The following is a 275,913-nucleotide window of genomic DNA, read 5'->3' on the forward strand; positions in this document are numbered from 1 at the left end:
TAACCCAAAGGCCTCCAGCGGCCAGGATTGAAAAGGTCTGCAACGTTAAGTGGATGGAAATAGGAGGATGGCCTGCTCATGCATTCGAGCTGCCTTTGACAGGAGTCAACCTCGGCCATGGATGGGAGGGAAGGCGGCTCTGCCCTACGGTGCTACTTGTTCAAGGAGATATTGTTGAAATAAAAACTAAGAGTAAAGCAACACCTTCGGTACCCAAAGATTGTTTAAAGCAAACAAATACCGCACAAGGGTCCTGAAAGCCTCACCTTCCTGCTCCTGTTAACACAGGAATTGCCAGAGTTGGAGAGCTGAGGCCGGCAAGCCCAGTATCCTTCTCCAGAGGCAGGATGTTTGGAGCAGCTATAGCAAGTGGCAGTGATGCGGCAGCACTAGCTCCAGCTTTCTTGTTAGATTACCCTAACTAAAGCAACATCCATCACTGGTGGCTAACTTCTGAGCCCCCAGCAATAAAACCAAGAGCTGAGATGGCTTGGACCAGTATCTTGTCTCCTCTTTCCACAAACAGAAGTACGGAACACCTGGGTTTACTGGCTCACCCTGTGCAGCTCCCAGTCCTGGCAATGCGCACAGCAGGTCCGCAGGACACGGGGGCTAAGCAGCTCTCTAAAGAGGTTCCAGTCTTTTCCTAACTGGGATAGGGTGAGGAGCTTGACTGTAAGAAATTCTTACCCTTTGTGGGTAAGTCGTAGGAGAGAAAGACTGTAAGACACTTTACAGTGAATAACAGCAGTCGCTTCTTGGAGTTTCTCTCTTTCTCCATCCATCCAAGTGGTTTTGCACATCCTCCATTCCTCAGAGTGTTTTCTCCCTGCTTTCAGAAAGTCCCCACCTTCCCCTTACCAGTTTTCTAGGCAGTCACTTGACATCTGGTACAGGGGATATAAGCCACTCCGCAATGAAATCTTACCCTGCCTCTTTTTCCAGCCTGTCTGACAGAGAACAAGTCAGCTGTGGGCCTCACTAACAATTTTAAACAAAAACCCACAATCCAGCAGGTCAGGCCATTTTAGCATATGTACCTTTTATTTGTAGCGGACTGTTAATAATTAAGTGATGCCTTTCATACAGACATTTACAATAATTTAACCTTGCCCTTGCTGTGTAATTTATTCTTTGCAGAGGCCAATAAAAATAAAGGCCCCATATTTCGTCTCCCTCATTCTCTGTACATATATATAAATATATACCCACACATATATCCAGAGTAGTGTAATAGGTTTCACATATTGTTCCATAGGTATCATTAGGGTAACGGAGCCAAGTGTCTCAGTTCATATGACTCTCTTTATAGGTGCCTTATAATCCACATAAAATTGAGTTTGTGTTTCCTCTCCATCCACTGACTCTAAAACAAGACGAGGAAGGGTTCTCTCTGTCTCTTTTTCCCTTCTTAGTTCCAGTCCTTACTCCACCAAATGCAAAATTTGCCATCGGTGGTTAAGACCAATCTTTAAAGATCCCAGCAATTGCCAAACTGGACGTCTCTTCTAATGCCTTACCTCTGACTGTGACAAGTATTAAAGTCTCCAGGAAAAAGGTGTGAGCAATGCCCATGGCAGACAAGTATCAAATCGCCTGCCCGGGGAGGAAAACTCTTCCTAAGTTTCAGAGTCATTACTCCTGTTTCCAAAGGCACAGAATGGAGAACTCAGCAGGTAAGCGGAATAGGAGCAAGGGAAGGGACTAAAACCAGAGATTTATTTCCTCTCCAAAAAGAGAGCGGGGAAAAAAGCACAGAACAGGGGGAAAAAAGAGCCAAAGCCAGCACTATTGGCTTCACTTCCCCAGAAAGTCCTAAAGAGGCTACACAGAGAAACAAAAGAAAAATATTTTTCCCTAAAGAAACATTAGTAAAAACACATTTATTAAAGCACAAAAAATTCCATAACACTTAAGAGACCCGATGCTCTGGAAAGTGCAGGGCTTAGCGCTGCGCATAAGCCAGCCAGGCTGAGGAGACACAGCCGTGCACCCGTGCTGCTCCAGCAACGAAGAGCTGGAGAGCCTGGTTTGCCAGTCTACCCACTCCAAATACAACCAGGACAACCAGCACACCCAGCTTGGCCTGATCCAGGCAGCTATGGAAAGGAACCTAGGACTTCAGCTAGACTATTCTTGTGCTCCCAAGGAAGGATGATCTTTACTGTTGTTCCTGAGGTCTAACTACTCTGAAACAGCTCCTGCATGAGATATTCCACCTTCATAAAGGCAACTCTTCCATGCTTAACTAAGACGGGCTACGCAGGAGAGGCCGAGACATATACAAGCACCATGGATCTCTAGCACACGTGGCCTAGAACCTGTGGGTCACACAGGGGATGTGCTTCCCCCGTGGTACTGTTGCAAAAAATTTCCATTAAATCTCAGCCACAGCTGTTTTTTTCAGGGTCCTTTAGAGGAGCAGCTCTTAAGGGCCGTGAAAGCACGTCCATATTGTTATTGTTGTTATTATTCACCGGTGTGGCAGGGGGACAGAGGGGCAGGGACAACACGGCTACTGGTCCCTGGTGCACGGTCGGCTTGCGGCGCACGGCTGTTTGGTCCATATGAGGTGATGGAAAACTTTCCCCAGCATCAGGTGTTGCTGCTGAGTGTGAGCTGCTCCAGTTACACTCTCGGCAAGCGTTATAAACACACAGGCACAATCTAAATATTTATGGCACATGAAATCTCCCGTCTGCTGTTCCTCAGCAGAGAGAGAAGAGAGGAGGGAAGGTGGGAGGGTGAATTAAGAGGTGATTATTGTGCGGGGCCTGTAAAATCAAAACAGGGAATCAAGATGTATTCAGTCCCCAGGAATGGTCACCACGGAGAGGAGCCAGGTGTCAGCTCCTGACGTTGATCTAAGAGGTTTGCCACAGACTGGGGTCAGCTGGCTCAGTCCACGGCTGGGGAAAGCACTCAGCAGAAACACTGCTGTTTTACACCAGCTGGAAATATGGTCCTGGTTTTGTGGTCTCCCTTTTCCTCTCAAGCACCTCCTGAGAGACCAATTGCTTCAGCTCGTAAAACCTTTCTGAGGCTGTGAAGGAGTAGAGCAGGCTGGGAAATTATTTTTCTGCCCTTGACAAAAATTATGCTGGAATTTGTTTTCTTATTCTATTTTTGCTAAAATCTCAGGGGGTTTCGTTATAATGCTGAAAAAAAGAAAAAGGAAAAAGAAAAAAAAAAAAAGACTTAGACTGTGGAAGTTGAATGTGTTTCTGTAACAGCTGCCCACTGATCCAACCTGTGAAACGCTCAGTATTCGAGGGCGACAGGACTGTCTTGCCAGAAAGGAGAAGTGAAGCTGTTCCACTTAGCAAAGTTTGGGAAGTTAGCATCGATTCAAAAGGCTCCACCACCAGAATCCTGTCTGCACTAGTCTCTGGTGCTAGCAAATGCCTTTTCAGCCCATTTCACCACCATGGCAGAAATCAATGACAGGACATTTACAGGCACACAAAAATTTTGGACAGCCCACCAACAGAGACCTGACGAGGAGAACAAATTGCAAATACATTGTCAGGACTGTAACACACTACAATTCCCAAGGATGCGTCTGCCCACAGACAAAGGACATGGAGGGCGAGAGCATCATCCTCTCTGATAACGCAAATTCAGCTGGGAACACTGACCCATGACTGGCTTGAGCAGACAACCGCTGTAGAAGACTGCTTGGCGAGCAGGCATACAAGCTCTCAAGGTCCTGCCCAGACTCCTAGTTCAGATTTTGCACTATTAGTAGAAGAAAAAGACAACACAGAGGACAGCTCTTCTACTGCAGAGAGCTTTTCCTTTACACTGGTGCTAAGACACCAGCGGTGTTAGTTACTGCATTGGTGGCTCTGACTGAAGGCTCGGTGGTGTCCAGCTGGAAATAAAGCAAGTCCTTCCTCCATATGTTGGAGCTGCTGTGTTCCAACAGACCCACTGATTTCTACCAGGAAGGGTGACACCGCAAAGAGGGATAGCTTTCTAGCTTCTGATGACTTTGGTTTCTGGCTGCCAGAAATCTAAGAGAACTAGCACACGGGAATTTGTGTACTGCTCTGTTTTCAAGAGAGTGTGTTCAGTTAAGGTGGGGCCCCCAAAGTTATTTTTAGCTCAGCACAAATTACTGAGCAGAAGGCTTTGACGTTTTTCCTGAACGAGTCCCAGGACCAAATTAAAAAAAAAATCTAAGCAATTTAAGCTCCAATCAGGAATTCATGCAACCTTTCACCTTGATTTGTGCTGGCATTGTTGAATTTGAGCACAGGGCGGTGACAGCCATGGGAGGATCAGCAGAAAGAAACGCATGGGGTATGGTTGAGGTGAGCTGTACCAATTGAGACCGCATTTTTCTGTCCAAAATACGGACTCCGTTTCCTCTCAGATCTGTTCTGCAAAGTTGCTGAACAGCAACTCTTGACTTCAAGGAAGTACTCCAGTGCCTCAAAGGGCTGAGGCCAAATTAGAGTAAACAAGCCAATTTCCACGTCCCCTGGAACTGCAAGCACGTCGATAATCACTCAGGAGAAAGTTTAAGTGGAGCTGGGCCTCAGTACTAACAAAGCCAGGGCACGTTCGAGTTGGCACACCCAGATGGATGTTTACACTCACACCCACAGAGGCGCCAACCCCAATCTCCTTCCATTGCAATGACAGGCCTGACTTTGCAGGGCTTCCAAAGGCGTAACACCTCCTGCCCCGCAGAGGAATTTTACTCCCAGAAGGCTGAGAATGGTTTCCACGAGAATCTGCAGTTGAGAAAGGCGCTATTTTCCATGTTGCAAATACACCATCCTGCTTACGTTCCATAAGCCACACAGCATCTCTGTCAAAAGCTGGAACAAAGGTACTGACTTCAGCGGACGTCTTAAGAACTCATCAGGGCTGCTCGTCAGGGAGACAAGGAGTAGCTTTTGAATTCCTCTTATTATATATTTCCAAGATCTCTCGTTTAAGCCTCTCCTGTGCCTCTCTACAATCAACCCAGGGAAACAAAGTCCCTTCCCCTAGGGACAGCTCAGCTGACTGCACAGCCAAAGGTAAAGCTACTGTGGACATTGTGCAGCCTCTGCGCTACCCAGCGTCTGAGCGCAAATCTCAAAAAAGCCAAAAGTATCCAGCTCAAACTAATAGACACATCTGCCAACAACTTCTTTTATTTTTTTGGAACTACTCTATAGATTATTGCATTGCCAAGAAAAAGAAGAGATATTTATGATGGTGACTGAAAAACCTTGAAATTCCAAGTCAGATCCTCAGTGGTGTAAACTGGAGCTGTTCCAGTGAGCCAAGGGGACACTGCCAATTTACACAGGTTGAACTGGCTCTCTGGTTTTATCTGCCCGGCTCTTTAGCACACACGGACAATTAAAGGGAGCTTATTGAGGTACTATATGAATACCTGCCACTCTTTCCTCTTGAGTCATCCAGTTGGAAGAGAAATATAAGGGCACAAATGCAGAAGTAAAACCAGACATTTGCTCCTACCTTGAACTCCGAGGTAGCTGGTGTCACACCTTTAGCATGAAAATGGAAACTGAAGGCTGTACAGACAGAGAACGCCTGCTGATACAGCATCAGGTAGTCTCCTTGAAGGCACTGGGTCTGTCCTGTAAACCAGGGGGAAAAAAAAAAACATTTTTAGTTTGGAATAGGGTTGTGAGCATTAAAAACAGATAAGACAGGGAGGTCTTTCAATACCAAAGCAACAGGAGCACGGGGGAGTTCTAGAGATCTAGAAAACAGGTGCTTAACATTCAGCAGGTGCTTAGGTTTATATAAAATGCAGCTCATTTTCCCCAGGGGGGTCTCATTCAGAATCAGGGCCTCATTTAACATCAGGGAGGGGCTCTTGGTCTGTCAGTCTCCTGGTTTTCATTATGACTGATACATCTTTTTGAGAAGGTTAAGGAAAGGTATATTAAATAATAGCCTTAATTCTTAGTGTTTGGAATTAAAAAAACGTAGTATGTAGTCAACAGAAAAGAACGTGCATTTTGATAGCATGCAGCTGAGGACCTTCCTGAAGGTGTCCACCATATACCAGACTGATATTAGCAAACACATACACATATGAGTAACTTTACTCCTGGCAATAGTCCCCATTATCTTAAACTCCTCATGCTGGTAAAGTGACTCCCATGACTGACAGTGCTGCAGGATCAGGCCCTGTGTACTCTACAGAGCACATTTTAAAAAATTTAAATGTGTATAATCCCTTAAAAAAAAATGTAAACCAGTTGTGACCTCCTGGCGTCCTGTGAGTTTAACGGGGAGTTCTGTCTGCACCAGGAATGATTCCTTTGTTAGATCGGAACACGTTGAATTTAATCTCAGAATGAACTTTTACAGCCAAGACGGAACCCACCCTTGAAAAGAAAGAGAGTTTATAATGGAAAGGCTGACACAACCTGAATTATAGAGCTATAAATGACAGCGCTTTAATCATTCGATTAAAGTGACCAGTCACTGCCAACAAAGAGCCAAAGCTGTTGTAGCAGGTGGAAGGGTCTTCCACGGACTCAGAGGTCTTCGTATCAGGCCCAGATTTTTTGTGGATGTCAACTATTTTATATTCATTTCAATCCTTTTTTCTGCTAGATATTTAACACACGCTAAATATTTATTGTTTGTGTAACCTGGAACGAATCTCAAGTTTCAAATTAGGCCTGGGTGTAACTATTTTGCCAACTCGTACTTGGATGAGCTAGTTTAAAGCAGCTCTTACTTGAATTTGATATCCTGTTTTAGTCAGCTTTTGCTGTTACCCTGCTTGCTTTAATGTAGTCGTCACCTTTTGTTAAAGCACACCGACACTGCAGTGCAGTGATTTTAATTGTGTGGATTTAAAAAAAAAAAAAACAACAAACCCACCTCTCCAGTTATTTGGGGTTTCATTCTCATTTTTTTTTCATGTTTGGAGAAAAAGAAAAGACACGGGGGAAAAAAGAGAGAAAATGGAAGGTTGAAAATGATTGGGTTTCAGGAAAAAAAAAAAAATTTTGGCAATGAAATCAGGAAAAGAAGCAGGGTTTTTGAATAGTGAAGCTCAACAACTAAGCCAGGGAAAAAACCAAACTGAGCTCTGAAACTTTACCTTCCTTTAATTATACAGGTGACATTTCAGACATTTAGTCTGATTTTTTTGCATCTGCATATTGAAAACACCCTTTTAAAAATACTTAAAAAAATAGCTGCTACAGAACATTTATTTAGTGAAAAGTAAATCTTATAAAAATTCAATTGCAAAGTAGTTAAGGTATTTGAATTTTTTTTTAAAGAAGAAGAATCCCAAGAAAGAAAGTATTTGATGGCTAATAATCTCATTTCAATATAATAGGACCTTTCTTTTGCAGAGAGCAAGACAGGTTAAAAGATATAATTATGACTTTGCAAACTCTCCCAAGTGCTAGGAGATCATCTGACAGTTCTGATCCTGGGCTCAGCTCTCAGAGGGGAAAAGTCTTTGTCTAGTTAGAGAGTTAAAGAGACAGGATCCCTATTCCACCCTCTGCCTACATTGCAATTTAACTGTCAAAAAAATCCAAGCTGCAAAATTGTCTTATTCCAACACAGCGCAAGAAGAGAGAGAGAGGTTTGAAACTGACCTGTCAAAAGCACCCTGTTTAAAAATGTATAATATATTTTAAATATTTTTTTCCGGAGGTACTTAAAGGTTAAAGATGTGCCAAAGGAGTAGGATGAATTTTTTTCCACCCTTCGCTAAAGCTTTTTAAAACAATTAAAACAAAAAAAAAAATCTCAAAATTAGGGATCATCAGTGTAAAAAATCCCCTGAAGATCAAAAGGAACACATTAGAATCACATTAATTCTGATTTAAAAAAAAAAAAAAGAGAGAGAATAAATCCCCTTTTTCAATGGAAGGAGAAACTTCGAGGACATTTAAATAGTGTTTTCCTTGTCAGAATTTACAAGAAGGTGGAGCAGGGTGTCTGGAAAAGATGAAGACCAAGGCAAGCGCTGAGCCATGAGGAAGGATAGAGAGGCTGCTGGTGTGGGTCCGTCCTGGATATTCTTGGGCTCTTTAAAGCTTTGCTTTCTTTCATCTTTCAAAATAGTGAAAGAAGGAAGGGAAAATATTTTTCCCAAGTAACCAAACAAAAGAAGCCATTTCTTTAGGGGGGTTTCCAAGGAGCCACAAACAAACAATTCCAAATCATTTTTTTACCAAATATAGATGGCAAACAGACAGCTGGGCATGACCAAAGGCTTTGACGCGGTGTCACCCGCTCGGCGTTTTGCAGCGCCACGAGCACGAGCACCAAAGCAGACCCAGCCTGTCAGACCCCAGCAGCGCTTCCCTCACCCAGGAATGCCGCGACAGAATCGGGCCCTGGAGCACGTTAGCAAAGCCGGCGAGAGTCTGGGGGCTGCAGAAATGCCAGCCTGGGATCCGCAAGCACGTGAGCTCTGTTTATCTCTTAGAGCACGCAATGCGTTCCCCTAAGCAGGGAGCAGGGGCCAAATCTCCCTGTTATTCATCTTACTGCAAGTCAGGAGCGAGCCCTCCATAAATCAGGCATCAATTCCTCGGAGACAACAGTTTCTCCACCTGACAGAAACCAAATGAGAGTGTGTTCAGGTCCATTCATTCACCTCCATCAAACACTACAACAAATTGGAGCAACTGAGAGGGCTCTGGCACTGGCAGCGTCTTTGTAGCTTTTATTTACTGCAGGAGGGCTTGTCCTCCAAGAAGTCAGTTGGGTTTTCCTGCCTCCTAATCAGCAAATTGTAACCTGCTCCTTCCCATATGCGGCTTGACTAATGGTCCTGCCGTCTGTCTGGCAGGGCCGCAGGCCAAGCTGCGTGCACCCAGCGTGAATGGAGAGCCAAGGGACAGGCGTTGCCACCGTGAGAGATATGTAGCATTTGGACAAAAGGGTGGCAAAATAACATCCTTCCCTGTCCCTCTTTGGCATGTTAGATCTTCCCTATAAATGAGTCCTCTCGCATACGCTTGGGTCCCAGACCCACCAAGAAAAATGTGAATTTCCTTTGGGCTCTGCAGCTGGTCCTTCTAACCAGGCTGTCAGGGAGGGGTACCAGCCTCTGGTACCTGTCTTATCCTCAAAGTCACAAGCTAAAATCTTTCTGGGATGGCGAGCCAAAGGACACTACCTCAGGGAGTTCCCCAAGTCATAGAAGGAGATCAAAACAGTCCTGACTGAACAGAGCTATTTATTTAGATTTATACAAACACCAGGGCCATAGGCTCCAGGCATCCTTGGCATACCCAGTAAACACACGCTAAATGGTACCAGTACAATCCAAGATAACAGCACCAGCAAGACAAGTGGCATAAAAATCAACCTACCCCGCACTGTTCCCCTTGCCAAATTTTCTCCTGTTCCAGTCCTCTTCACTCTGTCATTTCCAGGAGGGTGGGAAAATAGATGAGCTTTGATCATCTGAATGTCACCATCAGACAGAGGGAACTTTGGAACGGGCAGCAGTGTATTGGTGCTTATCCTCAATTTTAATATATATAGAACTGGTAAACTGGGGTGTGACCAAATATAAAAAAAAAAAGAGGAGGGGGATGGGAGAACTCGTTAAAGTGTCTGTGCAAATTGATTTGTGTACCTCCTGCTGCATTAGGAAGTGTGTCAACATAGTCCTGGTGACCAGGCTTTAAGTATTACTCACTAAAAATTAAAGCCAAACTGGACTCCTGCCCTAGGAAACTTGCCAGATTTCTGCTCTTAAAGGAATGATAAGCCTTTGGGATGATGCTTTTCTGACTGTGCAAAATCAGGGTCAAGTCTGGGATAAGAGCTTCTCATTAAATAGCTCCAATCCTGCTTCCCTGAAATCTGGAAGGAATTCTTCCTCTGAGAGCAGGAGAGAACCCACCAGCAAGACGAAGGTGCGTTTGTGGCAGCTCAAATGGATTACACTAGGACAAAGAGCTTTGCAGAAAGTGTTCCTTCCATGTATATTGTTCATAAGAAGACAAGAAAGCCTACCCCGTCCTTCCCATTAAGCTCCCTGGTCCCAAATTCCCATCGGTTTTCCTCAGCCTTCGGAGGGATGAGATGGTGAAGGGGTTTCCCTGGTGTAACCAAGAGCAGGGTCTGGGCGTCCTTGGTAAACACCACATGCTAAAGCTGGCTTCTGCATGCCGCTGGAAAGCTGCCACGATTCTGCCCAAGCATGAACCAAAACTCACTTGCTTTGCACATTTCCCCCTTCATCCAAATTGTTCTCCAGCTCATCTCTTCTTGTTTGTGATGAGTCTGGAAGAATTTGTGCCTTTTTGGCAGGGACAGTCTAGTTACTTGCTTATGATAGCACCAAGAGGGCTGCAGATGTCAAGAGGGAATTCCTGCAGTGAAAATCACGGATGTAGTTCTGAGAAGACATGGATAGCAGGGAATAAGACAGCAAGTGTCACCTGGTGAGAAAACAGTAGAGTGGCAGTGGCAAAGAGCCATGGCACACACTGATCTGACATGTGTTAAGTGCGTAGCAGGAGCTACGTACGCACAAAGGAGAGAGGAAGTCAGCAGGTGTAACCGCGTGAAATTACACAACATGACCCACGCTTGGGTTTACCATTTTCATCTCATCGCTTTCCTTCCTTCCTAGTGCTGCAGAAACCACCCTCAGCTGAAAATTCCCAATGCCCTTTTCCAATTGGCACCCTCTAACTGGCCAACTCAAACCAAAGGCCATAGCTAACATTAACATTTTTGCCAGGATTTTCTCGGATAGGGGTGTGAAGCTTCACGGTGATGCTGGCTTCACACAGCAGAGTGCGACCCTACAAAAGCAGAGTACCTGTCCTCAGAGCAATGTCTCACCATCAAATGAGACAATTTCAGCTGAGCCGAGCTGCCTTCAGGCTGGGACGGGCTCAGGCAACGTCCCCACTCTGCAGTCGGTCCCCCCTCAGCGCACAGCACACGTTTCGGTTTGATTGATTTTGTAATTGCTCGTTTAATTGAACAGTTACAGCAACACTATCAGGAAAAGGTTTCAGGGCTGGGAAGGGGGGTGAGAGGGTGTGGGAGCGGAAGGGGAATTGGAGCTGGGGAAAGAGCAAAATGGGTTTTTCCCTTTCTCTTAAGATGAAAACAGGGAAGAGGAGGCAAGGAGCTGAGTTCCCTTTAGCAGTCACTGAGAAGAAAGAAAGCTGAAAAGAACAAATTACAAAAAGAGAAGAAAAATGAGAAGTGGGTTGAAAAGTGTGGCAGGGCCAGAGGGTCCCAGGGACTGCTCAGCTTCTAACTGACATCCCCTTCCTGCTAGCTGTGAATGCTGGCATGAGGAAAATGGGCCACAGAGAAGGGAAGCTGGGAAGCTGAGAGAGCTGGAAGGGGGAGAACAAGCAGGAGAAGATGGGAGAAGATGCCTGTGTGCCTAAATAAAAGGTGCATGAGCAACAGGGAGAGACAGGGAAAGAGAGACCTGTGTCAGAGACGCTGCAGAGCAGAGCGTACGAAAGCAAACCAGATGTGTATAGGAACAAGCACATATAAGGGGGGGCAAGGGGTGCGTAACATATCCTTGTATGAGAGGTACACCCCCAGGGAATGGGAGAAGGGACTCAGAGGTACACAGAGGAAAGCCAAGATGTGTGAGAGCGAGCACATATATTAAAGTGAGAAAAGCAGTGAAAGAGATGAATGGACACCTCTGCAAAAGGAGGTGAGCATGAGAGAAAGTGGGCACACGCTGGCTGGGTTTGTCAGTGAGCCTGCTGTACGCTTTGCTGTCATGCTGCCATACGAGGCTGTCACTTCTTTGCATACGTGATGCCATGCTGCTTTTCACGTCCAGGGCTGGGAGGGCACTGCTTCCATGTGTCTGTGCGCTTTTTGGAGTGTTTCTGCCTCTGACCTGCATACAACTGCCTAGGTGGGTTTCTCAAGGGGGTGAGCAGCCTCTGGTTGTTGGCACGGTGGGTATTTGCATCACTTTTCACAGTGTGTTTGTGCACATCCGTGTGAAGGAGTGAGCATGGACAGACGTGTAAATCCGCTACACGCCCATCTGCATGGTGGGCATGGCCTCTCCTTCCACGAGTCCAGATGTGGCAGTGTCACGGTGTGGCCCTCGATGGTATGCGTGCGTCTGAGCAAGGAGCATGTGCTTGCTGGGTGTGTGTCGGGAAAAGGACAGGAGAATCCAGACAGGGTCAGGGGGGAAGGTGCACACAGAGGCCATGGTGCAGCTCCAAGCAAAGGAGATCAGGTTTCAGGAGAGCCTGGAGCTAGGGCTGGAGGGGGACAGGAGGTGGGCTTTGCTGCCTGCATTCCCTGGCAGGCAGCACAAGGCAGGTTTAAAGAATATCCTTCCATTTAGGAGTTTGTTTATTATTCTTAACTAAGCAGCTCAGACAGGCAAGCCGGCAGCACCATATCCACACTGACTTCCCAGGAAGGCAGGGAAGGGAGGGACAGGAAGGCAGATTTCCAGACTAGGGGACAAAGGGATTTATGTACCGCTGGGCTAGGGAAGGGGGCAAAGCTGCTTTGCCAGCTATTTAGAAAGAGGGTGGAAGACACTCAGCTTCGGGAAGTCAGAATGGAGCCCAGGCGGGGTGCAGCTGGAGCATGGCAAACAGGACAGCTGACTTGCTGTTCCAAAACCCAGCAGCACCTTTGGGCTGGCTGCTCCTCTTATACTTAAGAACTTAAGACAAAATTCCTCAGAACCAGGAGCAGAGACTCAGTTGTGTGTTTTCTAGGAAGGAGGGAGAAGTGACCTCTTCTCTCTCCTGAGAAAATCCACTCACCCCATCAGGAGTCACAGGGCACCAGGATATTTGTGTAATAGAAATGCTCCCAACTTGCAAGTGCATCCATACCAGGGATTAAAAGCACATCTCTCACTTTTGACTTCTCTAGCAAGTTTTCAGCTACTGCAGCATGACCAAGAACACAGCAACCTAGAAAGAAAGGAGAGAAAGTATTAGCATGGATTTCTCACAGGGACAGACTATATGTATCTGTGGGCTCCCTGGAGATGGAGAAGGGAAAAGCTCTGCACCTCTGGACGTGGAGTAAAACACGCAGTATTTTCCTGCATATTGCTTGTGCAGGCGCACCAGCTCAGCTAATCACAGTCCATATGGGCAAGGAGACACAGATCAGCCAGCACCTTCCACGTCTCGGACTCTTGTGTACAAGAGAGTGCTGCAGATCCAGGGGATGGGGCATCCCTCTACAGCCTGTGAGCACACACCAAACCTGCCCCACGTGTGAACAGCAGAGTTAGCATCCGCGCAGCTTGGGACTGCACAGGAGGGACTATCTTTGCCATTTGCTGAGCGCCGGTGTGTGTGCTCACACTGTCATGAAAATGAGGTCAAGAAAGGTCATTCAGTTCAGCAGTATAAATCAAGGAGGAAAGGAGAGTGGAAGCCTGTGAATACTCAGGAGAGCTCACCAGTGGGGGGTGGCTGGGGGAGCGGAGGAAGGGCTAACAAGACTGAAAATGCCACACGTGGGTGAAGCAGAAAGTAATGGTGAATAAAAGCAGCCAAACGGTGGCAGACAAAACAGAAGGCAGGAAAGCCCAGCCTCGGGTCCTTTATCCTGCGCTATAACCAGTGTTTCGTGTTAACTCACAGGATTATTCTGCCAGAGCAGGCAGAAAGGCTCCACACCCTCCAGTCCCAACCTGCTGACAGGAAACCTTTCACTGGAAACTTGCTTGCATTCAGTGCAAAATGTCTCACTTCTGTTAGCAATTTGTTCCCCATCACAAGCATTCTTGGGAGAAGTTTGGTGGGGGTAGGAAGCAGGCCAGGAGGGCTGTGTGCGGGACACTTCCACCTGGCAACCTGGTTAATAACACAATGGAGCAGACAGCCGGCCTTTCACCACCTCTCACTCTCCTCCATGTCCCTCATTCCACCTTTCACCACCTTCCCCTCCATTTCTCCCCTTTCTCCTCCCTTTTGCCAGCCTCCTCATTTCCCTTCTCTACTTGCCCTCTTCGTTTGTCCCTTTATTTTTCTGCTATTATGTGTGCTTAGCAGATTTGGACCCAATGCTCTCTCCCCTGTCTGCAGGCTTCCCAAACTCATCACACTTGTGCCCCACCGCATTCTCAGGTATGGCAGAGCTCAGCACTTTCTCCTTGGGCTTGAGCCTCCAAAATGCTTTTTGCGATCAGTCTTCCCCCAGCATTCTCTGGACAGAAGTCTCCCTCTTCCCTTCCCCCTTCTCTTTCTCTCCCTCACATAATATTTTCCATATGAAGAAGCCTTCCTGAAGCCACACACTGCCCTCTCGGCGAGTCTTAGGCGGGTTAGAGGAGACCCTGGGAGCCTTTAATCCTCTCTCTCTCGCTTGCTTTCATCCTCAGCCACAGCTGGACGCCCCATTGATGTGGAACAGACCAAACACCAGGCCTCTTGCTAAGCTGCTGCTGTGGGGCCTCTTCTCCTTTAGAGCCAAGCCGAGCCCATGGCCCATGTCCTGCTTACAGAGAGCCTGTCCCGTGTGCCCAGCAGCCCCCGCACGCACACAGCCAGCCCCAGCTCTGCCTGCCTCCCCCCAGCCACGCTTCAGCTTTCACCGCTCACTAAAGCTACCATTTCCCTGAGCTGTCTTCTACCACCCTGTTCTAAGAAAAGCCCCCACCTTCTCCCTTATCCCAGCATCCTCCTTTCTCGGGATTATTTAGCATCAATTCCTCGCTGCCTTGCGTTCTTGCATCAGGCCTGGATGAGAGTAAAGAACTGGTTTGTGGCAGTGCTCCCAGTAAGGGCCTGGCAGGCTCCATCATCTGGCAGATAGGACTGCAGCCCGCTTACAGTTTGGGGAAGAAGGCTCTTTGCTGTCTCTTCAGGATCTCTGTTAAGGCACAGGGCAGGGTGAGGCAATGACACACAGGTTCTCCAAAAACTTTGCAGCACTCACAATACTGGCTCACACGGGCGCTTGTCTCCAGCATCCACCCTCCTCAGCGCCCGGCCCCCATTCCCGATCTCCCTCTGCCCTCTAGCGGCCTCGCACCCCCAAACCAGCCCTGCCCTCCGCACCCCAAACGGCACGGGGCGGCCCCAACGCCGCTGGGACCCCTCCAGGTCGACCCAGAGCGCCCAGCAAGGGCTAAGGCGTGGGGCAGGTGAACCTAAAGCAGGGAAGTCGCTGCAAGGCCACCGGTATTTTAAAAAGTGTCTGATCCAAAGAGGTTTCTGCAGGCTTCGCGGCAAGGAGAGTAAATCAATGGGAAGCAAGAATTTCTACGGAAGGCAGAGGAGATGCATACGTATGGTTTCATCCTTGGTTGGATGAAAAGCTCAAAAGAAACTTCAGGAGGCTTTGAGGACTCCAAGTAGGTAGGCAGAAAAGAGGTGGATTGATGAGAGAGTTCAGAGAAGGAAAAAAAAAAGGATCTGAGCTGTCAGAAACACGACTGAGGAGGGAAAATTAAAAGACTGGTAAACTAACTGCATGGTTAGTCTGGAGCGGAAAGGCTGAGGGGAGGCACGGCAGGCGTCACTGCACACAAAGCAAGAGAAAGGGAATAATCTGTTCTCCGAGCTCACAGCAGATACAAAAGGGAGCGAGGCGTTTAAATAGCAGGGAGAGGCAGATGTTAGCAGCAGCTTTCAAATAAGGATGGTGCAGCACTGGAATAGGTCACCAGGAGAGCGCTGCAACATAAACTAGTTAAAGAGAGATCTTTAGAAATGACATCGAAAGAGCTGATCCTATTGTGTGTCACTGGGCCAGATTAAGTGACCTCCTGAAATAACATTCATCTTATTTCCTGTGATACCATAATTAAAAGCCATATTGATCCTCTGTCAGAGACGCAGCAGCAGGACCAACTTCATTACTTCCTTGCTGCTCCTTAGTGACCAACGTGCTGGGTCCTGGACAGCCATCTCTTCATGACCTGTCCTGCCCCAAAGAGCTTCTCTCCTCAAAGACAGGACCTCCCATGGACACGGCAAATGCAGACGCTACGGGAAAGGATGAGGCGTTGCAATGCAGCACAGTTCTTGGCTCAGTTTGTAGGCAACCGGTTGCAGAAACTGAACTAATTGCAGACTCCTGGGATTTGTTTGTAAGAGAACAAGTGCATTCCCCCTTCTTGTTACTGAGCATCAAGTGCCTGATGAGAGAGGGATTTGGGGACAAGACAATGCGAAGATATCTAGCACAAAATGATTAGCCAGAATGTACTGTTAATAAGCTGCTTATTCATATAATTGGAAATTATTTGCAGCCAGGGTGTCAGCGCAGTCTTTCTGCACTGCTCTGATGGAGCGAGGCAGGTAGGTAGTGGCCCAGGGGAGGCCACTGTGAGCACATCTGCTGGCAGTGGGGAGGCAGAGGAATTTGCTGCCATTATACTTCTTTACTGTCACTGCCTTGAAGGGCAGAGAAGGGCAAAGGGATTTCAAGAGGAGGCAGAAGGGAATCTGCCAAGCCCCACTGACTAGGGGCATACTTCCCAGTATGGCAAGCACAAGGTGTCTGGGGAGCAAAGCGAAAGGACAGTGCTTCTCCAGTATCCTTACAGCAGCTAGAACAAGAGTTAGGCCAAGAAAGCGTGGAGTCAAGATAAATAAGACCTGCCACGGCGTGTGCTTCCCCAAGCAGCTGTTTGAGGCAGAGCCACGAGTGAGTCCACCCCAGAGCTGTGACAGCCATCGCTAACGGGAGACTTCGGTTGTGACCACGATGCACACGCTGTGCCTTGATGATTGAATGGGAGGTTTCCACAGGTGAATCTGGTCACCTGGAGGAGAGCTATTTGTCTTGACTTCCAGGAGGCAGAGTTCCTTGGGCAGGCCAAAGGAGAGGAGGGGAAAAGCTGCAGAAGCTGTTCCCCATTTCTCTCCGTTAGCTCTGCCCAGCAGGTGCACAAATGCAGGGAGGTGGCATTGCACGATCCCACGTCTTTCTCCTTCCCTCACCTCCCCTGCGGCTGAACCCAGGCCTGCAAAGCACCCCGGTTGGGAATCAGCCACATGGAGGTTTATGTGCCTCTAAAAACTGAAACATTTCTCATTTTTCTGAGGCCAAGGGCTGACTGATTTTAATGCTGCTGCTAGTGGGAGTGTCAAGTGGTGTTTCAGGGACAACGCTGAAAGTGTAACAAGATGGTGAAGTGTGGCTTCTGTTGATGCAATGGGGAGAAGAAAACTTCTCCTGGAATTCTGCTTAATGTGTCTGTGTCTCCTGAATTTGCCAAGCTCTGTTGATATGGACAGTCCAGTTATTTAAGTATGAATTTGGCGGTAGAACAGCAGTGAAGGATTTCCGTACCAAGCCAAGTGGTAAGCCACTAAGCTCAGCTACTTCCTCCAGCAGTATCAGTGTGGGACAGGAAGGCAGAGAGAGAAGATATCTACTAACTCTCTGATCTGCCTTCAGTGTTGCCCTTTCTCTTGGCTCCCAGACAGGCGGGAAGCTGAAATTCCTCCTGCTTCTGCTCTTTGTTTTTCAGGTAAGAGGAGGAAGGAGGCAGTACAAGAGGCAAGGGGAGCTCAGGTACGATGCTTCTCTTGCATTTGTCCAACATCCTGTACAATGCATGACATTCCAGCAAAAGGAAAGGAATTTTCTGAAAGTTTCTACCACCAAAGCAAGTTTCTTTTCAGATAGAGGAATTCTCTGCGCTGCTATGAAAGGAGACGGGCCAGCTCCAGTTCCTGTTACCTGGAGATTCTGGCTTCTCAAGGACCATGAGCCAAGTTGCTCTGGACACAGTTTCCTCTTCAAAAACAGGTGTAAGCGTGCCATGCAAACACCACAGCCCCTGGAACTGCCTGGCCCAGCTCCACCACTCCCTGAAAGGACCACGTCGTCACTGGCTTAAGGTGCAACTGTCCTGGCAGTGATTCCTTCTCTGCGTGTGCAATATTTTATAGAAATCACAGCTATGTAAAGACAGGCTAAATCTGTGTGAATCAAGATAGAGAGGCCTTAAAGCAATTGCTTAACGGCTGTTAAATGCCTCTTAGGAGCTGATTTTTAAGATGCAGAATCCGAGGTACTGAGGCACACCAGATTGAGTGCACAGAGCGCCGTATCTTTGATCCAGCACAAAAAGCAACTCTGAGGGGAATGATCCCTCTGAAAGCCTCTGTCAAGGAAAAGGAGAGTCTTTGGGAGGCAGCAAGGAAGCAAATGTACATAAAAGAGTTGTTAATAATTTTGGAACTGGGATCATCCAAATGACAGCAGTGTAATACTATCTCAGCAGTCCCCAGGAATGAGCAGCACGGATTTGCTATCACACACGACTGACGCGGTCTTCTGTTTCCTTACCAAACCTTTTATGTCCTCAGTCTTTTGAAGCCTCCGCAGAGCCAGCTCAAGGCTGTTAACTGTTCTATATAGGGAATATAATTCCGTATATTTGTGCTCACTGTGTCTCTAGACACAGAGCTTAAATAGGTATGAAAAGATCTGTCCCTGAGTACAGTACTAAGCTGTATCCAAAGGCGGAGAATCTCATCTTTTGGCGACCAGAGTTTCCTGCCTGACCCCTCCCTTTCTCTCAAATACCCACACAGAACCCAGCAGCCATCACAAGAACTTGTGCAGAACTACAGTCAAGCTGGCACCAAGCCACACAGCACAATTTCTTTGTTTTTTAAGGGAGTGCTTCTGAGTCATGCTCAAGCAGGAGAAACTAAAACCAAGGAATCCCTCAACAGTGCAACACTAAGAGCAGTTTCTACACCAGATCTTCACAGACACTCAGCAATTTTCAGTTGAGAAAAACTATACTTTTGTGCAAAATTGTGATTTTTTTTAAACCCCAGAATATATTTGCTTTCTGTGAAAGATCATTTTTTTTTTAGTTAAATTAAGTTTGTGTTATCCTTTACAAAATAAGTAAAAAATGAATCTGGACTAAGGAAAAGAACCCCTCTCGCTTTTAGCAATGCAGAGTGATGCTGAGGTACAACACTCCTCTTCTCTTTCAGTGGAGAGAGCCAAATACTGGAAATTTTTAAAACATGCCTAGGAGTCTGTCCTCCCTACAAGGCAGTTCGCAGTCTCTTGAACAGGGAAATGTTCGTTAGATGGCACTGAAACAACAGCATTCCTGCTGCCAGCCTGGCAACGCTGCATGGGGCAGGGACAGACCCGTACCGTGAGACACACCGCAGAACTGGCTTCTGCAAATGCTCTGCTGCCCGCTCTCTTGCAGTCCTTTTCCCTACCGTTGCTCTGTCTTATTTACTGCAAGGTTTGTTCTGATAAACTGGCAGACAGCACAAAAATAGTGCCTATAAAAACGATGCGTATGACAAATAACCATGAAACCTGGGGGAAACACTGCAGTGTTCCCCAGACTCCGCTTCCCCCTAAGCTTTCGTTACCTTATTGCCAGATCACACACTCCTTACACCAAGAATTCAAACAAAATGCTATTAAAATTTGTTAAATTAGTCTCCTTTTTCTCCATTTCTGTGAGAAAATAACAAGTCATTTTAAGGCTTACCTCAATTTTATATTCTTTCAAATACGTTTGCAAGAGGCACTTTTTTTTTCCCCAAAACCACCACATGAGCTAAGGCAGCCTAATAATTTACTCAGCAACTCCGAGCTTGCTAGATTCTTCCCCAAAGTCTGAAAAAAAAGAGTAACTTCCTCTACCAGAGGTTTTACACTGGCTCATTTCATAAGGGGCTGAGGCTGCTCAGCTGTGAGCACTGATGAGTTCCTCCAAGCTCTGCTGAGATGGTGGTAACAGGAAAGGAGAAACAGAGCACTTGTATCTTAAAATTGCTTCTACATCTCAATCCAGCAGCTTCTTCCTGTCAGAATTTGGGACACTGGGGGAAAAGAAGTTGTTGTGGGAGAGACAGAGAGAGCAGGTGGTGTGTGAGGTACACAGGACTGAGGTCCCACCGGAAGCCAGGGTTTGGGTTTCATCTGTGAAGACTTTATGCCACAAATGCATAGATGAAGATGATGCACCATCATCTTCCATGAATGATATATTCCTTCCTTCCAAAGGCTCTTAGCTGGGATTTACATTGTGGTTCTTATGTTCTGCAGTGGCACAATACCGCTCTGCTATGGAGCTGAAGAGTCTCTGTGCTATGTCCCTGTAACACCCAGAACTACAATTCTACAAGGAAAGCCTGGTGCTGAAGGAAAGATGAATGCGGTATCTTGGTCAGCACCGATTATCACCTATCAGCATACCAAAACATGGTTCATTCTGAGTGAGGCACTATCCTTGATGACACCCAGAGCAGGACAGTCACTGTCACAACACAGAAGCTGCAAGATGAAGACTCAGGACTGCACTGGTGTGCACACTGTACATGTTCTCATTTTTTTTCAAATAATTGAGATTAAGCTGTTTCCAAGAGTGAGTTATTTCTTTTTAAGGAAAACGTGGGGCATTTAGTAGATGTCTGCCTCACTTTCTCTGCTTACCTGTTCAGTATTACCTCCTCCCAGGTTACTGAAGAATAGCCAGAGCAGACAGAAGCAGATAATTAGAAAGGAGTATAAAAAGAGAGAAGCACATTGAAACAGCTCTCCAGAATACTCTCCCAGCCTCCAGTGACCTTCTGGAGAGGATACTTTAGTCATAATAGCAATAGCTAACTTCTTTTTTTTCTGTCTAATTCATCTGCTCATTCTGCTGACACGTTAAAAACTTTTGGTATACGAACATCCTGTGGCAGCGAGCTCCGCACTCGACACGTGTGGAGTATTTGCTTGTCTCCTAACCAGTGATTTCCCTGTTATAACAGACAGTGAACTATTGGTCCTGTTCTCTCTCTCTCTCTCTCTGCTATTCCTGATTTTACAGACTTGTGTAGTATCACCCCTGTTATTTCCTTTCCATGCAAAAAGCTGGTTTAGTAATTTCTTATACATACGGTGCCTCAGATCTTTCTCTACCTTGGCTGTTTTTTTCCGATCACCAAGTCAGCGGATGAATTCAGAGCAGACTCATGATGTTTCTGTTACAACCAGCATCACCTTGTTTGGGGGCATGATTATATTAATCTAAAATTTCTTCAGAAGGACAAAATATTTTGGATATTTATTTTTTATTCAGTATCTCAGTTCAGCTTGACTCTCCTGTAGCTAAAATGCCTGTGAATGGAATTACAATACTGTGTTTATCTAATTGCAGGAAACTGATGTAACTGGACATTTTGTCTGGACCTTATTAACCAGTCTGAAGTTCCCTCATCCTATCATCTCCAGTTCCTGAATCATGAGGGAACCAAAAGGACATGCAGAGCTAGGAAGCTGTGGTTAGCTGTCCATTTGCACAACGAAGCAAGAGTCAGCCATGTCAGGAGCTGCTTTGAATGGATTATTTCAATATTTGCTTTGTTTCCCCTATACTTAAAATCATTTCAGTTGTGCCTGTGGAGACAATACAGTGGAATGTGCAAAAGCCCAACGGTTCTGCTCTGGTTTTCCCAGCTGGGCACTCTGGAGGCAGGCACTCTGAGGGCTCTGCGCACGACACAGCACGGGGCACAAAGGGACTGGCTGGGCTGGTGCAGATCTGGGATCCCAAACACGCGGCCCATGGGAGGGTCCATGCAGACACAGCCCTGGACTCACCGCCACGCTGGCTTTGAGGACACTTTCCAGCAAGGGCCTGGGCAGAGGACACCTTGGGAGCCCAGAGAGAAGGGCTAGGCCAGAGCAAAGGACCCGCTCCATCTCCCACGGCTCGGGACAGCCAGAGGAGTGCCCCACTGCCACTGGTGTGAGGGCAGAGGGTGACAACGGCCAGGGGAGAGCAGCAAAGGGCCTTTGCCATCAGGATGGGCCCAGCTCTGCTCTCAGCCACTTCCCCAAATGCACTCTGAAATTATTTTCATATCACTCTTCTTGCATAACGTGGTGAAGGATTTCCGTGGGAAAGCAAGACCTCAGGCACTTCCTCCAGCAGCGTCACTGCGATGTGGGAGGGTGCACAAGGCAGACATTTTTGAAAGGGACGCGTTGGGCAGCCCCCAGCAATGCCCATTCCCTGGGCCTGAGGAACGGCCATGCCGCTGAGAGCCCTCCTCCTGCTGCCGCTCTGCTTCCCAGGTAAGAGAAGGGCTGGGCCTGCCTCAGGCTTCCCACGCACCCCGCGCAGTGGGACCCCCGTCCCCACCTCCCGCTGCTGCAGTGGCGGGGAACCCTGACACTGGCCGGTCTGGGAGCTGGGCAACTCACCGCACGGACGGGGAGGGAACGGGCACCCTCAGGTTCCACCAGTGCTCATCTGGCTCCTCCAGGCTCCTGGACAAACCGCCCTGGGAACACAGAGCTGCGGCCTCCAAAGCAGCCCCAGCGCTTCCCCCAGTCCCCACTTCCCATCCCACTGCCCGGCCCCGCTCGGCTGCTCCGACTGCCGTCCTGGGTCAGGACAGAGCCGTGCGGGGGCACCCGCCTGCCTCCCCTGCCATCCCAGCAGGAAGCACAAAGCTTTTGGCATGTGGCAGGTTGGGGAATCGAGGCAGGACGGTCACTTGCTCCTTGTTCCCCTCCCCAAAGCCTTGTTTCTTTCTTGGTGCCCGACCCACACGGGGCCGTGTGTGCAGAGCGCTCTGCAGCATCTGCCTGGCACAGACAGGCTCTAGGCAGAGCTGCCCCTGACGGGCCTCGCTCCTCTCCCCGACTCTCTGCCTCTCCCACAGCAATCGCTGTCTTTGCACCAGCTCTTCCCCAGGATCTCAGGGCCAATGGATAAACCCTTCGGAGCAGGGACTGCCTATCTGGAGCTGTCTGGACAGACCTTCACGCAGCGTAGCCTCACGCCCCTGAGCCACTGGGCATCCTCCAAGGATGCGGCACGCAAGAGCTGCCGGCTGCTGGAGGCAGGCTCAGGCCCACGGTACCCCGGCTCCTTCCCCCTGTCCCATCCTCACATTCCCTACAGGCGGCCTCCCAGCTCCTGAGGGGCGGCTGAGAACCACCACTCCCATCCCCTGCCTGCGGAGGGGGTGGTCTCCGTTTTGCCTGGGCTGCTGGGGCAGCTCCAGACCCTGCGCCACGCACGGCTGCGTTCACGCTGGAAGGTCCAACGCACCTGCACGGCTGTGGGTTTTAAATCAAACACACTGGGGTCTGAATCACACTTGTGGTCCCAGCTCAAACACTGCCCACAGAAATCCACCTTCCATTTCCAAGCAGGTGCACTTAGCAGGGGGAATGGATTCTCGCTTTTCAGAGCCCCTCCAGACACAAGTGCCCACGGCCTGCCGGAACTCCGCTAGAGGCAGAGTTTCCCCATGTCCATCGGGAGCCCATCAGCAGCCCTGCATCAGCTCCCCTCTCCCTCTCCATCTGATATTTACAGGTCTCCAAGCCCAAACACCTCATGCTGAGGAGGAACGACTGGAAGGAAGCTCTCTCTCCATCGAGTGTCCTTACACAGCATATACTTACTACCACTACCAGAAAGCTTGGTGCCGCCTCGGAGAAGGACGATGGGAGCTCTTGGTGGAGATCAACCCAACGCAATACTCACACACAACACAGGCCTCAAAGGGGAAAGTTACAATAGAGGACAACCCGAGACGTGGCACCCTGTCCATCACCATGACCAATCTCCAGACAGAGGACTCGGGCACATACTCCTGTGCTCTCCGTTCTCCTTATGAACATTATCCACTACAGACGATCTCACTGAATGTTTTCAAGGGTGAGTAACTTTCTCCCCACACAAACTCAAGCCTTCACTAAGCAACAGCATTCCTTCCTCTGCTCCATCCCCCCTCTCCCACACCGCTGAGCAGCCCCCGCAACCCCCACAAGCCCCCAACACTCCCCAGTCTTGCTCGCTGCCTTCCCCCTCACCCAGGCACGGTGTGACGGAGCCCCGCAGACCGGGCTGGCCCTGCAGCCTCGCAGGTCCCGCTTGTCCTGCCCTACCTCAGCCCTGTCCTGGCTGAACGGCCACCCATGAGGGCTTTGCCCCAGGGCACGGTTTGGCCCAGGTGCCCAGCTCAGGACGGGGGGCGGGTGCCCGTGTGCCTCCACTTGAGGTCAGTGGCCTCATTTGCTCTTTTGCAGAGCTGCACAAGATGGAGTTGGACAGCCTCTCTGTGCAGTGTCCCTACGGCAAGTTGGGGTACAGCATGGGGAGGAAAGCCTGGTGCCAAAGAGAAGGTCGGACTGGGTGTAAAGTCCTGGTGAGCACAGATCATTACCCTTCAACTCGGAGTAACAGCAAAGCCCTGGGAGACAGAGCCTTCATCCAGGACGACACCCAGAACAGGTCTGTCACCATCACCATGGAGAAGCTGCAGGTCGAGGACACCGGCGTGTACTGGTGTGCGCTCGATACATACCGTGCTCCCACCCGGATAATGGAGGTCAGGCTCTCTGTGTCCAAGAGTGAGTACCTACTGGCAGCCACGTGGGCCTGGTGGCACATTTCAGCTTCTCCTCCCTCCCGTCCCGCGCCACCCCACCGAGGAGCGCAGTGCTGCCCCTGCACACCTGACACCCATCTCTCCCTGCCTGTGTGTCTCTCGGCTGGACACAGTGGCGGTGGCCCAAGAGCCCTGTGGAGCCACGGCTCAGGCCTGGCCCATCGTGCCAGAGAGCTGCTCCCAGCAGAGACCCACGGGAGGTTCCCATCAGCTCCCACAAACGGGGCCCCTCCTCACGACTGCTTCCCCAGGGCCACGCCAGGGGCTCCAGGAGCACCTTCCCCACCTCAGCACTGGGCTCGCCCGCGCTGGGCACTGCTGGAGACCTCCCCCACTGCCCGCCACTGCTCTTGCTCTGGCCCCGCAACTGCCACCCGTCCCTGGTCCTTGCCTCCCAAACCCTGCAGCCTACGCGCCTGTCAGCCAGTGTTCCCTTGGGGAACCAGAGGAAGGGGACAGGACACCACCCTCTGCACCAGGTCTCCCCTCTGCACCAGTAAGCTGGGTCCAGTCCCCTTCTGCTGCTCATGTCTGCAAGTAGGAGGAGATCCAGGGAGCCTGCAGCCCACAGCGCGTGCTCCCCTGATGGGGAAGGGGTGCCGCTGCGGCTGCTTTGGGATCTCACCAAACGTGCTGGGTGTTTTCCAGGGACCGAACAATACACAGCCAAGAAGCTGGGCAACGTCTCTGTCCACTGTCCATACAATGCATCAGCCTATGGGGCTGTGAGCAAAGCCTGGTGCAAAGAGGGAGCTGGGAAAACATGTACCGTACTGGTCAACACAAAAAAGAAATCCTCAGGGTACCGCATGCCACGCCAGCAAGGCAGAGTCACCATCCAGGACGACACCCAGAAGGGGATTGTCACCGTCACCATGGAGCAGCTGCAGGCAGAGGACTCTGGCGTGTACTGGTGTGCGCTTTATGAACCCTCTTATCTTTACGAACTCTCTCATCTTTATCAACAGTCTCACCTTTTCCGAATGGTGGAGGTTACGCTCAATGTTTCTGAGGGTGAGTACTGACCTGCAGGGAAACGTGATTGTTTGTGGATTCCAGACCCACTTTCCTCCTCTCTCCCTCTGCTAAGGCCTAAAGAAAGTCTCCGAGCCTGAACGCGGACGAGAGTTGTCAACGCCTCGTCTGGTTTCCCCTGCACTTTAAATCACTTCAGCCGTGCCTGTAGAGCCATTGCTGTGACCACACCACCTCAGCAGCTGCACACCTGACTGCCCACACTGTTTTGCTCTCTCTCCTGTCACTGACAAAGGTCAATCCTTTCTCTGAATGTATTTTCCTTGCAGGTGAAACACCAAACAGCTCTCCTGCTTCTCCACTGACCCCCTCTACCTTCACTGAAACTGCTACCAGTAGTGAGGATGAAACAAAACAAAACAGGTGAGCTGGCCCTTGCTGCCAGGGGAAAGGGGCACCACAAGCCACTCTGGACACCAGAGGGTAGGAACGGGCCGGTTCTGCCTTCTCTTGCCCTAGGCGACAAAAGAATCCTCTTCCTTTATCAGCACCCAAGTAAGAGGGGATTTGCTAATCTAACTGGTCTCACAGATGCAAAACAACCAAAGTGTGAAGGAGAAGCTGCGATGTTATGGGGGGCAAAGGAGAAACATTTCTCAGACTACAAAGTAGCGAGCCGAAAAGAATACAAAGATTGTGATTTCACCACACATGGCAAAAGGAATGCACATGGTACAAAGATCCTATCCCAGAAATAGTGCCAGATGGAGGATTTGGCTTAGTATCTCTGTACATCTTCCCGAGGTGAAAAAAAAAAGGAGAAAAAACAAAACTAAAAATTTGAAATGCAACAAATTTAAACTGGAAAGAGAAAAATCTCTTGATCCTTACTGGGAACCTAAGCCTCTGAAACTGGAGGATCTGTAGCTCTTTAGCTTTACTTACGTTGTAGCTAATATCTCCTTCCATCCTCCTTGCATCGTGATACCATAGAGCAACAATTCTTCACACGTCTCACATTCTGTGTAAAAATCTCTGCCCTTTTTTCCTTTCTCTGTCTTCTGCATTGACATGAACCGTTAAATCTGCTCCTTTCAGGTTTCTCTGCGAGGAAGATACCACAAAAGCATCCTACACCATCCAAACTCCCCCTGGTTTGGAGAGCTAAGTCTTTCATAATGCTAAAATGTAGAATGATGCTTGGGACAGATTTACCTTCCTTTTTAAATTCATTTGGAGTGTCCCTTAAATATCAGTTCCTGCTCAACTCCCCTTATAGACGAAGAAATCCTTAGCCTTCTTTGGGAACCCCTCCATCTCTCTGCATCAATTCTGCTGCTCTTATGGGTGGTTTTGATTTGTTTTGGTTTGGGTTTTTTCTATATTTTTTTCTTTTTTTTTTTTCTAGATGGCAGCTCATCCTTTGGCTTGCCATTGGTATCATGACCAGCAAGACCGTGGTAATAGTGATCCTAGTGTTCCTCACAAGAAGGACGAAGAGGAATTCCACAGTGAAGGCATGTAGATGATAGTAAGCAGCAAAATCACAGTGCAAAACAAGAAGTCATCTCCAGAGGGGGAACCTCCTGCCTGGTAGGGATGCAAGTCGTGTGGGCTTTCAGCCAAAAACACAGCAAGCCCCTTCACAACCAAAGCTTCTCCACTGGGGCAAGCTCACGTAGTTGAATCCCATTCAGAGAAGCACTGAAATAGAGTAAGACAGGACACAGACACCAATAGATATACAGAGATGCTGCCCTTGAGCACACTGATTAGAAAAAAGAGAAGGAAGAGAAGGATGAAGAGGCCTGGGGGGAAAAAAATGCTGTGCTATATAGAGACAGGTTTCCCCTCTTTTTCCTTAATTTCTCTTTAATTTCTCAAAAGCAACTCCTCCCGCTCCACCACGCTTGGCTGGTAGGGCTGACACATCACATCACTTTATACCCCAACCTAGTTTAAATCCCACGCCGTCTAAACGCAGGCAAGGTATTAGCTTCCCCCTCTGCTGCTCAGCACCCACCACTCTGGTGTGAATTTCCCTCCCAGTATTACTCAAAAGGAAACCTTTTGCTTAAGAGAAGAAACCTCTCCCATAGCCTAAATACCTCCAAATATATAAAGCCTCCCTTTCATAAGGCTCAGGGGGCAGTTTGTACCACCAGCTTCCCCGGTTCCTGGAAGTTCCTATAATTCTGCAAGGCACAGTGAGTGTCTTCCCCATTAGGAAACTTTAGCCTTCTGTTTCCCTTGCCGGACTGAAGTACAAACACATCCAGGCCAACAGACATTGCATTAAAGACTTTTCCCTCTTCCTGTTCAGGGCAGGAGATACAGGGAGAGCGGAAGGTTCTGAGAAGAGCTCACCCTGTGCCAAAAGCATCTCTATCACCCAGGTTGAAGAAGTCTCTCCCAGCAAGCCTGAGCACAAGCTACCACCTGCTGCCAACGCTGCGGGCCTCACCTGACGCCAGCCCTTAAACATCTTCCTGCATGTAATACCGCAAAGTCAAAAGAGACTTTAAGAGAGGGGAAAAGCAGCTTCCTATTGCCTCGATTACTGCCCTCCTTCCTCCTCCTCTTTCTATTCTTTGCATCTCCAGCCCAGCCAGCAGCCTCACCTCCTCATCTCCTTTTGACCAGCCGAGGAGACAGGCAGGCTGGGAGGATCCCATGGGCAGCGTGCGCAGCTGGGAGCTGCCCTCGCAGCCTGGCTGGACTCTGCCAGCAGCACCCCAGTATTGGCAGGTCCCAGCTGGGAGCAGCCATGCTAGGGCAACAGGGCAGGGTCTCATCCCGGAGCAGCCACACTTCCCACAGAGAACAGCAAACCTCCTGACAGGCACCTGCACCAGGGCTCAGCAAGGTTGGCCTGGGACAAATAAAATGTGCAAAAGCCCAATGGTTCTGCTCTGGTTTTCCCAGCTGGGCACTCTGGAGGCAGGCACTCTGAGGGCTCTGCGCACGACACAGCACGGGGCACAAAGGGACTGGCTGGGCTGGTGCAGATCTGGGATCCCAAACACGCGGCCCATGGGAGGGTCCATGCAGACACAGCCCTGGACTCACCGCCACGCTGGCTTTGAGGACACTTTCCAGCAAGGGCCTGGGCAGAGGACACCTTGGGAGCCCAGAGAGAAGGGCTAGGCCAGAGCAAAGGACCCGCTCCATCTCCCACGGCTTGGGACAGCCAGAGGAGTGCCCCACTGCCACTGGTGTGAGGGCAGAGGGTGACAACGGCCAGGGGAGAGCAGCAAAGGGCCTTTGCCATCAGGATGGGCCCAGCTCTGCTCTCAGCCACTTCCCCAAATGCACTCTGAAATTATTTTCATATCACTCTTCTTGCAAAACGTGGTGAAGGATTTCCGTGGGAAAGCAAGACCTCAGGCACTTCCTCCAGCAGCGTCACTGCGATGTGGGAGGGTGCACAAGGCAGACATTTTTGAAAGGGACGCGTTGGGCAGCCCCCAGCAATGCCCATTCCCTGGGCCTGAGGAACGGCCATGCCGCTGAGAGCCCTCCTCCTGCTGCCGCTCTGCTTCCCAGGTAAGAGAAGGGCTGGGCCTGCCTCAGGCTTCCCACGCACCCCGCGCAGTGAGACCCCCGTCCCCACCTCCCGCTGCTGCAGTGGCGGGGAACCCTGACACTGGCCGGTCTGGGAGCTGGGCAACTCACCGCAGGGACGGGGAGGGAACGGGCACCCTCAGGTTCCACCAGTGCTCATCTGGCTCCTCCAGGCTCCTGGACAAACCGCCCTGGGAACACAGAGCTGCGGCCTCCAAAGCAGCCCCAGCGCTTCCCCCAGTCCCCACTTCCCATCCCACTGCCCGGCCCCGCTCGGCTGCTCCGACTGCAGTCCTGGGTCAGGACAGAGCCGTGCGGGGGCACCCGCCTGCCTCCCCTGCCATCCCAGCAGGAAGCACAAAGCTTTTGGCATGTGGCAGGTTGGGGAATCGAGGCAGGACGGTCACTTGCTCCTTGTTCCCCTCCCCAAAGCCTTGTTTCTTTCTTGGTGCCCGACCCACACGGGGCCGTGTGTGCAGAGCGCTCTGCAGCATCTGCCTGGCACAGACAGGCTCTAGGCAGAGCTGCCCCTGACGGGCCTCGCTCCTCTCCCCGACTCTCTGCCTCTCCCACAGCAATCGCTGTCTTTGCACCAGCTCTTCCCCAGGATCTCAGGGCCAATGGATAAACCCTTCGGAGCAGGGACTGCCTATCTGGAGCTGTCTGGACAGACCTTCACACAGCGCAGCCTCACGCCCCTGAGCCACTGGGCATCCTCCAAGGATGCGGCACGCAAGAGCTGCCGGCTGCTGGAGGCAGGCTCAGGCCCACGGTACCCCGGCTCCTTCCCCCTGTCCCATCCTCACATTCCCTACAGGCGGCCTCCCAGCTCCTGAGGGGCGGCTGAGAACCACCACTCCCATCCCCTGCCTGCGGAGGGGGTGGTCTCCGTTTTGCCTGGGCTGCTGGGGCAGCTCCAGACCCTGCGCCACGCACGGCTGCATTCACGCTGGAAGGTCCAACGCACCTGCACGGCTGTGGGTTTTAAATCAAACACACTGGGGTCTGAATCACACTTGTGGTCCCAGCTCAAACACTGCCCACAGAAATCCACCTTCCATTTCCAAGCAGGTGCACTTAGCAGGGGGAATGGATTCTCCCTTTTCAGAGCCCCTCCAGACACAAGTGCCCACGGGCTGCCGGAACTCCGCTAGAGGCAGAGTTTCCCCATGTCCATCGGGAGCCCATCAGCAGCCCTGCATCAGCTCCCCTCTCCCTCTCCATCTGATATTTACAGGTCTCCAAGCCCAAACACCTCATGCTGAGGAGGAACGACTGGAAGGAAGCTCTCTCTCCATCGAGTGTCCTTACACAGCATATACTTACTACCAGTACCAGAAAGCTTGGTGCCGCCTCAGAGAAGGACAATGGGAGCTCTTGGTGGAGATCAACCCAACGCAATACTCATACACAACACGGGCCTCAAAGGGGAAAGTTACAATAGAGGACAACCCGAGACGTGGCACCCTGTCCATCACCATGACCAATCTCCAGACAGAGGACTCGGGCACATACTCCTGTGCTCTCCGTTCTCCTTATGAATATTATCCACTACAGACGATCTCACTGAATGTTTTCAAGGGTGAGTAACTTTCTCCCCACACAAACTCAAGCCTTCACTAAGCAACAGCATTCCTTCCCCTGCTCCATCCCCCCTCTCCCACACAGCTGAGCAGCCCCCGCAACCCCCACAAGCCCCCAACACTCCCCAGTCTCGCTCGCTGCCTTCCCCCTCACCCAGGCACGGTGTGACGGAGCCCCGCAGACCGGGCTGGCCCTGCAGCCTCGCAGGTCCCGCTTGTCCTGCCCTACCTCAGCCCTGTCCTGGCTGAACGGCCACCCATGAGGGCTTTGCCCCAGGGCACAGTTTGGCCCAGGTGCCCAGCTCAGGACGGGGGGCGGGTGCCCGTGTGCCTCCACTTGAGGTCAGTGGCCTCATTTGCTCTTTTGCAGAGCTGCACAAGATGGAGTTGGACAGCCTCTCTGTGCAGTGTCCCTACGGCAAGTTGGGGTACAGCACGGGGAGAAAAGCCTGGTGCCAAAGAGAAGGTCGGACTGGGTGTAAAGTCCTGGTGAGCACAGATCATTACCCTTCAACTCGGAGTAACAGCAAAGCCCTGGGAGACAGAGCCTTCATCCAGGACGACACCCAGAACAGGTCTGTCACCATCACCATGGAGAAGCTGCAGGTCGAGGACACCGGCGTGTACTGGTGTGCGCTCGATACATACCGTGCTCCCACCCGGATAATGGAGGTCAGGCTCTCTGTGTCCAAGAGTGAGTACCTACTGGCAGCCACGTGGGCCTGGTGGCACATTTCAGCTTCTCCTCCCTCCCGTCCCGCGCCACCCCACCGAGGAGCGCAGTGCTGCCCCTGCACACCTGACACCCATCTCTCCCTGCCTGTGTGTCTCTCGGCTGGACACAGTGGTGGCGGCCCAAGAGCCCTGTGGAGCCACGGCTCAGGCCTGGCCCATCGTGCCAGAGAGCTGCTCCCAGCAGAGACCCACGGGAGGTTCCCATCAGCTCCCACAAACGGGGCCCCTCCTCACGACTGCTTCCCCAGGGCCACGCCAGGGGCTCCAGGAGCACCTTCCCCACCTCAGCACCGGGCTCGCCCGCGCTGGGCACTGCTGGAGACCTCCCCCACTGCCCGCCACTGCTCTTGCTCTGGCCCCGCAACTGCCACCCGTCCCTGGTCCTTGCCTCCCAAACCCTGCAGCCTACGCGCCTGTCAGCGAGTGTTCCCTTGGGGAACCAGAGGAAGGGGACAGGACACCACCCAATTTGTGACTCCCCTCTGCACCAGTAAGCTGGGTCCAGTCCCCTTCTGCTGCTCATGTCTGCAAGTAGGAGGAGATCCAGGGAGCCTGCAGCCCACAGCGCGTGCTCCCCTGATGGGGAAGGGGTGCCGCTGCGGCTGCTTTGGGATCTCACCAAACGTGCTGGGTGTTTTCCAGGGTCCGAACAATACACAGCCAAGAAGCTGGGCACCGTCTCTGTCCACTGTCCATACAATGCATCAGCCTATGGGGCTGTGAGCAAAGCCTGGTGCAAAGAGGGAGCTGGGAAAACATGTACCGTACTGGTCAACACAAAAAAGAAATCCTCAGGGTACCGCATGCCACGCCAGCAAGGCAGAGTCACCATCCAGGACGACACCCAGAAGGGGATTGTCACCGTCACCATGGAGCAGCTGCAGGCAGAGGACTCTGGCGTGTACTGGTGTGCGCTTTATGAACCCTCTTATCTTTACGAACTCTCTCATCTTTATCAACAGTCTCACCTTTTCCGAATGGTGGAGGTTACGCTCAATGTTTCTGAGGGTGAGTACTGACCTGCAGGGAAACGTGATTGTTTGTGGATTCCAGACCCACTTTCATAGAATCATAGAATCGTTAGAGTTGGAAGGGACCTTCAAAGGTCATCTAGTCCAACCCCCCTGCAAGGAGCAGGGACATCCCTGACTAGGTCAGGTTGCTCAGAGCCTCATCCAGCCTGGCCTTGAACGTTTCCAGGGATGGGGCATCCACCACCTCTCTGGGCAACCTGTTCCAGTGTTCTATAACTCGCATTGTAAAAAATTTTTTCCTAATTTCTAATCTAAATCTACCCCCTCTATTTTAAAACCATTTTTTCCTCCTCTCTCCCTCTGCTAAGGCCTAAAGGAAGTCTCCGAGCCTGAACGCGGACGACAGTTGTCAACGCCTCGTCTGGTTTTCCCTGCACTTTAAATCACTTCAGCCGTGCCTGTAGAGCCATTGCTGTGACCACACCACCTCAGCAGCTGCACACCTGACTGCCCACACTGTTTTGCTCTCTCTCCTGTCACTGACAAAGGTCAATCCTTTCTCTGAATGTATTTTCCTTGCAGGTGAAACACCAAACAGCTCTCCTGCTTCTCCACTGACCCCCTCTACCTTCACTGAAACTGCTACCAGTAGTGAGGATGAAACAAAACAAAACAGGTGAGCTGGCCCTTGCTGCCAGGGGAAAGGGGCACCACAAGCCACTCTGGACACCAGAGGGTAGGAACGGGCCGGTTCTGCCTTCTCTTGCCCTAGGCGACAAAAGAATCCTCTTCCTTTATCAGCACCCAAGTAAGAGGGGATTTGCTAATCTAACTGGTCTCACAGATGCAAAACAACCAAAGTGTGAAGGAGAAGCTGCGATGTTATGGGGGGCAAAGGAGAAACATTTCTCAGACTACAAAGTAGCGAGCCGAAAAGAATACAAAGATTGTGATTTCACCACACATGGCAAAAGGAATGCACATGGTACAAAGATCCTATCCCAGAAATAGTGCCAGATGGAGGATTTGGCTGAGTATCTCTGTACATCTTCCCAAGGTGAAAAAAAAAAGGAGAAAAAACAAAACTAAAAATTTGAAATGCAACAAATTTAAACTGGAAAGAGAAAAATCTCTTGATCCTTACTGGGAACCTGGGCCTCTGAAACTGGAGGATCTGTAGCTCTTTAGCTTTACTTACGTTGTAGCTAATATCTCCTTCCATCCTCCTTGCATCGTGATACCATAGAGCAACAATTCTTCACACGTCTCACATTCTGTGTAAAAATCTCTGCCCTTTTTTCCTTTCTCTGTCTTCTGCATTGACATGAACCGTTAAATCTGCTCCTTTCAGGTTTCTCTGCGAGGAAGATACCACAAAAGCATCCTACACCATCCAAACTCCCCCTGGTTTGGAGAGCTAAGTCTTTCATAATGCTAAAATGTAGAACGATGCTTGGGACAGATTTACCTTCCTTTTTAAATTCATTTGGAGTGTCCCTTAAATATCAGTTCCTGCTCAACTCCCCTTATAGACGAAGAAATCCTTAGCCTTCTTTGAGAACCCCTCCATCTCTCTGCATCAATTCTGCTGCTCTTATGGGTGGTTTTGATTTGTTTTGGTTTGGGTTTTTTCTATATTTTTTTCTTTTTTTTTTTTCTAGATGGCAGCTCATCCTTTGGCTTGCCATTGGTATCATGACCAGCAAGACCGTGGTAATAGTGATCCTAGTGTTCCTCACAAGAAGGACGAAGAGGAATTCCACAGTGAAGGCATGTAGATGATAGTAAGCAGCAAAATCACAGTGCAAAACAAGAAGTCATCTCCAGAGGGGGAACCTCCTGCCTGGTAGGGATGCAAGTCGTGTGGGCTTTCAGCCAAAAACACAGCAAGCCCCTTCACAACCAAAGCTTCTCCACTGGGGCAAGCTCACGTAGTTGAATCCCATTCAGAGAAGCACTGAAATAGAGTAAGACAGGACACAGACACCAATAGATATACAGAGATGCTGCCCTTGAGCACACTGATTAGAAAAAAGAGAAGGAAGAGAAGGATGAAGAGGCCTGGGGGGAAAAAAATGCTGTGCTATATAGAGACAGGTTTCCCCTCTTTTTCCTTAATTTCTCTTTAATTTCTCAAAAGCAACTCCTCCCGCTCCACCACGCTTGGCTGGTAGGGCTGACACATCACATCACTTTATACCCCAACCTAGTTTAAATCCCACGCCGTCTAAACGCAGGCAAGGTATTAGCTTCCCCCTCTGCTGCTCAGCACCCACCACTCTGGTGTGAATTTCCCTCCCAGTATTACTCAAAAGGAAACCTTTTGCTTAAGAGAAGAAACCTCTCCCATAGCCTAAATACCTCCAAATATATAAAGCCTCCCTTTCATAAGGCTCAGGGGGCAGTTTGTACCACCAGCTTCCCCGGTTCCTGGAAGTTCCTATAATTCTGCAAGGCACAGTGAGTGTCTTCCCCATTAGGAAACTTTAGCCTTCTGTTTCCCTTGCCGGACTGAAGTACAAACACATCCAGGCCAACAGACATTGCATTAAAGACTTTTCCCTCTTCCTGTTCAGGGCAGGAGATACAGGGAGAGCGGAAGGTTCTGAGAAGAGCTCACCCTGTGCCAAAAGCATCTCTATCACCCAGGTTGAAGAAGTCTCTCCCAGCAAGCCTGAGCACAAGCTACCACCTGCTGCCAACGCTGCGGGCCTCACCTGACGCCAGCCCTTAAACATCTTCCTGCATGTAATACCGCAAAGTCAAAAGAGACTTTAAGAGAGGGGAAAAGCAGCTTCCTATTGCCTCGATTACTGCCCTCCTTCCTCCTCCTCTTTCTATTCTTTGCATCTCCAGCCCAGCCAGCAGCCTCACCTCCTCATCTCCTTTTGACCAGCCGAGGAGACAGGCAGGCTGGGAGGATCCCATGGGCAGCGTGCGCAGCTGGGAGCTGCCCTCGCAGCCTGGCTGGACTCTGCCAGCAGCACCCCAGTATTGCCAGGTCCCAGCTGGGAGCAGCCATGCTAGGGCAACAGGGCAGGGTCTCATCCCGGAGCAGCCGCACTTCCCACAGAGAACAGCAAACCGCCTGACAGGCACCCGCACCAGGGCTCTGCAAGGTTGGCCTGGGACAAATAAAATGTGCAAAAGCCCAACGGTTCTGCTCTGGTTTTCCCAGCTGGGCACTCTGGAGGCAGGCACTCTGAGGGCTCTGCGCACGACACAGCACGGGGCACAAAGGGACTGGCTGGGCTGGTGCAGATCTGGGATCCCAAACACGCGGCCCATGGGAGGGTCCATGCAGACACAGCCCTGGACTCACCGCCACGCTGGCTTTGAGGACACTTTCCAGCAAGGGCCTGGGCAGAGGACACCTTGGGAGCCCAGAGAGAAGGGCTAGGCCAGAGCAAAGGACCCGCTCCATCTCCCACGGCTCGGGACAGCCAGAGGAGTGCCCCACTGCCACTGGTGTGAGGGCAGAGGGTGACAACGGCCAGGGGAGAGCAGCAAAGGGCCTTTGCCATCAGGATGGGCCCAGCTCTGCTCTCAGCCACTTCCCCAAATGCACTCTGAAATTATCTTCATATCACTCTTCTTGCATAACGTGGTGAAGGATTTCCGTGGGAAAGCAAGACCTCAGGCACTTCCTCCAGCAGCGTCACTGCGATGTGGGAGGGTGCACAAGGCAGACATTTTTGAAAGGGACGCGTTGGGCAGCCCCCAGCAATGCCCATTCCCTGGGCCTGAGGAACGGCCATGCCGCTGAGAGCCCTCCTCCTGCTGCCGCTCTGCTTCCCAGGTAAGAGAAGGGCTGGGCCTGCCTCAGGCTTCCCACGCACCCCGCGCACTGGGACCCCCGTCCCCACCTCCCGCTGCTGCAGTGGCGGGGAACCCTGACACTGGCCGGTCTGGGAGCTGGGCAACTCACCGCAGGGACGGGGAGGGAACGGGCACCCTCAGGTTCCACCAGTGCTCATCTGGCTCCTCCAGGCTCCTGGACAAACCGCCCTGGGAACACAGAGCTGCGGCCTCCAAAGCAGCCCCAGCGCTTCCCCCAGTCCCCACTTCCCATCCCACTGCCCGGCCCCGCTCGGCTGCTCCGACTGCAGTCCTGGGTCAGGACAGAGCCGTGCGGGGGCACCCGCCTGCCTCCCCTGCCATCCCAGCAGGAAGCACAAAGCTTTTGGCATGTGGCAGGTTGGGGAATCGAGGCAGGACGGTCACTTGCTCCTTGTTCCCCTCCCCAAAGCCTTGTTTGTTTCTTGGTGCCCGACCCACACGGGGCCGTGTGTGCAGAGCGCTCTGCAGCATCTGCCTGGCACAGACAGGCTCTAGGCAGAGCTGCCCCTGACGGGCCTCGCTCCTCTCCCCGACTCTCTGCCTCTCCCACAGCAATCGCTGTCTTTGCACCAGCTCTTCCCCAGGATCTCAGGGCCAATGGATAAACCCTTCGGAGCAGGGACTGCCTATCTGGAGCTGTCTGGACAGACCTTCACACAGCGTAGCCTCACGCCCCTGAGCCACTGGGCATCCTCCAAGGATGCGGCACGCAAGAGCTGCCGGCTGCTGGAGGCAGGCTCAGGCCCACGGTACCCCGGCTCCTTCCCCCTGTCCCATCCTCACATTCCCTACAGGCGGCCTCCCAGCTCCTGAGGGGCGGCTGAGCACCACCACTCCCATCCCCTGCCTGCGGAGGGGGTGGTCTCCGTTTTGCCTGGGCTGCTGGGGCAGCTCCAGACCCTGCGCCACGCACGGCTGCGTTCACGCTGGAAGGTCCAACGCACCTGCACGGCTGTGGGTTTTAAATCAAACACACTGGGGTCTGAATCACACTTGTGGTCCCAGCTCAAACACTGCCCACAGAAATCCACCTTCCATTTCCAAGCAGGTGCACTTAGCAGGGGGAATGGATTCTCCCTTTTCAGAGCCCCTCCAGACACAAGTGCCCACGGCCTGCCGGAACTCCGCTAGAGGCAGAGTTTCCCCATGTCCATCGGGAGCCCATCAGCAGCCCTGCATCAGCTCCCCTCTCCCTCTCCATCTGATATTTACAGGTCTCCAAGCCCAAACACCTCATGCTGAGGAGGAACGACTGGAAGGAAGCTCTCTCTCCATCGAGTGTCCTTACACAGCATATACTTACTACCACTACCAGAAAGCTTGGTGCCGCCTCAGAGAAGGACGATGGGAGCTCTTGGTGGAGACCAACCCAACGCAATACTCACACACAACACGGGCCTCAAAGGGGAAAGTTACAATAGAGGACAACCCGAGACGTGGCACCCTGTCCATCACCATGACCAATCTCCAGACAGAGGACTCGGGCACATACTCCTGTGCTCTCCGTTCTCCTTATGAATATTATCCACTACAGACGATCTCACTGAATGTTTTCAAGGGTGAGTAACTTTCTCCCCACACAAACTCAAGCCTTCACTAAAAGCAACAGCATTCCTTCCCCTGCTCCATCCCCCCTCTCCCACACAGCTGAGCAGCCCCCGCAACCCCCACAAGCCCCCAACACTCCCCAGTCTTGCTCGCTGCCTTCCCCCTCACCCAGGCACGGTGTGACGGAGCCCCGCAGACCGGGCTGGCCCTGCAGCCTCGCAGGTCCCGCTTGTCCTGCCCTACCTCAGCCCTGTCCTGGCTGAACGGCCACCCATGAGGGCTTTGCCCCAGGGCACAGTTTGGCCCAGGTGCCCAGCTCAGGACGGGGGGCGGGTGCCCGTGTGCCTCCACTTGAGGTCAGTGGCCTCATTTGCTCTTTTGCAGAGCTGCACAAGATGGAGTTGGACAGCCTCTCTGTGCAGTGTCCCTACGGCAAGTTGGGGTACAGCACGGGGAGAAAAGCCTGGTGCCAAAGAGAAGGTCGGACTGGGTGTAAAGTCCTGGTGAGCACAGATCATTACCCTTCAACTCGGAGTAACAGCAAAGCCCTGGGAGACAGAGCCTTCATCCAGGACGACACCCAGAACAGGTCTGTCACCATCACCATGGAGAAGCTGCAGGTCGAGGACACCGGCGTGTACTGGTGTGCGCTCGATACATACCGTGCTCCCACCCGGATAATGGAGGTCAGGCTCTCTGTGTCCAAGAGTGAGTACCTACTGGCAGCCACGTGGGCCTGGTGGCACATTTCAGCTTCTCCTCCCTCCCGTCCCGCGCCACCCCACCGAGGAGCGCAGTGCTGCCCCTGCACACCTGACACCCATCTCTCCCTGCCTGTGTGTCTCTCGGCTGGACACAGTGGCGGTGGCCCAAGAGCCCTGTGGAGCCACGGCTCAGGCCTGGCCCATCGTGCCAGAGAGCTGCTCCCAGCAGAGACCCACGGGAGGTTCCCATCAGCTCCCACAAACGGGGCCCCTCCTCACGACTGCTTCCCCAGGGCCACGCCAGGGGCTCCAGGAGCACCTTCCCCACCTCAGCACTGGGCTCGCCCGCGCTGGGCACTGCTGGAGACCTCCCCCACTGCCCGCCACTGCTCTTGCTCTGGCCCCGCAACTGCCACCCGTCCCCGGTCCTTGCCTCCCAAACCCTGCAGCCTACGCGCCTGTCAGCGAGTGTTCCCTTGGGGAACCAGAGGAAGGGGACAGGACACCACCCAATTTGTGACTCCCCTCTGCACCAGTAAGCTGGGTCCAGTCCCCTTCTGCTGCTCATGTCTGCAAGTAGGAGGAGATCCAGGGAGCCTGCAGCCCACAGCGCGTGCTCCCCTGATGGGGAAGGGGTGCCGCTGCGGCTGCTTTGGGATCTCACCAAACGTGCTGGGTGTTTTCCAGGGACCGAACAATACACAGCCAAGAAGCTGGGCAACGTCTCTGTCCACTGTCCATACAATGCATCAGCCTATGGGGCTGTGAGCAAAGCCTGGTGCAAAAAGGGAGCTGGGAAAACATGTACCGTACTGGTCAACACAAAAAAGAAATCCTCAGGGTACCGCATGCCACGCCAGCAAGGCAGAGTCACCATCCAGGACGACACCCAGAAGGGGATTGTCACCGTCACCATGGAGCAGCTGCAGGCAGAGGACTCTGGCGTGTACTGGTGTGCGCTTTATGAACCCTCTTATCTTTATGAACTCTCTCATCTTTATCAACAGTCTCACCTTTTCCGAATGGTGGAGGTTATGCTCAATGTTTCTGAGGGTGAGTACTGACCTGCAGGGAAATGTGATTGTTTGTGGATTCCAGACCCACTTTCCTCCTCTCTCCCTCTGCTAAGGCCTAAAGAAAGTCTCCGAGCCTGAACGCGGACGAGAGTTGTCAACGCCTCGTCTGGTTTCCCCTGCACTTTAAATCACTTCAGCCGTGCCTGTAGAGCCATTGCTGTGACCACACCACCTCAGCAGCTGCACACCTGACTGCCCACACTGTTTTGCTCTCTCTCCTGTCACTGACAAAGGTCAATCCTTTCTCTGAATGTATTTTCCTTGCAGGTGAAACACCAAACAGCTCTCCTGCTTCTCCACTGACCCCCTCTACCTTCACTGAAACTGCTACCAGTAGTGAGGATGAAACAAAACAAAACAGGTGAGCTGGCCCTTGCTGCCAGGGGAAAGGGGCACCACAAGCCACTCTGGACACCAGAGGGTAGGAACGGGCCGGTTCTGCCTTCTCTTGCCCTAGGCGACAAAAGAATCCTCTTCCTTTATCAGCACCCAAGTAAGAGGGGATTTGCTAATCTAACTGGTCTCACAGATGCAAAACAACTTGAGAAAGTCCTTCACCAAAGTGTGAAGGAGAAGCTGCGATGTTATGGGGGGCAAAGGAGAAACATTTCTCAGACTACAAAGTAGCAAGCCAAAAAGAATAGGAAAACTGTGATTTCTTTGTTCTCCTGACTTCAGCTCAAGTGTAAAGAACTTCATCCTACTTTCTGGGGTCCTGGGCATCCTGTTCATCCTGGCACTTACCAGCTTGATAACACTAGGCGTCAGACATCGCAAGCAGCTGAAGAGAAGAGGTACGTGGGGACTGGCGATGCCTCGTGTTCTACTCTGTACTAAACAGGCCCTTCTCCAGCCATCACTCTTCCACTCCAGAAGAGCTTATTCCAAACTCATACTGCCCCAGTGAAGATAAGGCAGGTGCAGCCTGGGAAGTCCCAAGGCAGGCTCCTTGCTGTGATCTCCTCTCACAGTAAGTCAAACCCATGTTCCTCCAGACTGCACAGGACACCTCCTAACGTGTTAGAGGAGCAGTAAAGTGAGTGCAGCATGTTCAGCACACTCAAGGTAGATGAGTTCCACTGGCACACCCGTCGCTTCTATCACTGGGCAATCCCACAGCACTTCCCCAAACATCTGAAGCATAGGCAATGCCCAGGCATTTCATGGACTTCTCTACTTCTAAAACCTCTGATTTTGGCTCATTTCAAAGGTAACAGACAAGCAGAGAACACCTATGACAAACCAGACGACATAGCACAGGTAAGGAAAACAAAAGATCTCCCATTTGGTACCAGAATCCCTTACCAAATAGCCTGTGAGGAGCTGTCTGACCTATCTGATGAGGAGCTTGGTGCTCATTTTGGTTGTGAGAAGGAGAGGAAATAGTATTTAATGTGACCAGGGAGAGGAATATTCCTAGCTGGAGAGAGAGGAGGGTAATTAATGCAAGGAAACTCCAGTAGGAAAAAAACTCAGGAGCAAATTCTAGTAATCTCTGAGAAATTACTCAGAAACTAGACTCTGAGGTTAGATGATGAGGTTGTAACCTGTATCAAAGAGTGGTGATGAGGGAAAGAGTTTTCTGTTCTTCACCCTCTGTCGTGACTGAAGGTAAGTTTTTACATGGCTTCTCCTTTCCTCCTGGGAAAATCTTGTTCTTTTGATAACAGCTATGGCCTGGCACAGAATCACACTGACAAGCGTCTTTCCTTTCTTTTCACAGCTTGACAGCACTGAAAGAATGGAAAGTCCTGAGGATGACAGCAAAGACCTAAAATACGTTACCCTGAACTTTAATTCCCAACTCAGCTCTGAGGATCCTCTCTACTGTAATGTTGAACCACGTCAGGCTCCCAGGAAACCCAAAGATGAAAATGTGGACTATGCCATCATTGCACTCAAGCCGTTACCGATGGATGGTCAAAGATGAAGCACAGAATCCCCAAACAATCCAGAAATGGGAGAAAAGAACTGGAATACAAAGTGGGAATGGGGAGTACAAGTTGTGTGGATGGACACTGGGAAAGATCTAAGTTTTTGCTGCCATGTGTATATATCCTATCCATTTTAAGACCTTCCTCCTAGTGGAGGCCAGTAGAAAATTTTGCTACAATTGTGCAGATTCTCTTGGGTCAGACAGAGGTGCTGGGTAATTCTCGCATCTGCTTTCTTCAATCCCATTAAAAAGCAGACTCTTTTGGAGAGGCAGGTGTGGAGGACTGATCTTTTGAAAAAGCGCAGTATTCATCTGGACACTGATGGTTTTGGTATTTCAACTATGTTCACTGGTAGAAACTCTATCCCACTCCCAAGAGTTCAGCTACTGTGGCCAAGCAAACTCACTTCAGTGCTGTGGGGATAAAGCTCTAACCTTGCTGTGACTGGGTTCGCTTGCCGCGTGATGGGTGGGGGATATGAGCACTGCATTACAGGAATAAGCAGAACCAGCATCTACCTGAAGGCAAACAGATTGGGGGTGTATTACAGCATGATGATCTGCTGCATGGCAAACTTTGCAAACTGAGGATTGTGCTGTATGCATATGAGCACCAGAAGGTCTTGCAGCAACAAAACAACAGCAGTGCATGTAAGTAATACGTACACTTTTTGAGACTTAATGCAAATTCCCCTATGACCTAAATTTATCAGTCTGCTTAGGTAAGAGGTAAGATGGTACGAGGCTTTCAGACTAAAGCTAAATGTTTAGCTTTAGATCAAGAAATAGAGCATGCACGCTGGAGTTTGGGGTAGGAGGGCATGAAGGTGATGTCACTTCTGAGTGCACGTACAAGCATCCTTTTACGCAGTGCAAAGTGGTGTAGGATGGATTCAGCGCGGCTGCTGTGGCTTACGCTAGCAACACTACACCCTCTAGAGAGCTCAATTATTTCCAAGCTTGAGGGCTGGATTTGCTCTCAGGGTCATCCACAGCCACGATATATTTCTGTAGCCTTTGAGCCTGTACATTGAAGCAGCAGCTGAAATCTGAAGTTACAGGCACGGCTTCCCATGTTTAGCTTGCGCAGACTGCCTCATCTTTTCACCGCTTCCCAATCAAAGGCCCTTACTTTGTTCCACAACTTATGGCTGGCCTGCTGTCTTATATCCTCTGTTCCCCACAAACTCACAAACTGGCTGTTTAAACCAAGGCACCGTGGAATCAAGACAAGCAGGGAGAAGAAAAAGTGAGTATTTCTGGAGAAAGGAAAGAAGGGAACAACATGCGGCTCTGCACTAGAGGAGTGGACAGGGCACGTGGGACATTTCTGAACAGAATTTGCCTTGCTGTGCTAACTGCAAAGACGAGCCCTGCGACAGATGTGAGGAAGGTCTGTACAGACAGGAGCACAGAGCAAGAAACCGGCAGGCTATGCAAAGAAGTTGCAGGAAGTATGACACAGGCAACAGAGGAAGAAGTATGGACATAAGAGGGCTGGCCTCACATCAGCTGATGTAACAGAAGTGACATGATGGTAAGTAAGAGTGGATTGTTTACAGATATAAATGTCCAAGTAAGTCAGACACACAATATATTTACGGATCTCCAGTGCAGCTATGATGCAGGCTGGCAATTTCCAAGAGCTGCCACAGTAACACTAGACTGGCTGGGACCTCATCAAACCCTGCTATCCTGAATAATCACACCAAACGTGTTTTTCCAATGCACTTGGGCTCTCACCTTCATTGAGGCTTCTCACCTTTGCATCTCTTCAGGAATCACTGTCCAGCTAGCCACAGATGTAGCTCTGTTCTTTTGCAGCACTCTGCTGTACTTTAAACAGCTCTTCCCAGCCTACTCACCAGTACAGCTGGTTCTTTGGAAGTTCTTTGGAAGACCAATACAAACCAGCATGCCTGCTTCCAGCGCTTTCTATTTTTTTGGCTACAACACAGAAAGCAAGCTTTTGCGGCTTCTTCTAAAGTCACAGGAGACCAGAAATGTATATGCAGTTTCACGGGAGAGCTCACCAAGGCCTTAGAAAGCGAAACCATTACTTCACTTTCTCTGCTGGAAATTCTCCAAATAACACATTTGCTGCCTTTATTCGGCAGTCATGTGGTGAGCAATATGAAAAGAGTTTGCTGAGGCTCAGCTCAATTTCTCCAGAAGACCAGAAATCCTGGCACTTTATTTGGCCACACCAAGCTTTGCAGACAGGTGGCAAATTAAAGGGGCCTGAACCACTCCTTAGACACAAGCCAGTCACATCCAAGAGGCTTCTCTTCCTATAGCTGCAGCAGGAAAGCTCATGCATTTTTTAAGGTTTTCAGAGTTGACATGTTTAACTTGAAATGATAGAAAGAAAAATAATATGATTCTGGAAATGGTTCGTTCAGCCCAAGATCTCTTAACTGTCTGCTATTCATGCAGTCAGTTACTCCGGGTCAAACAGTGGAAGAGTAATAGCAAAAAAACAATTGAGTGGAAGAGAGCCATTTTCAGGGAGACAGTTGCTTCTGATCAAAGAGAATCCAGATTTGCGCTCACTGGAGTAAGAGTGAACAAAAACTGCAATCAGTAAGCCTCACAGAGATTTTTTGGATACTGTAAGGTACCATTTTCTTAAACACTTATTAGAGGAAAGAAAAAGAAGGCACATTTATGAAAGGATAGACCTACAGGTTTATCTGCCTGTTAAGAAGCACATAAGCACACAAGTTAAGAAGTCAGGGTCTATTGGTACATGCATGGAAAATCTCCTAGTAAATAAATTTCAAAAAGAAAAAATAGTAACCCATCCACAGCCTACCAGTTTGCTAACACTACAGGAGGTTCCCTTAACTGCAGCCCTGAACTGCACCAGTATGGCACTGACGGGCTCTGAATCATGTCCCCCATCCCTTGATCTTATGTCCTTTCTGCTAGGAACAAAATAAAGACGTCTGTCTTGCTCATCTGAAGCACCACGCACCTTCACCCAGCACAGTGTTCTTGTCTTCCTTGCCTCAGTTATATGTTAAATAGGAATGCTTCATGCCCAGGCTCTTCTAAACCTCCTTTCTCCTGCAGATAACCCCCAAGATTATGTCCTTGCCCTCCCTTCGCCCTGACTGAGCTACCTGCAGAGTTTCGCTAAGAGCTGCCCTTTCCCTTTTTGCTTTCCAGAAATTCACCCCCTGCAAAGCTTGCATGCAAAGCCTGCTCTGGCAGACAGGCACCACCGCTGAGCTCAGAGGGACTGCCAGTACCATGGTTTTAGGCCATCACATGATGCTCTCTTTCAGGCTGTCTCGACTAAATTGTGGCTGTAAGTGGGCAATGCTGATGCCTGAATTTTCAGCCCACGAGAGAAATGCCCGTCCCTGGTGAATTGCTCAATATGTAGGATGAAAAAGATGCCAAGTTCCTGTGCTCACTCATTCTGGCAGAGCAAGGAGAGGGGAGAAGCAAGCTGCTCTTGGGCAAGAGCCTTTTTCACTCTTCTCCAGACTCCTCTCTTTTCTCTTTCTCTGCTCAGCTGACATGGAAAAGCCCGTGCACGTCATCTTCTTGGTCTTCTTATCAGGTAAGAAAGCCTACGTGGCCTCGGGTTTCGGTTAACAGATAGGGTAAAGGACTGGTGCAAAACTTAGTCTCTGCCTGCACCTTGTATGAGATTACTGATAATGCTGCAGGAAAAGACTGCACAGGTCTTGAACACAGTAGCATTTTCCAGATGGAAAGGCATCTTTGTTGTAGCATGTGGTTCTTTGGAAGACCAATACAAACAGTTATTATGGATAAAGAGTCTTACTGCCTGTCTACACACTGCAAGGTCTAATGCAATGCCAGCAGAAGCAATGTGGAGCATTGCACTGTGTTCTGCCCTCTACTCTTCCTCCCCGGTTATACTGCAGGGATGTCAGACTCCTTCCCTAGCGTTTGCTCTTTTCCCTTCCTTTAACAAAGGGCCGGTGATGATCCAAGTGCTCGGCTTTTGTCACAGGGATCCTTTTGAGTCAGAAAAGGAAACACTGCTGACAGAAGTCTTGTGTGCCTTCTCGGAGTGAAATGTGAAATTGCAAAATGCTATTTGTTTGCACTTGTAGGGCTCTGAATGTATATTTCAGCAGCTAGTATTTAAGAGGAGGAAAATAAAGCTCAATGAAGGGCACAGGTCTGAAATCTTGGGCACTTGACTATTTTCAGCTTGGAAAGCAATGTTCATCTGAAATGAGAAACAAGGCACAGGAGCCAGCCGGTATTCCCAGCGGACAGCCTTCTGCCTCCAGCTAAACTTTGGAGATCCCAGATACCTGCAGCAGTACACAGAAAGGCAACAGGTTCAGGCTTTGGGAGCACAGAAACCTGTCTCAAAAACCTGAATGAATCTGGAAAGAAGCCCACTATACTCTTTTCAGTAGCACACAGCAAGGGAGGAGGACCACAAATAGCAAATGATCTGTCAGCAGAATTAGTTGAAAAGATAATGACACCAAGTTTTCCACAGGGGCATCAACAAATCTTTAAATGCCATGATTCTGATCAAGAGATTTTTTGCAATGCTGTTTCTGTTTCAAACAAACCCAAAACCCTCAGGCTGTCCCGGAAACTGAAGGGGCAGAACTGTGGGCGAGGAGGCGTCCACAAGAGAAATAGGAGAAGGAGCTAAAATGTTTAGACATGCGGTGAGATAAGGGTTACAACTGAGTGGAGCAACATACCAGGATAAAGACTTGTATGTGTTGGATTCTTGGAGAGCACAGATCCATTTTAATGCCTTCTTGTAGTTAAGCCTGCAAGACCTTCCATTTTTTTAGATTACAATTCTCTCAGAATGGTTGAAATTATTTTAAGAAGTGTTATTAAAAGGCTCCGTCAGCACAAAGTGCTCACAACAGCCAATTTTTTAATTTACTTGTTTTATCATTACTTACGCTTTCACAGAAGGCACTAGCTCTTGCATTTTTTCACTAGAAATACAGGTTTCCACAAATACCACACCACACTTCTCTCTGGAAATATTAATAGCTCAGACTGTCCCTTCTGCCTTTGGCTACCATAAAGAGGAATGGAAACTAGAAATAAGGAACTAAGGCAAAAAAAAAAAAAAAAGGGCAAGCAGCTAAAGACTGGTTGTCAACATGATTAAAATTAGTAGAATATTAAAAGATAGGGTGAAAAAATTGCTAAAACCCTGGATTTAGAAATTAGGAGTGGGACTAAGAAGTAAACTCCTAAACAGCTAGCTGGACGCCGGTTTGTAGGTGTCACTTTGATTCTAGCATTTTCCAGGGCTGTGTTGCTTCTCTCTGGCTGTGTAAAAAGAAGGATAGGGATAAACTTCATGGGCATTTACTGCAAAGAACCATTTCTGCAGCGGAGGGTACTCTGAAGCCGAATCTGCATCTATGAACATACGTGGAAGGGCTGAGCACAAGGCCAAAACCTGAAGCAAGCTGCCTTGCTGCAGCTGTATGCAAGGGAGCAGGTTAGATGTTGCAAAGCAGGGGTGTTACAGCAAGACCAGTCTAACGAGAGTTAGACAGAATCAATTTGTCATTATTGGGTCAAGCTATGTTTTCATGATCTGCCTTGTAAAATGAGCTTTTAAAAACCAAGACAACTTGCCTGATGTCAACTCAATCTAGCTGAATGCCCAGCTTCATACTCCTCAGACCAAAGGAAAATGCAAGTTTATAATTAATCCCCTAATCATGCTGACAAACTGCTTCCCCTTACTGGGCAGGAACCCAGTGATTATAGGAAGTGTAATGTGGTTGAGCTCCAGACTGCAATCCAGAGCAGTCACTACAGGGCTAGAAGGGAAGGCAAGGACCAAAATTTCCTGAGCATCAGAATATCTGCAAATATTAATGGAGCAAATACCTCCTCCTTCCCCACAAGAACAGCTGCCTGGCAAGACATACCAGTCAGAGAGATCACTACAGACATATTTCAAGAAAGTCTGCACCAAGACTCTGAATCTGAGGACACTGCATCTTTCATGGGAAAAGCAGGGGACAGCCCTAGAGTTGAGAGCAGCCACCACTAGAGTTGTAAAAGAGGAAAACGATGTTTAGCATAAACATAGGGGTAAGGGATAGATACGAAAGAGACTTGGCTCACCACTTCCTCCTTCTCTCCAAGCATCCTGTGCTGCAGAGAATGTCACTGTGGTGTACGGAACGGAGGGGGGCACTATTACCATCAACTGCACCTATAACCCCTGGCAGCAGCGGTGGAGAGAGAAGAGCTGGTGCAAGCAGATCGAGGAGACCAAGTGCCAACATGTGGTGAGCGCCCGACGCTTCTGGCTGCCATTCCTAAAGAACAGGAATGGCAGCACCTCCATCAGTGACAATATCCAAGAAGGAGTCCTGACAGTGACCATGAAGCGACTCAAGAAGCAGGATGCTGGCTTGTACCAGTGCAAAACTGACTACCTGGGGGAAACAAATAGCTTAAGGAAGGTGCAAGTGGAAGTGCTGAGAGGTATGTCCTGGGGCCCTGAGTTTCATGAGTTCCTGAGTTCCCACTAAAATTTCTCGTGTCTGTGGATGCCGAGGCCTCACTTTAGTAAACATGTACTAAGAAGGCAGCGTGTTTCATTGCCTCTTTTTAGTTCCTGATTTACAGCAACGTGACCTCACTGTTACAGAACATCAAACACACGTCATCCCCTTACCACTACTCAGATTACCTTCTAGCACACAGCCCAGTGCCCAGTCTTACCTTGGTTATCTATGCCCAGCTGGGGCACCTGGTGTTGGTGACACCAACGAATATCACCCAGAAACATCTGCAGACTAAACTGTTCTGTTTCTGTCAGCAGCTGTCCTGGAGACCCAAGCGCCAGAGGAGCCTAGTGCTGTGCAGAGCATCTCCAGGTAAACCATAAAACTCCTCATGCCGTGTTCTCTAGTATTCCTATGACTAAGGCAGATTAACGTCAGCAACCTCACTTGAAGCCGAGAGGAATACCACCACAGGTATTCTCTACCTCTTCCTAATCCATGACAATTCTCAGAGCTGCTGGGTGGTTTCTAAACAGCAGCTTTATCCTAATCCAGAAAATGCAGTGCTTCAGTGCCAAGCAAAACAACTCCTGTAGATAATAATTTATCTGTATGCGAGATCCTGCAGTTAAAACCTATTAGAGTTGTTCCAACCTCCCAGGCTCTGTTGTGCACAGGCAGGGACTGCCTGTCGCAGGAGATGTTACCATAGAATCATAGAATGGTTGGGGTTGGAAGGGATCATCCTCACATTGTGTACTAGAAGAGTTTCTTTAAAGGCTGAACGATCCCCTTCATGGCTAAGCTTTATTGTTGTATTTATGGTTCCCCACAGCATCCCTCCTGAAGCTGATTTCACTGTCTTCTACACCATTGTTGGATTCCTGGTTACTAAGTTCATGGTGGCTGTGCTGATCTTTATAATTGGCAACAGCAGGAAGAACAGAGAAACAGAGCAGGAGAACCCAAACCTGAATGAGCAGCAGGTCCTGCCTTCCGCTGGTGACCTTGCACATCATGGAATCAGCCGCTCCTGGGAGAGCACTGCTTAGAGCTAAACCAAAGGGAATCCACAGGGAAATGAGCATCAAGCATTTGCAGGCAAAGCTTTGCCACCTGCTGTTAAGAAAAGGATCGCCTATTAAACACAGGTATCAATGAACCTGTCACTCCTGTTATCATCTACCACCTCTTTTCATTGGCGCTGACCAACATTTTCCAGTACAACCGAACTGAACAGATGCTGCCAGTAACACCTGAACCTAGTGGAAGAGGCTGGGATCGAGGGCCAGGGGGAAAGGAGGAATATGAAGTCTTTCTATCAAGAGATGCAGCACAGACTTATCGACGTGCAGAGATGCTTCCCCAGGCACGGTAAAGGTGAGAGAGCTCGGCTCAGCTTTCCCCCAGCTCACTGCTCAGCCATTAAAAAAAAAAAACAAACACAAACTTCGCTGCTCTCTACAGCTACTGGCAAATGCTTTGTTTTAAATGAAACTACAGATACACTAGTGAACACAAACAGAACTTCAGGTAACACATCTCAACGACCATGTGTTAAGCAATTCACAAACACATCCACATAAAGTAAAAATGGAAAGACATAGCTCTGTCTCACATCTCCAAGAAACTTCTCCTGATTCACTGAACATCAGTGTTAAAGAACTCATCGCTTTTTTCAAGGTGTCCTACCTAGCTTGACAAAATGCTCAAACGCTTCCCCCAGAAGCATTAAATCAGAATCAGATGGTTTGTATTGAAAGCTAATATTATTATTTTTCTAGAAATCAGTTTTCTAACTGAGATTTCGCTCTTTAGAGAGTGAAGTTTTTGACACACTTCTAGTAATGCAATGTTCTGCTGTTATCTCCAGTCACTGCCAGGAGCTGCACCACATCACCAGTCAGAGTTATTCTAGACACTCATCCCCACTATCATTCCACCAGCGTCTGAACTGAGACCTATCAACTTCATGTCATCTCAGAGCAGTGCCACACGAGAGATTCTGTCTTTCCAAGGTGACGAAGACTAGCTCCCAAAGATCGCCTCAGACAGCGCACACCCTTGGTGAACAGTCACTGTGGAACAACATAAGGAACTGCAGAACATATAGGAAAGGGACTTGAAGTCTACACGCTGTTCTGCTTCCTCATTTCTCAACTGATTTTGCGAACAAAGAATGAACTCACTCTCTGTATTTCTCCCTGTATTTTTTCTACCCTCTCATGTTCCTCATGATGTTCCCAACATGTGATCATTGTTCATCACTCCCCTACGTGAAGCTGCATTTAGCTCTCCCAGGAAGATCCCAGACCCGAGAGCATTCACATTTCTTTTCCTTGCACAGCCTGTAAAGCTAAATAAAATCAAACTAATGATCTGACTTAGTGTGGATTCATGAGAAAGGGCTGCAGCACACCAGATCACAATACATCACCCAGGGAAGGGGTAACACTTTGGACACGCTGCTGTGTTTATAATGTACAGAAATGCTCTGAGCCAGCTGGGCAGACTGGCACATCCAGCCAGCTCCATTTAGCACCATGCAGAAACAGCCTCTCAGATCCCAAAACCAGATCAGGATATGCCTGGTTGTGCTCTGTCTAAACTGATTTCCTCTATTTCCGGAGGGTGAATTAGCCCGTACACAGTTGCACACCACTGAAGCTGTACTAATACAAACCTAGCTTCAGTATTTCTGGATGGTACTGCGGTGCCCAGCTAGATGTGCTACAAAACAAGGGAATCGCAGCTCTAACCAGGAGATCAGGGTCCTAGTTCCAGCTCCATCCTGTTGAGAGACCTCAGGCAGGGCCATCCGCTGCCTCTGTTGATGCCAGGGGACACAGTGCTGGTTCTCCACCACTGTACAAGGGCTTTGGGAACAAGGGACATGAAACTCGGCTCTAAGTGCAAAGCAGCAGTAAGTACGAATGCATTCAACTGGAAGCTGCTCTGTAGGATGTTAAGGTGGCATTAGGGATTGAAAACACTTATTTCATTTCCAGCCTGATTGCTAAACATGGCTATCTAGACAACAATATATCTAAAGCGAAAAAGCAGCCAGTAAACAGTATGCAGCCTTCCCACCCAAGGAGTAATGTTAAGATTGTGGTTAAAAGATATTCTCAGCAATTCCAAACTGGCATCATCACTCTAGGCAGCAAACAATTTCAAGTGACAGAGCAAGTTAGCTTGCTCTGCAACAGAGAATTTCTCAGTGACAACGAAGATCTGGGATACATTTTTTTCCTCTATGCCCTAAGTCACTTTCTGCTTCAGGATGGGGAGTTTTCCAGCCCTGCTGCTCTTGCTGGCAGTACCAGGTAAGGCTCAGAGACTCTTCATTTCTCCTAGGAAGAGGATGCTGTCTGTGTTGCATGCATTGCACACTGTTACTTGCTTGAGCAATTTTTATCCAGGCCATCTACAGCCAGGCACAAAGTGAGATTCCCAAAAGTCAATGAGGGGAGGAAGAGCTCAGCCTGGTATTTGCTTATTTTAATTATACAAGCTTTTGAGTTCTTATTTTTGTTTACAGTAGTTCTGTATTTTGTCCAGAAACTGAACTTCATGGTGGGACATCTGGCACTCTTTGCCCTTCTGAGACCTTTCTCTCCACTACTGCAAAGGTCTCAGTCTGAAATTACTCAGTATATGGTCAGGTATTGTTATAGACAGGCTAGCTGCTGTTTGCTTTCTTCCTGCAAATAAATACTGAGTCCACAGACCTTGTTTGATCTCTGCCATGCAGAGCCATTGGCTCTGTGTCCACCACTCGTGGGGTTTATAAAGCACACAGTATCACGCATCCTACAGTGGGTGCGTAGCATCTGCTCAAGCCAGCAGACTAAAGCTAGCTGTCTGTTGTTGATCGTCTGACATCTTGTTGCAAAGCAGACACAAGGTAACTTGGTGATTTGACTAAGTAACTTCTGCACATTTTTGTTTATAGTACTCAGAAAAATAAATGTAGTAACAAATACATAATGTCGATAATCAACTGGCCGTCAGTCTTCAGTAACATCACCAAAGGTTCTCACCAAAGGACAACTTTGCTAGTTGCAATCGCCCTAAATATTCAGTGTGTTAACTGTCGCTGCACCTTTCTACCCAGTTCCTTAAATATGAGGAAGTAGTTTTGTGTAAGACAAGTTTTCTAAACTTCTCTGAGCACACATTCCCTTTTTCCATGCATCCCCTCCCTCTTCCTCAATTTCATGATAAGAAGAGAAAATATTTATGGCTGTAGATGAACTAAGACCAATATTCATATGCAAAAAATGCTGAATTTCTTTTTAACTTCTCATTCTTCATGGTTTCTCAGAAGGACGGAAGAAACAAAGCAAGCAGAAATGTCAGATAGGGAAGTGAACGATAGTACAATATACACTTTCACAAGGCACCAACCTCAGCCGAAGCCGGAAGATGTTATGTATGTCAACATTCAGCCTTCAGCAAAGGTCTTCTTCACATTCAAGACCCACCAGGCAATTCAGTTTCCTCAGGGCCTGTAGAATATGCCACTGTTATCTTCAGAGCCACCACTCCACATTCTGGAACTGAAAAAAGAAAAACAGGTCCACATAAACAAAGCGGCACAAAGCCTTGGGATTATTTGCATAATTCCGCTGAACTGCACTTAGAAGCAACCCATTTGTAACCAGTTGCTGAGGCTGGATAGGTATGGGGTGAGAGGCAGAAAGCAGCTGAAAGGAGGAGGCATATGGATGCACGAACCCTCCCTGAAAAAGAACTGCACTTTTCTAATAGTACAGCATCACAGTTCAGCTATTGGGAAGCAAATCTAGTGGACGGCTATGGTATATTTGCTTTTTCCAAACTGCTCTATTTTTAAACTACAGACAACCATAAACCCAAATGCAGGAAACTGGTACTCTCTGGCAGCAACTGATACAGTGCTGCAGTCAACAAAGGGCTGTGAGATATTGGAACATGATACTTCCTTCTAGGTTTTCAACTTCAACCGCTCACTTAAACACTCACATATAAAACATTAATTATTGCGCGCTCTGATAAGATCCCAGTCAGCAAAGCGGTAAAGAATCTGCTTTATTTTAAACATATGAGTTGTTTCGCGGACTTCAGAGAGACAAGTAATGCACCTGACATGTGCATTCATTTTCAACAAGGGTCTTGTTGAAAAATATTTGTCTCATTTACACTCAGAGTTATTTATTTATTTATTTTTACAAATAAATAACTTTGTATTTCCTTGCTGTTGGTGTTTGTTGTTTATTAATGCCACACCCATGCTATAGTACAAATCTAGCTTGACTTTATTATAATTACACACACTTTGATCAACCTACTGAATCTTGTTATCATGGTGATACATGCAAACATCCATTAGGGATTATGGATAAATCCTAGAATTAATTCGACTGAGATTTTAATCTTAATTCCATGAGTGGGGCCTGAGGATGCTAAATATGATATAAAAATGGCTTTAATTTCATGGTAGAAGATTGCAAGAACACTCTAACTTAGCTACTGGGAGGCACGGGGGGGAAAGGAATGTGAAAAGGCAGAGAAGACATCCACGAATCGTATGAACTCCACTCTGCCCGAGTGCTTGTACAATTCTGAGAGGGGGAGAGAAGGAGGAAATTCTGTTGACTGGTCTGATGCGGCTACATGATAGAAGGCTTTTTGCCATTAGATCTGAGATTATTTTGTCCCTCTAATGCAAATTCTCTGAAAATAAAGCTAGAAAAAAGTCCCTAATAATAGCTAAAGAAACCAATTTCTGGCTTCCTGAAAAGGCTTGCGGGATTGCAATCTCCTCTTCCTATCCCAACTTCCCATTTTCTGTTCTTGCATACTGTAAAATTTGCCATATGCCTAAGAAGCCAGGGAGATTTGAGATGAAAAGGATAATCTTTTCTTAGCCACAATGTAAACCTCCAGTTCTGCTCCATGTCCTGAAAGACCCACAGAAAGTAAAACTGGAAAGTAAACTGAATTTTGAATACACCACAAACTACAGAGACCAAGGTATCTCCTGCTTGACAAAACGAAGTTGACTCATTCATACCTTTTCTCTTCCTCCGGACGTCACTGAAACATGAGAACGTTTTTGGAACAAATGATTGTGTCTAACTCCTCCAAGTACAAAGAATCAGCAAAGTGTTGTTGCATGAGGAACCTAAAGAAAGAGAAAACCCAGCTTACCAACATTATTCGCTTTAAATTAGCGGTACAAAATTTTAACCATGCTGTGCACTTCAGAATATCTGTTCAATTGTTCTCAACTTCCAGCCTAACTTCTCTCCCATGCCTAGCAATTGCAAAATATTGATTACCACAAAGGAAAACTAAGCAATAAAGGACAAGATCCTGGCAACCGTGACTAGCCCAAGATTAGCAGACAGAAAAACTTCTCTCCAAAGTGAGGAATTGCTTTAAATTAGTCTTCTCCTGTTCTTGTTAGCGAACTGAAAAGAATTTCAAATTAAGAATAAAGAAAAAAGCTGTAAAAATCAGTATCTGAGTGGCTTTGTAATCAGATAACCTATTATGTGCTGAGGGCATTCCCTCCAGGCCTACAACGCCTGCTTACTCCCTTGGGTCACTGCCCTTCCTCCTCTTCTGCATTCATGAATCTTCAGCTGTGAGGTCCTTAAGGATTTATTCTGCTCTATTTGCCAACAATCACACTTCCAGAACTTCTGCATTTCATCATGATTTCATCCAGCAATGCAGTGACAGAAAACCAGGCCAGCTTTCTTCAGGGCCCACTCTGACTGCCAGCCTGCGGGGGGCTCTGCAGCACATAACTGTCTGAATCAGGAGGACAGATCCTGAACATTCCGCAGGAAAAAGGCACCTTCAGAAGATACTCCCAAACAGCAGGACCCAACTGGATGCTCTGAACTGCCTGCTGGAGGAACTTCTCTCCTATCTCACCTATGGGGACACCATCCCTCTAATTTAGACACTTAACAGTGGCAGTATGGCTATGCCCCATTGTAACTGGCGTTAGAAGCCACGGATGTTTTACGGATAATGTAAAGATGTCACTCACAGTTGGTTCACTTGGAAAACACCATTAAGGCATCCACTGCAGGAGAAAGGGACACAATAGCGTTTGGGGTAAAACTCACCTTCTTTGCTCTGTTTGTGCCAGTCAGTGGTATTCATGCATGCTTTCAATCTCTGGTAGCAGAGATGCTTTTGCATCAGTGAGGGCAAAACCAGGCCCCCAAAACTGCAGTAGTGCCGGCTGTTCTTTCAAGAACATAGCATATAGCTACCTGTGAAGTTCAGTGTATTCCTTTGAAAAAGGTGCACATCCCAAGGACACAGGGAAAAAAAAAATGGGGAGAACATAATGATTTGCTTTTTTATATGGCTAGTTTTAACTGAAGAGCTTTGCAAATCGTAAACATACATAGGAACTGTTTCAGCAATACCTGACAAACTGCAACATACAACTACTTGGTACCACACAGATTGCCTAACAGTGCAGGACCTCAGCCTTGATAAAAAGTATTTACATTATCATAGTGAACGTTACAATAGTTACAACACTGCTGAGAAATCCTGAGCAGCACACGCGGAAAAAAACCCAGCATGTCTGAGAGGGATTAGCAGCCAGACACAGAAACCGACCGACTATCTCTTAAATCTTTCAAAGCCTGCCCAATCCTCTTAAGAGGAAAACTTCCTTTTGTGCCAAAATACAAGAAATAAGCTCTTTCTAAGGGTGTCTGTTCAGTCATATTTGGCCAAAAAAGATAATAACATGACACTTGGGAATTTGGTGACAAGAGGAAACTGCCTTCCTGGAAGGTAACCAATAATATAAAGGAGTGAATGTCTTAGAAAGAAGAGCATTTGGGTAACATGGATTGTCATCTCTTACACTTAAGCAGCCCCGCACAGATTCCATTGCTGTACCCATAGGGCAGCTTCCATATAATCCATGGAGTCTTCTACATGGCCTCTCAGGGATAATTACTGAATGCAATGAATCCTGCAGCAAGCACACAGAGACTGAAATGCCACCGAGGCATGCTGAGCATTATACCCACAGACATCCACGAACTGGCTGGCTATGGATGGGACATAATGTGACTACTAGGCATATCTCCCTTAATGACTAGAATGACATTTTTTCTTTCAAACAACAATTGCTGTGCATCCTCTTTCCTCCCAGCCCAGACTCACCATGTTACCCACACTCGAAGGACTCACAAAAGCAACACTGGCCAGCTCGAAGCAGCCATCCTTCCCTCCTTCAGCTCAGCAAGGCCATTTCACAACTCCTGGAGGGTCACAGCAGCTTCCCTGGGCTCAGAGCTGAGAGGCAAGGCCTCCTTCCATCCTTCCTGCAGCCCGTCCTCAAACAATCTAGCTCCTGCATGCAGACCACCCTGCCGCCGCCATCTTCAGGCACCACCTCAGCCTGTGAGGAAGAGCACAAGGCAAAATGGAGGCCCTCTTCACCAGCCAATCAGAGGTGTCCCAGAGCAACATCCATCCAATGAGCACCGATGGCGGGAAAACCCAGCTTCCTTCAGCCAATCAGCTTCCAGCACTCACCAGCAGCCAGGCCCCAAGGGCAGGGAGAACAGTGCCCTCAGGGAGGAAAATGGCGGCACAGGGATGGTGGGGAAGACAAACACCAAGATGTCTGGGCCCTTCCCCGCAGGGCAGAAGAGCAGCAGGCACACACAGCCATCCCCCAGGGTGGAGGCACAGCTGACCCCTCCTCCTCTCTGCTTTCATGGGGAGCAGGAAAGCTGTATAAAGTACTAAAACTGCCACTGCTGCCACTGGACTGAAAAGAGTCTCTGAAAAACAGAGCCAAAGCTTGTTCTCAGTTTATAAATTTTTATTAGCTGGATAGTGTACACAGTACTTACAATTGCATCTATTAAAGACCAAAATACACTTGAAAAAATGCATCATATAAAAAAAATTATAAACTTTTAACTATATACAAACTTTGCCTTACATTACGTTAATCTCAGAACCCTCCTACACCCATTCACAAAGAAAAGATTTTCTTTCTCCCCCCCCTCTTTTTAACATGCAAGGCCTTAAAGCCATTTAGCATCACTTGAGGACCATTTTCCACATCCCATTCTTTACACTCATATAATACTGGTTTTTGATCGGTTCGCTGCTCCAGTGCTCTCTGGGTCAACTGCCCATGTTTCTCGTTCTCCCCGAGCCTCTTCTTTCATCTTCATCCACTCTTTTACGCACTCTCAATGTGGAGTTTTTGCTCAAGTGTAGCCAATCCACAAAGAATTTTCATTTAATTGCTACAGAGGTTTGAACTTGATGATGTCTCCAATTTAATAAGTTTACCCAGGAAAAGAAAGCAGACTTTTTTTTTGGTAACATGGTGTTGACCAATAACTCCAATCTCATCAAGCAAACACTACTTTTAGAACTGAATACACATAACCCAAAGCAAATGAAAAATAATGACAGTTGCACTCAGGCTTTCACACCACTATTTAAAGTATTAACGAGAAGACTTCCTATATAACACAAATCCATAGGTCTTAATACACATTCTACAACAACAGAGAACCTATATATGAAGGGCCTATTGGGGAAAAAAGTTCTAGCTGTTTTGAAGTTCACAAGTTCTTTAAAAGAAGTAATTATTCATTAAAAAAAAAAAATACCTATGTCAGAGCAATAATCTTGCTTCCCTAACTTCCAACTCTCAGAGGGGGTTCTCCAGAAATTAGCCATCAGTTGAAGAGCAGAAACATTACGGAGAGGCTGTTTTACTCCAGCAGAGAAATATTCCTCCAGTACCTGAATACTCCACTGACAAAATGTACAGATGATATAAAAAAAAATATTTACAATAATGCTGCAAATTCACCTAAAGCAAATATTTTGTGATTCCTTCACTAAAAGAGAGCTACATATCTCCTGAAATGGATGACCTCACAAGAAATGCTAGGTGAGGATTTCATAGTTGCCAACTCAAGAAAATAAGCACCATGCTCTAATTGGCCAGGTATTTTAAGGCGGAAGCAACCAAAGGCACCAAAGATGCCGTCAACGCAATGGAGGTAAACAAATGCCTTTTGAATCATCAAAAAAAAAATCCTAATGTAAGATTTGTGAGCAGAGCATTAGGTTACCAACATAATTTAAGACAAAATCGAAAGAAAAAGATGTATTTGCTCATCAAGAACCAGGCTATCTCCTCTCCCAGCTGCAGGTGTCACTGCGTGTCCAACAGCCCTTTCTCAGCTTCAGTTCACCGTGTCAGCTGTGGTAAGGGTAAGAACATGTAACAAAAAATTCAGAAAGAAAATGAACAGAACTCCATTTAGAAAATCCACTGCCTAACTACAAATACCAAGTTCTGTAACTCCACAGATGGCTGACCTAAACATTGTCATCCCTAATATTTAGACAAGCATGCTCTTCCTCCAAGATTGCCTGCTGGCAATGTAGAATCTTAACATTTCTCCACATTTCTGCTCCCTCCTCTTGTGTTCCTTCCCATCTTCTCATACTCTTAGGTCTAGTATTTTTCTCTTTTATCCCAAGTAAATAGAATTGTCAAGGCTCTGTCTTTTTGTATCCTCCAGTCTTCTACAACTTGCTAATTTGTCCTCCATTTTGCATTTAGTCATAAGCTTTCAGTAAATGGGAAAAACAAAAGAGAGAGATAATATGGGGTTTGTTTTTTGAGTTTCATTTACTTTTTTTGTCACCTGAAAACAGACTTCACTGAATTTAAACCACTCTCCTGTCCTTGGATGCTTTCCTCAAAAACACCTCACCCTCTGCTATTTTACCTATTCAGGTTCACAATCACCTCCCCCACTGACAATGCCTGGCTATGTTTGCAATCCCATGCTTAACTGCCCTGATGCAGTTTTATGTTTTACAGAACACAAAAAAATGGAAAAGATGGGACTATAGCATGTAGGTGATACACAGAGAGCCTGTAAAACTTTAATTTAAGATGGGAAGAGACAGGCATGGAAAGATGCAAGTATCACCTGTTAACATGCTTACGAAATACATGTTCCATCACCAAATTTCAAATTAGTAAAAATGAAGCAAGCTTAAAATCTGTAATGGGCTGTGGAATTAAAGAGAAAGACATGTTTTGTTGAGATACCAGCCAGAACCCAACTATAGGTCATGAAAAAATCCTTTTTAAAAAATGTAAGTATTCCTCCATTAAGTGCCACTTTTTTTTTTTTAAAATTTAAAGAGGATAATCCATAAAAAGCCTGAAAGGTTCATCAGTATCTGCCTTCATTTGTTCAATAGTCCTTCAGTCACATCAGGATGAGCTGGATTGAGTTGCCCTATGCTTCTGCTGTCGTGAAACAATCCCTCACTGTGTAGAATGAGAGAATAGTGGAATTGATTTAGAACAGACATCAAGAAACACTGTCACAAAGATGGTGAAGTGCTATCACTCGGAGGTTGCAGATTTTATCTCTTTTGGAGGAACCATGCACTGGACTGGCATGTTAGAAGGAAGCATATAAAAAAAAAAATCCTTTGGAAGAGATTCACTTAGAAGTTTTAATCCTTTTTATACTAGCATCCACTGTTCTTCCAAAGCATCAACTACTGGCAATAAACATACCAAAAAACCACCAAGTGATCGCTTTTACTAATTAAATCCTTATCCCCACATCACCCTCTCCCCTCTTACTTCTTGGAACAGATACACAATATATCAAGACCTGTAATCATTATGAAATATCTCTATCATTGCGCTGGATGGTGGAACTTTTCCCAGAGAAGAGCTTGCGGTTTCCGTATTTCACAGGGTGGAACTTGAAAGAACCCCCTTTGGTTTCTGCCAGTTTCAGAAGTGCAGATGCAACAACAGGGAACAGTTCAGTTGACAGTAAGTCCAAAGGTGTAAGAAGTGGGATGTAAGTACCAAGTCTCTGCTAGGAAAACAAAGGACTGTGGTGTAGCCACATCAGTGCTGGTTGCTATAAACTGTAATTATGTCTCTGTACAGAAGGGCCGTCAGTCCAAGAGCTCTTTGCTGGCCCTGCTTCAGCATGCCAGAGTTATTGCTGATCACTGAGTCTGTGGCACACTCACCCATGGCCAATCTTAATGCAAGAGATGTTTAAAAGGAAAAACAAAACAAAACAAAAAAGGCATGAGCAGTCAGACTCTGAAATCCCTGTGCTGGATCAGAAGAGTATAGCAAGACAGTTGTTAAGTTTCTGTTTGTTGAGTCAGTTAAAATCTCGACCACATACGGAAAAAGTGGTGCTTGTTCTGTAGAAAAGGACAGGCTGTGATATGGCGATTGTCCCACTGAAAGACTCGCTTGATACACTGGAAAGGTAGGACAGACTTGCAGAAGGGACGGGAATTCTATTCAGTTATTTTTTTTTTCTTTAAGCAGTGGTTAGGAGACTCTGATCATCTGTGTCATTGCTTCTTCATTGGCCTGAGCTGGATCCTACAGATACAAAATACATAGCATGTTTTAACTTCAGCATTTTTCCATAACGGCAAAGAGAATCACACACAACTATCAAGAAGAGATACTCCTGCCCCTGCCCTTGATCCCTAAACATGACATCTTTTTCCTAGATTTTACAAGCCAGTGTAAGAGAATGGGATATATAAATCTGAATAGTTCCTAGTAGTGTCTTGTTTCCGGTAACAGCGAATACCTAGTACTCGTCTAGTATTTGGAAATGCTTCCACTCCACTAAAGTCACAGGACTGCTTTAAAGCACTGATCAACACCAGAATTTGCTAATCCTACTCTACTGTGTCCCTTACTTCGCAAACCTGTCTTGCACTTTTTACATAAATCAATATGCAGGTAAGGATCAGATATTCACATTTTTTACTTTTCCATCAGATGTAAGATAAAGTGTCTTTACCTTTAATTCACGTCCTAAAAAAAATACAAAATACTTCCAGTATGCAACCAGAAATGCTGCAAAGACTGTTTCTTAGGACAAATACAAGCATTCTCTGTTTGTGCAACAAAATGAATACATTTCTATTACTATTACTATAATTTAATTACTCAAAGCAAATAGACATTTGCTCTCTACAAGAAGCAAGACAGAAGGTTTCTTTACAATGCCCGAAACATAAATTCAAAGGCAGGGAGGGACAAATGTCAGCAGCCCAGCCAAAAAAAGAGCAAACAAAACAGTACAAAGACACCTCTGAAGGGTATTCTGAACTGAAAGTGGCAGTTGTCCAAAGAATAGACAAAATTCTTACCTGCATATGAGGACTGTCTTTTTCCTTTGGTGAGAAGAAACGTCCACCTTCTCCCCGCTTCCTGGCCATGGCATGACGATGCCGAGATTCATGCAAATATTTCTGCAACAGTATGAAGGAGGTAATGAGATCAGCCTACTATTTCTAGTTCTGTACTTTCACAAGGGGAAAACTGACCGCTAGAAAAGCCTACCCAGTCTCCATCCTTCCTTCTTCCCCAAAGAAAAAATGTTTAGAGTAAAAGCCCATTTGCAATACATCCTCACACATATTCAACAATTAAAAGCATGCAAAGGAAGCAGGACTGCCACTAAGGGACTTTAAAAAAAAAAAATTGCCCTGAGTAGCTTATGAACAGTAACAAAAAAACTGAAGAATGCTAAGATTTCAGGCCTCATTTTCCAGCACAAGTGGTTTTCTGTGCCTTTCTCACAGAGCAACCCTCTCTTAGATCAGAGTTATATTCTCACCCTTCTTTCTTTGGGAATTTTTCCCTCCGCTTCAAGCTTAGCACGTGCCTGCCTCCTCTTAAGGATCCGGTGATACTGCTTGGCATTTACATAGAGGGGCTCTTCTTCCAGCATTTCTGCTCCAGGCAAAGGTATTCTCTGGATAGCTGGTACTGAGCCAGCCCCAGGTACCATCTGTACAGAGAAGAATATGTTTTTAGTACTCATAGCTCAGGACACAAAGTGAATGCAAAAAACTGATTTAAAAACAAATGTTAAAATGGAAAGTATTTGGTTTTTGTTCAGGTAACACACCTCCTGAAAGGAGCAATCAAGTTGTTCTCAAACTGCAGAACAAATTCAAACAAATCAATTACGCATCAGTGATGCTTGGTTTTTTTTCCTGATTATGGTAAAATTTCAATACAATATATAATTCTATGACCACATCACTGCTTGTTTTAAAATTAAACATACAGGACATGCCCATTGGTTCCTTTTTTTTTTCAGCTATCACTTATTTAATTTGTATGATAATTTCAGAGCATTTCTTAAGGAAATACTACTTGTAGAGCTGCTGACATCTAGTGGGGATGAACAATAACATTCACATTAAAAGGCATCACACTACAAAGAAATAAGAATTGAATCAGAGAAATGAATACTAAGGGATCCTCAAGAAAAGTAACAGTTGATTCAATCTTTTTAAGCCTCTTATCAGTTAACAAATTATTTGGAATTTCAGTTTCTAGATTTCTGAATCCAATAATCTGCTGTGGGAAAAAGAATACATAGGTTGCAATAGGACATAGGCCATTGAAACTAAAAATTTCCACTGTTTAAACTTTAAACTACTGGTAGCTACTGAGAAGACTGACCATATTAAGGTGACACGAATCTCAGACAACAGTTTGTGTACAGACATCTTAAACCTCAACCTTTAAAAATATCACTGGAAAGTTAAATACATACCATAACCATTCCACCTGAATTGACAACATTTCCAGCAACTGGCAGTGTCACCGTGACAGTTCCTTGTCCACTACTGGTTGTATTGGTGTTGGCTCCCGTTTGGACAATTTGCGCTCCAGCCAAACTGGCTGCTGGAATGGTGATCATGCCTGTAACAGGGACTGTAACTTTAAGAAAATAAAACATAAAAGAAAAAAAAAGAACCAAACCAAAAACACGCACACAAAAAGAAGGGAACACCATTAGTCCCACTTCTGTTTCTTACTCATTCATCCTTCCATAACATGCAAAGAGATTTAGCAAAGCCTTGCAAGTTATTAACTAAATTCTATCATCTTGTCTTCATACTTCCATCTTTGCATTTGTATCTGCACAGTAATCCCAGTGTCAGATAAGAGATCATGTACTGTAACGTGTAAAAGCAAACTTAAGTCTTTCTATTCTAATAGCCCTTGCCGAACAAAAGAGCCATTTTTTTGTTTTTCTGGGGAAAGAACCGCCGACTGAATTCCTGTATAATAACATAAACACCTCTCCCATTCACTACACCAACAACTCGTATCACAGCACTCACAGCACTACTAGCATTGCAACTCAGCGTTTGCTTTGACAATAATTACACAGCAATAAAAACCTATCAAAGATGTATTAAGAAGTCCCGATTCTTTCCCCACCAAAGCTCATACCTTGTTGGAGAATGGTTCCATCAGCATTAACTGGCTGATAGACTATGGTCTGCCCTTCAGCTGCTTGTGCTACCTGTTGTCCTTGCACTGCTATTTGTTGCTGGGTCTAAAAAAAACAAAGAACACAGCACCTTTACAAATTGCTTCTTTTTCAAATGTTCCAATCCCTGAATTAACACATGGTGCTTAAGGTGTTTCAGGCATCTATTTCTTTTGCTTTATTACTCGCATCAAGAAATAGGATGGAGCACAAATCAACAGAACCGTAGATAAAATGCCTAAAGCACACAGAACTACTTTTTCTAACAGTGTAGTATTTAGTATTGCAAGAAACAAGCTACAGGTTTCCTGTCTCACTATATATATATATGTTAAAGGAATAACTATTCTGATCAGAAATTTAATTTTGGTCCTAAACAAAAGAACCAGCAGAAAACTCAGGTATGACTGCTTCACAAAATGGCGCAAGTATGAAATTAGCTTTTCAAATTTCAACAAATAGACAAAAACAACCACAAACCAATAAAATACAGAAACACAATGGATAAAAACATGCAATCTAGTCATTCTGCCCCAGAGTTATGTACGAAAACATTACAAAAATACAAATTTCATTCTCAAGTTCTCCTCAATATTAATAATTCCTCCTTTTTTTTTTTTCCCTTTTTTACTTAACCACATCTTAAATAATTTGTCAAGTTTCTCTTCCTATTCCTCTCAAGAAAACCCTTTCATGCTGGTGCAGTTACCTGTGTCTGGCCAGCAGTAACTGCAGTCTGGGGCTGCTGTATAATGATCTGCTGGGTCTGGCCCTGCTGCCCCTGTACCTGCACAGCCTGCCCACCTTGAATCTGAATCTGACCTGGCTGGACCAACTGAATCTGTGGAAGAAAGAGTCAGAAAGGAACATTAACTATGCCTCTTATTTCTCCCTCCTTGGCCTCAGCATTACCAAATCATCTCTGAGGATGATTTTCTGTTGTAAAGAAAAAGAAAGCACTGATTCTTCTCTTTTTCCACTTTAAAATGAAGAGTTTGAATTTATTCCTCCCTGTGACACAACAGTCACAACCATACAGAACAGAGGAAACATATTACGCTGGTGCCATTACGCCCTAGCAGTTCTGCACTGCTTACACAATAAAACGGTCAAAAGAAATAAATTATTCACATGAAACTAGGAATAATACTCAGGTGAAAGAAAAAAAAAAAAAAAAAAGAGGACCAAGATTTAAGATATCTGTAGAGCGTTAATTGTCCAGCATACAAAAGTCCTCCTGGATAGATACAAAAGTTGTTTTCAGCTTTGCAGAGAAGTCTGTCCACCAATGAGGAGTATTTCTTAGATTAAAAGAGAGGAACTGTAATATGGTTTGAAGCTTGTGCTTTAAAACCCAGTTAAGGATTTTTCTCCAACAATCAGACTGTAAAGAACCTAACACAAAATATATGGGCTTTCAAGAAAAGAAATTTTAAATAAACACTAAATAAACCTCTCAAAACACCAAGAGATCATGTGCCTTCCTGGACTGTGCTGAACTTGATTCTTAAATCCCATTCTCCAATCACTAGAACACTTCCTTTATGCCACTGTTACAGTTCTTCCCTTTGCTTCTGAGTAACACAGTTTGAGAACCTGTTTAAATTTAAAAGCTATATTTCAAACAAATATTTCAAAATAATCGCTTCTAATAAAATCCATCTTCTATATCTTCTTCAGTATTACCTTCTGTGCAGTGGAAACGTTCACATTCACTTCCAGCCATCATATTAGATGAACTCAGGTATAAATTATTTTCAAGAAGCTTTCTTAAAAAAAAAAATTTAAAAAAAATCCTCTTTCTGAGACATAAATTGACTGAGCACTAGCTCACCAACTACACTGCAGGAGCCAGTTAAAATAAAAATAAGAAAAAAACAAATTATCCAAACCAACTCCAGTTGTATTTTAATAGACTTCATTTAAAAGGTTCTGCACCATCCCATAAAATACAACAATCAAACACAAAAAGAATTTTCATTGCATTCCTAACATGCAGCTCACTGCCAGATCCATAGCTGGAGATCAACCATTTTGCCCAGTTTATTTTAAGAGTGCTGAGGTAAACGTGCTATCTGACACGGCAAGAACTCTCTGCAATTTATCATAAACAAAATTAGAGTTATCTCACCTGCTGCAGTCCCTGTGTTCCAGAAACCGGGACTTGCATGATTGTCTGGCCCTGACCCCCCGGCACAGCCTGCACCATGATCGGCTGGCCAGTCGATGTGATCAGCTGACCTCCGCTTACTTGTACCATTAGTGGTTGACCTTGGACCTAGGAAACGGGAGAGAAAACAAACAGAACAATGAAAAAATCTGGTGACGTGCAGCCAGAAACTGAAGTGGCTACCACATGAAGCTAAATGCTTACCTATTTTAATGTAGTGACCAGAGAAACTGAGCAACAGCCACTAACCTGGGTTCCTAATCAGCATCAAATATCTTTAGTTCCTAAAACTTCTTCCATGGTGTGCTACTGGATTTAGTACTTTATCTTTTTCTGTTGCAGTCTAACCAAAACTTCCAAGTCCAATTGCAATAAAGGATGAAAAGCATGGCTAAGTTTTCCAGACACAATAACTACCTTCATGCACAGCCCAAAAGCAAAGCGTAGTAAAAGAAATGTCATTATCCACATCACTATTACTAATCTTTAATTGGGGCTCCTAATGAGAAAGCTTTAAATAAGCTATTCTGACAGCGAGGTTCTGAGGTAGTCTCCAATTACATGCTTACAACATTTTGATTTCCTAACTGATACATAGCATGTGATGTTCTTGGAGAACCTTTTCATGGTTATCAAGTGAAATTATAAATGTAACAACACAAAATGTAGTTCCGTGAGGAAGAGTGAAAGAAAATAAGGAGCAGCCACTTCTTGACCCAACGAGGCTTACAGTGGATTTATAAATTCAGCCTAAGAGTCTCTGGACTCTTGGACCAGGTATGTCTCTGGTCACTAGGAAAAAGGTCAATGAAGAGAAAAGCGAGGGGAAAACCTCTCTGTTTAAATACCCTCACACGCTAAGTCTACAACCCCCCTAAAATATATATTCGAAAATACCATAACTCCACAGCTTAAATGTGAAATGAGATTTATGAACTAGATAATCACTCTTCACCATGCTTTGAGTTGTTTAGAAACAAGAGCAACAGAACATGGTAAAAAGTCACTGAGTTCTTGGGTTTTCTACCTGTAAACGTCAAGAATACGCAATACTGAATGCTCAGTCTTCAACCTCTGTAGAACACCAGACTAAACATCAGTACAGGTAGTTCAGCATGTGCTGAAAACCTAAAAAAAAAGCTTCACTTTGCATAGTTCAAATAACTTAGTGAATTGTATGCTAATACATCTACAGAAACAACCACAATTGCACCTCGGTGTTCAACACCCCACATAGAATATGGTGACTTTACAGGTCACCTAATACCCTCACAACACAGCGCTGTTCCTCAGCCTTGTAACTGTCACATACGGATCCCTAACAAAAATCAGTAGTACTTGTTTTGAATTACAACACAGAGAGAGATAAGCATGCTCACATCAGGCACAGAGAAGCACAGTCAGCAGTACAATATTCAATAAGCAGGAAGAAAAACGATACATTCCAGGATTCTTGTTAATGTATTAGAGCAAGCCAAAAAAAAAAAAAGCAGAGGGGACACATGACAACCAGGAGGCCACAGTGACCCAAGTAATTCAAGTCAACCAGTTTTTCATATTTTAACTCTGAACATAAAAAATGCTGTGTTCAACTTTACACCTGGCAAGACCATTCTAGCATCTTGGAACTCTCCTCCTCTGAAGAATTAAAAACCAAACAAACTCAAAACGCTGAGTGAACAATGCTAAACTGCTGCAGACATCCAGGGTTTATCAGCTCCTTCAAAAGCCTCCTACATGAGCTAATGAAATGAAATTTGCAGGACAAAAAATACTTCATACTGAAACAAATCAGGGTTTGAAATAACCTTCCATTTCCTTCCAATTTGTGATGTATTTACTGTGAGGATACATACTTCTCCTGGGTTTCCCTGTGTTGTTCACATGTAAGTAAGAAGTCAGAACTCTCAGTCCCACAGAGGCCAATATTGTCCCCACGTGCCCTTTTTAAAAGTCTCACTCTTCAAGCTGGTGGGTCATCCACCACCTCTCTGTCTGTCTTTCAGGTAGTGAAGACACAGAACTACTCACGGTGGATATCAGAAATGTAATCTTGAAACTACAGGAAATCTTTGTGTTTTATCTCTCGACTGTTACTTCCTCATCTTGGCGTTTTTTCCTTTGAAGTCCCATTTCAACCACTATTCACTTTCAGAATTACAGCAGCAGGAATTCATGAATGCACCAGGGCTTCTGGCATGCACCTGAGATCCAATGAAAAGCTATAATCCCGTGGAAAACCCTACAACTAGCATAAAGCAGAGATACTACCGCTAAGAATTTTTCCTGTTCCTATTTCAAACCCTGGAAAAAACACAGCATTAGATATGTGGCGACGGTGAGAGTCATGCAGTGCTCACAAACACAATTAGAGAGATCACCACTACCTGGAGGGTCTGGACTTGCTGGCCTGAGGCGGATGCCACCTGGGCCTCAGTCTGCAACTGGACAGCAGTGACACCACCCTGCTGCTGGGAATAGGAACAGGAATAGCTTGAAACATGGAAATGCACAACTCTGACAAGAGACAACGACACTGCTGGAAGAGGGTGAATTTAAAATTCATACACACTGCTCTTGGAACATAAGAAATGTGAATACTTTTAGCAAACCTAACAATGGAATACCAACAAAACTGCATATGATACTGATAGGCTCCAGTATCCCAAACAAAAACCACTTACAAAGAACACAAGAGATTATTTTGCAGAATTTAAAAGCTCAGCTTTGTTGGTTTAGTCTGCTACCTTTCTGCTTAATGTTTCCTTTCACTGCCCAGGGTGAAGAGGTTCCAGATTTTTCTCAGACTTGTTAGTTACAATAAAGGCCATAAATTCCTTTCTGCAGCGCAGATGACTACAGTCTAAGCTTCATCTGTGTCAGTCCTGCCTCAATGTCTTCCCACTGCTGACCTTGAAGGACAATCTTGAGAGGCTGCAAGAGCAGTTAAATCTTAAAGCCTTTTCTATCTTTAGCCTCTTTGGTAAGAGTCCTAAAATAATCTGTGTTAACTGCGTTAGCATTTTGGGAGATGAAGGACATCTCTCTACTGAAAGCTGTACTACAACAGGCCTATTAAAAAAAAATATTTTAGGAAAATATTTAATGTCAAATACAACACAGGCTTTAAGAGCATGTACTAAAAATGATACAAGCCAAGCTATGTTTTTATCTCCTTTTTATCTACAAACTGTCAAAAAAGTGAAATAAATTTTTGGTTATCTGTTGGAAGCAGGTATTTTTGATAATTCTTAACATGTAATTTTTAACCTCAAGTACAATCTCGTTCTTAGTGAAAAAGCCAACTTCAACTAATGGAAGAAGCTGGTCCCTGCTATTGAACCCTCAAACAGGCTGATGACAAAGCGAAGCGTATCTCACTGAAAACATAATCCAGTGGCTCATTCAGTGGCAGGACAAACTAAGAAACTGCTCTTGCCTTGAACTAGAAGAAACGTAAAGATGCAACAAAAATTCAGCAGCAGCACAGCTCATCTGAAAATGCATTACTATATCTGAACGGGTGAAGCTTAACAACAGCAAAAATCTGTAAGCCCTTAAAAAAAAAAAACCACCATAGCCCTACTCATCTGCACATTATAACGTGGATTAGAAATTTCTTTCTAGAATGGATGAACTCATCCAAAGCTACACATTTTGTTGCAATTCCTGTACTGTGTTTCACTTTGATCCACCTGCAGTTCTAAAACAAAGGATCTCAAGAATTACTTCTTTCGAGAAAGCTGGAGAAGACCTCTACAGACTTGAACAAAACCCATTTCAATTTTGGAGGGAATCTATATTATTCCTTGGAGATAGTTAACTGTTTGGATTAATATTCTGTTTCCTCTGTTTTCAGAGAGGATTTGTTACTTTCCTCATGTCACTACCAGTTTGCAAACACTCTACTACAGTGAAATTTGGTAACCTGTATGCTTGCAATTTTATTAGTTTAATTTTATAAGTATTTTTTAAAAAAAACATATTTAGGCTGACTTCAAGTAAAGTCAGATCACTGACCACTGATGGGGTGACAAAAGTCACAGAAACACACATACACACAGTCTCAAGAAGCACCTTGCTGGTTCTGTGAAACTCTGAGAAGTACAAACAGATTTGTAACTCAGCGCTGGCAATGCCAGCTCACCCGTTATCACTCTCCTTACCTGCTGCTGAATCTGGCCAGCCTGCACAACGATCTGCTCTGTGGAACTGTTACTATTCGCAGCGTACTGCTCCATAGCGCTTCAGTTCCAATAGGGTAAAAGGCACACCTCAGTCTGTGTATCTGGCGAGACAAGTGTAAAAAGCACGTGATTATTGTCCCAAGGTTTGAAGATTGGTATTATCTTACAGTAGCTGAAAAGCAAACCATCTGCCGACACGGAGGTCAGAATCACACAGTGAGAGCCGCTGTTTAATCAAGGACCTACCTCTTTCATAATGTCGCCTTACTTTGAGTAACAAAACTCAAATATTCATTTCAAAAACACACAACTTGACTGAGAAGCAACAAGTATCTCAATGTCACGTCTGCCGTCACCTTCAGTGAATCAAACAGTAGCTATGAACCTGTTTCTCCTCCTGTTTTACCCCTCAAGGCTGTGTACTCTGGGCTACAGGCGGTTGCCTACACTGCATATTGGTGGGCGAGAGGGGTGTTATCACTAAAAAAACCTCACAAAATGCAAAGTTTAGGTGTAAAACCAAATTACATTTCAATAATTCAACTAAGCTAAGCGAAACTGTCCTTCCTTCCCCATAACCCTCCTCCCTCAGTACTCGCTCCTCATATTTCTTTCTTCTCTTCCTGTTTTCCTATATTTTGAAAACGGCCAGCAAACTTCTCACTGCTTCCATCCTTTTACTGCCTCCCATTTCTTGGACCCTTGCCTACACGTATGAAGAACACACTGTTGAAATTAAATACTTCGCTCCATTAGCTCTTTCTCTCTCACATTTCTTCTCAGTTGATCAACAAGGGAAGAATTCTTATCATTACTTTTAATGAGGTATTTGATTTATGCTGACTGAACAAGTACCTGCTACGTTAGTGTAAAAGCAGCCTATAACTTTAATCTTCAAAGTCTAAAGCAACAAAAAAAAATAGGCTCCTTCAGTTTTCAAAGAAATGCACACGATTTATTCACAACTTTAACTGTAACAGTTGCTGTGGTTACTACTGTAATGACACCTCGCACACGTCCTGCTCTTTAACTTTCAAGCATCCTTTGTACTTCAGCATCTTGCATTTATCTTAAGAACACTTCATCTTTTCATCAACTTACTCCTCACCATGACCTAAGAAAACACAAAATGATTTTACATTTTGTTTTCCTGCACTTTAACACCAAATGTCGCTTCCCTACAAAAATAAACTATTAAGCAGTATGTATCATGGTCAGAAGCACGTTCATCACAAGGGAATAATACTCAGCCACAATCATCTTAAGAATCCTCTCAGTCCCTATCAGATCTTCTGTTCAGAATAAGGATGTCATGACACTAACTCTGGAGATCACAAAGATAATCCGAGTCACAACATGGAAAGGCACTATATTTTGCTGCAATTTTAACTCTATCTTTGACTCATTTAATAAGTTTTTCACAGCCTGCCAGAATAAAAGAAGATAAATATTCTTTCTGAAGATGATACTGTCTGCTAAGGTTCTCGTTTCAGTTTTGCACTCTGTACTTAATTTCTGCCCTTTATTCTTCAGGGAAGTATTTCGACAGTAAGCACAGGATGCCAATAAACCATATTTGCCAAAAGTTCTCTGGCTTCTGGAACACCACAACCAATAACCAAACACAGGCCTACTTCTGCTTGGGAATGCTTCTTCACAGACCCTCATATCAAGCCCCTGTCTTGTTTACTAAAAATATTAGTAGCACTGTAATCCTAACTCTCTGCAGGAGCTGTGGCTAGTCAAAGTTGCAAACAGAAGATTTTTACGTGGCCTGGATCATAGTCCTCCAAGGGATTACTTCGTTCCCTTCATTAAAAGCCAGAGCACCAGCACTGCTGTATCAAAGTTAAATTTTAAAGATCAGTGATCCACTTCAACGGCATGCTCCTCCCACAGCTGATCTCACCAGTCAGCTCCTCCTCACCAGGCCCTTGCCTGCCCTGAAAATGACTGAAGTGTTCCAGCACTACCTGCGTGTATTCACATACACATATACACGTATGAGGCTACAGAACCTACATCAACAGCTCCCTTGACAAATAAGCTATGCTACAAGGGAACTGTGTGCTAGGAGTTGCGCTAGCTTGAAAACATCATTTTAAGACATGTGCACCCTGAAGCAGCATCATTAAATTGGCAGAAGTTTCTAAGGCAGACCCTGTCCATCTACCCACAGATCAATGTCCTCCAAGGACACCAGTGGAGAACAAACACCCACACAAAGCCCAAGACAGGATTTAGCTAAACAGCAGTACTGACAGCCACAGTCTTATCTCCCACTGTTCGGCACAATAAACAATCTGGTACCCAGGTTGTTTCCGGCCTCCTTATCAAACTTGCAAATCAGGGAGTTCACCCAGGGGCGTTTTCATTTTATTGCAGAAAGCTTCAAACCTGGGCATTTTCTCGGCGGCCTGAACCCACCGGGATGAAGGGATGCCCTGCAGCCCACGGAGGAGACAGCAAGGCAGCACCGGGGCCCCTCGCTCCCGCCAAAGGGACGGTTTCTCCTCACAGAGGAGCAGGCGGCTGGCGACATTTGGCGTCCAGGTGCGTTGAGGCGAGGCGAGAAGGGGAGCGCGCACACCGGCAGCGCCGGGGAACAGGAAGGGGGACAGCGACCTGCCCTCGGCGGCCTGCCCCCACCTCCCCCGGGCGAGGCGGGGGAGAGGAGGAGGAGAATGAGGGGGGAGGAGGAGGAGGGGCGGCCCGGGCAGCCTGCGGCCCATCTGTCAGCAGGGCCGGCGGGGAGGCTCGCCCGCTCCGCTTCCCCCCCCCCCCACCTCCCCCGCGCCCGGTCGGTCGAGGGCGGGGCCCTGCCGGCTCCCGTCCCAGCGGCCCCGCACGGGCAAGGCCTGGCCCCGCCGAGGCAGACCGGGCCCGCCGCGCGCCTCCCCTCAGCTGCGCCTCCTCCGCCGCTGCCGCCCTCGGCCTCGCGCCCGCACCTCCCGGTACGCTCCGCCCGCCCCCATCCCGGGCCCCTCTCCTCCCGGGGCCCGCCGCCCCCGGCCCCTCTCCTCCCGGTGCGCGCCCCCCCGACCCCCGGAGGAGCCGGGCCCCGTCCCCTCGCCTCCCCCAGTGCCCGGCCGGCCGGCCCCGGCCCTGCGAGCGGCCTCCTGACTGGTCACTCGGCCCCGCCAATCCCGGCGCTGGGGCCGGCGCTCGGGGGCTCCATATTGGCTGCTCGCACTCACCGTGCCTCGCTCCCCCGGTTCGGGTCCCGCGCTGATTGGCTCCGCTACCGGTCCCCGAAACCCAATCAGCGCCTCCACTCAGCCGCCGCGCAAAATGGCGCCCAACCCCGAACAAAGGCAAGGGAGGGGGCGGGCACGGGCGGCGCAGGCGCACGGCGGCGCTCGCCCCGGATGGCCCCGCCTCCCTCGTCGAGGCCCTTAGCGCCGGGCACCGCCCACCCGCGCCCTGCCCACCCGCGGCTACTACGCCTGCGCCTCGGGCAGTGCGCGCGCCTCTTCGGGCCGCCGCCGCCAGCAATGCGCAAGCGCCGGCTGCGGCTCCACCCCCTTCCTTGATCTTACTTGAGGCTCCACCTCTGAGCGACTCGCGCATGCGTGGAGGGTGACGGCGGGTTCGTCTTCGGAATGTTCTCGGCGGGTACCATAGAGAGGGCGGTCCTCCTGCGTGCCTAGAGAGGCGGGCGGCGGTGGGAGCCGCCATTTTCGCGTGGCAAAATGGCGGCCGTGGTGGAGCAGGGGAACAGTTGGATTGAGTGATGTGGGGAGCACTGGGGAGGTGCTTCGTGGCGCAGGCCCCGGCCCGGCAGATCCTTCTTCACGCCGTGACCGCGGGTGTGGCCTGCTGAAGGGTTTCCTGAAGGGGCAGGGGTGATTTGGAAAGCCTGTGGGTGCCAGTTGTGTGGTGACCCTGGAGTGGGGCCTACTTACATTTCATGGGCAGGAGCTGTAGGGCTGCAGTGGGAAAGTTTGTGCCACACTGTTTAGGAGCCCTATTCTCAGGGGCTGTCTTCTTTATCCTAGCTGTCCTGTAGATAAAGTAGGCTCAGCCTTGTACCTTTTGGCACACCAGCTTATTGCCTAGTTTGGGGTTCCTAATAACTCTGTTTTTCTTTGTGTCTTCTTTCCAGCTGCAGGAGTCTTCACCATAGGCCGTGTTGCCATGGCCACCCACTTCTCCAAGGATCAGGAGGAGAGAGTGCGTAGAAAATGGGTTATTTGGGTTACTGCTGTGATTTGTGTCTCTGTAAAGAGACCTTCCTGTCCCACTAACAACATGGCACCTGCCTGTACCACGTAGCTTTTTGGAGGAGAGTGGCTGATACTGCTGGATTTTGTGTGCTGTTGTACTTGTATCAGTGGTGTGGGTATTGTACAACAGCACAGAGCTAACCTGCTTAACAATGCCTGGGGATATCCAGCACTGACACACTGATAGTATGCTGAAGACGTGCACTGATCCAGTTGTAGTCTGTTACTACATAATTTTTAAGCATTGATTTTGTAAAATTAACTGCAGAACTGGCATGTGATACTCACAACTGATCTTGTAGGAAAGATAGTTATCTGTGTGTTGGGTTTGTAACACACCAACTCATTTCCTTGTGAACTGCATCTTAAACTCAGTGCCTCACACTCCCTACTATACAGGCTTGCCAAATTCCCTGTTATCTGAGTATTCTCTTATCTGAGTCTGCACTCTGAGCTTGTTTTTATTTACCCTTCTGTTTGTGTTGTTTTCCAGATCAAGTGTGTTAAGGGGGACCTCTTCTCATGCCCCCAGACGGACTCCCTGGCTCACTGCATCAGCGAGGACTGTCGCATGGGTGCAGGCATAGCTGTTCTTTTTAAGAAAAAGTTTGGAGGCGTGCAAGAGCTGTTAGATCAACGTGAGTGATACACGTGGGGTGGACATGCAGGAGCTGAAGGGAAAACCTTGATTTCCAGCAGTAAGGGTATTCAAAGCTACTTGGGGTGCAGGGGGAATTATGTAGTGGAGTGTAACTGTTATTTTTAAAAATACCTTCTTAATTTCTTCAACTTTAGAAAAGAAGACTGGGGAGGTGGCAGTTCTCCAAAGAGACGACCGATACATTTACTACCTGGTAAGCGTGGGGCGTTACTGATGCGTTTCACTGTACCTGAACTCTTTTGGATACGATGGTGAGGGCTTTAACAGCTGTAGAGTTTTTGAGTTCCTTCTACATAGGAAAGTGTGAGATGTATTACTCCAATCTTGCTAGTCAAGGAGAAGTCAAGCTCTCTTATGTATATATATTTAAAGTTTAAATTGGCAGAGCTAGTTGCTAAATTATACTATTTTAAGCTGTGAAAAGGTTCTTTTTCCCTTCACAGTTGCAAGTCTGGGTGTGGAGTTTCAGAGAAGAGCGGCATGTGTTTTTAAAAAAATAAAATAGTTTGTGGTGATCGTGCCAAAGGCACAACTGACCTTTTACATTTATACTTAGATTACGAAGAAGAAAGTTTCTCACAAACCGACGTATGAGGATATGCGAAAGAGTTTAGAAGCCATGAAAGCTCACTGTCTAAATAATGGAGTTACTGACATTTCCATGCCCAGGTAAGAAAATCAGTTACTGCAGTGTAAATAGTTCAGTGTTTCTTGTGTAGAGGGATGTTTGAGACATGATCCCCCTGCAATGAAATAAGAGTTCAAGTATCCCCTTCTATTCAGTTGTGCAAAGGAAAGTTGCATTTCCTAGTGTGTTTAAGCGATAGCAAAACATACAGGCTTGGTTGTTTCCTTATTTTAACTGCATTACATTGATTTATGGTGAGCTGAGTTAGTGCCGCATAAAATTGTAGCTGCTTGAAGGGTTAGTTGTTCATCGCGTGCTCCAAAAGAGGCCGTTACAGCTGTTCTGGTGTCTTGTTTTCCAGGATTGGATGTGGACTTGACCGCCTGGATTGGAATAAAGTTTCAGCCATACTCGAGGAGGTGTTTGAAGGCACAGATATAAAGATCACAGTTTACAGTCTGTGAGCAAAAGTTTAAGGAAAGCCCCATTTCCCTTGCTTTCAAGACTGGAAACCTGCTAACTGACGAGGGAGGAGACTGCATGCTGAGCACATTCTGTGTCCGAGTGTAGCTCACTGTTGTGTTGTCAGTGGCAGTGGCGTTTAACAAAAAACAAAAAAAAAAAGGCTCCAGAGCAGCTAATTTGGGATGTTGTGTTTGGGATGCCTGTAAAGAAGGAGAGGGGTGTTGTGTTAACCCTCAGGGAGTTCCCGGTCTGTCCCGGTAAGCCACCAGATGTCACTGGTTCTCCACGGAGCACCTGCCTGTGCTAGAGCTTCTACTTAAAGCTGACAGTTCCTGGCAGAGTGAAATTGGAGCTGTCTGTTGCTTAGGTGTTTGTTGGTTTGTAGTTACGGTTGATAATGATGAGCTGTTGGAGCCCTGTCACTTCTTTTAAAGTTTTGCTGTGTTCACATCTTGCATACAGTTTACTGCATTTGTAACAGGGTTAAAAATTTGATTTCTGCCTTCTGGCCACAAACACAATTTTTTGTTACGAGATTGTACTCACTAAGAATCATGCTGTCGGCATTAAATAAATAGTTCTTCAGTGCTTTGCTGTCAGAGCACGGTCCTTCTGAAAAAAAATACTTGTGTCTGTGTTGTGGCAGCGTTCTAGAGGAATGCTGGGGTTTGAAGGGGAACGCTGGAGATGGGTAAAGACGCCTTGTGGGTGCGTTTTGTACCGTGTGATTGGTACAGTCTGCAGAACTCAGTTGTCTGAGAATCTGCACGTATTCGTGACTGATGTGCTGTAAAAAGTCATAGTATGGAGTTTTGGGTTTGTTTTTCCTGTCTCTTTTTTTGCTGCATTTGTAGTTTAGCTGCTATAGGTTGGTGTTGGATGTCAGCAAAAGCAAATAAGCAAATCACTTAGCTCATGAGATCGTTGGTAAACACTTGATTTTTGGAAGTTTGGTTCCAGAACTGAAGAACTAGCATGTACTGTGCACTTGCTTTATGTTTGGTTTTTCCCACCCTCCCATAAAAACAAATATTTTTTTTACTTCTTTCATACTGAATGCCCATAAAATTGCCAGATATGTTGAATAAACCTAAAAGATGGGTCATAACAGTTGAGAAGTTTGTAGCATAACATAAGCTTCCTAATTGATTTCCACTTTGAACTGAATGAGCAGAGCATTTTCTGTTCTTAGCGTTGTGGTTTAATCTGTATTCTGCGGTTTCTTTGCTGATGCAGATCTGCAAATCCTGTTTGTGTCTTTGAGCTTCATATTATTATTCTCTCTGTTTGTTGACCATCCTTTGTAAACTTTGTTTTTGGTGGATAATTGTTGTAGCTAAATACACAACTGAAAAATAAACTCGATGTGACAAATAGGAAGTTGGAGTATTCAGCTGATCAAGAGTGGGCATCAACACTGCTCATGGATTTAGTCTTTATTTATGTTTGTTTTTTAAATCTGGTAGCAAAGAGGTGGCTTCACAAAGGCATTCTCATTGCCAGTTGTTTTGTCTGCCTTGAAAATCTGAGGTAAGAGAGAGTTGTGGTCGTGTCTCTAGCACCATTCCAGCTTGTGACGGTGCAGGAGAGATCAACAGAAAGAACTGATAGGAAGCACGAACCCTGTCTGACTTGATTTCTTAGCTGATGTTCGTCCCTGTGACCCTTGTTTGGTCTGTGCCTTGTTTTGTATGGAAAGTGATATGCCCATATTCTCTCTGTGTCTCCTGCACTTGTATGTACAAGTTTGGTTTTTTTTTTTTTTTTTTTGGCATATAGTAATTCTTTCTCATCATGCTGCACTTCAGCTATGAAATATTTCATACGTGGCTGTCCCAGGATGTCTCACTTGTCAGATTAAATTTAGGACCTCTTGTAAATAGAGAAGAAGGAATAAACAGCGGTATATCTTTTGCAGTGACTTCACTTTATTTCACTTTGCTTTTCCCAGTTTTATATCACAAAAATCATTGAACAAGGCGAGCAGGTATTTGATGCATTTGAAATAAAGTACTTGGGGCTCCACTGTACTTCAGACCAGTTAGCCCTAATTGAAATCACAGCTCTGATTACTGAGGACAGGGGGAAAAAACCTTTTTTTTTAAATCTTAAATATCTTTCTTTTTAATATTTATGAAGTGTGTACGTTCTAAACGCATTTATCTAATGGTCAGCTTAGTTCTAAGATCTTTTCTCATAAAGTTGTCCCAGTATGTGAGGCCTACAGTCTTTCCTGTAGGTGCACTGCAATCCTTCAAGGTTTTAACCACACAGCGTGTTGCTGCCTTTTTTTTTTTTTTTTTTCCTATCAGCAGAGGCAGCATGGGTAGGTTTGAGGCACGAGGGAGAGGAAAAAAAATAAACCCAAAAAAAGCCAGAACACCAAAGATGTGTGTTGTATATGTATTTGTAGTCCATCAGGGCATAGTCTTCCAGGAGTTGGTACTTCATCCTGCTGGTATCAAAGCTTTGGAAAGACTGTGTCCTAAATGTCCAAGTCTGTCGCATCTCTTCATAGATCTTTTCTGAATTGGTCCTGGGGAAGGAAAAAGACGTGTTAGAAGCTTCAAATGCTTTCATGTTTGATGCCTTAAATAGGTGACTATGATAGTTATAGTACCCCTTAAAAAAACAAACAAACAAACAGAAATTCTGCAATGGCAAGTGATTTCCTTTCATGGGTGGGGGTTTGGTTTTGTTTTTTCTTCTTTTTTTTCTAGAGGGCTAGACTTTGGGGGATGGGGGACTTCCCGTTTTTTCTACACTCCTCTCACTGTTTCCACATATGTGCTGAATATCGTGCGTGTGGGGAACAATGACATGTTCTTGTTGCACCTAGTGACCCTGGCCCTACACCCTTTTATTCTTTATTCCTGGAGGTGTTTACTCTGAGAAGGAAAAAAAAAAAAAAAAGCTCTAAATCCCCTTATGTGTCTGCTGTGGAGGAGCCCGCTGCAGTGTTCCTACCCTTGAAGGGGTAAGGTGCTGCCTGGGATTGTTTTAAATATTTGTGTACAGGCAAACTCAGCCAGGTGCATAAGGGAGTAACAATAACTGAAATGGGCTCTGGGTTGCACCTTCAACAACCTGAAGAAAAAAAAAAAGGAGTCTAATATTAATACAAGGAGCTAGGTGACCAAGAGGAAATCCTCACTCACGTGAGTTTCAGTGCAAAATCTCAGCCAACTTTTCCTCGTAATACTGGAAGTTCTCTTGAATGTCCTCCCATGGCACAAAAGCCTTTGCTTCCTCTCCTTCCTCCTGTTCCACAAAGTTCTGCCAGACATACTCAAAGTCTTGAGGCTTCATAATCCTCAGCTTGCAGCCAGCTGACTTCATTTTTTTCAGGGCAGCCTGCATTTCTGGCTCTTCCCACATGAAGAGGCGCCCTACCATGATTGTCAGACGCAGGTTCTTGTTCTTCTTTAGGGTTTCGGTTATCCGATCGGCACAGGTCACGCAGGGACTGGAGGAGACGTACCAGGTGATGTTGTAGCGGAGGCTTGATTCACACTTTGGTAAAATTGTGTTGAAAAAAGCCATTTCTGCATGGGCGGCCGCGTGCTCATCTTCCAGGTAACCCCGAGAAGTCACTGACTCTCTCCCTTGGGTCTCGAGAACGTAACACAGGAAGGTTTTGTTCCTGCCTGAGCTGTATTCCACGTTCCTGAACTGGAATTTGAAAAATATGGCTGGGAGGCGCTCCCTATAGAGAGTAGAGAGGAGAGAAGCATCTCAGAAGCAGATAATCAAGGGTTATAGCATTGGTTTAGTTCCCGTGTGAGCTTGGACAAGTTGCTGCAGCTATGGTGGCTGTATTTCTCTGTGTATTAAAAGGAGATGCCTTTTAATAGGAGAATAAAAAAATATTTAAAATGATAAGATATTCAGCTAGTTTTGCTGTGTGGTGAGGCTTCCAGGCCCATTCTCACTACCTAGTCTTTTTCACTTAATTTCAACAAACTTGTACTGGGAATTTCTGGTATCTGCGTTGAGATATTTGAAGAGGAGCTTGCTTCTGAAATACATGTCTCGAGACCGATATTTACTGCTGCTAAGGAGGGACAGCAATTGGCATTTTCCCAGCCTTAATGCACCTGTAGACTGAGCTGTGCTTCTCCTGTTTTCTAGGCCATTCACATAGTTCTTTCAGGGTGGTGCTGCAATGTTAATCTGCAGGATCTGTTGTCCTAAATTGTTAGGATGCTAACTTAGGCATTGCTAATTAATGTTTTACCCCCAGTGCTTTTGCAGGCTGGATTTCCTCTGAGTAGAGGCAAGCGTGACTGACTAGTCGCAGTTTTCACGTGTTCTAGTTTTACTCTTCCAGTATCAGTTGAATACTAATATCAGTAGGATTATGTTGTGACTTTGATTTAATAAAATATCTGAGATAAAATCTAACTTGTATGTTTTCTACTGAAGTTTAATAGCTGTCTCATGAATACTACTGATAAACTTGAGATACTTTTTTTAATTTGTTGTGCACCTCTTCTATTCTAGGTTTCTTAATAAGCATAATTCAGAGTGAATCGTCGCAGTGAGTAATGCATTTGCAGTCCTCTCACCCAAACAAGGTAGCCTGCTGTTACTTAGGGAAGTTAAAATTAGTCCCTTTAAATACTGCGTATAGCTTTTATGTATTGCTGACTGAAGGGGTGAAAAAGAAAAGCTGCATCGTCTTGTGGTACCTGTTCCTTTCTAATGGAGCGCCAGGCTTTCCTGATGGCCCCCCGTAGCATCTGACGGTGGAGTACATACATCAGTGTAAGAGCTGGTACTTGAAGGATGTTAGGTGGAAAGATGAAAAAAAGATATTGCTGACAACATGCCTTTTGACCTGCTAAATGCTACAAAGAATGGGGTGAAGACTGCATAGAGGAGCCAAAGCAAAATAGTGAAAAGCAATAACACAACACTTCATTTATTACACACTAGCAATCGACTGGCATGTTGTACTCCTCTCGTCTGAGCTTTAGGTGGACCTATAACCTTGATATTCCCAGTGAGGCAATAATGAATCTTTGTAAAACAGTAAGTGTCTTTATTCATCCCTGTCTCATCTACAGTCAGATTATAATGTCAGACCTCTCCAGGGGGCACGCTGAGCAAAGGTCAGGAGAGATTCTCAGACTCTTGGAAATTTTAATTGGGGAGAGACGAGACTGCAGGAGTAAGCAGCAAAGTGTCGTTCTGCTGAGAGGAAAGACAATTTGTGATGCAGCATCTCACAAGCTGTCTCCAGAGACAGTGGAAGGGAACGGTATGGAAAAGAGTGGAGAGAATCAAAATCAGTGTGTTATGCTCATTTAGTAATTTGGGAACAACGAGCGAACGTACTGTCAGTTTGCTGCTGGGAAATGCTGGTACGGGCCGCAGTGAAAGTGTGGGATGGCTGCAGGTCAGAAATGAGGGCTACCCACCAAGAGCTGGATCTGACGCCCTTTGAAATGGGTGGATGTCTTCCTAGTGCAATGGGCAAGGCTTTGCTAGGACTGCATGAAAAGCCCCAAACAGCATAATATTCCGTGCAAATCAGAGGGACTGAAATGGATATGTCTGAGCAGAAAGACCAGGGAATAGGCACTTAGGGGTTCTGCATGTAATACCTGGCTGCAAATACTACATGGTGTACTGTTAGCAAATGGCTTTTTGCTTGGAAAAGAATTGAAAATAGTGTGCTGTCTAAATACATCACTCAGAGGAAATTATAGCTATTGTCAAGCTTCTTTAGCTGTGTTACTCTAGAAGTTTAAATACAATTTTCCATAAATGTTTAATTCCACTTACAAAGTCTCAGAAATTTGGTATGTGTATGTTCCATACTTGTCTTAGCACAGCCGGAAATTTTCTTGCTGCCAAAGTCCCGTGGCATTTTTGTCTTTTCAGAAAGTGAAAACATAAAAGAACACCTTCTCTATTTAATTTTTTATGACACCACAGTAGTATCTAGGGTCCATTTGGGCCTGCTACACAGATTCGCAGTAAAAGGCCTGGAGTTAGAGTTCCCACTTCTGTTTTGGATTTCCCAGCAGCGTGATTTTACAGATGAACAGCTTCACTTGGAATATCAGTGTACTGTACAAGCCAAATGGTGTGAGAGTTGGTGTGGTTGGGTTGGCAGAGTTGTACTTTGTACTGAGAAAGGAAGATAATTCGTCTTCCAAATGCGACAAGATGTACGAGTCAGAACAATTTTGTTCATGGAATTGTGTCTACACTGGGAATAGCTACTGTTGCTGTCAGTCAAGGACCACTGTAATTCTTTTCACATATCATTGATTCATGACAATGGAAGTTTAGACTACAAGTTTGGCTCTAGAAATTTTACTAGAAGTAGGTTTTCAACTGCTGCTTAAAGGATATAATTGAGCCTTGCATTGTTCAATTCTGCTTAGATGAGATCTGCACAAGACAGGAGTTAAACAATAGAGAAGGCTGTTTGGGAGCCTTCCGTGCTATTTCTGTTTTAGCTAGCAGTGTATTAATGAGGGATGAGAAGCAGTGGTGCGGATGCAGGCTGTTATTTTGATTAATGAGCAAATAAATCATGCTGTTTTGGGATGATTTGGTCTATGGTTCTCCGGTTTGCATTGAGAGTTTGCACAAGCCTGGATATGGGAAGCTTGCGCTGGCTTGCACAATTTTCAAACTAACCAGAAAGACTACTTTAACTTCCTTTTCTTAGCATTTTGACATCTGTTCCCTTACATTAGATGACTTAAAGCTACATGTTAAAGCAAGTCTCATTTTCTTTAAGATTAATTGCAAGACTTCCACTGATTTTATTAAAGAACATTGTCAGACTCTAATTCAGCATAGTGCGTCTTATTCCCTGAACTCCCTTCTCTTGTTTGAGATTAAAAAAAAAAAATCACATCCTTCTGAGAATAGCATTTTTCCTGCTTTATATCCTGGATAATGAATTATGTTTTGTTTAATGATTTAATGATTCTTTAATTAATGGTTTCTTTGAGGTCCAGCTACGTTGGGTCTGACACAAGCCACCCATTGCCTTGTTTTGCAGTTAAGTTTGTAAGGCTGCAATAAGTTGTTTTAGAATAACACGGTGTATTTAAATGTAGCACATCAGAGTCACATGGAAGTTCATTCCTCATTTAAGACTCTTGACCGCAAAGCGGTTACGTCAGTGAGGAGATTGGGTCTGTATGTTTTGATGAACTGTTTTAACAGCAGCGATCTCTTCCAGGATGTGTTGACTCAGAGGTGTATTTAGTCAGGCCTCCTAGACGGATTTTACTGCTTATCATCTCCGCGTCTGTCTAAGATTATCTGGGATGTTCACCTAAATCTGTCCTCCTAGCAACATGGAGTATGCCTCAGCGTAATTAATAAGTTTCCGATAAAGAATATAAACAAAGCTAAGGGGATTTTCCAAGTCTGTATGTAGCTGGCTGAGAGCTTGGAAAACTTGCTGATCCTGGATACGGAGGCAACCAGTGAGCTGTGTGTGCTAGTTAGCAGGAATCTGCTTAATCCCATGTAAACCAGAGCAGGGTGGACATTTCAGCACAAGTGCGAACTGTAAACTTCTGTCCTGCCAGGGCTTAGCTGAGTCCTTGCTATGTGACTCATCCAAGCTGCGGGGGTTTTAGGCAAGGTGTCTCTGGTCCTGTGAGTAATTGGAAAGCCCCGTGGCGAGTGATTCAGCAGTGAGAGAATGGGCAAGAACAAACCATACATACCGTAAGGCTGCATACATACTTTAAATGCCACGTAAGCTCACCTTTGAGTTACAGCGTGCTCAGCAGATGAGCCTCCTAACTTATTGCCAAATAAAGTATTGTAATTGTAGTGTTTATTTGGGTAGATTAAAACTCTTTCCAAACAACTGAGCATCAAAATACATCCCTGAAATAGCTGTGTTGACCACTACAAAAAACTAAGCCAGCTTCTTTGAAAACTCAGGTCTAGCCTTGAATAGCTTCCTGACTGTTCCTGAGTAAATGACTAATTCTGGGCAAGCCTCCTTTCCCATGTTTGCATGATGGGTGGTGGACAAATCTTAGTATTATCCCTGTTTTGTCCATCGATGCAGAAACCTCAGTCTGTAAGAACGGTACAGGACTGAACAGATAACGTGCTGTTAAGTTTGCTGAGATAAGGTAGGCTGGAGGAATTCAGCAGCTGCCCAGCATGACCCCAGTGCTGTTGCATGTTGGGTAGAAGAAGAAAATTAGAATTTCTAGTGAGAGAATTATCTAGTGGGATAATAATCTAGCGGGATTATCTAAAATATGCTGTAAACTGGTAGGACATATTCTTTAGTTTTAAATATTGGTGCAATGCCTATTTATACTATGGTCTTAGGTGATTTGAGCTGATAACAGTGTCCTTTTGCTTGATCTTGGACAACAATTCACAAATAAACACGCTTATGCTGGGCTCATTGATTATAGAAAGTCTGTAATGAGCAACTGAAACAGGAACCAAGGATTTATCACTGCTAGAAGAAGCCTCATTTACACCCTGGGGAAAGTGTAAGTAAATGTGTCTACTTAAATGTCATTAAATGTGCACAGATGGAGCTTATATTTATCCATGACTGTGCTGAGCCAAATATTGACAAAAAAGGGTTTAATATTCTTAAACAGAGTGATTATGTTCCCAGTAATTTTTGTGTAAGCCAGACTCCTCAGAGCTATAAGCAACAGCTTGAAAACTTGGCTGCGTGTCTTAAGATGCAAAAATCCAAGGGCTAAAACTGAGATGCAGTGTAATTGAATTTAAGTGCTGCCACAGTTGCAGTTACATGTTTTCTCATAATTCACATAACTGTCTTTATTGGCTGAAAACTTGTAAATAATTGGAAAAATCCAAACAGTGATCATACCAGGTTGAGTACTCAGAGTACTTCTTAAATTGAAAGTAAAAATTGCTGGATTTTTCTGTACCTCTTTCAGGGTCCTTTAGGATTTTTGCTTTACTTCCTCATTCTCTAATAGCCAGCATATTATTCATAAACTAATATAATCAGAGGAGCTTTGGTCGCGATTCCTACAGGAATTCAGCAGACACTTATAAGCGCTTTCCAAATAGCATTGTGATAAGGACTGTGTAAATATTCATGTACTGACCGCTCTGTGGTCCCTCACCAAATGTCTGAGTAGTTTCATTTCAAAAACTTAAATTCCTGTCTTGCTCAGTATCAGGATATAGAATGTGGAAATCAGCTGGTACCAGCTTAATGGGTGGAGACACCGTAGCACAGACGTTAACTTGTCCCTGGAAAAGCATTACCCAAGGCTTCCTTGCATCTCTTCCTGCTCTTACTCCCGGACGTCCGACAAAGCAGCTCACTGCTAAGCTAAGGTTAAGTTTTGCTATTGTTACCCCTTTGTGCAAACACATATTCCTCGCATTCTTGCTGCTGCCTTTCCAGAGTGGAAAGTCTGGTCAAACTCTGCAGCACCCTTGTCATTTCAACAAAATTTCATTGCAGGATGACACTAAGAAAGCGTTTTTGATCCGTGATTAGCACATCAATTCCTATCCAGGTTGCTGGGGCTAGCAAGGAAGTTTGAAGGTATTGCCCAATTCCTTAGCAACTTCTAATTGCAAGCTGAGTGCCCTAAGGCTGAAAAATCTGATTTCCTCATTGAGATTCATTTTAGTGCATGTCTTAAGTGTCTAGAAGTTGTCACCGTATGTGTCATTGGTCCAATAACTTACATAAACCATTTTTGGTGTCTTAGCTCCGTTCATAGCAGAGGGATGTGCTTTTCCTAGAAGTCACTGCTCTAGCAAACATGTATTTCTATGATTCTGTATGACAGAGACCAAAGCCTGTGAACAACCCCAGCCCAAGAACTGATTTTTCAGAGCAGACATTATTTTAAGAAAATGGTTTTATCACCCGTGTGTGGGTATGTAACCCAGTTGTGTGAGATCAGACACAGGTGCTGTCCTGCCTCATGCATCATTTCTAGAAACACCAGCCAAATTTTTTCAATTTTAAAAAATCTTTCTTACAAGTGACCGTGTCACAGGCAGAAGGATTCCAAGTGGGATTTTAAGAATCTGACCTGAGCTTTACTTTCAAGCCACTGGAGAAAACCATGGTTTTGGTTTACATGCCAGGAGCACTGCTTTGGTGAGTGCTAAGGGAGACCAAAGGGAAGAACTACGTAGAGCATCTTGCTACTACTACGATGAGCATTTTGAAATGCTTAGAGATAGCAGTTTGTTTTTTTTTTTTTTTTCCTAGTTGCAGCTGTCAATTATGTCTGACAGAGTTCAGCTTCCTAGTAGATCTCTGTTATATCTGCCTTTTTCAAAGGCCAGGCTCACTGGAGCAAAAGGAGCTGCTTGCTGCTTTGCTGCTGTGAAAACTGCCTGTTGTTTTGGTGCCTTTCTGTGAGTTGGACTTTTTTGAAAGTCAGGTTCCAGCTGTGGGTGCGTAGCCCTTGAAAATGTGGACTTCTAGCTCTCTTGAGAAATGTAACCCTTAGGTCCGTAAAGCAAATCAGCCATAGCAGGGGTATTTTTTCTAATCCACAGGTAGAGAAACTTTCAGACAAGAGCCATTGATCACACCCAGAAATCAATATTCAGTGCTCATCAAGGCCAATACCTTCCATCCTGATATCATCAGGCAAGCGATGCCGTTGCAGTCAGTGGGACTGCTTGCACTGTAAGGGAGTCAGTCAACGCTATAGAAACGGACCTGCTTCTATAAAACAGACTGGTCTGCCTGCCTGATGTGAATCCATCCTCTGTAAAACTCAGTGAAACTTTTAACAAAATCCCACAATAATGAAAGCCATACTTAAGTTGTCTGTGAATACTCAGAAGATACCATCTTTAATTACCCAACGTAAGAGCTGAGACAGACCTTTGAACATCCCCACTTCACTCTCTTGCGCCCTCGTATTTATATCTAAACCTCTTACCCTGTCACAATTTCAAATGGTGGCAGGTCTTCCCGCTTCAACTTCTTCTTCTTTTTTTCCTCGCCCTCTTCTGCGTTGTCAGGTTCACCGTTCTGGGTGTTGCTGGGCTCCTCCTGCTTTTCTGCCATCTTCTTGAGTATAGGGGTATTAAGTTATGGCCACTGGGGAAAAAGAAAGAGCGACTTCTGAGAGCTCTAAGGGAGAGGAGACAGCAGAGGGAGGAGGGAAAAACAGAGCTGGGAGTTCCTGCACTAGGCACAGTTGTCGGGAGCTAAATATGGAACAAAGCGGCAGTGATAGAGGCTGGATGGGGTAGAATGACCCAGGGCTCTCAGATGTCGCCTCCTTCCCTTGCTTTCTCTAGGTCTTTTTAACACTCCCTCTTGCTCCCCTTTTAATTTAAAATTAAGTGACGACTTCACTGTGGGCGGGTTGAGCAATGGATGGAAAATCCTGGAAGCATACATACCTATTTATCCGTTCCTGTGACAGATAGCTGGCAAGTTGCAGAGCTGGCAGCTTCTCCGCTTGCCTTCTTTTGCCAGTTTATTATATTGCTGACCTTGAAGAACCACTGTTTTGGCTCAGGCAAGAGGGGAAAGGGGCAGTCCCCATTTGGTTTGCTGAAAAATCCCTGTTGTTGGTTTATTTGGCCTCAGGGGCCACCTGGAGCATCGCAGCAGGAGTGCTCAGAGGAGCAGAAGACCTCTCCTTCCACCTTGCCTGTCCATACGGGGACACTGAGAACAGGAGCTGAACAGGGTGAAATCTTGCTTGTTGAAGTTGGTGTCAGATCATAGTGGTGTAAACGCAAGCCAGAACCTTCTCCCAACTATTTTAAATTCACAATGGGACAGTATTTATGGTGCAGGGCAATTCCAAGTGCGTGTGCTGAGCATCTGCCCGTTCTTCTGTATTTTTTCTCTCCATTGCTTGAATGTTTGAGAAGTGCCCAGCATACTGGGGGTGATAACATAGCTAGGTAAGAATAAGCATTTGAAAACTGCTGGGATTAGTGATTCTTGAGTATTTCTTTGTTTCTTTCACCCTTGCTGCTTGCAGGGATACAGATGTTGAATGACCGATTGCACTGGAGCCAGGGAATCGGACAGATGAGAGCCTGTGGTGGAGATGGGATGAGAAGTGAGGAGTGTGTGGTTACCCAGTAGCAACTGGGACTGGCGTCAGCAGTGTGCCAAGAATAGAGTACTGGAAACATTCTGGTAAGGTACTTACCAGGATTGGCTCGAACTAACGTGGGTGTGGAATCTACCTTTCGTACAGAGAAATGAGAAGGACTAGAAAGGTTTTATTGATGTGAGCTTGGTTTGCTCGGCACTGTATCAAGCAGATTTCTTGAAGAGGCTGTGGTAACTTAGAAGGGTACTCAGGGGTAATGTAGCTTTCACTTAAGCTCTAAATATGCTTGGGTTGTGGGGGCTGTCTTTTTTTTTTCCCCCTAAGATTATGTGAAATGCTTCCAATTTCTTACTCTGAATTTAAATCACTTAAAGTTTGTATAAATCCCATGTGAGGCGAGCCTAATGAAAACCTGAGTAAGACTTTTCCCAGATACTAATCCTGTTATGCCACGAGGGTGAAAGTAAATGGAAAATGTGTAGCTGTGCAGAACTCCTGTTTTAGCCAAAGCATATTGGAAATCCAGCCTCCAGTATCCTGGTTCTGCACTTAGTTCAGAACCCACCGTCATCAAGATTTGGATAAATATGAAATATTAAGCTGTGTTTGAGTATTCAGTCTGTGGTTGGTGGCAAACCTGCTCTTACTTGCAGGAGGATAAACTGTATTCTGTAGAAATCACGTAGGTGTGAATACCTGCTTTCAGGCCCAGCTCAGTCTTTGCGATACCGTTGTAGTCAGCTCTTTACAACTTTAGGGAGGTCTGCACTATCAAAAAATGAAACAAATTTATGCCATTGGGCAGATAATTTGTTCTGCTTACTCTTTCAAGCCCGCTTGCTAACAACAGCCTGCCTTTCTGTGCTACAATATCCTCTGTAGCCTTTCGTTAGTAGCATCACTGAAATGCAGTTGATCTGGAGAGAGAGCGCCCCCCCTCCCCCCCGCCCCTTGCTCCCACACTGTTTGCTAGTGATGAGAAGTTGTTTATTTGATGACTGACACAGCTGGCATGGAGAGGATTGTGACAACACCACAACCAAGGATTTGACAAGTTCCAAAACATCCTATCTGTGGAACATATATCTTTTGTATTCATGGTGCAGAATTTTATTTATTTTTAAGCTTAAAATACTTTCCTGGAGGGCAGGTGTAGTGTTTTTCCTCTTGCATGATAACTCTGCCCAAATTCCAGCTCCCCTGTCCAATTACTCTCACCTCTGACATTTCAGGCAGTGTTTTTGGTGATGGGAATCCTCTCTTAATGAGTGACAGCTTGTTTCCTCCTTACCCTTACACTTTAAAGAAGCATTCTGGCCCCTCTTCAGTCCCTCTGACCCACTTTTCTTTATTTTTAGAAGCTCTTGATGAGTAGGGTCCCATCTTTCCTGCAGCCTTTAGCTTTCACTGGCCTGGCCCCTCTGCAAGGTTCAGGGCTGAGCTCTAATCTAATCTTGGGAATGTGGCACGGAGACTCTGCCTCTATCCAGCCCTTCTCCAGCTGCTTCGCAGCTCCATCTAGGGCAGTGCACTAAATAGTCATGATCCACCCCCCTGCAGCGTCTGACCGTGCCAAAAATATAAAAGGACACCACCAAGTTGCTGTCAATCTGACATTTTGCATTAGAGCCATAGGAATGAAAGCTTTGATCAATTTTGTTCGGTCGAGTTTAAGTGACCCTAGTTCCCCCGAAGTGCACACGTGTGTACAGGAGCATGTGTGCATGGGCCTCATGACTGAAGCCAGCGATGGAAATGTTTTTCCGTCAGCTAGTTCAGCGAAGGAGCTGGGACGCGGGTGCTGAGAGGCGCCAAGAGTGCAGCTAGCCTCACGTAAGGACTTCCCAATGGCACTTTGGTTGACTAAAATCATTGCGCTTGCCAACCAACATTTTTACTGAGGCTTCCCTCCACTCTGTCCCTCTCCCCACTGGTTTAATGGTTTGTTTAGTTGACTATGAATGTCATTTTGCTTGGTGAGCCCGGCACAGGAGATCCACACAAGTGACCACAACCCTGTACTGTAGCCCCGGGATCGGCCGTTGAGCCGACCCCATCCCAGTGGCATAATCCCAATCCGTTGTTTGCTGCCTGAGCCCGTTCTCCATCCTGTGACAGATGTGTCCCGCAACATCTGTCAGTCTGTCTCTCTCTGTTTTAAAAGGTCTGGCTTCACTGTGTCAGGGCATCAAGGCCAGAACGCCTGAACAGAGCTGGATGAAGTAATGGGGAGGAGTAGCCCTCAAAGACACCAAAGCTGCAGTAAGATTTGAAGAGCTGTCGGCAGTGGGAAAGCTGCCAGCAAAGGTGACTGCTCGCAAGGCAAGGCTGAGGTAACAACCTGTTCTGGGAGAAGCTTCTGGCTTTGTTGGAGTATTGGATGCTAAGGTCTGATCCTGCATCCATCCGAGTCCAGAGGAGTTTCTCCACTGAACATCTCTGAACAGTCTGTGGACTTTTTTCCTTATCTTAAATACTGTATTCCCTTGACCTCTCTCCCAGGCAGGTCATCTGCTGCTCCTCTAATTGCAGGAGGAGTTACTTTCCTGCAGTTAAAATGGCTGTTATCCTTTCCTGATCACAGAGGGGCAGCAGAAGAGACCTGGCTGTGAAAGTCCTTGCAGGGAAAAGGAGGCTTTTATTGCATTCTCGGGCTGGAGGAACGTTTTTGGATAGATGCGAGAGTGAAATAAGAGACTGGCTGTGTGAGTCATGGCTCAGACGTGCTCTCTATTCTGAGGGGACAGCTGGTGGCACTAACAAAACATCTCCCTAGATACATTGTCTGGCAGCAATCCCCCTCCTGCTTTTTCCAGCTGTAACTACCGTTACGTGATAAATAAATAAACACGCTCTGACAGTGATGTGCAGAGGCAGCTTTCCTTCCCTCTGCCCCCGTAGGCTCTCACCTGTCCCTCTCCTCCCGCTGCAGGACCACAGTGCCAAGATTTAAAGAAGGGGCAGGAAACCCTGGTATCGGCCGCTGCAGCGTCCCGCGGGTTTGACCTGGACGGTGCCCACGTCCCTCTGTGCGAGGCGCCAGCTCCCCGTGAAACCACATCAGAGCTGCTGTGAGCGGTGGTGCGGGTGGAGACAGGCGATGCTCTCGCCTCCTTGCCTGCCTTATCGTTACAGCTAAAGCCTGGGCTCCCTGCCCCGTGATCCCCGGACCCTCGCGCACCCGCTACCATGCCGCTGTAGGAGTCTGTTTTGTTGGCAGGCGCTGCTGGCTGGCTGCTTAATTCAAAGCCCAACTGGTGTTTAATGACAGCTCCAAGCAGCACAACCTCCTTCCTGCTGGGCTTCTGCGGCGATTTGGGAGCGGCTGAAGGGGAAGGTCAGCCCCAGCCACGCTGTAGGTGCTCAGAGCCACAGAAATTGATATTCTGCACCACCCCGTGCTAACGAAGGGGCGGTGGGGAGAGCTGCTGGACCGTAGTCAGCTCTCTGAAGTTTACACAGACAGAACAACAAATCCTCTCTAGCATTTGACTCTATATTTTAACATTGCTCCAGACATCAGCAAATCAATTAAAGTTCCTTACTGCTGAGACAGGAGTGTTTTCTGCAACAGCTGGTAAATTATTGAATGAGACAAGGCTTAGGAAAAGAGACTGGACTGAAAGGCAGAAAGATTTTGTTTACTCACAAATATTCTGTATCCAGCAGCAAGGGGATGTGCCCTTTGGGCTGAGATCAAGTGTAACGATCAGTTTAATATCAAATATGTCTTTCTGGAAAGACTGGCTGAAGTTTGACAAGAGGGATCATCGTTAGACATGGTGATCTGAGAGGTGGCTCTTCTCTCTAAATGCCACGACCCCGTGAAAGCTGTCATGAATGCACGGCCTTTGTCTGAGACACTGCTTGAGTCCTGTAGACGACGACGTGTCCCGTCGTGGGTTGTGAATGTTCCTGACCCTGCGCGGGACACGGTACCCATTCCATAAGCTGATTTCGGGGGGGCTGGGCAAACACCTTGCATGCCAGCTAAGGTGATCCAGCCTGCCTGTCACCTGGTTAAAGCTGGCATAAGCAAAACTTCCCAGGGCTCCTTCTGGATCCCCTGGGAAAAAGGGTTCCTCCGGAAGACAGTGTATGGCAGGGAGGAGAGCCCTCAGCTCAGGCGCATGAAATCCCCTTCCTCACCCAGTGGCAAAATTTCACTGGTTTTACCAAGCCAGGTTCCTAACCGTGCTTTGGATCGCTAGCACCTCTCTGTTTTGGTTTTTTTTTTTCCTGTTTTCCTTTGGTCAGTTTGTAACATGGAGCTGGGTCCGGATGAGGACTCGTGGCTACGTGCTTCTTCCGGCCATCGTGTGACCAGGAGCCCCAGCCCCGTCACGCAGCAGTAACGGGAAGCCAGGGCCCCTCCACATCCACGAAGGCAGAGGCTGATTTTGCTCTGCCCCGCACAGTCTAACGAAGAAATTTTCTAGATGGCTGACTTTGAAATGTCATTAAAGTTATTTTTATGCAAGGGATTTTAGTGTATCTGTTTAAATAGCAAATATACTAAATGATGCTTTAAATATTAATACAAGAGGGTGCTTTGCTGAATTTAACTTTGTCAATTGATTTATGTGTTACATGTAGGAACATTTGCTATTTTTGCTGCCTGCAAGAAAATGCAAGTAGCAAGGAGAAACCATTGGTGCACTTATTGGTGGACTGGAAGGAAGAGGAACTGGAATGAAGGCAAGAACAAATCAGCTAGTCACATCAGTTGGGAAAATAGGGAGGACAAACAGGAAAAGGAAAAAAAAATCTGTTACTCTTAATTCCAGATTTTCCTTTTGCTGCAGGAAAAAAAAAGGGGAAGAAGGAAAAAGAGGACTAATTTGTGAAAGCTGATCAAATAGGTGTCCATCATTCAATTTGGAAGTGTTATTTAAAAGTTGCAGGTTTGAACCAGATCTAGAGTCACTTACCAACTGAAATGTGATTTACATCGTACCCTTCCCCTTTCCAAAAGCAGAGCTCTCGGTAAGGACTTGCCTTCTCCCTCCAGGCTTCACTAGGTGGCTCTGCTCATCTCTGCTCCCGCTGGCTTTGCCATGCTAACTAGGAAAGGACAGGCATAATGATGTTCAGGCGCCCTAAATCATCCTTAACTCCACTGAATTGAATCTCCAGCCCAGATATTAGCTTCTTTTTTAGGAAGAAATAATTTATGTCTTCCTGTCCTTTGGCATGTGGCTTTCTGGAAGACGCAGACGAGGCATCACTGTGAATAAGCTCAGCGGTAACATACGGTTATATAAAGCCCTGAAATATATAGGACTTTTTTTCTTCTTTTTTTTTTTTTTTCCTTTTTTTAAAGTAGCTTATGATCTTTCTACTGCTGCTTTCAGTGCTCATTCTTTATAGTCCTACTCCTGCTTACAGCCACATCTATTCAATGTCCTGTTCTTACGCAGCTGTTATTCAGGGGATTACAGCAATGCGCTTGCAGCAGCAGTCCTGTGTAGAGGTGTGCTGTGGCTACAAGGGAAAAATAACGGATGGGATCAAAATGACAGAACAAGAGACATGACTAAGTTTAAAAAGGAGGCACTACAAATTTCAGCTGCTTTCAGCTACTTGTATTTGTTTCTCTTGGGCGAGGCTTTCATTCATGGTGGGCACCCAGCTCTGCCTTTGACCTGGGAATGTTCAGCGTCTCTAAAAATCAGGCTTGATGTGACCCCAAACCCCAGGATTATCTTCCTTACCTTGAAGCTGTGGGTGAAGGAGGAGCCTGCTGCGGGGACACATCCCCAAGCGAGCGTGCCTCTGCTGTGCAGAGGCTGAAGGAAACTTTGGGACCCTTACCCCCCAGACCCACACAGCCCGTCTGCTCCTAACACGCACCCCGAATGAGCCTGGCTGCCCATTCCCTGCCCTCTGGAGTCAGAGCACGAGCCATGGACAGCATCCCCCGAGCTTTTGCAAACCTACTGCCAAAGCAGTAAAACAAGAATAACTTGGATTTATTTATTCTCCAAACAAAAGTGGCTTGTTTTTATTAAAAGCAAATATAATTTATTTTACATCTCCAGCTAAGCCCTCCTACCCCCACTTTTTGCAAGTATACCCACAGACCTTAATCTACAGTCAGCTGCCAGGAAGAACATCCACCTGCCACTTTTCTTCACATGCATTGCTTCTATCAATTAAAAAATAATAGTAAATATTTTCCGTAGACAGCAACATAAATCTAAGGGTTAGATTTATCAAAGGCGAGGACTGGAATAAAGGATGGACAAGGGCTAGTCCGTGCTGCTCTTACGTCTGATTCTGTCACGGCTTGGTCCCATTTCTCTAGAACTACTTGTGTTTTAACCTTTCCTGATTAATAAAGGTCAGGAGTGGAAAGGCTCTGGGATGAGATACCTGTACTGCACCTGACAGACTTGGCATGGGGCTTTTTGCCAATCATGTAATTACAATCTTCAAGGCAGTGTGAGCAAGTTCTTGAATTTTACAAGGACTCTTGTGTTTCTATACTTAAAAAAAAAAAGATTTTAAGTGTTGTTTTTTTTTTTTTTTCCAAAGGTACTGCTGTTAGTTTTTCTTTTCCAATGAGGAATAACACGCAGAGGTGGAAGAGAACAAATTCCTCTTGGGAGAAGTATTTGCATTCTCATCATTGCTGCTTTATCTTGGAGCATGAAACTCAAGAAGTGTGATACTCCACAAATAGAAGTCAAAGTGCCCCGTCTCCTTTCACTAGCAGAACAAGACAGATTACTGCTTGCTCAGTAGCTGACACATAAAAAGGTAATGGTATAAAGCACAAAGCAGGTGATACATGAAAATGAAGCAACAGCACGAATAGCAAAAAATCAAGTATGTTCTTAAAAAATGGTGTGCGTAGGTGAAGGGCATTTTTGGTCCCAGATGAGGAGGTGGGATTTACCATGTGTGTGAACAAGTTCTGCTCTCTGGGGGAGCATAGCAGTTTCAAGGGGTGTCCAGGATTGCTACTCTAAATTACACTGATATCATGAGATCGTAATTTGGCTAATGGAATTTGACCTGATAGCATTAAGGTCACCATACAGCTGTAGCCCCAAACTCAGCAGTGCTGGAGAAAATAGTTCCCAGGTTAAGGATGCACGGTTACTTTAAAGGAGCACGCGGGTGCATGGTGCAAACCTTTCCTTTGCCCAGCCATGATGAAGGTGGGAGTAGAAGGCACGTTCTCATGCCTGTCCCACAGTGAATCCCCCAAATTATTAGATCTTGGTTCACATCAGCATAGTTTAGTTTCACAAAATGCCTTCATTTCCGTCCTGCTCTTATTCGCTTTTTCCTGTTTTTATCTCGGGGTTGTCCTTCCAGATGCGGATTGTGAGGCAGGTCGCCATGGCCAGCCAGCCCAGGTAAGGCACCATCAGCAGCGCTGCTATCTTGTTGATGCGGTACCAGGAGCACACTGTGCCTATCGCCAGCCCGTCCAAGCACAGGATGTCAATCAGCGCCTGGAGCAGAGAGAAGGCAGTGACTCTGGTGCTCTGGGAAAGCCCTGGCACAACTGTAAACCATCCTACTAAAGGTGGTGAGGTGGAACAGGAATGGGGGAGATTTAGCACTGAAAAGTCACCTAGAGTGACCCTGAACCCCAGGAGCTTGGCTCTGAACTCTAATCAGTGAGATCTGAATGTTTCACGCCAGGAGCCAAGACTAATGTTAATTTTTGTTGTTGGTTATCAAGTTCCACAGATTAATACACTGTTTGTGATGATCCGTGCCCCCTTCTGCTGATGGTGCCAATGCAGACAGATCAGAAACTGGCTTGTGGTAGTACCAATGCCTATTATCACTTAACAAACTTTCTAAATATACCTTTCATCCACAGACTGAGAGAATTCAGATGGAAAAATAAATCCCATTCTGTGCGTCTGTTGCCGCCAGGCCTTGGTACCTGAGGTAGGTGCTTTTTAAATATATCCCACGTCCAGCTCTGCTGTGCTGTGCCTTACCTTCGTGCACATCCTCTAACAGGCTCTGTAGTGCACCGTGCATTGTATTTGCTCGATGAGCCGCTCACAGCTAATATATCCCCCCCAGGGATGCTAACTTTGCTGCTTGCTGGCGCAGGGTGTGACACCCGGCAGGACTTATCTCTCACCCCGAATCCTTAACTAGGAGATGCAGCAGCTGGACTATTGACTCCCTGATCTCCCGCCCTGCTCTGGTCGGGCGGGCTATCTGCACGGCAAGAGCAGGGTGAGGAGTGGAAGGTACTGATATCATTGTCTGGAACCAGGTGCAGCGTGAATTATATCTGAGCAAAAGCTCTTCTTGCAGCTCTCTTTAAAATTGCATAATGCTCCTTGGAAAACCTTCAAACAACCCCAAAACCCATGACAGGGACGCCGGCAAACAAGCCTTCAGCAGATGAATGCTGGCTGGATACTTTACCATCTTCAGGTTGTGGGCACCGAAGAAGAGGGGAGGCCAAGCCCAGTTCAAGGCCAGCTGAGCCCCGTAGAGGCCAAGCGGGACGATAGCTTTGCTGCTGCAGCCACCCAGGTCGTTCCATACCAGGTAGGAGGCATAGCTGCGAAGAGGGAAACACATCAGTGTTCTGCAGTGAGCAAACCCCTAATACAGACAAAGTTTTTTCACATAAGATTGTCTCCCAACAGGGATTTGCAGGACAGTTGCGTTTGCACGACAGCTGCGTCCGCGTCCCTCGCTGCTCTCAGACCCATCGCTGTTGTCGTACCTGCGTGGCTCATACGATTTCCTCAGGGCAGTGGCTGCTTTCAGTGTCTGTTTACAAAGCTGTGTCCCTGGCCAAAAGCCTTGTCTGCAGTGTGAATCTGAGAAACTCAGGCCAGAATTTGGCTCAGGCTGTACTTTGTCTGCTGGGAGTAAGCGTACCTGACATGCCCTGCTGATTCGGGTATCCCGAAAGCAAACGGAAGAGTTTGAAATGTCTGTTCCTCCCCGTATCAGGAACAGCAGGACAAGAGAGGGAGTGGTATGCAGAACTTACCCCATGCCAGTGTACAGGACAGTCCAAGCAACAGGGAACATTTTGCGGGGTGGACACCATGCAGGTTTTTTCAGCTTCTCATACCAAACAGGTATTTCTTTTTGATTAATGAACCAGCCAAGGAAACCTCCAACATGAGGCAGGACAGTAAAACCAACAGGATAAGCCCACATCCTTCCCTGGTGGCTAGGAGTAACCTTTTTCCTGCTGTAAGTTAAAAACAAGAATTGATTATCACTTCAAGAGGACATTTTCCCTTTCTTTGATCTTTCAAGCTTTTTTGCTAATTGCCTGTATTCCACTTCAGTCTCTAAGGCAGAAGGTAAGCCCTTAATATTGTGATCAGCTCTGCTACTTACTCCCCTCTGCCCGTCTCCTGATCTCTGAAACAGGGATGATTATTTCTCTCGTGGTTACATTTTTCCCCTTGATCTACCCAGCAAAGTGGCTCCCCCCTGCTATTTCATGGCTTGTTACGATATTCGTGTGGCAGGGTTCAGCTGAGGTGGTTATATTCTTAGAAGACACGACTGCAGTTACTTTCATCGTTCCTCCTCCGAACGCCCAAGTCAGACAGCGTACAAACTTCAGTGTGCGTTCACGGAGGCCACGCATCTCTGCAGAGCTGTTATCTCTCCTCTGCACGCTATTCTGAATATGGAAACCCAGACAGATCATGCCCAGAAACCCCTGTCCGTTCTGACTTCATTGAATTTTTCACCATGGATTTCGATTTAAAATGAGGTCTGTAACAAGACAACACCCTCACGGCAAATTTTAAGTGCTCAATGAACCTTATTTAATCCTCCATGCAGCCCTAGCAGGCAAAGGGGGATTCTCACCTCTGTAAGCAGATAAGCTGAGGTACAAGAGTAGTTTCTTAATTTGCTCACGATCTTGCTCTCGCATAAAAGGAAGGAACATTTAATAATTACATTATGCTCCCACACAGGACAGCTGTGATGAGGATAACATCTAGCATTTCATTCTGTGTCCCGCATCTCCCTTGCCATTCTTCTCTACAGGGCTCTGAACCCGCCAGTCCTCTGTCCTCCTTCCCTTGGTCTCTGTATTCACCTGCCCTTTTGATCCGTTCAGGAATTAAACCCAAATTAGCATTCGATGGGAATAACACGTAGGATTCGCCAGGAGCGGAACGGTTTTGTGCTCTCAGCATAAACACAAAACGCACCTGAGCAAATGCACTTGGGAAAGATGGGGTTTTAGCAATGCAAGGAGAGAGAAGCGGGCACAGAAAATTCCCTTGCCCAGGGAAATGTCCCTGGAACACTGAGCACTGGTCAGAGCAACAGGGAGCACGAGGAGAGGACTGATGTGCATAGGCATCTCTGGGAATTAAAGTCACAATTAACACTTTGCTATATCCTATGCTAATTGTTATCATTATCATCATGCTACAAAGCGTTCATCTTCAGAAACGCACGCCAGCAGTACATGTCAATGTACACACCAGTAAGGAACAAATACCCCAGACACCACCTCTCACTAACAATCCCTTTACCAGACAATTCATAGCACTATTAAAGCATCTACAGAACCAGAAAATCAACCCAACACTGACAAAAATAACAGCTGTTAGTCCTGCTTTTAAAGTGTAAAACAGGACCAGCTGAGTTCTGGTTCCTCCATAACACTTTGGAAAAGTAAAATGGGAAAAGCAGATTTTTCCCTCCTCCCAAGTCCTTTGTTGCCAGGCTAACCTGACAGACTGCAGAAGTAGCTGAGGGTTGAAAATAACACAACACTGTTATAAAACCTTATTTTGTCTCACAGCTGTTAGAACTTAACGGGGTAGGAGCTGTAAAAAACCTTACCTCTTACTGCCCTTCTCTCCCTTGCGAAGAAAAAGGGTTGGACATCCAAGGCCAGCTTCTGTTTCTACTGCTGGTGCTGCTGTACAATGAAGAAATCGTTGGCTGAGTTTTACCTAAATAGCAGGAAAAAAAGGGTGTGTGTGTGTGCGCCGGTGGCTGTATCAGATTACACAAGAGAGCCCACGTTTGGCAAGAATTACAGGGGGTTTGGTGGTGGTTGAGCAACCGTGCGGAGGGCAGGACGGGTTTCTGGGTCCAGATGCCGCTGAGATGTGGCACCTGAGGCTCTTGGCTTGGTTTGAGGACGAGCATCTCGCCTGTGGGTCCGCGGGAGGCTGCGTGCGACAGAGAGGCACCTCGGGCTGGGAGCGCACTGGGCGTGCGAAAGTGTAAATTAAAGTGTGTCACGTACAAACGAACCTGGTAATTGTGTAAGAGCTTGTGCTTTTTTTTTTTCTATCAGGTCCATAACAGTAGGACTTCTGTGCGTGTCACGTGGATGTGAGCTCTGCTGTTTACTCCACCTGAGGACCAGATCCCATGCGTGGCCGTGGATGTGAGCGCAGGACGGAAGGAGCACGCAGCGTGTACGAGGATGTCCCTGCCGTGCCGGTCCCCCGTGCACCGTTAAACACAACATTGATTAACGAGATGCTTTCGGTGGTCGCCTGGATGCTAGCCTTTTGGCTAAAATTCACTGGAATCCACTTGAATCTAAAATAAAGACATTACACAAGCATGTTAAATGAAAAAGAAAAAAGCTAGGAATCAATTTCCATTAGTGAGCTGTCTGCAAGGGTTGGGAAATTAAACTCTAATTTACTTCAGTTATGGGTCATTACCTGAATGTCACGGCCAGAGGCAGAATTGCTGGTTCCTAGCAGAATGTGATGTTCTGTTTTATTGGGCTCAGAAGGAAACTATTTTTGTGGGAGGAGAAAAAGAAAAAAATGGTGTGAAGGGGGAGATTTTCAGCTAGCGTAAATCAATGCACTGCCTTCACCAGAAGGTCAGCAGTTAAACAGTCTTTGGTTAGTGGTGTTCCTGTCCCTGGGCTTGAGCACAAAATCGTGATTACTTGGCATATAGCGGTTGTGTTCCCAGGCTGTTTCAGAGTCTAATACGCTGGAAAAAAAAAATTAAAAACTAAGGGTCAAATCACAAAGATCTCAGTAAATCTGTGAAGCTGGGGATGATGCTGCATGACTGGGGAATAGCAAATGCGAAGAGGAAAAAAATAGCAGAGGCAATTACAGGGCTGAAAGGCGTGTGTCAGCCTTACTCGAGGTTTAGAGTAAAGGAAGGGATAACTGAAGACATGGAAAAATGGGATAACAGGATAACATGGAACAGGTTTGCCCAAAGCGGATCACAGCAGGCGGGATGCCGTTGCCTGGGTGGGTTCTGTTTCCTACACAAGAAGATGTGGTAGCTCACTGGTCTGGACTTCCAAATAGCATCTGTTGCAGTGTTTATTAGCTAACGATGAAGCTGAAGATGCTGGCGGACGATGGTAGGGCTGCTGGGCTGATCGGCAGAAGAGACAGCGAGGGGGAGTGCAGAAAGACAAGGATCGGATGTGGGAAGAGTCTCTGGTGGCACTGACCAGGGATCGGTACCGGGACCCAGGGTGACTTTAAACACAGTACGTGCACAGACACACCAGCACAAGCGTGCACGCATGCCCCAGGCCTCCGCTTCTGTATTTGGGCACGTGCCGCGGGAGGGAACCGTCCTGCAACACGCCGGAAAGCCTTTCTCTAGCACAATATTGGTTTTCCTCTCTTACCATAAGTTTATGTCTCAATATTTCTGGTTTGAATCATTTTACAGTAACGCAAGGTGAGGTAACACTACCTCTTAGTAAAATCATTTCTATGCTACGTCTTCGCGTGCTTCTGATCACTAAAATAGTGCTGCTGCCGGGTTTCAGATCGCTGCTGTACCGCTGCAAGATGCTTTCGTGAAAGAAAAGACACGGGAGAGCGGAGTTACACAACTGTGTTTGTTTTCCTCTTCTTAGCAACCTCTGCACGTTGTCCCAAGAGGTTCTCGGTCTATGCAAGATTAATTGCCCAAATATAAAGGCCCTGTTAACCTGAATATATTATTGAAAAACAGCATATTTCAATCTGCCCTGGTTCTGAAAATAGAGATGCCGGGTCAGCTCCTGGCATAAATCTGCAGAGCTCCTCGGAAGCCAGCGGAGCTTCTCTGATTTACATCGGCAATAAAGCCGTCCTGGTTCGTCTGCCGCTGCTGAGAGCCGCGTGTGCTCGCTGAGCTGCCGCAGAGGACACGGCGGTGGCCGGGGAGGAACCTTCATGGCAATCACCAGCTTCTGAGCAGCTCAAACCAGCCACACCACGGAATAAAAGCTTTAATTTTCCAGGATGAAAAGCTGTTATAAAAAATAAATCCCCTAGTTTTATTTCTAATGAATAAAAGCTTATATTTAAACTTTTCCGTTATGTTGAAATAAAAATTCCGGATGATATGAAATGATATAGGAATTTCCAGCTGGTCAATTGCTGGTTTTTTTTTTTTTTTTTTGTACGTGGGCTGAGCTGGCCCTGGGACAGCCAGCGAAAGAGCTCACGGCCCCTCAAAATTTGGATGTGGATTGCTCCGTGAGCTGAGCCTTGCAGATTGAATTTCCGCCCTGTCTCCACTAGAGGGAATTTTAAAACAGATTTTTCTTAGGGTTAAAGTTTTCAGTGTGTTAAAACGTGCTGCCTGCAGGATGTTTCTGCGTCTGGATGCGCAGGGGCTCTGGCCCTTCTGCAGGGCACAGGATCCATTCTCGGACCAGCCAGTCATAGCAACAAACTCTGTTCTGGGATGAAGAGCAGAAAAAGCTCCTTAATTTTTCAGGCTCAGCCTTTGATTTCTCTCTGCCCGTGGGGAGGACAGGAGCGTCCCAGCTCCCTGCTGCCGCCTGTCCAGGCTCGCCCGTGGCAGAGCTCTCTGCGTCCGACACTGCAGAATAAAACATTTAATTTTTCAGTATGCAAAGCCGTTAAAAAAAATCTCTAGTTTTATTTCTAATTAATAAAAGCTTGTCTTTAAAAGTTTTCAGTTATGTTCGTGGCCAGCTGTGAGCTGAAAGGCCAGGCTGAGTTTTGAGGTAAATTTTGAATATTTGAGCTTCTCAGAGCACCGTTTTTTTGGTCAGCAGCCGAGCTGGTGAGGGGTGATAACCACAGGGAATGGCGCGGTCTTATCTGCACGCAGAAGTTGCACCTCAGCAGCCTAAAGAATAAATTTTAACAGACAAGAGCTCAATGCCTTCTTTCGTGTGAGGAGTAGCTTCGTGTGCAGACGAGCAGATGATCGCAAGCAGTTCAGTTATGCAGCTTAACAAATTACCGCTCTCCAGCTGAGCCGCTTTAATTAACCACATGCACCGACCCAGCCCAGCACTAATGCGACATAAAATACTTTGCCTTCACCCACCGTGACCAGTCATACCTGCTTTACCAGAGCACTTGGTGGCACTAATTTTGACTAATTTCCAGCGCAAGCAGGTAACTGGAATCCCCGGCCACACCGTGTCGTGTGGTGCACGGTGGGATGCTGGGCGTCCGGCACTGCGAGAGTGGTGCCTGGGGATGTGCAGGGAGGGCTGGCTTTTTGTCTCACAGGTCTCAGCCCTCTCGTCGGAAAAGAAAAAGCCGCAGAAATGGTACAAAGTCACTGGCAGGGTGTTGGATTGCAGCGAGTTACGTGTTATCACGACTCAGCTGCTTGGTTATGTCTCAGTCCGGATTGCAATCCGTGTACTAACGTCAGATTGGGGTGGCGGGCTTAAAGTGAGCCAGAATAATAGCGTTCACAAAGGATTTCATAGTGCCTTAATATAGCCCTTTAAAATGTGTTTCAAGGTCTTTCCTACATGCAGAGCCAATTGAGAAAAGCTATTGTGGTTTCAAGCGATGCTCTCCCTTAACTCAAGTTCACTTTCCCGTGCTGGTGTGCCCTCAGTACACTGGTGCAGATCAGCCAAGCAAGGCTTTGTACTAAGGGCATGGTGTTCACCAGTTGTGAAAAAACTGGGGAGAGGGTGTTCCTGCTGGTCCTCTCAGAGCAAAGCCGGAAGCTGAGGGGCAGCATGGACCTCCCTGAGGTCTTAAAAAAAGCAGCAGATGATCTCTGGACCCTCAGCTGTGTTTTCTGCAAATATAAGAAAAGCTCTCGAACATTCGCCGACCCAGGTGGGTCAGGCACTGAACTGGGAAGAGGCGCTGGATGGCGAGCTCCGGTAGGCTGGACGCCTCTTTTTCCTGGCGCAGGATGGCAGAACGCTTTCCTCCGCTCACCCTGGCATCCTCAGCCTCCTGGCTGTGATGGATACCCTGCCTTTCCCTCCGGCTAACGCAGCGTCGCTGGGCTGCCAGCGAGAGGTCAGGGTCCTTCCCAAGGGCTCTTCCAGGCTGGAGGGGTCTGTGGGTTTTTTTTTTTTGTTTGGCTGGGGCTTGGTGGTGGTGGTGTTTGTTTTTTTTTTCCTTTTTGTGCTTCTATCTGAAGCACAAAACCTGGAAGCAAGCTTCGTCCAGGTGTTAGGGAAGGCGTTAGTCAGCCTGGAAGGCTTTTATTGTCAGGGATTATGAAGAAGAAAGGGACCAACTGCCTTGGATTTTCAGTGGCAGGAGATTTCCACCCTATTTTGTTAATTCAATGCCTCCACATGACCTGGGAAGTAACATTACATCTAAATCTGCATTTATTTACTTTTTTTTTCAATTCAGGCCAAGACTAGATTGGCTAAGAAACTTACATCCAAGCGTTTTTGTGTTTCTTTTAAAGGAAGTGCCCTTTTTACTAGCAGAGAAAACTTCAGTGACTGCTTCTTTTTAGTCTAAATATTTGGGCTGAGAATTGTGAATCTGTCAAAATGCATCAAAACAATGCTGTGAGAAGTTTTTGTTGGGAGAGCCCCGTGTTTTTCTTCTATGTTTCTTCAATCATAGCAGAAATTGAAAGTAAAAAGGTGAACGAACACAAGCACTGGGGGGAATTCCTAGGACAGGGAAAATAAAGGTAAAGATTCTGCAGACAACCAAGGTTTTATTAAAGGAAAAGAAAACACAACATTTAGAAGATATGACAAATGTTGAGGTTTTCTTAATTTATTTGTTGTGAAGTGTGCATCCTTTTCGTGAGTTAACAGGTCTAACCTGGGTGTTATTCTTATTTAGGACCTCCGTTTGTCTTTTCGTTAGTGACTCTTTACACGCCTGTCTTTTTTTTCTCTGTTTTTCCCCCCAGATGCAGAGATGTGTTCGTGCAGCGACCGTTGCCTCCAGCAGCCCCCTCTCCAGAACGCTGCCGCCAGCTGAGAAGAAGAGCAGATGCTTCACATCCGAGCGCCTTCCATGCAGGGACAGCACGTAGATCCCGGGAGAAATGCAGTGTCCGCTCCTGGTGCCCTTCTCTGGTGGCTTTTAAGGCCAATTCCTCAGCAGCTGGGGTTGTTCTTACTGTGGTGGCTTTACCCTTGGCGTGATGCTGCACACAAACTTGCCACAGCAGAGGCTTCTGCTTGAGCGTGTTTTTTTTTTTTTCCCATTCAGCAGCAGAGGAGCTGCCAGCTGCGAAGTCTAGAAGGGAGAGGGCACAACGCTTCTGCTGGGAATGATGCTCGGTCGCGTTTTCCCCTGACGACATCTGCATCAGGGAGTAACGCTCCTTACAAATAGCAAAATGAGCATCTGTGAATTCCTCCAAAGGCAAGGCTCAAAGTCAGAACAAGCTGTAGCGTGCTAGAATTTTGCTGGTTTTATGGTCTGCCTTTCCCTCGCTCACATGCGCCAGCTGCTAAAAATGACTCATTTCTTCTTAGAAAGCCATCCCGCTGCCTTGGCAGAGCCTTGCTGCTGGGTGCCTTGGTGGTAGGACTGCTTTATTTTTAAGGAAATGCAACTGAGCCACGGTCATGACGTGTGTTGTCATTGTTCTGCTGCAGATTTTTGCAAGATCGCGAAGAAAAAGGGTTGTGAAACATCTTGTGCTGCCGTAGAGTTCAAAGAAGGCGTCATCTGAGCCACGCAGGCTTCATCCAGTTTCAGCGTTCTGACCTTTGGTCCAGGTTCTGCAGAGTAAGTGTAGAGCAACCCTGCCTAGATCCCGGGTGTAAATCCCCCCAGACGAGCACATCAGCACATGGTAAATGCCAGGGTACCTCCCTGGACTGTTCTGGTGGGCAGAGCCATGGTTCAAGCGAATGTGAGGGCATTTTTGGAGAGAGGGGGTGCTCTGAGTTAGAAATGTGAAGACATTGTATAAAGACGGTGTTATGGTTTGATCTCCTTCAGCGACTGGTGTAAGTAGAAATCTGAATTTATTGCTGGCTTTGTGCTGAGTCAAGTCTTCAGACTTTAATAGAAGAGATTCCTCCTTTGCAGCAGAGAGCCATCCAAGGGCGTTGAGTTACTGCAGAAGTCCCGCAGCCACCTGACGATCGGGCTGTGTCTAAGTGGTATATTGAGCGCAGACGTGAAATTGCTCTGTCAGAGCTGTCGGCATCTGGCCAGACTCCAGCCCTGATCCAGAAAGCTGTACGACTGCCAGGAAAGCAGAGCTGAGCCCAACTTCATGCGTGTCAGAATGGTCGCGTCTGCTGGAACCAGCTCACCCCACCCCATGGTCTACTGATAGACGTACCTCCAGGGCTGGCTTCTCTTGGATTCGCCCAGACCACCGCGACCCAGGGAGATTGTTCAGGGACAACTGGGAATAAGGAATAAATTGGAGAAGGATCCACATCTCTGGCTGCCAATTCACAGGACGGAAAAAACCCACCGCCTTAGTAAACTCTGCTGCAAGCTGTTCTCCCAACGCTGCTGCCGGAGGTGCTGGTGCCAGTTGGTGTCAGTCATGGGGTTTTACTGCTGCACGCGTTCCCCTTTCAGCTGGGAGATCAAAGTCTCTTTCCTTCAATTCGTTTGTGTCAACGCAGCCAGGTCCCATGCGGAATCCCGGGCAGCAGCAGTAGAAACGATGCGCGGGATGAATGGATGTGAGCGAGCCCTGGGGAGGGGACGCGTAGCCCTGACATCGTAACGGCAGCGTGCTGAGTCTCAGCCAGCGGCTGAGAACCTTCAAGCACACGCCAAATGAAGGAAACCTGCCTGGGAGCCAAGGCTTTGTATTTAAAAAAAAATTAAGATGATAAAAACAAGCGTGATTTCGCAGCTCCTGCTCACTCTGATTTCATATCCTGGAAATTAACTGGAATAACCGTATTTCTGGAGAACTCGGGATGGTTCAGAGTTTGACCCAGTTTCAGAGATAGGGTGCTTGTCTCAAATACCAGCTCTAGATCTAGATTGCCACCAGGTCTTGGATTCTGGTTTAGGGTCAATTCTATTTGAATGGCCAAAGGCAAATACTTCAATAATATTGTGGCCTTAATTTTTTTTTTTTTTTTGGGTAATTTAATTAGGGACTTGGTCTGGTTTTGGGGCAGGATGCAAAGTGGATAACAGGAGCAGCTGGCTCTATAATTAGAGCCGTGTATCTGTTGTTAAAGTTTAACATTTAATTGCAGGGAGAGGCGGGGAGAGCGAGGGACGGAGCCCGGGCAGCGTTTGTGCGCAGTGCCGGGTCAGCCAGGTAGGTATGCGCGAGATTGCGTGACTGGGAACGCTCTCGCCTTGCTCGAATCTCACTGCAGCCGTCCCAGAGTACCAACTGGCATCTGTGTCACGCGGCTGTTTCCAGAGACCAGGAACGAGAGGGTAAATATTTATTTAGATCCCGATGCTTAATCTGCTACTGGCTGGTTGTGTGGAAAGCCTGAGCCCCCGCTCTTTCTACGGCAATTTATAACCAGAGCCTTCGTCTCCTCTGCTCCCAGTGCTCCCACACACATTCCCCAGCATCAGTTCTGCAGAAAACGGGCACGGCCTGGGTTCAGACCCTCCGGCACCTTTTGGTCCCAGGCCATCCTGGCAGGCAGCCCTCCTCCCTCACTGTAACCCACTGGCATTCAGAGGCAGAAATCGCAAACCCGGGCACCCGGGCCTCGCGAAGGGGAACGGCACGAAGCTGTCGCTGCTCCCGTGGGTAGGCGGACTTGTTTGCACCGACGTGGGATGGGAGCTGCGGGGTCGCTTGGCTCCGTCGCTGAGCTGGCTCAGCGATGACAGCTCTGCTGCTCTGCCTGCTGACAAGGCAGAGCCATCCCCGTGGTAAAGCCACCTCCGTTACACCGCCGAGTCCTACAGCGACCGTAAATCGCCCACCCCGCTCCTTTCCTCAGCCAGAACGACAGATCCTTCTGGAGGGTGGGGACAGGCAAACGGGAAGGATGCTCCACGTTCATCAGCAAGGACTGATGGACACAATACCTCCCCTGCCCCGCCGCGGTCACCGGGGGCTGCCCTGGGCTCGGTGCCTCCCACCGCGACCAGTGACCGAGACACGGGGGCTGCAAAGGGAGGTTCTGTCATGACCAGTGCCAGAGGGGGGAAGGCATCAGCAGAAGTGGCTGCAGAGTGGGATGACTGGGAGGCCATTAGCACAGGTGAGGCGTGTCTGCTCTCATCATGAGCCCTGCTCATTAACAAGGCACACAGGCCCAGCTGGCAGCCCCAGGCAGTGCTGTTAAAGCATCCTGTCCCCCTAACACCACCTGCTGCTTTTCCCCCTTACAGACACTGCTGGTGCCCTGCAGCACCAGTAGGAATGGTTGTGGGATGCTGGCTTCCAGACTGGTCCTGCGAGGGGTGAGAAACCAGGTAAGCAGCAAGGTTTGTCCCTGAGCAGGGGAGGGCAGCTCCGTGCAAGCTTGTGTCCTGTGTTGGCGCGTGAGAAGAGTGGCTGGAAGTGCTGTAGCCTGGGGATTCGGGCTGGTGTTTGGGAAAGGCACCCCAGAATGGGGCCAGGAGCCCCAGTTCCCATCTTTGTGCCAACCCTAGTTCCACTTTGCAGCGTGACTTCTCTGTGCGATCACCTGGAGCCGTTAGCTGGCAGAGGCATTGCTGTCACACCGATACAGGAGAGCAGTAGCATCTCCCCATCTGGCACTTGTAGGGCTTTTCTGATAAGAACCACATTTTCTTTCATCTCCTGGAGTGTTTTATAGCAGCTGAGAATCCTGTTGTACTCCTCAGTAATGGCTTTTTTTTCCCTTTGCAATTTCCTGTCCTTATTGTTTCCTGCGAGGGAGGTGTGGATACATCCGAGATAAGATCCTTAACTTCTGAGCAGCCGATCACGCCGCAGATCGCTGCAGCTCTGTCATCTTCATCCCTGCAGTACTCGTGGTAAAGCACTGTATCTCAGGGACGGCAGAACAAGCTTCAGCAGCAGATTTCTGTCCCTACCTAGGTCTTCATGCTAGGAAAAAAGTCTGAAGGCCTAATGAGGGAATTAACACTAAATAGGTTGTGCAAATTTGTGCAGGGGAGCCTGTAACGCGCCTGAGAGTGACCCAGAGCACCCTGCAAAGGAGAACAGCTCTGGAAGAAAACCCTCAACGCAGCCAGGAAGAGTTTGCACTGCATGTACCATTTTTATTTTCACATATATATATTACATCATTTTAAACCAGAATTTTTGTAAAATAAATGTGTGTTTTTCAGGTAAAAGCACCCCACCATATTCCACACAGCCCCCTTGCCTGCCATTTAAAGGTGACCTGAGCTGGGGAAAGGCTGAGCTCGTTCCCCATCTTCCCACTGCTACTGGGACAACCTGTGGTGGTCCTTCCCTCCTCCTCCTGGGAAGAAGAGGTGTTTACCAGTCCCTCCCCTCCGAAGTCAGTGCAGAGCATGCTTTATCGCTCCATCATACACCCCGGCCCCTTCCTGCAGTGCTGGGAGAGACCCGGCGTTTCCTGGAGGGATGGAGAAGGGAGCTGTGAAGCACCCTGTGCTCTGGGAAAAGGGCGAGGAAGAACCAGAATGAACAGTGCTGCTGTGGTTTGAAGTACATGTGTCAAACCCACCACACAGAGCTCCGCAGAAGGCTGCCACCAGTCCCGACCATGAACAGACTGGTGTCTCTGGGGCAGCGCTGGCCCCTGCCAGCCTGAACCCCGCGGCGTTGGGCAGGGCTGGCTCGCAGAGGGAGGAGTTGGGGGAGAGGTGGTTCTGACGGGTGAACTGCTAGCTCAGGGAGATTCCTCCGTCTGGGAAGAAATTGCTGGGAGAGCGTGGGAGTGAAAACTGCACTCAGATAGGCTCAGTAAATGAGTCTTCCTCCAGACTCTCCCTTTTTCTGTGCACCCGCTGTAACCTTCTGAATGAAATTCCTCTGCCCACCCTCCCGGACACACGCGCTTCTGCTTGAACTAAGATGCGCTATGTTCCCTTAACACCTCTGGCACAAAGAAATCCTCACCGAAAGGACACCCCATTCCCCCTGCACCCCTTGGGATGTAGGGAGCCAGCAGAGAGGGGCACAAGGAACCACGGTTGCATCCCTGTACCATCTGCCGTCCCCTCCAGTCCTGGGGACTGGCACCAGGCCTGGGACAGCCTGCACCCCTCTGGGGTGCATCTCAGCCTTCACTGAGCACTGCGATGCTCAGACCGTCCCATCTGCTCATCCTGGTCCTGAGGACGGAACAGCACAAGCTTGTCTTTGGTTCCTCTCCCTACCCAGTCTGGGAGCGAGCAGACCAGGCAGGCACTGGTACCAGTGGGTGTACCCAAGCTGTCGGCATCGCAGAGAGCCAGTCCTTCCTCAGACGCAACCCCAGCTTGGGTCTCTGATGCTAGAAAAATGGCACGCTTCCTCAGCAGCTGTCCGCCAGACCCTGCAGTGATTTAGGCAGCCTTGCTTTGAGCGGGGGTGAGACTTTCCTTCCAACCCAAGTGATTCTGCGAACAGCCGGCGCAGAGCCTTCTCCTCATTTTCTGCCCTTGTTTTCCATTTGAGGGCTTCCCGCTGCTCTTGCACTCGCTCAGCCCTCTAAGAGAGTTTCGGCGTTATTCTAAGAGCTTGTTTGATGTGGAGCTCTTGCTTCTAGAGCACAGATGTACTTTTTTTTTTTTATTTATTTTATTTTATTTTTTTTTGTAAAAAATGGCTCCTGGCACTGCCAGTCCCAGAGCAAAAGCCGCCTGCACATAGTCAGGGTGGCCGGCGGTACCGCGTCCAGGCCCCCGCCCGAGCTCTGCTGAGCGGGGCTCCGAGGTAGATACCCAAAGAGGGCCCTGCAAAAAGCACCAGCACCATCTCGGTCTGCTTGGACCCAGCAAATCCAGCCCTGTTCCCGCCCCGCTAAGGCACTGGGCGCTTCCCCGACAGCAGTCCATTGCAAACCAGTGGTGCCCGCTTTTGCTGTGGGTCAGAGCACGGTGCGGAGCCCCAGCTCTGGGGGTGCAGACCCACAGCTGATGGAGACCGAGGTCACCCGGACAAAGAGGGGGTTTTTCCCCTCCCATGGGAGCTCTGCCCTCGCAGCCAGCACCCGGGCGGCTGTGTCTGCAAAGCTGTTGCCATCCAGTGACAGGACACAGTACTACAGACCAGTTGCCCATTCACAGTCCCAGTTCAAGCTTTTTTTTTTTTTTTTTCCACTCGGTCACCGGTGTCAGGAAGGCTAGGAGAGGTGAGAGCAGAGGGAGACAATTCACTGGTACCCTGAGACAATCCTCCCTGCAAATCCCCTGAGAAAACGGATAAAATGGAAACTTTCCTTTGCTACAGCACCTATTTTAAAAGTTCCCTGCTCTGTCCTGGTATCACAGACTTTACTAAGGCTTGATCACCTACCATAAAGCGGAAAAACGTTCTTTATTTCACGTCTGCTGGCCTTACAGCTGAACTTGCTTTGCAAGGTGAAACACCTTATCTGGAAGGTGAGAATAAATTACAAGCAGCATGGCTTTTTGTACAAGCAAAAATTCTCTCCAAACTGTTAGAGTTCTTGGAGTGTATCGGTGAAGTAGTGAATAAAAGCTGACGTGCTCTTTTCTTGCCAAGGTCCTCTGAAAAAGTCCTGCTGGAGACACAAGCCAACCAGCCTAGAGGACAGTGACACGGCTGGCTGAGAGAAAAGGAAAATAACAATTAGTTCATCTTCATCCCGGCAAAAAGGCTCCATCTGGTGGTGTTCTCACCCAGAAAAGAAGGTAAGGTGTGGGGATGGGAAACTGCAGATGATACGAAGTTGGTTAGACTGGTTCACACCAGAGAAGAGTCTGAGGGAATCTCCAAGATCTGCTCAAGTCGGGTGAACAGGCGGCTCGATGGCAAATGAAGTTGTGTGTGGATAAACGCAAGGAAATAGGCTTGCAAAGGGACAAACGAGCTTGGTGGGCATTCAGCTGCTCAAAGAGAGTCAGCACGGACAATCTAGCAGAGATTTGTGCCGCTCAGCACAGGTAAAACAAATAAAGCAACCAAAACGGAGATATATAGAAGAGGAATATTATAGCAAATATTTTAATGCCTTACTAGTAAGCGCGGTCCAGGGCGTTCCACTGGGGAAAGGGATACTGCGGAAACAGCCGGGCTCAAAATGATAAGTGAAGAAAGACCCTGATGTGGAAGCAGGCTGAGAAGTTTGCGATTTTTGTGTTAAAAGAGGCAGGAACATGAGGGACCTAAGTGTCACAGGTTGGTCCTGCTAAGCCTCTGCGGCTGCCAGGAGAAAGGATGGAGGCTGTCCTGTCTCTGCTCGGACGGGACGTGTAGTAACAAGCTTAAACTGCAGCAAGGGCTAGGCATTGAAGGGGGAAAAAAAAAAAAAATCTATCTGGAGGAAAAGATTAAGGAAGGAATCAGTGATGTGGGGAGGCAACACTGGAGGGTTTTAAAAGCGCGTTAGGCAGATGTCTGTCAGGAAGGGCTTTGTTCCGCGGGGCAGACGGGCTGTTCTCAAGACCTGGCCCACCCTGGGCTCTCGCGGTGGTGGCTGCAGAAGGTGACACCAGGCAGGGCTGCGGGCGAGCCGGGCTCTGTCCCGGTTTGGCAGTCCCCGTGCCGCACGCATGAGCCAGCGGGGGGTCACCCAGCCCGTTTTGTGGCAGCAATGCCAGGCAAATGCCTTGCTCCAGCCATTGTGGGAAGGCCTCGGAGGGCAGGAGGGCTCAGCCTGTTCAGGGCCACGACGCTGCGACTCCTGTTGTCCTGGGCTCCATCCCAGAAGGGCTCTGTCTGCATTAGGAGAGGAGCCCAGACATGGGACCACTGCTCATTTCCCGCCTCCGAGGTCTCTCTGGTTCCCTGCCCCAGCTGGCTGACCTGCTCGAGGGGACAGGCGATGCTGGAACAGGGCAAGTTTGGCTCAGACACAGTTTCAAGCCTCACAGAGTCACTTGGAGTAAAAACAACAGAGCTAAGCCACAGTTCACACTGGGATTCTTCTCCTATTTTGCTAAAGTCTGAAAGATTTCAGATGGGAGAGCAGAGCCTGCTTCCTGCCCTCCCCCCAGAATCGCGCTCGAGCATTAGTCACGAACGGAACAAGGTCAAGTCACTTCCCAAAGACGCTGCTCCCAGGAGACGCTGAGCTCTGCTGTCTGGGCAGCTAACGGACCCTGGGCTGAACCGGGGCACGCCTGCACCACCCTGCCCAGCTCAGCTCAGCAGGCAAAGCGCTGATGCAGCGCTGGGATGCAACTCCAGTGCCTTCCACTGAGAGCGACTGGTCGCAACTGGGCTGCTCGCTTGCCAGCATTAAGCCTACTGAATGGAAGCCCCCAGCAGAACTGGAAGGTGGACAGGCTGCCTACACCGACCATCCCCTCACAGCTTTTTAGTGTTTGGAAACCTGCTGGTGTTTCCTGGGCCTGCCGGCGCGCGGCCCTCGAGCTCACGGAAGGCTGTGAGGCTGCACCCCAGCACCCGCGTCGGCCGCGGGACAGCTGCAGGTCTCCAGGATCAGGCTGCGGCAGGGCAAACCTGCCTGCCAGCGCTGCCGGACGTCACCGTCGCCGGTCAGAGGACAGGTAGTCAGCGTGTTTCTTTAAAAACGGGGTAGGGATGCTTATTTAAAAGGAACGAGAAGGCTCAAGTCCTCGGGCTCGGGAACAGAGGGAAGGTGACAGCAAGCCCCACGCGGGCTAACGCTGGCTTGCCCCTCCAGTGACTTACAACTGCAGCAGCCAAGGCTGCAATCCGGCTTCAAACTCAGGCGTGGTCTGGGCTGGAGCTGTTAGCAAACAGGAGTCCTGCACCTGCCCCAGGGCACGGACACAACCCACGTGCTCACGCACGCTGGTGTTATTACAACAACGCGTGGTTCCTCCAGGCACCAGACTCCAGAGGAGCCCGCTCTGCCTCACCGCTGCGTGTCACGGTGATGCTCCGTCCTCAGCAGCCAAGCGAGGCACAAAACAGACAGCAAATTTGAACCTTCCCCCCCCTCCCCAGCACTGCTTCTCTCCACAGCTCCTGGTGGTGTCTGCATCGACAGCAGAGACCCTGGGCTCTGCAGCAGGAGGGTCGCATGTCCAAGCTGCTCTCTCTCTGAGGTTCCTTGAATCCCCCCTCTCTTGGGAGACGTCAATGCAGAGCAGAGATTTGAGAGAGAGCTTGGCCAGACCCCCCAAACTTTGCCCCCACGTCAGTCAGGGCCTGAAGAAGCGTCGTACCACTAAATGCCCCACCATGACCAGGGCCACCACCACCAGCATGTACTTCATGTAAACATTGTCCAGCTCGAGCGCGGCCACCTAATGAGAGACAGAGAACAACCAGAGCGCGTTAGATGTGCCGCTCCGCCTGCGCCCGGGTGACCCCGCCAGCCTCAGCAGTGCCGCAGTCCCCAGGCTGCACAGCTCCCTCCCCTCACCCCCCGAATCCCCGCCCCGGGACAGCTCCCACCAGCTCACCCATCCTCCTTGCTGGGCGATCCACTGGGCGATGCGGTTCCGGAGCATGAACTCGGCGACGTAGCGGGCGATGCGGCAGAGGAAACCCCGTATGCCGTGCTGGTAGACGTGGATGGCCATGCGGTAGCCGAAGCCCAGCAGTGCAATCACGCGGCCCCAGTTAATGCCGCTCTCGAACAAGCTGAAACGAAGCCGACGGTCCGATTAAATTGCTGCCATGGCTCAGATCTTCCCGCTCCCCACATCCCAGGGCACAGGGTCTCGAGCAGGGCTGGTTGCTGGGGATGCTGCACTACTTCTCGAGGTGCATCCCAGCCACACAGACGTCGGGATTTTGTGTCTGGCACGTGGCTTCGATAACCAGCTGTGCTTTCAGAGCAGAACAAACCCAGTCTAAGTCACAACTGCTATTTGCCTCAGCCAGGCGGGTTAAGGATGTCGTTGGGAAACAGAGTTTCCAAATCCTGCCTACACAGCTACAGGCTCTGTATTGCTGGAGGGGAAGCTTTGGGGTGGCTGTCGTTGATGTGCCACCTTCCTGCCTGTCCCTCAGGTCCCCACCCGAACGCAGGGCACATGGGCAAGGCTATTAAACAAGGTCAGCTGGAACTGGTGGGGGTGGAAGCTGCAGGCTGCAGCAAGCTCAGCAGCTCCTACGCGTGCAGCCGGGAGCAGGGACCAGCACCCACCTGTCCCAGAGCATCCCTTGCTCATGCCTGGAGGTAAGGAAGGTTAAATACAGCTAAGGACAAAGCATGTCAGAATAGGATTTTCCCTTTTCCTGCATAGACAAACCCTCTCCAAGACCAAAACCTGATCTGATCTTGCCTTAGACTGACACTGCCAAGGGCTGGGGGAGCTCCAAAACGTGCCTGGTCCATGCCTACCACTCCTGATCCAGGTTTTGGTCACTGTGGGCACAAACTGCATCGCTGTGGGTAGGTTTGGCACTGATTTACCCAGACCAGTTTTTGAGAGTGTTTTTCGTGGTTTCCAGCAAGGTGGAACACAGAGGGAGAGGGAAGTTAGAGCCCAGGAACAATAGTGGAACAGGTAGCAGAAAGAGAGGGAGAGAGGTTAATTTACCTGGTTGCGGCGCGTTAACCGCCTCAGGCTGGCAAAGCGGTGAAAACAGCGCAGCGTGGCTTCCCAAGGACAGGGGAGCAGGAAGAGGACAGAGAGAGGCAGTTAGAGACAAACACCGAGCGGAGGGTGCATGGGATGGGGCCGCGTGGGAGCCAGGCACCTGGGAACCCAGAGAGCCCAGCTTCTCTCCTGGCTCTGCCAGGGGTCTTCTGCATGACCCTGGGCAAACCATTTAACGTGCACCGCATCTCCCTACAGACAGAGCGGGGTGAGCACTGAAGCCCTTGATGACCACTTCGATCCAAGCCCGCACCTCAAGCAATCAGGGCGATAAGTTGTCCAGGTGTCTTCGCTCCTCACCCTGTTGCTGTGCTTTGAGTGGGTGAGCTGGGTGTGCACCGCCTGCACGAGACTGCCGCCGGCTCTGCGGATGCAGAGCATCCCCCATCCCAAATTAGTCCGATCCTGTTCCACGTGGACCACACCATCCCCACCGCCCGCAGCTGTGTTTGCTTTGTGCCTCTGGAAAGTGTGACCCATCGGGACTTCCCAGCTACCAAGCAAGCAGTGGTGGGACCAGCAGCAGGTCTGCCTTGGTCCAGAGCTGGCCATACGCCTGAGTGGGACTTGGGACATTTGCTGGGCTACTGATGCACGGGACGCACTTCCCAGGCACGTCCCTCAGACTTTCTGACCCTGGTCAGCCTGTGCAAGGACTTTGAGATGATTGTCACGTGAACACTGCCCAGACCCTGTCCAGGAGGAAGAGGAGACAGGTGGAAAACACAGGAACCATCATGATGAGCTTGCTGAGAGCTCAGGCCAGGGACAGGGTCTGTGTGCTGGGGCAGAACTGGGGAGGCAACTGCTCTGCGGTGGCAGCAAGGGCTTAACTGACTGCGTTGAGCCCCATCTGACCTTTCCTTCCCTGGTCTCCTTCAGGAGAAGGTGTCTTGCCCATGCCGAGGGAGCCGGTGGCCTTACCTGGAGGCTATTCTGGTGAAGTACTCGTAGGCGTTGTCCTTGGTGGGCTGCAAGGATTGCAGCATTTGGCGAAACTCCGCGTCGTACCGCTCGTTAATGTCATCGCCGATGATGGCCAGGCGCCTTCCCACCTGGCTCCCGGTGCTGCCCAGAGAGAAGACGGCATTATGGACGGGTCTGCCTTCCCAGTTAAGACCGGTAAGAAGGACCAAGGGGTGGGTCTGTAATGGAGCCTGTCTCAGGATGGGGTTGAGGGATGTGCGTATGGTTGGTATCAGGGTTTTACCTCTCCAGGTCCTGCTGGATCTCCATGATCTCTGGGTCCATGGGCACTTCGTCCCCTCTCTCCTCTCTCTCCTGCTGGTAGCGGCAGAAGGCATAGCTCCGAAACACCTCCTCCGTCTCCTCCACCACCTGGTCTTCTGAGAGAGACAAAAGGAGGAAAAGTCAGGGGAGAAGCTTGTCTACCCCCTTTCCCAAGTTGGAAAGAGACCATTCCCTAATTTTCGGCCTAAATTTGTGCTGTTTGGATTAAAATTGGCCTTTTGAATAAAACAAAAAGAATCCAACGGACATTAGCTCTCGGAAAACAAATTTTGAAGCCAGTCTTCGTTCTTAGGTGCATAAGCCCACCTTTCGAACCTATTTTTGGCAAGAGACAGCTCCAGGACTGTCACAACACAAACCAGATGTTCCCATGCTTGTGCTTGGCAGCGCTCTCTGCGCAGGAGCCGCTCTCCGTAGGGCATTGCTCAGCACAGACACGTTCAGGAATCTCAGATCCAAACCCAAACCGGAGGCAAAGCTCCGCCTAGCGCTGCCCATCAACCCTCAGCAAGCAATTTTTTTTTTTTTTTTTTTGAGTGTCACCAACAATTGTGCCTCGCATGGCACCAGCAATGACACGGTGAGCAAAAGTTAAACTGGTCATTTCAGTGTAATTCCTTGGCGATTCGATCGCACGTCACCGGCTCGCGTACACCCGCCAGTGGCAACGCCAGGGCTGGGTTCACAGCTTCTGCCCGGGCTGCTGGCGGGAGCAGAGAGGAGAAGAGCTTTTAAAAAAAACTCACACGCCGTAACCCAGAGCGGCGACTCCCTGTCCTGCGCTTGAAAGCCGATAAACAGCCAGACGATGCGTTTGAACGGATTGCCTGCTCCAGCACACCCAGCGCCGCTGCGCGAGGGCAGACACCCAAATCCCCCGCTTCCTTAACGAATATCCCCGGAAGCAGCGAGCCCACCGCCGGGCAGGGGGCAAGTCGGGGCTGTTGTGGAGGTTTTGGGTCCTTCCCCTGCTCTTGTAAACAAGCAGGGCTCGGCACGCCAAGCGTTCAGGGTTCAGCGGGCGAACGCGCCGGTGTGGTAACGTCACCCGGCCCCGATAGCGCGCGAAAAATGACCCGGCTCCGCGTGAGCAGGAAGCGAGGCAGAAACAACCGGCATGCACCCGTCTGCAAACGGCTCGAGCCCTGCACGCGTGTCCCCTGTCCCCACGCCGCTCAGGGGTCTGGACGCGGCCAGGACCTGCCCCCTTCAGAGCAGGGAGGCCCCGGCAAGGCGTTTCAGCCCCGGAGGCACCATGGTGACCGATACCTTATCACATGCGTTACATTGCTGCTGGGGAAAGTACCTGCTCTGTCACGGGACGGCTTTGATTAGAGCGCGGTTTCGGCTGGCTGGAGAAGCAATCTGGGCTAGAGCACCGGTTCCCAAACAGCCGCAGCCCAGCTGAGCCGCCCCGCAGGGCTCGGGGGGAGCTGGCCCTGAGGTCCCAGTAACACCAGTCTTCCCGGTTTCTTTTCTAAGGTGTAAAATTTGTACGGGGGCAGAAATGGTATGGAGAGATCAGAGCCCTGCTCCTTTGACAGGACATCGCCGTGCAGGGCAGGGATTCACCGACGTTGAACGTTGTGAGACGCCCAGGTAAATGAGCTACGGGGGAACATGCGAAGCGCAGGACCCCGCAGACCCGCAGCTCTAGGTCATCGTCCCGCAAGGCGTGCTGGTGACACAGCACCTCCGTACCATCAACGCTGTCTAGCAGCAGCACAACTCGCTGCAGCCAGCCCAGCTAAAACCCAGCCTATCCCCCTGCCAGACCGGCCATGCCGTTCTCTGGCCGCTGGAAATTCCATTCCCGACGCAGAGATGCTCCTGCCCGAGCAACGTCCCGGAGCTGGGATGTGCAGATCTGGTGGGCACGGCTGTCCTGACAGCACCGCTCCATAAAACCCTCTTTCCAAAGTGTGCCGCATCACACCTCACGGAGTTTTTCTGGATGGATGCATCTACACGGCCCGCGTGCGGCTCCGGGGAGATGGGCCCAGCCCTGGATGGGTGCGGGAAAGGGAGAGGTGCAGAGACTCAGATTACGCGGCGTTCGGGTTGGGTAAATAAAGGTGAAGGGAAATAACAAGGCGGGGCCGCCGTGTTTTGAAGGGATTGTTTTTTGCAGGAACGGGTTTATTTGGCGGCAAACAAATCCCACCTTCCGGAGGAGCCAGCGGAGCCGGTGACCGCTCCACCGAGAGCCAGAAAACGAAACCGTCTGACTCACAGTTTCAGTGAGAGGCAGGGTAAACACAATGCAAGGACAAAAGAGGAAATAAGTATACAAAAAAATAATTCCCTGGTTTTAATTACCCCAGGAGCTATTTTTAGTAACACAGGACAGGAGAACACACATCGCTTTTCCCCCAGGTGCCGACCCACAGCACCCACTGGGACCATGCCTGGCTCTCCCACTCCAAGGAAGGGATCTGGATCAAGGTTTGCCCTGTGGACTGCCAGTGCCAGCAGCGGAGAGGGGGAGCGCGGTTTGGAGCTCCTCTGGGACCTCTGGGCTCCCTGTGGGATTGTGGGGGCCGCGTTTGGGGGCAACATCCACATTTCTGTGCCGGATCCTTTACTCCTCCCTGTTCCTATCTCCTGGGAGCAGCTGCGCTACGGAACAAACTGGCAGGTCTCACCAAAGTTATCCATCAGAGCTTGTTACCACTGAACAGCCCTGCTACAGGCTGTAACGATGACAGATGCAACCTGGCAGCATCCCTCTCGCGCTCAGGAGACGGGCAGTATCTGCAGCAAGAGGCGCATCTCTTTGCACACAGGGAGATACCCAGCCTGGAAACTGGTTCCAAAGGGAGAAGCCAGCTCTGGGAAACCAAGAACGGTCTCTGGAGACTTCTGCCTCGAGGGAAAGCTTGACTCCATCTCATGGTAGTTACAATTCAAGCGTGGGATGGGCAGCATCTGCGTTAATGGATTTGGGTTAACCTGGCAAGGCAGCCCCTTGCGAAACCTATCGCCTGTCAATAGCGATGCCAGCCAGGACCAAAGGCTGATCCACCTCATCCGGCGTCATGCCGGCAGAATCCTGCACAGCTTGCACCCGACAGCAGAGCTTCTAGAGAGGTAAATGGGAAACGGCCTTACCCAGAGGCATCTGCTCAGCACAAAGCCCTTTATTCTGCTCTTTGGAAAAAATATCTTCCTACCCAAAAGAGGAGCAATGTTCTCAAACAGCCTCCCTGCTGTTTTAAGACAGACCTCCCTTGGTTTTAAGACAGAAATTAATTTGTCAATAAGCGGTCCAGATTCTTTACTGGACTCAAGAAATCAGCTTTGATTCTTATGTTCAGAGGTGTCCCACCAACAGACCCAGTTCCAGGCTTGCAGCAGGGGCTGGGGGCTGCAGCAAGGTTTTGCGCTGGTGTTCCGCTGCCCAAGCTGAGACCTGTCCCGTATTTGCTCATCTACTGAGCTGTGAGGGGAGGCTGGGCCCAGCGCTCCGCGGGATGCCCAAGACGGGCGGGCATCTCAGCTCTGGCAGCGCGTCTCCCTCTGCCCCGCCAAGCTTTCCATAAAACATTTTTTGGGGCATCCTTTGCAGGCCAGAACAAAGGAGTTACAAGACAATTCCAGAGCAGTTATTTCCCAGCACAGCTGTCGGAAGGATGATTTTTTTCTTTTGAAAACGGAAACGATGTACTGATGGGAGCTGAAGTGCAACACTCTGTGTCTGTGCTGGAGACAGGAACTGCATGGGCACCAGACAAGAGGAAAGCACGTTTAAATGGTTTTGGTTGCTCTACAGAATGTATGAGAACCCAGGCTTAAACAGGCAGCTCACATTTTTCCTCCTCCTTTTGCAGGTGGTCTTGGAGAGGAAGACACAGAGATGCTCACAGATGTGTGACCGACGCCCCTAAGCAGCCATTTATCAACTCGTGACTTGCTCCACGTGCAACGTCAACCAACCAACCACGGACCAAGCCTCGCGCCTCTCCAGGTACGTTACGTGACTATTAAACACACACAGACAGACGAGAAAGCCCAAGTGACCTGAGCAAGAGAACAGCTGCCAACCTGACACTGCAAACGGTGAGTCAGGGTGGTTGGGATTTCCACCGTGGACACCCTCGCAGAGACTTGCACGGAAGCTCTCTCCGTTTCCCTAGCAGTAGTAAGTGGATATAGCAGTGCATCACCCTTCTCAACAATGTGCTTTGGGATCCCAGCTGCCTTGGGCCACGCAGGAGCCAGGTGTGACCACACGAACGGTATTTTCATCGCGTGGACGAGCCCCTCTGCAGTGCAGGGGAGCTGAGCTGCGTTTGGCACAGTTATCTGCAAGCACGTGGACAGCCACGTCCCCTGGCTTGTCCCTGAGCCTCGAGGTATCTAAACCATCGCTGGTGCGTCCCCTGGCAGCACGTCTGCGCAGGGGGGCACTGCCACCCCCGTGTTGAACTGAAGGAGAGGAAGGTTCATTTTAACAAGGGCTCAGAATGATGCTCAAGCAAATCCCTGAGCAGTGGATAAACCTCTTCGCTCCCTACCGCATCCAAAGCTAAACAGACGGAGCAAGCGAGCCCTCAGTGAAAGCCAGGCTCCATAGCTGTCCACAAAAGCCTTCCTCCGCCCCGCAAATCCCACGGCTCTTCAGCCTAAGAGATCCCACCTCCAAATTCCAGATGGACCCCCTGAGCTTTGGGAAGCAGAGGGATGCCAGTACTGCCAGTAAGCGTTTGCAAGCGTACAGGAAGCGTGACTGTAAAACTCCGTGGTTACAGCCCGGGGCCTGATTCCCTCACCGGTTCTCACATCAGCATCTCATTGGCCTCAACAGGAAATCAGCATGCGTAAACAACTGCTCTTATTTATTTACTGACATACCTGTAGACTTTGGTAAGGGAAGGACAGGGTATTTTTTCCTTCCAGCCGACTCGTACAGGATCTAGCACAAACGGTACTCTGAGATGGAGAGGAGTCCCGGCAACACAAGGGTATAAATAACATTATCGGGCCAATAAAACAGCTCTGAGCTGGATCTGAGCTCAAACACAGCACCAGCTCGGTGCACAGCTTCTAATCTCCGCTATTGACAGAGCCGCAGTGACTCAGCCTTACAAGTCCACCTGCAAAACAGGCGGAGAAGTCACCCGTGATTAACAGCTTTCTGTGCAGCGGCGTTTTATCATTTTGGGACGAAACAGGAGCTGAGGTTTTTCCTGGGTTCCTTTCGGCCCCGTTCCCAGTTTCACCCGTTAGTGCGAGACGCAATTACACAGTCTGCTGGGCTCGGCGCACGGGAGAAAGGGATCGAACCGCTTCCGAATGGTGGTGAGCCGGAACTTTTCACGGCCGCTGCGCCAAGGCACACCGCAGACCGGATTTCACCCGGCAGCCGATGCGGCGAGACTGAAAGCGACTGCCTGAGCCCAGGCGCTGCTGGGCAAGGCATGTTTTTTTTTAAACATCGAGCACCTTTCGCTCTCTTTTATTTAGGAAAGGGAAAGCAAATGACACCAGGCACCAGCCATACATCCCGCAGCCAGCGGGGCGATCTGCCCCACGCCCCAACCTCCGGCACGCCGCTACGCCTGCCGCAGCCCGCACAGCCATTGCTGCCAGCGTCGCTCAGTCCGGCAGCTCCCCGCCTGCTATTTTCTCCGCGCCTTTCGAGCCCCCCTTGCTGCCCACCACACTAATCCAACGCCAAGCGTCTCCCAAAAGCATCGAGCTTTCCCAGTTCAACTCAGCAAAGCTTTATGGAGCTGATTTGTTATCCCAGTCTGGCAAAAAGCCTTGGAGGTATGAAAAAAAACCATTTTTTTCAAAGCAAAATGCTTCCTTCCTCCCCTGAATACCACAGCAAGGTTTTTACCTGAATTGAGCTCTTGTGACAGCCTGCGCCCATTGCTTCCCCGGCGTCCGCGGGCCCTGGGTGGGTCCCTGTCGTTCCCTGAGGCCATTGCAGATCGATGCTCCGGAGTATCAGCTTTACCTGGAGCGAGGAGAGACAGTAAGCGACCCAGGTAACGAGGAGCCAGCAGATGCCGGAGCCTTGCAGCCCCTTGCCCACTGACACCTCCCAGCCCAGCCTTCGGAAGCCCCTTTGGCTGAGCCAAGCGCCGAGAGGAGCAATGCTGTTTGCTTTTATCTCTGCCAGGATCTGGCTCCTCCCTGCCCGGCGGGCTCGCTTCCCAAGTCCTTGCCACCCCAAGTCCCTTGGCTAGATTTCTCCTCAGTCCCTGACTCTTGCAGACATTCATACGCCAGAAGAGAAAAGTCACCCAACTCCCTACCCCACTTCACCACCTCCCCACCCTTGCTGGAAACCGGCCAGCCGTCCTCTGACCCACGCAGCCAGAGCCATGGGCTGCGCTGGCTCTCGCTCAGCGCAGGCAACAGGATCTGCAGTGTCTTCGTGCTGGGATGAAAGCGGGAAAAAAAAAAAAAAAAAAAAAAAAATCACAGCACAAAGGGCTCTACGAGTCCTCGGCTGCACCCGGAGAACGTGCCTGGGAGCTGAGCCGTGGGGCTCCGCCGCTGCCCGAAACGCTGCTAGCCCGACCTGCCACCACGACGGTTCGAAGCGCGGCAAGAGCAAACCAACCCGTGACCACACCGAGCTGGCACGGCTCCCACGCGGGGCTGCGGCGACGGTGCCGATTCCTCCTGGTAAGCACAGTAAGCACCTCCAGCTTCTTTTCCACAACTTCCACGTGAGATGTTTCCCTATATCCAGAGGCTCTAATTCCCCCTGTTCTTTGCGTTTCTTAGTCTGAGCTCTTCTCAGAATAAGAAAATTAAGCGGGAACAAAATCCACAGCTTCTACAGCCCCTGAAATTCAGGGGTATCCTAAACCCAGACCGATGGGTTCGGGCTCAGCGCAGTCCTCAGCATCTTTTACCTCTCCGCTCATCGCACTGAGCTCACCCGCTGGTTTTTGTAGGGAAGGAAGTGAGGCCACGCAGTTACCGTCAGGGGCAGAGAGATCACTGCAGCTCCCAGCCTGTTGTTGGCATGCCAGTACATGTTCTCAGGCCAGACTTCTACAGGGCTCAACTGGTGGGTTTTCTGATTGGCACCAGGTCTCAATTCATGAAGACACGTTAATACCCAGAAATTTAAATAGTACCATGGGCAAAAATTTAAAAAATCATGGATAAATAACCACCTACGTCAAGATTAGAAGTGCAACACGTGCTCCAAGCTTATAACTTCACACTGAAGATTATTCAGGAGAAAAAATAAATTGAGACCATAAATGGTAAAGTGAAGTACAGCCTGCAGTCAAGGTGGGGACACGGGGCTGGAAATGCAAAGCTCGCCAGCCTGGCTTAGAAAGCCATCCCAGATTTGCATAGCTGCAGCCAGCGAGCCGAGCCGTAGTGACACACAGATGGAGGTGCCGTTTTTTCCTACGCGCCTCTGAGAACAGGATTTCCCTTTTCCTCCCCAACCCCAAACATCCCCATCCAAGGAAAAGCTGAAAACGCGATGAGGGCCAGCGGCTGGGAGCGAGGGTAAAGCTGGGAGAAGAGCTGGCTCCCGCTTGCCCAGATCAGCAGAGACCCAGGCTCCAGGGCTGCTCCTCTCCTTGCTCCCGGCTCTGGGACGTGGGTGAGACAGCTCAGGGAGCGGATGCACGTGCCCCCCATCCCTTCTTCCACTGAGGAAACCCTCCCACGCTTCCTCCGCTGCCATCCTAGCCCCTCCTCGGGCTCAGCGAGGGTACAGCTGCAGCCCACCTCGCACACGAAGGGCTCGCTGCCTCTCGAGGGGAAGCAAGACCAGACTCACAGCAGCTCTTTGGAGCTCCTGGGCAAGTGAAGCAGTAGGAATTTCTACTGTGATTCGCGTTGCTACAACCCGAGGATGCACTAAACGCTACGGAGCATGCGGACGCATCCAGCCTAAGAGTCCGGCTGCCTCCGGAGCTTTTTGGTCTCTGGGTGCAACCGGCTGTGTTTCCCATCAGCCCGCTGCCTCCGACCCAGAGCTCAGCCATGAATAACAGGGAATTTCCGATGCAGACCAGACTGCCTGGTGTGAAAGATGGCTGGGGAGCGCAGGAGTCCAGTGCCCGGGAAGCAGCTGCCCCACGTGACTCTTCACGCTTGCCGCCAGCCAAACCCTTAGCAAGCGGCGGGCTGCGACTGTGGCCATCGCTTAAGAGGAACTTTCATTTTCAGTTTCCTTCTCAATATAGCTTCTTGCAGCGCTTTCTTCTCTTGCAAGACGGGACGCCGCGGCTCTTTCGCACGCATGCGCGTCTGGGACCGGCGGCCATGTCCCCATCAGCACGCTGCCGGTCCCCAACCGGCTCCCCGGGCCGGACCCTAAACTCCCACTCCTGCGAACCGAGTGAACGCCCGAGATAGCTCGCTGCCAGCCTCAGCTGGAGGTCAAAGCGCCTCAGCCCGTCCCCTCCAGTATCAAGGGTGCTGCTGCCCACATCCCTCCTGCTTCCCAGTCCAATGTCCCTTTCATTTGCCCCGTTCCCCCTTTCTTGTGAGAATAGCGTGCTAGAAGAGAGCGCGAAGGAGGATATGACAGCCATCTACTTAAAGAGAGCCCAAGGCTGCAGAAAATGCCTCTTGGGACTTGAGATGGGGCTCAAGAGAAGGCCTGGGGGCAGCTGCAGGGTACTGGGAATACTGGGAGCAGTGTCTAATTCTCAGCAGCTGCTAAAAGATTCAGCTCCACTCTGATTTTTTGCTCTTGTAGGAGGCTGCAAAAGGTTAAAAGCAGAGGGCAGCACCTAGGATGTGGATTTAGCAACAGCTCCAAGATGGCACAGAAGTCTTATCTTTGTAAATGAGCACATGCCATGTAAAGAATCAGCCTTCCTGGAACCTGCCAGGCTTCCCTAATATAAAAAAAAAAAAAAAAAGACCTTTGCCTCAACTGTTTCTCGTTTTGCCCTCATCTCCTGTGCTTAAAGGTCTCTGACACATTTCCTGTGTGTCCTTGAGGCACACTCACCACTTCTCTCAACTTTTCTCCAAAGGAAGGTGACTGAGTGCGGGGAAGATGGTGGGACTGGCCCAGGGAGAAGGGATGATCTCCAGGAGCAACCATAATCCCTACAAACAAGCCTGGCTATGGGGCTCTGAAGTCACTCCCCGACATCTTACGAAGATCTTGCTCCAGGAAATGTGTGGAGCATCCTCTGGGACAAGCATTTCACAGGTCTGGCGCTGGGCCTGTGCACGGGAGTGACTCCATCACGCGGCGTGCAGGGCAGCTAACCCTCTCCAGGCCAGCGATCCCGCAGGACTCCCACGCCCTGCTGCCATCCCTGCACAGCCCAGAATCGGCCCAGCTTCTCCCAGTCTGACCCAGAAGAGCAAACAGGTGAGTTTGCCCCATTTGGTGTTTACCCACCCAACACAGCACTGGGAACCAGCTGACCCACAGACCCCGGCGGACGCAGACATCGCAGCCTGGGTCCCCCCACAACCCCGCGTGCCCGTGTCCCGGAGGTCCCCGCGTAGGCGAGCCAGCGAAGCCACACGTGTCTGTGGTCACAGCCCTGAGCGGGGCGAGACGGATGTCACCCCGGTCCTTGGCCTGGCACAACCCATCACACCGACAGCTCGCACAACCCTGTCTACCCTGAACCCCCCAGCCCCTTACCCTGAGCGCTGGCATGGGGATGCTGGGTGTGGCTGTCAAAAAAAAAAAAGGGAAAAAAAAAAAGAAAGGAAAAGAAAAATCCACCTGAAGGGAATATTATTAAAAGAGGCGATATTCCCTCTTTGGGGCAATGGTCAGCTCGGAGCAAGACTTTTCAGCCCTGGCTCGGTTACTGCCCGCACCGGGGTGCTGCTCGCTGGGGTACCCCTCCCGCCTTGCCGCCCCCCCAAACCCTCGGGGCTCCCGGCGCATCCCTCCCCCGGGCCCGGGGGATAAAGATAACCCACCCCAAGGCAGGCTGGGCGGGTGGGGAGGTCCCCCTGCTACTCACCGCGTCCCGGTGGGGACCAGGCGGGCCGGGGTATCCCGCGGGGGAGGGGGCTAAAGCATCCCGGCCGGGAGCCGCTCCATCCCCGCCGCCTCCCTTCCTGCCTTCTCCCCGGAGTGCAGCGGCGCGGGGGAAGGAAGCGAGCGGGGCCGGGGAGGAGGAGGGAAAAGAAGAGAGAAGGGAGGGAGGGAAAAAAAAAAAAAAACCCAGCCCAGACCATAGATGGAGAGGAGGAGCCGCGCAGGGCTCAGCTCCCTCTAGAGGCGCCTTCCCCGGGCGGAGCGTGGGAAACCGGCCGGGGGCTGCGGGGGCTCCGGGGGGCGGGGTGCGGCCGCGGCATCGCCTGGCTGCGGCCTCGCTGGGAGAGGGGCTGGAGGCTGCTCTGCTGAGCAGTGCAGGGATGGCACATCCCGTCTCCCCTCATCCCCTGTCTCCCCTCATCTCATCCCATTTCCCATCCCATTCTGTTCCCCATTTCACATCCCGTCCCGTCTCCCCTCATCCCGTCCCGTCTCCCCTCATCCCGTCCCATGTCCCATCTCCCATTCCATCCCATCTCATTCCGTCCCAGCGCCCTGCTCCCCACGATTCCCTGGGTGTCGTTAGCTTCTCTGTGTGTTCTCCAGCGACTTTTCCGTCCTTTCTTGTTAAGGCTGCGGCACCGCAAGCACGATAGGTTTGCCCTCGGTCGGGTTCTCCGGCAGGTAGGGCCAGGAGCCCTGTTAAAGTCATTGTCAGAGCATTTCTGGTTTCTAGTAGGAAACTTACTTTTTTTCCACCAGAGAAAAAACAAAAAAAAAAAAGTCACTGGTGGCAGAGGTGGTACCCACCAAGTGAGTTAGGAAATTTGAAATCCACTGACATTAGGAAAAATCACGATGGCTGGAGGCAAGGGCGTGATCCACACTGGAGAGCAAGATAGCTTCGCTGGAGGTGGCTCTTCGGCTCAGCACGCTGCCCCAGCTGCCTTTCCTCCCCTCGCGCCTTGGGAGGCTGCCAGGGACTTCACTGCTTGTGCTGAAAAATGCCAGATAAGCAGAGGTTTGGGGCCAGCATAAATGCCTGACTGCTAATTATCAAATTACCTGTCTGTCCGATGGCAGGAGTGCTGTTCGTGCCCTGGGACGCCATGCCCTGTGGGGTGCTCCCTGCCCCAGAGCTGAACAGAGAGATTTTTTTTTTTTTAATCCTTGACTTCTTGACTGAGCTTCACTGGGGAAAACCGGCCTCTGGCTGCAGAGAGCCCTGCCCTGGCTCCGGAGATGGCCTCTCCCCTCGGAGGTGCGGGCTGCTGGGGACACGGCTTTGGCGGACCTGGCTGAGGGTGGTAGCTGCATCGACACCGGGGAAAAGCAGGTTGGGGAGAGCGAGGCAAAGGATGCCCACGGTCACTGCGGGGGACAGAGGCCAGGAGAGATGTGCCCTGGCCAGAGATGGTTTTTGGTGGGGTAAGACAAATCACGGAGCGGAGGAAGGTAAGGGACCCCCATCAGCTTGGTAGCAAGGGGTCTGCCTTCTTCCCAGCATGTGCTTGCAGGGAAACTCGCGGTCCAGAGGCGGCTCAAGGTCCCACCACCAACCTTAATTCTGCCCTGAGCCTTGGGGTGGGTTTTGGTGGGGAATGTAGCAACGGTGGCTGTTTGGGTGTGAATGTCCCTGCCTCTGGGTTATCCCCGTGCCCCTGCTGACCTGTGCTGGTGCTGGCCGTGCTTGTGCACAGCCAGGGTGGTGTGCGCCCCAGTTTTGGGCTGAACACCGGCACAGGCTCAGCGGGATGTGCTGGCTGCTGCGTGGTGAATCCTGTGCTTCTCTCTGCCTCATTGCTCCATCTGGGGTGTTCCCAAGTCTCACCGTCATTTCAGCTGTATCGTCCCTTAGTATTACTTTATCGGACGGCAGCGTTGGGGAGAACTTTTGCAAAAGCAAATCTCATCTAAAATCCTTCTTCCTTTTTGCAAACCACTTCTCTTCCACCTCAAACACATTGTGTAACACCTCTGTGGCATGGCTGCAGAAAACCGGCTGGGAAAGTGGCACCGGCTGAGCATCAGGTGTGTAATACACGTAGCTGCTTCTAATCCTGTGGAGCAGCAAAAGTTGTGGAAAATAGGTTGTGCAGGAGGCTGCTGTGAAATGCTCCCTGCTTCCACCGACACTCCTTTTTACTGGTGTAAATACAAATATGTATTTGCTGGTACAAATACAAGATGCACGGCAGCTGTAGAGAAGGAGCGTCTCTTTTCAGGATTCGGCGAGAGCAAGGGGCTGCTGTGAAAACACACTTTTTGCTGTGCTTTGCAGGAGCTGTGCCCTGCGCTGGCTGCCCGAGCCCGGCGATGGCAGAGGAAAGGAAGCAGGAGGGTGCAGCTGGAGGGTGGGAGCATCTCGGTTTCAACCAGTCACGATGACATGGCAGTTTTAGATGAGGTTTTTTTTGGGGGGGAAACAAAAAAAAAAAAAAACCTTCTTGCAGGCAGCAGCTTGTGGGCTAGCTGAGCCAAGGATGAGCAGACGCCAGCAGAGCCAGCCAGAAGAAACTCTGAGCGTAGAAGCAAAGCTGAGCTCCTCTCCATCAGCGAGAGCAGCCCGTGTTACTCCAGCTGCGGCTCCGCCGAGCACAGGAACGCTGCGGGGAAAGTCATACCACTGCCTGAGACTGTGATCCTAGGAAAATATCCGTTGGGAATGTGCTTGAATAGCCGAGGGAGAAACAGGTCCTTGAGTCTGGCGCTGTTTCAGTTCCTGTCGTTATCATCCTGAATGTATTGAGTTGCGATGGCAAACGCAGATGCTTTTAAAAGCTGTTTGCTCTGCTGCTGCCTGCAGAAGCAGTAATTTTTTATCTTTCTCTCCTTGGCCATGCGTTGCTGGAGGAGTTCTTGAGTGTTTTTATGAGACTTTCTCCTTCCTCCCACCCTCTGGTGCGAAAATTCCGGGCTAGGCCAGGCCACGGCGGAGGTGGGGATGCTGCAAGAGCGGGTCGCTGTGGGTGGAAGGAACCTTTTGGGTTCTGCTTGGTCTGCATCTCCCTCCCAGCCCTGGGTTGTGCATCCTTGGCCCCGCTGGGTGCCATCTTCCCCTCGGCCTTGTTTCAGACCCCTGTCACTTCCTCAGGGCTCTGCGCGGTTTGGAACCGTTGGATTTAAATTCCGTTTTGAGCCGTTGAGCCACCAGCCAGGCCTGCAGCCCCGTTCCCAGCGCTGGCACCGATGGCTGCTCCCATGGCTTCCCGGGCTCCCAGCTGTCCCTCCCTGCTCCGGCTCCTCAGGAGTCTCTTTGGGCTCCCAGGGAGCAGGCGAAGGACGCAAGAGCCCAGCCCAGAGCCGGGTGCCGTTGGGGGCCGCAGCAGCAGCCCGGGAGAGCTGCCAGGCCAGCAGCACCCGAGCTGGGAGCCCTGGGACGGCGCGGGTGGGGACAGCACGGATTTGCTGCTGGGGGAGCTGCAGGAGCCGGGCCCCGCCGGCTCCCTGGGGAGCAGCGCCAGCAGAAGCTGTCTGATGTTGAGCACCAGCGACGTGGAGCTGGCGGTGGCCGGTGACACGGTGGACGCTCCCACCAGCAGCCCAGCCATGACAGAAGGTTTCGGTGACAAAGCTCTGCAGACGTAAGCGTTGGGGCGGGGGGTGACATGGGGCCAAGGGCCTGGCCTGCTTCAGCGCCCCTGTTAGGGGAGCACAACCCCGTAGACACGGATGCCGTAGGGACAGGGAGAGCCCGCTTGGCTCCATCAGTCTTCTCAGATTCTGGGCAGCCGGTGTTTTGCAGAAGGCTGCTCATTTGGGACTTCATAAAACCCAATTTTCCCCTTACTGCCTGAAACATTGACATGAATTGCGGTCCTGGGCCTCTCTAGGCTGCTGACGAGGGACACAACCGGCTCCAGCTGCGTTGGCGTTGCTGCTAGAGGAGCAGAAATTGCAACGCTGGTGCTGCTGGCCTTCCTTGGAACACAGCCTGCTGTGCTTTGCCCGCAGGGATGGGCTCCTCCAAGGCCTGGGCGCTGATGAAGACGTTACCTGCAGCGCAAGCCCTGAGCCAATGTTTTTTGTGGACTTGGATGTTGAATGGGAGAAAGAGCAGCTCCTGAAAGGTGAGAGGATGGCTCCGAGGGAAAGAAAATCCCCTTCTCTTCATCTCTGAGGACTCCAGGGCTGCCCGGGGCAGCTGGGAGAAGTCCTGAGGAGGGTCTGGTAGCCCTCCTCCCAGTCTGTAGGGAGAGAGCCCACCACCCAGTCTGTTGCCCAGAGAGGCGGTGGATGCCCCATCCCTGGAAATATTCCAGGCCAGGTTGGCCGGGGCTCTGAGCAACCTGATCTGGTTGGAGATGTCCCTGCTCCGTGCAGGGGGGTTGGACTGGGTGGGCTTGAAAGGTCCCTTCCAACCCAAACCCTTTTATGACTTGATGCTGCTTTTTGGGTACGAGCCGTGGGGCTAGTGCTACACACTGTCTGCTGGCTAAATGTTGGCATCAAAGCTGTGTGTTGGGAAAGGCCAGCCACGAGGATTGCCCAGGGAGTCCGATCGTTGGGGAGACTGCCCAAGGGCCAGTGCAGAGGGCACAGAAAATCATACAGGAGGGCATGTGAGGGGCTGCGGCAGTTCAGCCAGTCGCCCGCTGAATTCCACACCTGGCAATAAGTCCGTTTGCTTTGTTGTGCTAGAGGCTCTGGACCTGGTATGGTGTCCTCTTTGAGACACTGCCGTGGGCATGTTTAATTGCTGCGCCAAGGACTGCGTGCAGGAAGGGAGGTGACAGCTCTGGGGAGTCACTGTTTTCTTTGGGCTTGTTTTAAATGGCAGATGAGGGTGCAGGATCCTCGAAAGCCACGCTGTCCCAGTGGAACAGACTCTTCAACGTGAGCAGACATCGATGGACTTCACAGAAGGTTGGTGAAGGGACATGGAGCGTGGGGCTAAGGCGGTGATCACTCCTGAGGAGGATCTACATGCGGGCAGATCTAAGTGCCTTTAGAAAAGGTGTAGGGATAGATCAGCATGGGAGATGCTAAAACTGATCCCTGGCACTGCCAAGGCGCTACCGCGTCAGAGGCTGTGGGCTCTCAGGGTGTCTGAAGTTCTCGGGATGCTGCTGGTTAGTGGTTTTGGGACGTTTGCTGAGATGGGATGGATGGGAGTGAAATAGGGATAGTGGCAGGCGCCAGGCCTTTGGGATTCCCTGTCTGGTCTTCTGATAGACCCCTGCTGTGACTATGATTGTTTAGTTGGGGTATCTTGTTACCCACCAGCCCTGCAACAAGCCGTACGTGCAAAATTATCTTGCCGTCCCTGACAATCCCATTGTTTTAGCTCCCGGATCTCCCTAACACATCCATCCAAAGTAGAGCAAGGGATGACCCTGCAGACTAGGTCTTCATCTGAGACGCGGGTCAGGTCAGGGATGCTGGCGATTTTCCACAAGCATCTGCAAGGCAGTGTGAGGAAGCCCAGAAGATGCCACGGATGGAGCAGGATGGGCATCTCCCATCCAGGCAGTGCAAACAGGGCAGGTTTGCAGCAGAGAAACAAATCTGCAGCAGAGCAGAGGCTCCAGCTGCTCGGTCAGGGCTCGGAAAAAGACGCAGGAGCTGGTAGAGCTGCAGGAAGTCGCTGGGGTGGCGGACGGGTTGGTGGTTTAATAAAGCTGTTCTGCCGGAGCGTGGGTGTGGGGTGTGAGTGGTGCGGCGTGGAGATACGCGACAAATTGGGCCCCCTCTCTGCTGGATGGTGCAGCGCATTAAATCAGCTCTTTGAGAAATGGTCAATATTTTGTTCCAGACAGCGAAGAGGGACTCTGGGGTGGTGTTTTAACTGTGGTCTCGGGGAGCTGCCTGAAGCTGTTAAAAAGTTGGGTTTTTAATAGATTTCCTTTCTATACTGCATAACCACGCTACAGATCCTGCTGCCGCCTGGCAAAACGCGGGAGACGGGAGCCAAGGTCGCAGTTGAGGGTGTGGGAGCCTGGAAACCAGGTGTCTGCTGGGTTTTGTCGCTCGGTCCCTGTGTGACCCTGGGTCAACCTTTCCCCCTGCTTGCCTCTGTTTCCCATCGACACCGGGCGATGTCTACTCCATTGCATGAGAAATTGGCATTGCAGGGGCGGGGAGAGAGGTAGAGTCTGGTTTTATTTTCAAGATTGGTTGCTGGAATCAGCGTTATATCAGAATCCAGCTGCTGTCAGAGTTGATAAAATGTCTCTGGACATAATTTTATTTTTTTCCTTTTTATTTATTTATTTTTTTTTTCTGCTACAGCCTCAAACCCCAAGAATCTTGATGGAACTGGAAAGCAAAGAGGAGGCCGTGCTTCCAGAGCCCTCTGATGTGGTCCAGGCCCAGAGGTGAGCTCCTCCGCTCCCTCCTGCCAGGGATGGGAGCAGAAACCCCCAGGGTCTCCCCCCCCAAACCCCAGCCCTTCAGCAGAGCAGCAGGAACCTGCCGGGGAGAGAAATTTCCTCTTAGCACCAGGTGGCACTCTCCGACTGTCAACCGGGCGGAGCCGAGCCGGGCTAAGCCAGCCGGCTGACACGGACACCCGTGGGAGTGTGCGGGGCCAGCCTGGCCGCCTGCCCCGCGCCTGGGCTTGCGGGGTGCAGGGGACAGCGGGGCCAGGGGGATGGGGAGCACCAAGGGACCATCTCCGCGTGGCCCAGAGAGGTTTTTTTCCACCAACCCACAGGTTTGGTCACCCCACGCAGCGTGGGGTGTCAGGGGTGGGGGTGTCAGGGGTGTGGGCAGGCTGGCCTCCCGCAAACCCTTCGCAAAAGCCGGACCCCGACCCCCTGCCCGAAAGCTGCTGGAGCGTGGGTGGCCGTGGGTTGCGCAGTCCGGCCGTGGGTTGCGCAGTCCGGCCGGGAGCTTTGGCCGCGACGCCGGCAGCGTGTGCCCACGGCTCGGTCCGACTCACCCCAGAGTTGCTTAACTGTCCGGAGGATGTGACTAAGGAAAAGTTGTTCTCTGAGCGCCTTGCTGCTCTGGAGCTGGAGCTCCACAGCACCCAGCGCTGCAGGGTGTGACGGCTCTCCAGGGATGCTGCAGCGCAAAGAGCGACTGCAGCTGTGAAAAGGAAGAGCAAAACCCCGCTTGTTCCTCAGGTTTTATCCACAGGGTTTCCCCCAGGTTCCTTCTGGGGCTGCTGGGTGCCTTTTCCAGTCGGGCAGGGTGGGAGGATGCAGGCGGGGGCAGCGCCAAGAGCCCGGGAGCCGAGGTCAGAGCTGCGATGCCCCAGCTCCCCGCCGAGCACAGCCACCGTGCCACGGTCCCGGTGTCCCCACGCTGTTTACCGCTGCTGTGCTGGCTCTGGGCGAAGAGAGACTATGAGATTTCAGGCAAAGCGCTTCTCACATGCACCAGATTTATCAAATTGATTAAAAAAACCACCCGACAGATCCAGGCCTTGTTCCTATAACAGCTAGTGGAGCGTGTTGGACGTTAATCAAACCGTCTGCTTGCAGTGTCCAGAGGAGCCAGCATCAGCCAGCTTGTGTTTTTCAGGCATTGGAAGAGCTGTCAAGCTGTAATCTGTTTAGGACAAAATAATTTATAAATACACCTTCTGATAATCTGTTATATAAATATGGGAAGAGAGGGGGGTTTTTGTGACATTGTGTATCCCTCAGAGGGCCGGTGAATCTGTGTGGGGGCTGAGAGTCCTCGCAAGGGCACCCAGCAAGAAGGGACCCCCAGACCCTCCTCCTCCTCCTTTCCCCCTCTGTCCCCAGCACAGAATTATTCTGTCCAAACCATTCTCTCCAACTTTGCCCATTGGGTTTGAAATATTTCCGGTAACAGAGCTCCCATCCCTTCCCTCTGGGACGCCCACCATGATCTCCTGGGTGTTTTTCCTAATCAGGTGAGAAAGCTTTTCCCTGTCACGTCTTGGGTGTGAGCCCTGAAGCACAGAGCTCCCACAAGAACCTTGAGGAGACTCTCAGACCCTCGGAGAGTCCTCAAGCACGGCAGCAGGCCGCTGCGGCACGATGCTCGGGACAACCTGCTTAGGAGGTCCTGCAGGTCTGTGATGCTGTGGCCAAGCAGTCAGTGTCTGGGGTTGATTCCTGGCTGTGAGGTCATGTTCAGAGTGTTATCTCGATTTCTTGTAGTACTCAGGGTGTCTGTGTCCAACATGTTTCTCTCTTGGTGGTTTTCTAAAGACAGGGCAGGAGAAACCATTGGCTGCTATGGGAGAAGCTGGGTACAGCTGGGAGCAAGTGGAGAAGGAACCCCTGGAAAAGGCTGAGGTCAGTCTGGAAGAGAAAAACGCCGTTGGTTCTCTGACATGGGATGTCTTTCCTGGTGACATGACTGGCTCTGCACTCCCTGCCTCAGTTTCCCCTTTCATACAAGGGGTTGCATACCAACTCCTCCCCTCCAAAACACCTCATGGATCAGTGTTGTGTTTCTAAACGCCTCTGAAACCTGGGCTGACACGGGCTCTGGACAGCATCGGGCAACTGGCTGCAGAAACCCTCCGTCCCCACGCGGAGGAAACGTGGGGAGTTTCCAAGCCCGGCTCTGCAAAGGCAGATCCGCACGCTGGCGGTCGCTCCTCCTTGGTGCGAGATGAGGGCAGCTGAACACCCGCGCGCTCCTCCCGAAGGCAGGGACAGCCCCGGAGAGAGGAAAAAGCAACTTCCTCCGCTCCATGCACAGGAAGAGCGCGTCTGGGAGGTGGGAAGGGGGGTGCTGGGGGCTGCCTGCCCCCCGTGCCCGCGGGGTTCACTTTGCAGCATCCCATCTTCTCCCTCGTGCGAAGCCCAGAGGTGCTGTCTTGTCTTGAGAAGCTGCAACAGGGGGATGGGAAGCTCCCAAACGCCGTTGGAAAATGGAGCGTGGAGGCGGTTTCTTTGTCTCACACCGTGCGGGCCAGGAGTTTTACCGGGTTGTTTGCTCGGTTAATTTTTTTTTTTTTTTTTCCTTCCCTGCTCAGCAGTCTCCGCAGCCACCTCACTCCGCAGTGCGTGGGCAGGCACTTTGAGCACTGAGGAACGCACCCGGGAGTCGAACAGGGATGCTTCTCTGTCTGAACCCGGCTGCCGTGAGCTCCGGGGCGGGGGCCTGATCCCGAGAGCCCGCACAGTAGCTCCTTTCACCCTCTGAGGGGGTGTCTGCAGACAGAGGCCGATTCATAAGCACGGTCTTCAGAGGCAGATAAAGGTCGGGGCACGGCTGGCACGGATCCCGGAGCCGCAGTCGGCTGGGAGTCGCTGGTGTCCAGCTTCTCTGAGGCAGTAACAGGGCTGGAGGGGTGCGAGAGGGGGGCAATGGTGGGCTGTGGGGTCAAACTTGCTTCATGCTAACGGTTGCAAGGTGCCGGCATGGGTCATAGCGGGAGATGCTGGAGGTGCCCAGATCCCCATGCGCCGTGCCCTCACGCTGCCCAGCAGCTGCTGGTAACGGAAGGGAAGAGCCTGTTTTGGGGCACAGGGCAGCACTGGGAGCACTGGGAGGCGGTGAGCAGCAGGGCTGGTGGGAGGCAGTGCTGGTCTGCGTTGATCCTCGAGGTGCATCCTTTTCCCTCCCTAGATCCAGCTCCCAGGAGAGAGAAGGAGCAGCCCCCGAAGGAGCACCCCGTGTCGGCAGCCCTCTCGGAGCAGAGATGGATGCTGCTGCTCTGCTCCCCACCCCGGTACCAGGCAGGCTTAGGCTTGTTCCCTCCACTCCAGCTTTTTCCTCTTCTTTCCGCTATGTTTCTCTTCAATGAATGTACAGCATTTCTCTTTTTGCTTTCTCCTTTCCTGTTCCTTGGGAAGAATCCATGAGTCTCACCCCCTGGCTTTGGTTTGAAATATATATATATATATATTTTTTTTTTTTATTTTTTTTTTAGAGTAAGAATTTAGTGTGAATAAATTGTTCTCACTTCTCCCTCTGATTATTCACTTTCCCTTATGAAACAGTGCTGTGTTGAATTATTTTTTCTCCTTTCCCAACCCTTCCACCCTCCAGCTTTTTCATGTTCTCCACATTAGTTACTCTCTGGGGTTTTTAAGGTTTTTATTTATTAATTTTGGGGAAATAAGAGACAGGTCTCTGCCTCCGTTCCCCACCCACCACGAAAAGAGGGGTGAGATGGGTTTGGCCGGTGGTGATCTCCATCCCCTGGGGCTAAAGCCAACCTCATATGGAGGTGGCAGAGAGGGGCTGGGGGGTCCTGTCTCCGTGGGGTGAAGTGCCCCCCTGCTCCTTTATTTTCCCGTGGGTGCACAGGAGGAGGTGTCCCATCCCTGCATCCTCTCCTCGCCCCATCCCCTGCCTTCGCCCCGAGCCGCTCACCAGCGCCGGGCGCTTGAACCAGTGACCTCGGCAGCGGTTCCCAGCCCCGAGCGGCTCATTCACGGCCGGGCCGGAGGAGCTGCTGGCAGCCCCGCTCCTGCTAATCTGGGAATTGTATGCCAGGAAGCACACACCCAGCTGACCTGCCCGAGACAAAGCCTGCAGTGTACGCACCAGCTCTCCCCAGGCGTTCTTCTGCATGGCTCCGGGCTATTTCTGAGCCGTCCCCAGTGTGCAAGCCCTCGCAGGTTCCCTCCAGGGACTTGCCCAGGGGCTGGGCACCTGCTTTAGCTGCAGCACCAGAGGTTGGTCCTCCTGTGACAGGACGGGGCTCCCGGCCTGGTACGGCATGGGATGCTCCCAAAGCCACCTCGTGCTCCTGCCGGTCTCTGGGGCTGTAGCACCCAAACTCTGCTGGCTAACCTGAAACCATGGCTGTGAAAGAAAAGACCGCCCTGGTCATCTCTGGGGTGTTTACTCTGAACCCTAACAATGGCAAATTAACCACGGCCATCATTACTTTCTTGCTAGATTGGTTTAGGAGATCTGTCCTGGCAAGAGACGTTGCCTTCCTGGGTACCAAAATTCTCTGTCCTTGACACATCCTTAGAAGCCTTGAGCTCCAAATAGACTTGACTTCTGTGTAAAACCACTGAGATTTCCCAAAGAAAAGTGCTATATAAAATGTAGGTATTATTAGCAATCGCCCTCTGCCAGGTCATATGTCAAACACCAGCACAAGGAGGTGTTAGGAGGAAGGGTTTGCCTTGGCTGAGTCATTTCAGGGTTGTTTCAGGCTTGTGTGCACCTCTTTGGGAAGCAGCTGGTGTCGTCTGCTAAATTAGGTCTGGCAGAGGCAGCAAGTCATTTCCACAGCATCCCAGCATCCCTGGTCAGCGCGGTCCTTGTCCCTGTGCCGTTCCGACCGCGTAGGTGGGAGGTGGAGACGCCTACGCTGAGCTGCCCTTGGCGATGGTCGGGGCAGGCCGGTGGAAATGAGCGCGGTGAGTTATTCTGCTCTACCCTCTGAGGGCAGAGTCGGGCCCGGCACCTTGACGAGAAGCCGCACGTTCATGTGACGCTCCCACATCCTGCTCGGTGTATTTTAAGAAGGTTGTTTACAAACACCGGTGCAGTGCTAGAGCGAGCGAGGCTGCTCACAAACCCCGTGAGCTAGAAAAGCCTCTGCAGACCTCGTTGTCTTCCCACATGCTGATAGAAGACAGTGACCCAGTACTGAGGTGGATGGGCTGGTGGGAGGTACTGGGAGGCTCAATCCAATTTCCTGCATTGTCCTGGGCTTCGGTGCAACCTTGTCCTGAGCTGCATGGTCTTGCTCCGCTTATTCTGCATCTTCAGATGGTCGTGGACTGCTTTGTGCAAGATGCTGCACCAACACGGAGTAAAATAAATGGCCGGTGCCTGAAATAATTTCCAATCTGAGATTTCCAGGTCTCACAAAGCTGTTGTAAAGTAACATCACAAATGTGAGACACTCAGATATTACAACGATATGAGCCAACGTAATAGAATATTTTAGACGAAGCATTCATCTGGATGCCAGCCTGTGAAAGGGATAGAGCTCTGCTGGCTTCTGTGGACTCACACTAATTTATTTTTTATTACGACCCATTTGTATTATGATGGCGGCTGGGAGGCTCTAGGAGATGGCCTCCAGCCTGAGATCCCATTATTTCAGGTGCTCTAAAATCACAGAGCAGCTCGGCAATCTCTGCCCCAAATTTGAAACCGCTAAGGATGTAGCCTGGTATTTTTTAAAAAACAAACCCATTCTCTAAGACACGCGGAGCTTCCTCCACGCAGGGCATCTGCACGGGCCCTTCCCCAACGATTCGGACGGGACTCAAAAGTCCTCTCTCTGCTGACGGGACCGCGCTGGCTGAGAAAGAGATTGTCATTTAATCAACAAAGGGTGCTTACAGCCCCGGACCAGATGGGAGAAATATTGGCCAAACAAAGGCTCTTTTCAAGGAAAACCTCCGACTTCTGCGTCGAATGAGAGCAGTGATTCAAGCTCTGGAGGCAAGTGGTCGAGAGAGCCATGGGTCGGGAATTCTCATGTCACGGGCCAAGCGGCTCTCCTGCCTCATCCACAGTGGGAGCAAGGGCTCCTTTACAAGCAGATATCATTCCTGCTTTACGTTCAGGAATGATTTGAATCCCTTTGTGGGATACACCTATTTTCTGTTCGCACCCATCCGTAGCCCTCCCACAGGGACACCTTGGGCTCATGTGATGGGGCGAAGCAGCAGAGACCCGGTGAAACCCCAGAGCCCCGCCGAAACCCCAGAGCCCCAGAGATGCTCCCAGCCAGGACAAGGTCGTTCGCTCCAACCGATGGCCCGACCCCACTGGAGAAATCCAGCTCGGCGTTTCCAGCAAGCGTGTCCCGCACAGGGCTGGGGCCAGGCGCTGCGAAGCGGCCACATGCTCCTCACCCTTCCCTCCCAGCAGCGTTGGGGCATTTCGCTCGCCAGAGCTGTGATTTTGACCAAAGGAACCATTAGTCATGGGAGCCTCGAGCCTTTGGTGTTAAAATCAAATGCTAGATGTCAAGTTAGCATCCATGATAAAGAAAACTCCGCTTTACCAGCACAAACATGCTTCGTGTCCTGGTTTTAAAGCCCAACAAGGCAATCGCATCCTGCTCATCAGCCGCGCTGGACCAGCGTCGCTCCGGGGACGGCCCGGATGGATTTTCAAGCCGTCGGCTGCCCGGTTCCAGCTGCCTCTCCACAGCCCCAGCCGAGATGCTGATGCCTACAGAAATCGCAGCCCAGCTGCTGCTCTGAATCAGGCAGGAGGAGCTGCGGCTGCCACAGCGTGTAAAAGAGCTTTTGGGTCTGCTGGTGGTATATAAAATGCAATATAATGTTACCTATGATTTTTAAAGCCAGCTCCAGTCCTGGAAATAAAATACGGTATCGTTCCTTTTTTTTTTTTTTCCTTTAACAGCTATAAACGCTGCCCAATATTCTCCTTCCCTCTCAGCTTGTGACTGTCCTGGTTTACGGCATCGTCACAACCTCCTGATTGATTTACGTGTAAAGTCAGTAAACAGTCGCTTCCAACCTCTCCAGTGCCTTATCCCACGGCTCCGTGGCTGCCGGGTGACTCAGCAGCGTGGAGCACAGGCGTGACTAACTCTTCCCTCTCCAACAACCCGGGATTTTTGGGTCTTTGTTCAACGCATTCCTCCGTGCTGGTGGAAGCTGCCTAACGAACCGCCCTGGCACAGCAGCGTGACTCATCCCAAGGAGGCGCGCGCCGATCTCTGGGACGCGAGGACGTCCGGGTTCTGCACGTATCCCGCTACGGGAGCTCGGGCTGGACCGCCGCGCGCGGCCGTGCCGGGCTGGAAGCCGGCGGAGCGGCCAACTTTCTCCCGCCCTCGCCGAGCCCGGCGCTCCCTCGATCACGCCCAGCAAGTGTTATTCCCAGAACTGGATGCGTCCGGTGCCTCGAAATCAGACCTCAGGCTGTTTATTACCGATCGGCGTTTGGGCCGTTTCCTCCCCAGCAGCTTTTGGGACTCGCTGCGGGAGGTTTGTTCACCGCGCAGCTGATGGCTGCTGGGGTTTGCATCTCTTCGCCCCAGCACGGTGAAATGGGTTTGTGCGGCCGTTCAGGTGGGACATCCCCCGCCTTGAGGGGGGAAACGTGTCTGATGAAGCACATTACCGCACACCCCGCCCCTCCTTTCTCTCTGCTGAGCAAATTTTAAGCGGGAAGAAGCCAAGAGCCCAATTCCTTGGTCCAGCAACACCCAAGTGTGTGGGGGGAGCTGAGCCCACCCCGGCCCTTTAATTGCAGCGATGGGTGGGTGTCTTTAAAAAGAGGGAACCAGAGGGGCATTTCCCATGGAGCTGGGAATTTCCTCCTGGCAGCCTGGGCTGGTGCAGCTCTGATGGGGGTCTGTGGTGCCTGACCACAGCAGGTCCTGCGCCGTGAGTACCGACACTGGATGGGGGGGTTCGGTAAGCAGCCGGTGCTTTGGGGGTTTGCTGTGTTGGGGTGTGAGCCTGGAAAGCTGCTCGCCCTGTGCAGGGCTTGTCTGAGAGCAGGGGGAGCACAGGGCTCCCCTGGGATGGAGGCAAAAATACGATTCACAGCCTGGGTTGGTAACTGGTGTGCTGGTGGGCTCTGGGGGTGGCACTGGGCGCCCAGTCCTGGCAGCCGGTCCCGTCCCACAGCCCTGCTGTGGGATTTCTGCTGCCCTGAGCTGGGTTTAGCTCTGGCCATACGCAGCCCCCCTGCTCCACTCAGTGCCCGTGGCTGCGATCCCCACGCTGAAGGGTACCGACCCCTGCGTGGGACCTTGCCATATCGACCTGTGTCCCCAAGTCCCCCCGGGATGGGGATGCTCTGACCCCTGTGGGGAGCCCACCAGCAGCATGGGGATGCCCAGCTTGCAGAGCCAGCCCTTGTGCTGCGTGCACAGCAGCTCTGCCAGCGTCCTGCGCTGCAGCGGGTCCCCAGTTTGAGGGGGTAGGAGGCTGTGCTGGGTGCGTGGGGCACTCCTCGCTTGCTGCGCTGGAAGTGGGGCACAGCGCGCCGTGGGATCCCCCTCGCCTGGGGTGCACAGCTGCCCGTGCTGCGGCATCGCCCAGCTTGCCCCCAGCATCTCCTTTGATCTCGGAGCCGTAACACCCTTGCAGCAGCCTGGCCGCGCTCGGAGCGTGTTTCCTTTCATTGTCGCAGTAGAAGAGCCCATAAAACTGACTGCAAGCGCGGGCTGCGGGCTCCTGCACGCTCCCGTTCTCAGCACACCCCCGTAGGGGACCAGAGTCTGCTTGTCCCCACCCCGATCTCTCGGGGATGCCACCGGTGTGATGGAGGCGGTGGCCTGGCCCAGACGGAGAGGCAGCTGGTCCTGGCCCGGCGCCACATGGTAACCCAGCCTGTCATTGAGCAGGAAGGCGTGTGGTTATCTCAGCGAAGGCTGTAATTAGGCTGCTTGGCACTAACTTGTCTCAAAAAGCTGGGGAGGAGGGAGGAACTTCGGATCAGCCATTTTATATGAAACTTTATAGAGAGAAATGGAGGCTGGGACAGAACTGGTCTGGAGTGGGAAGCCAGCTCCTCTCTGTGACATTCCCACGCATCCCTGCGCCCCTCAGACCAGACACACCCCAAAAGGAGCTGGACCTGTAAAAGTGATCTGTTTAAAACCAGTCAGGCGAAGCATCCCAGTCCCCAGCTCAGATGGAGCTGGAGCCCGTCCTGCCGCCGGCGGCGCACGGAGCTGGGCAGCGTGCCCGTCCCGGGCTGTAGCTGGAGCGCTTTTCCCGTCCGCCCTCCGATAAGATGTGTTGTTCATTCATCGCTGCGCGTTGACCGCAAGCCAGGCGAGAGGGCTTGCGTGGTTCCACTTAGAGGCAGAGGAAATGCTGCTTGGCGTGGTAATCCATCTCCAAAAGAGCTCTTGAAAGAAGAGGCTGTGCCGCTGGCTCCTTCGTGCTGGAGCGTGGTTCGTAGCGGATCCCTCTGGATTTCTCCAGGGGCTGAGACTCCTGGGTGTGATCCCATTCCAGCAGCGCTCAGAGCTGCCGGCTGCTTTCGACAAATCTGCCCGTTGACGGGGACCATGCGAGGTGGTCTGGTGTGGGTTCCTGCCCCGACGAGCGGGAGCAAGGAGAGCTTGGGGAAATACCAGGAGGCTTTGCCCCGGGCTGTAAATCAGTGTGTGCCCTTGGAGGTGAGCCAGCACAGCCGTTAGCGATGCTCTCACATGGGCATGACTGTAGCGGGCAACTCGTCAGCTGATTTGGGGCAAAACGATTGCGCAGCTGTGGAGGAGTCTGCATGGCAGCGGCACTTGGGTGGTGAGCAAGTGTGGGGCAGCGGCTGGCCAGCCGAGCCGGGGAGGGTTGTGCAATGGGAAATCTCTTGGGCAACGCAGAAGCGATGGGAAACAGGGAATGGGGCTCTTCCCTTGCCCGTTTCGTCCCTGCCGCTGGCTGCCCTCCTGGCCCCCGGCGAGGGTACGGCTGGCAGCCCCAGCCCCTGTCCCACCCCATAATTAACCCACGTTTGCAGATTAGGGAAGCTACGAGCCTGTGCAAACACTTCCATTTGCTTTTGATAAAGTGAAGGTATAAAAAAAAAAAAAAAAATCATGCCCATGAGGTGTGGCTGGTCCCAGCAGGCGGCTTGCACTGGTCTGGGTTGTGCTGGGTCTGGGCTGCCGAGGGCCATCTGCCAAGGGCCAGGAGTTCCTCCCTGCCCCGAGCGCCCGGCCCGTTCCCGTGACACCCGGCCGTGTCGGTGGCTGTCCCCAGCCCCGCTGCTCTCCAGACAACCGCGGCGTTTGTCCTAAACTTGGCCCGGTGTCGCTAACGGCAACTGCTAATTGTTCTCTCGTTCTGTACTATATTTAATTCCCCACTATTATTTTTTCCCCTTTTAATCATAAAAAGCCTAAATTTCCCTCGGGGAAGGTTATTGGCTCGAGTGTGGAAATATACCTGTGACTTGCACGGAGCTGAGCCACGGGGGCTTTGGCTGTATTTTTAAATCCAAGTACAAAGTGTCTTCGACGCCGCTTAACCCTTCTTGGGGTGGGTGGGAGTGGAATGGGGGGTCCTTCCCCTTCTCCGCTCCCACTGCTCACCCTGCCTATCCTCGGGGTGGGCACCCATGGGTTGGGATGTGGGGACGGGAGGGTGAGAAAGGAGCAAGCGTGGGACTGGAGGAATTGCTCTATTTTGCCCTATTTTTCTACGGCCTCCTCCTCTCTGTCTTACTGGGGTGAAACCAGTGCGTAGGCATCCTCCCGTGCGTGGTGAGGGTCAGCCTGAGGGGGACTGCGTGGCTTCTCCTTCGCAGGCCATCTCCTGCCACCCCCGCAGGGACAGGGACTCAGGTTTCTCCGAGGTAACCCAGAGCCTCGATACCTTTGAGGATGTGGGCCAAAGTCATCCCATCTGAGAGCTATTTTGGGGGAGCGCGGCTGCTCCCGTCAGACCGTTCGCACAGTCGGAGACGGCCAGGCGCGAGTAGAGGCACAGATGGGACAGGTGGGAGGGAACTGGCCCCCGTCTCTGCTGGTTAATGAAGTCGCCCGAGGGGGTTTCGCCCTGGGGGTCCTGGCAGACCTCGCGCTGCCTTTCAAATGGGGGCAGGTTTGGCTTTGCAGCTCAGGCAAAGCAGATTTGGGGGCTGACCCTGGTCACTGGGGATGCACGTAGCATCTTCTGCACCAAAGGAGCAATTTTTTTTTGGTAGTAGCTACTCTGGGGTCTGAAATCCTCACCCAGAAGAAGAAACAAGGTTGAAACAACTTTTTTTTTTTTTTCTGTTGTTTATAGCTGTAGCCTGGGGTCGGTCCTGGCCCAACTCGGCTGCTCTCTGTGGGGTGACTGGGGTGGGAGGCTGGCGCAGCAGCGGGAAAGCCACCACGCAGGGCCTGGACAGTCTTTGTGTTGCATCCGTGGGCAGCAGCGGGGTCAGGACACAGCCGGAGCCAGCGAGACCAGGGCCAAGCTCGCCTCCTGGCCAAAGAATCCCCCTCTTATGCACATCTGTCAGCAGAGCTTTCCTGCTCCCTGCTCCTCTCGCGCACAAGGGACCGAGTGTCTCCCTTCCTCCTCCCCGAACAAAGAAGGCTACAGTTATTTTTTCGCTTTCTTCTTCCAAGTGGTTTCACCCTTGATTTCCCAGCCTTGATTTTTTTGGATGCCCGAGGAGACCCATGCAAAATGCAGATGGGCCCCTGGCAGAGTGTGGGGATGCTGCTCGGGTACCACTAACCCATCTCCCTCCCCAGCCGGCATCCCTCCTCGTCATTCTCTCCACCAACAATATATTTGCTCCCAAAGCATCTGGACCAACTTGGGCTCCCGTCCAGCCCTTTTGGCAAAAGCATCCTGTGGACAGGGCTGGGGGAGAGGGAGATAGCACTGTAGTTTGAGCAGTTGCCCGCAAAGGAGGAATTTCCACATGTGAAAGGAACGTGGCTGCAACCCCACCAGAGATGGAGGCCATGCCTTAGGGATGGGGATGGCTGCTGCTGACTGACTCACCAGCTGCCTCTTTGCAGCCGCTTCCTCTCCGGGAGGCAGAAACTCCCAGTTTTTATTTATCACATGGCTTGAAGCAGGGGGTAAGGAAGGAAACGCTCTTATTTTTAACTCCTCTATCTCCCTGGGGCCGGGGGAGCGAGCGGTGGCATGGCGAGGTGGCCGCCCCTCTGTGCGTGCCAATGAGCATCTCCACAGCCAGGGTTGCTCAATCACCTGTGCGCAGCTGCCTGCAGTATTTTTGAGTCTGAGCCTCTGCACAAAATGTCCTGTCTGTGCATTGGGAGCAGCCCAGAGACCCTGCACAGAGTTGGGACGCACAGAGTGGGCAGCATGATGGCTCAGTGTGGTCATAGCTACGTTGAGGGCAGCTGAGAGGGATCGAGCCACAGGAGAAATGCAGGGTTTGGGGTTTTTTTTTCTCCTGGAAGCCACCTGACGATGCTGCTGACTGTGTGCTGGCAAACCCCAGGCAGCAGATGCCGGGGGTCCCTCTTTGTGCCCACCACAGCGACAGAGCTGTCCCAGCTGGGTGGCTGGATCCCCTTGTTGCCCTCCCAGGGGGCTTCATCCATCCCAGCTCCATCCAGGGAGGTTTTGGAGACCTGGGGATGTCGTGTCACCATCTCCAGGGTGCAGGGGTGCACCAATGAAACATTTTGGTTTCTCCATCCTCCACTGAGCTGCACCTGAGCCATTCAGCCCCAAGCATGGGCTGGACATGGCGTCCACCACCCCAGCGTGGGGAGGGGGCTTCCCGACTGGGAAGGAGACTTCCAGAGGCTTTGTCTTGCTACTCCCCATTCTCCTGAGTGGGAGAAACCAGGCCAGATGCCTGTTTGTTTAGTGTAATGAGGTTTTTTTTAACTTTCAAACTATTTTTACTGCTCAGCGCTCTACAAACACGAGCCATCCCTGGGGTCAAGGGAGCCTGGGTGCACGGGGAGCCTGGTTTGGCCAGGCTGGGAGAGGTGGTGCCCAGCCAAGCCATGCCCAGTGAGGCTGGTGGGACCAGAGTGGGCACCGGCGTGGGTGTGCGCACACCATGGTCCCCCTTGGCTGCGATGCCACTTGTGCCTTTGATCAAAGTGGCTGGTCTGTGCACAAAGTTTTGGTCATTGATTCCTTGGGGCTTTCTTTGAGCTCCTGTTGTGAAACCTTCATTTGCTTTTAACAGCAGCAAGGTTTTTTTTTTTTTCTTATGCTTTTCTCTTTTTCCCCCTCTGTTGCCCTGAGATAAAGGTTTCTAAATCTGTCCTGTGCTGAAAACGCAGCTAATCCTGATGGACCTGAATTCGCATCTCCCCCGGAGGAATTGCACTAATTTTTTTCCCTTTGTTCTGCCAGGGGACCTGTCCGTTTCCTAGTGGAAAAAAAATTTCACTATTTAGGGCAAGGTTTAGATTCCTGAAACCTGTGTGTTTGTTTGCGAGAAAAGAGGACGGGAGGAAAATAAATGAGAAAAGCATCATGCTATTTTTTTTTCCCTTCCGATATTGTTTTTACAGCAGGCAAGTTTTAATTAAAGTGAGGAACTAGGACACTTGTGCTGTCCAGAAGATGCTCTGAGGATGTGGTCCTTTTCCACCACCGTTATATTGGGAGCCCGGAACGTCTCGCCCAGCCCTGTGATGTTGGGTTGGCTGGGGAAAGGGTTGCTATGGGCTGTAGGGATCAGTTGGGATTTGGAGGGGTGGGGGGCACTCCTGGCTCCGGTTGATGATGGGTGAGCTGGATGCAGCAGTGTTGGGTGCTGGGTGAACTTTTTCCCATTGGGAACTGGGGACTCCTAAATCAGTTAATAACTCATAATTGTCCTGATACCATTTTCCGTGTGCCCTGGTAGGAAAACAACAAAAATTTATATTCTTGGCATTGGTTAATTTTCAAATTTTTATTTTCGAATGTTCACTTTTTTTTTTCACTGTCTCATTTGCTGCATCTGTAAGAGATATTAATTTACTTTCATATCTTATTGTGATGTCCACCACTGAGGCCTGTTTATCGTTGATGAACATCAGGTCTGGTTTATACAATTTGTTCTGCTCACTTTTTAATAATGGTTCTTGAAATGTAACCCAGTCTTCCTTTTCGGCCTCATTTGCCAACGATTCACGTATTTTTTTTTGTGTCTCTTTATCCTCGCATCTTGTACAACGGGACACAGCCTGTGTGTGGCACCGTCCAGGGGCTGGGGACAGCAGCTGGGGTGTCACCCTTGTCACCCCGGTTTGGGGGTGCGGGGGGAAAGCTCGTGTGTTGAACGAGGGGACAGTTTGGGTGATGGCGGGGAAGGGGATGGAGGTGGCGAGAGGCGAAGCGGGAAGGAGCTGGACCAGTTTGGGAGTGGCAGGCTGGTGGGAGGCACCCGGGGCTGAAGGAAGCCGTGAGTGCTCACCTGGGGCAGAAAAATCCAGCGGGAGCTGCCTGGTCCTCCCCTCCTGGGGTGTGGGGACAGGGACAGGGACAGGGACAGAGAGGTCCCGCCGCTAAGTGAGGAGGGGGATGAGCTGAAGGGCGAGAGCGGGGCCTGGGCTGGGGGGGCCTGGGATGGCAGGAGAGGGGCTGGGGGTGACGGGCTGGGTGTATTGCGGGGGGGCTCAGTTTCCCTCTGCCACGTACAGGGGGAGCGGGCACATCCCTGCTGCATGGACCAGTTGGTTTTGGAAGGGAGAAAGCACCCCTGGACCCCCACCGCTCCCGGCACCTTTCCGAGCGAGTGTGAGAGACCCCGTCGGGGAGGGGGGGGTGTCTGTTTTGGGGGGCTGGGGCCGAGCACCGCCGTCCCCACCCCACTCGACGGCAGGACGCGTGCATACCCCCCTGCCCCTCCCAAAGCGGGAGGCGGGGAGCGGAGGGTGGGGCCTCATTTTGGGCATCCCCCACCCCCCCTCCACCTCCCCCGGCAGCTCCGGGTCTCCTCCCAGGCCAACAATATTTGCATGGCTTTTCGAGCGGGACTTCCTGATCGCCCTCCATTGGCTGCAGGTACGGAGCTGTGCGGAGACGGAGGCACCGGCAGCCGGGCACATCCCATGCAAACCTCGAATTGAGCTTCATCTCCCCCCCCTCCTCCTCCCCTCCCCTCCACCCTTTCCTCCTCTTCCTCCTCCTCCTCCTCGCTGCCCTCCCCTGGCTCCCTTCCTGCACGGCACATGTAAAAGTTGTGCGAGGGGCTCTCGCTGCCTTCCCGCTCCCCTTTTTCCACTCGCCAAAATCCCCCCCCGACCCCGGAGCAGGGGTTCCTCCCGGTCTCCCTTCGCCCCATGGTGGATTTCGGCACGGGACGGTGATTTCGGGAAGGACCGGTGCTGCAGCGGCAACCATGAATGAGATGTCAAGTTTCCTGCACATCGGGGACATCGTCTCCCTCTACGCCGAGGGCTCCGTCAACGGCTTCATCAGCACTTTGGGGTGAGTGGGACCCTCCCGGGGCTGCTGGCCCAGGGGCAACCGGCCACGGCGGCCGGACGGGTCGGGAAAGTGGAGCTGAGCCTGAGCCTGGTGGGAAAAAGGGGCTGGAAAGCTCTGGGTGCAGGTGCTGGGGAGGGGAGGGGAGGTTGTGCACCTCCGGCTCCGGTCGCTGCCGGGGGCAGGATGTGGCCCTGGAGGGACCCTGCAGCCCACCTGCCCCGGCAGCCGTGGCCAGAAACTGGTTCCCCACCCATTAGGGGCTGGGGGAGGTGAAATGGGCGTAAGCAGTGTGAGGGGTCGGTGGGGTTAGGAAGAGGTTGTGCGTGTGGCCAAGCGGGACGGTTCAGGCAGCCAGGATCCCTCCCGGGGCGTGGGGTGATTCCGTGCTTCCAGCCCTGTCCAGTTTGGCCAGAGGCTGCTGTCCTCTGGGACAGGCAGTGGTGGCTCTTGCTGTTCCCCTTCGGGGTCCCACACGCCCCGTGGTCGTGGAATCACTACAGGGTCACCAACACGTGGGTGCCTGTGGCCACCAAGTGCTGCTCGAGGCTGGGGGGACCACGGAGTTGCCTGGTCTGGGCTGAGCCAGCTCCTTGCAGCCCCCTGGACGTGTTGGCACGGGCGAGGGGATCCTGCAGCCTGACCTGGGCAGATGAGTGGAGGGCTGGGGGACCTGTCCCTTGTCCCCACTGCTTCCACGCGAGCCGACCCGGGCAAAGCCAGGCCAAGATCTTCAGAGATGCCCTTCTCCATCTGCTTGTTCCTACCAGGAGTGTTTGCCCTGCGGTGTCGGGGAGGGCTGCTGGATGCCTCTGGGCACGGGTGGCTTTTTTATTCCTTACCCCAAAGCGGGGACCCAAACGTTGCCCGCAGCCCCAGATGGGTGGACGTGGGTCTGTGCCAGCGCTCCTGCCCCATGCTGCGTGTAGGAGAGGCTGAGCTCAGGCAGGAATGCTGACTTGGATGGGATTCCTGGGGCAGGAGCTGCCCGGCTCTATAATCTGCGATGAATGCACTTGCTCCCACATGCCTACGTATAACCGGAGATGTACATACCTTCGCCTACACGCGTTCGCGCACCCACCGCTGAGCACGGGCAGCCTCTGGGTGAATGCCCACCAAAGCTATCCTTCGGCCGACTGTGAGATGCTGCCCAAAAACGAGCTGCTGGGCACAGCTGCCTGAAGACCTGGGCACAAAATCCCTGTGTGTGCAGCCGGGCAGAAGGTCCTGCACATGCGGGATGCAGCCTGTCTGCGCCCAGCCCTCCCTGGACGGGTGGGAGGACATCCCCAAGGTTCTTTTTGGAGAGGTCTCCTCGTAGCTGGCCCGCTCCCCCAGTGGCAGAGCCGTCCTGAGGCAGGGGCTGCAGCCTCGGCAGCCCAGTGCTGAGCACCCCTCCAGCCTGTATGTGAAACTGGGTCTGGGGGAGGCTCTGCTGGGACCCCACGGTGCTTATTAGCCCATGCAGCACATCCCAGTGGCTCACTGGGAGCTGAATTAGGAAATTAGGAGATGTTTAGACTCTTTGGAGCTCTGATCCCTTTGCAGCTCTGGCCTCCAGGTTCCTATTTTTGCCGAGTACTTCTCTAGACTTACAAGCATCCAAAAAGCGGGGCTTGCTTGGAGAGCCTCTTCTCCCAGGCCTTAGCGTGGCTTTTGCTGGGCAGCACCACTTTCCGGGGTTCTGCTTTCCCCAGCTTGTTTCCTGCCCTCTGAAATTGTTTTCCCTTGTGCACCACAAGCTGAGAGACCCAACCACACCTTAAATCACTCCTGTGATATGGAACTGGGTGACTCACCGAGAGTGCTTCTCCCTTAGCCCTCCTGCCCACAGTTTGGGACCTCACTTAGCCCGTTTGCAAGGCAAATAGCTCTGCCAGCTCTGGGCTGGGTGCTGCGCGCCCGGCTGAGCGCCGTTGTTGGAAGCGCTCTCTCCATCCTTCCTTGCAGAGGGCAGGAGGGGCTGGTTTTGGCTGTGGGATTGCTGAGGGTCTGCAGTGGGATCCTCCGTACAGGGTGACGTGGAGCATCTCCAGGTGCTGTCACAATGTCCCATTAAGGGACGTCCCCCGGTGCTGTGACATCCCCGTGCCAGCGTCCCGGCAAGGCAGTGAGCTCGTCCCGAGAGCACTGCTGGGGTGTCTGGCACGCGCTGGGGATGCTTCCTCCCGCCTGGCTCTGCTGCTTCGCCTTAAACCCATTAACCCCAGTGCTTTGTCACTGGTGGTATCTGGCCAGTGGTGACCAGTGGCCCCTCTGCTCCGGGACAGCCTGAAGCCTTGCCCTGGGCTGTGGGGAAATGGGCCGGGAAGGGTCTCGGCCGGGGCTGAGCCAGCACCCGGGGCACTGGCTGCTCTCGCTGCCCTCGCCGTCGGAGGGTTGGGTGCCATCCAGTCTGTGGAGGGGGGGACCTGGGGGCTGGACTGGCCGCTCACGCAGCGCCAGACTTTCCCGATCAGTGGGATTCCTCAGCAGGGAAGAAGAATCACACCCCTTATTAACACTAACTCTCAATTTATTATCTTTTCAAGAGCTTTCCTCCTTTCGTAGCCAGAACTCACTGAGGATGGTGGAGAGGGTCGGTGGTAGAGGTGGGGGGAGCCCTGCAGCCCCCAGTTGAGCCTCTGCTGCTCCCAGCCCCCCGAATCATGATGATGAAGGCCCCTGGGCACAAACCCTTCCTCTGCACGCCCTCTCCGCAGTGGGCGTTTGCTCTTAAGGAGGAAAAACATCCCGCCGAAGGGTGGGGAGCGCTGGGCTAGATGGGGGAACGCTGAGCCAAAATACCCAAACTGGCTCAAACGCTAAAGACAGCCCAAAGGGAGGAGGTTACCTAAGGTGTCCCACGGGAAGGCAGGGCGAGAGCTGGCCGCTGTAAAGCAGCAGCATCCCGAATTTTGGGGGGAATGGGGATGGGGGCGGCCACACTGCTGGTCGCATCCCTTGGCCATGCCGCTCAGCGCCCCGGGAGCGACACGGTCCCTTGGGGGCGATGGGAAAGTGTGTGTCGGAGATGCCAGAAGTGGTTTTGGGGACGTGGGAAGGTGCCCAGAAGGAGTTTGTGAGATGCAGGGACCTGAGGGTGGTTTGGTTTCCCCTCTTGGCTCGGTTCGCGGCTGCGCCTGGCTGGCAGCTGGGGAAGGGCTCTGCGGGGGCTGCCTGATTTCGCTGCTGCAAATTAAAGGTGTCTGAGGAAACGGCAGCTTGAAACAGTTTGGGACAAAAGCAGCCGCGTGGGTCAGGGCTGTGGGGTTGTCACTGCGCAGCAGCTTTGCCGGGACTTGGCACGTCACCGCGGGGAGCTCGCGCGTGGCTGCTGTGTTGCGTAGGGACCATCGCTGGTAGCTCCTGGGGGATCTGTGCTGGGGAAGTGGGAACTTTTGGGATAGGATGTGGGATGGGGTGGATGTCCACTGGTGTGGGGTGCTCTGAGGGGATCATCCAGGCAAAGCAAACCAGTGGCCAAGCAGGGAAGGGAGCTCGGAGACCTTGATTCAGTTCCTGCTCCAGCGTGATGGATGTGGCGGTGCTGTGAGCCTTGGGAGACGCCGCTGTCATGAGTGTTCCTGTCTTATCTTGTGTCCCTCATAAGGCAGCACGAAACGGCCAGAAGCCAGAAAGGAGCAGAAATGGGGTGCAGGTGCCCGCGCTTGCCGGAGGGCTCCCAGGACCCGCCGGGGGCTCGGGGACCAGCACTGTGGGCTTGTGGAGCGGAAGGGCCGGTGGCAAACCTGCCTGAATGGCAGTTGGCTGTTTTAAGATGAAAGAACACCTTTGATAGCTGTAATTGTGATTGCAGGTGGATTTGCAGGGTGGAGCAGTTCAGGGAAATGCAGCTGGTTAAAGGGTAACTCCAGCCTTGCCAGGTCAGGATGAACTAGTCTCTGTGGGGAGGAGAAGCACGCGAGGCCAAGAGTGGCTTCCTCCTCGGCGCTGGGACAGCAGGGGAAAAAGCTGCATTTTTGCGGCTGCCCTGCATTCACTCATTTTATTTTTATTCCTCCTCGTGGGCCCAGTGCTCATCCTGCACCCCAAGCCAGAGGGGCTGACCCAGCCCTGTGCCCAGCACCGAGCTCTCCTTATCCTCCTCCTCATCCTCACTTCGAGGGGCTGGTGGGCTTTGTGGCAGGGTGCTCCTGCCCGAGCTGGGGCTCCCCTCCTCCCAGAGCACCCCTGGACCGCGGCGTGCCGGGGTTCCCCTCCGCATCAGGTGTGCGCCGCGGCCAGGGAAGGCTCTCTCCTCTTCCCCAGCCCGGGTCGGCGTGGCAGGAGCGGTGCCTCCACGTCAGCCCCAGCTGGCTGCCGTCCCCGGGGAGGCTCGGGGCGTCCGACCGCTGCAGATCGCAGCGCCGGACGAGCTGCTTTTCCCCTGACCTCCGGCGAAGGCTCTGCCTCGCACGAGGCCAAGCGCGCTGGCCCCGGGCCAGGGAATCACTTTGTGCTCAATTTTATTTTTTTTTAATTTTTTTTTTTTCCTAAAGCATGCAGAAAGCCCCAGTGGAACCACGGCGATGGCTTTGCACGGCTTAAAGCTAACCAGATGCTCGCCCGCGCTTTGCTGGGCCGTGGGCAGCAGGCTCGCCGATGTGCGGGATCCGGCCCCTCGTGCTCCTGGGGTTTCATTTGAAAAGGCAAAGCGTGAAGCTTGCATCCGCACATCCAGCTGCTTCGCTCAGGATCTTCCTTCCAGGTGTTCAGACACCAGCCGCCCCTTTTTTCTCATTAACACCTGAGGAAAGGAAGCTGCCCTCCGCGTGCCCGGCGTCCTCCCCGCAGCTCGGCGAGCGCCCGCGCGTCCCTGCGGCTCTAATAGCAGGGGGAGCTCGGCTTTGCCCCGTCCCGCTGCGGTAATTCGGGTGATCAGCGGAATCGCATCCCGGCCCAGCGGTCACCCAGGTGACTCATGTCCATCCTGTCAGAATCCTTTTATTTCGAGCAATTTTTTTAACTGCAGAATGTTAGTCTGGAGTGTCAGTTTAATAAAAACACTTTGCATTCCTGCAGAGCGTGTAATCTTAGGATTAAAGATGCTGACACTGCCTGGAGATCCGTCACTACCTCCATCCTGGCGGGTCCCTGTCCCTGATCCTGCCCGGCGGAGCGGTAACGCCGGGCGCGGGGAAGCGGCCGGCGATGGCTGCAGGCAGAGCCGCTGTGGGTGGGAGGCTCTTACGCCGTTTACTTCGGCGCTGAAAATGGGCCCTGCAGGTCGGCCGCTTCCTCGGAGGCCCCCGGCCACGACGGCGGAGGATTTTTATTTTTTAAAGGGCTTTGATGAACTGAACCCCCCCGCTTTCGTGGGAGCTGGCCACGTGCTGAGGGGTCGGTGCTTTGCTCCGTCAGCCGGAGCCGTGGGGGTCAGCCCTCGGCGGTCTTTGCTCCCAGGTGCATTGGAAGTGTTTGTTCTTCCCTGTCCCCCATCAAAATGGGGGCAAGAGAAACCAAAACCACCCGCCAGCGGCGCCGGGGCTGGGCTGAGGCTTTGCACGCCTGCTGCGGGGTGACGCGGCCCTTGTCCGCTTCTGCTCTGTTTTTTTCCCCACTTTACCTCAGAAAAAGCACTGTGTTTGGGCAGCCCCCCCTCAGGACCTCCAAACCCCCCGCGCTGCCGACCATGAGCGTTTACAAAGCCCTGGCCGGCAAACAGCTCGCCGTGCATTGACGGAAACCTTGTGGGTTTTGAAGCGTTGTGTTTTTTTTACAGTCTTCTAGGTCTTTGCTAATTGTTTTTAAGCTTCTGCTGCCACCAAAAGCGTTAGAGCAATGGCTTCTCTCTCTTTATTTGAAATCTAAGGTGAATCTCCTGAAGAGCTTTAAGGAAAGCGGGGAGCTGGCAGCGGGGGCCGATCAGAGCTCCCTGCCAGCCCGCACCTCCGCTGCCAAGGCCGCGGCAGCGCTGGGGTCCCCGGGGTCCCAATTCATCAGCGCAGAGGCCAAATTCCTCTCTGCCGAGCTATTGAAAGGAATTTTCCCCTCCTCCGGAGAGCGGCTGGGCTGGGGGAAGGAGGCTGGATCTGCGAACGGGATAGCTGTCTCTTTTTTGGCCAACTCTTTTGCAGCGCGGCGTGTCCGCTCCAGCGATGTTTTGGCTCTTTGGTTTGTTGAGGAGGGGTCGAGAGTCCCTTTGGGGACAGTGTGGGCTCCGCTGTGCCCCTTGCTGCCGTGCCGCGTGCCTCGGTTCTCCAGGCGGCCTCTTTCCCCCTCTCCCAGGGACAGAGGTGTCCCGGCGATGGCTGCTCCCTCCCGGGATGTCATCTTGGGTGCATTCCTGCATCCACTCGCACGCTGCCTGAATTCAGCCTCTGCAGGTGGGGACACGCTTCTCACTTCCTCGCCCGGGGCAGGAACATCATTTCTCTCGCTGCGTCGCTTCCCAGGGGCTGGGAGGAAGCGGGTGAGCAGGTACAGCCTGTCTCGTTGGGTTCCCTTCAAAGCCTTGCGGGGCTGCGCAGACCCGGCTCCGGGTGGCCCCGGCGCCACGAGCCCCCTCGGGCGACGCTCGTCCCTTCGTGCTTTGGGGGCTGAACGGAACCTGGTGCCAGGTTGTGCTTTGCTGTTCTGGGTAACCACGAAAAGCGACGTCCCATCCATCCCGAAACGGGTCCTCGGCACCCAAAGGCCAGACCTGCAGGATTTTGCTCAACGCTGGGAAAACAAGGAGGTGGGCAGCGAGGAGACGCAAAGCCCTTCGCATCTGATGGGCAGAGCCACCACCTCTGATCAGATAATAATTAATAGCTGGTTTTGGTGGGCTCCTGCCACCTCCATCCACGGCAGCTACACCCTCCACATCCCGGGATCATTGCCGACGCCGTATTTTTCACGGGACGATTTCTATTTGCGGCTGTTTGCCCCAAGGCACCGGGATGAAAAACGCACGCGAAAGAAATGACGAGCGATGGCGAACAAGGGGCGACGTGTTTGGAGCAAGCACCCAAGAGCGGCTGTTTACTCCGGGAGCTGAGTGTGGTGCGAAATATTTTTAGAGCGCGGACGGGTGGGAAACAGGAGGTGCAGCTTTTGACGTTGTCACGCTGGGGCAGGTGACGGCGGCACAGCGCTGCGGTTTGTGGCAAAGCCGCTCCGCTCGCTCGGGCCCCGCTGGTGTCTCGTTGTTGCTGACACCCTGCTCCTGCTTTTTTGTCCCCGCGCAGGCTGGTGGATGATCGGTGCGTGGTGGAGCCGGCCGCTGGCGACCTGGACAACCCGCCCAAGAAATTTCGAGGTGAGATTCGGGCAGCTGCAGCATCGCCCTGAGCAGCCTCGGGGAGGATGCTGGCTCCGAGCATCCGTGCCAGCGATGGGAATCAGGATCCCAGGCATCCCAGCTTGGCTGGGGATGGGAGGTGCTGCTTGTCCTTTGCGGAGGAGCCTGGAGGGCTCTTGGACAACCTCCTTGGTGCTGTGACTTGGCCGAACCACCTACCCTCCTCTGCTTGCCTCTGGGGGCATTTGTGTGTTTGCTGGTACCATCTCCACGGTGGGACGGTCCTTGGGAGCCCTGAGCCCAGCCCTGAGGAGCAGGGGGAGCTGGGACCCATCCCCTGCAAAGGTGTGTCCGACCATCCCAAAACGCATCCCGAGGGATGCCAGCAGCTGGGTGTCTACCCACCAGGAGCCGGGGACAGGGAGGGACAGATGTAGGAGCAGTTTTAACAGGCAAACTATTTCCAGGCGAGCCTGTTCGCGCTCGGCATTCATTCCGCCTGCTGCGCTTGGCTGCACCTCAGAGAGAGCTGGGGGATTAAGCTGCCGTTTAGGAGGCAGGCAGGGCTTAGGGAGGGATGGTAAATCCTGATCTGGCCGTGGCCGTCACGTTTTGGGCTTGTTATTTCCCATTTGGGTGAGGGGCAGGAGCGGGCAGCCGCGGCCAGGTCCGGGCGGAAAAGGGGATGAGTCAGTGGAAGCTGGGGCGGTTCCTGGCCTGTGGAAACGGGCTGGAGGAGCCAGGACAGGCTGTTGGGAAAAGCAGATCGTGCCTCCTGCTTCCCCGATTTCCAAGCCGTGGGGCTGGCCAGTGAGGTGGCCTTGGCCTTCGATGTCCCCAGGGAGCAAAAGGGGGGTGACATCCCCCCCTTCGCTGCACCTTCCTGGGAAGTGCCAGTTCTGTGCCCGGCTGCCCCGCGTGCTCTCACGCTGCGAGATGCCGGGGAAGGGCTGTGTCCCGAAGAGCGTCCCGGTTGGGTCTGAGTGCCCGACGCACGCAGCGTGTCGCTGGGCAGTGTACGCAGAGCTGTGCTCGACGCTGAGAGAATTTCCCCAAACCCACCATTGTGGTGTTGGGTTTGGGGGCCGGTGTAGGGCACCCGTTCTTTTCGACCCAGCTGCTGTAATTTCAGGCCCCCTTTCAAAAACATGTTTTCAGGTGTTTGTTCCTCACTTCGCTTTGTGCCTCCACCTCTTTCTCAGGGCGGCTTTAACATCCCGCGGCGGGGTGCCGTGCAGGCACCCTTCCCCTCCGAGCACCCTTCCCCATGGGGGTCCCACCCCAGCAGCGACCTGCCTCTCCGTGGGATCCGTTGCCACTAATTTATACGTGGGGCTGATTAACGAGTCATCCCACAGCTCCCCAGAACCCCACGGCCCTGCACAGCCCGGGGAGCTGTCCCGCTGCCGGCCATCGGTGGATTTTCCGCCGGGGCTGGATGGGAAGAGCTGGAAGCAGCCGAGGGGCGGCCGGCGCAAGGCTCGTCCCAGCAGCCGTGCCGTTTCCCTGCCTGGACATGGGCGGGTGTTCAATCTCTTTTCCAGGCGAAGGTCTGGTCTAGACTCAGCCCTGCTCCACGCAAACCCTATCAGGATGTCCAGGCGCTTGTTTTAATGGCCGGAAAAGCAGCGGTCTGCCTTCTCGATAGCGATCACCGCGAGGGAGGTAAAAACAACGGGCTGCTGCCGTTTCCCTGCAGCACCAGCAAGAGGCTTGAGAGGATTTTCATGTGCTGTTGCTGTCCCCGTATCCTGTGGCCGGACCCTGCCCTATCCTGCGCTGCGGTGGGGCACACGCGGGACGTGCCAGAGCCCGGCTCGGCTTCCCAGTGGGGAAACAGGACCCTTTTCCTGGAGTCAGGTCCAAATGGATTTTTGGAAATGCCAAAACCCACCCAGGAGCCTGGCCGTGTGAGGTGGGATGCCCAGCTTGGCCACCCGCATCGCGGCGGGGCTCAGCCCTCCGAGAGACGCCTGGCACCTCGCAGTTATTTGCTTTTCTGTGCGGTTTCTTTCCCCCCTCGAGGCTCTTCCCAGCTCAGCGTTCAGGCACGTCAGGAAAAAAGCAAATAAAGGGCTTCAATCCCGCGCTGCGCCCGCACCGCCGCGGCCGCACGGCTCAGCGGGCGGCGAAATCCCCGGCCGTGCTGCTGCCCGAAACGCCCCGCTCCCCTCGCCGCGGGTCTGCGGGGGGTTTTGCCTCCGTGGCCGCGCTGGGTGGCGGCGGCTCGGCCCGGCATCGCTCTGCACCAAGCAGTGCTGACGTGGGAGTTTTTCCTCGGCTTCCCTCTTTTCTGCTCACCATCCATCCATCTTGCAAAAAAATCATCGGTGCTGAGGCCTGGGTGCCAGAACCTCCGGCTTCCAACGCGAGCTTTTCCGCGTGCAAACCATTCCGTGCCTCAGTTTCCCTCCTTGCCAAACAAGGCCGAGCGCTGAGACCGGGATGTCTGGCAGCTCCTCCGGGCAGGGCGTGCTGGGAGCCAGGGCTTTGATTTGTGCCTATCTCTTAATAGCTATGTTGTTGTTTTTTTTTTTTTAACTCGCCTCCCCAAGTTTGTACTTTCTACCAGATGCTTTTTGCAGCCTGATTAGCAATTTAATTAAAACGACTTCAGGTGGCCCGGGTGTTTCTGTAGCCCCTGCTCAGAGGCAGGGGGAGGAGGCAGCCAGGCATTGCGGCGGCAGCGACGCTCGGTCCCCGATTAAAAACCCGGCGTCACGGCCTCCTTGGCACAGGATGTGCCGTTAGCAAACAGACCGGTACAGCGAAATGTGAAACTTGGCCTCCTCCCAGCAGCCCAGCCGGTGAGAACTGTGCTCTGCGCTTGTTTGCTCGTCACTCCCAGGTAAATAAATACGTGCTTGCCAGCCACTCGGGACCGCGGCCAGAGATGGAAGTGATTTTTATTTTATTTTTTCTTCTCCTTTTTGTGTCTGAAGTTTCTGGGCTGCTATTTCAGGCGGAATTAGGGCGATCCAGGCTGCAGAGCCCTTCCTGCCCTCGCCCAGCCCTGACCGAGGGTTTGGGAGGTGTAAGCGCCTCCTTGCCTTCAGACATCTGCTCTCATGCTCCACTTCCCAAAGCCTGGATCTGGGAATCTGTACCTCCTACTCCTCATCCCGGCCACAGCAGCCTGGGGAAAAACTGGCAAACTGGGGCAATCCGCAGAGCACGGATACGCCGCGAGTGTTTGGGATGCAAACCTGTGCCCTTCGGGTTCCCCAAAGCGTTTGTTTTAGGATTTAGCTGTTGACATACAGATTTTTGGGAGCGGTTGCCGGTAGCTTCCAGCGCTGGTAAGCGAGGCCCCCGGCGAGCGGTCGCGAGAGAACAGCAGTGTGTTCTCAAAACCGGCGTCGCGCTCGCCAAAGCGGCGTATCCCGATGGCAGGGCCGCCGCGGGCTCCGGGTGTCCCGAGGGGGACAGGGTCACAAGGGAGGTGTGGAGACGTCTGCTCGTGTCTCAGCCTCACGGCGCCCGTGTCCTGCCAGCTTCCCCCGCTCCCGGCGGGATCCTTTCCTCCTTCGGTCCAGCTGGGCTCCGTCAGTTCTTTTTCTCCCCCTGAAGCTTTGCTTCCCAAATTGCGTGGCCGTTTCCGATGGGAACGCTTCTAATCACGAGTCCGAGAAGTGGAGTCACTCCTGGTCTCATTGTTTATCCTGAGTTGAAACCAGTCCACCAGCTCATACAAGGTGACGTGACCCTCCACCAGTCCCAGCCGGGTCTCCCGTGGACCCCCCAGCAGCAGATGGGATTGCTGTGGGTTAGGAGGACCATCTCCCAGTCATGCCGCTGGGATGGGAGCGGTGTCCCGGAGGAACGCTCGCTTCTGCCCCTTGGTGACGTGGGACACGCTGGTGGCTGGTGACCCTCATGCTTGCCTTCCTCTCCTCCCAGACTGCCTCTTCAAAGTATGTCCCATGAACCGCTACTCCGCCCAAAAGCAGTACTGGAAGGCCAAGCAAACCAAGCAGGACAAGGAGAAGATTGCGGATGTGGTGCTGCTGCAGAAACTCCAGGTGAGCAGGGAGCGGGCGCGAGGGACCCGCTGTATGTTGGTTGGGTGATGACATCCAAACCTCTCGCCGTGCAAATCCTGATATATTTTGCTTCCCTGAAAACAGCCCATGTGGAAGGTCAGGACCTTTGACAGGCTGAGAGAGTTGGGGCTGTTCAGCCTGGAGAAGAGGAGGCTCCGGGGAGAGCTGAGAGCGGCTCCCAGTGCCCAAAGGGGGCTGCAGGAAAGGTGGGGAGAGACTCTTCAGCAGGGCCTGCTGGGACAGGACGAGGGGTGATGGGTTCAAAATAGAGGGAGGGAGATTTAGATTGGATATTAGGAATTTTTTTTTTTTATGCTGAGGGTGGTGCACACTGCCCAGAGAGGTGGTGGATGCCCCATCCCTGGAAACATTCCAGGCCAGGTTGGCCGGGGCTGTGAGCAACCTGATCTGGTTGGAGATGTCCCTGCTCCTGGCAGGGGGTTGGACTGGGTGGGCTTGAAAGGTCCCTTCCAACCCAAACCATCCTGCTATGACCTGTCCTGGGTTTTGCTGTGCTCAGTATCCCTCTGCTCAGCTCTGTTGTCTCCTGTCCCACCACCCTCCCCTCACCTTGGACCATTAGCCACAGCCACCTTTTTGAGAGGAACAGCTCTTAATTAACCGTGGCATACGGGGGCTGGGATAGGAGCTCTGTCCGGTTCTTTGGGCTGGCATCTGCAGGGCTGAGGGTTGGGGTCCCCGGGTGGCGTGGCGTGGCCAGGCTTGGCCCGCACCGTGACAGCGCGGGGTGAACACAGCGGCGAGCGAGGAGCCGCAGATTATTTTGTTGCTCCCAGGAGATGTCCCAGGGTAGACCTGCAAAGAAGAATCCAGGGGATTGAGCGGGCAGGGAGAAAAAGGGAAGGTGGCAATGCTGCTTTCAGGATGAGGGGTGATGTCCACCTGCCTTTCCACCCTTGCCACCGTGCCCAGCTGTCTCAGCCCTTTTGATGCTTGAGGAGCCCGTGGCAGAGCAGGGAGGGGTGCACCCAGAGCACCCAGGGGTGCCTGGCACGGAGCAGGGAGCCGCTGCGGCCAGGACCTGCTCCAAAGGGCTGTGGAAGAGAAAGGCTCCTGTTGACTTCCATGAGGTTTGGAAAAGGCCCATGTTAAACATTGCATAATCTCCTCAGACAGCTGGCAGGGCCCCCAGGATGATTCATAAAACCGAAGCTCGGGAAGGATTCATTAAATCATCTCATCGGGGTTCAAGCCCAGCCCCAGCCGCACCGGTCCCCAGTTTTGCCTTTGGGGAGCGGGATCCGGTGCGGTGTTCAGATGGGGCATCCCGGCTTGGTTTGGAGATGCACGGCACGTCTGACGTATAAAACACGATTTTCCTGCTCCAGTTAGACTGCAGCTTGTGCTGTCGACAGCTGTACTGGCCGTGACTGGACAGAGAGGCTCATTTCGGAGCCTGATTGATTGCACCTTGGTTCAGATTTGTCTTAAAGAGATTCTGTCATTTCCTTGCTCCTTTCCGCTGCTCCCAGTGTTGCCCTTTTGGCAAACGCTCCGGCGCATCCGGAGCCGAGTGCTGGAGGAGCCCGGGCGGAGAGGGGAGCTCTCTGCAAAACGCTGCCCGTGCTGCCGCGAGGCCCCTGGGCGTCCTGGCGGGACGCTGGGCTCCAGGCTGGGATTTATCAGCATCTCCCGCAGCCTGAAAACATCCTCAGCCCCCGGAGATGATTTCCTGAAGCAGAAGCAGCCCGAGTCTCGAGCGGAGGAACCCCGCTCAGCCACCCGCACTGCCCGCGGTTGCCTTTCCGACATCTTCCCATTGCAGAGCCACGATTCCAGCTGTGTCTCCCAGTTCCTTCCACTCTCACGTAAAAGGAGGTGAACGTGGGATGGCAAAGGGTGGATGCTCTCCCCGCTGCAGGGGAACACTGGGCTGGTGCCAGGGCTGTCGGCGCGCCCTTGCCATTCCCAGACAGCTCCGCTGCGGGAGCAAGTCCCTGCCTTGCTCCGCGTGCGTCGGCATCGCTCTGACTGCCGGAGCCACCGCATGGAAAATGTCTGTGGTTTTGGAGCGAGGGGCTGCGAGCGGTGAGCAATCCGCTTTTGGGGCGTCTTGGCCAGCGGGGATCCATCCTGCCACATCCACTGCGGCAGGTCCGGACCTGCGGCCGTCTCCGGGCACGGCACCTTTGGTCTCGGTGCTGCCGGGAGCCCCCGGTCCCCATGGCCCATGCACAGAACCCCTTTCAGTGCTGCCCCATAAGACCTGCTGGGGTTTTGGGGGAATTTCGGTGCCGTTTTATCCCCGTCCTAATTTTTAAGTCCTCGGTTTAAAGCTTGCAAGGACTTTGTATGATTGCTCAAGGCCGTGCTGCGGTCCTGGGCTGAGCTCCTGGATGCAGAGGACCGTGTTGTCTGGGGGACAGAGGGATGCTGCTGCTGCATCCCAGCCTGTCCTATCCTCCCTGTAGCTGAGGGCACGGGTGGCCCCTCTGGGGGGGTGCAGAGGGTGCTCCTGCACTCAGCTCTTCTCCTTTTGGCGTTCAGCACGCGGCCCAGATGGAGCAGAAGCAGAACGAGACGGAGAACAAGAAAGTGCACGGGGACGTGGTGAAATACGGCAGCGTCATACAGGTACGGGCGCTCGCTCTCCCCTCCTCCGCGCTCGGCCGATGGGTTTTGGCGGGGGGATGCGCAGATCCAGCACGCGCGAGTCAGGCAGCAGCTGCGAGGGGGCTCCTGAGATCACTCCTGGGTATGCCCAGCCCTGGGGACCCCCAGGGGGGCTGTGCCACCGCCGCTCACCCCGGCGTTCACCTTTGCAGCTCCTCCACATGAAGAGCAACAAGTACCTGACGGTGAACAAGCGGCTGCCGGCCCTGCTCGAGAAGAACGCCATGCGGGTGACGCTGGATGCCACCGGCAACGAGGGATCCTGGCTCTTCATCCAGCCCTTCTGGAAGCTGAGGAGCAACGGGGATAACGTAAGCATCCCAAAATTCAGCTGTGCAGAAAGCACCTGCGTGCTGCCTGTGTGCCGGGCGCCCGCCCTCATCCTTGCTCCCCCCTTTCCCATTTTGCTCCCCAGGTAGTCGTGGGAGACAAAGTCATCCTGAACCCCGTCAACGCCGGGCAGCCGCTGCACGCCAGCAACTACGAGCTTGCCGACAACGCCGGCTGCAAGGAGGTACGGGGAGGCTGGGCTGGGGCCAGGCTGCGTGTACAGCGTCTGGTTTTTGGGCTTGCCTGTTTTTTGTTTGTTTTTTTTTTTTCCTTTTTCTTCCTTTTCTTTCCCTTGTCCCACGGATTGTGACCTTGCTGTCTTGCTCCCTAGGTGAACTCGGTCAATTGTAACACCAGCTGGAAAATCAACCTGTTCATGCAGTTCTGCGACCACATGGAGGAAGTGCTGAAAGGGGTAAGGAAGGAGGTTCGGCTGCCGCCGGCCGCCTGGGACACGGCGGGCTCCAGGGACCCGGCCCCGGTCTCCTGCCAGGGCAGGAGAAGTGAACAGCCGTTTGGCTGGGTGACAAGGGCAGAGGAAAGAGATCCTGCCTTGAGGATCTGAATTTCTGGGAGAATTCCTCCCTGGGAGAACTTAACAGCAAGCTAGGGTTGGATATTTTAGTATGAGCAGGTGCCTGAGTGGGCATGAAATTACCCTCCACCTCGTGTTAAATTGGCTCTTGAGGACAATATGGGGCACACATAGTGCCAGCAGCGGCTTCTGGCTGCGAGGACAATTTTTAGGTGTTTAGCCGTGCAGCGGGGCTGGCTGTTGCCTGGGAAAGGAACTTTCCCTGCGGAGCTATTGTTCGGGGCCAAGATCCTCCAGGAAGCAGCTGGATGGATACGGATTGTTAGGATCGTACAGACCCTCGTCCCCAGGCGCCACGCTTATCCCGGCTTCCCGCATCCCCTGAATCCTCCTCCCCGGGGCCTTAATGCCTTAAACACATTGGGGAGCGGAGCCTCTGCCCGCTCCGGGCGTGCAAAGTGGTGGGTTCGCACCCATTGGGGAGCGGAAGCGGAGGGAAGGGACTGCTTGCGTGCGTAAACGGAGCGATGGCACTGCAGGGTGCCCCGTGTCCCCGCGAGGTGCCCTCCCCTGGGTTCAGAGGAGCGTTTGTGCGGCCAGAGGCAGGCGATGCCTGGGCACGCCGCAGCTGGGAGCTGCAGGGGTGGGGGGGTCACAGGAGGAGACACGTCGGCTTGTAGGGGAGCAATGTCCCTGGGTCTTACCGCCATGTCCTGGTCCAGGGGGACGTGGTCAGGCTCTTCCACGCCGAGCAGGAGAAGTTTCTCACCTGCGACGAGTACAAAGGCAAGCTGCACGTCTTCCTCCGCACCACCCTGAGGCTGTCGGCCACCTCGGCCACCAGCTCCAATGCCCTGTGGGAGGTGGAGGTGAGTGGGGAGGGGATGGAGCATGCATCCGCGGGATTTCGGGGTACCTCTGTGGGCTGCTGTGCTTTCACCGAGGGAGGCTGTGAGAAACAATGGCTATTTCTATAAATCTCCACTTCTAGTAGCCTAGAGGCTCCAGCTCTGCGAGAGCACTGGGAGCACTGGTATCCATCTGAGCTCTGCACTCTGAGGGCATTTGCTTGTCACTGCCTTTCAGATAGGACGGGGCTTTTATCACCGGCGTGTTTGCCGGGGTCAGTGGGGGCTCAGGGGCAGGAATGGCGTCCTGGTTCCTGGCCACCCCACGCGCCACTGGCTCATCTCTCCGCTTCTCCCAGGTGGTCCACCATGACCCGTGCCGAGGGGGAGCCGGGCACTGGAACGGCTTGTACCGCTTCAAGCACCTGGCCACGGGCAACTACCTGGCAGCGGAGGTAAGGGGATGAGCAGAGGGACGCAGAAACCTGCCCTGCCCTCGAGAGGCTGGGGCAAAGGCAGAGCCCCGCTGCCCTTACAGCGGCCGTGCCCAGGATGGCCTCTGGCCCCGGCTCCAGTTCGCTTTAGGAGCCGTCCTGCCCTGGGTCTCTGTGGCTCCTTGCTCACAGGAGGCGTCGGCACCGGGGCTGTGAGCATCACTGCAGGGCTTTCCCCCCTGAACCCCCCCACCCCACGGTGCAGGGGTTCACTTGCCAAAATTGCTGTTGCCACCTCACTCTTCTTCTGGCCCGGGTTGGGGCAGGAGGGGGTGGCTGGGATTTTCCTCAATTTCCTTGCTCTGGAGAATGGAAGCAGGAGAAAATTCATCCTACTGCATTTAACCCTTCCCAGGCAGGTTTTGCCCACCCTCATCCTCTGGTCCACAGCAGCATCCAGGGCTGTCCTTGCCTGGAGAGGGCGTGAGCAAAATTTGAGCCTGGAAACACCATTTACCAAGTATTTTTGCTCCCATTTAAGGCCAGTTCAAGGCCTCCTGATAGAGGCACAAAGATGTTTCCATACTTAAATGATGTGGTTTATGTGACACAAGTGGGCTGCCAGGACCAAGGGAAGGACAGTGTTACATCCTGCTGCCAGGGCAGCAGGGGTGGATGGGGGGGATCCTGGTGTGCCGTGTCCCAAAGGTGTTCCCTCGCTGGAGAAGACAACCAAAGGCAGCCCCCAGGACCACTGGCAGGATGGAAAATAGCAAATACTGGGGCTCTGAAATGGCTGCTTTAAACCAAAAGACGCTCGGGTGGCATCTCCTGCAGAGGAAAGAAGATCACAGGTTGATGACAGGCTGGTGCCGCCTGGTCGGTGTTGCTCACCGAGGCCTCAACCTGGGGCCTCGAGGGATTTACGGCAAGAGCTCGTCTTGCTGCAACGCAGAGCCCCGGCTCTGCTCGCCGGGGCTCACCCCATCCCTCTCCGCGGGGATGGAGCGCGGTGCGCCGGGTACGGGTCGCGTCCTCCAGCCCCGTCTGGGCAGGTTTCCCCTCTCTGTGATGCGATCGAGGAAGGCAGGAACAGAGATAACCACCCCGTGCTCAGGGTTTTGGAGGGACCGAGTGGGAGGACTGATAGCTGTCTTTCATCTCCCTCTTTAACTTTTCAGGAAAACCCAAGTTATAAAGGAGACGTGGCTGAGCCCAAAGCAGCGCCCACGGTGAGCTGTGTGCAGCCTCGCTAGCGGAAACGCTGCTGCCGCTGCCTGAAATCATGCCGTCTCTTAGACTCTGCCTGAAAGCAGGGAAATTCCCCGAAACAGAGCCCGCTGCGGGGACGGGTGCCCGTGCCATGCCGCCGGGTCCCGCTCGGTGCCGAGGCCGCAGCTGGAGGCTGTCCCGCTGCCTAGCAGAGCGTCCCCGCATCCCGCACTCTAGAGTAGCATCCCTACGTCCCGCTTGCGAGGGGACCCTGCCGAAATCTGTCGGAGGGGTCCCAGTGCATGTTGGATCCGCAGGCCACGGGGAAGTGCCGGTAGAAGAGAGATTTGGACTTTCAGGGGGTATTTTCCTCTTTGCTGCCGGTGAGATTTGGAGAAGGGGTGGCCTCGTAGCTCAGGTGCATCACGCTGCGCTTGCGCTCTTGCAGCCCCTCGCGCGTCTCCGCGCTGCGAGGCTCAGCCCGCCACCGGAGCAAAAGCTTCTGCTCTGAGCGTAGCCGCTGCGTGTCTCCTCCGACGCCGTCCGCACGGGGAGGCCGGGCTCGACGGGGCGGCCGTCCCGTGCCGGGCTCAAAGCCGCTTTCCCCGGTGCAGGGGGGCGGCGGCCGCGCCAGCCGCAGGAACACGGGGGAGAAGATCAAATACCGGCTGGTGGCCGTGCCCCACGGCAACGACATCGCCTCCCTCTTTGAGCTGGACCCTACCACGCTGCAGAAGACGGACTCCTTCGTCCCGCGGTACGTCAGCGCGTGCCGCTGCAGAGGGATGGAAATAAAGAAGGGAGGCTTAATTGCATGGTGTGAAATTTTGGCGAGTCTGTTCTTACAGGGGTTTTGCTGGGTGCTGGGGGAAGTGGTGGGTGCTGGCGTGTCTGCGCGGGGACCGCTCACCAGGATGCTGTGCCGTTTGCAGGAACTCCTACGTGAGGCTGCGCCACCTCTGCACCAACACCTGGATCCAGAGCACCAACGTGCCCATCGACATCGATGAGGAGAGGCCCATTCGCCTCATGGTACGGCCCCGCTCCCTCCTCTGCGCGGACCTATCCTGCGTGCCCAAATCGCTCTTAGCGTGTTCCTTCCCACCCAGCACCCAGGGACTGAAACACCCTCACGATCCAACGGGATGGCTGGAGACCAGCCTAGAGCCCATCCCAGTAACCTGGAGCCCACTCCAGTCCATCTAACGGGGTCTAACTGGGTCACTGACGTCCTCCTGAACTGGGTGGCAGATAATGGGAACGTGTTTGGCATTGCCCTGTCTGTGTGATGCTGCTTCCCTGTTGCTTCCCAGCTGGGCACGTGCCCCACCAAAGAAGACAAAGAAGCTTTTGCCATCGTCTCCGTGCCTGTGTCCGAGATCCGGGACCTGGACTTTGCTAACGACGCCAGCTCGATGCTGGCCAATGTGGTGGAGAAGATGAACGAAGGTTTTCTCAGCCAGAACGACCGGAGGTAAAAAGTCATTTTTGGGGCTGCGCCGGGTTCCTCCAAGGGCTCTCCAGCATCGCTGCAGGATGGGGCCCCTGCCTGGGTCTCGGTGCCAGCGCTGTCTTGCTTTCCTGCCCACGACCCAAATCCACGCCTGCTTCTCCCAGGGGTCTGGCGAGGAAACCAGATAACGCCGCAGCCCCGCTCTGGCCCCTCCTGTGCCGCTAGAAAAATATCCGAGGGGCTGAGAGCTGGCCCCGCAATAGGGGCGGCCGGGTTAGTCACGGTATTATTTTTAGGTGGGTGGGTTCTTGGTGCTTCCTGAGCAAACACAGATACCCCGTGGGACGGAGCGAGCCGCTTCCGCCCTGCCAGCCCGCCCCGCACGGGTCCTGTGACTGAGGGGGCAGAGGCGTTAAATGCAAAATCCCCAGCATGAATCACAAGCTGGCTTTGCCCTGGCACCTGGCTCATGGTGATAATTTCCTTAGGAACTGTAGGGGCTGGAAAAACCTCTTGCTTGAGGGCAGTCGTCAACCTCTAGCAGGAGGTGGAGGGGAGCAGGTTCCCTGCCAGCCCAGAACATGGGCTCTTTGGTCCCCCAAAATGCGCCGGCATCGTTGCAGGGACCTGAGTCTGGGTGGGCTGTGCAGGGTGGGTGAGCAGCCCCCCTCAGCCAGAGGGTCCCGCCACCCTGCTTGGACCGTGCTCCTTTGTAGGTTCGTGATCCAGCTGCTAGAGGACTTGGTGTTTTTCGTCAGCGACGTCCCCAACAATGGCCAGAACGTGCTGGATATCGTGGTGACCAAGCCCAACCGGGAGCGGCAGAAGCTGATGCGAGAACAGAACATCTTGAAGCAGGTGAGTGGCCCTGAGGCCCTGTGTCTGAGCAAGGCTGAGGTCCTGCAGAGATGTCCTGCTCTGTCCAGGGCCATGCTGGAGGCCAGGGATCTGGAAAGCCCCATGGAGGAGGTCTCCAGCGCATGCCCCCGTGGTGCACCAAGCCCTCCTGGACACCTGCATGGTGGGAGTGGTGCAGAAGAGGACACATCACTTCTCATCTTTGCTTTTGGGCAGATCTTTGGGATCCTGAAAGCCCCCTTCAAGGATAAGGGTGGGGAAGGGCCCCTGGTGCGGCTGGAAGAGCTGTCGGACCAGAAGAACGCTCCCTACCAGTACATGTTTCGGCTGTGCTACCGCGTGCTCCGGCACTCCCAGGAGGACTATCGCAAGAACCAGGTGCATGAGGGGTGACGGGGGAGCCCCCATCCCACCACGTTTTGCATAGACCTGGGGTCTACAAAGCTCTTGGTGGGGCAGGGGGCATTGCCAGACCCCAACGTGCAGCCCCGTGCACTCACCGCTTCTCTGCCCGCCCCAGGAGCACATTGCCAAGCAGTTCGGCATGATGCAGTCTCAGATCGGCTACGACATCCTGGCTGAGGACACCATCACGGCCCTGCTGCACAACAACCGCAAGCTGCTGGAGAAGCACATCACGAAGACGGAGGTGGAGACCTTCGTCAGCCTGGTGCGCAAGAACCGCGAGCCACGGTGCGTGTCTGGAAAGGCCCCGTCCCAAAGGGCTTTGTGCCGTGTGATGGATGGGATGTGCCTGGATCAGAGTTGGAAAAAGCCCCCAGGGACCTTCCTTTCACAGCGAGCTGTCTGCTCTGCAGGTTTTTGGACTACCTCTCGGACCTGTGCGTGTCCAACCACATTGCCATCCCCGTCACCCAGGAGCTGATCTGCAAGTGTGTGCTGGACCCAAAGAACAGCGACATCCTCATCAAAACCGAGTGAGTAGCCAAGGGAGGAGGTTTGCTGTCATCAGGGTGCCTGGCCCTCCCTGCCACCAGCTCCTAAGATGCGCTGGTAAAAGCTCCATCACCCGCTCCCCATCCACGGGAGCATCTCCAGAACCCCTTTTCTGCCCTAGGCTGAGGCCGGTGAAGGAGATGTCCCAGACCCACGAGTACCTGAGCATTGAGTACTCGGAGGAGGAGGTCTGGCTCACCTGGACGGACAAGAACAATGACCACCACGAGAAAAGCATCCGGCAGCTGGCGCAGGAGGCCCGGGCAGGCAACGCCCACGATGAGAACGTCCTCAGCTACTACAGGTGATGATCCCACGGCATCTTCTTCCCCAGGTGAGGACATTGGGGTTGTGCACTCACCCCCTCTCCCCCTCATCCCCGGGCAGGTACCAGCTGAAGCTCTTTGCCCGCATGTGCCTGGATCGCCAGTACTTGGCCATCAAGGAGATCTCCCAGCAGCTGGGTGTGGACCTGATCTTCCTCTGCATGGCAGATGAGATGCTGCCCTTCGATCTGCGGGCATCCTTCTGCCACCTCATGTTACACGTGCATGTGGACAGGGACCCCCAGGAGCTGGTGATGCCTGTGAAGTTTGCTCGGCTCTGGACCGAGATCCCCACGGCCATCACGATCAAAGAGTGAGACACGTTGGGGCTCGCAGTGGCTTTGAGGGGCAGGGCAGGAGGTGGAATGGCAGATGCCATCCCGTGTAGGGACTGGGTTGGCTTTAGTGGGAACTAGGGTGGGGGAGGCATTTGTGGAGTGAAGTTGGCAGGTCTCGGCCTTCAGAAGGAAGTAGGGTCCATCACAGTCATGAGCATCACTTCTGGCCGTGATAGATCAGCAGCTACCTGGACGGTGCTCCTTCCAGGCTGGGTGCGAGGAGACTCGCTGCCACCCAGCTCACTGCCACCACCTCCCCTCGCAGCTACGACTCCAACCTCAATGTCTCGCGTGATGACAAGAAGAACAAGTTTGCGAGCACCATGGAGTTTGTGGAGGACTACCTCAATAATGTGGTGAGCGAGGCGGTGCCCTTTGCCAACGAGGAGAAGAACAAGCTCACCTTCGAGGTGCGAGACCTGCTGATGTCACCGGTGTAACTGCCTCTGCGACGAGAGCGGCCGCGCTGGCATCCCTCTCCCCCGTGTCTGTTTATCCTGCTCAGCCCCGAGCGCGGAGAGGTCTGGAGTTGCCTTGTCCTTCCCCAGGTTGTCAGCCTTGCCCACAACCTCATCTACTTCGGCTTCTACAGCTTCAGTGAGCTGCTGCGCCTGACACGGACGCTGCTGGGCATCATCGACTGTGTCCAAAACCCCCAGCTGATGATGCAGGCAGTCTACAATGATGAGGTGACGGGTGAGTTCCTGCTCTATAACCAGGGATGATCCTGTGGGAAGGTGTTTTCTGTGGTCTGCCCAGTGCTTTCCAGTCTTATGTGCAAGAAAACAATCCACTGGTTTCACATCAGCAAACCTTTGGCTGGGGCTGCGCTGGGAGACAAGAGGTGTTGAGCCCTTGGCCATGCCAGGGAAATGGCCAGTCCTCCTGCTCGTTCTCTGATTAATAACCACAGCGTTTTTCAGTCTAAGTGGGTCCTTCTGCTGGTCCTCTGCCACCTCCCTTTCCATCTGCATTAACACTGCCCGCTGTGGCCGCCTCTGTAGGGAAGAACGTGCGGAGGTCGATCCAAGGCGTCGGGCAGATGATGTCCACCATGGTGCTGAGCAGGAAACAGTCCATCTTCAGCCCTCCGAGCCTCAGTGCCGGGTCTGCCCCGGAGCAAGTGGACAGGGGGAGGAGCGTTGAGAGCGAGAATATTGTGGTGATGGAGACCAAGCTGAAGATCCTGGAGATCTTGCAGGTTGGAGCTGGTGGGAAGGGAGGAGCATTGAGCTGCAGGTGGGACCTGTGGGATAGGGTGGTAAGGGGAAGGCATGAGTTTCTGATGCGAAGAGACAGCTGGCCTGAGGAGGGCACTCACTTTTGCTTTCTTCTTCTTCACTGCTGCCAGTTCATCCTGAACGTGCGGCTGGACTACAGGATTTCCTACCTGCTTTCTGTCTTCAAGAAGGAGTTTGTGGAAGTCTACCCCATGCAGGACAGCGCAGCAGATGGGACAGCTCCAGCCTTTGACTCCACAAGTAACTCTCCCACTTTACTCCTGGTACAGCTTCAAACTTGGCACACTCCACAGGCTGGGGACACACGGGTGACGGAGGTGACAGCTCCCGCAGCCCTCCATCTGCTGCCGCTGCTGGCAGGGAGCGTGGGGGACTGGAGTTTGTGCAGGAGGGATGAGGTCCAGCATCCGTGGGGATGCTCAGAGCGGGAGCTGGGGAGCTGGGTTGGTTCCTGTGGGGTGTCTGCTGGTGCACGTGGATCACGTTGGCTGCCCCTTCATCTCCCTTTCACCTCCCTTCAGCTGCAGCCATGAACCTGGACCGGATCGGCGAGCACGCAGAAGCCATGTTCGGTGTGGGGTGAGTCCCTGCCCCTCCGGCCCATAGTTAGCCTGGCCATAGGGCTCTTCCTCTCCTGTCCATCCTGCTGAGCCTGAAAGCTGCAGGTGATGAGGAAGATGAGGTTGTGAAGGCTAACGCAGCTGTCCTCATCAGCCCCGAGGGGTGACTGAGCGCACGCGAGCTCCTGCGTGGCTGCTAACACCAAGCGCTTTCGTCCCGGCTTCAGGAAGACGAGCAGCATGTTAGAGGTGGATGACGAGGGAGGGAGGATGTTTCTGCGGGTGCTGATCCACCTGACGATGCACGACTACCCGCCGCTCATCTCCGGCTCCCTGCAGCTCCTCTTCAAGCACTTCAGCCAGAGGCAGGAAGTCTTGCACACCTTCAAACAGGTAACGCTGGTGGGATGCTGCTCTGGAGCACCTCTAAACCCATGCTTGGCCATGGATGGAGGATGTGGGATGGGTCCCTGGCCCCTTTCCTTGGGAGGGAGGTCTGGGAGAGGAGGGGAATGGGGTTCGTGCCCCAAACTGGAAACCCCTGGGGATGTCGCTGCAGGTTCAGCTCCTGATCTCAGCCCAGGATGTGGAGAACTACAAGGTGATCAAGTCAGAGCTGGACAAACTCCGCACTATGGTGGAGAAATCGGAGCTCTGGGTGGACAAGAAGGGCAGCAGCAAAGGGGACAGCACAGTGGAGGGGAACAAGAAGGAGAAGAAAGAGGTGAGACCCCTGAGCAAGACCCTGGGAACCAGGGCAGGAGAGGAGTTGGGGGGCAGAGGTGCAACTCACTTCAGCCCAACACCTGATGTCTGTCGGCGGGCCGTGCACCCTTCTCCCTAGAAGAGGAGGGCCAGGGAGGGTCCGGTGGGGTGTAGTTATGCCCCAGGCTATGCAGAGCCGCAGTGTCCCCTTTCTGTCCCCTTGCAGCACGCTGCCGACGAAGAGGTCATTGCTCCCGGAGAGAAGAGCAGCGAGAACTATCAGATAGTCAAGGGGGTAAGCGAGACCAAACCCTGTCCCCAGGGCTGTCCCTGGAGGCACCAGCAGTGCTGTCTGCCTGGCCTGGGCTGGCACGGCCGCACCAGTGAGAAGGGGACGGGTGGAATCATGGGGAGGATCTCCAAGTGCTCCTGTGGTTCAGTAGAAGCGAGTCCAAGGCAGGGCTTGTTCCTGCCAGCTCAGCGCGAGGAGGAGCCCTGTTATGTCCCCAGGGCTCACAAGCCAATCTTATGCTGAGGGGGCCAGAGCGGGTGGTGATGATGATGAGTTGGTGATGGTAGGAGGGCTCTGCATGGCACTGCAAGGAAGATTTCTGAGGGGGGTGCCAAGATTTGCCCATACTAGATGACCTTTGAAGGTCCCTTCCAACCCTAACCATTCTATGATTCTATGATTCTATGATACTGGTGGGCTCCCAGGCTCTGTTCCCGTCTGCCATGGTCCTTCCCTCCCCAGATCCTGGAGCGGCTGAATAAGATGTGCGGCGTCGGAGAGCAAGTGCGCAAGAAGCAGCAGCGCCTTCTGAAGAACATGGATGCCCACAAAGTGATGCTGGATCTGCTGCAGATCCCGTATGAGAAGGTGGGTGGGCAGAAGCTGGCTGGTCCTGGAGTGTCCAGGGTGAGCGGCGAGGGACACGGTGACCCCCTGCATGACTGGGTCCTGCTGGGAGGGGAAGCAGCCTGCTACTGCTCTCCATCCCTCGCCAACTCTGGGTATTTCTCTTCTCTGCACTTCCTCAGGGTGATGCCAAGATGATGGAGATCCTGAAATTCACCCACCAGTTCCTGCAGAAGTTTTGTGCTGGCAATCAGGAAAACCAAGCCCTGCTGCACAAACACCTCAATCTGTTCCTGACCCCGGGGGTAAGGAGAGGGCGGTGGCAGGCAACAGCGTGGGGAGAGACTTTGGGGCCGAGAGCAAGAGATACAAAAGCCAAGAGGAGACCCCGGGAGAGGAAGGGTCAGGGTAGGAGGGGAGGGTGCTCCTTGCAGCCCCCCAGCCTCACCCTGCTCCCCTGGTCCCCCAGCTCCTGGAGGCTGAGACGATGCAGCACATCTTCCTCAACAACTACCAGCTCTGCTCAGAGATCAACGAGACGGTGCCGCAGCACTTCATCCACTGTGTGGCCACCCATGGCCGCCATGTGCAGTACCTGGACTTCCTGCACACCATCATCAAGGCCGAGGGCAAGTACGTCAAGAAGTGCCAGGACATGATCATGACCGAGGTGAGCACCTCTCCCCCTGGCCAGTGGGGCGTGAGCATGGGGTGTAGTGGGGCATGGCTCCTAGGAGATGCATGGTTGGCTTCTTCCTTGAGGAAGAGTCTTGCTGCCCATGCTGGCTTCTCCCTGGAGTAGGAAACATCTCCAGGAGCTTAACGCAAAGCCCAGGAGCCAGTAGACATCTTGGACACCGTTTTCTTCCTCATGAGGTTTCTGACCCTCCTTCTCTGGAGTGGTGACCACTGACCCTTCCCTGCAGCTCACCAATGCCGGGGATGACGTGGTGGTTTTCTACAACGACAAGGCTTCGCTGGCCACCCTCCTGGAGATGATGACAGCAGCCAGGGATGGGGTGGAGGAGAACAGCCCGCTGATGTACCACATCTCACTGGTGGACCTGCTGGCTGCCTGTGCTGAGGGCAAGAATGTCTACACAGAGATCAAGTGCACATCCCTGCTGCCCTTAGAGGACGTGGTGCGGGTGGTGACACATGAAGATTGCATCACGGAGGTATGGAGTGCCCACTGAGGAGGGTCCTGGTGGCTTCGCTCTGATTGCCTTCTCCTGATGGCACCTGTGCCTCTCCCTTGGCAGGTGAAGATGGCCTACGTGAACTTCGTCAACCACTGCTACGTGGACACAGAGGTGGAGATGAAGGAGATCTACACCAGCAACCACATCTGGACTCTCTTTGAGAACTTCACCCTGGACATGGCCCGGGTGTGTGAGGAGGGTTGGGTGGGAGGATCACGTCAGCAACAGCTGCTGCACCAGGTGGGGACAGGCTGGTGTCACTGAGGCTTCCTCGAAGCCTGGGGAGCCAGTTGTGTGGTGTGGGCACTGTGGGGACTTGTGTGGCTGCCACACTATGGGCTGAGGCGCAGTCAGGGCTCTCTGGTGTAGACCCAGGAGCTGTGTCACCGGCCATGGCCGTTGGCTCTGCAAGGTCCCAGCAGGATCCAGCCAGGACGTGTGCTCACCTCGCCCTGGTGCCATCGGCATCCTCCCTTCTCACAGATGTGCAAGAAGCGAGAGAAACGCCTGCCAGACCCTACGCTGGAGAAGTACGTGCTGACGGTGGTGCTGGACACCATCAACGCCTTCTTCAGCTCCCCCTTCTCAGAGAATAGCACCTCGCTGCAGGTAATAAGGCGTTGCACGGACGGGTCATGGCTGGGGGAGGAAAGCGGCTCATCAAGCCCCCCCAAAACAAGGTCTGGACATGCCTCGCACTGATACGTAACCGTCTGCTCTCTCCTTCAGACCCACCAGACCATTGTGGTGCAGCTTCTCCAGTCCACCATGAGGCTGCTGGAGTGCCCCTGGCTGCAGCAGCAGCACAAGAGCTCGGTGGAAGCCTGCATCCGCACGCTGGCCATGGTCGGTAAGGAGCCGTGCCGGAGCGACGCTCTGTTTCCCACCGACCAGGAGGACGCAGCCACCCTTGGCCGCCTCCGCTCCAGGAGCGAGCAGGAGCCATCATCCCCACTGCAGGTCTTGGCCGGGTGCTCCGGCGCGAGGCTGCTGGCTGGGAATCGGGAGGTTTGGCTCTGGAATGTGCTTTTTTTTTTTTTTTTTGAGCTATGTCCCCGGGCGTGACCAGGGTGACGTGGGGACAACCGAAGCCTGGGCTTGGTTGGGAGATCCCTGGTGTGTTCCTGCTGATGAAGGGCCTGGAAACAAAGCCGGCGTTCATGGCCATTTTCCCTCAACGGGATTTTTCCCCCAGCCAGCCTGTGGCAGCCCGAGTCAGGACAAGGGTTGTCAGCACTGAGTCACCGCGCGGAAAGGATTGCTTGGTGGTTAGGCACTGGGTGGGGATTTCCCTTTCTAATTTGAGGCAGGGTGCTTACCACATCTCCGTGCTGGGCTTTCCCAACCAAAAACTGGCGGTGGTGCCTCTTTCCATCCTGTGTTGGACTGGAGGGGCTGTAGGTGATGTTGTGCTGGGATGGGGAGGGGTGGATGGAAATACTCCACCCCTCGCTAGCCTGGAGAACTTTACTCTTGTATTTAACCCATATCTTCTCTGCTGCAAATGAAGGTCTAGGTAGGAGCCAGCTGGTGGCATGGTCTGGGTCATAACTGTCCCCAACCCTGGCTCCTTCTCCTGCAGCCAAGAGCCGCTCCATTGCGCTGCCCATGGACCTAGACGCCCACGTCAGCTCCCTGCTCAACAGCAGCTCCACCAACACCGTGCAGAGGAACACGTCCAGCTACAAGACGGCCACACGGACCTTCCCCCGCGTCTCCACCACCCCCAACCAGTGGGACTACAAGAACATCATAGAGAAGCTGCAGGTATGGGGCAGGGAGGCGACGGTGGCATGGATCAGTGCATGATGGCACGAAGGTGCTGGCGTTTCAGGGGTCCCTCTCCCATGCTCGTGTCTCCTAGGCATGCATTGGCCCTAAAGGTGTGTGCTGTGACTTGTAGGACATCATCAACGCACTGGAGGATCGCTTGAAACCGCTGGTGGAGGCTGAGCTGTCTGTGCTGGTGGATGTCCTCCACCGGCCAGAGCTGCTCTTCATGGAGGGGACGGAAGCGTTTCAGCGATGCGAGAGTGGAGGTTTCCTGTCCAAGTGAGGATGCTTTTAACTGCTCAGGGATTACTGGGAGTGCTGGGAAGGGCTGGTGACCTTCACCCTGTGTGGGCTGTGCATCCCAGTGTGTGCCTGCAGCCTGGAGGGATGGTGGGGATGGTTCTCTCGGGGACCACCCTGTCCCTCTCGGCTGCGTGACGGTGGCTCTGCTGTGCCAGGCTGGTACAGCACACCAAGGACCTCATGGAGACGGAGGAGAAGCTGTGCATCAAGGTGCTGAGGACTCTGCAGCAGATGCTAGTGAAGAGGAACAAGTACGGCGAGAGGGTGAGCACCACGGCGTGGCCTCAGCCCTGCTCCGCTTCCTAAGCTGGCAGTGCCCTCCCCGCTGCAGCTCACGGGTGCTCAACCTCGTTCCGCTCTACCACTGGCCCTGGTGTTGGGAGACTCATGACGTTTATTTGTCTTGGCAGGGCAACCTGCTGCGGAAAATGCTGCTGAACAATTACCTGCAGAACAAGAAGTCCAGCTCCAAAGGAGAAATGGTGGATGCTGCTGGGGGAGGTGAGTGCCCCTCTCCTGCCCCTTCCCGATCTCTCTGTGCTCACACACACCTCAAGTGCCCAGCTCCCAGGTCATGGTGGGATCCAGTCTCTAGCTAGTCTCCATGCCCCCACCTCAGTGGGAGTAAAGGATTTGGGGAGATGAAGGGATGGGACTGAGATGCCCCTGGCAGCGATTTACCTGTGCTGGTTCTCCTGCAGCACCACAGCATCGCATCCCTCCGTGTCCTCTCATGCAGGTCAAGACCAGGACTGGTCCGCTATTGCTGCTGTCCAGTGCCGGCTGGACCGAGAAGGGGCCACCAAGTTGGTAGCTGACCTCATCATGAACACCAAGAACGAGAAGATCTTCCAAGAGAGCATCCTCCTTGCCATCCGGCTGCTGGACGGAGGCAACACCGAGATCCAGGTGCTGAGCCCTGGCTGCGTGGTGGCACTGGGCAGCCACCGTTTGATGTGTGCAGTGTCATGCTCCCAGCACTTGGAAGAGGCTGTTACAGGGCAGTCTTGGGCCCTGGGTTGGCCCCTGGGCAGCAGGCTTTGCCAAAATACTGTTCGGTTGCACATGTTAGCTGGTCTGGTTTGGGGTTTTCCCCAAAATTTGGGGTTTTCCACCCAAATCTGTCTGGTTTTGGGTTTTGCAGCGAAAGGGGCAGATTGCTGCAGGTTTTCTGGAGTAATGCTGATGCCCTCTGCCGGGTTTTGCTCAGGGCTGCAGCTCTCAGGTGATAAGTCCTGGGTTATCTTGAATCCTTTATTGCAGGGAAGCCAAAAAAAATGTACATGTGAAAAACCAGTCGGATTCCAGGTCTGGAGCTGCTGTGCTCGCTGCTTGCTCTGTCCCTCACCCTGCTTGCGGTAAAGGAGAGCACAGCAGCAGGGATTTACCCCGTAAATCCAAGAGTACTGAGATGTCCAGGGCTGTCTCAGACCACATCTTGAGTGCTGGAGGCTACCGAGTCGGAGGGGTGGGCTACCAAATTGGAGGGGTGGGCAGGGATAATGGGCGCTTGAACAGCTGTCCTCCTTCCTCCCAGAAATCGTTCTACAACCTCATGACGAGTGACAAGAAATCCGAGAAGTTCTTCAAAGTTTTGCACGACCGGATGAAGAAGGCGCAGCAGGAGACCAAGTCCACGGTGTCTGTGAACATGAGTGACATCGGGAACAAGCCCCGCGAGGACAAAGACGAGCCCGACCCTGGCAACAAAGGTATGGGGCCGTGTCCCCTGGTAGGGCTAACGTCTAGCTCGTTGGGTAGCCCCATGCTAATGAGGTTGGATTGCCCTCTAGGACGAGGAGACACCTTCGTGATGCCTGGCACCCCCTCCCGGTACCCGATGGCCATAGGGTTTCGGAAGGGCCATGACACCGGGGAGCAGGGTCAGAACAACGAGATGGGGGTGACGGTGCTGATCATGGAGCCTATTCTGCGGTTCCTGCAACTCCTTTGTGAGAACCACAACCGGGATCTGCAGGTTGGTTACGGGACTGCTTGGGTCCGGGGGTCAGGGCAGGACTGGAGTGCGGGAAGGCTGGGCTCTGTCCCAGTTTGGTCCAGAAAGGCATTGTACTGGCCACTCCGTGCCTCAGTTTCCCCATCGGCAAGTGCACCATCCCTTATGGATAACTTTTGGTGTTCATAGCACGACTGAGTGCTGCTCTCGTAGGTCTGTACGTTACAGGGGTGGCCGCAGCCCACTTCTCCATCAAACTGCAGCTGAAAGGGGTGTTGGGAGGGGGATGAGGACTGCCCACCCCACCAGAGCGATGCTGCGCAGCCCCGTAACTGCAGTCTTTGCCCCACAGAACTTCCTGCGGTGCCAGAACAACAAGACCAACTACAACCTGGTGTGCGAGACGCTGCAGTTCCTCGACATCATGTGCGGCAGCACCACGGGGGGACTGGGGCTGCTGGGCCTCTACATCAACGAGTACAACGTGGCCCTCATCACCCAGACCCTGGAGACCCTGACCGAGTACTGCCAAGGGCCCTGCCACGAGAACCAGGTCTGTGGGTATCGCTGCGAGGCTGGGTCGTTCCTGGTGGGTTTGGGGCATCTCACGGCTTTTCAGGGACCCCAAAGGGAGGATCTGGGGGGGATGCGTGGGAAAGCAGCAGGGAGAGGGCCAGATCTTGGTTTCAGGGTGTGAGTGGGAACAGAACGTGGGCAGCTGAGGATGCACAGGGATGCTGCGTGGGTTATGAGCTACTGCTTGGCTAGATGCAAACGGGGGTCAATGGTGGTGCAAATGGTGCCCCGTCCAGGGAGAGAGGAGATTTGGGGCTCCTGGGGTCCTCAGGCAGGGTTGGTGCTGTAGGCAGGGCACTGTTTCAGCCTTGGGCTGTGCTGGAGGGTGAAGCTGGGAGGACCGGCAGCACCCATGGGATTACACATCGCATTGCTTCCTCAGAGCTGCATTGTGACCCACGAGTCCAACGGGATCGACATCATCACAGCCCTCATCCTCAACGACATCAGCCCCCTCTGCAAGTACCGCATGGACCTGGTCCTGCAGCTGAAGGTGGGCAGAGCCTCGGGCTGCACGCGTGTGTGCATCGCTGCGTGGGCTTGCGGGCATGGCCACGGGGTGAAGTGGCTGCTGACATGGGGACTGTGCGTGTGTGAGGTCCTCAAGCGTGGGAGCACTTGGGCTTGGTGGGACAGGGCTGGTGCATCTCCACCGTGTGATGCTCAGGTAGCTCTAGCACGGGGCAGTCGCAGCTGATTTGAGTACAGGAGGGTTTCTGCCCACCCTGGGCAGAGGCAGGGCACGACTCCCTTCAGCAAGGCCTTCTCCTCACCAGGACAATGCCTCCAAGCTCCTCTTGGCCCTCATGGAGAGCAGACACGACAGCGAAAACGCTGAGCGGATCCTCATCAGCCTCCGCCCGCAGGAGCTGGTAAGGGCTGATGGTGGAACCCCCCCAGTGAGCCCCCAGCCTCCCCAGTTCATGCCCATTGCTGGGCTGGGCCTGTGGGTCCTGCTGCAGTTTCTCATTTGCAATCCAATAAACATCTCAGCTGCCATGATGCTGGTCGCACACCACCTTCTGCACCAGCATCCTTGCCCATGGTTTTCCCAGAGCTCTTCGTGGCTGGAGGAGGAAAAGGAGGCGAGATGGGGAGAAGCTCACTGTCCCTCTGCTTTCTTCCAGGTCGACGTGATTAAGAAGGCCTATCTGCAGGAGGAGGAGTGCGAAAACGCCGAGGTTTCCCCCCGGGAAGTCGGCCACAACATTTATATACTGGCACTGCAGGTACTGGGCTCCCACTCACCGATTTCCCATTTTTCTCTGTATTTATTTACGTTTCCTCCAGCCAGGCTGGCCTCGGGGCGGCACATCCGGGAAATGGGCTTTTGGCTCCTGTGAAAAGCCAGCCCCCAGCCTTGCCGGCCGTCCTGCTCCCCCGCGCACCCCGTGTCCCGCTCCCGTGCGTGCCGCTGGCCGCTCACCAGCCGGTGCTCACCCGGCTGTCGCCATCCCTCTTCCAGCTGTCCCGACACAACAAGTCCCTGCAGCAGCTCCTGAAGCCGGTGAAGAGGATCCAGGAGGAGGAGGAGGAGGGCATCTCATCCATGGTACGGAGAAGCGTCGGGAACGGAGGCAGAGTCCCCCCAGCGCACCCTGACCTTGACTGGAGACTGCCAAGAGCTGCTTCTTCACCCTTGCTGGGTCACCCTGGGTTTTGTTATTTAAGATTTGATGGGTTTTGGATTTTCTAAAGAAAGAAAGGCTTATCAGTGCCCTTGGAGCCCAAACAACAAGCCCAAAGGCACGTGCACCTTGTCGAACCAAGCTGCGGAGAGCTTGAGCCCAAGGAAGGCTCAGCCGTAGGGTGACATCCCGCTCGCCGGAGGGACAGGCTGGTGCCCCTGATGGGGGCCTGCTGATGCCCGCTTTCTCCTCGTCCCTTCAGAAGAGGAAGGGCTGAGTCCTCTGCTGTCATTTCTTGCCTTTGTGCTTTAGATCCCGAATGAGATTCAGCAGCGCTGTGATTTCCCTGGGGTTTCACGGGCATTGATTTGTAATTTGTGGATTAGCAGCATTTGGATGTAATTATTGCAGGGAATCGAATGTCTGTCACCTCAGGGAGGGCTTGTACTTCTTCAGGAAGCTTTAATTCATTTGCTTTTCCCTGAAACCTCATCAGCTTTGGTAAATTTTTGAGGATCGCTGTTGTCAGGGCAGAGTTAGACCTGACCCCCCGGGCTGAGGCCTCTCTCATTCTCCCTCCCTCTCCCCACATCCCAGCTCAGCCTCAACAACAAGCAGCTGTCGCAGATGCTGAAGTCGACGGCCCCGGTCCAGGAGGAAGAGGAGGACCCGCTGGCGTATTACGAGAAACACACATCCCAGATTGAGGCAAGACCTCTTAGCTGTTGGGTTGCCGGTACGCACGTGGTTGGTGAATCCCACGTGCGCTCCAGCCGCCCCGTGCCTGGTTATTTTGCACTGGGAGCCTTCGCGTCCCAGTGCCGGCGAGAAGCAGATGGGTTCTTGGCTTTCTTGGCAGAAGGGATGCCTTCGCTGGGTAGTATCACAGGCCAGTGGCTGGGGACACTTGGATCCCAGCGGAGCGGGAGGGAGGAGGAGAAGGCACAGCTGGGTCCAGGAAAGGGGAAACCAAAACCTGGCCGGGGCAGGATCTGATGGCAGCCTCCCCTTCGCCCTGCTTCCTGCAGATTGTGCGCCTGGACCGAAGCATGGAGCAGATAATCTTCCCGGTGCCCGGCATCTGCGAGTTCCTCACCAAGGAGACCAAGTACCGGCTCTTCACCACCACGGAGCAGGACGAGCAGGGCAGCAAAGTCAGTGATTTCTTTGACCAGTCGTCCTTCCTCCACAACGAGATGGAATGGCAGAAGAAACTGCGCAGTAAGAGCAACCCAGACCTTCCCTTCGGGCTCCCCCCGCCAGCACGGGCACCTCAAATGGCCCCTGCTGTGAAACTGGGCAGCAGCCCTGCTTTGAAAGGGCTACAAACCCTGGCAGCAGCCTGGAAATCACATCTCTGAGCTCCTTGTGCCCCTTGCTCTGTGGAGCACAAAGCCCTCGGCGCTTTGTGGGGAGCGGAGGTTAATCAAGATCCCAGAGACGCACTTCCTCCGTGCCTGGTAGTGCAGTTCCTCAGCAGTCTGAAATGCAGCTTAGCACACTCCCTGCAGGTGTTCTCCCCTGGAAAGCCCTCTCTTCATTGGTTTTCAGTTGCCTTCTCCTAAGCCAGCATCTAGCAGCTGCACATGGGAAATAAAACTTGTTTCTCCCTGCGCCCTGCAGACATGCTGAGGTGCTTTCAGGGCTGCGTAAGGACGGAAATCCTGGCTTAAAATAACAGGAGTCACACTATCAATACTGCGATGCAGCTAAGGGGTAGTGTGGCAGCTCTGCAAACACTTGCAGATCCAGTCAAAACTATCTTAGGAATTCAGCCGGAAACAAGTTTCCAGTATGGATGGGAAATTGCTGGCTGGGTCCCCTCTGGGACCCGAACCAGGGCTGAAAACACAAAGACGCTGTTGTCCTGAAGGACGCGAGCAGCGCGGCTGTAGGAGGTGGGCGATGGGGAGGAGGGTGAGGAGAATGGAACCGATCCGATTCCCAGGTCCCAGAGCAGGTCAGAGGGCTGAGAAGCCAAGAAATGTGAGCAGTAACGCTCTGAACCTGCACTCCTACTTCAGCAGACGAGGGGGGAGCTTTTAGGAACATTTTGAATGAAGAGGGAGGCGAGGGTCCCTCTGTGCCGGCTAGCGGTGCTGAGCCAAGCCCTTCAGATGTCTGGGAGGACAAAGCCTTCCCCAGTTGGCCCAAGGTTGGCTGAGATTTGTGTTCTGCCTCCTCTCCCTCCAGGCATGCCGCTGATGTACTGGTTCTCCCGCAGAATGACGCTCTGGGGAAGCATTTCCTTCAACCTGGCTGTCTTCATCAACATAATCATTGCTTTCTTCTACCCCTATGTTGAAGCCACTTCTATGGGTAAGTGGCCCAGCATCTGCTGCTCCTTGAGACGGAAGAGAAAGGGGACCTTCATATGCAGGAAAACTGGGCCCCTTACCTGTACTTCCCCCACGCTCGGTCTCCTTTTGTCTTGTAAAGCCCCCAAGTCCTTTCTGCTGGGCAAAGGAAGGGATTGAGTCGAGATTGCAGGTGCCAGCCCTCCCGCTGTTTCCTTCCTAGGGAAAAGTCCGTTCTCCCTGGGCCGTGCTTGCGAAATGGGGGAAGCGATGCCAGAATACCTGACGCCTCCATCCTTTACAGTGGTTTTGAGATCTCAGATAAAAGTCAATACTAGTTTTTGCAGTCAAGCGTAATTTCTCACTTTCTTCCCTCTGATAATCAGCACATTAATTTTTCTGGACAGCTTGGACAGCAGCACGGTGTCCAGTTGGCAGCACGTATTTAATTTATTGCCATTTAATTGCTGTGGGCCTTCTCTTCCCAGGAGTGCTGGACTCCCCGCTGATCTCGCTGCTCTTCTGGATTCTGATCTGTTTCTCCATCATGGCCTTGTTCACGAAGCGCTACGGTGTCAGGCCGCTCCTCGTGGCACTGATCTTGCGATCGATTTATTACTTGGGGATTGGGCTCACTCTGAACATACTGGGAGCTCTCAATGTAAGTTCTCCACGTGCTGGAAGAATAGCTGGAAGCTGTTCTGCATTCATCAAGTGCAGCAAACCCCACTCCCTCCCCTTTCTGGTTGTTCCCCAGCTGACCAACAAGATTGTGTTTGTGGTGAGCTTCGTGGGCAATCGCGGGACCTTCATCCGAGGCTACAAGGCCATGATCATGGATGTGGAATTTCTTTACCACGTGGGCTACATCCTGACGAGCGTCCTGGGACTCTTTGTGCACGAACTCTTCTACAGCATCCTGGTACAATAAATGCAGATGTTTGGGGCACGGTGGCAGCCTGTCTGCCCCGTTAGAAGCTAGAAGGTTCCTGTGACACCTTCCGGGGGCTGACTGATAACAGCAGCGGGAACAATTCCCTGTGCTTTAATCTTGCGTAGGCTGATCTTTCTGCCTTCCGACAGTATCTTTTGCTGTCTCTCTCCTGGCCTTTTGCTATCGCTGTCTTTCTAATCTCTGCTGTGTACATTATCTGGGTCAGCTGGGAGACAAAGTGAGCTGGCGAGGGCAGAGGCAGGGTGCATGTGTCCTATTCTTGGCTCTCCTGCTGTGCGCAAGTCGCTTCATTCTTCTCTGCTTCCCTACAGTAAGCTGGGAAATTCAAATGCTTTCTGTGAAAGTTGGTCAAGGTCTGCTGAGCGATCCAAGATCTCGGGATAAAAGGGGATGTAGGTAGGCCAGGCATTATCAAGAAAAGCGCCCCGCGGCATTTCTTTGCTCCTGGGTCCTTTCAGCTGTTTGACTTGATCTACCGTGAGGAGACCTTGTTTAACGTCATCAAAAGCGTGACGCGGAACGGCCGCTCCATCCTGCTGACAGCCCTCCTGGCCCTCATCCTCGTCTACCTCTTCTCCATCGTGGGCTTCCTGTTCCTGAAGGATGACTTTATCCTGGAGGTGGACCGGCTGCCGGACAGCAAAGCCAAAGGTTGTTCAGCCCTTGCCCTCATTGGCTGCGGTGCTTGGGTTAGGGGGGGCCAGGCAGAACATGGGTGGGCTTCTGCATGAGAGCCTGCTCCCTCCCTGCTGCGAAAGCACTTGTGTCTGTGTGTGTGTGTGTGCATGCGTCGTGGGATTTATAGCCTTGGGGGAAGCTCCTGGTGACACTGATTTTGGGGGTTGGCAGAGAAGACTGTGCCAGCTTAGGGACCTCATGTTGCAGAACGCAGGGTTTTGGGGCCAGGAGTGATCGCAGAGAAGGGAGTGGACAGCTACAAAGTTTTAGCACTGTAGAGGTCTTACTGAAACATAAACAGAAGATTCAAAGCCTACAAAAGGCTGGGAGAATGTCAACCAATTTTTTTTTTCAAGAAACCCAAAAGCTACAAGAAGAGGCAGTTGAGAAGCCCCCGTGACGGCAGCGAAGAGCTTTACTAAGGCCAGCTGATGCTCTGACAAGGCTGCGGTCTCTTTTAATTGCAGATGACCCCTTGGGGATGCAAAGGAACATGGAGACCTTCATGGAGTCATGCAGCGGTGACAAAATTAGCTGCTCTGCTGTGCCCACTGCCTTGGAAGGTAAGCAAGCTCATTAGAGAGGTCAGCTCTGAGTAGGTTGAGTGGGTTGACTGCCTGGTTTGTCAGCGAGCTCAGAAAAATCCGAGCTTTTCAAAGATGGAAACAAACACCACGCTTTCTGGCACACATGAGGCAAGAGGCCTGCCAGTTTTACACTGACCTTGGCATAAAAACGTTGAGGTAGATTCAATTTAGTCATAAAGAAAGTGGGAACTTCAGAGCACTCAGCCAAACACCTCCACAGGAAGAACCAAGCTGGAGCAGCTGCTGGGAAGTTGCTGGTTGGGAGATCCACGACAAGCATCTGCTCCCAGGAGATCTGCCACTGCATCACTGCAGCAGGAGTCATCCCCGCAGCTCTGGATTCTTTGTAATCGCCTGGTACTTCTCCCTGTCTATGCTTTGACTTTTTGCTTTTATTTCCTCCTCCGGTACTCTAGAAACAGACGCTGACCAGCGGGAACGCGCCTGCGACACGCTGCTCATGTGCATTGTCACTGTCCTGAACCACGGCCTGAGGAACGGAGGGGGCGTGGGTGACATTCTGCGGAAGCCGTCGAAGGATGTGAGTTTGGGCAGCACGTGGGACGCCTTTCTTCTCCCAAGTCCTGCTGTAGCTACCGCTGTGCAGCTGCCCTCCCTCCCTGGGACCCGTGACACTTCCAGCTCCCTGTCCTCCCGTGCTTTCCTCCTCTCTTCCCCTCTCACATCCCTGTAATTCCTCCTCACCTGGCACCCTCAGCCCACGGCACGGGGCAGCACGGTTGGAGTTGCTAGAGGAGAGGTGTGCGAGAGACACATTTATCCCTCTCATCCATTACAGGAGTCCTTGTTTCCTGCTCGAGTTGTCTACGACCTCCTCTTCTTCTTTATTGTCATTATCATCGTCCTTAACCTCATCTTTGGAGTCATCATCGACACCTTCGCTGACCTGAGGAGCGAGAAGCAGAAGAAGGAGGAGATACTGAAGACAACCTGTTTCATATGCGGTGAGCGCTGGGACCTCGGTGTACGGGAATTGCCCCAAAGCCCTTCCCCTCCTCCAAGGTTGAGGGAAGGACAGGAGTTTCAGCTGGCTTCTGGTTTTCATTTGCTTCACAGTAAAACTTAAAATCTGTTCGCTGATGGGTCAGTGCAGCGTGAGGAGGCTTAAATGAGGACACAAACTGAGGGGAAACTGTCTGTGTTGTTCCTCGCCTTCTGTTAACGAGGTGTTAAACTAAACCACCACATTGTGGAGTTCTGTCACCCCTGAGACCATCACTTAGCCAGTGGAAAAAAAAGCACCATATTACTAGAGAAATAAAATACAGAAAATGTTCTGGAATGCTTTCAGTCATAGGAAGGCATCCAAAAAAAAAAGGGAAAAAGCCACTAAGTCTAGCTGGTTTTTTTTCTTATAAGATCCTCTGGGTGCATTTTATGCTGTTAGATACATAGGCAGGAAGCACAGCTCGTAGTACTTTAAATAGAAGCCTCCTGAATACACAACTGGGTTATTTTCCCCCTGTTTTGGATGCTTGTTGTGTGCTAAATGCCAACTAATTATTAAAAGCACTTCTTGAAAGTCACACCTGGGAGAGGATGCAATTATCTCTACTTCCTTTCACATTTGTTTGCTTGCTCACTTTTTCCTTTCTCCTCCCCTCCCCATCTCCTCCCTCCGCCTTCTCCGTTCTCCGCTGCCTTTCCCAGGACTCGAAAGGGACAAGTTTGACAACAAGACGGTGTCCTTCGAGGAGCATATTAAATACGAGCACAACATGTGGAACTACTTGTACTTCATAGTGCTGGTGCGGGTGAAAAACAAGACAGACTACACGGGGCCAGAGAGCTACGTGGCGCAGATGATAAAGGTGCGTGTCCTCGCAGGGCAGCTCTTTCAGGATCGCAACCTGCCTACCCCGGGGAAATATTTGAGAACAATGGGCTTGCCAAACAAAACCAGTTTTGAGAAGGAGCTTTTGGAAAATATTTAATGATGTTGTTGCGCCTTAGTTTGTTCTTAGCTGGTTATTTCCACTTTGCAATCTCAGCCAACGACACATTGTCTGTTTGATGTTTTGTACTGCGTTTTTAAGGACTGCACCGAGGGCAGAAGCGAGCGGTAGAGAGTGGGACTTCAAGGTGATTTCAAGGCAAGAAGGGAGGGAAACGAAATTTAGAAAAAGAAAGACTTCTGAACTTGAGCCCAGAAGGCTTTAAGAAAAAAAAAGCTGGAAACAGACTATTCATGGAAAATGTGCAAAGATACAGACAAGACGAGCCTTTGAGAATTTCTTTAATCCCTAAGCACAGGCAGGCTTCCTGTTAAATCCTACCAGATCTCTTCCCTCCTCCTCAGCCCCTCTCCAACTCCCATTCTCCATGATCGCCTTTCCAGAACAAGAACCTTGACTGGTTCCCCCGGATGCGAGCCATGTCGCTGGTCAGCAATGAAGGGGAAGGGGAACAGAACGAGATCCGAAACCTTCAAGACAAACTCAACACCACAATGAAGCTGGTGTCCCATCTCACCTCCCAGCTGAATGAGCTGAAGGAACAGGTACTAAACACTTAAAAATAGGAACACTTGAGGAACACTTGGCTATAGAAACTCACTGTCTGTACCAAAACAGACACCAATTGCAAGGAACAGGAGGCAGAAGGAGCCCAAGCGGGTAAAACTTCAGATACAAAGTGAAGGGCTGCTGCAGCTCTTTTGGGGAGAGGGGGCGGGGACACTTGGGACGTGTGGTTTTTGGTAATTACCTTCCTCATCAGCTAGAGTCCAACTCACAGGGTTTTTCTGGCAGATGTTTAAAGCAGCCTAGTCAGTCACACGCTGGAGGCGTGTTAGTGAAAAGAAAGGCCTGGTTTCCTACCTCACTTGTGTCCTTGTTTGAACTCCAGATGACAGAGCAACGGAAGCGCAGACAAAGGATGGGGTTTGTGGATGTCCAGAACAGCATGAACCACTGAGACACAGAAGCAGCATCGGCTTCACCCACCGAGGGGCTACACACGTGTATCAGCTAAGGAGGCTGTTTATTCTTGGGTTCCAGGCATGGACATCGCGGTCTGAGAACGACAGACCATGTAGAAAGGCTTCACAGCCAACGTTTTCCTTAGATCGCTTGTAAGCAATTCAGGAACCAGGGACTGGTCAGAACCCCTCCCGCTACCTGGACCCACAAGTTACTCATGCCCTTGTAGGAAGATAAATTATACAGGACTTTTATTCCTCATTGCAATAACTCTTTATTTTGCAAATGTGGAGGGTTGTATCTTTATCTCCATGTGCTACATTCTGACGGCTTCCACCTCAGGTGTGGTGTAACTAGCTGTAGGGCTGCAATATTTAACTTATTCCAAGAGCGGATCTTTGCAAACCAGCCATCGCATTTGCTGTACCCGCTCCATGCTGATCCCTCTCCATTTACAGAATTCTGTTCGTCACTGTGGTGCAGTAAAGAGCAGCGAAACTCAAGGAGATGGAGTTAATTTAACTCACCAAGCCTGTACTAGTGTGAACTAGTCCTTTGCCTTCTGTGGACCAAGGAGATCTGGGCAGTAGTAGCTGGAGACTGCAGGTTTACAGGAGTTCACTGTGAAGGGGTGTCCTGTGTTTTAGTTTCATCTCTGATGTAATGTTTTACTTTTTTGTTTTGTTTTGTTATTGTTGTTACTTAAGAACTAAAGTGTAAATTGCCTTAACTAAATTAAATACAAGATCATGTTATAATAAAAACTTAAACGTGGTAAAGAAAGTGCCCTTCCTGTGCACTCTGCTATGCAATGGAGTTGTTATAAATAGAAGAACAGAACAATCCAAAGACCCAAGCTGCTCTACACCCCAATGCTCTCAGCTCCAGCTGTTCAACAGTAAACTGTAGCATGACGCTGCAGTCAAAAATTGAAGAAGAATGCCACCATGAAGAACTACGCTGAACACCAGCCTTGTTTTCTGAAACTTTTGGATTACAGCCTGCTGAAAAGTTTCAAATTCTTTCACTCCTTGCCAGGAAAAGTTCAAACACATAAAAAGGAGCAGCTGTTGGTGCTGCCTGGAGCCAAGCGCAGTCCTGGCATAGCTGTGTTCTAGACGCTCATCCTTCCCAAGCCAAGCAGTGCTGCAGCCACCCCAACGCCAGTCCTGTGCCTCTGCCTCCCAAGAATAGACACTGAGGCAAGCATTAAAGCTTTAAAAAGGAATAAAGATAGGCCAGAGCAATGGGCTAATCGCACTTGAAATGTGTTTATGGCCCTACATACCAACATGTCATTAAAACCTATCTTTATCCCTCAGCTCTGCAGTAACCCAGACAGAACCTTCTCTTCAGGCTGAGGGACCGCTGCATACAGCTAGCTCACCCAGCAATGCCCCGCTGCGGCATTTGATTGAAATCTCAGTTAAACTCTCACGCTGCTCCACTGTCACCACAGTAAACACCCTCAGTCCTCTCAGAAGGAAAATAAACGTGCTTATTACAGTTATCCCTCCCTCAGTGTCACTGGTACACAGTGCTAACACACAAACACAAGCGTGGCTTCTTACCTTCACAAGCAAATTTAAACCTAACAACAGGGTTGTACCTACTTGCTCTGTGCAGCTCCTGGTTGTTCCAGTTCTCGTAACACAAAGGATCTGGTCTGACACCACAAACTTATTTCTTCTACACTACATTGCTCCACTGTGGTTTCAGCACAGATGTGCTAAGCTATGGCCTAGATTTGTCAGGAAAAAGAAGAGGGAGCACTAAAAGTGAAGGGTGTAAGGTGTAGGTCCAAACAAGAATGCTGTTGCTAAGAGGAATAAATGGTTTTATTCATGATGGCAACACAGAGTGCTTTAGGAATATATACAGCGGAGAATCTGGGAGTTAGCCTATCACTTAGAGTCCTCTTCAGGTTTCTTGGCATAAAACTTTTCTCGCAGTTTTTTCCATGTGCCTTTTTTCATGTCTTCCATCTGTTTCAGAATGTCTGCAAAAGCAGAGAGAGAGAGAGATGGAGAAAGAGGAAGAAAAGCAGAAAACCAGAGGAATGAAAGCCCTCTTACAAAAGCTTTGCCTTACATATATTTTCCTTTTTTTTTTTTTTTTTTTACTTTTCATCTTAATGAATTTCTATTTCAGGGCCTGAGGCAAGTTTGTTTTCCTTTCCAATCAATTGTGCGGGGAGTCCCTTATCACTAACAACTAATATTCAGTTTCCACACACTGCAATCAAAGTTAGGAACTGGAGCAGAACAAAATTGCACTTAATAAATACATGCTCTGGCTGAGCGTATTTCTGCACCGTGGTGCCCTGTTTTCTCTCCAAGTCTAATTCAAAAGGAGAAATACTAAAGGGAATTGGAACATGGTGAAACAAAAGCTGAGGATTTTTGGAATGATGCAGCAAATATGCATTTCTTTCACATAGCTCCTTCTATTTGATCCCAAAGAGCCCTTGCAAACCCTCCCCACTGCAAAATACAATCAAGTTTTTGCCCTGATAGTTTACTGAAGATCTCAATTATTCCTGAACTCAGTCCTCAGTAATCATCCTAATACACTTGCACGGCCGTTCCACTCTGTCCTTCAGTCATAGGTGTTTAGTAGAAGCGACGCAGTGAACACCACAGAGACTAGAATGTACTTCATCTGCTGCACTGAGTTATTCTCAGGTCGAGCACACTATTAGTACCTGTTGCTAGTATCATCTTGCAATCTTCTACTGTCACTCCAGTGAAGCTTGTGTCTTTCAGGCGCGGATACTTCATAAATGAGTAAGTAGGTAAGAGGAGAGGGAAAAAGATGTTACTTGTACTGCACTAGAACGGGTAAAAACTTCACCATACAGTAGATTTTTCAGTCAAATTCTAAGAATTCTGTTCTTCCATACCAAGAAGTACCGTCTGCATTGTTCACACGTGTTATGGAGGCCACAATGCCTGCAGCTTTCCCGGAACGACCAAAGGCACCAGGTAGTGCTGCACCCACCTCCTCTGTCTGTGCGACGCTGCCGGAAACCCCGCTGGGACGAGGCAGCCTGCTGCAGCAGGTGGGGACTCAGGCCCCCAAAAAGAGGGATGATGGCTAACGCCAAAGCTCACCTTGTTTTTGTAGTAGTTAGTGTGGATTCTGACTAAGCTCTCGTACATCCGGTCACAGGTCTCGGGGTCGGCAATCTGCAAAGGGAGAAGAGTATCACACAAGTCTTAATTTAAATCTCCGTAGCAAAACCCACCTCCTTTCAAGGCTCGTGAGAAGGACGGTCAAGGCGCAGCTTAGGTGACTTCTCAGTGCCACGCAGGATGCTCGTAACCCCAATTACGCTGCTGCAGAATGTAGATCATTTTCTTTCCCTTCCACCTCTCACCAGCTTGGCCCTCCGGAATAACAAGGCACAAGATTTCCAGAATGGACCTTAAATTCTGCTCAAAAAGATTTGACAGATCAACTGTGAATACTGCTGGACAGTTCTCTTCTCACGTTTACTGGCCACTGCTGTGAAATCCACGAGACTTCTTGCTCAAAGGTCAGTTTTGCCGCTGCTTTTATCCTAAAGCATCAAACAGGATAACGTACTAAGATGGAAGGTAGAAAATCCCGGTGCAGGCTAAAAGTAGTTTATAATTGATTAGGGAAAAGCAGCATGAAAGACACCGGACAGCTTGCGAGGCGTAAATGGATTTCTATTTTGGTCTAGTAAGTTGGAAAGATTTTGCTAATACCTAAACCTCTGCTAGGTGCCTCAGACAGGTGCGTCTGTCTTGCAGAGCCATTTATTTAGCAGCATGGGTGTCATGTCATCTTGGTTTTCTATTTTACAACGGGGGCCAGCCCGACCAGAACGCTGCATTGCTGCTAAATGACATCGAACATAAGTGATAAAAATGGAGCCGTAAGTAAGAACGGCACCAACGGGAACATGTCAAGATAAAATGACACGGCTCATTTGCTCTCGGACATCGGCACGGGTTCGGTGTAAGGCGGGTAATGTCGCCTCTGCGCACACCAGGAAAGCGAAGGAAAGGCTGCTGCAAGAGAGAGGACGTAGGGACAGACCGACTGGCGAGAATAAGCAGCATCCCACTGCAGGTGAGCTTCAGCCCAACCTGTCTTGCAGTGCTGTTTCTGAGGACCCTGACGTTTCAGTAATGACAGCAGAAACAGCTAGTGAATCATAGAATCATGGAACGGTTACAATTGGAAGGGAGCGTTAAAGCCCACCCAGCCCAACCCCCCTGCCAGGAGCAGGGACATCTCCAACCAGATCAGGTTGCTCACAGCCCCGGCCAACCTGGCCTGGAATGTTTCCAGGGATGGGGCACCCACCGCCTCTGTGGGCAACCTGGGCCAGTGCTCCACCACCCTCACTGTAAAAAATCTTTTCCCCAATGTCCAATCTGAATCTGCCTCCCTCTATTTTGAACCCATCACCCCTCGCCCTGTCACAGCAGGCCCTGCTGAAGAGCCTCTCCCCACCTTTCCTGCAGCCCCCTTTGGGCACTGGGAGCCGCTCTCAGCTCTCCCCGGAGCCTCCTCTTCTCCAGGCTGAACAGCCCCAGCTCTCCCAGCCCGGCCTCACAGCAGAGCTGCTCCAGCCCTCTCAGCATCTGCGTGGCCTCCTCTGGACCCTCTCCAATGGGCAGCAGAGACAGTATCCCCCCCTCCACCCCGTAAAATCAGCAAATCTTATTCCATGTGAATAAAACAGGCATTAGGCTGATAAAGTACCCTCTGTGGTTCTAGTTCTTTTCTCAGACATTCTCCCTGCTGTCTGCCAGTACGTTTCCTGTTCCTGTATTAAGCCTTTATACATACAAATTGCTATCAGCGCTGCGGGCATCAATTTAGATTTTCAGGACGAGTGGCAGCTTTGGGATCGCGTAGGCAATTGGTGCAGCACACCCCGCTGTCCTGAGCACGTGAAAAAGCAATAAGCACTTTCCACAATGTCTGCTGCAGACTATTCCGGTGACCAATATCGAATGAGGTGCCTATAACAGCCCCCTGAAGTAGACAACGCGTATCTGGAACAATGTTTTTATGCTCAAAAGGGCACATTTACATTCCACAGCAACACCTCCAAACCTGGAAAGGTCTGCAAGCCCCAATCAAACATCGGCTTGTCTGATTTATTTCAGCACCGAAGCTTAAACTCCAACACAATTGCAACTGTAGCCGGAATCCAATTCTCTAACTTCATCCTAACAGCGGCAGGCAACGTTGCATTTCTCTCTGCACACCGCATCGCACTGCATCACCCTATCATCACGGCACATGCTAATAAACACGCTAATTAACTTGATTCCAGCGCGGCACCGATGGATTCCCGGGAATGGGCTTCTCCAAGGCACATAAATGGTGGCTGAATCTGGCACACACCACAGCTTGTCGTGTGCGGGGAACATGCTAAGCGGCTGCTGGGGCTGTTTTAAAGGCCTGTTCTGGACCCTGAGGGAAGCTCTGCGGGGCCCTGGGGAGCTCCGAGGGCTCGTTTCACTGCAGAGCCCCGCGGGCACAACCTTCTCCTCAGCTGCAACCGCGACAGCTCCGAGGTGGGGGGGGTGCCACAGGAAAAAAAACCACAACCGTGCCAGCGCCAAAGCCAAGTTTGCGCCCAGAAACGGCCGCAGCCATCTCTGAGAGACCGTTAAACCCTCTCGCCCCCCTAACCTGGCCCGGAAACCGCCGGAGGCCGGGACGGAAGAGACGCCTGCGCGGCGCAGGCCCCGCCTCGCCACCCCCACCCCGAGCAGGCCGCAGCCGCCGCGGGGGTGCCACCCCCTCCGCCCTCACCTGCGTGTTCTCCCCCTCCCGGAAGGCCTGCGCCACCCGCTGCCGCAGGAAGACTCCCAAGTCCCGCTGCCGCTTCGTCTCCTCCACCGGCCACTCCTCGCAGAGCTTCAGGAACCGCCGGTACCTGGTGGCCGCCATGGCTGCCCGGCCATGAACGGGTCACGTGACCTACGGCAGGCGAGAGGCGGGGGGGGGGGGGGCTGCGCATGCGCGGCGCCGGGCTGTGGCTGGCGGTAGGGCGGTGGCGGGGGGAACCGGCCCTGTCCCGCAGCGCAGCCCCCACCTCGGAGGGCCGCACCGAAAAGTAGGGCTGGAGGGGGCTCTCGGGAGGCTGCCCCCAGCCCGTTCCCGGGGGTGCTTTCGGTGAGGGCAGGGAGAACTCCCCGGCGAGGCCCCGCCGGCCCAGGCCGCTAAAATGGCGCGGGTCGAGGCCTAGGGAGCGACGCTGCTCTTCGCCAGCCCGGGGCGGGCTCACCGCCTGCCCTGTGTTTTTCAAAAGCAGCTGGTGAGCAGCCTGGCTTTGCCCATTCATTTCCTAGATTGCTGCCAAGCGCCCTGCTTTCTGCTGCTGGCAAAGGGATCTCGCTCCTGCGGTGCTGCAGGTACCGGGGCCTGGCAGCCAGCAGTAATAGCTACCTTAATGCTTGGCTTGTGGCCGTTTAAAAACCTAGAAAGTCTTGCTTGTTTTTCCCCTTCTCCACGCTGAGTATGTAAGGTTGTATGCTGGCTCAGAGCCCTTCCTCTTGGCAGGCGAACGGTTAAATTCTTAATAATTATTGCTGTATCTAAGGGGTGAAAAGGGAGGGAGCGGGATGCCTTCTATCACTATTCAAGCAACCTACCGTTTTCTTTCCAGGAGCAGCGGCGGGTGAGGCACGCAGCCAGAAGGGGTGTTTTGCTCGGCTGCCGAGGGGCTCAGGCTGCCGGTGTGACGCTCACACCCCTCTCCATCCTTTCTCACTCTCGGACCCGCCGTCCCGGTGCGCGCGGCCGGCAAGAGGCCCAGCAGCGACGCAGATGCTGAGGTGGGTCTGTACAAACCTGCTCAGCAAAGCTCTTGCCAGCGCTGATTAGCGGGAGTGCAGTGCACGTGTGTGAGCCAAGACCATTGAGGACTTAATCCTTGCACTACTGAAGCGGAATGTTTGTGGCTTTTTTAAATGCAGTCGTCTGAGTTTGTGGGCAAGAAATATGCAGCAATGTGAGCAGTATCCAGTAAATAATGAGGTCCTCCCAGATGGACTTTAGGCCAAATAAAATAATGCAACTGGGACAGATGACTTAAATTTTCCGGCTATAAATTGCAGCAATTCACCAGCTGTATGCAGTAAAATACAAGTGAAAGGGTCTCCCTTGAGATCTGGGGTTTAAACCTGTGCAAAAAAACGGCTCTTTTCAAAACATACCGCCCTACACAAAAGATAACGTAACTTGTGGGTGCTCTGGAAGTGAAAAAGAGATGGACAAGAGGTGAGAGTTACTTAGACAATTTTATTTGTATCCCCGCTCCCCAGTAACGGGGTTCTGTAGCTCTATTCCTTGTTATTCCTTGCGTAAGGACTTCTCCTTCAGGTTTCCCACAGCATGCAGGAAGGAATTATGTTTGTTCCGTGATAATAAAGTCCATCCACAAAAGCTGTAAACATTATTCTGAGTCTTTTGTTATTGTCTCCTTCAAACACACACACAATATTTGTATCGCACAGTTTCTGGGTGACCTTTAATATCTAGTCCCTGACTTCTTTTTTTTTTCCCCTTTTTTCCTTTTTTTTAAGCAAAAATACCTTGATGTGAATGTCTTTTTGTGACTGGTACCTGACAGAATCATCGCATTCCCATACTTCCAGCCCCTACAGAGGGGCTTAGAAAATTTTTTGAAACCTGCCCTGTGACAATCCTGCAGGGATATGAAACCTTTGCAAGGTCCAGCTCTTGGTCTGAGGTCGCCCCGCTCTTACACCTTACGCAGCGCAAGCACCTCCGCGGCGGCTCACGCGTCCGCGTGCCAACACCCGCGCTGCACGGAGAGCACCCGGCCGTCTCGCGGCGCTGGGCGTGCGGAGCGTGAGTGTCGGGGTGCGCAGTTGTTTTTTTTTCTTTCCCCTCCCGCTTGTGTCTTTGTGTTCAGCCCGAGTTGAAAGTGATGCCGCAATCTGTTCAGACCCGCCGGGTCGTTTTATTAGTCCCACTCAAACGCACAATGTCTCCTCAGTGCGCTTGGCTTCCGAGTGCAGAGGTGAGCAGGTCCTGTTCTATCATTAAAACTCTTTCAACTCTTTCTCACAAATAAACCAAGGACAGCGGTAAAGCAAGAAAGGAGAATAAATCTCCTGATTGATTGCAGGCAGAACAGATTCTTTCAGCTCTTTGCTTTTTACGCTTGAGTTCAGTAATGGCACCTCGCGGTTTTTGTGCTTTCCTAGCAAGCTGTCCGTCCTCTCCTTCCAAACCGTGCGCGTGACATCCAGCAGCTGTGCGGGTCCCGCGCAACTGACCCAGTGCGGTATTTTTTTTTTTTTCTCAGGGCTATCGGTCACTAGTAAATCCAGGCTATTTCACAGACTTCATCATTTTCCTTCCGAGATATTGTGAAGGATTTTGATGAGATTCTCCAAGCCGAAAATATAGCCGTGGTCTGGCCCGTCGTAAGCGGTGTGATTGCACTTGGAGCCTTTAAAAGTGGTGTGGGCGAAGTCGATCATCCGCACGTCAACTCTGGAGTGATGGGCGCCGTGCGCCGCGGTGCAGTTTGTTTTTTGGAAGTGAAGGTGATTATCCAAGGGTGCCGCGTTCTCCTTGTGCTCCCGGCCCTCATAAATGATGAGAAGCGAGCTGGAGTAGAACCGGTAAGAGCTTTGCTTCCTGATGACGGACAGCAGAGCTTTCAGCCGCAGGATGATGGGCTCCAGCAGATCCGTTCGGAGGTGGTTACCGTTGCACAGGAACTGGCGCAAGGTTTGCCTGAATCCCTCCGGGGAGAGTTTCCTGCCGTAATACTTGTCTTTGCAGAGAAAATGGCCAGTGTCTGCTTGGTACACCTTGAGGAAAGAGAGCAACAATCCAGATTCAGTTGTTCGGTTTACCCAAAGCTCTGGATTTCACCCTAATCTAACAGGTTCAGACCTAAGCTGCGGAACGGGACGCAAATCCTCTGCAATCTCACAAGATCTAGCGATGTACCACAGGCTTCTCGCTGAATCCCACCTCCTGCCTTTTCTGGAGGTTTAAACTGTTCGCTTTAAACCAGTAGTGCAGATTCTTGTTGTACTGCTATAAATCACCCCTTTGTGAAACCCGAAGAGCCGTAAGTCACGGCTGTGTCACTGGTGATTTATAGGGCTCTGTTTTCCCTCTGGCTGTGGTAGGAGTTTGCGGTAGCACAGGGATACCCCGGTGTCGTACCTCCTCGTGGTACGTCATGCACGGGTAGCGATAATCTTGCTTTCTTAAACACAGAGAGACAAGATGTAGAAAGAAATTTGTATGTGTGGCTCTGGTAATGCTGAGTAAGAAATGAGGGAGTGCATTTAAAATTGGCTCACACGCCAGTTGTAGTTTAAAGGATAATCTGCTCAACAGAAGGATGTTAGAGAGCGGAAAGGGACCCAGGTTTTAACACGGAGTGTTTACACTGCTGTGTATGTGCTTTATAATCACCGCTCTCATAATTATCCTCCAGGCACAGCAGAACAACATTCTGAAACCTGCTGGAGAAGCGTGAGTGAAACAACAGCGTGGTTTCGGTTTCTAGGAAGGACAGTGATTTTGAGAGCAGGAAGAACCACAATATTTAGCACAAAACAAACCCCTCGCTCTCACGGCAACTGGATGAGACAGCTCTGCGAAGGCAAGAGCAGGGCAAGGGCTGCTTTGTGGTTTTTCTTTATTGTGCAGCAGCCAAGCGCTGAGCGTGAGAGGGGAATCTGTGCTCCTGCACAGGCAGATTCTCAGCTGGGGTGAGCTGGTTCCAGCTTCTCATACTGGTGGCAGGGTATGGGGTGGTGCTTATGCACCCTCTCCTGTTTGAGGACAGGACAGGCAGCTGAGTGGCCAGTTCCTACAGCCTGGGCTTGGTGGGAGACAAGAATGAAACTGCTTCAATGGACAGCAACAAAGAGTCCTTTTAGATTTCCAGCTTTGTTTAAAGCTGTGTGTCGGGCAAACACCCAAAAAGGACTGAGGCTCCACCTTACCTGCATCCCACAGATGCGAACGCCCAGAGACGCCGAGGTGCTTTGCTCACACTTCTTGATGTGCCGGGCTTTCTTCTCCTCTGAGGCATCATCGCCGTGCTGCCGCGTTCCCATCTTTAAGTCCAGGATGCAGGGATAGTTGTATTTGGACACCACGTTTTCGAGCAATAGAAACTCTGAACGTGAGTTAAGGGCAACACTTTCACATTCTAATTGAAAGAGGTCTTAAATCAGAGCAACTGCTGACGCGCTCCATAATAGCTCACAACTGTAATGAGACTTTCTGAGCCAATTTCACCAACATGTCATTGCTATCGGCCCCTTGCTGCCAATTCCAGTTAATTTACTGGAGTACAGTCCTAACAATTAGAGCACCAAGAGCTCCATTCTCCAGTGACACCATCGCCCCGGGCTGTCAGTCCGCCACCTTGCCTCGGTGCTGTGCTCTCTCCAGTGGGTGTGGGGGAAGTTGTTAAACTGTATTATTCACATGACTGGTGGGTAATGAAGTGTAATAGGAAAATAAAAGGCGAGGCAGCTGCTAATGCCTATATAGTTGTGTTTTTAAATGTATGCCAAGGGGATCCTTGACTTATGCAGAATACCCATTACGGGAGGTTTGTTTTTTTTTTTTCCTTTTTTTTTTTTAGACTAGAACAGAAAAGAAGGGACCTACGATGATCATCCAGTCCAACTCAACAGCGGGAGAAGATAACAGAGCAACTATATTCTCTATATTCTGTATTTTCCCGGGGACTGGGCAGACTTTACAACATACATTGATTACAAACTGCGATTTGTAGCCAAGACCATGTTGAAGGGGAGAGAGGAGAAAGGATACGATGAAGTTTGTTCTCATTATGCTTGGAGGACATGCGGTTCAGGTGCTGCCTGTGACAGTGCAGTCCCCAGGGGTTGGAGCTGTTTCTTTCCGGCTGGTTTCCATTCGCATCTTCCAAAAGCGGATCTGTGCGGTACTGAAGGTCTGGCCTCAATAGCACCTTCCCCGGGCAGCTAGACAAAGCACACAAAGGAACACGTTTGGTTTCTGAGCTCCAGAAGAGAATATTTCCTTCCCTCTTCTTTTGTAGAGCCTCAGCCCTGATAAGGTAAATTTTCAGGGACTCTCAAAGGAAACACATTCATCACATCCAACCTGCGGAGATCCCTTTTTTTCACTCCATAAAAGTAATTTTCAGAAAGCCAGCTATTGCTGGGTGCCAATATTTTCTTTCATTATAATTTCAAAGTGTGCCTGGCTCCTATGAAAAGCGCCATTCGTAGCGTCAATGACCGGGAATCTCTATTTATCTACCTAACGGGCAGAAAACCAGGCAAATTGTCCAATAGTAGGAACGATTCCCAATTTAAAGGGTCTGGCTTCGAGGAGTGGGGGTGGGGAGCCAAGAGGAGGTTTGTTCTCCTTGGAGGGTCGTTCCTCGATCTCGCACATCCATAACCCGTCACTCCCGTCACGCCGAGGGCAGTGGTTTCGCAGCGGCGATATTGCACCCTTCAGTCACAGCTGACCTCGGTCTTTCCTGAAACCGTTTGAGATGAAAGACGTCTTGCAGAAAGCCTCCGCAAGCCCTGAGGTCGCAGCGTGCCTGCGAGCACCGCAATGCCTTTCCGAGACAGCTCTCCCCCGGGATGAGGACAGGATCGAGCCACCCTTGACCAGCAGAAGGGCGTTACATGCTGTGTGCTTGGCGGCTGTTCTCCCGGGGCCTCTCCTCCTTTCGGAGCACGCTGTGCCCCGAGGAAATAGGTTTAAAGCAGAGTTTGAGGCACGTGTTTGAGCAACAGCAGCTCAGCGGTAGCCAAATCTGCCCCGCTCCACCCGCAAGCCAGGGAAGAGATGAACCACGAAGCCACCAAGCTGGGTTCTGCGTTTCTTCACCTTGGCTGGGCATTGCTTTTGCTCACTTTGCCTGAAACCAGGAGTTGTGCCACCAAACCCAGCCCAGTTAGACTCTACCCAAAGCGGCGAGGTGAGGACCAGGAGGAGGTTTGCAGGCAGCAGCAGCCCCTCACCTCTCTTTGAAGGTCTTGGCCAGCTGCGTGTGACTCCACTTGACGAGCGCGTGCTCGCTGCCGGTGCCGGTGGCCCACTTGCATTTGTGCCATAGCGTCACCGAGGAGTCGCCGATGGCGTTACTCAGCCGGGCGCAGCTCTCTGTCTGCAGGCTAGGGCTGGCCATCAGGGTCAGGTTGCCGAGGCTGTCCTTTTTGAGGTGCACCGAAACGATGCCTGGACAAAAAAAAAAAAAGGGGAAAAATTAAACCAGAATGAGATTAACCCCTGTGTTACCATACAGGCTTGGCCTGAGGTGGTCCAGCCCTTCCTGAGAGGGCTGGTGCTTAGCAGGACAGCCACCTCCTCAGGTTTTAGTGGCCTCTCACACCCATCCCACTCTGATTTGAGGCCAAATAAACACCATTAGCCTGAGACTCTGGCAAACAGCCACAGGCTTTTCTAACGATCCCTCCTCTCAAGGCTCAGCTTGAAGCCTCCCTCCTCTAACTCATAGTCCTTCATCCTTTGTCCCTCCAGGCTCCGCTACGCTGCAGGTGCCCCAGCAAAGACCCCCCTGTTAGACCCGGAGCTCCCGGCTTATTTACAACAAAGGATTTAGATCGCGCTTTTTAAGATACCGGCAAAGCTGGAAATGCTTTTCATTGGCAGGAAGCAAAGGGAGGGTTGGGGACCGGGAATTTTCCAAAGACAACCAGCGTGCCAACTCCCTCCTTTAACTGGAGAGCCCCCAGGAGCAAGGGCAGAGGCACGTCCACCTGCACACGGTGTCCGTGCATCGTCTTGGTCGTGTCCTTCCCCAAGCACTGAGCACCAGCACCCAAACGCCCGATGGAGGGGACCGGATCCTGACGCACCCGGTGTTCGCACCCGAGGAGGAGCGTGACCATGAATGGGGATTTTTACATCCCACCGTAAGTGCTTAGAAACAGCACTGTGTATTTTAGCACTGCGATTTTCCCTGACTCCAACGGGAATCACAGGGCTCAGATGCCATCCAGCCCGTCACATATTTAGCCCTGTCTCAGCCCATCCCTGGCGTGGGGACGGCTGCCTCCGCATCTCAAATGGCAGAGCTGGAATGGCCACGGCCGGCGTCCCAGACGGCTCTGACCTTTCTGGGAAAGGCTGATAACCGCAGTCCTGCTCCCGCAGCCCCCCGGCAGGGCTGTCTGAGCCTCTCAAGGCAGCGGAGGCATTTTGAGAGCATCGCCCTTTGGGGCTCGGAGGGGATGCCAGCCGCATGAGTCAAACCCTGCTGCTTTCAACTCTCGCTGGGGTAAGGCAGAGCCAAAAGAGGACGGTCGAGGCGGTTGGACCAGTGAAATTCGTCACTGGAAGAAAAAAAAAAACCAACCCTGTTAGCAACACGTGGAGCTGGGGTTTATCCAGCTGTCCCCAGCGTATCCTCACTGGGACTGCTGGGCGCGGCGAGGGAGACGCGTTTCAGCAGCTTAGCAAACAAGGCAGCTCTGCTCTCTCAAGCAAATCTGCCAAAGCAAATTAATACGCAAAGTCCCTTCTCTCCGTTTAAAGTGAGGTGATAGTGAGTAAACACAGACAGAAGGATTTGCCCTCTGCGTGTGCGCAGAGTCCTGCCTGCTGAGTTTTGCTGACTGGGGGAGGTTTCCACCTCCCAAACCACGGGAGCCCAGTGTGTCTGCAGCCACCGGCCGCCTCCCTCAGAACCGGGGTGCCCATCCCTCCCCGGGTCCTGCGCCCCAGAACCCCCCAGGCCCAGCTGTATTGGGATGCGCTTCCCTCTCGCCCTCCCTCCAGTCCCTCTGTCCAGATCCCACAACCATTTTGCTGTAAAAATCAGCATTAATGGGAACAGCACGCCACGGCAGGCTCGGTTAAATCGGCTAATTTTGCACTGACATGGGCGAGGAATACACACAGGCTGCTCTGCCAAGGGAAGAACCCTAATCAGGGGATAAGCAGTATTTTTAGCCATCCCAGTCCTTTGCTCATGGTTGTGGTGAGCACAGGGACCTCTGTCTTTTCCTCAGGTTCCAGCGTTGCCCACCTTTCGCTGAGCCCCATTGGTAAAAAAATCCATATTACGAATAACTGAGAGCCAGCAAAATTCCTATCAGCACAGACGCCTGCTTTGAATTTTCAGGGGAAGTAGGCAGGAAACAAAAAGACAGCGTATCTTTTCCCTAAATCAAAGCCTTTTTTTTCCTTTTTAAAAAGTCACAGCGAGGTGAACGGAGCGATATGCCTCAGTTACGGCGCTGTGGCAGCCCGTAACCTTAAAAACTGTCCCAGTTACAGATCTGCAAGTCAATGGAGCTGGGCTGATTTACATAGTGCTGACAATCCGGCCCGAAAAACATTATATATAGTGTAAAACGAAGAGTTCTTAAGTATCTTACATGAATATGAAAAATAATGAGGAGATTTTCAAAGGCAAGAAGGAGCAGTTAAATTGCAAGGGGGTGTGATCCTCTCGCCCCTTCCAGCTGAAAATTCTGCCTTCGTGAACCTACGTCTCAGCCTTAAAAATACTTTTGTTTCCTGCTGTGCGTCCGTACGGGTTTTGTGAGCGACCTGCCCGCGCGAAACAAACCTCTAACACCTCGCTACCGACCTGCGGGCTTATTGCGATAAGAAAACATCTATCTGGGAGCAAAGGTGTGCCTGGGTACTTGTCTCTGCTGGCCTTTCAGCGTCTCCAAAACCGCAATCCCCCTCCCGTCCGGCACCAGCGAGGCAGCCGGCGGGTATTTACGGGTGCTCTCACCAGGCCAGTGGCATCCCAGTGATCCTGGGGAGGGTTTTGCCATGTAGCTCTACCCTCGTGGATTTATTTTTAATTTTACAAGTGCGTTTATTTACTGCCGCCTGCAACAGGAATCTGAGCAGAACCGGGCTTGAAAACGAGTCCAGCATCCCCGTGCGAGCTCCGCTCGGGGCAGGGCGAGGTTTGCACGGGGTTGGTGCGGGGAAAGCCCATCCCAAGGTCACCAACCTGCCCGAAATGCTTAAGCGAGCGGGAGACTTTTTTTTTTTTAAGCAGCCGACGCGGTGTTGGATTTGAATGATGACATTTGATCGGCATTGCGCATAATGTCATCATTACATAATGGTCCCCGAGCCGTCGTCCTCCCCCCCCGCAGCCTAAGAATAGAGATGAGGAACACGGACACGTGTGAACGGGTGATGAAGTCCTCAGGATCATCCCCCCCGATGCGCATCCCCCCCCATCGCCCTCGTGGGAAAATGTTCCACCTCCAGTTTACCCGGCAGTCAGGGCTGAGACAGTTAGAATAAAAAAAAATGCCAAATTGGAGAAGAATTGCTATTGAATTACCCCTCCTCGCAAAACTCACCGGGACTTGCCACGGAAGGGTAAAGAAGACCAAAAAAAGTATTAATAATATAATTAATAATTAATAACCAGGCCACCCCTGAACTGATAAGCTGGCGCTGCTTAACATCTTTATCAGAGAGACGGAGCAGGGCTCGGCTCACCAGCACCCAACCCTGGCCCCTGCAAAAGAAAATTGCTCAGAGGGAGACTTGTTTTCTTTCTTAAGCATCTTTTGAATATTGGCCCATAAATCTGCAAGGGCCCCGGACTTCCTCGGGAAGGGGGGGATTGGATTGGAAGCGCATCGCCACCGCGGCTGACGCTTTTTTTCGCTCTTTTCTGTAACGCTGAAGGCCCAAAAGATATTTTAAGGTTTTAGGTGACAGCTGAGCTTCTCGCCTTTCGCAAAAATCCAGGGTCAGGAGCTTTATGAGCAGCACAAGTCTGGCGGTAAAGGCAGAAACAGCGAAGGGGTAGGGAAGGGAGGGAAGGAGGATGGCTATAAAAAACTCTGGGACCCTCACAGACACCAAACAGGGATTTTTGATAGCTAAGCTGAGAAATTCAGCTGGGGAAGTGGCTCAGGGCAAGGAGAGCCCGGGACAGGGGAGGTGTTTGAAGGTGGGGACCAGGCAGCGATGGGGGCACTGAGCAGAGGGGCTGGTGGAGGCTCTTCCCCATCCCAGAGGATCTTGCTGGTGGAGGACAGCGGCCTGGAGGTGATTTTTAAGAAGGTGAGTGATCTGTGCCTCTGGTTTCCAGAAGCCAGAGAGCCAGAGGGAGGAGCACCCAGGAAAAGTGATGCCGGATACATCCCTGGGCTGTTTTTTGGGCTCAGTGTTTCACAGTGGCCCAAGGGCCCACCCTTCCCCCAGCTCACACTAGTGCCAGCCCTGACCCTTTCCTTGCCGTCACCAACTTCTCCGTCTCTGGCACAAACCTTCCTCTCCTCTAAAACCGAGGCCTGGAGCAGCGGGGCCGAGCACGTGGGTCAAAGCCATCCCTGAGCCCAGCTCCTGGCACAGGAAACCTTTCTTGCCAGGGGATGCTAATTCAAAGCGCTGCTGCACAGAGCGCAGAATGTGTCAGATCTTGGGAATCCTGTTTTGAGCCGGACTCTCCTGGGCCCTGCCTTCCCGCACCGATTCAGTGCCGCCCTTCGCATGCCATCCGGCCAACCTAGCTGGGGCCGTGACCTGCAAAATCCTCAACGCACACACTGCTGGGAAACCCCGTCCTATTCCTGCCCCTTGTTCTGTGTTTTCTCTGTGTTTGCCCTCTCTGTCCCGCTCCTACGCTGCCCAGGCTCTCTGGGAGGGGATCGTGTTCATGCTCTCCGCCTCCCTCTTCTCATACCTATGCCCCCCAAGAACTGACCAATTTCCACCCTATTTGACATAACAGGAGTCCCCTGTGTTACCAAAGCCAACCGCAGCAGCAAGGGGATGGGTAGAATGGGAGGATGTCCTGGTGCCATCAGCCAGCGCTCAACCCTTATTAGACATCAGAGAATCCCCCCCCCCCCCCCCAGCCACAGAGACCCAGGAAACCCTCCCGGTTTCACAGAGCAGCTCCTGTGCACGCGTTCAGCCGGGAATGCAGAGTCCCAGCCTCAGGACTCATCCTGGCGACGACGCTGCCAGCCCTGAGCTCCTTCCCCAGCACCTCCCCTTACCTTTGTACTGGGGCGTGAACTGCCGCATGGCCAAGGGCTGCGACTCGTAGAAGCTCAGCTCCTGCGAGACCAAGGGCTTGCAGACCGTGTGCTCGTCGTACTTCATCATGCTCATGTGGCCGCCCACCTGATGGACGAAGGGCTCCAGGAGGACGGCGGTCCTGCTCTCCCCGGGCTCCAAGGGGCTCTGTCCCACCATGGCGCTGGGCGGAAGGCGGAGGCGGGGGGCTCGCTCCCCTTTAGTAGCAGCCGAGGGGGATCAAAAGCGGAGTTTGGGACATCTGTGCTGGGCCAGTTAACACTCGTGCTGGGTTTTCACTGATGGTATCTGCAAAACAGATGTAGGAGGGCATGAGGAAGGGGGATGAGCCACTGCTGGGAGCCCCAGCCTGAAATGCTGACTCCAGAACAGACTCAGTATAGACCTGTTGGGGGCAAAAGAAACAGAGGGGAACGATGGAGAAGAGCTATCAAATTAATGCAGCAGCCTCGTCAAAGCAGCCGGATCAGGGCATTCCTTGGAGCGGGAACGCCGGGTTATTAATACGCTGTACTATTGACACCCCTTGCTGTGAAACAACCCCGGTTTCCCTTATGGGACAGTGTTAACGATGCTCTTAGCCTTTCCCAAGCTAGGACATTCCTTGCAAAGGAGGTTTATTAATAAAGCCTCTGCGAGCTCACGGCCCCCGGGCAGTCCCTCGCCTCCTAACGCTGCTGACGGGGTTAGCAACATTTTCCGCACTTTCTAAAGAAACCCCGGGCTGGGACATTCCCTGGCAGTTAACACCAGAGCAGCAGCAGGAGCGTTTCCCTCCACCACGCCGACACGTGGCACGATGACGTGTCAAACCAGCACCGAGCTGGTTCGTACCCACGCGCCGGCTGCTCCGGGCTCTGCAGCCCTGCCCTCTGCTGCAGCCCAGAGGAGCATCCAGCAGCAGATCCGTTCCTGGTTCTAGCCCCTGAGATAAATTCCTTCTCGATTTTGACAGCAACAAGTCCTGGCTCTAAAACAGTGAGGTAGGAAAGCACGGACACGGACCATGGCTGTGCCGCTCTGCCTCAGCAGCAGCACCCTGGTTTCTCTCGCAAGCACCCAACGACACCCACTCATTTGCTTAATTATTCTTTGCAAGGAGCCCATGGATCGCTCCGGCTCCGGTGGAATCCCATAGCCGTTGAAGACGATGAAACGGCAGCTGAGCTGACCACGTTTTGTGATTCTAATATTTACACTGGAGAAGCAGTCTGGCTTCCCACCATCAAAGCAGTAAAACCAAAGAAAAACACTCCAGACCTCAAACTACAAGGGATGCGGAAAAAAAAACCTAAAAGAATCCTTTTGAGGACTGGTCCATGTTCCTGCAGCCCTCAAAAAGGGGTGTCCAGAGCCCTGGTTTGCCTGTCCCTGTCAGAAGGGTGACGTTCTCCTTGTTCCTCTAGCTTCAGCCCAGCTTGGGGAGTTTTGCATCCTGTTTTTGCCAGCAAAACCCCAGTGCAGTCGATAATAAGGTCTTTGGAAGAGCCATTTCTTTCTAGCGAAGCCTCCAAGATGTGCTGATGGCTGAGCGACACGGCCTCTGCTAAGCCCAAGCCTTGCCGGGACCAGGGCAGCACCGCCACCTGCTCCGTGATGAGGAGACACGGAATAGCAGAGGGATGGTGACATCTCCCTGCTCACACTGAAATGCAAATTCCTCATCAAACGAGCGCTCGGCGCAGGTCCCCGTTTTGTTTTTGGCCTGGAGTGGGATGAAGTGGGAGAAGAAACGCTCCCACCTCCAAAACGCGCAGAGCAGCACCATTATCTCCCCCTCCACGGTGGTTTCTTTTTTTTTTTCCCCTCCTTTTTTTCTGCTCTTTCATTGCGGCACACTTCGGAGAGGAGTTTCTACTCCACAATTACCAGCACGCAGCGAACAAAGCCAGGCCACTCATCAGAGTGCTTTTCAGCCGGGGAAGAAAGCGGCTCTTCAGAGCTTTTCTAGAAGGTAACAAAAGCATTTAGCATTTTGTTAAGTTGCGGCAACTTTGAAAGAGGATTTCTCCCTTGAAAGCTGTGGGTTTGTTGCTATTTGGTTTTTATTTCCCTCCTCTACTTTAAAAAAAAAAAAAAAAAAGGAGAAAAGCAAAAAGCAAGCGGGTTTGTCGTAACACCTCTTTGGAGCAGAGAGAGCAACACGACTCCAATTTATTGCTCCACGGACCGGCCAAGGCTGAAGCGCTGACAGCACACCTGCAATTCCAGCAACCTGGGCATTGTGAAGAGAATTGGGGGGAAAAAACCCCACAGCGGGATAAGGCTCTTAGTGTTTTCTCTTAAGCGAGATTTGCTGTAAGAGAAAGGGGCTCTTTTAATGCAGGTTTTGTTCTGAAGCATTCGGAGCAGATAAACGTTACCGCAAACACCGAGCGCCTTGAGCTCCTCCGAAATGAGACGCTTGGAATGAATCACCTCTGCCGACTCCGGTTATCGCGAGTGCCAAAAGATATTTACATCACTGAAAATACGCGGAATTACGGATAAATCCGTATCCTCCAAAACAAAATCAGAAACCTTGAATATTTTCCCCCTAGCTAAAAAAAAAAAAAAAAAAAAAAAAGGCAACCAGGCACTGCAAGATGAAGAGGAGCCAAAAAATATTGAGGAAGGAGAAGACTTCTCTGCATGGAGAACTCCTCTCTCCAGAAACAAATCCCTGAGATACTTTAAAGCATCTGCAAGCACGCGCCTCCCCGGCTGTCAGAACGCACCAGCTTCCCAGCACATCGCGGCGGCAGCGCTGGCCTGGGAGCGATTTGCTTTTCTAACGACCGCGAACGCAGCACGAGCCAGGGCTTTCGGGGGCGCGGATCGCCGGGCACCGTTACCCTCTGCCCTGCTCTCGCTTAGGGCCAAACGGCGGAAGACCCCGAGCCAAAGAGGTTATATACTCCCAACTCGACACGCAGCCAAAAGGAATCGAGCAGATTAAATTCTCTAATCTTTAATTAGCGCCTGCTGCATCCCAGCCCAAGCGGAACTGTCGCAGCTCTGGGTCTGACGCGGTGCAGGCAAAACGCAGACAGCCTGGCCCTCCGCAGAAATACTTTGGAATGTTAAAAAGCAAAATCACTTTAAAAAACAGGGCTCTGTCAGCACGGGACCGTGTTCTTGGCCTTATAGATCGCGGTCAGCACCTTCAGCTCGGGGGCACCCACTCCCTGGAGCATCTCCCAGCACCCTGCTGCGAAGTGCTGCAGGGTTCTGCGAAATTTTTTCGCTTTATTAAAAGGCAAGAAAATAACTTAGGTATTAATTTGAAGAGATCTGTGTTCCTGTAGCACACGACAACGGAGCTGACCTGGACTCAAAGCCGTTCCCGCCCCGAGCGCCAGCCCAGCTCCAGAGCGAGGAGCAGCTCTGCAAAGCCCAGTCGGCCCATTCCCCTTCAATCTGTGGCCTCGCGCCTCCAAACTCCGCGACGCCTCGGCCGTAAGGAAAATCCTGCCGGTTCCAGCTCAGTGCCCATCCTGGCAGGGCTCGAAGCAGACTCGGGCTGTTTGCACGGGCAGGCAAGCGGCTGCAACGCTCAGGAACCTTCCAATCTGCCTTTCCCGCGCTTCCCTCGGCTGCAGCCAAAGTCAGAAACAGTTGCAGGGCAGCATCACGCTGGGAGCGAAAAGCTCAGCTCTCAGCAAGAAACCCAGCTAAAACCATCCCGCCACAAACCCTTATGTGCCGAAATCCCCAGCTCTTTTATCTTACGCTTCCTTTCCTGAAAGAAAATGATGTTCGTAAAGTTGACGAGCAGTCCCCACGTCCCTCGCGGAGAAGATGCGGTGATTCCGTTTGCCGCGCTGAAGGATTTATTTGGCTGCTCTGCGGGAAGCAGCGGGATCGGTGGGGAGGGATGGGAGTTGCGTTATCCGGGGCTGGCGGGGTGCTGACAGCCCCCTGCCCACCCCCTGGGCTGGGGGGGACACGGTGCCACTGTGTCCTGCAAGACAGGGCACAGGTCCCCACATCCCCCTGCCCTATTTCTGCCCCTCTGCTGACCAGCCCCGCGCTTTCCAGTGATGCCATGTGAGTGACGGAGAACCGAAAGCCACCAGGCTCATTTTTTGCAGACTCCAAGAATCTCAGGGTTGCTCCAGAGATTCACACCAGCCCCCCCCCACCCCCGGGTGCCGGCTGTCCCCCTCACTCCCAACCCTTCCCGCAAGCTACAGCTGCGCTCGGAGCCTTCCTAATAATCACCCACCCGCTCTCCAAAATCAAGCGCTAGTTCATCCCGCCCTCACTCGCCCTGCCCTGGAAGGTGGCCGACGCTGACGGAGAAGCCACCCTGGACCTCACCTGCTGGGTGGACGTCCCCGGTCCGGGCTCGGCGGCAAGCGTGGGCTCGGGGTGCTGCCTGGGCTGGGTTTCTCGCTGCTTCTCGCTGTGGCTCGAGTATGAGAAATAAGGGCGCGGGGGGAGCCCACGGACGTTTGGGCCGTCACCTGACTGCCGCCTCGGTGCTGGCAGGCGCCTGGTATGTCCGGCTGACAGCTGAGCTTTAAACGGGGGGAGCAACACCCTTGGGTGTTAAAGGAAAACAAAGCCGCCTGAGCAAGAGGGAGAAGGGGCCAGCCGGCTTTCCGGAAAGCATGGCCACGCTCCGGCTCCCTTGTGCAATCATCTCTCCAGGAAAACAACTGTTGCTTTTTCCCGGTCTGTTTTCCAACATATCGTTTGTAAAAGCCCCCCCGGCTCGGCCCCGCTGGTGTTTGTCATCTCCTCCTGGGAGCGGGCTGGGAGCGCAACAGGGAGATGTCAGGGGGCTGGCGGGGGGAGCGGGATGGACACCGGCTTCACGGAGCTCCCAGCAAAGAAACCCACCGGCTCTTGGCTGCCCGCGTGGGGAAAACACGCCGGGGCGACGCGGGGGAGGACGGGGCAGAGGGGCTGCGATGGCCGGATGGAGGTGGCGGTAGGAGCCGGGATGCCGCGGGACAGACTGAACTGCTCAGCTGAAGGGGTTTGGCACAGAAAAGCGACCGACGGCAAGGCGGGGCAAGGCACGGGGGGAGCCCAGGGTTTGCCCAAACCACACAGCAAGAGATCAGGGAGAGGAGCCCGCAGCCACCCAGCCCCAACCCTGCCAACAGCCTTGTGCAGGGAAAAACAACACCCTGGGACCGCTGGGGGAATGGAAAAGTCCCAAGGAGCTTCCTGCCAGGGACGGATTGTCTCCTCCAAGGAGTCAAGGACAGCACGTGCTCCCCTCCGGACCCCCTCCGCCCGCTGCTGGGCATCCTCTCAGCACGTGCTGAGCGCGAGCTTGCTCTGGACGTGCCGTGCCAGCCCCTACGTCCCAAGAAGACAGGACCCAGATATTATTTAGGGGATCTGGGCATCCCTCAGGGCAAGGAGGGGGTGGTGCCCGCTCTCATCCCCCCATCCTGGGGGACTCGGACCGGTCCCCGTTGATAACTGGAGGACATCAGCAAACCAGTGCCCACGACTGGGGCCCCAGGGGCTGCGATGGAGAAGGCGCTGCGAGGGCTTTGCAGCAAAACAGCAGGAGGTTGGGAAGATAACCTTGCTGTTGAGATAACGATTGATGGATGTGGTAATTCTCGCTAACTGGAGGGGAGAAAACAGGCTCACGAAGATCAGAGGGATCGAACCAATGGTCGAGGGCAGAGGCCGAGATTAAAGACAAGGATGAAACAAAGACCCTGATGCCTGAGCCCTGACTTCCCCCTGCTTTATGCTGGTGTTTTAGCTCAGGAAAGTGCTTTTTGGGTTTGTTTTTTTTAAAGCTTGGCTTCTGAAGGAAAAAAACCTGACACCGGGCGCTCTGCACGGCCAACCATGGTGCTAACAAACGGCTTCTGAACCCATTGGCCAGCCTCAGAAAAATGCAACAGAGGCATCAAAAATTCAGGGTGTTAATTCCCCTAAGGTACCTCACTGCCTTCCAGCAATGGGGTGAAACGTCCCTCGGCCATGATTCGGCGCTGCTCGGCATCACCTCCTCTGCGACGGCCCTGGAGCGGCTGGAGGCCAGAGGAGAGAACAGACTGGGAGTAAAGCACACGGGGCTGGGGAGACTGGGTGACCTTTCCAGGCAAGGTGCCTTGCTCGGCTGTGGGAACGCGCTCCCGTCCTCCCCCTGCCTCCACATCATCCCTGATCGCATCCCCTCGGCCGAGCAGCTGAGCTGTAGGTTATCCTAAATGTCGCTGCCGTGGGGTTGCGGAGGACTCGTGCTCGGTAACGCGCCCCTGGAGAGAGCTGGAGGTTTTTGGTGGCTTTAGGTGCTGTTAAATGGGGCAGCGGTCACAGCTAGGGATGCCGGTGCCGACCCTGACCCGGCTGCTGCCTTCTCCATCCCACTGGGCTGTGGTCTCTGCTGGGCTTGCCTCCAAACCCCTGGCTCTCCTGGGATGTGGGTACAGGTGACAGCCCAGAGCTGTCGCGGGGCTCAAGCACCTCTTGCCCTTCAGCAGCCGGAGGTGCTCGCTGCAGGCACCGGCTGCCTCTCCTGTGCAGCTGGAGAGGGCTCAGCATAGCAGGACATGGTCCTCACGTGCCACCGCTCAGCATCGCAGACCATCCCTGCAGCAGGAACACGCTGGTTCCCAGCATCTGCTGCTCCCTTCAACAAAATCAGGCTGGTCTTGGTGTTTCCTCCTCCTTTTCCAGGACAGATGTTGCAGGGCAAGTCTCCAAGCCCCCTCGCTGTGCCCGCCACAGGCAAGCAGCGAGTCCCAACGTCCCTTATTCCGTCTTTCACGCGCTACAGCGCATTCCCCCAAAAACCCCTGAAAAGAGAAGCCAAGCCAGAACGCAATCCCCAAACACATCAGGCTGTAAGTCTAATTATTACTGAGCTGGTGGGAGGGGGCCAGGCCCACGCCGGGGGGTCCCCTGGGCTCAGTGAGAGGCAGGACCCAGCACCCACGTTCACCCTGTGGCCCCAGGGAGCCCAGCGCGGGTATCAGGCCGCTGCAGCGCATCACCGGCACGCACCTTTCCGCTCTGCAGAAGCCCGTGCTGCTGGCCACGGGATGTATTTTTAATGTGTGTGTTAATTGAAGCAATCTCATTTTTATGTCAGGCGTATTGCCGGGCCGGGAGAAACGTCCTTTGCAGTTATTGCCCCGTTAAAACAAGCGCACGGAGGACGCCTGAGCCGCAGCCCGTGAGCGGCTGCGGGGTCCCCGCGCGGGGAGCCGGGCTGATTGCTGCCGCAGAACGAACGCAGAGGCAATTACTCAGCTTCTTGTAAAAAGCAGAGCGCTCTAAGGGGAGAGTAACCCCGTCTCCTATTAAAACTATGCTAATTAGGAACTAATTACGGACACAAAGATATTATTACCCTTGGCTAGCCCGCAGGCTGCAGCCTCAGTCCCAACTCCAAACGCGGGCTCCGGGCAGGCTGGGCACGCCGTCGTTAACGGAAGCGGAGGCCAAGCCTTGAGCGAGCCAGGACTTGGGTCCCCAGCTCCCGGGTAACCTCAGCAGGACGGAGCCTCATCCCGACGTGACCCGTGCAGGGCCCTTCTCATGTTAAAGGGCTAAATTTATATCCACGGAAGAGCGGGAGGGGAGCTGCGTGACTGAGGCTTGCCTTGGGCATTAAAGAAAAACAACAGAACCTGCCGAGGACGCGCAGCGAGCTGACACCGACCCCATCGTGCTGCACCCGTCCTGCTGGTGGCACCTTTGGGACTCCAGCTGGGAGCACGGGGACACCCCCGGGACCCATTTCTGAGCTGTTTTACAGGGAAGCGGCTCAGCCGCACGCCGCGAGCCCACCCTGCTCCCAGCCCCTCGCCACCCTGGGATGTTTTACTCTGCCGTCGCTGTTTGGATGCCGGGAGCTGTTTTGGAGCCGTGATGTAAACACCGAACCTGATCCTACAAGGGCTCGCTGCGAAGTGACACAGGGCAGGCAGGGGAGATCAGCAGGGGCTCCAGTGTCCTCCTGCCACCTGAGAGCGTGTCCCCAGAGAGCTGCTGCTCTGCCAGGAGCCGGGGAACGTGGGGGGCTCTGCAGAGCCCACGCTCTGCCCCTGGCTGAGACGAGCTGGAAGCCAAGCAAGGTTTCCCACACCTACCTGGAGGCCGTTCTTTAGAGGTTGAATGAAGTCACGGTGGAAATTCCAGGGGAGGCGTTGGGGAGCGATTGCTTCGGACAGGGGCGGTGCCGGAGGGAGGCTCCTTCGGGCAGGACTCACTGGCCGTGCTTTTTTCTTCTCTGGTTCACGTTGATCCTTCCAGGAGAACTGGCACAGCGCCCTGACTCTGCGCCCCATAAATAAGGCACAGCATCAGCTGTCATGTCAGCAGGAGACAAAACATTTAATGTGAAAGGCTTTAAATGGAAGCAGGAAATGAAAAGATAAAGGGCAAATTTTATTTTAGATTCCTTGTTGGTACATATTTTCCTTTCTGACAGTAAGGGGATGCGATGGCTTTATCAGCCCACCGTTGGAGAATTTATTTATAGAAACTTAATACTTTGCAAGAAAGTGGGAGGGGGATGCGAGCAGCTCTGGCTGAGCAAATGCAAGTTGTGAGGAGAGCGGGGCAGGGGGATGAAGAACCCAGCTATTCCCTCCTCTGTGAATGGTCCTGGGGTTCTGGGAAAACTGCTGGTACCACAGAAATTATCAATACAGCTTGCACGGAACAAGCAGGAGCTTGGCAGTGAGCGTGGCATGAAACCAGTCTTCTCTGCTTGCGAGATAGCTAATGAAAGAAGGGACACGAGGGGGGAAGACTATCTCAGAAAACATCACGGCAGCTTGGTTCAAAGCAAACATCCTCCAGCACATGCAATTACACCAAACTGAAGACTACTTCCTAACCTTGAATATATTTCAGCTGTAACTTCGCAACCTAGATGGGGTGAAAGCATCTGAACAGGAATGCAGGTTCAGAGGAGAGGATTTAGCCTTGCATTCCCTTTTGTTCTCATACCTTAGCAACAACTCGCTGCCAGCGAGGAGGTAGCCAGCTCCCTCCAACTGCCACGGCAGCCGCAGAGCCAACCTCCTTCTGTGCCCGTGCAAGTCTCCCCCTTTGTCATCCAGACCTCCATTATGAGATTAATTAAACGTTTCTCTAACCAAACACGAGTGAGTCAACCACGTCCACAGAAGTTACACAACGATGATTCACGGACTACTCGTGCCGTTTCAGGAGGAGAGTTTGAAGGAATTGAAACTTGTGGTAGCACACGTTCTGAGTCACTGACACTCAGGTGAAAAGCACTGAAAACACTCAGGGAAATGAACCCCGAAGACAACTCAGACTTGCCAGCAAGATGTGCTTATCTGGATTCTACTCAGCAGGGAAACTTGGGGATCTAGAAAATGGTTTAAGACTTGACGCTTTGCCTTTATCCTTGACATAAATATCCCCCCCTTTAAAGCGATGTGTAACAGCCTTGCTTAAAGCCTATTACCCCCTGGGACACAAGGAGGGAAGTGATGTGTCCAGCGAGAAGCAAAAGCCTGGGAGCAAGGGCAGGAAGGGATATCTATCCCACTCCAGCACTGTATCCAACGCTTCCCTCACTACTTCCCAGCACTTCACATCACATCCCAAAAAACAGGTGAGCTAACCACGGCCTGAGGATGCCAAACACATAGGGTCGGCAGCTTGGAGCAGTCGGGATTTTCTGCAGCGGCTGTTGGCTTCAGCCAGCCAACACGCGAGGGATTTGCCTTTCAGAGAAAAGCACAAACCACACGACGCTTGAGGCACCCTCACTCCGTTACCACGGACTTACCGCACCGCCCCGCTCCCTGCTTTAAGTAACGGCTTTATTATGGGCCACAGGAATACCGATCAACCCCCTAAACTAATATTTACAGTTTCACAACCCTCCAAGCTGTCAGTCTCTACAAAATGCAGGTAAACAAGCTAACTGCTTCCCATAGACAGCCCCTGCTTAACGCCAACTATTCCCCAAACGCAAATTTAATTTGCAACCAAACACTTGAGACCGCTGGCTATTGCATCAAGATCACCGAGGGTCACAAGGATCCACGTTGTCTCGTTAGGCTGTCACGCAATCCCCGCGCCATCCTCAGTCTTATTCTTAGAAACTGCGAGCTCCTCGGAGCAGGATCTATTTGATCCGCGTGAGCAAAAGCATCTGGAATAACCTGTGACTTCTCAATAAAAATAAAAGGTAACAAATTATTTGTAATAAATTTATTTTATATATTGATTTACAGAGCTAAATTGAACATATAATAAACAGCACCAAGCCAGAGAAATTTATTCTACAAAAACAAGTTTAATACAAAAAGATGACTGCAATGCCTGACTCTTCACTTCTGGATTTGGACGGTTTAAAAAAAGCTAACCCAAACCTCACAAATATTTTAAAAAGGCTTAAGAATGTAGGCACCGGCGTTTGCAAAAGTTTTGATGGCAGCAGTGAATATCTTGTTACAACCTTTTAGAAGAAATCCAGGCTGCCTTCCCTTTCGCCCCTGTTTTATTAACAGTGGAAGAAGCTGGTAATTGTTTTGAAGATAGCTGCCGAGTCTCCTCTCCTGTTCAAACACCCTCCCTTTGCAACCGGAAAGAAAATACGGGGCAAGAGTCCACTCCACGCAGGGCACTTCCCATTTCATGGGAAAGACCTCCCTGCGTTTTGTTTCTGCAGCAATCTGCTCTCTCCGCTCGTTTTGGCTGATGGCCACCAGCAGGAGGTATGCGAGGAGTCTCTGCGGTTCTCCCCCTCATGCTGGGAGGCGAGCAGGGACTGGCACAAGGAACCCACCTCATACGCGGCGGCGTGGGGAGCAGGGCTTCGGCCGCCCTCCTAAGCCAGCCCAGAGCCCGGAGAGGAAGCTCTCCGTGATCCAGCGTCAGAGATGAATACAAGCGTTCCCCCTGTACCCATGCTGCTAGGGACAACATCATTACTGGTTAAACGGGTTCAAATCAGCGCTGGCTTCTCTCTGCAGGTGTTACTGTCTTATGCCAGAAAGGAATTTGGTCCTTGCTGTCTCAGTGGTGAGCTGGACAGCTGTTGTACAATCTGGGAAGAGCAGATTAGCAGTATCTCTGCCTAGCCTAAACTGCCACACACTGGTGCGATTTTCTTAGAAACAAACACTCGTTTGCAGGACGTAAAAAGAAACTTAAGTAACCAAATGACTACAGACACAAAATACGATGCCTGCAGCGTGAACAGAGGATCGATCGCTGCTCCTTGTACCTGTTGTGAGGCTACAGGAACGCTGACCTGGCAATCCCTGTACCGACGCTCCACGCACGGTACATCTCTGCTCCGATACACAGCACACACATTGCAGCTGCCCAGGATAAACACGTACATTCAGCCCTAAAAGCCTTTCCAAAGCTGACCTTTAATAGCCCATGAAGCAGTCCCTTTGGCTGTAGTCACAAGAAAGCGCTTTCGGAAGCTTCTATGTCCTTTATTTTCCACCCAAATCCCCCTCCCACCCCTCCCAGAAATCATAAAGCACACAGACTGCAGACTTAAAAAGTGTAACAGGGTCACAACCGCTCTTCCATCCCACCCAGCCCAGCCCAAACCACCAAGGCACGTCAGACTGCCCTCCCGCTAAGACTACCCTTCACCTGACCTTCCTCCCCTCTTCCTCATTTTTAAAGGGTGAAGCCCACACAAACATTTTCCTCCTTAGGAAGCAGCAAGTGCTTTCATCATTGTTTTTGTCCTAATAAAAACAAATTCTAACAAAATGCATCTTAACCGCCACCCTAATGTTTCCATGGGAAATTGTAATCTTCTTTAAACACATTCCCTGATGGGCGTTGCCACCAGTTGGCTTTTGTAGAATTAAGGTCAAATTTTAAACACCTAACCTCTGTCAGGGAGATCCTAAGCCCCTCAATACTAGGTATGCTTTTTTTTTTTTCCTTTTTAAAGAGTTGTTCCAGGTTTGCTTGCCTATGGAAGCCAGAAATCTGCTGGAAGGCTCACTTTGGTGCAATTCCAGCTGCCCGTCAGCTCAAGCCCATCTTCTTTCCAAGCCAACATTATTGCCCTGAATTTTCACACGTGAAGATTTTCAGAAAGAAGAGCAAACAGATAGGTGCAATCCCCAACCTTAGGAGATTAGGACCGTGACCTGCTCTTTCCCACCACTGGAGAAGGGACTGTCCCCTTACAGGGGTCCATATCCACAGTTGCTCAGCCTCTGCTCCTCTTTAGTGCTCTGAATCGGAGACATAGGAAGGCTGAGTCCATCTCCACACTAGCATATCTTCTCCTGCTACTCTGTGCGACTCTGTCTGAATCCGTGACTCATTTGAAGCCAGAAAGTCCACAGCTCTCTCCCAGACCCGCTTCATTTTTTTTCTGCAACAAAAAGAAAATAAATTAGAATCATATCCTCATTGTGCTTTCCTGCTTACAGCAATTGTGGCTGCTATCAAGCCACCACTAGCTGCCTCCTGTTCCCTGTGCAGACAGCAAGGGGATTAAACCAGAATTCTGGTTCAGGCCGGGACATAAAGATGCAGGCTCTGCCTCGGGGAGACGACGAGACCCTCTGTCAGTACCAGTAATTGACGTCTGCCCTAAATTTCGAGCTCAATTCAATTGCAAAGGGACTCAATTAGGAAACTGCCCTCACCCTACTTGCATGCAGAGATCTGGGAGGGCCAGGGAGGGCAAACTGAAGTTCCCTCCAGTTTTGAATCAGTGTCCAGTAATTCTGGGCACCACACACAGAGATCAGTTCAAAGAGCTGAAATTACCACGAGTAGGAAAAGGAGTTTTGTGACTGATAAAGAACGAGAATGTTTAAGACTCTGCAGCACACGTGGCATTCTGTGCTATCAGGAGAATCAAGTAGCTCTATTTAACCAAAACACAAGGAACATTCCTGCAGAGACGGAGCAAGCGGCACGTAAACCAGTGAGGACCAGGCTGCCGCCCCCAGGCCCCACCACCGAAGGAGCAACTATCTCAATCACATTTCCTTTTCTAAAAAGCACCAAGACCAGCCACCTCACATCTCCCTTTCCAAGCTGCCCAACTCAAACCGGTAACTTTGCAGGCAGCAACACACACAACCACTTCGGAAAAGCCTCCCAAAACCTGTTCAGCTCATGGGAAGGTTTGCTCTGAAAAGCACAGCACCTGTCTGGAGAATAATGCACGAAGGCTGAGAAAGAGGATGGCATCCTACAAACATTAGATGAAGGAGAGAAAATCAGATGCTCCATGCCCAAGCAAAACAAAATCCAATTAGTGTTTGATAGAACAATGACAGTACAGCTGTGTGACCGCACAAAATACCAGCCCCAGGACTGTCACATCGCTCTGCAGCAGGTTAAGACACAGCCTGAGTTATGTCAAAATCCTTTATAAACTGAAAGGCCAGGCAGACTCCTGCAGTCCAGCTTCCCGTCAGCCGTCTGCTCGCGGCCCGGTGCCCCATAACTGCACTTTTCAGCTGAGCCGAGTGACACATGCTGCCAGTCCTCCTTAATGACTAAAACTCAGCTCACCTGCTTTGAGGAGGGATGAGGCTGTCCCGAACGTGCAGAATGCCCACATAGGGGTAGCGTTCCAAATTCCGTTCCCATTCCTTATAGTGGTCCTGGACAACAGCTGGAGGGCAGGAGGACAAAACGGTGAGAGACCTCAACATTGCAGAGAGGAGAACAGGGCTACATGCATTTACACAGCTACTGGATTCTACCTATGATCTTCTTCACCATTTCATACATGGCTTGCTCCTCTTCCTCCATCTTCCGCCAGCGATACCTAAGGAAGATCAGGATCCCCCAAAGAGTTATCAGACCTAGAAGAATGAATAGAAAAAAAAAAAAGGAATTCAGTAACTGACAGACATGTACTTGCTGGATCCTAGCAGTTTTATTTCTGACAGTGCCCCTCCCCAGAGGCAGCTTTCATTCCCCAGGCCTGCTTGGAACTGAATCCAAGCAATTCATTTTGTTCACCAGTGCAGCTGCACCCTGCAAAAACCTTGGTACTGACAATGCTGGCAGCAGAAAAGCATGTCTGGATGTCGGAAGAGGCGGTCTGAAGGCCTCATCACGGAGATTCCCCCCCAACCAGCACAGAAACCTCAGCACAACCACAGGCCTTCAATTCTCCAAGTCCCAGAGCTATTTCTTTGCTAGAGGCCTCCCCCACGATAATCACTTAGGAAGACTGTCAAGCTCCACTGCTCCGAAGATAGCTGCTTGATAAGGAAATAAAGCCTGGGGCTCCAGTGCCAGCCTGAAATTCAGGAGATCTATATTGAAGGTTTAGCATTGACAAATTCCACCATTTTGACATAAGCTAACTTTAGCATCTCAGTCTCTGCAATAAACATAACTATCCCCTTTCACCCCCCCCACCTTGTCTGGCTAGATTATAAACTCTTCTAGTCCACATTCATCTCTCGTTATCGCCTCGCTCAGGAAGACCTCTGTCTCAGCTGGGGCATGACAGACTACGCCATTAAAAACCTCTAACACTGAAATGCTACAAGTCATTATTAAAGAGACTAGAAGACTTTGCAGCTTACTGGGAGAAAAGAAAGAAAAAACCAAACCTTTTACGTAGGTTAACATACTTATTTTGTAGACCACAGTAATGGGTACTTGAGGAATACCCAGAGAGCTAATCAGCTCACTGATTTAAAGTAAGTGTTAAGCACTCGCAGCACAAGAGCAGGTCTACAGGTCTCCCTCTGCTGCCACAACAAAGGTTAACTAGAAATTAACTCATCAGCAGATTTATTTCACCTCTGTTAGTAATTTCATATGGCTGGGAGAACACGTGTGCACGCACAAGTTCATCTCTGCCACTAGCAAGGGGAGAAGCTGATTGCTAACACCCACGACTTACTCCAGAAAAACAGGAAGAGGTTCACAATGGCAGTGACCACTGCCCGACGAAAACGACAGCCGAGCCCCATCTGAGGATGGGCCGATTCCAGACAGAACACTTCCTCCACTTTGGTAACTGGTTCCGAAAGGTCTCTGCCTTTCAACCTGATGGGAAGAGGCAGAAAATCTTCACTGAAGAGAGCAGACACTCCAACTGCAGTCTTTAATCAAGACAGGGAGAACAAACAGACTGCGGATGCAATAACTCGTTCTGTACGCTACACAGAAAACACACCAACATCCTTGCAGCTCCTCTTTCCAGAACATTTTGGGACTGGCTGCTTAGCAAGGAATGGATATGGCTTTAGAAAAGGCAGCAGGGCTGGAACTCCCACTGGCAAACTGAAGTCTCCCTCCGCAGACTCTTTGACAGCACCTCTCAGCGTGCAGAAGATTAAACTTTAAATTGGATTCCCACCTCCCAGCACAGAGAAATGGAAATGTTTACTGAGTCACTCATCAGCAATTGCAGAGAGAGAAAGCAGTTGAGGGAGACTGCGAATGTCCGTGGAGGTTGCGCTGTTTTCCTCAGCACAGATGAGCATAAACAGTTTAGCTAGAAAAGTGACAACACATCAACTGTATCTGCAACGAGAGACAGACACACCCTCAGAAAGCATTCATGGCAAAATCGATAACACATCCTCCTGCAAAATCATTTCCACACACCTGCTGTGCTACCCGATATGCTTTCACCTCACTTCTTCATACACAGATCTACTGATGCGCTTTCCTTAGCAGATACTCTCAGCCAACAGCATCAAGGAATCCAAGTGAGAGCCATCAGATTGAGAGGAATTGGACTAAAGAGGATTTTATTTTTTTAAGCTACTAATTCATTCTAGGTTTGCAATGAATAACCTATTAGACAAAGACTTTTTCTCAATTTTCTAGAGTACAGCTCACAAACTGCTGACAGCTTGTATTTGGTTACTGGATTCTACAGTAGCTGGAGACACACAGTTGTTTCCCACCCCCTTGTCTTATTTACAATCCAAATTCCATGAAGATATTTAAAATATGCAGCAGAATCACCCAATGCAGAGCTCATTTTCAGTTCTGCCTCTCAGACTAGCACCTAGGAAAAATAATCTCATGTAGCATTTGCTAAAAATGCCACCCGCAGGATTTTAAGCATGCTGAACACTCATTCTGCACGCTATGCAGACTTCATGAAAGTGGATCCATTCGGCGAACAGCCGGCAGAGTTGCTAACTATGAAAATTTAAAAAATGGGAATATATTGTATCACACGGCTCCTGACATGAACAGTGCTGCTGTATAAAAATATGAATTTGAAAACTCTAGATCCCAGCCCACCTACAAATCCAAATCTGCCACTAAGGAGACGATGTCCTGTCCTGGGAATTTGCCACACGCCAATAATCAAAGCAGTAGACGCTTTCTGATCCGTAGATCACAGCAGCAGCAGCAGCAATTTTTTAGAGAAAAATCAAGCAGTGGGAATTCATACAAGCTATGCCCACCAACTCCAGCGTTACTACTGTTACAATTCATTTAATCAGAGATGCATTTAGCAACGTTAAAATGCAAACAAATGTTAGACTTCAGAGTTAGCACAGACTGGAGGCAGCCCACATTTCCCGGAGGAAGATAATGATGCCTGCGGACTCTGGATAACAGTCTTTCATTAGGTTATACCCTGGATGTTGTATTTTTTTACCTGAAAAAAAAAAAAAAGTATTTCTGCTATTTCTCACCTACTAAAGTGACTGCTAGCTGAGAAACCCAAGAGAAAAAAGCCCCACCGATGGCCAGCCGGCACCCTACGTTCATTTTAACACGTACTGTGTGTTCTGCCAGAAAGATAACTGATACTAAAGAAGAGATACCATTCAGCAATCTATTCTCCTCTCCTCCTCATCGGGACTTGCTCCAAAGGATCTCAGAATATGGGTGATGTTACCTACAGTGCTTTGCTGTCCAATAAATCCTTTGGTCAAAGGATGCAGCTCCACATGATACCGAAGTTCTGTCTACAGTAACAGTACTGGATAAAAGTTATCTTGGGAAAGGTGACTATATGGGCAAGTTTAAGAAGTGTGCTGTAGCCGCAGGATCACGAGAGGACACCAGGACCACCACTCCTAAACCTCACAGGAAGGACAACCCAACTGGTGATGGCCATAATCAGCCCCGGCCACAGATTTATGCCTCATCTGCAAGGCAGCGCATTCATGAACGCAATGTCCCCCAGGGCAAAGGCTGGGAAACAGACTCCGAAGGAATGAGCTCAGTTGCCAATTTGTGTTGCAGAGCTGTACTTTTCGTTTGGAAGCTTGCCCAGCAAGCGCTGACAAAGCCAATCCCAGATTATCTTCTGAAATCTAATGAGGGACGGGAGCTTTTAGGGCCCACCATGGAGGATGTCAAATTACGTATCAGCCAAGACCAAGAAAGGTAACTTTGATACAGTGGGCTTCCACTTACCATATTCCTAAATCCTTGTTACTGTTTAGTATCCAGTGCAAGGCAGCTTCAAACTTCTGTGGGGAACTACCAGTGATATTCTGTTCAGAAGAATCCATAAGCAGATTAGTTCCCCACTCATTTAAAATACTGAATAACATTATTTCATTACAGTACTAGGAAAATTCCTTCTACATGGTCTGTCCTTATGTTAATGCTAATCATAATTCTGCAAGCTGGAGGAAGGAGAACTGAACCTGAAGCTCCGTCTGGACTAAAGTCTTCTGGCTAGGGTAGATGATGCATGAAGCACTCTGTAAAATACCACTATCCCAGACTGTTAAGACTAACCACTAAATACAACATAATCTTACTGACAGTTTACCACGAAAGAAATGGAACGCTACATCAAAGCAGTCTGTCTTCTGACACTTTGGGGTATAGAAAAATCCTTCTTCTGCCCAGCCCTCAATCCAGAGAAATGTCTGGCTTCGGAAGACTGATGACTATGGTGAAACAACAAACCATTAAGTTAGATTTACAGGGGCTGAATCAGAGATGTAGGAGAAGATTATTTTCCAAAGAACTGCTGAGAACAGGACTGGCCAAAGGGGAAGACAGAGATATGGGAAAGAATCAAAACAGGATGTGGAAGTAAAACAGATGGTGAATTACTTTAGTATCCATTATTTATTGCCTTGTAAGAGACTAAGCACTATGTAATAACAATAGCTGTTCACAGCCTACTCACCACCACGTGATCCTTCGCTTCACTAACCCAAATGCATTTGCTTTTTAGATTCTCAGGGTTTCCGCATTCAAAATTACCTGGGAAAAAAAAAAGTCAAACAGAAATAACCTTTTGAAAAAAAAAGTCCTCGAACAGTTCAGCAATACACTGAACTGTCTGGAAATGCTATCCTTTAAAATCAGCTATAGCTTCGGGCAAAATGATTACAAGGTAAGATTTACACTGTAGGCAGGTAAGATTATGACTATTAATAAAATGCTCAGCCACCGCACACAGGTTGGATAAGGCTAATCAAACCTCACGCTTCAGTGTGTGAGCTACTCAACACAGAATGAAGGGATTAAAAAAAAAATACCATTTCTCCCCCTTGCAGAGTACATAACCACCTCTGTGACCTAACGCCCTGCAGAGGGGCTCCTTCCATTGGGTATCAAAAGACTGCGGTGTCAGAGTTAATGATCAGCACTGAAAATGCTTCTGAGGAGCCTAAATCACAGCTCTGCCTTCCACCCAGGCGCAGAAATGCTGGCGAAGAACTAAACCTTCTAAATTTACCTTCACAAAGTTGACTAAACAATTATTTGCTAAGAGACTATGTAAAATTGGTGGAAGCTTCACAGGTCCTGAACTCTGATTTGAAACGATCTAGAAATGCTGTGAAGCTTAAGTATCTAAAGGATTCAGCACTACTGAGGTCTGAAATCTAGAAAATGGAACTTAAGTGCCCTTACTGGTTATTCTACACCTTGCTGAATAAGTTTTTACTCATCCACTGAATTTTTAGCATCCTTTTCCACCACAAAATACTAGTTATGGACCGGATTTGCTCATACACAGTACAGACTGGCCGAACTACTGTGCTCAGTTAGCTCCTCAGCTAAGAGAGCCTGTCTTACTCTGTACTGGGGGAAAAAAAAAAAAAAAAAAAAAAAAAAAAGAGAAGCACTCACATAATAAGCTGCCACATTTCAGCAGAGAGCTGGCAATTTCTTAAGTCACTTTAACTTTATTTGTAAGAACACACCAGTTTACACTTCCTGGCTCTGAGTGTCCTAAAGACAACTTCAAGATGCTGATAGAAAAGAACCATAAAGCTGAATATCTCTACCTCAAATTCCCAATATATCAAGTGCAAATAAGGACCACTCCACAAGAGCACAGTGATACGAGAGCATTAGCTAAGCACTAGTCAGAATAAAAATAAACACTTTTTTTTCTATTTTTCTATTACCTGACTTTCTCAGAGATCTTCAAGTGGAACTGACTGTTCCAAAAATCCTTCTCTTCAAACTGAGGTTAAAACCATCCAGACAGCTGGGAGAGACGGTTTGCTGAATGCTCATAAGTGTTTTGTAACGACAATTTGAACTTACCAGCTTGTATGGACAGGTAGTTATACAACTCGTGCAGCACGTTCATGATTACGTCCTTCTGTTTAGCTTGACAGAACTGAAAGTCAGAAACAGGTAACAAACATGAACAGACCAGCAGCAACAGGTCAGTGGTCAGACTAGCTAAAAACACCAAAACGAAGTACCAGCAGCAGGGTTTGGCTCAGCCAGGCATCACTAGTTTGAGTTAAACACACCTGCAGCAAAGATCTAGCTCGCTTTTGACTCAGAAATTCCAGCGCATCCTCCGAAAGGGCCACCAGCTCCCCCAGCTCACAGCCCAGTCTGCACCACCAGGCAGCCCCTCAGACCGACCACAGATGGATTCTTTGCCTCCAGAACATCACAGGAGGCTAACCATAGCTCTGAATCCAGTAAGAAATTTTCTCTCTCCTAATAATAACACGTCATGACTAAAAAAAACCAGGGCTGTACATGATGGATTTCAGGGAATTAGCTGGATTACGTCTTGTATTTGTAAAGCTGAACACAGCTCTATTGCAAACCAATATCGCTTCTGTTACAACTGTTAAAGAAATTGATTCACATAATTGAGAATTTAAAATTTTTATCTTTTAGAGTCTCATATACAGTCCTAATTTAATCTGACCCATTAATTCCAACTCATCAAATCACAACTTCTCTGTAAAATGATAGAACTAATAATTTTATTGTGATACCGATATTGGTGCAAGTTATCTAGAATAATTACTCTTCTACGAGAATCCCCTATCCGCAATACTTGAGGATAAACAAATATACGCTTACATCATCCACTCTTTTGTCACAATCCACAGACAGGAGATTAGCTACGAGAGAAAAGGAAAGGGTGAGTTAGCTGGCTGCAAAACAAGACTTTTGATCAAGAAAGTAATTACCTTTTTAAAAGAAGGCTCTACTTTAAAGCCCGGCTCTTCCATTCTCACTCTACACAGTACCTTGCTGTGCAAACAGCATTCAAAGCGCCGCTTTGGTAGGCAGCGCTGAAAGCAAAACAAATGAACGGGGTGCAAATGATGAACCCTGTTCAGCTGGAAAGTTAAAAAAAGTGGGGTCTGAACATTTGAATAGCTCCTTTGAAGCAGATGTTTCACGCTCCCCAACCACCAACACGGATCTTTTACAATCCAGCAATGCCATTTGCTGCATGCCATGGTCACCTGAAATACCACAGGGATAACAGGAATTTAAATCAAGCCTCCTCAAGGCAAAAGCCGAGGATTTATTTTACTTGGAGCTACCAGCTCTGCAGATTCTGGCCTTTGGTTTAACAGCTCCCTCCCACCCCAACAACTGGATATACACCCGCCACCGGTTCACCACACCAGCACTTCCCAGCAATCTTAACTACCTGAGAATTTAAAGTGTTCGCAGCTGTGCTGCAAGATTTCTTGCTTTAAAATTCCATTGGTTTTGAAACAGCTAACAGTCGTAAAGGGAGCATCAGAAATTCACTGACATCGCAGAGTTTTATTGTGACTTTGAGAAAGCAGAAAACAGCTTTCCTAGCCCCTGCAAAGTGCACAAACAGCTCCAGGCACAGCGTTTCAGTTCTCGCACCTTCCCAGCCACACCCCAGCCCTCTTCCTTCAGTTCAAAGCCACGAAATGACAATATTTCCATCTCCTCTAGACGGGAAACTCTGCTTTAAACAGGAAAGCCCCTTTTCATTTCTCATCAAAGCTCTGCCACACTTGAAGTGCCCAAGTACCAATTCAACCGCTGTACTTCTCCCGTGGCCAGGATAAAGGCCACCAAGGGCTGCGCTTTGCAGAGGCTACCGTTAAAAACACACAACGGGCAATTACACAGACATGATGTTACACAACGGACAATCATAAAATACATCCTTGGCCTGGCAGGAACGTCACTCTCCATAAAACCCATGGTTTTGAAGAAGCGAAGGCCAAACTCATTTGAAAAAAAAAGCACACATTTGACTTACTTTCCATGAGTAACAAGGTTTCCCATGAGCAAGGGGAGATGGAAATGGGGACGGGAGAAATGTCAAGTTACGGCAATTAGAATGATAAATGTGATGGCGATGGAAGCAATAAACGGAAAGCAGAAAAGAAAGGTGAAGAATAAAGTTTAAAACCAGGATTAAACCAGTGCACGTACAGTTCTCCTCTCTCCTGTCAAGCCAGCCGGACCCAATCATCTTCACCAGAAGGATGCCCAGGAAAACCATCAGCAGCACAAAGCTGGCGAGGCAAAGGAACTGGGAAAGGTAGTACTCCAGGCCTTTGCCCTTTCCTTCCGTCTGCTGCTTGGGGGCTGACCGCAACAAGTGAGTGCGTGAGGTTACTCCCTGTCCTGCTCTCGACATGTCCCACCAGCTCCCGGAGGACAGCCCCGCATCGCTCGTAGCCCTCCACGGGAACCGCCGCATCAATCCCCCTCCCCGGCTGCCGGGGTTCAGCTCCCTGTCTGCCTCCTTCCGAACGCTGGAGGCCAAGTTCTCTTTCCCTCTCCCAAACTGGTAACTCAAGCCCCCAGATCCCGTCGAGGTGCCCCAGCGGGTCCCCTCGCTTTCCTGCCTCCATGAGCTGTTAGAGGAGAGCCCCTTCCTTTCCCCTGCTGTCTCCCACTGCGCTCGCGAGCTCTGCCCCCCAATTCCTCCTCCTGACGTGCCCCAATAGCTCCCAGACTTCAGACCCCCACTCTCATCGCTGGAAAGGGGTTTGGAACCGAGCCCCCCACTCCTGCCTGTGGAGGTACCCCAGTGAGACGTGGAGCTCAGCCCCCCAACCCCATCCAGGGATGTCCCCGACCCAGCCCTGATGCTGAGCCCCCCACTTCTCCCTGCAGACGTACTCCACTGGGATGTGGAGTCTGACCCCCGAAACCTGTCTAAGGATGGCGTCAACCCAGCGCTGAGCCCCCCACTTCTCGCTATTGAGGTGTCCCACTGCAACGAGGAGCCTGAACCCCGAAACCCATCCAGGGATGGCTCTGACCCGGCGCTGCGCTCCTCGCTTCTCTCTGTAAACGTGCTCCATTGGGACGAGGAGCTCGGCTCCCGAAACCCATCCAGGGACGCCCCCAGCCCAGCACTGAGCCCCCTGCTTCTCTCTGCAGATGGGTCCCACTGCGATGTGGGGCTCAGCCCCCCAGATCTATCCAGGAATGACTTGGACCCTGCCCCAAGCCCCCCACTTCTCTCTATAGACGTGTCCCACTGGGAGGGGGAGCTCAGCCCCCCAAGCCCACCGAGGGATGCCCCCAGCCTGGCCCCAGTCCCCACGCTTCTCTCTGCAGACGCCTCCCACTGCACCGAGGGGCTCAGCCCCCCAAAGCTGTCCCGGGACAGGCCCCCCTCAGCCCTGGAGCCAAGCCCTGAGCCCCGGCCCGGCGGGGACCCCCGGGAGTCCCCCCAGGACACCCCATCGCCCTCCCTAGACGTCCCCCAGCGGGACGCGGGCGATTGCCTCCTTTCCTCCTCTTCCTCATCCTCCTCCTCCTCCTCCTCATCCTCCTCCTCACTGTCGCGGGCGGCTCCGACGGAGCTGAGGTTGAAGCCGGAGCGCTGCCGCGAGGGCGAGGCCTGCTGCGGCCTGGCGGGGGTGCGGGCCGGGCTGGGTGGCGCGGCACGGCCCCTGTGCCGGGCCGCCCCCACCTCGGCCCGCAGGGAGTCCAGCTTCTTCACGTAGACCTTGCGGGTGGTGGCGGTGATGGGCCCCGGCCGGTAACCGAGCGCCATCAGCTCCCTGCGGAGCTCCGCGTCTGTCAGCTCCGCCATGGCCGCGGCGCTGACACCAGGCCCCACCGGAAGTGCTCTGTGAGGAGGGAAGCGCCGCCGCCATCTTGGGAACGGCCCGCCGCAGGTTCTCCTCGGGCGGCCATCTTGGGAAGGGCAAACGCCCCGTTTATGCGGCCTCCCCCGCACGCACGGTCGGCGCCATGTTGATAAGGGAGGCGGTGGAACGGCGCCATATTGAGAAGGTCGAGGGAAAGCTCGGCTTCCCGGCTGCTGCTCCCGCCATCTTGTGAAGGCAGGGTCGCTGGTTCCGCCATGTTGGGGAGGTCAGCGGACCTCTTAAGAGCGGGAACGGTGCTAGGCAGGAGCTCTTGTTTATCTGAGGAAAGGGGCAAAAATGGAGAAAGCGAAGGCAAAAGCAGCCTCGGCATCTAGGGCCAGCCAGTGTCACTGTCCTATCGCTCTGGGGGACCCTGCCCAGGAGCAAGCATGGGAGTTTGAGCACCTCTCACCTTGCCCTGACCAAGCTACACCAATGTTTTGACAGTTTTAAGGACATTTATGAGGGGAAGGAAGTGTCTTTCCCAGCCACCTGCCACCCCACACACGTTTCCCTCATCCCTCTCATCGCTGCCAAGTTACAGTCGTTTAATCGGCACCCATCAAGCAGGCTGGAGCTTTGCCACTGCTTTCTTCAGGATCAGGATCTGGGTCCTCGGGAGATTTTCTGGGGAAGGACGTTCCTTGCATACTTTGCAGCCTAAAAAAGGCAAAACCAAGCATCAACTTGAAAATTTATTTTGGCAAGGCAGTGATGTACAGTAATTGCTTTTTCCTGCTGCTGCCTATAAAGAAAGTAATGAAAGTGGCTGAAATACTGTGACGTAATATCAGAATTTAATTAAAGATAATGAAAAAGTAGTGATGGATGCGTGCAAGCTGTCTGTGCACGTATGATCAACACATGATACCAGAGTGGTGGAAACTTTGTGGTCCCTCAGGAGTGGGAGCTGGTGGGGGCTCCGGGAGAGCCCAGGGTGGACCCCCACCACTTGCTACCATGAGGCTGGAGATGCTAAAATGTGCCTTCATGACACAAGAACTTCTTTAGGGATGCTCCTCCATTCACACTCACTTTACTGTCATGCCCATCTTGTTTAGGGCATCAGGCAAAGCTCGCCTTGCCTTTCCTGATTTATGCAAGGAAGCAGCAACAAGATGCTGAGATTTGTTAATCTGGTTAGCAACAACAAACATACATTTAGTAGAGGCCAGGGAGCCCATTAAAAGAGCATACTCGGTTCCAATGGGAAGTGTGAACGTGCTAAGCCAAGCCTCCCCTGCTCACTAACTGGAAAGCATAACTGACAGCTAATAATTTGAGCAGTGTCTAATGTAAATACAGAATTAGAATATGCTCTTAGTACACAGTTTCTGTAAGCTCACAGCTTTCCATTTGGAGAAGTTCCACCTAGACATGCAGATGCATGCTGGCATCTAAGCCTGAGCTGATACAAGCCCATGAATTAAGTTAACTCCTCTTGCTTTGGATAAAAAGAACAACAGGGGAAAAAAAAGCAAACACCACATCCTTTCAACTTCTTTTGTTTCTGCAGGTCAGGGAAGTTACACCAGGACAGAGTTTGGCCCAGCAGCTTCATTGCATGACCTTCAGAGTAGAGAACACAGGAGTGGTGTTCAAGAACTGGAGGGCTGGGGAAAAGCTGTGATTCCTTTGCAGAAGGGAAGTTGGCAGCACCGATCTGAGCAGAAACAGATGCCTCTTCTTTGTGCAGAGAAATCCATGACCCCTCTCCCTTCCTCCCTAGTGAGACAACCCTTGAGAGCATCCCTACCTTCCCTGGGAGGTACCTGACACCACAGAGAAGGCAGCAGGAGAAGGCAGCCCTCTGTCTCTCAGATGTGACAGAGCCTATATCCCCATGGACAAGCACCTATTTGTTCCCCTTACCCTGCCCGCAGTGCCGATGATGAGGCTGACGGCGGAGTTTCTGCTTTTTGCAGCCCCTTTGTCATCCCCACAGCTCTGGGCAGCAGCAGAGGCTGCTGGGGCAAGCACAGGTCTGCTGATGCTGCAGATGGGCTGTGGTGCTGAGATGCTCAGCTGCGAAAAGCCAGTTTCCCAGCCCACGGTGCATCTCTCTAATATCTTGGCTGTAAATATCCTGAGCTGGATGTGGGAAGATGGGACAGCAAGGAGGGGACAGCCTCCACCTTCCCAGCGAGCCCAGAAACTGCCTTAGGCCTGCTGGCAGTGACTCAGATATCAAACGGGAAGAGCAGGCATGCCATCCTCTGTGTGTCTCCTCTTGAAGTATCAAGACAGGACCGGTGTAAGCAGAGGGGTAGAAATAGATCTGCACCATCTTCACAAGACACCTGAAGAGGGGAGCGTGCAGCACACCAAAAAGCATGAGCAGCAGATGAACCCTTCCACCCCCGACAGAGGGGCTGCTTGAAAAAAAACCTGCCATCCCACCCCCTCATCTTATCCCATGGCATTTGGTCGACAGTCCTGCATATGTCACCAGGGGAAGTGTCAAGACTTACTTGGGAGCCGACTGCGCCAATTTAACACCCTGTCACTCACAGCCGCGGCACAGGTGTGACCCAAGAACACCGCTTCTCATCCTCCCGATCATATGTCATGTCCTCAGCCTGCTGAGCTTCTTATTAGGTTAGAAAGTCAGTACTGCTTTCATTCTTCTCTCTCCTCCTCCTCCTCCTTTCCCTGCCTCTATCCCCAAACTGTTTGCCTGCTCATGCTGCCACAAAACTCTTGTTCAGTTTATGGAGCAGCAAGATATTCCTGCCTGCTTGCAGGCATGGACTTCGGTGCTGCTGGCTGCCAAAGCAGCTTTCCAGGGCACTGTGGATACAGATCTGTCCTGCAACTTGGAGAGCATTTTGCCTTTTAACAAGACATATAGCCCTGACAGTGGAAATCATGCCTGGGAGGATGGTTGAGGTCCATCCATCTCCTTCCAGCAGAAGAATATTTGCTTCTTTCCCACTACTCAAACTCCTGATACAGGAAGGAGTTTAATTCCAAAAGCTGAAGGTCCCCTTGCACTTTGGTGCCTATTTGGGCAGCATGGTTGTTGCTGCAGGACAAGACAGGGGGTTCATACGGTTACTGTCACAAACAGCCATATCTCTCTAAGCCATTGGCACAACTGAAAGCTGGGATAAAAGCAAACCGTTGTTGCTGGAGCTTGTCTGGGTCAAAATGTAAGAACAGAGGGAGATATCTCAGCAAAGTCACATTGGTGGATCTCCTTATGGAAGTCTTCGCAGCATCAGCCCCACCATCACTGTGGTGGGAAATGGTCCAGGAAGCAAATCCAGACAGCTCATGTTCACTTTCTTTTTTTGCCGTCACTGGGCAATGTTCCTTCCTGGATGGCACAGGGCAGCTCTCATCCTGGGAAACCACTGGAGTAAAATAGCTGGGCAAGAGGGGATGGTATGGACACAGCTCTGACCTGCAGTGAAGCTTATGTAGGGATTTTAGGAGCAGTTTGCCCTTCAAGGGGAAACTCTCCTTGTTTTTCCATGGCACGGCAAATTTAAACCTGCGGTAAAGGTTTGGGTCATTCCTTCTGAAAGAGTCAACAGTGACCCCTTCAAAGCAAACAGCCTTGTCTCTGATCTTGCTGGACACTGGTGTAGACATGGTGCAGCTCCTCTGGTAATTTCCATGCCAGATCTCCCATGGATATGACTCCACCGCAGATTGATACGTACTGGCAGAGCTCCTAGCCCAGCGATACAAGCGGTTGCTTTCACTTTCAGCCTACTGGAATGTATTATTTTCTACCTTCTGCCCATTCACACTCATTTATACTGATTTCATAGCTCAACCTGCCTCAGCAATAATCCCTGCGAACTTTGAGTTATGCTGAGCTGATCAGTCCATGGACTAGGAGTGGGCCTTTGAATCAAATGTTAAAGCTGGAATCCACTCCATGCTGGATGGTGCATTATACATTGGGAGATTTCTTTTCTCCTGAGGGATGGCTTGCAGCAGAGAGCATACCAAGGAGAGTGTTGTTCTAGCACAAACACAGCTATTTAAATGAGCCGCAGCGAGAACAGAATTTGTGTTAGGTTGGGAGGATAAAATGGGATTGAAATTGGATATATTCACATACATACCATTGCTCTCATCCATCCTTACTTTACATATGTTGGATTTCCCGCTGCCAATATAGAGGAGCAGCTCTAAAATAAACCAGAGCTATGTAAATGGAGAGTAGTATGTTCAAGTGGAATTGCGATTTCACCTCTAGGTTTGTTTGAGAGGCAGAAGTAAGGCCAGAGCTCTGTGTTGTTTCGCATGCACTGCACTTGCATCGCAGCTATGGGACAGGTGCTCCACATGATGTTATTTAGATTTATATCGCCTGGGTGAGGAAGAGGGGGTTAAGAGCACAGGTAGGAATTGCAGATCAGGGCTGCTTCTTTCTCCCAGCAGCACGGGAGAGACTGCCCTCCCGCGTCCAGAGCAGGGTGGGGATGCCTGGGTCCCCCACCCAACACTCCTCACTCCATGCTGCTGTCGCCAGTTTGGCTGGGCGACCCTGTCAGTACTTGCCTCCCTTTCCCTCACTGCCAAAAGGCAGGGCTAAAACTTATTAGTCCACAAAGATTAATTACTTAGGCTTTGCACTTCTCAGAGGACGGTGATGTTCTCTCGAACTGGAAACCCTCCCTCTCTTCTTTCCCACACTTTCTGCTTGCCATCTGGCTGAGAGGCATGCAGAAAAGAAGACACAAATCCTCCATTTAATTATACTGCGCATTTTATTATCTCACCTCAGATTTTGTTGTTAATCACTCTTACAGATTTTGTTTACATAAGTGGAATCTTTTAGCTTCAGCAAGCTACATCACTTTCTCTTCTGATTCTGCAGATATCAGTCAGCTATAAAGAGAGGAAAGAATAAGTGTCCTTAAATTTGTTATTCAGTCTTTTCTAGCCTTTATATATTGTTTCTTCCTCCTCAGCTCCCCAACTAAAAAGCTGGAAGGCAAAGTGAAATCAGCACAGCCAAAGCAGAATAACAGCTCCCACCGGGACAGAGGGGACCCTCTTGTTTGGGACATTTAAGCCCAGACATGACGAAGGTCCAGAGGTAACACTACTGAGACCCTTTCCACCACCCCTCAAGTCTGCAGGCAGGAATAGCTGCATAGCATACTACCCCTGGATATTGTCTTTTACAATTCCTGTATATTTGTTAGCATTCTGCACCTCAAATTGCAGCTAATTCTAGCTGTAGGTGTTTGTGTTAAGCCCCTGTGCAAGGAGCAAGGTGTCCAGGTCTGACTGCGGGTGCTGAGCTGCCTCGCAGGTGTAGCTTGTGTAATAAGCTCTATTAGAAATTCCACCCTGAATACTGAGGATTTTTTGGGAGGAGGAGTAGGGAAGTGGGAAGCAGTGCCACAGAAAGCTTCTGGAAGTGTTGCAATGGTGCTAACAGTCAATACCAGCTCTAGGGCACAGACAGCACCCTAAGAGACTAAATAACCTTCCTAGAAGAGAAGCGTGTACAGAACGAGTGGGGTATCTGAGGACTCTGTAAAGTGAGCAAACATGACACAAAAGCCCTTCTGAGGAGTATAAATATCTCTGTGACGATGAGCTGGTGAGAGGAGGGAAAGGCAGAATTCAACCTCCTGACAGTACCGTCTGAGGTGTCCTGTAACATCGCTGCTAGCAGTTTCTCCAGGACATCTTGGTATTTTTCCAGCTGCCTTGGGGTGGGCCACATCCCAGCTCTGACAGGAACAGCAAGCTGTGGAGGAAGCCAGAAAAGTCAGAAGGAAAAGCTGAGGGGAGCACAGGGAGGCAGATTGGGTGGCTTTGACCCACTTTGCTCAAGTCAGTGGAGGGTCTAGGGCTGAGTTGAAGGGAAGAGGATGATGCTTATATGGGGAAAACCAACATTTTAAAGTCAATGCAATCTTGTGCTGTTTAGAGTGCCAAAGTTTTCATGCATTGGATCATCTATGGGCTGACTCAGAAACACAGATAAAGGTACCTCCTGGCAACAGAGACTGTAAAGAAGAAAATAATTTCTAAACCTTATAATCCTCCACTATCTCATACTTTGACCCTTCAAGCCATCAGCTTTACTGATCCTGGTGAAGCACCCTGCCTTAGTAAAGACTGAGGATGAGACATCATCCTGCCTCCAGACTGCCTGACTTTGAGCCAGCTGTGGCTCAGATGTACCTGAAGTAAATACAGTTGTTCCGGTCATGGCTGGAGGCACAGGAGGGCTCACGGTTGCAGCGGGGGGCTGTTAGACACTGGGATGTGCCAGTTATTTAATGCTTTGAACTGTGAATCCTTGCTGTTTAAATCCTATTACTGATTGTTGGTGCACCACGTTTGTGAGAGTAGTGGTACATTAACCTGCACCTTGGCCAAATTCCAGCCTAGCTAGTCCCGCTCCCCATCCCGCTCAGTCTCTCCCGCAGTTTGGGGTGGACCTACCCACTCCTTTTGCTGGCTAAGAGCATGGCTGTGCTCACTGCACGGTCAGAGCAAAGAGGTCCCTGTACTCAAGTGGAAAAGCACAATTTTCAGACTTGGCTAACCAGGTAAGCATGCCTTTGAGGGCTTAGACTGGCACTTAAATCCTTAAAATTGGCAATTTTCCGCTCTGTATACAGACTTTGGGGAGTGCAGCTCCATGGCCCCAAATTTATAAAAAGGTCTTGCCAGCGCAGAGGACTGTGAGGTCGGAGCTGACACCGGGCTGCTGATCTGTAGCTGGCTGAAAAAGTGACAAGTTAAACCCAGACCTGAAGCAGAGCTGCAAATTACTGCCTTGCAGTTAGCTGGTGCTCACTGAATGTCACAGACAGACCTTGCGTTGTTTCCATCTTCCAGCCAGGTGGGTCTGAGGGGTGACGAGGCTGTTGAGTGTCCAAGATGATTTACAGGGTGGAGATAAAACCTTTGTCTGATGCAACCTTGCTCAGCTGCCTGGCCAGGCTGGCGGAAATGGGTGGTATTCCTTTATATTGACTGTGAGCTCCCTGATAACACCCTCTGTCTTCTCATGCAGCACCACCTCTGTAGCCAAGCTCTGTGGGCTGGTGCTTGGGCTACCTGTCTCGCTGTGTGTCCTCCTGGGCTCCTTAGAGTCTCATGGATCACCATACCTGGATGGTCTTGACCTTGTTGATGTCTGCACCGGATTGCTCAGAGAAGCCTTCCTCTTCCAGCTGCTGCAGTGAGGTCAGGGATTTCTTCTGTCCTCCTTTGTTCCTCTCCTTTTCCTGCAATTTCACAATAGAGAGTAAACAAGGCAGTGATGCTGGGACGCAGCATCGCGTGGGTACCAAACCCACCTTGCACCATATCAACAGTGTGGTGCTCAGCAGCCAGGAGCCTGTGGAGCTGGCACAAACCCAGAGGGACTGGAGGTCTAACCGCTGCCTGCAGCCGATGTGGCATCCTTCCCCAGGGCCACTGCTCACTGGGAAGGGACCCATCACCTGTGGTTGGCACAGCCTTGGGGACTGTAATTCTGACACGCAGCAGAGGCTGCAGTGTTGGCCGTATGGTTGGTAACAGGATTGCATGTAATGATCTGTAGCAAACATGACACTCCTAGATGACTTCTGTGCAAGACAACACTGTCAGCAGGGTGTGGGAGCCAAGCATACTGACCTTACAGAGCTATTCCACAGCCCTGGTCCTGGTTCTGTTCTGTAGCAGTGACAATGAGGTTTAATAAAGGTCTGTGCAGCCTCATTGCAAATTAAGGGCTCTGTGCAGACCTTACGTATTACCAGCCTTTCTTGCAGGTCTGTAATGTCAGTCCTTTCCCATGTATGGGGCTAAACTTGCCTTCAGGACCCTTCCTTTCTTCCGAGCCCAAACAGCAAAGGTAAAGTTGCTTTAGGATATGCCAGACGTGACAGGATGTGTAAAATGCAGCGAAGGCTGTGCTCAGTGTCAAGCTGACTGCTACGTGCTTGCTTTGGTTTGAATGCATGCTCAGAGGAGGAGAGGCTTTGGAAGACTGATTTCACCCACGTACATCTAGAAGACCCTCAATCACTAGCAGACACATAGCTACAAGGGTTGTGATGTATGAACAATCAATCTGGGGATTGTGCGTGGGTCCCCATAGTCTTCCTCAAGGAGGCTGAAGGATGACTGTACTCCCTGCACAAAGCAATTGCTATCCAGCAAGCAGATAAGATTTTTTCCCCCTGATATCAGTGGGTTCTGTCATGCAGAGGAAGCTCACTTAGGCTGTGTTTAAGGGGAAGATGCAGTCTCTGAGGCTGCCTGCCTGACACCTTTCAACAGTATTAGTTTCACATCAAAAGAAAAAAAACATTCTCCTCTCTGTGCATCCCAGAGGTGACAGCCATCTGGAGGATGTTTAATTATTTGTTACAACAAAAAGACCCATCAGTGTGGTGATGGGAGGCTGCAGTTTCTCTAGAAAAGTTACAGCCACTAGCATGGAGGAAAGAAAAGTGAGATTTACTAGCTGTAGACGATAACTCACACAGGTCTTTTAGTTCTTATGTAAAAGAGTCCAGGCCCTTCCTTTCTAGTCTCACATTTTAAAAATTGTCTCTGCCATTCTCATAGCCCTTAACTTTTGGATGACTGAAGGGCTGCCAGTATCATATCTCCTGGTTGAACAGAAGGGGCAGATAATGGGAATGACAATTGGCAGAGCTTGGGGGATGGAGGAGGAAGAAACACCTTTCCTGGTTTATTCAGGACTCCAGCCTCTGCAGTACATTTCTTGGTGTTACCTGCATTTTTCGGAAGTCACTCTGGGTGAAAAAGGGCACAAAGCCTTCAGTCTGCTCAGCCAACATAGACACCACGTACACCAAGAGCAAACCGGCCACCACCTTCTTTGAAACCATCCTGGGAGTCTGAAGGACACAGGAAAGAAGGTAACAGGGTGACAGTGGAGAGGGCCATTTGACAAGAAATTCCTTTGGGTTTTGATCAGCTGCAATCTAATTTATCCACTATCTAACTAGAGGTGTATTTACTCTTCCAGTTGTTCCTGAGCTGAGAATAGAAGTGTCTTGACTGACAATTCTCCTCTCAAACCTTTTCCTGTAAACAAATTTGTTCTTGAGCAGTATCTCCAGAGACTTCAAGCCCAGCCCTTCAGTACTGTTAAAGACTCCCTCTGTTCTGCAAGCTTTAGCCCTCCAGCTGTACTGGTTTAAGACCCACACGCATCCAGAGAAAAAAACACTTCCATCAATCCCACTGACAGCAAGGGAGACAGAGTGATGCTGTAAGAGAGAAAAACCTTAAGACAACTGTTCTGTTAAATTTTGTTTTCATATTCCTCACCCCTGAAAACCTGCCTTGATGGACCAAATCTTTTAATAAGCCTTACTAGGTCCAGGAGAGCTGGGAAGGGCATTTGCCAGCCTGTCTCCATAAAAACCTAGCATAAAGGGCTTTAAAAACTACCTTCTGAAGTGATTTAACAGCGACTCCACGTCAGAAGAGGACTTACGTAAACATTAAATGTTCTCTTTAAATATTAAAATATTCTATCTGGACAAATTTAATGCAGTCTGGTCCCACAGCTTAACTACTCTACCCGATTGGAGCCTGATCCTTAATTAGTTTCAGAAACCCCTTAGTTTGGACATTATTGAGAAAACATCATTATGTCAATTTTGACCCCTAAATTAGATTTCCCATAAATATCAGCTGGTATTGAACCAAAGGCCAGTGGAAGTTAATGAATATTCCCTTTCCACAGCGCTTGCCAGCCACATCCCTCCGCTGCGTGCCAGGCCAGGGGAGGGCTGATGGCGAGCGAAGGCGGCTGTAGCCCCTCTCCTCTCCCGTGGGCAGCAGCAGTGCCACCTCCCCCCTGTCCACCCACGCTGGGTCATCCAAGCTCTTGGCTGTACTGTTTGCTGCAGTGATCAAAAGGGGATTTCTCAAGCTCTCCCCTTATAATACAAGGTGTTGCTATGCATATGTGCTGATAACACTGTGTTATCTCAGTAGCATCAATCTTTTGTGCCTTTTCCTTTATTCTATCACCACAATAAAATACTGCCATGTACAAAGAAATAAACCCAGTCACCTCCTTCATCTTTTATTGACTATCCCCTTTGTGAATTGATTCTCTCCTCCTTCCCCCGGAGAAACACCTCCACACATTACTTCAGTCAAAAATTGTCTTTTCTGAATGTCCCTCCCTTATTTTGTAAGCAGGACATGTCTTTCAGACCTGAGATCTCTAGCTCAGTGCCTCTCCAGGCAGATATGTACTTTGTTGTTAGTGAATTTGCTTCCCAGCTACAAAGAGAATGCGCAAAGCAGGAGGATCCCAGCACAAAGTACGGCGGTCGCATGGGGCTGGGTGCAGCAATGCCCAGCTCTGCTTCTGCCTGCATAAAGTGGGGTGAAATGCCAATTTGGGGGCAGCAGGGGTGAACATCCACCTGGTACTGGCATGAGCAGAGTGACAAGACAGTTCGTTTCTCTACTAAGCTGTCTTCCAAAAAAGTAAAATCGTTATTGTCAATAGGAACTGTCTGTGACTCATTTTCTGTCTGTTCAAAGCAGCTCCCTGAGCATACAGGGCACCCAGGGCTCCCCGTGCCTCTGCGGCACGCTTCGGTGGCTGCTGGGCGCTCAAGACAAGCAGAGAGGCAGGAGCTGATGTAATCAATGCTCTTTGATGGGGGATGAGCAGAAAGCACCTTTCCCCTTGTTTAAGCATCGATTTTGTTCCTTCTTTCTTGTCAGATCTCTCCCTGCTGAAGCCAACACGTGCTGGTAACACCAAGACCTATGAAGTGCCTACCCAACCAAGCTTACAAACGGGAGCAGAGACCAAGCACCTACCTGGTGAGCGCTGCCGCGGGATGCTGGAGGTCAGACCTCTCCTTGCTCCTGCTCACGCCTGAATGCTCCTGCTGGCTTCTCACCCTTTATTTATGCGTAAGGCACCGGTGCGCAATCACCTGCACGGGTGGCCCACACTTCCAGCATTGCTGACGAACCTGGTGTGCATGGAAACATGTTTGCCGGACAGTTAACATCGTTATCTGCGTTGCATTTTTAAGAGTTTCTTGTTTCCAGGAAGATCCCCTGTCCTCCCTCACCAGGCTCTGTCTTTAGGCTGGCAGCTGTTCCTGGTGGGTGCCACAGCTGGACAGGGGACCTTTGCCTCGGTTTTCCCTTCTATAAGGTGCAGAGATTCCTCTTTCCCAGCTTGTCTATTTAGTTCATGAGCTCTCCGGGATGAAGCATTTCTGATGCGAGTGTACCAGCAGTAAAATGATGCCTGTGTCTTGATTTTATTTCTACTGTAATATGGACAAATGACAATAATAACAATGATGCCACAAAATAAGCATAACACTGAATGACATTTGACCCACCAGCATTACGAAAATCATAGATTTGAGGTAATAAGTCTCCTGGCAAGATCTAGAGCTAAATATTAAAATAATAAATAAAACTATACATGCTAAATCTATCACCAAAGGCTTTATAAACTGAGCAGACAGGTGGGGAGATATCAAAGCAGTATGGGGATTTATCTGTCCATTTTGAGTCTCCATGTAGTCCGTTTTACCATCCTGAGCATCTCCGAGTCCTGGCCACAGGGATCCCCTTCAGGGATACAAAACTGTGCACTGACATCTCTCTCCAGACAAATGAGGTACAGAAAGAGCAAGTGACTCGCGTAAGATCTCATCTTTGGTATCCCAAGACCATCAGACAGGCACTGACGCTGGAGGGTTTGGGATCAGGCCAGAAACGTCCTGGTGCTTCTCACAGACGGCTGACTACGTGAGAGGAAACCTGAGAGCAACGAGGTAAGATGAAAGAGGAAAAAATGAGTGGGGGAAACGATGAAATCCTCCTGCATCAAATGGCTTTATGAGGTGTTGTGGCATGGGTGTGCAGCGGCATTCCTTCCTGGCTGGTTGAAAACCAAGCACTGACAGTATTTGCTGGAGACAAGGGGAACGGAGCTATTGCCAAAGCCCGTAAAATGACTTTTCTCACCTAGCTCCGGTCAATACGATGTGTACACACCGCACTGCACGTTGGTCCTCACAAGGGACTTGCTGCTGTCACTACAGTCAATAACATTCGATTTGGGCCAAACCCCTCCTTAAAAAATGTGGCAGTCACTAAGCTACTTCCCAGATCCCTGTGCATTTACTGCAGCTTATCACCAGGCAATGAAGTGGTCCCAGCTATAAAACTTCCAGAGAGGTCAACATAGTTTTTCTCCCTGGGACCACGTGCATGTGTGTTGATGGAAAGGACATTACATTACAGGTTATCTTTCTCTCCCTCCCCCCCTCCCTTTGCTAAAGAATTTGCACAAAGCCCATTTGACTCTGCTTCTCATTTCAAATTACTTTTCCAGTATTTTTTTGCATGGTTATGATGGATGCAGCTGACGAGTCAGCAGATGGTGTGGGGAAGTGACAAATTAATTACCAAGAAAGGTCACTCTTTCAAAAGACTAAACTTTCCCATGTCTTGTCCCCTTTTACCTCCAAAATGTGGCTGGCTGGCAGGTTTCCCATCCATCTGCGATGAAGCTTTCTGCGTTGGAGAGGACAATCTTTAAAATGAAAAGGGAAGATGAAAATTAATCATATCTGTATTAGCTGGATGCTGTCTGCCAGGTTCCCCTCTTAATTACACAAGGGTGCTCAAAAAGGAAAGGAAACAGAGAGCTGAAAATAAGGGACCTGACTCCATGACTTCTTAAGCACCAGAGCGGGTGAGAGCAACAGGCCCCTTTTTGCTCCAGGTTTGCCTAGTCCATAAAAGCAGCTTTTGGCATGTCCCCATTGCCAATGCGAAATAAGGATAAATTAAAATAAAAATCACAGCCAGAAATCTCACTCCTTAGTGTTATAATGCAAAAAAAATCTCCCCCACTGCAGTCTCTGTAACAATTTCCAATCTGCAGGCCCCCTGAAAATCTCCTTGTTTTATGAAGCGAAATTGCAGCCGAGGTTAGAAGCTTAACAAAAATACGATGTACAAAATGGAGTTCCTTGCAGCTCTGCTCATACCTAAAGTCAAATGTTCGCCATAATTGGGAGTAATTTCAACAGGAAATTGGCAGTAGTAGTAAAGTCCGTTAAGCCATGCATCACTTGCAATGTCAAGGAATCAAGGGAAAATGAGCTCCCTGTGCCAGCGACACTGAGCATTTGTCTCCATGTCCTGTACTTTTCCCTCCAAGTCGCTCTGCACTCGGGGTATTTTGGCAAGCGAGTCGCATATAAAAACAGGAGATAGGAGCCAACACGAGTCTGAAAGCTGAATTTCAGCCCTAAGCTAACGAAGCGGGCGGAGAGCTTGAAGAACTGAAATCCTGCACTGCCACTCTGCCTGGCTCTTGGTCAGGCATTGGGGTGTTCCCCAGCAAAGCTGGGAATTTGGGGGTGAATGTCAGAGCTGTAGCACCAGCCCTGATGGCCACTGCAGGCCAAATCACCCTTTCTTTCCCCATATCCAACAACCTCCATGGATGGGGCTGGCACATGGGAGATGGGAGGATACGGCTTTGTGCACGTCCACTTTGTTCTCACAGCCCCACCAGAACCATAGCGGCCATCAGGCTGGAAAAAAATGTGTCCTCCAGCCCCAGCTCTCCTTCCTGATGCTCACAAGAATATCCATCTCACCTCGTTCACAGTGAATAATTTTTGCTTGGTGTCAGAGGAATCAAAAACCTGGCACATGCTCTGCTGAATTAAACGTCTCCAGTCACACAGCTGAAGTCCACGTAAGGAGTTCATTTTAGGCTCCCTGCTTTGGAAGCAGGAGCAGGAAGCTCTTTCTCGCAGCCCAGGCACCATCCTCCAGCTGCTGTCTCCGCATGGATGCATTACAGATTTAGCAGGCGCTGCCGTCTGTGGCTGCTGAACGCTCCTAATGAATAAAGCACCAGTGGCAAATTTTAATGCGGTTTTCAAAATATTAACGCTAGATAAATATTTGAAGAATCACAGGCTTAAAACACATGTTAATTTGCAGCATAAATATTTTAAGGGCTCAGACTTCCCCCGGCCGTCCTCACGCTTGCCTGGTGCCCACTTCAATTTCTCCCCACTGCTCGGCGGCATAATTCACGGCAGCGCAGCCGGGCGAGAATCAATAGCAAGGATTAAACTCCCGCTGACTCCCCAAAACAGTTCACCCTCCTGGTTCTAGCAGCAAATAATGATCTCTTAGATTAACGGGGAATTTGTCTCACGTTGTTTCTGTCTCCTCCCACTCTGCCAGGTTCCTACAGCCAACCCAGAGACCTGAGGCTCTTCTCGCCGACGGCAGCGAGCTGTGGAGAAGGTGGAAGTTGGACACGGGGAAGGAGGTGAAGATTTGGCTGTGTAGTAGAGAGTAGGGAGCATCCCACCGCTCACCTTTCAGAGGCTCCGATCTCAGTTTTACCTGCAAACGCAATGCTCTGTAGCTCTTCAGCACCAACATCTCCAGGAGATCCCAGATGGAGCAGCATCTTTGCAGACCCATCTCCAGTGGGATCATGAGGATTTGTATCCTCAGCAACTTCTTGAGCTCCTCTGGGTCTGCAAGACACTTGCAAGAGTTTCCCATAAGATTTTAAACCCTGACAAATCCGTGCTAAAGCCAAAGCCCCTCTGGAAACCAGGCCTGAGGTGACCTAGAGTGGACACCTTGAAACTGGGGACCCCTGGAAATTCTGCCTGTTGCCTCAGTTTCTCCATGCAAGGATGGAAAGACAAATGGAAGAGGAAAGCATGTTTCTGGCCATAGCCTGGATGGATTTAGCTTCTCTGCCAGTGGTGGAGACAGGCACTGGCCAAAATGTGTTATCCCAGAACAATAGTCTTCCATCGGAATTAAAAAGAATAAATAAAATCCTTTTTTTTTTGTATAAAACCAATTTCCGTGTTTATAAAAACTTTCCTGTCTCTCAAAAAAGGAAAAAAAATAAGCAAGAGAGAAGTATTTCCTTGCTTTGTTTTTCTTCATTTTTGTTCACTCCTTTGCCATTCTCTCCCCAATCTGGAACAAGTGAAGAGAGAAAGGAGAGGAGGTGAGAAAAGAAGATGGGATGCATCTCATCTGTTTCCATTTTGGTTTTCAAATCCAAACCACCGGTTTTTCACTTGAAGCCCCAGGAGTATTTTTAGGAATGATAGGAAAATGCAGTTTCATGCGCAGTGAGGGGCTGCGGCTGGCTCGTCCCTCGCGGACGGCTGCTCTCCCTTGGCACCCGGGATGCTGCGGGCGCAGGGCTTGGCTGGCAGTGACCCAGGGCCAGGAGAGGTGGTGGGACACCCTGACTGCGTCTGATAATCCAAGTCCTGGGCTGAGACAGGGAAATCATTCAGCATTTTAGAAAAGGAACTCCCTACCCCACTGCCAGGGAATATTTATTATATTTGATGAAAGAGCAATTTAGCCTTTACACACACCAGGTGCCCACTGACCTTTTATTTTCTGATTACCTCCCTTTTACCCCCATGCTGCTCCCGTATCAAATGACAATAGATCAGGTGAAGCATAGCAAGATAAAACGCTACGACGTCGAGAAGTGCATTAAATCGCAGGGCCGCTTACACTGTCAAATCAGCGGGAGGATGATGTATGATATTCTTGCTCACACATGGGATGCAAAATTCAGTCCCGTGGTCACTGTTGCGGATGAAGTTTGCTGGTGAGCCCCGTCTCACAGCAGAAGGCAGCAATCGTTTTGCTGAGAAGGGGAGGTAGGAACAATCAGGATCCAACCTCCAGCATTTGCAGTTGTTTTCCATGGAGATTATCCATCCCTGGGAGAACTGCAGCATGAAAAGACATTGCTCTGCTCAGTGCTACCAGCTCCCGAGAGATTTCCTGATACGGTGGACTGGATTATGCTGGATGCCCAGGATTTATCAGTGCTTTCAGTGGAGAGTTGCTCTTCTCATTCCAGAAGCCTCAGCAGTTAATAGTCATTTATCTGCAACAGGGGAGAAAAGTTTGCTGTTGCTTTATCTCCTTTCAGGCTTTCAAGGCACCAATTCATTCTGCAAGGCAACAAGGAAACAGGGTCAGGTGCCTTCAGGGCGAAAAAGAGACAGCACACATGGCAAGCCACGTGCTCACTGGTGAGTGTTCCTCGTGGAAGAAACCTGGTGATCAGTGAAACACAGTGGCACATCCATCCCAGCTGGGACACGGGGCCAGGAAAACCGAATGGAAAACTCGGACAACAGCAGAAAGATCTGCAGACATCTGTGGGCCTGTGCAGGCAAATCCGATTCCAGCGCAGGGCTCAAGTTTGATAAAATGCCCGTTTAATCCGTGGATATTTTGGCTTAGGTGATGAATAGCAACCTCAGCAAAAGCATCTTGACCACAAAGGCTTTAGAGAGCTAAACAGGAAAGACTGGGAATTAAGGAGAATAAATATTAATGAAAGGAGTGGAAAAATCAATCATTTTTCCAGACAATCCTGCCATAGCTTGGATCATCTGTGCGGAGCCATTGCATTCACCTCTTGTGCCACAGAACCACGAGCTCGGGGAGTTCGTGCAGAGATGCAACTGTGGCCTGAGTGATGCAGAGAGGCTGGAGGGAGCACGCGTAGCACAAGAAAAGGAAAAAGGGGCAGCAAACGGGAAGGGAACGGGAACTGCGAAAGGAAAGGCTCGTTGTACCAATGCGGGATTCAACGTGCGGTAGGAATCAGTGCAAACCCCTCCACTGGTTTCGGTGGCTGCAGGTCGAGCCCCAGGCACCGGGCTTGGCACAGCCCAGAGCCAGCATCGTTACGTAAAGGGATGGGGAGAAGCCCCGAGTGGGCTGGATGGAAGAAATGAATCCAATTACAGGATGAAGGGCAAAGGGAGAGAAAGGACATGTTTGGCCTGGAGCAAATCCCTGGAAGGCTTTAAAGCAGGGACAGCAAGAAGAGGACAAAAACGAACAGCAGTGCGGGATACCCAGCCACCACCAAGAGAAACAGATGCGTCAAAATGGGGCAAAAGGCAGGGGATGGAGCTCTTCAGCTGGCTGGGAGTGTGGCCAGGGCCATACTGTGAGGGATTCTCCCCGAGAGACCCAAAGCACTGCCGGGACATGGCTGTTCTGGGAGCTGGAATACCAGGCTGACTGTTTGCGGTCCCATAGGGACATTGGAACAAGGAGCCAGCCCAGCTGGAAAGCAGAAAACAAACAAGCAAACCCCACATTTCCTCTGTACTGCTTCCCAAAAGATTATAAACCAGCTGGCCATGTCACAGCAGGCTCCAGGCTTCCACAGAGAAAACCAAGGGCTCTGCACTAGAAATAGAAAAAAAAAAATTGACCCAGTTATGACAAAACGAAACAGCATGTATAAAGCATCGCTGCAGCAGGCTACGAACATCCACAATAAGGCCCTCAGGAATAACAGGGTTCAACTTCAAATGAGGTTTACAAATTAAAAATAAAAGAGCTGGATTATTTCTGTTTGCCTAAGCCCCCTTTTCTGGCCGCCCAGCCATTCTCAAAGCCGGGCCACGGCAGGCAGGCGCTGCTGGACGCTGCAAACCAAGGTGGTGATGCTGTGCTCTTGCATCCCTCTGGAATTAAATGAAAGCCTGTCTTCTGCCTCTCTGACTTTGCAGGTGAGCACCTGCCACTACTTGGGCAAAGCAGAGCCTGGAGAGAAGAGCTGGACATAGATCCCTGGCTCCCAGCTCTCCCTCTTAACTCCAGCCTAACACCTACCTGGCTTAAATAGCCCATAAAACAGAACAAAATCTGTCAAGGATTTGACTGCAGTTTGCAAGACAGGGGAGTCTCGCAGGAGCAGACAGCATTTTCTCACTTGCATCGGCCATCGCCCTCGTCAGAGGATGGCTTGCTCCCTTGCACAGCTGCTAACACGCAGAGAAATGTGCTTGCGCTGCTTGGGTTTGCTGGCTGCTCATCCCATGGTGCTGCGTGGCCGGTGAGACTGTCTTGCAAACCTACCTCCTCTGCCACAGCCCCGGTTTATCACTTCGTTAAGAGTGTTGACAGCACCACACGGAGTGGTGCAGGTTCACAGCTGAGCCAGGATTGCTCAGCTCCTTGGCAAGGAAACGACAGGTCCCAAAGACTTTCTGTCTCTCCAAGGAAATCCTATAGTGCTTGCAGGGGTGTTACCTGGATCAGCAGCAGGAGGAAAAGCCTGGGAGGTGACAGGGACCCGCTTGCTTGCGAATACCGTGCACACGAGGTAAGGTTGGCAGTATTGAAGCTCTCCCCGCTTCCCAGCTGCCTTCTGGCTCTGGTGCATCCACCCTCTGCGAGGCTGTGCTGATCGGGAGAGCCTGGAGAAGGAGCTGTGGTGGGCAACCTGCATGGAAAACTGTAGCTGAGGTTCCTCCTGCCCAAAGCCAAAGTTTGAGAGTTGTGAGCAAGGCAGGAGACAGGCTTCTGTGCACCCTTATCTTTTGGGAAGTAATCAAGGGCATGGTACAAAGAACCTCCCTCTGCACCACCAGATCCTTGTCTTGGATGGATGCGACCGTGCAAGCCCAGAGGAGCAGCAGGCAGCCGGCCCCGGCATCATGGCACGGCTGCATCCTGGGAGCCACCAGCCATGGCCCAGTTAATCCCTGCCGGGGGAGGAACGGCCCACCAAACCAAATTGTAAATACATCTGCGTCCTCCTTCTCCCTGCCACACATTTAAATCTATTTGATCCACTCTAATGGATTGATCTACAAGTTTGTGCACACACATCCTGCTTTGGACGGGGCGGCTGGCAGCGCCTCACCCATCACGACCTGTCAGCTCCGCTCAGCCTCACCTCCGCCAGGAATGAATCCAATTACAGGATAAAGGGTTTTCTTCCCCTCCATATGGTCTCTATAACACGCTGGCTTTAGCTTTCTTTAACCCCTTTCCTGGCGAGGGAGCTGTCAAGCCCGGCGTAAGCGGCTCAGCACAGCGGCCACGCGTGGTTGCTATCTGATATGGGGGAACCAGGTCTTCCCAGGGCAGCCCGGGGCACTGGGAGGCACTGCAATATTTACACCTTCCTCCCTTTTCTCCTGCCCACCAGGGAGGAACAAGCCCCTCCAGAAGGGAGATTCAAAGCAGCACGTTACAAAGCCAGCGAAAAGCACAAAAGTGAGCTTGGCACCATTTTGCATTCAGAGTTGGTGCTCGTGGCCAAGATTCAAGGTCCTGTGCGTTAGTCCATCACCAGAATTTAAGCACAGATGTTTGCTTCATGACTGATTTCTACTGCTTTTGCATTTCTCTACAAGTCATTCTCTATCTGCCCTTGGGCAAGTTGCTCCTGCGCCTTTGCCCAAGCAGCGGCGAAGAGCCTTGCGCAGGGATGGAGAGAAGGCACCGCAAAGGGCTCCCAGCTGCCACCGCTCCAGGAAACCCATTTCCCCCGGCACATCGGCGTGGTTTGCTCTGCTTGTCGCTGGAGCCCTGTGAACCAACCGTATCAGCTCAGTGCGAGTTAGTTATTTGATTATAATTATCATTTCTTGCTTTACATGGGACATGAAAGCCCAGAGCAGCTCAGGGCTCCGTCACGCAATGTGCTGACAAACAATGAATAAGAGACAATCTCATCTCAAAGAGCTTAGCAAAGCAGAAAAAACCTGCAAGGAGGAAGAAAACCCTTCCTTTTCTTAAGGACAAACATAAAGCAAGCAAGCCTCTCCTCTCACATTAAAGGGGGCCTGAATTTTGCCATCGCCTTCTTTGTCATGGAGTCAGCACAGAGAACAATTGAGAGCTCTCTGGGAGGCAGCCTGTAAAGTTTCCCTGCTAAGAGACACCAAATTAAAGCCATCACTTTCCATTTCTGTGACAGAGACACAGAGGGAACCGAGGTTGCATTCAGGACACGTCCTGGAGGAACCAGCTATCCTCCCCGCTATCGCTTTCTTCTGCCGAGTTTATTCGAGGCCTTCGGCATTGCTCCGGCTGGCACTGACCTGCCGAGAGCTCTAAATCCACCACCCCCCTGTTAGCGTGGCAGAGGCGACCCAGGCTTACCTGCTCTGTACTCGGCTCCCAAAAAGGGCGAGGTCCCAGTCCAGATCTAACTGAAGGTCAGGTGAAAGCCCTCTTGGTCTAGTCATTGGCAATCCCCTGTACGAAAGGTTTCTGGGTACCACGCGTGAAGCCCAACCTGCACCGCAGCTTAGCTGAAAGGGGGAGTGGAGAGGGTTTGCACTGATCAAGGGAAAAAAAAAAAAAAAAATCTCTGCAAAAAGTACTGCTCATCCTTCCCCCCAGCACCTCACAGACTGTGTCATTTCACATCTTCTCCCCATAGCTGGGCTTCATTTGTACAACTCCGCTCTTTAGGAGAAGACAGGACACCGCAAAGATGTGGCAGAAAGTCTCACAGAGATAGGAGGTGAAAATTACTTCCTGGGAGATGAAAATTAAATTTCCCGTGAGATAACCATGCATACAAAACGTTGGAGAAGCACCAGAGCTTTCAGATGCTGCTGGCACTGACAGCAAGGTCCAAGTCTTTTGAAGGCGAGATCTTTTAGCTGAAAAGAGTTGCTTTCTACCGTGGAAGTTGGGAGGGACGCACTGGAATTGAGATGCGCATCTGTACGTGTCTATGTGTATCAGCTTTCCCCTCAGTGAAGAGCTTGTGGACAGCCTAGAAAAGACCTAGACTGGGAATTCCACGACTGGCGGTTTCACAGGACACGCAGTGAGATACCGCTGAGAGGCACAGACATCGCATGGGGAGTCCTTGTGCCAGGGCACTTGAGGCTGATGTGACCCACTTAACTTTTGCCATGTCCTAATTCTGCTCCTCTTGGACCCGTGCAGGCGGATCAGCCAGTCAGCAATTAGGACATCATTCATCCCACCCGCACCCCTTGGCCTTCCGCTCCTGCCCTCTAGCTCTGAGACACTTCACTCTTGCAGAAGACCTCATTCATCCAGCAAGACAGCATTGACTTTTTCCATCCACCTCGTCTTGGCGGAGGGCAGCTGTGGGAAAGAGGCTAGAAGCTTACTGCATTAACAGATCAGGGCCATTAACGCCACCAGATGTCAGAGATTAATGGAAGAGCTTGGCTAAGGCGCCTTAGGTAGGTCTCCTGGAGAAGGAGCACCCATGACCCAGAAGGAAGAAATGGGGAAAGAGCTTGGGTGGGATGGAGCATTGGTGCTCTGAGTTGGCATCGATCCTGCTGAAAAGGGTTTCACGGTCTTGTGTGTGCTTGGATGGGGATCTTGCACCTTGAACTGAGTGCTAGGAGACTGGGAGAAGGTTCTTTTCATCCTGCTTGCCCTCCCAGTGTGGTTACCAGCTGGTGCTGGTCTCTGCAGGGAATTTCGAGCATCAGCAAGGCTTTCCCTTCCCTCCCCAGGGGTGCTCAGGCACTGGTTCTCCAGCATGCAGTGGTACTTTGTCAGGCTGGTTTTAAAGCTGTGGCTAAGGACTCTTCCTAAACCCCACCAATCCTTACAAAGCTGCAACCCAGACTGGAGTCTCACTTGCTGGCACAGGGAGAAGGCTCAGGTGGGAAACTCTCACCAGCAGCTTTCCGGAAGCCAGAGAGCCCCAGGGCTGGCTGCATCACATCCATCCCTGCCGGGTGGTGTACTCCCTCCTGTCCTGCCAGAAATCCTTGGAGGATTAGCTGGATAACATATATCCTTCAGCCCAGGGAGGAGGCGAGGCAGAGGGGAACATTCACAGCCCTTTGCACTCCAGCACAACCAGGGTACATCACGCAAGAGTCTTGCCCCCACAATGTTCACCAAGATCGCAGCCTCTGGGGTGGGAAGTGGTTTCCCCCCGCAACCTTTGCACAGTTCTGTGCACAGAGGTGGCCTTGGCCGTGTCAGCAGAGCTCAGTTTTGCTCTGCAACAGACACATGTCCGTACCAGGTAGCACCCACATTGAACTGAAGCACAAAGCCAGAGCCGAGCTCATGGCTCAGACCCACGCCCACGGCTCAGTCCCGCAGAGGTCAGTCCAGTCTTCCCCCAGCAAGCTCCCCAAGGTCAGTGGGACAGAGCTGGGGACTACCCAGTCCCCAAACTCTCCCACTTCAGCTGCCCAGGGACACCCCAAAGGCAGTGACCCACCACGGACCCATTTCCCCATCAGTCGACCAAAGCAGCCGCTTCCCAACTCACCACTGCTCCTCCTACCTCTGCCCTCTTCCAAAGGGCTCCCCACCCCATCTCTTCCTCCTCCCAACTCCTTAAATAATATTAAACACTTAATGGCAATTAATACTCTTTAATGCAGGTTTTGGGGCCAACTGGCTGCTTAGAGCGCGCTTAAACCATCAGCCCCTCTCAATCCCGTTGCCCTTGTCATACAAAGTTAGCCGAGCCCCTAATCCGGCCTCCCCCCGCGCTCCCTCAAGGAGGCCGAAGGGTATAAAACCTCCCCTGGCACGCGGGCACCGCCAGCCCCCGACGCGGAGCAGGGGCAGCACCACCACCCCTCGTCCCCTCGGGATTTGCTGTTGTTCTTATTCATTCATTCTTTAGATTGTGAGGAGAATCCTTTAGTTGAGTATTCTTCCACATTGGAGGGTGGGGCTATTTTTTTTTTTTTAAATTGATGTTGAAGCAAAATTAATTACAAAACCAGGGTACTTGATTTTTTTTTTTTTTTTTAAAGCCCTTAAAAGCAAAGCAGCTGCCGTAACATTGGCAGGATGAATGGGACAGAAGGTATCAATTTTTACGTGCCTATGTCCAACAAGACAGGGGTGGTGCGAAGCCCCTTCGAGTACCCCCAGTATTACCTAGCTGAGCCCTGGAAATACCGCGTCGTGTGTTGCTACATCTTCTTCCTCATCTCCACCGGTTTGCCCATCAACCTCCTCACCCTCTTGGTCACCTTCAAACACAAGAAGCTCCGGCAGCCACTCAACTACATCTTGGTCAACTTGGCGGTGGCTGACCTCTTCATGGCTTGTTTTGGCTTCACGGTCACCTTCTACACTGCCTGGAATGGCTACTTCATCTTCGGACCCATCGGCTGTGCCATCGAGGGCTTCTTCGCCACGCTGGGAGGTAAGGGTTGTGGGGTGGGAGCTCGGGTCTTGCTTCTTCAGGGCTTTAGGAGCCCAATTCCACCCCTTCATCATGCTATTGTGATGGCTGCGATGCGTGCAGCATCCCTCCCATGCATAAAGCCATCTCGCACGCCGCTGCGGTGTCACAGCTCATTGCACGGGGCAGAGCTCGCCATGCAAGGTGCGCTGCATCCCTGTAGCTTAGTGCTGGGGATAAAAAGAGATTTATGCAAGTTTGATCTTGATGCCAGGAAGCGCCCATCTCACCACTAGTATGGCAGCTGCACGGAAATGAATTCCAGGAAGGGATCCGTGCTTGCAGGATCAGGCCTGGGGTCACCTGGCCACACTGCCCAGCGTGCATGCAGGGGGTCTCACACCAAAGTTGCATGGCTAGCAGAGACCTGCTGGGGATGACCACATCATGTCCTTGAATCAACGTCAAGCACCTTTGCCAAAGCCTTTTCCCAAGAAAAGGTGAAACATTTGGGACAGTTTCAGGGAGGGAAGAGACATCCCACGGGAGAGGGACCTCGCAGAAGGGATATGGGCATGGAGAAGGAGAAGGTCAAGACTGGGAGAGCAGTCACAGCTTATCTAGGGGCAAAAGGAAGATGTGGCAGCTCTTAAGCAGAAGAGAAGAGCAGCAGCATGGAAGGGAAGGACTCAGGTCTGCGCAGAGCTAGGGAAACCAGGCCCAGGCTTTGCTCAGCTCTGTCCTAGTTGCACCCAATTTGGGTGCCCTTGGGAGCGTCTTTATTTCATTTCTCAGGGACATGAGAGCCGCTAACGCTTCGCCCTGAAGAAAGCCTCCATGCAAAACAGGGAAAATTCATTTGGCACCCCGTGCCCACGCAGCCAGCCGGGCCCACACGACACCTCGTGATGGATCTGACAACTGCTAATCCTTGCTGTAGAGATCCATAACCACCGCAAGGACTTCACTTTTTTTTTCCCCCCTAAATGGGGCAATTTCCCGCAATGAGGCTGATCTGAAAACAAACAAACAAAAAGATGGATATTCTGCCAGGCAAAAGCAAAGCTAAATGTCCTGATCCAAGCCAAGGACTAAGGAAGGGCTTGGTCTTGGGGTCAGAAGATCATACGGACCTGCACCATCTCTGACCAAGTGAGCCTGTGGGCTTCTGGGCAGCATGATTTGCCCTTCCAATGTCTGTATCCTGTAAAGAACACAGAGGCTCCTGCTCAGAGGGAAGGAAGTTTGATGGGAAGCAGCCACTGCGAGCAGCAGGTCTCCAGCGAATCCTAGCACAGGGTGTAGTTATCAGCAGATTATCACAGCTGGGGGCATTAGCAGGCTTACAGCACCGACTAAACGCTCCCAATCCCCTGAAGTTTAATTATCCCTTATAAATACATGTGCACGCATGCCCACCCACACAGCCTCCCCCCGCCCACCTCCCCCTGAGCCGGCACTGGCAGAAGACTCATGAAATACACATTTAAAGGCATCCACGAGTTTGGATGCATCTGGCGTCTTTGCCGGAAATTGTGCTTCCGCGCGCTCAGGTGGAATCCACCCCCTTGATTTTTAAATTATGAAAAGCCCGTAATGATCCCCTCCTCCATCACCAACATCCCGCTGCAGCACAGACGCTCCCCTCCGCTCCCAGACCTTTTGCAGGAGATTCCCAGCTATTCAACAGGATGCCAGTTATCCCTTGCAGATCCCCAACGCTTTGGTCCCCTCTGCTCTTCGTCGCAACCACAAGATCATGAAGGGAAGATCAAAGGCCCATTGGAGCTCTTACTACCACCACACTCTCTTTCTTTCCCTCCTGCAGGCCAAGTCGCCCTGTGGTCCCTGGTCGTCTTGGCCATAGAGCGCTACATCGTTGTCTGCAAACCCATGGGAAACTTCCGCTTCTCCGCCACCCACGCCATGATGGGCATCTCTTTTACCTGGGTAATGGCCTTATCCTGTGCCGCTCCACCCCTCTTTGGCTGGTCCAGGTGAGTCAAAGGATGCTCAGCGGCAGCCCCAGTTGCTGTGCAAACACCTCGGTGGGACAGGAGATGCACTGATGGCTCCAACGTGAAACTTCTCAGGCTCCCTGTGAGAGAGGCAATGGGGCAAATCAGAACAGAAACGGGGCCTCAGCTGGTTAGAGGGCACCAAACCATCGTGAGGCTGACAAAGGCAGCCACAGGCTCAGCATCTCCAGATGCAGTAGCTCTCCATCCTCCCTTTATGCTCTGCAGAGAAAGAGGGACTTGAGTGGGCATGGCTCATCCCACTCACGCTGCGAAGAGCCCGTTTCTCTCTGCAGACCGTAAAGAGCATTTGGACAACCAGGCCAGCAGGCAATGCTGCTCTGGAGAGGCAAACCTGGCCTCGCTGACGTGCTGCCGCCCCAGCATTGCTCCTGGGAGCCCTGCGGCACCTTTCCCAGCCCCACTCAAGCCACCAGCCCATCTGTCCTGCTCCTGGCACCGCAGCACATTTCCGCTTCCTCCAACAATAAGAGGCAACGCTGGCTGCTCGCACCACAAGCTGCTTGCTAGGCTCCAGCGAGCCTGTCCTCCGGGCAGCCAAAGCCCACGTCTGGCTCTTGCATGCGCCCACATCCCCGGCCAGGAGCCGATGCAGCAGCCAAAGGCCAGCCGGGGCCTACGGGAGGAGCTGAGGAGGTGGAGGGGATTCCTCTAATACTGCAGCTCTGGCCCCTGCTGACTCCTCCTCGCAGAGCTGCCCTGCGGGGTCATAGCAAGCCTGTGCCATCCCTTCGGGCACATGCAGGAGGTAGCTGTGGGGCAGCAAAGTCCCTTCACCTGCAATGAAGCACAGGCAGATGCTCCTCTCCAGCCTTAGATTGGGATCCCTGCCCAGGCAGCCAGTCCTTGGCTTCTGAGCAGACCTGGGCTGCATCTCTTGGAGCCAGGGCCCCTCCAGACATGGGCTGTGCATCCCTCCACCCCATGCAGTGGCAGGGACAAAGCCATCGGGAGCTTGGACCGTTCAAGCCAGACACTCTTGTACCCACTCAGCATCCCTCCATCCACAGAGGGATAGCAGGTGGCTCCTGGCAGGCAAGTGCTCAGCCACGTAGGAAGGAAATAAACAGCCCGTTCCCCGTGGGAGGGAGCGAGTGTCACAACAAAACGATGCTACATGGCCCAAGCGCGACACATCAGCGCAACTTGCTGCTGGCCCCGAGCGAACCACGTGCTGCAGAGCCAGCGAGGCCGGGTGCACGGGGTGCAGAGGAAAAGCCAGGGAGAAGCTCACCTAAAAAACACATGGCACTCTTCAAGCATCCCCCATCCTTGGGGAACTTGGTCCCCAGGGAGGGTCCTGGTGAAGATCCTAACCTTTCTCACTGGCAGGTACATACCGGAGGGGATGCAGTGTTCCTGTGGCCCCGACTACTACACCCACAATCCCGACTACCACAACGAGTCCTACGTCCTCTACATGTTCATCATCCACTTCCTCATCCCAGTCGTGGTCATTTTCTTCTCCTACGGGCGCCTCATTTGCAAAGTCCGAGAGGTAACGCTGGGAGGGGATGAGCGGGGCCAGGGTAGGCAGTTTGGGCAGGAGAGGGGAGGTGGTTGGGGGTGGAGGGCTGTGGGGTGCCCCTCACCACCCCCCTGCCCCGCAGGCAGCTGCCCAGCAGCAGGAGTCAGCCACAACCCAGAAGGCGGAGAAGGAGGTGACACGGATGGTGATCCTCATGGTGCTGGGGTTTATGCTGGCCTGGACACCCTACGCTGTGGTGGCATTCTGGATCTTCACCAACAAGGGAGCAGACTTCACCGCCACGCTCATGTCAGTGCCTGCCTTCTTCTCCAAGAGCTCCTCCCTCTACAACCCCATCATCTACGTCCTCATGAACAAACAGGTGAGATGCCCCGTGCCATGCAAGGTAAGGCCCTGCCCTTGGCTTACCAGCACGTGTGGTGTCACCGCAGCCACCTTGCTCCTCATAAGCAATTGCGTCTCAGCCTGGGGGGAGCAGCAAGCTCGGGGGCTGTCGGGGGCTCTCAGTACGGCAGCACATCTCCCCCAGTGCCATCGTTCTCCATTTCTCTCCCCTCCTCAGTTCCGTAATTGCATGATCACCACAATCTGCTGTGGCAAGAACCCCTTTGGGGATGAAGAAGTCTCCTCCGCCGTATCCCAGAGCAAGACTGAGGTCTCCTCCATCTCCTCCAGCCAAGTATCACCTGCATAGACCATGGACAGTTTGAACTGGGGCGACCCGCCGAGCTCGGGGACCGAGGCAGACACCTGCGCACCCACGGTCTCATTTCACGCTCCCTTGCGCACCGACACCCTCCCTTGCGCGAGAAGTTAGCTGTGCACGTCCTGCCGTAGCTTGCCCCCCGCTCCCACATGCAGACCCCCGGCCCCGGGCACGCTCGCTGGGGCACCCACGGCTGCAAACATGGCACGCTGGGCTCTTCCACATGGACACAGCCCCTTGCAGGGGAACCCAGATCCCTTCTCCAGCTCCCAGGAGCTGCCCAGATTTTGAGGACTGTCTGTGCGTCCCCTGTTTTGCTCACATCGTGTTAAAACAGCAACGGCCAGTGGGAAAACCCAAACTGCAAGATTTTCCTCCTTGCCGCCCTGAAACGCGCTGCCTGCTAGCATCCCCGTTCCCGGTGCTCGAAGGAGCGTGGCAGAAGCGTTCAGCCCTCATTTGCAAAAATGAAATGTACAGACAAAGCACCATTTAAAAAAAAAAAAACCCAGAAGCACAAACCCATGGCTGGAGGGGTCCCGGCTGCCCCTCGCCGGGGCTGGCCAGAGCTGCGCGCCCTGCTCCCGGCACAGCCGATGGAAATCAATACCCGTGGTCTCTATCAATCAATATAACAAACGGAGCTGTGCGCGGGCTGTACTTCCAGCTCAACTCCCTCTATTCTCAAGACAACGCTGTAGATATATTTATTTATTTTTTTTTGTCTTGGAACCTGTAAATATTTGCTCACACAGTTTGAAGTCTCTATCTTTCTCAGCCCTTTCCTTCCTCCTCCTCTCAACTCCAAGGCAGGGAAACAGTCTTTCTCCTCTGCTTCTGCCAGCTGGACACGCACGGCCAACCTTGGAGGGTGGGACCGGGACCCGAGCACTTTCCTGTACATATTTTATAAATAAATATCGTATCAGCACAAGGACTTCTACGGTCAAGGAGTAGGGATTAAAAAATAAACAGAAGCAGCACCGAGAAAAATAGTGATGCTCGGTCCTTCTCCTTTCTCCTGGGCTGCGTTAAGATGCTGATGTCCAGCTGAAAAAAAAAATGCGATGCTGCCGTTGGAGACGCAAGCCTGAGCTGCCTCAGAAACCACGGGACAGGGGACCGGTGGGTTGGAGCAGCCTAGATCCCACGGGAGAGCAGTGACCATCCCCGGCAAGGGGACGGCCCCGTGGGCTGAAGCACCAAAGGGGTTTTGGGGCAGGGAGAGACACAGGCAGGGCACAGGGCAGCCAGTGCCACCGCCTGTACTGTGGCCCTCGCTGCCCAGCCCACCACCAGGCACTATTTGGCCTTTAATATTAAAGCATCCCTCAAGTAGCCTTAAATAAAGCCTCAGCGGAGAGCTTTTTGCAGAGTTCAAGTTCCCCTCCCTGCGGGGCCCTTCGAGTCAGCGTCGTTAAGGAATTGGCAGAGTCAGGGAAAAATTGCTCCCTCTGTCAGGGAATTTGTTACCGAGCCGGCTGCAGAGCAATCCCGAGTGCATCCGCTGCCAGGGCTCTCTCCCTCCTCCACCACCCTCCCCGTTTGGCACACACGCGCCCCCTTCTCAGGCATTTTCCTCATTTTTTGGTCCAAAGTAACCAAAAAGGGTGGGGAAATGCAAGGCTCATCCCTAGGATGGGGATGCAGGAACAGAAACCACCTTTTGCTCCATCCCACCAGCGCAGCCATGCCCTGGGGATGGAGGGGAGGGTACCACCCCCAGCCGCAGCTCTCCGGGCACCCTCCTGCCTCTGCACCCATCCGAATTGGGGGTTCCTGCCCAGGACCCGATGCCGAGGTCACCGCAGGAGCAGGTCTCAGCATCGCTCCTGCACCGACAGCTACAGGCTGCTCTCCCAGGGTCTCAGGAGCCTCTTTTCCTTCCCCTACACAGCAACGAGCCCATTTCCTTCTGTTCTTGGGAGGAGAAGCAGAGGAGCGGAGGCACCGGGGCTTTTTATATCGAGGCGCGTGCGAAGGAGGCCTCCTCACCGTTGCTTTCCCCACCCCCCAGACTTTTGAGGGCCATATATTACAGGAACGCCGCCCTCCACAACCGCACGCCCTGAGCAGAGCAAGGTGCCTGCCTGCAAATCCCCCTCCACTTTTTTTTTTTCTTTTTTTAAGTGCTGAAGGCTGGCATGCAGTGATGCTGGGAGAATTCACAAGGATGCAGCAGACCCTGGGAGTGGGATACCAGCAGCCCAGGACCCTTAAGAGGGAGCTCCGGAGAGCCCGGGACCACTTTGGCTGAGGCCTCGCAGCTGAATTTCCCACGGGCACAAGAGGGATGGAGCGGATCGCTCTGTCCCCACGGCTCGCTGGGCAGCGGCAGATGCCACCAGTGATGCCCACACCGATGCCTCCAGGCTGTCCCCACCTGCGCTCACCAGATGTGTCACCGCCCGCGACGCCGCAGCGGATGAGCACCTGTTGCAAAGCCAGGAGAGGTCACGCAGCCCCGGGGATGCTTTGCAGAGGGAATTACCTCCAGCAGAATAATTTTACTTCCTTGGAGCATCCGCCTTGCTGCAAGGAGCCTTCCCAAGGTGGATGTTGCCCAGACAGGCTGTGCGCATGAGGGATCCTGAGCGCAGCCGGCCAGCGATGCTCTGAGGTGCGGGCAGCTTGAAGTCACCCGCGGTGCAAAGGAGGAGCGGCTTAATTTGGGGTCCAGCCTGCAGATGGGAATAAAAAGATAAACCCATCCCCAGACAGCAGCCCCTCTCTATCTGAAGCAGCAGCAACTGATGCTGATGCTCACCTCTCCTTAAACAAATCCCTGCCAAAAAAAAAAAAAAAAAAAGAAAGTATTTGAGTTTCTCCAAAACCGTAGGGGAAGGAGAGGAGCGCAGCAGCCAGGCAACCTGCAACCAAAGGCTGAAACCTCACCTGGGCCTCACTGATCCAACCTTTCAGGAGCAGAACGCATCTCAAAGGGGTTTTTCTTTTTTGTCCCCTCCTCCTTGTTTTGAATGCTGGTTTCTGTAGGTGTGAAACCTTAATTCTCTTGCAACCGCCCTCCAGGCCACGCTCCCCTCGTTTTTCAAATCCAGGGGCTTTCAGAGATGTTCTTTATCGATCCGGCACTTATTTATATGCAAACAATAGGCAAAGATGATTAGCTCCGTTATTAAATTTAGAGAGCTGACAAAAGCAATCAGAAGATATATCACTTCATAGGAGAGTAAAAGGGAAGCAGCAGGAGCCCGGATTTCTGCCCCAGTGTTTCAGATCTATGTCCGTATCTATGTATTATTTACTGCTCAGATGGCAGCTGAATCAAGCGATACGATTGTGCGCTTTGCCAACATGGATTTATCACTAATTGATTTCGCAACAGCTCATCCAATCTCAGTTCCAAAGGCTTTTGTCTGGGCGGCATGGAGGGCAACTGTCCCATCCAGGGAAACCCAGGGTTGAGGGGCTGCAGCCAAACTGGGGAGCAGGATGGGCGCAGGGAAGAGCTCCAGCTCGGTCCCACTGTCTGCCAGCCACTCGCCACCCTCCGCATGAGGAAGTCACGCCCAGCCTCTTTCCTCTTCCAAAGCTGCCCAGGGCTTGGATCTCGTGGAAATGGAGCCGGCTGAGGAGCAGTGTGGGACTCAGGCTGTTCCCATCCCGGGGAGCCGGTGGCACACGTCACTCCTCCCTCTCTGCTGGGACCGTGGCATGCTGTCACCACTGCTGGCACAAGTGAGTCAATATTTCCCGGGATTTGGAAAGGTGGACAAATGGGAACCTGATTTCAAGATTCCTTAACTCATTTTCACACAGTTAAGCTTTAATCCATCTTCATTACGCTTCCTTTTCACTAAAGCTCCTCTTGTTACAGGGACAAGACACGCCGTGACAATTACCCGTCCTTTGAAATTGGATGAACTTCACACGCAGATCAGATCTGGGCACAGCAGACCAGTTTGGCATATCTATGAAATAATCCCATGGTTAAAGGGTGGCTGCTGCCCCGGGACATTGAGGAGCCCTTGACCAACCCACACCTTTCCCATACGGGAAATCCCCACATGCGCAAGCCCTAAGGAACTGGGAGATTCCCAAACCCAGCCCCAAGGTCCCACCTTTGGAGAAAAAAAAAAAATCTTTCAGGAGTTTTCTTTCCACTTTTCCATAAATACATTGATGTTTTCAGGCACTGCTTGCTTGTCGTCAGCAAGGATCATTTCAGCATCACTCGTTCAGAGCAGGTACCGTCACCTTCTCCAGCACTGCTGCCACCCAAATTCACATGCAATTGAGGGACACAGCCAGACTCAGCCAGGAAACAGAGACAGCTGGAAATTCAGGCCCAAAGAGCATTTCAGTGTCTAACTCTCATCCCCGCTGCAGCTGGGATTGCTCCTCCTTACCCCAGTATTGCCGTCATCTCTTTTAGGAAAACTGCAGTAATTGGCTCGATTCATTTAAAATCAGTTATCGTTTCTGCAAGTGGCAGTCAGGAGAAGCAGCTTGTAGTTAATAACATCCCTAATTTGGAGGCATCCATGGGGATGAGGAGGGAAGAGCTCAGCAAGGGGCTGGGTTTGGTCCTTGCCCCGCGGTGGCTGCCCGAGACCCCTCACAGACCCCAATCCTGAGCCGGGCACGGGCTGCGAGGTTTGAGAGAGGGTCCTGGGCTGGTGCCATCCCACACAACTCTCATCCTGATCCCCTTCAGGCTGGGACATGGCTCTCTTGGGTTTCTCCCAGGACACATTCATCACGTCTGAGCGGAGAAGCTGCAGCCGGGATGCCGGAGGGCCTGGCTCTGTTTGTCTCTGCCAGAGGAAAAGCATCTCCTTGTCCAGCCACGCCAGCAGCTCTGGAAACAACACAAGATTAAAAAAACTCCCCCCTTCCCTCCGTGCCATCACACTCACAAGGCTGGGGGATCCAAATCCCACCCTGGCCCCTCTCTGAGGTGCACTGACCCCAGCACCGCAGGGAGAAGCTGCCCCAGAGGGGAAAAGCCATTGGGAGAGGCCAATATTTTCCCCACACATCACAGCCCCGACAGCCTTTCCCCCACCAACCCAAACCCAGAGAGACCCCGGCGGCGTCCGCACCCCTGGGAGGGTACGCAAGCACCCGCCGTCGCGCCGCTTTCCAGCACGGCCGTTCCCAGCCCGTGCCAAGGCTCTCCCAATCCATCACCCGTGTCACGTTAGCACCGATAAAAAGATTCAAACAGCAATTCCTTACTTTTATGAACAAATGGCCCTGGATGGATGATTCAGGCAGCATTCAATTCGCAGCAAGAAAAGTGTCAGCAAAAACGCAGCCTCTTTCGTGTAGGTGGATAACTGCAAATAAAAGTAGGGAATTATTAGCACTTAATACTTGGTGGGTTTTTTACTCTCTAGTGCTCTTCTCTGGTAGATGGCAGGTGCTTCAGAGAAACCGACAGGCACGGGGAGCCGTGCGAAGGGGGGACGTGCAGATTGCGGCGATGGCTCTGGACCCATCCTGCTGCCAGGGCTCTCCTCCCCCAGCCCAGCCCCTCCAGGGCCCCTTTCCCCCCCCACCTTCTCCTCGCCCCATCCATCCCCTCCCATTCACAGCTCTCCATTACCATCACGGGAGCCTGGGGTCCCCCCAGCCCCACCATGGCACCAGCCCGTGGGGGTCCAGGGAAGTTCCCCTTGAACCCAGGGCTGCGAACAGCCACGGAGAGACAGGTGCCAGCCTCCTCCAGACTCTTATTTCTCCTTCATCAAGACCGCCTCTATTTTTCTTGTTCATCAGACTGACAAATGGGCAGAAAACAGACTTCTGGCTATTTCCTGCGCGAGCTGCCCACTCCTCCTCTCCCCTTGGCGATGACTGAGAGCTGAAGGAGCAGGAACAGCATATAAATTTCCTCCCTCCTTTAATAAATACCTCTATTACCTAGCGCTTTCTCCGGCTGGCTGCTGCAGGCTCCTGGCTCGCTTGGCGGCTTGCTGCCTGCCAGGCAGACGTGATTAACCAAAATCCTCATTTCTACAGGGAACGAGCATCAGGATCGAGCCAGGCAGGCTGCAAAGGGCTGGGGGCGGTGCAGGAGGGGAGAAACCTCCTTCTCTGGGGTCTGCCTGCAGCTTTGCATCACCAAATGGATTCATTTTTTAGGGAAGGTGGGGTTGGGGCTTGTCTCACTGCGTGGCACATCACATCCTCTCTTAGGATGCTCTGCCCCAGTCCTGAGGAAGAGGAGGGTTCCCATCCCCCAGGATTTTGGTGCTGTGGTTGCAGCGGGGCTTGTCCTTGGGGTGGGAGCCTGAGATTTAATGCAGGATGGGAATAAGGAAAAATGATCCTTAAAATCTCCCTGAGACAGCGCCAGGGGGGAGCGGGAGGGTTTGACGGCAGAGGGAAAGCCATCACAGGAGTGATTTGCACCGGGGTCAGCAGCAAAAACCATCCCCCAAGGCAGCTTCTCTCTGCTCCGAGCAGAAGTGGTGCAGGTGGCTTCTGCCGGAAAAAAAAAAGCTGATGGTGGAGAAAGTCGTGATGTATCTGGAAAGGTGAAACGCCCACCTGCCACCCCTTCTGAGGGCTTCTCCTTAGGGAGAAATGGGGGGAGCCAAGGAAAAAGGTGTTGTGGAAGTGGGGGCTGCAAATGGACACCCCACACGCAGGCAGAGGGAACATGGAGAGCCCGTGCCAGCACGGCCAGCATGGCAGGGGACGGTGTTTTGGTAGCACCACAGCCAAGCAGCCTCCTCCTGCAAACCCAGGGTGCTCCCAGGCCCGTGCATCTCCCTTCTGCCGGGGGCACAGGGCAGGAGGGGAGGGATGCCCCCCACTCACCGCCGCAACGCAATCCACAGCGTTCAGGCAACATAAAGCATACAGAGAGAGCTGTAAAAACACAGAAGCCACGTGAAAGCTCAGGGCACAGGGCAAGCTGTGCGATTTCCAGATGATGGGAATGTCCCCGCAGCAGTGAACCCCACGGGCGTCACTCGGCTTCTGTGCAGCTCCGCAGGCGCCGCTGCATCCCCGCTGCCTGGAGCTCCCCGCCCGGGACGTGGCTGAGCGGCTCGACAGCTTGTTTACCGCACGGCCCTGCCCAGAGGCGACTCCTAAACACGGTTCACTCCATATGATGCTGCAAAGAGACATCACAGCGCCAGGATTCGTCCCCTGCCTCGCTGAACAGGTTTTCCACACACGCGTGACCGGGGCGGCTGCCGCAGCGCACATCCGAAAAAATCCCGTGTGAAACCAAACGCACCGCCGTGCTGAGACCGCCCGAATCCCCATCCTCAGCCCAGGTGGAAGACAACTGGTAAAAGCCATCAGCTTCTCCCAGGCTCCCCCTCTGCATCGGGCGCATCCTCTGAGCTTTACGCGGTCCCGCCATCCCATCTCCCACCCACCAGCACCAGTGCCCCATTCCCCGCGGCACGACGCTCTCGGCCGCCTTCACCCTCGCAACCGGATTGACGGCTGTGCTTTGCAAAGCCTGAAAAAACAAAACAAACAAAAAATATCTTAAAAAGAGTACTAGGGAGTGGCAGCCACCTGATTTCCTCCTCATAGCCAGTGCTTGGCGTGTCTCCTCCGTTCCCTGGAGTCTGTTTAACTTCTAAATTTAACAAGCTCCTAAACAAGTAATAGCAGCAAGTGGCAGCACCCGGCTCCCAACCTGCCGGTGGCATTTCAGGGGCCAGGCCGCCATCAGCACAAGCCACAGGAAATTTCTCAAACGTCGTTTTGATTTATGGCTCCAGTTAATTCTCCAGGAGGCCTGCGAGGTGCCCCAAGTGCACGAAACCTCCGAGGGATAAATAATTTAACAGGTGGTTAAATATTCCTTAAGGTCTGGAGAACATCAGCGGGAGCACAGATTTCAGGGGATAACAAAAAACTGCAAACGGAGCTCAGAAAGAGGGGGGATGGCCCAAACTAGGCGCAGCAGTAGAGCCAGAGGCTCGAGCAAAGCCGTGTCGTGGTTCAGATGATGCTGAGATGTTGGCCAGCCCCAAAATGTGACTGGCATGGCCTGGAGCTGCTGGAGGCCAAGCTGGAAGGACGCAAGACATTGGCAGCAGATGCTTGATGAAATGGGATGTCAAGAGGATGTTCTCCTCCCCGTGAAATCTCCCAAGGCACGGAGGTCAGAGGCACCCGCACCCTGTGCCAGTGCGGAGCGAGCAACCTTTGGGCTGATGGCCGGAGAACGACCGCGGTGCAAGAGCCACTGCTGATGGAAGCAGAGGAATGGAGAGGAGAAACCAAAGCGCTCCCCCTGCAAAACTCCCAGCACCGTTTCAGTCTCGGCTCCGGGTGTTTCGGGACTCCCGAAGCAGCGGGGCAGCCCTGAGCCCCATCTCGGCCCATGGCAGTGTCCCCACAGCAGCATCCCCACAGCCCCCGGGCCAGCTGCAGGGAGCCCGGGAGAGGTAGATGGCAGCAAAGCCTATTTCTTGCGGCAGCAGGGATGCGGCAGCCGAGTCCCCACTCGGATGCCACCCACTCATAGGGGCCACCGCACCGAGCAGGGATTGACAGAGCGCCCAGTCCTTCCCTTGACCCACGCTCTGGGTTTGCCACCACAGCTCTTTTTTTGCCCGGGTTTCTCTCCTTCAGCACGACTCGGAGTTCAGGGTGGATCTGAATTTCTCCCTGGTTGGGGTGTGCCGAGCAAATCAGCCAGGTGTATCTCAAATGCCTCGTGCTCAGCTCCTTGCCTGCCTCTCCTCCCTTTCCTCATCCCTGGAGCAGGGCACCCCTGGGTACCCCCCACAGCAGCGGCCGAGCTGCCACCTTGAATTCAGTTTTAGCGGGGGGGCAGTGCCCATCGTTTCGTAGAACACACAGCGTTTCGCTGCAGACGACCCACCTTGCTCTCCCCTTCGCTGGGAGATGACCGATCCCACTCCAACTGCCCTTCCCTAGCCCTTCGCCAAATTTTTCAGATGCCTGCTGTGGCTTGAACAAACCGAGCAATGCTTTAGGGAACCAGATTTCCCCCAAAATCCCTCCCTGGAGGAGCCTCGTAGGCTCCCTGCCCCCGTGGGTCCCACGCTGATGGGGAAGACGAGCAGGTCCATGGCTTTCTGGGAGGAAAGGAGAGCCCACACTCATTCCCTGCCCCAGAGGGTTTATCATAGCTGCCCCTGATAAATGGATAATGAATAATTCACTGTTGGCTTTCGCTTTATGAAGTATTCATTGCGCTCAAGCTTCCCAAGGTAATTAACTATCCTGCGAGCCCCGCGTAACACAACCCGGTCACAATCCATCTTCAACACTTCATTAGCGGGTCCCCACGCCACTTCAATAGATTAAAGCGGAACAAATACACAAAGAACACTTTCCCCTTCTCTGGGATCCCCCGAGCCCCAGGACACTCAGCCATCACATCCCCAGAGGAGGGCACTTCCACGATGGGAGCTCGCGGGTGGGTGCCAGGATTGGACCCAAAATGAGGGATTTTTTTTCAGCATCACCGCTCCGGACCCAGCCCACATCCAAGGCACAAAGTGGGCTGGCTCCTGCTGCAGGGTTGGACCCCCGCATCAAGTTTTGCCCCACTTTGGGCAGCCCCAGAGAAGCACAAGTCACTTGTGTAGCCGCCACCGCCGGTCTCAGCCTGGGGGGGAGCCCGTCGCAAAGTGACACAGCCAGCGACAAACACGGGCAGGAGTAGGACTCACAGCTTTGATAGATGCGTAAAAATTTCCTCCAGCCTCCGTTGCTGAGTCAGGCTTTCTGTCTTCAATAATTTACAGCAATAAACAGCAAGATAAGAGCAGGCGCGTGTGGGACACAGCGAACCCGGGCGGGATGAGCGATGGCTCTGCCGACAGCCCTGCTCGTGGGGACGGCACCGCACGCCGCATGTAATTAAAACCAAATCTGGAGCCAGGCTCAGCTTGCACCAGAACACTCAACTCCAGCTCCTGATGGCAGAAAGAGCCTTGGCTCAGCAGAAGGCGCAAGTGCCAAACCCCGCTTTTGGGATCTCTACCGAAGTGCCAAACCCCACTTTTGGGATCTCTACCAAAGCCCAAAGAAGAATCTTACCAGCCCCGAGGTCCCTGCACAGCTTCACCAGCTCCTCTCCCTGCAAACCCCCCCATACCCCAACCAGCCCCTTATCAAGGGCAAAGCCCTGGGTGTGGCCTGCCTGCTGCTCATCCCCAAATCGCCCCAGCTGGGACTCATCCCCCTCCCTCACCCCGCTGCCCTCCTGGCTGGGCTTCCCCCGCTCCCTGCCTCCCTGGCCGCTTCACGGCAGCTTTTCCTTGGGATTTTGGAGGCAAGAAGAGCTGCCAGGCTTAGCATCTCCGCTACTGCATATTGCCACTAAAGATGGATATTCCCAGGATCCGGGCCTTGCCCCTTCCATCATTCCTGTCCTGCCTCTCCCAGCACATCCCTGGTGCGGTTGCGATCCGCCTCGTTTTTCCTTGCCGTGTTGGGCACCTAATTAATTGAATTGCTCCCCCGATCCCACCGGTTTCTCCCGGCTGGAATCTCCGTTCCGCTGTGTGCTGCTCTCCTCGGCACATAGACATCCCGGTGATTCCAAAGCTGGATCCTCGCGTCTGACATCAGCTCAGTGGGATCTGATACCCCAAACATGGGGACTGATGCAGCGGTGTCCCCCTCCGTAGGGGCTGAGTTACAGCACTACACCCATTGCTGAGAGCGATGGCAAAAGCCACTGGTATCCCTGAGCTGGAAAACCGGTGGGATTTTATCTAAAAGTAATCAAGTGACTCAATGGAGGGTGTTCTCCATGTTAGGAGAGACAGCCAACGCACCTCGGCCCTTCTCCATCCCTGGAGGGTTTGGGCTGTCCCCAGGGAGCCGCTTCCGCGGCGGATCAAGCGAATATTGCCCTGCGAGGGACAGCGCATGCGATAAATCTGGATCCGTCTATCCTGGCCCCGGGCTCGGCCGTAATACACCTTTCTAGCCCGGGTACACGTGTCCTGTCTTGTTATAAGCGATGTTAAGGAAAAAAATTTAATAAAATGATATTGCAAAGAAAAAGCAGCAGGGCTCGATGGAGACGTCTGCCCAGGCAGCGCAGCCTTGGGTGGAAGGGCTGGGCTGCGCATCCCGGCGGGAATGCGGGATGAAACGAGGCGTGGGGTTATCCCGGTGCCGGAGCCGGGAGGGAGGTGATGGGGCTGCCGCGGCCCCTCAGACAACCGGCTCCTGCGGCGAGCGGGACTGGAGGCAGCGGGAGCCGCACGTCAGGGTTTCCGGGACCCACGGCCGCGGATCGTCCCGGGTGCCGCGATGGGCTGCAGCGTCTGATTTAGGAGGCGGGCAGGGCGCAGTCTGACGAGGTCGGTATTTGCTGTAACGCACTGCATTCGCCAGGCAGAGCCACGGCGTGCAACTGTCACCACACAGCATCAACATCTAGCTCCAGCATTGGCAACGTCAACCCTAATTATTTTCAAGAAATCTTGAGGGCTGTGGGGATAAATCGATATAAATAACGTGTTCATAAACTCTGAGTCGTGTTCCTAACAGCATTATGACTTTAATTCGAGTCTCAGAAACAGGGAGCTTGGGTCAGATGTCCCCCTCCCTTTTTGTTTCACGGGTTAATCTTCGCTGTCTGTTTGTCCTTATCCCCCACATCCCAGGAAGGAGGATGCTGTGGGGTGAAAGAGGGAGAAGAGCTCGCAGATGGGATGGTTTCTTTTTTTTTCAGCAGCAAAAAGAAGACGGCGACCTGCCAGTGCCATCCCAGGCAGGGACCGTGGGCTGGCCATCGGCACGGACGGACGGTGACGGGGATGCCCAGATGGGCTGCAAGGAAGCACGGCCCCCTGCACTCCCAGCCCACCCCTCTGCCCGAACCCCAACCCTCAACCTGCCTGACAGCCACCCAGCTCCGTCCCGTGGCCAAACTCAGGGCCGCAATGCCCTTTTCCCTGCCATCCTCCTCCTCCTCCTCCCCGGGCCGCAGCGACGGGGCTGGCTCGGCTTCCCCACCCGCCGTGCAGATGGCCCGGCATATGGGCAGCCTCCCCTCGCGCTCGCACCTTGGAAGCAGATTCCGTCAGGTTTAAAGAGGAGAAGCTTAATTAAGCCGTTGTGTGTGTACAATTACGTCCTTAATGATCTCCACGTTTCACTTTGGTGTTGTTTCTTCTTTGCGAGAAGTTTGGTAACAATCAGAGGCGACCGTTCCCTGAAGCAGGAGCTTTTCCTTCTCTTGTTTTCTCTTTCTCTCTCCCTCCTGGAGAGAGATTTTTAGATTTTAGGGATTTTTCCTGGGCTGGAGTGAGCTGCAGAAAGAGCCTCGGCCGGGCAAGACCCCGCGAGCCCCGAGCCCTCCTTGCTGGAGAGCCGGGGCCAGGTTTTATCACCCTCAGCTCCGGCTTTGCCACCCAAACCCAAAGCAGGTTTCCAGAAGTGCTGCACACACAAAGTGCAAATCTGGCTGGTAAAAGGCTTGGTTTGGCCAATTTTTATTACTTCACACGTTTGAGCTACAGCAACGCCAACGCTCCAGCTTAGAAGAGTCTGCCCTTACTCCAAACACCCTCGGGTACCAACAGATCCTGCGAGAGCATCCTCAGGGTGATGCTTAATTGCACCCACACCCAGGGACTTGCGTGCAAGGGACAGCCCTGGCTAATTAATTCTTGCAATTACTCCATTCCACCCCATTTCCCAGCTCGGGCCACCTCTCCCTCCCACAGCCGGGCAGGCGGCGTCCCCGGGGACGTCCCGGCGTCCCCTCGCTGCCGGGCAGGGTTTAGGGCTGCCTGCAGGGATGGGGGACAGGAGGCAGCAAAAGCCACTTCCTTAATTTGTGGCGGTGCTTTTATTTTATGTGAGGAGCACTGAAGAGCCATAAACATCCCGAGGTAGATATTGGAGCTGGGGGGTGTTTTTATCACTTGCAGGTCCTCGAAATTTTGCTTCATAAAAGCTTTTATTAAAAATAACCCAAACTCTCGCTTCTCTAATTGAGCGTATTTCAAAAACCACACGCCTGCTTTTAATACACAGATATATTTATATCGCCATCCGTTAATTTTTATTTACCTTGTAGTGAAACTCATCTTCAACCTTAATTCCCAAGCCCATATTTGCTTTGAAATCGGAATTGGACCTAACAATCTGCCATATATTTAATGTGCCATTAAATTTTCCGGTCTGCTTTCAAACCAGTCGGCTTAAAATACAGCGGCGATCCCCCTTTTCCCGGCGTAGCGGCAGGCCAGGCAGCAAAAATGAATCTTTATGTGGCTGAAAGATGTCCAGCCCTAAGCAAGGGCTGCGTCCCAGTCTGGAGCCACAAATGGAGGTGGAGGTGGCCGTCACCGCTGGGCTGGGGGGAAGAGGAACAAACTGGGGACAACTCGTTCTTCTGTATCGCCAAGTTTCCATGAAATGGCTTTGAGGGGGAGCAGGGAGCCCCCCACGCTTCTTCAGAGCGCAGCGGGACGCCAGCCCGTCCCTGCTGCCCACCGCTGCGCTGAACCCAACACCTCCAAATGGTACTTGGGGCAGCTCCGCGCCCCCCTGCCCCACTCCACTCCCCGTCCCGGCCGCTGCGGGGAGGAACCACAGCGACGGAGGCCCAGCTCCCGCCAGCGCGGACGGGTAGGGCGTGGGGATGCGGGTGAGCAGCGCCTTGATGTTGGCGAAGAGAAGATGAGGAGACAAGTGGATCACAGCCGGTAATTAAACACCCAGGGAGGAGGTCTGTGATGCCAAGAAGCCTTTCATCTCGCAGTCAAAGCGCAGCTTCCCGAGGGATGCGGGCAAGGCATCAGCGCTTGGAGGTTTTCACCGAGGTCTCACCCCAACCCGGCTCCGGTTACAGGGTGCAGTGGGGAGAGGCACCCACTGCTCCCACCCAGCCCTCAGCATCACCACGGAAGGGCGGCTTGGGATGCAGGAGATGCTCACGGCTGGAGCACAGGGTACAGAAATGCAGCTGCACCCCAACCCCACCTCCCCAAGGATGCCGAGGAGCTGAATTCAGAGCAACCAGGGCTCGTGGTGACCCCGCCATCTCGCCTTCGCTGCTGACCTGCCCAGGCGTCGTCGTGCTCTTTGGCCGAGCACGCTGCAGAAATTAAATCAGGCAGCACCGACAGCGAGGACGCAAACGCAATATTTTGAAGTCCTTCCCGGCATAACAATCCTGGGTACTATTAATAACACTTGTAAGGAGTTGTTCTTGAATAGATATGATTTTTATCTTGACGGCGTCTCTTTAAATCATTTTTATCCCCGCAAAGTTTGCAAGAAGCATATTTTCTGTGCACCATTTATCTGCCAAATATCCACCACCCGTGTTTCGCCCTCACTCCCTCTTCAACCGCTGGCGATGGCGCTGGTCCCCAGCTCGTGGTGCTTCTCTTCCATCCATCCTTCCCTCCACCCCACAATTCCCCGACCATCCTTTTTGTCTTTCCTCCTCTCCTTTCTTCAGCTAAAATTCAAGTTAATAAAAATGCAGAAAATTCTCCATTTTTCTCCGCAGAAAAGAAGCCACAGCCCCTTTGCTGCTCCAAGGAGCTCTTGCCGAGAGCATCATGTCTTCCTCTCCCTGTCACTTCCCTTGTCCAGTCCACACCATCAACATCAAATTTAGAGGCCCCAGATCCTGGGAAAAGGCTCCCAGAGTTCCAACATGCTTCCCTCTTCACTTTCTGCTCCTAAATCTTTTCCCCAGGGCACGGATACTTCGGCAAACGCCGGGATGAGCAGCCAGAGCCAGCCCGCCACATCGGTCCCCCGTGCTCAGCGGGCTGCGGTCCTCGGGGAAGGATGGTGAAGATGGTGAGTGTTCCATCAGCAGCTGAGTTCGGAGCTGCAGCAGCGTCACTGGCCGTCCCCAACAGCGTCCTCGGAGCGAACAGATGGACAAAGGCGCGCGAAAACCTTGGGGCAGGAGGAGGGGTTGCAGCGGGGGGCATTCCTGCTGTCACATCCATCACTTCCTTGGAAATAAAGAGTTTTTCAGAGCAGAGCTGCAGAGGAAGGAGCAGATTCTCTGACACGACTTAGAAAACACCAGTTCTGCTTTCAGATGGCCGAACTCACCCCACTGGCACGGGGAACCCAAAACTGGGTGAAGGCACCTGTTGGAGCAGGGCTTGGGGTGCTGGAGATGCAGGCACAGCACCGGGACCCTCATGGTCTGAAATGCTTGAGAGAAGAGCATTCCCACTGGGGACCGTGGCTCGGAGGGTGCAACGCAGCCCCTTTTGCTGCCCACCAGCCCCGGGCACGCCACGGCGGCCGGCATCGCGTGCCGAGCCGGAGGAGACGGCGGAGCAGAAGGTGGAGCAGCCCTGGCCGAAAGCAGTGGGTTGCAGGACTTAATTTAATTGGAGCGAGAAGGGAGGAGGGAAGAAGGAGCGCCGCGCCGAACGAAAAGCAGATGAGAGCCGGGAGAATAATAAAATATTCTGAAACGAGATTAAGAAATTACAAGTGGGGAAAGGCAGAGCGCCGGCTGGGCAGAGGGTCCCGCTGCAGCCGGGACCGGAGCGCACGCCTCCCCGCGGAATCGTGCGTTTCTATCGGCTGAGGCAGCCCGCCATCCTGCTGCGAAAATGAATCTGCTTTTGGTGCATGATTAAAGCCAGGCGCTCCCGCTCCCCTTGTTTCTGAAGGCTTCGGAGGCCTGTTTGAAGGAACACCTGTTACCAGGGCCTGGTTAATGACTCATTTGGGGAATACTTGAGGCTCTTCTGTGCTTAATAGGCTCTGCACGAGCAGAAGAGGGGATCCAGGAGAGACCACGCGCCTGGCAGCAGCGGGGTTTGCCGGTCCCCGTGAGGATTTGCTGCTCAAAGCGCTGGCCTTCGCTCCCGGCCCCGCTCTGCCCTGCAGGGACGGGGACTGTGTCAAGCACTGGGGCTTTACTGGAGCACCGGGGAGATGTTCCCGGCCCCTCGGCAGCAGAGGAGCCGGCTGCGTTGCCGACAGGAAACTTCCAGGTGCCAACGAAGCCCAGTGCCGCAGCCAGCCCAAACGCGGGGATCGGCCGGCTGGCAGCTCCCGACCTCCGCAGCGCTCAGCTGGAGCGAGAAAAATGAGATTCGTTATCTCCTTCCTAACACAAATTTTTGGTGAAAGACAGGAGTCTGTGAGGTGTTTGCATCGCCAGGCAGAAGCGATGGGGGCAGTGAGAGTTTGGGGTGACAGTCGCGGGGTGCAGGCTCCGTCTCATCCCGCTCATCCTGCCAAAAACCCATCCATGGGGATGCCCACCCATTAGCAGGAGGCATTGGAAGTGCCGTGCTGCGGTGTTGTGCCGGGGCAGACAGCACCAGGGGAAGAGGTCGAGAATCCATCACTGTGATGAGTGCGTCAGTACTGGGGGACTCGGCACGGCTTGCCTTGAAACCTCACCGCAATGAGCTGCCTGCAGCCGAGACCCTGCGCACCAGCCGTGGCAGGAGCTGGCACAACCAACTGTGCTGCATCCGCATCCTTAGGAAGGACGAGGAAGCGCTCCAGAGGTGGGAGAGAGTGAGCAGAGGGAACCCACCTCCCTGGAAAACGCTCTGCCCGTCGGCTCCGGAGCAGCCGGCGGAGGAACGGACGCTTGTGCACATGAAATGGGAACGGCTCCCTTTGTGGGAAGCTTTTCCTTCCCCAGGTGTGGGCAGAAGGCACCTCCCCGCTGTCAGCAGCGCTGCCGATGCCTGGCAGTGGGTAATTAAAGGCTTTTATTCACGGCTCGGAGGCACGGAGCCATCAAGGGCTCTTATCAAAGGAGAAACCCAGCGGGCTGGCTTTGTGCAGAGGGAGGGGAGAGATGCCAAAGCTGCCTGTGCCGGTTTAAAGAAAGTTTTGGCTTCGTTCTCCACTCCTAACTCCTTAAATCCACCTTGTGAACAACTAATCCACGTTTCTACCTCGCTCCGCAGCGTTCAGCTGGGCAGAGGCCAGCTCCTCCCGCCGCAGTCGGGGCTGAGCAGCTCCGTCGCCCGGCAGCGGGTCCTGCCCTGGGTCAGGGTCTGGGTTCAGAGGCGCCATGGGTCGATGCGATAACGGGAATTTCTCCCACTCACCCCAAACATGCACCTTGCATGGGATGGCGATCCAGGGGTTCTGCTGATCTGGCATCTGGAGACACTCGGATGCCGTGCAAAGGACAACAGCAGCCACTCAAGGTGGACAGGAGGCTCTGCATCTGGGGATGCCCCCCCAAAAAGCGCTGGCAGGAGTCCTGGCTGCAGCCCTGCAACGCACATGCAATGCTGAGACCACGCACAACTCGGTGCACTGTGGAGGCAGATGCCTGCTCTGCTGCGGCACCCCCGGCACAGCGCCCCGAGAGCGGTGCCCCAGCAAGGTCTGGGGGGTCTGTGCCTTCCCCACAGGGCCAGGCCAGGGGCCTTGGCTTTTTTAGGGAGCAGGAGGAACACGGAGGGGACGTGGACAGACCTCCAAGGTGGAGTGAGTTTTCCAGCTCTCAGCTGTAAGGAGGAATCATAATGTCATTTATCATCTTTAAAGATACGCAGAGGTGGTGAGAGAATGAATTCTTCTTCATAACCCAGTTCCCAGGATATTTTTACTGTGCATCATAAATTATAATACCTTTTTATTTTTGCTTTATTGCCCGTCCCTCGCCAATTCTGGTGATCTACATCCTCATTCCCCCCCCCCCCCCAGTACTTTGGGAACAATCCCTGCCTCTCACTCTCCTCCTCCCACCGGTTTCCCAATTTCTCCCCTTCCACCATCACTTTTCCTCCTCCTCCTCCTCCACCCATGCTCTGCACCGAGACGGGGCCGGAGAGCCGTGAGCATCGCTGGTCCCGCGAGGAGCTATCGGCTGGGACGCTCCCTGCCCCAACCCACCTCGATTTCCAGCACGACTCCAGGTGTTTCCAAGACTGGGATGGCTCTGAGCTTGCTTAGCTCGGCCCTGCTTCCGTGCAGCCTTCTCTCTGTCGTGCATGGCTCTCAAGTCCTGTTTGGTTCTCTGCACCAGTAACAGCTCGGGAGAGGCAGTGGTGAGGGTCAGGGTGGGGATTTCAGCTCCGTTTGTGTCTGAAATTCAAAAAGGAGCCACCCAGTGCAGGTGAATTAAGGTTCAGAGCCCACGGAGATCCCACTCAGCATCACCGCGTCCGCGGTGCAGCCGTCTCGGCAGCTTCCAGCCTCACCAGCATCCTCCCATCCCCACCACTAAGACAGGACCAGCCCAGCCAAAATGTGCTTGGGGCTGTTTTCCCCAGCTTCTTTCCTTGCAAAACCCTCTCCCATGAAAGAAAGAGCAGTTCACAAACCAGGTGAGGCGGGCAGGAGAGGGGACGCGGTGAAACAAAGAGACTTTTTCAGTGGCCTCAGCATCCCTTCCAGGAATCACAGCCCAAGGCTGCACGCGCGGTGGGAAATCAGGCACAAAGCAGAAGGAAGAGGGAGGAGAGGTGAGCGCTTATCCCTGGGAAATATGGAGATTTGCCGCGACGAGGCTGGCTAAGAACATTGCCTTCGGCACGCTAAGCCGGGGAGTTTCAGCGGGTTTATTCAGGGCTCAGGCGTTAGGCTCCCTATCAGCAGAGAGGCTTTCAGCGCGTCGGGGATTTACGGGCAACGAGAGAAGAAAACAGCCGGCTCCCTGGGAATAGCCCGGCAAGGCTGACATCTCCAACAGCCCTGTGTTTTACGTGCGCTGTAAGATGTTTAGGGGCTGTGGGTGCCTTTCCAAGGCCGATACAAGATTTCTAGGATGTCAATCACAGCCGTTCGCGTTTTCCATCCTTTTTCGTAGACTGAGCTAAGCACCTAGCACCCACCGTGCCCTTAAAACCAGCCCGTGGGATGGGCAGGGAGGAGTAAGAACGGCTGAATGTGTGGCTACGGGCGGCCGTCGGCAAGTTCGCAGCCGAATCGGAGCCGCGCTTGGCCCCCGTCCTTCCCGACTGCGTCTGGGGCCTCGCCGAGAAAAACGAAGAGCACGGGAACAGGTTAACAACCAGGAAAATTATTGCTAACAACGCGACCAGGGGCTTGTTCCTTCTCTTTTTATCGGAGAGCGAGTGATTACTTGTAGGTCGCTAAAAGGCAGGAGCTGTGTGTTATTGCAGGGGATGCTCGGGAGTAGCGGGAGGCTAATTAACCAGCAGCCCTCGCTCGCTGCCGGGGGAATGTCCCAAGGGCTCTCCTCAAGCCGGGGAGGGGATGGAGGAGGCTGGGGGTGAACCTATTATTCTGCGAGCCATGCGCCCGGTCAAGGCCTCATGGGGGGTGAGATGCTTGGGTTTGGGCTGCAGAACAATTCAGGCCAAATTCCCTCTTCAGCCCTGGGAAAGAGAGGACATAAGAAGCCAGTTGGCACCTGCCGGTGGGATTTGGCGGAGCAGACGGGTGGTCTCAGCCTTGGCGCACCGGCACCAGCAAGCACCAGGCTCAGAGGCTGCCTCCGAACGCAGCCGGTTCTGGGGGTCCCAACTCGTCATGGCCAGAAGAAACAGCTCCGTGCACGCCCTAGAACATTTCTAAGCAGACGGGACAGGATAAGGCCCGCGGTGCCCGAGGACATCAGGACACACAGGCCGCGGGGCTGCCACAAGCACCAGCACGCTGGGAGAGGGGCAGGGGGAACAGGGCAGCGGTGACAAACGAGTTTAATTCCTGGGCAGACATGGACGGGAGGGGGTGATTAATGGGAGGAGCACCCCGTCGCAGCCTCGGGAGCTCAGGGAGCTGTTTCGGCAGAGGATGGAGCAGCAGGGACTGATGCTCGGAGGAGGCAGGCTGGGAACCCTCACACCTCGGTGACACACAAAGTCCATCTCTCTCCTGCCCATGCTGTCCCTCTGACCACGTCCCAGGCCTGGGTCCTCCCCAGAGCTTCATGGGCAGGATTGAGACCCTTCAGTCACTTCTCCTGCCCTCTTCTTTCCATGTTACCCTGTCAAAGACACACGCTGGCACGTCCAGGGCTGGTTCATGCCAGCTCCAGGACCCCATTGCTCTCAGGAGGAGATGCCAGACAGGGGACAAGCCACCCAAAGCAACTTAGTTCATGCTAATTCAGGTGAAAGTCAACAGCAGCTGGAGCCCATGGGATGAGGAACTATGGGGAGCAATAGGGACCTACACCAAGACTGGGTTTGACCCCGTGGGAGGGATCCAGGAGATCCACGCTGAAGGATTTGCACTTCCCAGAGACAGAGTGCTGCCATCAGAGCTGGCTCAGCCGGAGGACCAGGAGCAGCCTGGCTGGGTACCAGCGGGCCCATCCCTCGTCCCCGTCCCCCCACCTGGATCTGCCGGTGCCCCCCATTCCCCCCAGTGCGTTCCTCACTCTCAGCCTTGGTCTGACTCCAGCTGGCTCCTCCGCCTGATCGGGGCGATGGTCCCGGGCTGACGGCTCACGGCGCGTGCCAGGAGCAGCCCCTCGTGCGCTGGGCACAGCAGCTGTTAGCTGTGATTAAAAAAAAAAAAAAAAAAGGAGAAACCCAACAATTATCAGACTGTGACAGCCAGTTCTGCTGCCCGCAGGCAGGGCTGCCAGCGGGAAGGCTGGGGAATGTCCAGGCAGGGATGCTGGGTACCCAATTCCTCCCTGGGATCCCGCCGCGGGACAGGGATATGCCAGAAAACACAAATGTCCAATTCCACACCAATTGTGCCCACAGCATGCACGCACCAAACCTGACGAGCTCCGTAACGCGACATCTGTACGTAAAAATCTGCCTGTGCAAGCATAGCCGTGCCAGTCAGGGCACGGCTGGACACGCGTGTCGCCGCCGCGCCCACGGCGAGCTCCGGGGAAAGCGCCGGACACGTCTGCGGCCACAGCCGCTCCTCCGGCTCGTGGCTCCTGGCAGCCCCGCGTCTCTGCGGAGCTCCGGAGCAGCCTCCTCTCCCACCGTGCCTGGCCTCCTCGTTAATATCTACCGCCTGAATTATTTATTACAAACAGATGTTAGAGTTTAAAGAGTGTTAAGAGGATATCCTTGGCTAATCAATTTATTTTTAACTAGTTTATGTATTTATTACAAACAGAATTTGGACTTCACCTGCCGTTTTAAATTATCCCTCATCCATCACGCTGCTACACGCGCCGCTTGGATGCTCGGCTGTGTCCTCGGGGACCAGGAATGAGCCACAAATCTGGTGTTTGCTGGCCAGGGAGTGGGCTTGCTTCCTCCTCCTTGCTTCCAAACACTCCGCAAAATTCAGACACTGATCTGAAACGCACCGCAAACTCCTCGGCAGTGAGCTTTGCAGCAGAGACCTGCAGCTGGGCCAGGCGCGGGGAGCTGGTGGAGGCGGAGGAGAGAGGAGGGAGATGTTGGTAAGGGGTAGAAGGACTCCAGGACGCAGAGGGAGGATGAGGAGATGGACTGCGAATGCCTCCATCCTCCCGCCCTTGCAGCCCTCCACAGAGCCGTCTAGGCAAAGCCTTTGTCGTACCACTGTGCCTCTCCGGGAGCACTCCAGGATGCTCCCGATTAGTGCCACTGAGAATCTGACCCCCAAAAATGCTCTGAACCTAATTCTGGGATAAGACTGAGCAAAAGCCAAGAAAAATTAAGTGGGTGTCGTTTGTGCATCTCAGTTGCCATATGTAAACCTGGTGACCATGAGCTCCACATGGTCTCCAACCCCTTGAAAACCAAAAGAGTGATGGGGAAGCAGGAGGAGGGGCAAGGAAGCATCTTCCAGCCATGGCCAGGGGCTCCCAGTGCCACACTGGGCTGTTACAGCCTCTGCTGCAAAGTCAGCCCACGCTGGGACACATTTGGGAGCCCCAAAGCACACGGG

At 51.7% G+C, this 275,913-nt stretch overlaps 14 protein-coding genes and 2 long non-coding RNA genes across 39 annotated transcripts; 9 read left to right on the forward strand and 7 right to left on the reverse strand.

Annotated features, from left to right (window-relative positions):
• The first annotated feature begins 21,914 nt into the window (after positions 1-21,914).
• On the forward strand, positions 21,915-41,560 carry LOC104477435 (uncharacterized). Its single transcript, XM_086765954.1, has 20 exons — positions 21,915-22,026; positions 23,282-23,626; positions 23,998-24,321; positions 25,008-25,373; positions 25,664-25,757; positions 26,743-26,861; positions 27,222-27,251; positions 28,830-28,880; positions 30,136-30,480; positions 30,852-31,706; positions 31,859-31,975; positions 34,331-34,360; positions 35,939-35,989; positions 37,245-37,589; positions 37,963-38,286; positions 38,970-39,335; positions 39,626-39,719; positions 40,037-40,152; positions 40,569-40,618; positions 41,082-41,560. The coding sequence occupies exons 1-20, from the start codon at positions 21,984-21,986 to the stop codon at positions 41,286-41,288; spliced, it is 4,272 nt and encodes a 1,423-aa protein (XP_086622080.1). The 5' UTR covers positions 21,915-21,983; the 3' UTR covers positions 41,289-41,560.
• On the forward strand, positions 31,900-35,345 carry LOC147597989 (uncharacterized). The gene is made up of 4 exons (XM_086765594.1): positions 31,900-32,224; positions 32,773-32,866; positions 33,852-33,974; positions 34,767-35,345. The coding sequence occupies exons 1-3, from the start codon at positions 32,020-32,022 to the stop codon at positions 33,970-33,972; spliced, it is 420 nt and encodes a 139-aa protein (XP_086621720.1). The 5' UTR covers positions 31,900-32,019; the 3' UTR covers positions 33,973-33,974; positions 34,767-35,345.
• Positions 41,561-41,656: 96 nt separating the features above from the next.
• LOC104477434 (triggering receptor expressed on myeloid cells 2) lies at positions 41,657-50,180 on the forward strand. The gene is made up of 5 exons (XM_010117534.2): positions 41,657-41,945; positions 44,585-44,865; positions 47,430-47,774; positions 48,115-48,169; positions 48,633-50,180. The coding sequence occupies exons 2-5, from the start codon at positions 44,823-44,825 to the stop codon at positions 48,847-48,849; spliced, it is 660 nt and encodes a 219-aa protein (XP_010115836.1). The 5' UTR covers positions 41,657-41,945; positions 44,585-44,822; the 3' UTR covers positions 48,850-50,180.
• A 6,456-nt stretch (positions 50,181-56,636) lies between these two features.
• Positions 56,637-72,882, reverse strand: NFYA (nuclear transcription factor Y subunit alpha). 14 transcript variants are annotated; one of them, XM_086765687.1, is made up of 10 exons: positions 72,741-72,882; positions 69,523-69,644; positions 67,744-67,824; positions 65,318-65,464; positions 63,896-64,027; positions 63,147-63,252; positions 62,461-62,627; positions 61,510-61,683; positions 61,040-61,141; positions 56,637-60,254 (listed from the first exon to the last, which is right to left on the reverse strand). In XM_086765687.1, the coding sequence occupies exons 2-10, from the start codon at positions 69,595-69,597 to the stop codon at positions 60,201-60,203; spliced, it is 1,038 nt and encodes a 345-aa protein (XP_086621813.1). In that variant the 5' UTR covers positions 69,598-69,644; positions 72,741-72,882; the 3' UTR covers positions 56,637-60,200. The 14 variants fall into 14 exon arrangements, with proteins under 14 accessions (XP_086621813.1, XP_086621812.1, XP_086621811.1 ...); XM_086765686.1 differs by having other exon boundaries at positions 67,741-67,824; XM_086765685.1 differs by having other exon boundaries at positions 67,744-67,827.
• On the forward strand, positions 71,975-77,440 carry OARD1 (O-acyl-ADP-ribose deacylase 1). Of its 4 annotated transcripts, none has more exons than XM_086765697.1 (6): positions 71,975-72,497; positions 73,649-73,716; positions 74,263-74,407; positions 74,565-74,623; positions 74,987-75,099; positions 75,420-77,440. In XM_086765697.1, exons 1-6 carry the CDS (start codon positions 71,975-71,977, stop codon positions 75,520-75,522), a joined length of 1,011 nt encoding a protein of 336 aa, XP_086621823.1. In that variant the 3' UTR covers positions 75,523-77,440. The 4 variants fall into 4 exon arrangements, with proteins under 4 accessions (XP_086621823.1, XP_010114419.1, XP_086621826.1 ...); XM_010116117.2 differs by lacking the exon at positions 71,975-72,497 and adding an exon at positions 73,175-73,352; XM_086765700.1 differs by lacking the exon at positions 71,975-72,497 and adding an exon at positions 73,271-73,404.
• A 472-nt stretch (positions 77,441-77,912) lies between these two features.
• Positions 77,913-86,797, reverse strand: APOBEC2 (apolipoprotein B mRNA editing enzyme catalytic subunit 2). Its single transcript, XM_010116118.2, has 3 exons — positions 86,437-86,797; positions 78,682-79,229; positions 77,913-78,059 (listed from the first exon to the last, which is right to left on the reverse strand). The coding sequence occupies exons 1-2, from the start codon at positions 86,562-86,564 to the stop codon at positions 78,689-78,691; spliced, it is 669 nt and encodes a 222-aa protein (XP_010114420.1). The 5' UTR covers positions 86,565-86,797; the 3' UTR covers positions 77,913-78,059; positions 78,682-78,688.
• Positions 86,798-93,538: 6,741 nt separating this feature from the next.
• TSPO2 (translocator protein 2) lies at positions 93,539-98,623 on the reverse strand. Its single transcript, XM_010116119.2, has 4 exons — positions 98,401-98,623; positions 96,566-96,772; positions 95,986-96,124; positions 93,539-95,042 (listed from the first exon to the last, which is right to left on the reverse strand). Exons 2-4 carry the CDS (start codon positions 96,736-96,738, stop codon positions 94,860-94,862), a joined length of 495 nt encoding a protein of 164 aa, XP_010114421.1. The 5' UTR covers positions 96,739-96,772; positions 98,401-98,623; the 3' UTR covers positions 93,539-94,859.
• Positions 98,624-104,848: 6,225 nt separating this feature from the next.
• On the forward strand, positions 104,849-110,466 carry LOC147597990 (uncharacterized). The gene is made up of 3 exons (XR_015260987.1): positions 104,849-105,208; positions 105,950-106,139; positions 110,338-110,466. It is a non-coding gene; the product is annotated as an uncharacterized LOC147597990 (long non-coding RNA).
• Positions 107,893-125,662, reverse strand: BAK1 (BCL2 antagonist/killer 1). 4 transcript variants are annotated; one of them, XR_015260986.1, is made up of 6 exons: positions 121,435-121,837; positions 115,549-115,684; positions 115,263-115,406; positions 113,193-113,373; positions 108,757-113,033; positions 107,893-108,614 (listed from the first exon to the last, which is right to left on the reverse strand). XR_015260986.1 is itself a non-coding variant. In XM_086765602.1 (6 exons), the coding sequence occupies exons 2-6, from the start codon at positions 121,520-121,522 to the stop codon at positions 112,929-112,931; spliced, it is 654 nt and encodes a 217-aa protein (XP_086621728.1). In that variant the 5' UTR covers positions 121,523-121,554; positions 125,528-125,662; the 3' UTR covers positions 107,893-112,928. The 4 variants fall into 4 exon arrangements, 3 of the variants coding, with proteins under 3 accessions (XP_086621728.1, XP_086621727.1, XP_010116423.2); XM_086765602.1 differs by adding an exon at positions 125,528-125,662 and having other exon boundaries at positions 107,893-113,033; positions 121,435-121,554; XM_086765601.1 differs by having other exon boundaries at positions 107,893-113,033; positions 115,549-115,681.
• On the forward strand, positions 123,055-135,274 carry LOC147597991 (uncharacterized). Its single transcript, XM_086765955.1, has 10 exons — positions 123,055-123,080; positions 126,177-126,228; positions 128,692-129,128; positions 129,499-129,614; positions 130,325-130,410; positions 131,418-131,632; positions 132,314-132,530; positions 133,242-133,372; positions 133,674-133,760; positions 135,046-135,274. The coding sequence occupies exons 1-10, from the start codon at positions 123,055-123,057 to the stop codon at positions 135,221-135,223; spliced, it is 1,545 nt and encodes a 514-aa protein (XP_086622081.1). The 3' UTR covers positions 135,224-135,274.
• An 11,586-nt stretch (positions 135,275-146,860) lies between these two features.
• ITPR3 (inositol 1,4,5-trisphosphate receptor type 3) lies at positions 146,861-188,115 on the forward strand. 2 transcript variants are annotated; one of them, XM_086765427.1, is made up of 58 exons: positions 146,861-147,251; positions 154,406-154,476; positions 158,359-158,480; positions 161,010-161,096; positions 161,288-161,446; positions 161,551-161,649; positions 161,797-161,880; positions 162,723-162,869; positions 163,208-163,303; positions 164,464-164,514; positions 165,109-165,251; positions 165,427-165,526; positions 165,808-165,968; positions 166,664-166,805; positions 167,022-167,183; positions 167,326-167,498; positions 167,624-167,743; positions 167,884-168,066; positions 168,150-168,401; positions 168,692-168,836; positions 168,975-169,122; positions 169,431-169,627; positions 169,778-169,907; positions 170,189-170,246; positions 170,455-170,620; positions 170,787-170,951; positions 171,159-171,227; positions 171,687-171,812; positions 171,974-172,096; positions 172,261-172,461; positions 172,718-172,969; positions 173,054-173,179; positions 173,477-173,602; positions 173,723-173,843; positions 174,576-174,760; positions 174,897-175,045; positions 175,225-175,333; positions 175,480-175,570; positions 175,809-175,978; positions 176,607-176,781; positions 176,863-177,047; positions 177,379-177,579; positions 177,985-178,095; positions 178,379-178,474; positions 178,730-178,831; positions 179,068-179,154; positions 179,828-179,938; positions 180,259-180,451; positions 181,424-181,549; positions 182,016-182,188; positions 182,285-182,449; positions 182,941-183,133; positions 183,628-183,723; positions 184,164-184,288; positions 184,547-184,712; positions 185,419-185,579; positions 186,107-186,268; positions 186,616-188,115. In XM_086765427.1, exons 1-58 carry the CDS (start codon positions 147,163-147,165, stop codon positions 186,682-186,684), a joined length of 7,995 nt encoding a protein of 2,664 aa, XP_086621553.1. In that variant the 5' UTR covers positions 146,861-147,162; the 3' UTR covers positions 186,685-188,115. The 2 variants fall into 2 exon arrangements, with proteins under 2 accessions (XP_086621553.1, XP_086621552.1); XM_086765426.1 differs by having other exon boundaries at positions 176,607-177,047.
• A 394-nt stretch (positions 188,116-188,509) lies between these two features.
• UQCC2 (ubiquinol-cytochrome c reductase complex assembly factor 2) lies at positions 188,510-192,662 on the reverse strand. Its single transcript, XM_086765660.1, has 4 exons — positions 192,495-192,662; positions 189,803-189,877; positions 189,394-189,463; positions 188,510-188,688 (listed from the first exon to the last, which is right to left on the reverse strand). Exons 1-4 carry the CDS (start codon positions 192,630-192,632, stop codon positions 188,594-188,596), a joined length of 378 nt encoding a protein of 125 aa, XP_086621786.1. The 5' UTR covers positions 192,633-192,662; the 3' UTR covers positions 188,510-188,593.
• A 52-nt stretch (positions 192,663-192,714) lies between these two features.
• Positions 192,715-194,142, forward strand: LOC147597992 (uncharacterized). Its single transcript, XR_015260989.1, has 2 exons — positions 192,715-192,999; positions 193,351-194,142. It is a non-coding gene; the product is annotated as an uncharacterized LOC147597992 (long non-coding RNA).
• IP6K3 (inositol hexakisphosphate kinase 3) lies at positions 193,966-211,166 on the reverse strand. Of its 4 annotated transcripts, none has more exons than XM_086765657.1 (6): positions 211,072-211,166; positions 203,717-204,044; positions 198,722-198,938; positions 197,529-197,701; positions 196,688-196,863; positions 193,966-195,532 (listed from the first exon to the last, which is right to left on the reverse strand). In XM_086765657.1, exons 2-6 carry the CDS (start codon positions 203,913-203,915, stop codon positions 195,062-195,064), a joined length of 1,236 nt encoding a protein of 411 aa, XP_086621783.1. In that variant the 5' UTR covers positions 203,916-204,044; positions 211,072-211,166; the 3' UTR covers positions 193,966-195,061. The 4 variants fall into 4 exon arrangements, with proteins under 4 accessions (XP_086621783.1, XP_086621782.1, XP_086621784.1 ...); XM_086765656.1 differs by lacking the exon at positions 211,072-211,166 and adding an exon at positions 208,059-208,203; XM_086765658.1 differs by lacking the exon at positions 211,072-211,166 and adding an exon at positions 207,468-207,575.
• Positions 211,167-213,905: 2,739 nt separating this feature from the next.
• Positions 213,906-226,986, reverse strand: LEMD2 (LEM domain nuclear envelope protein 2). The gene is made up of 9 exons (XM_010127242.2): positions 225,312-226,986; positions 223,959-223,999; positions 223,173-223,248; positions 221,800-221,876; positions 221,070-221,149; positions 218,578-218,723; positions 217,418-217,519; positions 217,224-217,326; positions 213,906-216,066 (listed from the first exon to the last, which is right to left on the reverse strand). Exons 1-9 carry the CDS (start codon positions 226,930-226,932, stop codon positions 215,916-215,918), a joined length of 2,397 nt encoding a protein of 798 aa, XP_010125544.2. The 5' UTR covers positions 226,933-226,986; the 3' UTR covers positions 213,906-215,915.
• Positions 226,987-249,613: 22,627 nt separating this feature from the next.
• On the forward strand, positions 249,614-254,175 carry LOC104481408 (green-sensitive opsin). The gene is made up of 5 exons (XM_086765435.1): positions 249,614-249,974; positions 251,782-251,950; positions 253,325-253,490; positions 253,603-253,842; positions 254,044-254,175. Exons 1-5 carry the CDS (start codon positions 249,614-249,616, stop codon positions 254,173-254,175), a joined length of 1,068 nt encoding a protein of 355 aa, XP_086621561.1.
• Positions 254,176-275,913: the final 21,738 nt, after the last annotated feature.

Source organism: Chlamydotis macqueenii, chromosome 23, assembly GCF_036417535.1.
Source record: "Chlamydotis macqueenii isolate bChlMac1 chromosome 23, bChlMac1.mat, whole genome shotgun sequence".
Classification (NCBI taxonomy): domain Eukaryota; kingdom Metazoa; phylum Chordata; class Aves; order Otidiformes; family Otididae; genus Chlamydotis; species Chlamydotis macqueenii.

Bases quoted from the DNA above. Each gene is read 5' to 3' on its own strand.
- LOC104477435 (XM_086765954.1), top strand. From the start codon at position 21,984: ATGCCGCTGAGAGCCCTCCTCCTGCTGCCGCTCTGCTTCCCAG. The intron at 24,322-25,007 runs GTGAGTACCTAC...GGTGTTTTCCAG, and splicing joins CAGGCTCTCTGTGTCCAAGA to GGACCGAACAATACACAGCC. The intron at 40,153-40,568 runs GTACGTGGGGAC...CTCATTTCAAAG, and splicing joins CAAGCAGCTGAAGAGAAGAG to GTAACAGACAAGCAGAGAAC.
- LOC147597989 (XM_086765594.1), top strand. From the start codon at position 32,020: ATGCCACGCCAGCAAGGCAGAGTCACCATCCAGGACGACACCCAGAAG. The intron at 32,225-32,772 runs GTGAGTACTGAC...TTTTCCTTGCAG, and splicing joins TACGCTCAATGTTTCTGAGG to GTGAAACACCAAACAGCTCT. The intron at 32,867-33,851 runs GTGAGCTGGCCC...TTTTTTTTCTAG, and splicing joins GATGAAACAAAACAAAACAG to ATGGCAGCTCATCCTTTGGC.
- LOC104477434 (XM_010117534.2), top strand. From the start codon at position 44,823: ATGGAAAAGCCCGTGCACGTCATCTTCTTGGTCTTCTTATCAG. The intron at 44,866-47,429 runs GTAAGAAAGCCT...CTTCTCTCCAAG, and splicing joins CTTCTTGGTCTTCTTATCAG to CATCCTGTGCTGCAGAGAAT. The intron at 48,170-48,632 runs GTAAACCATAAA...GGTTCCCCACAG, and splicing joins GCTGTGCAGAGCATCTCCAG to CATCCCTCCTGAAGCTGATT.
- NFYA (XM_086765682.1), bottom strand. From the start codon at position 69,597: ATGGAGCAGTACGCTGCGAATAGTAACAGTTCCACAGAGCAGATCGTT. The intron at 67,828-69,522 runs GTAAGGAGAGTG...TCCTATTCCCAG, and splicing joins CTGGCCAGATTCAGCAGCAG to CAGCAGGGTGGTGTCACTGC. The intron at 61,684-62,460 runs GTATGTATTTAA...TTCTCTGTACAG, and splicing joins ATTCAGGTGGAATGGTTATG to ATGGTACCTGGGGCTGGCTC.
- OARD1 (XM_086765697.1), top strand. From the start codon at position 71,975: ATGAAGGGATGCCCTGCAGCCCACGGAGGAGACAGCAAGGCAGCACCG. The intron at 73,717-74,262 runs GTGCGTAGAAAA...GTTGTTTTCCAG, and splicing joins CCAAGGATCAGGAGGAGAGA to ATCAAGTGTGTTAAGGGGGA. The intron at 75,100-75,419 runs GTAAGAAAATCA...CTTGTTTTCCAG, and splicing joins ACTGACATTTCCATGCCCAG to GATTGGATGTGGACTTGACC.
- APOBEC2 (XM_010116118.2), bottom strand. From the start codon at position 86,564: ATGGCAGAAAAGCAGGAGGAGCCCAGCAACACCCAGAACGGTGAACCT. The intron at 79,230-86,436 runs GTAAGAGGTTTA...TACTCTCTATAG, and splicing joins CCATTTGAAATTGTGACAGG to GGAGCGCCTCCCAGCCATAT.
- TSPO2 (XM_010116119.2), bottom strand. From the start codon at position 96,738: ATGTGGGCTTATCCTGTTGGTTTTACTGTCCTGCCTCATGTTGGAGGT. The intron at 96,125-96,565 runs GTAAGTTCTGCA...CCCTCTTCGCAG, and splicing joins GTCCTGTACACTGGCATGGG to CTATGCCTCCTACCTGGTAT. The intron at 95,043-95,985 runs GTAAAGTATCCA...TCTCTGCTCCAG, and splicing joins GTGCCCACAACCTGAAGATG to GCGCTGATTGACATCCTGTG.
- BAK1 (XM_010118121.2), bottom strand. From the start codon at position 121,822: ATGAATGTCTGCAAGAGTCAGGGACTGAGGAGAAATCTAGCCAAGGGA. The intron at 115,685-121,434 runs GTAAAAACCTTG...TGTCTCTCTCAG, and splicing joins GTCACAAGAGCTCAATTCAG to AAGACCAGGTGGTGGAGGAG. The intron at 113,374-115,262 runs GTAAGGCCACCG...GCTTCGTTTCAG, and splicing joins TTCACCAGAATAGCCTCCAG to CTTGTTCGAGAGCGGCATTA.
- LOC147597991 (XM_086765955.1), top strand. From the start codon at position 123,055: ATGAGGGCCAGCGGCTGGGAGCGAGG. The intron at 126,229-128,691 runs GTAGGGCCAGGA...TGAGCCGTTGAG, and splicing joins TCGGTCGGGTTCTCCGGCAG to CCACCAGCCAGGCCTGCAGC. The intron at 129,129-129,498 runs GTAAGCGTTGGG...CTTTGCCCGCAG, and splicing joins GGTGACAAAGCTCTGCAGAC to GGATGGGCTCCTCCAAGGCC.
- ITPR3 (XM_086765426.1), top strand. From the start codon at position 147,163: ATGAATGAGATGTCAAGTTTCCTGCACATCGGGGACATCGTCTCCCTC. The intron at 175,571-175,808 runs GTGAGTGCCCCT...CCTCTCATGCAG, and splicing joins GGTGGATGCTGCTGGGGGAG to GTCAAGACCAGGACTGGTCC. The intron at 178,096-178,378 runs GTGGGCAGAGCC...TCTCCTCACCAG, and splicing joins ACCTGGTCCTGCAGCTGAAG to GACAATGCCTCCAAGCTCCT.
- UQCC2 (XM_086765660.1), bottom strand. From the start codon at position 192,632: ATGGCGGCCACCAGGTACCGGCGGTTCCTGAAGCTCTGCGAGGAGTGG. The intron at 189,878-192,494 runs GTGAGGGCGGAG...CTCCCTTTGCAG, and splicing joins GGGAGGGGGAGAACACGCAG to ATTGCCGACCCCGAGACCTG. The intron at 189,464-189,802 runs GTGAGCTTTGGC...TCATTTATGAAG, and splicing joins CTAACTACTACAAAAACAAG to TATCCGCGCCTGAAAGACAC.
- IP6K3 (XM_086765657.1), bottom strand. From the start codon at position 203,915: ATGGTGGGACAGAGCCCCTTGGAGCCCGGGGAGAGCAGGACCGCCGTC. The intron at 198,939-203,716 runs GTAAGGGGAGGT...TTTTTTGTCCAG, and splicing joins GTTCACGCCCCAGTACAAAG to GCATCGTTTCGGTGCACCTC. The intron at 197,702-198,721 runs GTGAGGGGCTGC...TGCTTTGTCTAG, and splicing joins GCCAAGACCTTCAAAGAGAG to CTGCCCGGGGAAGGTGCTAT.
- LEMD2 (XM_010127242.2), bottom strand. From the start codon at position 226,932: ATGGCGGAGCTGACAGACGCGGAGCTCCGCAGGGAGCTGATGGCGCTC. The intron at 217,520-218,577 runs GTAAGTCGTGGG...TCATTCTTCTAG, and splicing joins CCTCTTCCTGTTTTTCTGGA to GTCTGATAACTCTTTGGGGG. The intron at 216,067-217,223 runs GTGAGCTGAGTT...TTTTTGTTGCAG, and splicing joins CTCATCCCTCCTCAAAGCAG to AAAAAAAATGAAGCGGGTCT.
- LOC104481408 (XM_086765435.1), top strand. From the start codon at position 249,614: ATGAATGGGACAGAAGGTATCAATTTTTACGTGCCTATGTCCAACAAG. The intron at 253,491-253,602 runs GTAACGCTGGGA...CCTGCCCCGCAG, and splicing joins TCATTTGCAAAGTCCGAGAG to GCAGCTGCCCAGCAGCAGGA. The intron at 253,843-254,043 runs GTGAGATGCCCC...TCCCCTCCTCAG, and splicing joins ACGTCCTCATGAACAAACAG to TTCCGTAATTGCATGATCAC.